The following is a 288,358-nucleotide window of genomic DNA, read 5'->3' as shown; positions in this document are numbered from 1 at the left end:
TTGATTTACAAGGGGACCACATTACTTATCTGTACTAGGGATTGAAGGGGAGTCACTGCATGATGCAGTGTTAGGCTCAGGGTATGCCTGAATTCCCTTGCCTAGCGCAGCATTATGAGCTGAATTTTTGAAATCCTAAGGCTATTGCTGTCAGATTGCCAGCGAGTAAAATGAGGCCCTTGGTATTGTTTGTTATAATACATGGGTATATACCTCAGCCACCACTACCCTTAACTGCACATGTGTGAATGATTGCCTTCCATAGTTTGTGCTACTACAGGGTTGGGGGAGCTGTGGTTTTCTGGGTTGTTCCTGAATGCAGTACTGCTTCTATTCAATGGCATATATTCATCATTTGTTTTGTTTACTCTTAAGCGGTGCTACAGTGCTGCCTATAAACCGAAACTATTGTCCCCCTGAAGTGAAGATAGGAGAGAAATGGTATGTGAGGAGGGACACACAGCCTGTGCGGGTGTTTGGCTTTTTCTCCACACATTGATCACTCATGGCCATGCTAGTCTGTAGGGTCCTTACCACCCACTACTTGCCCCTGCCTGCTCAAAGCACACACCCCTGTGATCTCTGTGAGCTAGCCCCATGCTTTGTAAGCAGTCTTCTGAAAGGTGATGGCTTAATTACCACTATAAATCTGCTTCTGATGTAATACATAAAATCCTTCACCAAGTATACTTTAAGGCACTTTGATTTGTAAACTGTATGGGTACCCTTTCATCAGTTCTTTGCACTGAACTCCTGTTAAAAGCCAGCATTGACAAAGCCAACCGTTTTGGCTCTTATAAATGCATTACAAATGCACATGCCAGGCACTGCCATAATATGCCCAGATCAATGTTTCCTCCAATTATTTTTCTCTAGGAGTGGCATAGAAAGGAACGTTAATATTACTGCTGAAACTCAAGAAGACTTTTAAAAGAAAAGAAACTATTTAAAAAAAAAGCATAAAGTACCCCTATGGGCAAACCTAATTACCTTTTTTTAATCCCTGAAAAATCACTTGATTCCAGGTAGGGATTAAAATCCTTTCAGAGCCCTGCTTGAAACCCTGCCTAGGAATAGAAATGAGAAGGCACATAATGCAGCTTTTTGTTTTTCCCTCACTTCCTTACCACATCCTAGAACAAATGTATCAAGAGCCTTACTGAGGTTTCTTATGGAGCCTCAAAGTAAATCGCGTGTGTTTTGCCTTCTTTTGTAACTAGGAATCCCTCTGCTGCAATTCTGTGTTATCAGTTAAATAAGATGTATGGGGATGCTAGAGGCAATAACCGCAGAACACATAATTATATTACAAAACCATCAGCAGCTGAGCATCGAAAGAAGCAGAAGGTGCTGCTTCCTAGACTGTTACTAGTTTCATATCTTTATCAAACATATTCTTTTTCACTGAACTGTACCCCTGAAACATCTGACTTGATTTTTGAAAGTTGTTAATTTGTCCTTCACCCCCAAGGAGTGTTCTCCTGTGCCTTTCCTCAGTAACCTTCCTGGGTCCCTGTTCTAGCCTCCAAAGCTAGTTGACAAAGCTCTGTAAATAGTGAAGGATTGTATCAGTAAAACACTCACTAGGATATTTGATTGCCCACACTACTTTGCAAGCAAATCATATTCAAAGCAATACCATGATATTATGGGTAATTTACGAAAATTACGAGTCCGGCGGTAATTGTGCCAGAAAAACTGGCAGGTTACCGCTGGACCCGTATTACCATTCCGCCTCCGTGATTACCAGAATCACTGGGGCATTATGACCCTGGTGACCCAGGAATTCCGGAGGCAGAATTTTGTAAATCCCCATTCCCATGGAGTCCCATAGGACTCCATGGGGATGGGGACAATGGAAACACTGGTTCCGTCTATGACGGAGCCGGTGTTTCCATGTCCGCTTGCAGGTGGGTGGTGTAAATCCCGCCAGGTCAGACCTGGCGGGAGTGACACCTCCTGCCTGCAGGACTCTTAATCAGCTGGTCCAGAAACAACGGTGGCGGCAGTTTTACCGCCACCGTTTTTTCCAGACCGTCAGGGTCGTAATTAGGCCCAATGTCTCGAATCTGCATGTGCACAATTATGTTGCAGTGCATAGAAGGTTTCTAGCACATACCTCATCTTAATATGCTTAGTTAGGATAAAAGTGCTCAGTGAAACTGTTTTTGAATAGCAGAGTTACTAAATAATGTGTCAAGGTCTATGCCCACTGGAACTCTGAAAACTTGAAAAAGATGCAGATTGTGTAAAAAGCATTATTTTTTTTTTAATTCAAATTTTCATTCACTCAGTCTGTTAGTAGCGGGAAGGATTTTATGATAGCATTCATTTATGAAAAAGCATTCTTGCTAGTTGAATATCCCATGCCCTACTATTACTATGTACGACTAATACCAGACATAGCCCATACCCCCTATCCCTTGCAGGTCAAGTAAATGCTATTGCAATGTTGCTCTCCAATTATAAGTTACTGTAAGCAATGCGAAAGTAGGAGATGCTGAGCAGGACATTTACCTACTCAAACTCCTTAGTGGGCAAATTTATATTTATAATGCGTTAACTTTCAAGGATACCACATAGTAATGTAGCTGGTAGCTATGATGCAACTAGTGCTGTAATGTTAGCTTATGTGGAATGTGGGTGCTCTGAGTGTTCTGAGAGTGGCGGTTGAAAGACGAGAGTGAGAGTGGCCATTACTGGGTGTGGGGCTATCCCTGTGTTCCGCCTGTGTATCCTGTCCTGTGGAACCAACCATCCCCTGTGTTTGTACTACAGAAGTTGATCCTGGCTTTGACAATAAACCTTATTGAACTTACCTGCTTCCCACAATGTCACATTGTTACACTGGCGACGAGGATGGGATGGTAGGTGGTCTCGCTTGATGTCATTTGGTGCTGCTGGGGGGGGGTTGCAGTTAGCTGAGGACACCGCCCCCGCCATTCTGCCCCACACCCAGGAGTTCCGTTTCGCATTCCGCTTTTGGCTGAAGAGACAATTGAAGTATGGGTCAACTCAATACGTTTCAGCCCAAGTAAAGCAAGCTGTGTGCCACGTTCGGACTGCGGCCCTGGAAATCAGTGACTGTCTGACGGAGCAATCAGTACCCCATTTTCATCGTAGACACCTTAGTTCCCGAGGAGGGGTGCTCGGTGGATCGTCTCCGTGGGCCATGGCGGAGTGGGATGTGCAATGTGGCTCAAGTCTGAATGGGAAATGCCATGGAGGCGACCAGATGTCGGGTGGCCGGCAGACTTGGTCGCCCAGATCACGTCGGGTGCATGACGTGCAAGTTCGGAGAGCGCATGTTCCCAGTGAAGCAGATGATTCCGGTGAAAGTGCTCCTAGAGAACTGTCATCATCCATGAGTGGGCGCCCGGCTCCAGTATGCCAGCCAGGAGAACTGGAGCTTAAGGGCTGGTATGCAGGGGTGACCAGAGCCCGCCTGGCTCCCGGCATGCAAAGTGGGCATGGGCCTGTTTTCCGGTAATGCTTCTGGTGCTGACACTGTGTTTCAGGATAGTGAGATGTATCGAGTGATGACGTCAGGTCAGAGTGCCGCACCGGAGTCTGGTCACGTTCGTGACTGTTGGTGTGCCTGCGGGAGATGCCCAGCCCACGCCAATGAAGTCACGTGGGGTTTGGGCAGATTCAATGCGAAATCCGGCGGAAGGTCGTTCATTGGGGAAAATGATGACTGGGACTTCCGGGATTCCGGTATAGGTGTGCGTCGCTCAAAAGAGGGGGAGTTGAGCCGAAGAACTCCAGAGCCTGTCAAGTGGAAAGCAGGAAGTGAGGAAAATCTGTTGGAGTCTGAGCAGTATTCGTATGAAACACAAGATTTTACATTCCTGGATGACGTTCTGGGAAGTTTCTGTGAGCCAGCAGGCCGTGACCCAGGGTAGAGACTCTTTTGATTAGGTGAGTTGTCATGGGCCTTTTCTCTTTTGTTTGTGTCAATGTTGTGGCGTGTTGTTAGGGGCATAGGTCCATTTGGGTTCCCTGGGTTAGTGTGGGTTATATTGTTAAAGGCCGTTGTCTTTTCTGTCTCGTGTTCCGTTGTGGCCTCCGTGGGTGTAGGTGCCGTAGGTTATTTTGCAATGTATTGCCCTCTCAACTGTTATGTGGGGAAGGGGGGTGCATATATTTTGCATTTTGTGGGAGATTTGCATTTTTGGGAGTAATCATCATTGATGTATTAATGTTTTCCGAACTGGATGGCATGGGCATTTTGGATTTCCATTTTTGGGACATGTTTGAAGGACTTGGCGGACTAACACCACATGAGGTGTTTTTGTGTTATGAAGATGTTTGCTCCCATCTTATCAGACATTGGGCCTCATTACGACCCTGGCGGAAATCGTGGTGCAAAATGCACCATGGAGCACGGCGGAAAGCTGCCGATAGCGCCATGGGGGTTGGCGGATTTACCGCCCCATTCCGACCTTGGCGGGGCGGTAAATCCCCATTCCCCATTTTACCCTTCCCCATTCCCATTTTTGCCCCATAGGGTATAATGGGAGTGGGGAAGGCGTTAATTACGCCACCGTAAAATACGGTGGCGTAATTAACAACAAGGTCCCGTAGCGCCATGGATTTCTCCGCCCGGAAAAACCAGGCGGAAAGCGCTCCATGGCGCTACGGGAACTCGTAGTAGGGCGGACGGGTCCGCCGCGAATACCGCTGGCGTAAACCCACTCCGCCAGGGTCGTAATGAGGCCCATTGACATTTTCACCACGCGTCATCAATGTGGACTGTTTTACATCGTGTGATGTCTAGTGTGTTGTGTGCGCGAAAGAATGCAACTACGTGCAGTGATATGGGGAGTACGGAGAGTGTATTGTGTGTATTCCTTCATCTTAACTTGGCCTTGGTGTTAACAGGCCAGTGTGGGCACGGGTGATGTACGTAGTATTCACCAACAGGTACGGTTGCTGTGGGGTGAAGATTAATGAATTAATACAGATGCCGGGCGGGTCTGTAGTGACTAGGTAAGGGATCAGTGGAGTATCTTGTGCAGCTGTGCGGTTTGTAGTTGCTTGCTAGTACATATGCCGGGTGGGTCTGTAGTTACTAGGGCTGTGGTGCAGCATTTAGTGCAAGGCCGTGTACTGTTGTTGTTGATTGAACTCGTCTGGAGTTACTAGGGCTGTGTTCAGTTTTGTGCGTTTAGTGCAAGGGATGTATTCTTGTTGTGGATTGAACATTCATTTGGTTGCCCTTGTTTGGCGTTGTCTAAAGCAAGGGCGGGTTATGTTCACCGAATTTTTGGTGTTGGTTTCGCCTGTGTGTGCGTAGTGAAAGGTACACAATTGGTACAGGAGTTTGGAAGATCTTGTTGGATCTGGGTTTCCGTGTTATGGTTCATAGTGGTCAGAGAAAAGTATTACCACTGTGTTGAATTAGTTCAATACCTGTGTGTTTGGGTGATGGGTTGTTAATGGTGTGCTGGGATGCAATTTGCCAAGTTTAGGTTAGCTTGTTAGGTGAAGTTCTGACCATTGGTAGTGGTAGAGGCTAAGATGTGGTAGGAAGCTTTGGTTTTATTTCATCAAGTTAAGGGTTCTCGGCAGGGGTTGGGCATTTGTTGTTGCTCTTGGTAGAGCGGGGTAGTTCTCAGCGGTGGCAGTGCTGAGGTTCTGGGGGGCAGCCCAGAGCATAAGGAGTTAGTGCATTGTTGGTCAGGTGTGTTAGTGATTAGAATTTTGTCTCCGGACATTAGGTATATATAAGCGTGGCAGGATTATGTTCTGAGGGGAAGCTCGGGACTGGTGGAAGCGCTGTTTATTATTTTTAGTCCTTGAGGGTTCTGCTGAGACGGTTCTGGTGCGTGGGTTCATGTTAGGGTGTTCTGGTGGGTGACCTGTTTTGGTAATTTGCACGGGTCCGGTTGGCTGGTGAAGGTACCTTATGTTTCTTGGTGCAGAGCTTCTGATCATGGACGGCCGCTGTGTATTAGAAGTTAGTTGCTTTAGTATTTCATTCTTAGGGAAGTGTGGGTAATGCTGGTCAGTTATCCATCCACTTCACTATTTAGTGTCTTCCTTTAGATGTGTTGGCAGTGATGTTCCCCTAGTATGTAACGTTGTCCCTCTACTTCTTTTGGTTCTCTAGGGAGGGAGAAATGTAGTAATGTAGCTGGTAGCTATGATGCAACTAGTGCTGTAATGTTAGCTTATGTGTAATGTGGGTGCTCTGAGTGTTCTGAGAGTGGTGGTTGAGAGACGAGAGTGAGAGTGGCCATTACTGGGTGTGGGGCTATCCCGGTGTTCCCCCTGTGTATCCTGTCCTGTGGACCCTACCATCCCCTGTGTTTGTACTACAGAAGTTGATCCTGGCTTGGACAATACACCTTATTGAACTTACCTGCTTCCCACAATGTCACGTTGTTACATACCACTTCAAAGCGCTTGTGTGACATATATACAAAGAATAGGAAGCAGTGGATGAAATTACAGATCCAATTTGCCTCCTTACATACAGACCACATGTGATATTTCAGCTGACAGTTGGGTTACATAGTGTGGATGATGTTTTTGCTAAGGCACCACGAGTCACATAAATTCTGGTGCATGAACGTTATTCATACTACAACAAACATAAAACAAGTGGATGTAGATGCAGGTCTGGTTGTTTTTTTCAAAGCCAAGGTAGGCAGAGTCAGGGTTGTTCGATAATACATGTGTCCTGGGGTGGAGGCTAGTCTTACGGTAAAAGTGTGGTAGAGTCCAGTATAGGAGTCATGGCTGGGGAAGGAAGTTTATTTGGTTGTGTGCATATCTTAGATATATCTTCTGTTCATAGAGCCACTTTTTCATATTGGTTTTTAACTTCTAAAAGGTGTATTCTGTTTTTAAGTTTTTAAGGTCACATTAGGCAGAGTAAGGTAATGTAAATAGGCTACACTAGAATAAAAAGACTACTTAGCATAATCTTGTTTTATTAAGAGAGAGAGCAAATTTCAGTTAACTGCTGTGGTTTGTGCATTATTCATTCTTGAGAAGGTTGGAATTGTCTGTGTACACTGCTAAAACTCTTCTGAGCAGCACCCAGAAGGAAGCGGGGTAAGGGCATATGCGCACAGCTTAAAGGGAACATTAACCCAGATACTAACAGAATTCGCAAGTTATTGACATCTTTTGGTCAAAACTGTTGGCTTTGCCAGTGCTCCTTTGTTGATTTTTTGGAGTTTCATATCCAAACTTATTGAGACAGATGTATCAGGATACAGGTACTGTGTATGTAAGCCCAGTATCTCCATCGAATGCATTCAAATTATGTGACTCCTTAGGAATCACTGCTCTGCTCCTGAACTCATGACACACATCGTCATTCAGCATGCTAATGGGTTTTATGCTTCTGTGGAACTTGCCTTACCACCCCTAAGTTGGAGAGAACCGTGGAGCCATCAACAGAGAGGATCACTGCTTTTGAGTGGCAGATCACTGCAGTGTTTTTGGAGCATCAACCTGTGAAAGTTTTCACTCGTTGCAGGTGCTTCTGGCCTTTCTTCTTCCCTTCTGGATATTGTTGCAAAACGTCTGTTGCTAAGAAGTACATTTGCGCACAGACAGCCACTGCTGGATTCATACATATAAGTATTTTGTTTGAGAAATGACATTTTTACAGTTTTTCTACAGAATTAATTCTGTGGTAGAGAGAAGACTGTAATAAATTATTGGAAATGGCCCATGAATTGTTCATACATTTTTACACTAATTAGTTTAACTGGGTTGAGATCTTTTCTTTACTGGCTGGCGCAATATACTAATGGATTAATGCACTTCATTAGATAGGAAGTGGCATTACAGCCACCGTTTAATTAATTGCATTATAATAAGTTGCTCTGTACAGCATTATATGATATATGTCATTTATAACGTGCCTGTACACAAGTGTTTCTAGGTGCGATAAAACAGGGGAGGGAAGACAGAGGGAGGACAAGACAAACGATCCCACCAGGCCATGTGTCATTTCAGATTGTGCAAGTGCGCCAATGCAAAGTGAAAGGGGGAAATGAGAGGGGAAAGTGCCAGAGAGAGGCAAGGGGGAATTGCAAACAGGGCAGAATGCACCGAGTAAGTGCAGCCAGGGCAGTGCGGCTCTGGGTAAGTGAATGGAGGCAGGAGACAATAGTGGTTACAGCTACATCCCCTAAGTAGGCGGTAGGCCCGGAGCCAGTGGATGGGGACAGATCATGGAAAAGCCTGGTAGTCAGTGAGACTATGCGGGTAGCCAAGCCACCAGTCAGTGCAGCAGACAGGCAGGTCAGCAGGGGAGGGGGAGAGAGAAAGCAGAGGAGAAAGGGAAGGTCTTGAGCTGCTTCTGGAACTTCAGGTGGTCCGGCTCAAGTTTGAGAGAGTCACGGAGGCCATTCCAAAGGGAAGCAGCTGCAGAAGAGGGAGATCTACCCCCAACTCTCTGCCTGGAGAAGCATCTGACCCTGAGAGATTTGGAGGTGGCTGAGCAAATGGCTCAAGAAGTTATTTTGGAAGAGAGAGATGAATGTAGTGCGGGAACAGGCCCGAGAAAGCCTTTTGGACAGTGGAGAGAGTCTTGAACTTGATCCTTGCAGCCACCAGGAGCCAGTGGAGATATTTCAGGGCTGGAGAGATATGGTCCCTGGGCTTGAGGCCAAGGATAAGTCTTGCAGTCCTGTTCTGGATTAGTTGCATAGGGCGGAGAGAAGAGGAAGGCAGATTGAGAAAGAGGCTGTTGCAATAGTCCAGCGTAGGGAGAACCAGGACTCTGGAGACAGTGAGCTTCTGGGGGAAAGTTAGAAAAGGAAGAATACCTCTGCGGAGGTGCAGCCGGTAGTGGGCCTTCTTGGCAAGGTATGTGATATGAGGAGAGAAGGAGAGAGTGGAGTTGAAGGTGACACCAAGGTATTTGCCTAACAGGAAGACGACGGAAGAGGACCCAAGGAGGGCAGCCAAAGTGAAAGAGGGAAAGTGGGAGCACGGGTCTCAATGAGAAGGATCTCTGTCTTACTGGCATTAAGGCAGAGATTGTTGGAGGCGCACCAATCCAGGAATGAGCAGGAGAGGTGAGGAGGCTGAGGGGAGCCTGAACAATAGTTAAGTACCATCCACATAACACTGAAAATTAGAGGAGAAAGTAGAGATCAGGTGGGCCAAAGAGGCCAAGTAGGCATTGAAGAGCCAGGGTGAGAGGATAGAGCCCTGGGGCATGCCACATGTAGAGAGAGAGGTGGTGGAGAGAAAGGACCCAAATTGGACCTGGGAGCGTCGATCCAGGAGGAAGAAGGTCAACCACTCGAGGGCCTGATCTGTGATGCCCAGGTTCTCACAGAATCGATTGATTGGGATGGCGTGATTGACTGTGTCAAAAGCAGAGGAAAGGTCAAGGCGGATGAGCACCGAAGGAAGGCTTTAGTCAAGATTGGGGAGCAGATCTTCACAGGTGTTCAGGAGAGCAGTTTCCGTGCATCTGGTGGCTCTGAAGCCAGACGGATATTCATGGAGATAACCAACAGATTCAGTTTGAAGAGTATGCTGGAAGATGGCCAGCTTTTCCAGGAGTTTGCCCAGGAAAGGAGTGATATCGATCGGGCAATAGCTTGCCAGACAGGTAGGTTTCACAGAAGGATTTTTGAGGAGTGCGTGCCCAAGGGAGTGCTTGAGGAAAAAGGGGAAAGATCCAGTGGTGAAAGGGTGATTGCAGAAATCACCCAAGGCTGGAGCAAGGGTGTCAATGTTGTCCTTGATGGTTCTGCAGGAGCAGGGGAGCACCTGTTTGCATGACACTTTCATAGATCGGACTTGTCTAGAAGCATCACCAGGTGTTGTCAGAGAGAAAGAGGAGAAAGGAGGAGGAGAGGGGGAGGAGGTCAGAGCGGGACCAATGGTGGTAGAGGGAGAGGAAGAGGAGAGCAAGGACAGGATGCCCTGACTTTTAGTGGTGAAGTGAGAATCAGGTGCCATACAGAGGACCTGGGAGGAACAGGAGAGGTGGAGACTGCACAAGGATTGGCCACCTCCTTGCAGATTTTAAATAGTTTGGCCATGTTGTTAGAGGCCGTAGAGAGTTGGGCTTGGATGTGGACTCTCTTCTTGGACAGGACAGAGAGTCTGTATTGCCTTTGGAGCAGGCGGCAGGCCAGTTTGTCAGATGATGTGCCCGAAGACCTCCACTTCCTCTCAGCCACCCTGCACTTGCATTTCAGGATGGTGAAACTGGAGTCATACCAAGAGTTGCACTTGCAGGTAGGCTTCAGAAGGATTCTCATGATGGGGCAAGGATATCCAGAGTGTTGGATATAGAACGATGTAACTTAGAGAGGGCTATGTCAGAGTGTGAGGCAGCTGCAGGAGTAGGAAGGGCACAGAAAGTAGAGGCAAAGTCATCCACTGACACAAGCTTCATGGGCCGAATGGCCCAGAAGGTAGGTGGCAGCGCTGTGGTTGGCTTTGGGTAAGGGACAGAGAGTTTCAAGTGAGAGGAAAGCAGAAAGTAGTCAGTCCAAGAGAGGGCAGTGGTGAGAGGGTTAGAGAAGGGGATGTCTGAGGAGAAGAGAACATCCAAGGTGTATCCAGCAGAGTGTGTCAGTCCAGAGGGTAGAATTGAGAGAGAGAGACAGAGAGAGAGAGAGACAGAGAGAGACAGAGAGAGACACAGAGAGAGAGAGAGAGAGAGAGAGAGAGAGAGAGAGAGAGAGAGAGAGAGAGAGAGAGAGAGAGAGAGAGAGAGATAGTGTGTCACAGAGGATGCAGAAGAGCCAAGAGGAGGGATTAGAAGCATCCAGGTGGATGTTGCGGTCTCCGAGGTTGAGAGGAAGAGGCGAGGAGAGAAGAGAAAGGGGGAAACCTGGCAAATGGCCTGTAGATGGTGGCCACAGTCTGAGAGAAGCCAGGAGAAATAGAGAGCCTTCAGACCAGACATTCAAAGGGTATCAGGTAATAATGTCCCCATACATAATGTCCCCATACATAATGTCGCTGGAAATATATGATGTCATTATGTACGGGGATGGGTTGCAGGAATGTCCCCTGCTGCCCTTGTAAAAATATATTATAATATCTCCGCACAAAACAGTGACTTTTTAGTCAGGAGACATTTCTGAGGGGACATTATTACATGGAACCATTCAAAGGAGGAGTAGGCCTGCGTAGGAATGACAGAAGCATGGATCCACTCCAGAAAGATCAGGGCTACTTCACCTCTGGGTTGGTTGTTCTGGGCTCAGAGAGGATTTTGTAGCCATCAGGGAGGAGAGTTTAAACATTTGTGACAGAGCTGGCCGTGAACCATGTCTCTGTGATCAAGTTCCTCGAGGAGGTGGCAGTTGTCAGAGGAGTGTTTGACAGCAGCGTGAGAGTTGAGAGTGGCGAAGTGGAACAGGTTGCCACATTTGAGAAACTTCCTGGGTGGGGTACAGGCTTGAGGTACACCCAGCGAGAGCGGCCTGAGAATGGGCTGCGGTGGTAGCAGGGGGTGGCACAGTAGCCAGAGAGGAGGAGGAAAATGAAGGTGGCAGAGGAGCCAGAGAGGAGCTAGTAAGAGTATCAGGAGAAGGAAGGAAGTTGATAAGTAGTGAGAGACGCTTATCAAAAAGGAGGAGATTTGGCTGAGGGCCCTGGACCAAGATGGTACCATTCAGATGGAGAAGTGAAAGAAGGCCAAGAGGATCTCCCAACGAGTGCCGCCATTAATGGGAGACGAAGAGATAGGAGAGAGAGCCGAGACCATATATGGGGTCCATAGTTCTGAAGATGGAACAACAAAGAGGATGTCGGTTAGGATCTGTTTGGAAGAAGCGCTGATCTGGGTATCAGATATAGGTAAGCCATGGTTGGAGACAAGGATATCCCTCTTGAATGTTTTCCTACCAGACTTAGTGAGAGGGATAGGATGGGAGATAGAGTAGCAGTTTGAGAAGATGGGTGATATTGAGAGCACCACTGAGGGTGTGAGGAGGCAAAGGGGAGCATGAGGGAGGAAAGAAGCCCAGCCCAAAGCTGAGCACCACAGGGGAGGGTTAACACAGAAGGAGGCACACAGGAGGCAATGAGCAGACAACCACAAGGGAACCAGGAACAGTGTGTGCAGTAGGCAGCGGGGCACACTTTAAAAACACCCTGATTCCACTTTCCTAAAGAGAGGGGAAAAGGCCTAGTTTTTAAACACAGCAACAATTCAAAACACCCAGATTACACTTTCTAAAAAGAGGGAAACAAGCCTAGTTTTTTAAAACAAAGCAGCAATGCAAAACACCCAGATTCGACTTTCCTAGAAGGCACGCACTGACATGAGCTCCGGTGTGTGTGAAAACATCTTTTTGAGCTGGCATTTCAGTTGCCATCAGTGGGTGTGCATTGCACAAGATGGATTCTACCCTTGTGTACAGCTCACTCACTAAACCTTTATCCTTACGGCAATGAGGTTCAGCTGGGCATCCTTCCTCTAGCAAGTAGCAGCAGCTCAAGTGGCAATGTATTTGAGCAATGAAAACTCCATGTTCATACGTCACATGGAATACCGTTACGAAGGAGACATCCACGTCAATGATTGATCTCTTTGCAGTACTTGGAGAATACCTCTTATTACATCCATGAGAAAGTCCATGTCCCTGAACTTCAGTCCTTTGTCTGAGCCATCCTCATCCTAAGCACATGCCAAGTAGGTTTATGGCCCAGATGATGGCACCAGGTGAGCAGTCCTGCCCATTTAAAATTGTTCTATTTTGCACCAACAAAGGGTCATTTATGATGCTGTTCTCTTGGGTTCTTTGACATGGATAGCCAGTTAATTAAGTGTTTAGAGTGTTTTCTCTCCAACTGTGTGCATGCAGCATTCTGGGCATCTTGACAATCAGCACTATCCTGTTATAATCTGCAGTTCCCAGTGGAAGTAGCATACTCATCTCCATTTTCTTGTATTCAGTATGCATGTTTATATTGATGAGACTTCTTCAGGACATGTGTCTAAAGATCCATTCCTATAAAAAGGGCCTCCAACCTTTGGCTTTCCAGATGTTTTGGACTACAACTCCCATCAGCCCTATCAAGCAAAGTCCACGGTGAGGGATCATGGGAGTGATAGTCAAAACATCTGGAGAGCCACACGTTGCTGACCCCTGTATAGCAACAACAACTAACCCTACATATGTGTCAGTAGCATAAGAGATTGGTTACATTTGACAAGGCGTGTCTTCGAGGGGTAAGTTGACCAGGAAAGGCCCATGCCTTCTGATCAGAAGTTCTTTATTCATCCCAAACCACTTCCTTGTATATACACCTATGGATGTTTACACAATCTGCTATAAATACAGGCATCAACATCAATTATGACTAAGTTCGTATTTGGGAACGCATGCTGGTCACCTAAATAGCCTTAGCCAACTTCACAGAAGCTTTACCCTAGCTTCCAAGACTTGATGATTTATTCCAATCTAACCTTTTTCATATTGACAATAACGAAGCAGAGAGGCAAATACAGGATACAAAAACTGTACAGCTAACCTTTCCTGAAAAGCCACCCATGCCGTGGTGCCATAGAAAGGCTGACCAACACATTCCTTGGTAAAAACACATATTTGCCTATCAGTGAACCACCCCCTAGTATTAGCGAGTAAAATAATTTTGTGCACTCCTACTAATCTGCCAGCTTCACACTCCCGATTAACACTTTATCATGACCTGTGAAAAACACTGACTGCAATCTTAGAGCCTCCAAACTCCTGAATTATACACTGCCTTCTTGAAATGAGGATATGTTTAAAACCTCCCCATTTGAATATTTACCAAGCCAGCAGGTAGATGGGGGAAGCGGAGTGGAGTAAGATGGCTGCTGTGTGAGGTCAACAGCCACCAGGCATTTTAGGCTCTCTAATGTCCACCACTGCAAGAGGAACCCCTCCAGGACAGTTGTTTAAAAAAACAGAGAAGTGTGGCAAAGGCTGATTTATGTTATGTTATGTTAATTTGTACCACACACCGCTACCACCCAGGGGCAGTCTATAGGTGCTTGCGTGGTTCTGCAAGAGAAGGGGGCAGGAGATTAGTGGGGATATAGTGAGAGGATAGATTCGGAACCAGGAGGAACTGGTTTCTGTGAGTGTTGTTTTGAATGCGGTAGTACTGTGAGAGGCCTTGTGCATTGTAACAGTATGGTTATGGTTCGGTTCATCAAGTGGTGGTAGTGTTTTGTGTTGGTGTTAATGTGTTGTGTGAGTTATGAAGAGATGGTCATGTGCACTGGTTAGTGTCCATAAGGGATCCAGAGTCAGAGGTGGTCATAGCTACAAGATTATTTGGCATCATGTTTGTAGTTGTGTTGTTGATGTGTTTTTGGACTATGTGGGTGGTTAACTCTAGGTGTGGACATGGTGATGGTTCTATGTTTATTTATGTGGAAGTGTGGCTAGTCCAGGTCTGGTGTGGTGGAGTCAATTATGTAAGAAGTGAAGGAAGGAAAAGTGGGTTACTAAAATCAGTCTGTTTATTATTTATTTTTTTATCCCCTGGTGCGGCCCTTTGGATGCCTCTTGGCAATATCTAGCAAGGATCTTATTTGTGGTTCTTTTGGCCCATCACAACTCCACTCTAGTTGTTTGTTGGTGGTGGTGGTGTTGTTGCCGGTGTCCCTTCAATGTTGTCATTATCTGCTGAATAACCAGGTCTTGAGCAGTTTCCTGAAGGTGATGTGGTCCTTTGTGGTTCTAATTTTTTTGGGCATGTTGTTCCAGATGTTAGCAATTAGACGTGAGAATGCTGCTTCACCGAATTTCCTTTTTTCATAGTGCTTTGCTTATATTTGTAGGTTGTAGCTGGATCTTAGTTTGCTTCCTGTGCAATATCAGATAAACTTGTATTAGAGGGATTCCGCTCCTTGTCTGCGCAAGGCTTTGTGGGTGATGCAGAGTGCTTTGAATTTTATGCGCTTTTTTACTGGTAACCAGTGTAGGCTTTTCAGAGCTTGAGTGATCTGTTCTCTTCTGTTTACTCTTAATAGGATCCTAACTACTGTATTTTGCACTATTTGGCGTTTCTTGGTAAGTCTTTCCAGCATTAGTAGGAAGAGGCTGTTTACGTAGTCAAATCTTGTGAGTATCAGGGATATGATTGTGAGGGTTCTGTGGGGTAAGGAGAGGTAGAGAAGTAATCCTCTGAGCAGTCGTACTAGGAAGAAGCATTTTTTAGTGATTCTGTTGGCTTGCGGCTCCAGTGATAGTCCGTTGTCCATGAGTATTCCTAGATTATTTACTACATTTGTAGTCCCTAGTTGGGTCCCCATGCCAATCTGCCAGTTGTGGGTTCCCTCCGCCAAATTCTGCAGGTTAGAGCATTATTTCTATTTTTGCTGGGTTCAGTTTGAGGTTGTTCATTGTCTTCCAGTTGTAGATATCTGTGAGGCAGTTGTTGAGGCTATTATTTTGTTCCTGTCTTCTGTTTGTTTTCACAATCAGTTGTGTATCATCTGCGTAGATGTAGGCGGTAAGTCTGTGGGTTAGAATGATTTTTATTGGTGGGCACATGTACATGTTGAATAGTAGGGGTGAGAGGCTAGATCCTTGTTATACTCATTAATAGCATAATGATATAACATTATAGCGTCCAAGAAGAAACTATCCAGGGAAGCTAGAGCACAATTTGTGAAGCAGCCAGTTTCAGTTTTGCTCCAGTTTCAGAGGAAGAAGAAGAGATGCTTCTGGTATTGGGTAAGATGAAACCAACCTCCACAAGAATAATGCCTGCTATCTACATCTGTTGAGAACCATCCGCCCTTTCCTCAATGAGGAAAATATGGCCATGGTTGCTAGGGCAATTATTATGTCCTGACTGGATTACGGCAATGCCTTGCTTCTTAGTGCCTCTAAGAAAGAAATAGAAAAATGTCAAGTCATGGAAAATTATACCGTCCGAATAGTGAAGCGCATCAAGAGCAAAGAGCATATTACGGAGTGAAGAAAATCACTGCACTGGCTGAGAATTATCTTCCAATCTATGACTATAGTTCACAGATGTATCTACAGCACAGCCCTGACGTACCTAGAGAAACAGTTCTTGAAATACATTCCCCTTAGGTCTTTACGATCAGAAGATCAGGGCTTATTAAACGAACTGGGATTTTGCCGTGCCACGGGTAAGGGTAAAGCCTTTACAGAACAGACAACACAGTACTGGAATAAGCTACCTCACTCCCTCCGGTTAGAAACAAACCTGCTTTCTTTCAGGAAATCTTTGAAAACACATCTGTTTAGATGAGGGGACCTTTTATTGTCACTCTTTACCGCTTGTCACAATCTGCGCAAATGATTGTCCTTGTTTGATGTTTTGTTCTGTGTCCCACGCGCCCTGAAGCCTGCGGGCTTTCAGCGCGATATAAGTACATAAATAAATAAAAATACGCAGCAGGATACATTTATGGTGTTGGAGGTGAACAGAGGTAGGTAGGTTCTTTCGGTTCTGTTTGTTAGGAATGAGGTAAGCCACTTAATTGCCACATTCCATCAATCATTTTATTAGTGTTGCATGGCTGATTGTGTCAAAAGCCGCTGATATGTTCAATAGTATGAGGGCCGATTGAGCACCATCGTCTACGTTTAATTTCATGTTGCCTCATATCGATACAAGTGCTGATTCTGTTCCTGTCATTGGTCGGAAGCCAACTCTTGACCGGTTGAGTACTCTGTTTGTGTCGACGTGTTTAAGAAGGATTTTGTACACGTGGTTCTCCAGGATATTTGCTGGGTAAGGCAGGTTGGATATTGGTCTGTAGTTGCTCGGGTCATCTGTGCTTTCTGATTCCTTTTTATCAGTGGTTTGATGTATGCTGATTTGAAGGAGGACGGTACTATTCCTCGTTTGAGTGATAGATTCATTAGGACACGGAACTGCGTTGCTGGAGTTCTGTGGTTGAGGATTTCTTTGAAGATGTCCGGAGGACAGGGGTCCCTTGGGGATCCTGCAAGGTTAGTGTCATTGATCAGTGTGGCAAAGGTTTCTTCTGTGATTGGTTCTACGCAGATGAGTATTGCTGTAATCTATATTTCACCTGGTGTCTCCGGTCCAGTAGTCGTGGTTGGATTTGCCCCGGCTAGGTTGATGGTCTCCTGGATTGTGCCTTTTTTAGGTGTTTAATGATGTTGTCACAGAGCTTACCAATGTGCAGAGATTGATGCCTTAATCTAATGCGTTGCAGGGCGATGTACTTGTGTAAGTCCGAAACTGCCTCGAATCATTGTGAGCAGGAACTTCCTTTATGCAGCTATGACATTTATCTGGAGGCTGCAAGTGCTGCTAAGCTATATGCACAGTGTGGGTTCTGGTCACCTTAAAAAAAAAAAAGGAACTATCACGTGAGCATTCTCACAGTTTGCCAGCAATTAATTGCAGCAACATAAAACAAGGCTTGGCAATGGCAACAGTTTTGTCTTTTGTGTAGGCAAGTGAAATGCATTTACAAGGTAGAGCCATAGTGTTATTGAAATCAATGACAGTAGCAGCAAAATGATGTGAGTACCTGGGCATACAATGGTAGCCCATGGCGAATGCTGAATACTTATACACAAGTCAAAATCGTTGGCTTTGCCAATACTTGTTTTGAACAGGACTGCATATACGCATTGTGGGCCCGATTCATGGAATTTTATGCATGGTTCAAAATGACTTTGCACTGCTGAAAAGTGACTGTGCAATGCCACCACAAACCCTGATTCATGGAACTGTGCAAAGTGTATTTTTGCAGTGCAGTCATTTTGTACTGCAGATATGACCACTTGCGCCGGCTTTGCACTGCAAAAATACACTTTGCACAGTTCCATGAATCAGGGTTTGTGTCAGCAGTGCAAAGTCACTTTTCAGCAGTGCAAAGTCACTTTGAACCGTGCAAACAATTCTGTGAATCGGGCTCTTAGTTTGTAAATTGAGTGACTGAAGGCAGACTTGGTTAAGCCATTTCTATTAGACCAGTAATGTGTTTACAGCTCAAATTAAGTCATTCATTCTCAGAAGACTGCTTTGAAAAAACACTGGTAGACATTCCAAGCACACAGTTTGATGGTAAGACTCAATAAAGCTAGTTCAAAGAGATACTAGGAGGATGTGTTTTGGGCTGGGAGGGGCATCAAGTTGATGAGAATGGCCATAGGGATTAGCAAGGCCATGGGCAGTCAATGGGTGGTTAAATAACAAAACAACACCTACAAGCCTTGTGTCCCTCCTCATATGTCTTTCCTCCCTAGCTGTACTCTAATGCAATATCTAAAGCTTACAGGTGGCGCTTTAGAACCATCTAATACCTAAAATTAGAAAGTATCAATATACCCTTTACCCTTACTGAGTAGTCCAGCTGTTATTTTTGTTTTAAATATTAGAATATAGCCTCAGAATTGTCCTTTTAGCATGTGTAAGTTTCCACTAGTACAAGGGTTCATATTATTTCTAAAATCATAAGGTTTTTTTTTTTCGTTTTTTACCTATCATTTTCTATATAAGGACGTTTTCGGGAGATGGAGAAACCAAATATGAAACCATGAAGAATAGATTGCAACAATAAAAGAAGAATTATAGAAAGATTTTCCCCTTTCATTTATTGAATGCCAACATGGTTAAGATGATTATGTTTCCGAAATATCTGTACCTATCCCATATATATTAGGATACATCATACAATCTATTGACTGGCATGAACCCATGGTTCCCCAAAAGATTCTTCCACCTGCATCATCTCTCCCCCCTTTCCCCTTCTCTTATCTTTGCCCTGCTCCTATTATAAGTATAGTATACGTATAATTGGTTATTTATAACACACTTAATACCAGAGAGGCTTCGAAGCACAGACCCGGGATTTGAACCTGTGTCATTCTGCGTCGTCTTGCTTCCAAGATGAGTGCATTGCCACTGAACTATACTACCCGTGCTGAAGACTACGTTCTGAAAAGCCCTGGTGGTGGTACAACATACCAGCCTTCGAAAGACCTAGCTGCTCTACTTCTACGGGGGAAATTTGGCACAGTATTACAAAAATAACATCTGACCTCGAATGTGTACCAGACCTTTATTTAATGAACTAATCTGTGTGAGCAGGGCACTTGAAAATGTGAACAGCACTTAATGGCCAAGTCTTCCTACTGAAGGAAAGAGGACTGAAGATGACCAATTTTCAACTGTACTAGTGGGGCACTGTGGATTTTATGTTTGTTTATTCCTTGTTTTGTTTTTTTCACAGCAACTGAAAGCACAGTCCCTACATAGCACGTAGACAAGGGTAAGTGTAAAAGAAATCTGACCTTTCGCAGGCCTGGGAAGAATGTGTATCAGTTAACTGCAGCAGTGAAGGGGGCATGGGAGCAGAACACTAAACCATTATTACAAAGGTGCACAGCAAATGTTCATAACAAGATAGTTTCGGGGCAGGAAGATGCAAGATAAGTGCAGGACCTTACTGTAGATATAAGTGAGGGGCTACCATCAAAGATGCAATGGGAAAAACACAAAAGCATTACAGAGATCCCATGCAGACGGTATAGTCCAGAGGAACGTCTGCTATCTTTTCAAGAACTCCAAATGTGTTTCTCGGATATGGAAGCAATGGGGAGTTAATTTTCCCATCGTTCTTCTTTTTCCCGAAATTCGTCACTACCAGGTTCTTGGAAGTAGTGGACCTCAGGAGCCTGGATGGACAGGACCAGTTCACCTTTTGCTTAACGTAAGCATGGCCAGAGTTCCTGAAGTCCCTGAAGTTGAGACATGCTACCACAGGGAGCCAGTGCAGAGAGAGCACAATAGGAGTGATGTGCTCCTGGGGTTTCAAGACAAGAATTTCCTAGCTATTTTGTTCTGAAAGGTCTGAAGTAGAAGAAATAGGCACTGGGGAAGACCCACACAGAGACCATTGCAGTATCTAAGAAACAAGATCATGGGATCATGCCATCACTTCGAAGGTAAAAATGCTGAAGCCGAAAATGTCGGATTTCGAAATGCAAATTTCCCCGCAACTACATGTGGGGGTGGGGGGTGTAGGTTTATAAAACATGTAAGGATATTATGGGGGAGCTGCAGGGGGTCTGCCCCCACTTCTAATTGCAGGGAAATGTTCGGAAAAATAAAATCGACATTTTCTGTTTTCAGAATTATAGATCCGCAGTGATCACAAAGATTCCAAAACCATCATAGCCAAAGTGAATTATAGAAGAAAGGAGAATGTACTTCAGAACATACATTTGAAAGTGAGATTGCTTAGTAATCGTCTAATCCTCTGAAGAGAGTTAAAAGCTATCTAAAACTAATCCGTATGTTTTCCCAAAGAGGAGAGGCAAAGAGAGACACCCATGTTTGACGGCAATGAGAATGGAAGTGAAGGTGGGGTGGAAGTGCCGTAGTAGATGATTTCACTTTTCTAGGCATTCGGGTAGAGGCCGTTATCAATCATCCTCTCCCAGATCTGAGGCAGGTATGTGGCAATGCACTGCAGATCCATAGGTGAGATGCTTAGTCCGAAGGCAATCTCCTTGACATCTTCATAGAATGGAAAAGGGGCAGATGACGGCATTTTGAGGTCTGCTAATGGCTTGGTGAATGTGCCTCAAGATGTAGATTGATGTTTCAAAATAAACATGGTATTTAAAATACTGAAAACATGGTATTTAAAATACTGAGCAATGCTTTTTGAAGAAGGTGTCGTGTCCCGATGCAGACAGTTAATTTGGTGTGACGACGAGGCTCGTCACACTGTGAAGAACCAATGAGACGTGCGCGTGCTCGCGGAGGTGCACAGGGGATTTGCTGCATATGCGGGAGTGTGAAAAGAAATAAGGAAAAGAGATCACCCGTTATCACAGGGTCTGCGTCCCTCATTTCCAGCACAGCACGCGCAGGGGCCTAGAGGCCTATCCTGAGAGATACCACATAGCAGGACAAGATAAATGACAACGAAGTTGCGATTCCTGCACCCCATTTGAAAAAAAAGAAGAGAGAGAAATCAGGCGTCAAGATACAAGAAGGAATAAACCCTGGTGAACACCTTGCCTACTTCAACAATAGTGTGCAGCAGAGAAGCTTCTGGAGAGAGAGAAATAGCCAGAGGCAGGCAAGTGACGCATCGGAATATGAAGGGCCCAGTGCCGCTGCCTTCCGGCGACCAGGCCCATTTGAGATGGGCGATCAACAAACCCTAGGGCAAAGATGGGAGAGATGGCTATGGAGGTTTGAAAACTACATGGCTGCGTATGATGAAAAGGCCCCCAACAAGTTTTCCAGAAGACTACTCATCAATCTTGTTGAGGACGAAGTCAAAGATCTCATCCCTATGCTCCAGCCTGAGGAGGTCAAGACGTATGAAGGACTTAAAGAGGCAATTTGCATGTACTTCGTCCCCCAACACAACATACACCACAAGAGACACACTTTCAACATGGCCTGTCAAGTGACGGGTGAGTAATACAGTAACATACATAATGGACCTTGATAGATGAGGTTGGAAAGATATTATTGGCAACAACTACACACATTTTCCAAAATCAAATTTATTAGGAAAAATGTTTTTTAACTTTATCAACAGTGTTTGCTCATAGAGCACATAAATCCATATACACTAAACATCATCAGATTCATTCCACCAAGAATACACAACCTCACTCATGAACATCCAATGATAAGTTTAAACAAAAGAACGGTTATTAAAGACCCGTTGTAAAACTCGCATCAGTGTGTCATTTCATTACACCTATATCAGCTGCCAGTATGTATTTCAGTTCAATAGCACCTCGGCTTATTAACCCAATCTACATATGTTTCGGTTGTAACACAGGGGCTTTTCAAAATTAGCCATGTATTTCTCGACCTTCATCAGGATATGGGTAGATCTTCAATATTTTCTAACCCAGATAACATCATCAAGTGGAAGATGTCTTCCGAAAAAAATCTAAAAACAAACTACATAACATATTACTATCCAACCTCTTAATGTTTTAGACACAGATCAGTTGTGTGTATAAGTCTCCATTCATTATACTAGTTAACACTCACCTCCAAATACACTTTATGGGGTAGTATCAACTGTGGAACTTATCCTCAATGCTCCAAAGGTATGAATTCAGAGAAGCCTGAAAGCGAGAGGGAACACAATCACCAAATGACCAAGGAACTCTCACTCTATGGGTCAAATTTTGGCTCTAGGGAACGGATCTGGTGGATTCACTATGCTCCCTGGACCTCTAATGGTGGTCTCAGTCCCGATTTCTGGTGTGTCTAACTCTCTTACTGCACAACAGTCGCCTGCAGCAAAGCATCATTTTCTTTTTTCTACAATCTCGTGTTACAGTTCTGTTGGAATGGAAGACCGAATTAATAACTCTGCTGTGGTGTGTCACCACATTCATCTCATATCATTACCGTCAAAAAGGGGCATCATTAGCCTGGAATAGGATATTAGATATATGCACTATTCCTTAGTTACATGAATGTATATGCATCGACGCACACACATTCTTATCTATTCCTTCATGCATGTTTAGTCTCATGGTGCTGGATACTAGCACAACAAGAGTGATCATCATCAAATATTTACTAAACCCATTCGACATTGGGGTTTCCCTCTGGCTCTACTCCATTTAGCCCCTATCTTGGCCCGTGGTCTGGGACCACGGATTACTTTCTCCGTTGAATAGGGAGCTGCGCGGTGTATAACTTACCCTGCCGCGGCTCATTACATTCTGAGCGTCAGAAAACAACAGCACAGACGTGGCAAGTGCCGGCAGGCACTCCATTATTTTTCATCGAGCAGAGATCATATCCAAATGGACAGAGTATGCTGGCAAATCCGAATGCATTGATGCGGGACTCACCTGCAAGTTTTCTCGTCCTCCAAATAGCGTCCCAGCCCCAAAGGTCAGCTCGGGCGATTCGCACAGCGCCCAAGTAAAAAATGGGCGCGGGGAAGCATCACTGCTATTAGTAACAATATAAAGAGGACTACATTTCTACCGTGGGAACACCCAGTTGCGGTATACTTACATACCTGATCCCGATAAGGATGCATAATGTAAGCATCCCAGTTGGAAGGGACATGGAGGCACCCCATATTTAGAGCACACCTGCTGGGTGTGTGATCATTAGAAGGGGGCATTTCTTGAATCCATCTACTCCATAAAAGGCATATTGTTTTCCCAATATCCAATCAATAGTTGGTGGTTCTGCTAACTCACAGGGATCCACATTCTCTGTGTCTAATGTATTCTGTGATACATGGCTTGTATATTCGATCCCTAATATGCAGTGTGGCTGGACAGTGGGGCATCTGGAGTAAGGATACTTATCGTTCCACAACCAATTTGTTCCACTAAAGTAATATGTTGAGACCCCGTTTGACCGTATCAAGGGAATATATCCACCTCTGTTCCACTTGGTTCACCATGGTAGAAACATCCCCTCCCCGTGCCCGTGCCCTTATGGTCTGAAGTATAAACCATCTCAGATCCCGATCAGTATGACCAGCTCTGCTGAAATGTTAGACCAGGGGTTTATCTTGTACTTTATTTCTTATACAAGATCGATGTTCTGAAATCCTTTGTCGGACTTGTCTTGTAGTTTTTTCCACATATAACATATCACATGGGCAAGAAATAATATAAATGTCATTTTTTGTTAAACAATTAGTATGCCACATTCATTTGCCATTTAATATTTCCGTATTCAAAAGAGAGCCTTGTCTCTGTAAAGGAGCAAGCGGCACAATAACTGCATTCTATAATGTGCGATGATGGGGGTAACCCTACTGATTCCTTACCGTTTGGTTGACATCAGTGTCGGTATATGTGTGGACCAATTTCTGCCTTAGATTTGTATTGCGTTTAAAGGCAAATATTGGCTTTTTCACCAAAGTTCCTACTTGTCTCACCAAATGCCAATTTTTTAAAATACTTTTCTTAAGTGCATTGCTTATCAGTGAATATGTGGAGACACAGATCAAATGGTCATTGGTGGGTTTGACTTTGGGGGTCAGGCAACTCTCTCGATGTGTGTTCAATGCCATTTTGTAGTTCTCTCTGAATTGCTTCTTGGGGTATCCCCTGTTAGTCAACCTTCCCTTCAATATTATTGAATGGTCCTTGAACTCACTCTTATTGGTGCAATTTCTCTGAATCTGGAGAAATTGCCCGTAGGGTAAATTCAGCTTAAGCCCATCTGGATGAAAGCTTGAATAGTGCAGGAGGGAATTATTATCTTTTGATTTTCTGTAGAGCATTGTTTCCAATGTTGTGTCGTTCTTCCGGATCAATAGATCTAGGAAACAGATTTGTTTCAGGTGCCATTCAATAGTGAATCTAATGTGGGAATCACAGGTGTTAATCCATTTAAAAACTCAAGGATGGAGATACTCAATCCCCTCCAGATCAGAAACACATCATCTATAAAGCGTTTCAACATGACCAAGTTGTCTCCAAAGTCCTGTTGTTTTCCAATTTTCTGGTCTCAGAATGTGTACATTTTCGAAGTTTGCCATATATAAATTGGCCACATCAGGTGCAAATGTTGCACCCATACTCACACCTCTTAGTTGTTCATAGAGCTGTTTCTTAAAGAGCAAAAAGTTCTCACTCATCGCTAGACGCGCACATTCCAAAATAAAGCCTGTTGGTGGTGACTGAGGCAAGGGGCGTTTGTCCAAAACTGTGCCCAATACGTCCAAGCATTGCATCTGGGGGATTGACGTGTGCAATGATTCCACATCCATTGTTACGAGGAGGTCATCTTTGTTTATCTTGATACCATTAATGATATTGATCATGGCTGTGGTGTCTTTTATGTAAGCTGGCATTTGTTGCACAAAGGGTTTGAGGAAAAATATGGTGTGGATGGATAGAGGTTCTAACAAAGAATCTATAGCCAATACTATCGGTGTACCTGGTGGATATTCTTGATTTTTATGCACTTTTGGACGTATATAGAAAGCTCCTTTCTTAGGATGGTTTTGGCATAAAAAGGCGCATTTCTCTTTACTCACCCATTCGTCATGCGTTTCATGTTTCATCAAACTTATGATTTCTTCTTGGAGTCTGTCCGTTGGGTCTTGCTCTAGTTTCTTATAGGATCCTTCATCTCCCAGGAGTCTTAGACATTCCTCATATTTATTGGTGTCCATTATAATGATACAACCATCTTTATCGTGGGGCTTGATGGTTATAAAATGATCATATGAATTAGCTATTCACAGATCCTTAATTTTGAAATCTAGCTGTTTTTTTAACAAATTGCACTTCATCTTTATATGCATCATGAGATATATTTATCTCAGTATACATATAACCATACTCCAAGATGGTTGAGCAGGCTCTTTCAGTCATTGAGTCCGTCGTCACAACTATGATACTCTTGACTATGTATAATTTTCTAAAATGGCGCCCGCCGTATCCATGGAGACAGGCACCTTCTCGACCGCCACAGGATTCATTCACATTGTTACGAGTCTTATCGACCTTTTTAGGTACATCACAAACCTCTTGATCCCATCGAGTCATAGGGTGATTGCTCACTCATGTAAACGGTGTGATGCCATCTGTAATCCCTCCTCTTTTTTACATCTTTAGGGCTGAATTTGCATTGAGTCTTTCATGAGACTTTTTTGCTTGATTGCGGTGACTAACACGCTCACAAGGACTTCAGGCATACTACTGATGAGGGTGAGTGTTTTAAACTCCAGCAGGAATCATATTCCTAACATTATTGACATGTAGACTTGATGTAAGGGTATTAGATTTATATCAGGATATTGATTTTTTCACTATATCCAGATCGAAGAGCTACTCAGCATTTGAGCTGAATGCCATTCTGCTATTAAGGATCTGAATAGGACATCCTTGTTCATCAGCTACACTTCTAGAATTGTACTCCATGCACTCGGGATGCACGTACCTTTCAGGTAAGGGTGCTCCCAGTGGACCAGGTTGTGCATTTTTTAAGATATGCAAAAGGTTTCCATTTATTATTAATGATACATATCCTTAAATAAATTGCTCGGCCAATCCCATCCTGAGTATTTATCCTGACTGTCAGCCTCCGCATATCCCTAATGGACACATTCTGTTTATAGGTCACATTGCCATATGATGACTGATGAAGCGCCTTGAATTGGTTACCCTAGAATATAGTCACATTGGAAGGTCCTGAGAAGGAGAGAACCTGATTGACACCCGAGACAAGGTAGTCTCTCTTAAATTAATTGGTTCATCACCAGTACACTCTCTATTTATTGGTACTAAACACTTGTGAATGAATGAATGTGTTCACATGCCTCTGTACTCGAGTCCTTTATACACAATAGGACGCATCCAAAATTATGAATCTTGCCACCATCTTGGAATGAGTTTGTTCCTATCTTAGCTTTGGTTATAGCCAAGATGGCTCTATTGGGTAATTATTGTTCTCCAGCATGGGGTCTGGCATGGATTCACATGCTCATGAATATTCCCCGTCGTCAGGCTGGGAATCCTCGGTAAAGAAAAAACCAGTATCAGTTTCGTTTCTGATCTGTCTTTCGTAGCAATAACCAATCACTGGTCTCTGCGTCATACTGACCACAGCCAATGACTGCCCTCTACCTAAGCACCGCCTCTGGCAGCCATCTTCAGATTTTTACCGCACGTTCATGTGTTGGGATCCTCGTGCTATTGCTCTCGAGCGTTAGTGCTATTTTTTCGCGCTTTTCACAAAAAACTTCGATTCTTCGGTCAAAAGAGCCTCAAGCTCCACCGATCCTACATCCGATCAACGGGGACCCGTGTCGGATTCGTCTGTGCCCCTCAAGGGTGAAGATTTCGTCGAGCTACACTTCGGAGGACTCCAGAAGCTTCTCAGGCCCGGTCTCGGAGATGGCCCAGGAGAAGGGAAGCTCGACGCCCGGAAAGCTGTTCAGGGTCTGCCCTGGATGCCAGCTGCAGAACGTCTTTAAGGAGGACAAACACTCTTTCTGCCTTTACTGCCTTCATGAGGACAAAACGCACGTGGAAAAGGACTGTGCGTTTTGCGGCAACATGTCGGAACGGACCATGAAGGACCGTCATCAACGTCTCGCCAACTGGCTGGAGGGTAAGAGCCCGTCTGGCGAGAAGAAGAAGAAATCCGAGCGGTCTTCTAAGACCTTTGAGGGCGCCCCGGCGACGGGGGCCCAACATAAGGCCAAGCACCGCGAGTCCGCTGGCACCGGGAGCGCCGAACGGTCGGGCTCTACGGGCGCCAGGCAGGGCGCACCCTCCCCGGCGCCATCAACCACGAGCCAACGCTCTGGGTCGGGTAAGAGGAAGGCCGAGCACCCGGCGAAGCTCCTGGAGAGGCCCCGGTCGAGCTCTAAGGCAGAGGAGAAGCGTGGCAGTGCCCCCTCCCTCAAGGATAAGGCGGTGAGCGCACCTAAGGTGGTGAAGGCCTTGATCCATCCGACCAAGCCCTCTATCGAAACGGTCGCGGCGGCCCTGGCCCAGCCTGTGGAGGCTGCACCAGTGGTGGCGACCTCAGGGCCCAGAATCTCCCTGCCTCCTCGGAGGGAGTCTTCTTTTGTGCCCATCGATAGGACCCCCGTGAAACCCTCCGTGGGGAAGAAGGGGGGGCAGGGCGTCGTCGTAGATTCGGCCTCAACCTCAGAAGAGGAGCTGATCGAGGTCTTAAGCCACGGCCTAGGCGTGGAACAAGACCAGCCCGTCGGAATGGGCCCCGACGCAGGTGACGACGACGACATCGTCGAGGATACCGACGGGGCCCCTGCTCGCCCGTCGGATTCCCCTCTGCCAACGCCGCGAGACAACTCGGCGGCCATTTTGTTGGCCATACAGTCCTTATGCACTGAGATAAGGACGAGGCTACCGTTACCGACGGAGGAACCTCTCCCGTCGGGGGATCCAGAACCGGGACCTTCTGGTGTTCCCCCTACCAAGAAAAGAAGGATCCATCCTCCACCTCCTTTTCAACCGTCGCGCCCCGTCCAGCCCTCCTCCCCATCCACCCGAGGGGATGATACGGGGACTGACACGGCAGCGACGGGTACGGACAACGAGGCATACGACGAGGATTTTCCGTCGTCGCCTCCCACCAGGGCTTCTCCGCCCGACGAGATCGGATCTTTCCACTCCATGATCTCCAGGGCTTCCGAGCTTTTCCAACTCTGCCCTGAGGAGAAGAAAAAGGAAGGCTTCCTTTATCAGCGGCGCGAGGCCAAGAGGAAGACGGTCCTCGCAGTGCCTCTGTTGGACGACATTTGGGATGAGGGCCTTTCCCTCCTCAAGAACCCTTCCACGACGCCAGCTAGAAGAGACCGGTACGAGAAGAAGTACCGGGTCCCAGACACGGCCCCCCTATGCCTCCGGGCGCAGCCTACCCCGGACTCCGTCGTCTCCGCGGCAGCCAGGAAGAAAGCGGGGGGGGGGTGCGGCCTCCACATCGACTTCCCCGCCGGACGGCGAGGGAAAGAAATTGGATACTATGGGACGTAGAGTCATCTCGTCGGCAGCGACGACGATTAAAGCGGCCAACGCCTTGGCTATCGTGGCCCGCTACGACAGGGAGCTCTGGTACAAGATGGCTCCCCTGCTGGATTTTCTGCCGGACGACAAGAGGGCGGAGGCCCTTGAGATCCTCCAGGAAGGTGAAGTGGCTTCGGACCACGCCATCACCGTGGCGACGGACATCGCCGACGCGGGGTTCCGCCAGCTGGGCAACGGCGTTTGCCTTCGACGTCGTGGATGGCTCAAAGCTACGGACTTTCGGCAGGACGTCCAGACCAGAGTCCTGGACATGCCCTTCGACGGGAACAACCTGTTTGGGAAGACGGTGGACGATTCCCTCCAGGCCATCAAGGCGGATACTGAGACGGCCCGGGCCCTTGGAGTCCTGCAGCAACGACGGACGCCCTTTCGGAGCGGCGGAGGCAAGGGCGCCTCCAAAGGTTCCGGCGGCGGTTTCTCTTCCTACCGTCAAGCGGCCCGCTCGTCGTTGCAAGAGGCCTACAGAGGACGAGGCAAGTCTAGCGGACCCCGCCGTCGTCGCCAAGGAGGTCAAGGCGGCAAGGCCGCGTCCAAGCAGGATTGAACCGGCCGTGGGGTCGGGCCCCCACCGAAGCACCCCGGTGGGAGGCCGGCTGGCGGGCTTCGTCAGCCTGTGGGAGTCCATCTCCACCGACCGTTGGGTGCTGGACGCCCTGGCCCGGGGCCACGCGCTCGAGTTTCAAAGAAGGTGCCCGCGCGTCCCCCCCGTGGCCAGGAAAGAACTTCACGTCCCTCAACTTCTCCTGGAGGTAAAGGCGATGCTCAGGAAGGGCGCCATCGAACTCGTCCCAAAGAGGCTTCGGGGCTCCGGAGTCTACTCGCGATACTTCCTCGTGAAGAAGAAGACGGGAGGATGGCGCCCCATCCTAGACCTGCGACGGCTGAACAAGTTCATCAAGGCGCAGAAGTTCCGGATGGTCACCCTACAGCACGTCCTGGGTCAACTGGAGGAAGGAGACTTCCTATCGTCGTTGGATTTGGAGGATGCCTACTTCCACATTCCAATCCTAAAGGGGCACCGAAAATTCCTCAGGTTCGTGGTCCAAGGGCGTCATTACCAGTTCAAAGCCCTTCCCTTCGGACTACGGTCGGCACCCAGGGTATTCACCAAGTGCCTCGCACCGGTGGCGGCGCAGCTGCGCTGCGAGGGGATTCACGTCTACCCCTACCTGGACGACTGGCTCATCCGCGCCAAGACGAAGGAGCTCGCCGTGGTCCACACAGCAAGGACCGTCCAACTCCTCACGGACCTGGGATTCTCCGTGAACTACGCCAAATCCCACCTGGTGCCCGCGCAAGTCGCACTGTTTCTGGGAGCGAGGCTCGACACAGTGTCCCTTCTGGCCTCCCCGTCGGAGGAGAGGACCAGGACCATCTTGGGCAAAGTGCAACGGATGTTGGTGGCCGACGCGGCCAAAGTGAGATCCATCAAGTCCCTCCTCGGGATGATGTCTTCCTGCATCTACCTCATTCCCATGTGCAGGCTCCGGATGCGCCCGTTGCAAGAATTCCTGGATGCGCGCTGGATCCAGACGACGGGCAGCTTCGAAGAAAGGATCAAGCTCGACGAGAGTTTCCGACGAGCGATACGGTGGTGGGGCACCCGCGCGCATCTGACGGCGGGCATGGACTTCCAGACCCCAGCCCACCAGGAGACTGTGACCACGGATGCCTCCCTGGAAGGGTGGGGAGCGCACACCGAAAATCTGCACGTGAGGGGACTCTGGCTCCCGACGGAGAAGTCCCTGCATATCAACGTCCTGGAGCTCCGTGCAGTGTTTTGGGCCCTCAGGTCCTTCCTTCCGTCCCTGAAGGGCAAGGTGGTGAGGATCTTCACCGACAACACCACCACCATGTTTTACATCAGGAAACAGGGCGGAACCAGGTCCCCAGCGCTGTCCAAGGAGGCGCAGGACCTGTGGCATTGGGCCGTCGCCCAAGGGATTTTTCTGGTGCCGTTTCATCTGGCAGGGATAAAAAACACCATTGCCGACTCACTCAGCAGGGAGCTGCGCTCGTGCCACGAGTGGGAACTACGGCAGGATCTGGTGGATCGCCTCTTCCGACGGTGGGGCACACCCCAGATCGACCTGTTCGCGACGGCTACGAACACCAAGTGCCGGAGGTTCGCCAGCAGGTTTCCCCAGACGAGGAGCATGGGCGATGCTTTCTCGTTCCCCTGGGAGGGCCTGTTCCTCTACGCGTTCCCTCCCTTGCCTCTGCTAATCCGGCTCGTCAACCAGCTCAAGAGGTCACGGTGCAGGATGATCCTCGTCGCACCTGCGTGGCCGAGGCAGATATGGTTCCCGGACCTTCTGGACTTGTCAGCGTCCCCGCCGATCAAGCTGCCGGCGGACGCGGATCTACTCTCCAGGGAAGGAGGCGCCATCCTCCACCACGACCCGAAGTCGCTGAACTTGCAGGCCTGGCTCCTGCAGCGCTAGAGTTTGGAGGATACGACATACCGGCCGATTGCAGAGAGGTTCTTGCAAAGGCCAGGGCGTCCTCGACTCTTAAATGCTATGGACACAAATGGAAGAGGTTCTCTGTCTGGTGCCACGCACAGAAGATTAACCCTCTACGGATTACGGCTCCCCAAGTACTGCCGTACCTGCTGACGCTGGCCAAAGCTGGACTGGCACACGCGTCCATCAAGATTCATCTTGCTGCGATCTCCCGATACACCAGAACCACGGGGCGGACGTCCTTGTGGTCTCATCGTCTGGTGAAAGAGTTCATGAAGGGACTATTCAGATCGTTCCCGCCGGTGAAGGCTCCGGCCCCGGCGTGGGAGCTCAACATGGTGCTGACCAAGCTCATGGGACCTCCGTTCGAGCCTCTGCACTCGGCACCGTTGAAGTTTCTATCGTGGAAAACAGCTTTTCTTGTGGCCATCACCTCCGCACGACGAGTGGGAGAGATCCAGGCCCTTTCCTGCAAGGCCCCGTACTTGACTTTCCACGACACGAGGGTAGTGCTCAGGACGCACCCCTCCTTCATGCCCAAGGTACCGTCGGACTTCCATCTCAACGAACCCTTGGTGTTACCTGTGTTCTTCCCGTCGCCTTCGTCGCCGGCTGAGAGGACTTTGCACTCGCTGGATGTAGCTAGAGCGCTGAAGTTCTACGTGGACCGCACGAAGGGTTTTCGGAAGACGTCACAACTCTTTGTGAACTTTGGACCTGTCAATCAGGGGAAGGCTCTCTCGAAGGCTTCCATCTCCAGATGGCTCTCCGGCTGTATCATGTACTGTCACCGGTTGGCAAACCGACCGCTGCCTGGCCGTCCGAGAGCCCATTCCACCAGAGCGATCGCAGCTACCACGGCGTTCCTATCTGGTGTGCCCCTGCTGGACATATGCAGGGCTGCTACGTGGAGGTCGACGCACACCTTCACGAAATTCTACTGCGTCGACCGGGATTCCAGGGAGGAGTCCAGGGTCGGCCAAGCAGTGCTGCGCAACCTGTTCGCCTGAGGTGGGCCTGGTGAGGAGGTAAGATGCTTAATGTTGAGTTGATGTGATGCTTAATGTTGAGCCTTTGCCACCTCCCGTGGTTGTGCATGTGTGTACTGCTATGTATTCTTTATTCATGAGCATGTGAATCCATGCCAGACCCCATGCTGGAGAAGGAACAAGTTACTTACCTGTAACTGTTGTTCTCCAGCATGGGTCTGGCATGGATTCACATGCGAACCCTCCCGCCTACCCCTCTGCGGCTTTTCACTTGGTCATACTGCCACTTCACGTGCTTCCAAATCTGAGGATGGCTGCCAGAGGCGGTGCTTAGGTAGAGGGCAGTCATTGGCTGTGGTCAGTATGACGCAGAGACCAGTGATTGGTTATTGCTACGAAAGACAGATCAGAAACGAAACTGATACTGGTTTTTTCTTTACCGAGGATTCCCAGCCTGACGACGGGGAATATTCATGAGCATGTGAATCCATGCCAGACCCATGCTGGAGAACAACAGTTACAGGTAAGTAACTTGTTCCTCATGCATAGGGAGGGGGAATGATTTAACTAAGAGGGAGCATATGTAGAATTTTGATATCCCATTATAGGGTATACCCACATGACCCCAGTGTCGATTGTGAAACATCCACATCTGAGTTTATAGACGATACGTATTTAGCCCTGTGTACTCTTGGCTGTTCAATTGACAAAGATTGTGACTCTCATGTAGGGAGCATGAAGTTTGTGGAACATTGACAGTGAATGTTGAATAGCTAGTGGTATTACTGTGTTTTCCTCATATCAACAATTTCCTAACTGCATCTTAGACTCACTTCACTTTAGGTTGTCGGTACTGAATCATGACATTCCTTTTTGTATAATATTTATTTTGCAGTCCGTTAAGACTCTAGAAGAAGAGGTAGTGGTCCTCGAAACGTGTCAGCCACAGAAAACGGACCTGTAACCTTATTTCACTTTGTAAAAATATAATTTCTTTTTACAATCACTTATTTGACATGTTTTCTTTTGATTAACAATTATAGCTATGTACGAAGTTCTTCACTAGAATCTTTAACTGTATTACACAGTATTTTAATAGTGTGCAGGGGGCGGGAGGATTCCAATTTCAAATAATCTTTTTTTCTTTGTATTAAGTGGTGGTTTTGTGCCAGGACCACAGTTCCTCCCCAGCACCTCTAAATTTGTTAGAAGAATTAATTATAACATTGTGCAAATAATCTTGGTCTCTAAGGAATGGTGTGCACCATTACTTCTCCTGTTTAGTGTTTGAAAGGAGACTCGGTCACCTTACACATAGACAAATCAATAACTCCTGTGACGAACACCCCTGGCAGATACTTATCCACCTGCAGCTGCAAGTAGAGAAAGAGATCCAGAATTGCTGAGGGAAGACATCATAGAACAAGCTTGGGGGCCCACCCCATGGGTCTTGCATGTGTTGGCAGTACCCAAGCAAGGACATTTTGAAAAGATCAGGTTCTGTGTGGGCATGCGCCAGGCTAACAAGGCAATTCAATGAGAAAGACACCCTGACATGCATCTGGACCACATGATTGGCATGCTAAACAGAGCAAAGACATTTACAAAACTCGACCTCTACATGGGATATCATCAGATCCAGCTAGATGAACAGTCGCGGTACATAACCACATTTTCAGCATGAAGGCCTGTTCAGGTATAAGAAGGTGAGCTTCGAGATATCGTCAGCTGCTGAGATTTTCCAAGAGAGCATAAGGAATGTCATTCGGCATGTAAAGAAATGTTCCAACTATAGCGACAAAATTCTGGTTTTCAGAACAGACCTCAAACAACATGTCAAGGCACTACACCAGGTATGCCTAGCTCTCTCCCAGGCGGGGCTAATGCTGAATGCAGATGAGTGTGGATTCCACAAAAGAAACCTCAAATTCTTTGGACACATGTTCTAGCAAGAAGGAATGAGACCTGACCCGAGAAAAGTTGCAGCGATCGAAAACATCTGGTTGCCTACAAGAGGTGAGTGACCCAAGATCATTTATGGGGATGTTGAGCTTCTGAAGCAGGTATCCGAGAGACTTATCCACCACTAGTGCACCACTGAGAGAGCTCACCAAGCAAGCGAACACTTGTCAGTGGGACGAAGTCTGCAAGAGGGCCTTAAGCGAAATCAAGAGAGACATAGGTCCAGCTGAGTGGATGGCCTACTTCGACCTGGCAAAGTGCACTGAGCTGACGGTTGACGCAAGCCTGGTCGGCTTGGGAGTCATCCTAGCACAGCATAGGCCTGGCGGAGACAGTCCAAGGGCCATCGTCGCCCATGAGTCTAAGAGTCTGATGGATGCCAAAAAGAAATATTCACAGCTGGAAAAGGAGGGGCTGTCAGTCATCTAGGAATGTGAGCACTTCCAGATGTTACTCCTGGGCAAACCCTTCACAGTGGTGACCAACCATCAGGCATTGGTCACAATATATGGAAACCTGCAGTACAAAATGCCCCAGAGGATTGCAAGGTGGGGACTAAGACTGCAAGACTTCATTTTCACCATCATACACAAGCAGAGCAATTAATACACTATGAACCACTATTGTGAGTCATCCATGGTGGAGTAATACATAAACTTCCTTGCTCAGGGGGCACCACCGAAGCCACTAACGATGTGCGCGGTGAGCGAGCACACCATGAGCGATTGAATGCTGCACTAAGTGAAAGAACTCATTATGACGTCAAGGTGACATCAAGGTGGAGATAGTGTGAGTCAGAACACACACAAAGAGGCCAAGAGGTTGTGTGGCAAGAAATGCTGGCATTCAAGCATGTGAAAGATGAGTTATCAGTCACTGCGGAGGCTTTTATGATGCGTGGAAGGCGGATCGTTATACCCACGGACCTCCAACAGCAAGTAGCGGACCTGGCCCATGCGGCATATCAGAGACACAATGTAGTTCCCAGGGATTGACTCCATGGTGGAGGACACTGTGAAAGGATTCCATCTGTGCCAGTGCACGTCAAAAACTAGTAATCCAGAGCTACTCAGGATGTCTGAGCTGCCTGAGGCACCATGGACACATGTCGCAATCGACTTCTTTGGGCCGTCAGGTGAAGGGAAATACTGAATGGTGGTCATGGATGAATTCTCTCGATTCCCGCTGGTACAATTGATCTCATCCACAGCAGCCAGCACAGTCATCCCTGAGCTGGATGTCATATTCTCAGTGGGGGGCATTCCTGAGGTGCTCATGTCAGACAACAGGCCTTGGTTCAATGGTGGCGAGTTTGCCCAATTCCTGAGTCACATGGACATACGTCACAGAACAATTACACCCCTGTGGCCACTAACCAATGGGATGATAGAAACGTTTTTGGAAAGTTTGAAAAAGGTGCTGCAACAGAATACATTGAGTCCGAGGTCGCTGAACCAGGCACTGTGTAGCAGGCTCCTAGATTATCGGAACTCACCACATGGCACAACGGGAAGGTACCAGTCTGAGCTGGCATTTCAGGGGAAAGTGAAGACAGTGGTGCATCACAAGCCCTATAAGATTCATAGAAGAGATGTGAAGCCACCTGCAGGTAAAGGGTTTTTCTGTTTTCCCAAGAGGGGGATATGTTGTGCCTTGCATGCAGACAGTTAGCTTGGTGGAACGAGGAGACTTGTCACACCAGGAAGAACCAATGAGACATGGGCAAGCTTGCATATGCGCCCAGGGGATTTGCCACATTCACGGCAGTGTGAAAAGAAATAAAGATAAGAGATCACCCGTTATCACAGGCTCCGTGTCCCTCATTCCCAGCGCACGCAGGCGCTCAGAGGCCCAACCTGAGAGATACCACATAACAGGACAAGATAGAAGGTATAGCTATAATCACAATTAACTGTCCTTAAAATGTTCAAAGATATCTTCTGGTATGTGGGAAACTATATTGAGAAAGAGCAGTCCATGGCGATGAGGAGTCCATCTACCCCGAAGAGGAAAATCAACTTGAAGTAGTGATCCACTCTGGCTGCCTCAGCTTGTGCTACTAGTATCTAAGCGGAGCATAGCTAGTTTTTCTTTGCCATATCAAGGGCATTTCCTGAATGAGTCCAGCAATGTCCCACCTAAAAGAGTTTAGTGGCAAAAGTGGTTATTTTTCCAAATAGAGAAATTCCTATACATTGCTATTTTCTATCTATTTACATATCTATCTCGCCATCTATCTAGCGATCTATTTCAATATTACAAAATTAAAAGGGCAAAATACCTAGAGATCAAAAGGGAGGAAAGAAGTCAGGATTAGGCACTGAAAATATGTGTTTAAAGATATTTCCTGCATTTAAAATGATCGACCCCTTTGAAGAAATTCAGGGGAACCAAATTGGAGAGAGCGGCTGAAAGAAAAAGGAGCAATATCCACATTCATTGCAAGAATGGTGTACCGTAAGTAGACAGACAATAGCCAAGTGAAGGGCAGGCGAGGAATGTCAAGTTTCCGGCCAAACTCTTGAAGTACCTCCTAAAGGGAATTCCCACAATCAGTTATCACTTGACTTTTAGGAAATCCTTGAAGACCTAGCTATTTAAAACATAAAGCTAACATTGGCACCATTCTGGCACCAAAGCACCAGAAAACATTTTTAAATGCCTTCATTCTCCTAAAGCACTGTGGGCCTCATTATGGCTTTGGCAGTAGCCATGCCGCTATTGGTGGCATGGCTGCCTCCAAAACCGGGTTCGGGTCCGAAATCGCTGAATGGGGAATTACCGGACCATTCCGAGTTTGGAGGGCCAGGTAATTCCTCCCTCAGGGAACCCTGGCCCAGACCTTCCCCATTCCCATTCGAGCCCCCATAGGGCTCAATGGGAATGGGTGCAGGGAGCTAACAACGGGCCGATTATGACCAGCCCGTTGTTAGCTCCCTGGTCCCCTTGCGGGACCCAGTAACGACGCCTGGTTTTACCAGGCGTCCTTACCGGGTCCCTCGTAATCAGGCGGAATGTGTTTAGCGGTTCCACATCCATTAGAGGCACCGGTTAACCCATTCCGCCAAGATTGTAATGAGGCCCTGTGTCTGCTCATTGAACACCAAAGACGTGTACTATTAGAACTCAAACAACACAGCTCTCCATCAGTACAACAAACTCATATACCACAACCCCCACCCCAATGCATCCTAGTAGAAGGAGCCCACGTTCCCCACTCTGGAAAGAAGCATCTCTGTGCCCGGACAAATAACATCTGCAAAAATATAGAGCCAAGGGGGGATAGGGAGTTTTTGCCGCTGGAGATTTAATCGAAGTAGAATTCATCGATTTTTTTTAACAGATTCTGCTCCACAAATAGGTGGGGGTTGATTTAAGCTAATACCTAATGTTGGGAGGTTAAGGGGTTGACTGCGGGGGGTATCCACTGCATATATTTGTGGCAAAATCTACCTTTAAAAATCCAAATTAGATTAAATGTTTTCGAGCTGAATGCATAAAACCAAAACAAAGTACTTCTGGTCTGCACGCACCAACACAACAGCAAAGCGATCATGCATTTTATCTCTCCTCGGTAACCCCACTCTGTTTCAGATCTGGCAGAGTGCCTCGAGGCCATGCACACTGCAGCAGTAACATAACATTGAAAGCTTTGGGCCCTTCTCATGGATCACTCTGTGCTTTTTTCCAGATTACCTAGAATTTAACACTTGCAGCACTAGGCACCTAGAGAAGAGGTTCTAAATCCACTGGAGTCGGTGCACATCTGAGTGTGTTTGGAAGGTCGAGGTAAACTGAGTTACAAAAGGTTAAACTGGTAGATAATTTTGTGTATGAATTATTTGGTGGGGGCTCAAAGGGCAAACATTCAGTTTTGGGTTTTCAAAAATCTTCACTAGATTATTAGTTTCTGATGTAACTACTAATGGCGAGTAATTGTAGAGAAGATTTTATAGTGTTTTTATACTTCATTAACTATTGCTGTTATAAACCTTTTAAGGCATATTAAATTGATTGACGTGTAAGTATGACATGAAATATAATTATTAACAAATATTGTATCTGGTATTATGGTTAGGAGATTTTAAATGTGATTATTGATAATCATATGATATATTTTATTTATAGCGTGCCTATACACAAGTGTTTCAAGGTGCGGCGAGGCAGGGGAGGGGAAAAAGGGGGGACAAGACAACGATCTTACTAAGCCCAGTGATATTAAGATTGTGCAAGTGCAGGGGAGAGGGAAGGGGAGAAGTGCCAGGGGAAGGGGTGGAGGAGCAAGTGCAAGACAGGATCAAGTATCGAAAACAAGAAGTGCGGCTAGCAGGTGACAGTGCAGGGTTAATTGCGGAAAACAAGTGTTAGATAAGTGCAGTTAGGGGGGCTTGTAGGATGGCAGCTAAAGCCTCAAGTGCAGGGTTGCCAGGAGGCAGTGCAGGTGTGAAACTGGGAGGGCAGGGACCTGGGCGTGTGGTTCAGAGGGTAGCCAGGTGACCGCTGCAGTATCGCACAGGAGATCATCAAGGTAGTGGAAGAGAGGAGGCAGAAGCAAAGAGGAAAGTCTTGAGCTGCTTCTGGTACCAGAGATGGTTCTGCTCAAGCTTCAGAGAGGCTGGGAGGCTGTTCCAGAGGGAGGCACCAGACGAAGAGAGCCAGCTAATCTTAAAATGGAAGTTTTCATACTGTTTGTGATGAAATATTTGTATTGATTGATTGTTCTGTGTGGATGTATGTGTATGCTTTAAATAAACCAGCCCAGTAATAACGAAATAAATATTTAAAAAAGTGTTGCACTTCATTCTGTTTTTGTACATCCAGCCATTGACTGCTGACTTAAACCTGTTAAAGGTAGGATGGTAGAAGATATATCACCATCCAACCTGTGCACAATCCGGGTGTCAGCAGTATAAGTGTAAATTCCTTCACAAATGTCTTAATAATTTAGCAAGTTGCTGGAGGTATAGATTGTGGAGCTGCAGAGAGATTGCAGCCTCTTGTAATTGATCGAGAAAGAGAATGACCCGGAGGAGGCCAGTGTTACACTCTGAAAGCAATCCAACAAGAATGCTTGGAACAAATTCAGCACCGATTCACTAATGCCAAAAGACTGCAGAGTTCAAAGGACGATGGCTTGATTGGCAGTTTTGAATTCTTCCAATTGATCTAAAACAGGGGCCTGCAACCTTTGGCTCTCCAGATGTTTTGGACTACAATTCCCATCAGTATTTGCAAGAATAGTCAATCTAAATATGAAAGGACCAACGCTTCGACACCCTCCCCAACAATCACTACCCTCCCATCACCCATCTCTCAGACGACCACTGACTCAATGCTCCTTCAAAACTGAACTCCAACTAAAAATAGGATTGAGAAAATGCAGGAGCCTAAAGATGGAACAAAACATTGAGGAATCTGAAGTATCAGAACTCTGGCTTTTAAGTAAGTGTAGATCCACCTCATGCTTCCTGTCACAGGGAACAATACCAGATGCTCATTTCTGCAAGCGTATTCTATTTTGGCCCAAAAGTGTTGTATCTTCGGCACGGCCAGAACATGTGCAACATCTCTGCTTTGCTTGAGTCACACCAAGGGCATAGTGGGCGCATTTTGGTGCTAAAGCTAGCTATTCTACTTGGTGTCATGTATGTTCGGTATAATATGTTCAACTGTATCAGCCTGAACCTGGCATTCCTAGACACCTCCCGTGGGTACATTAATATCCTCTCCCATTCTTTTACAGTTATGTCTGTTCCCAGCTCCGGTACCCACCACTGTTTCAGTGTTTTACTCTTGGGATTCAGCTTGTCCAGCAGCTGGCCATAGAATCTGGATACCGGTCTCCAACCCACCCCCAGACTGTGTATCATAGTCAGCAGGGGGTCTGCCGACGGCTCCTCCAGCCAGCTCTCCCATTTCTCCTTTGCTACCTTCCTGGTCCTCTGGTACCATAAGAACTATCCACTGGGAACACATTCTTTTTCCCTCAGGGATTCAAATTCCTTGAAAGCTCCCCCTTCGTACATGTCTCCCCAGGTGTAAATGCCATAACTTTCCCAGCGCCGTACACTTGCTAGGTCTGGCCTGGTCTTACAAATGTCAGCTGCAATCGGGGTATCTGGTGAGTATGGGTGTCTGCGATTCAGTAACATTTGGGCCCTGTTCCATACCTGCCTGCCCAGTTCGACTATCATTGGTATTTTACCCAGGCACACAAGTGGGGCCCACGGTATTTCTTTTAAATTCACTGGTGTCACCAGCTGTTGTATCAACCTTGTTTCCGTGATGGTCTTGTCCGCAAGCCACTTGGCCACAAAGCTGAGTTGCGTGGCAAGGTGGTATCTCTCCATATCCGGTAGTTGTACCCCACCAAGGATAGTTTTTGTCTGGCAGGCCCCCATAGAAACTCTCTCAATATCGCCTCTAGTAGACGGAAGAATGATGCTTTGACATAGCAATGTACGTTTTGGAAGAAATATAGAAACCTTGGCAGTACAATCATTTTGACAATAGCAACCCTGACCAACATTGATAATGGCAATTTAGACCAGAACCTCATGGACCTCCTCAAGCCCTTCACTGTTACCACAGTATTATTCTCATGCATCAGTTCAGGCGTATGCCAAATATTCGGAATTGTACTTTTTGACCGACAATAGAGATCTAAAAATGCTACCACCTGTAGGGTGTCCTGACCCACGTTTAAGCTACCCTGCTACAACATTTGGTGCTGTGGGCTTAGGAAATTCAAGATGGCGGAAAACCCACATGTGCGCCGAAATCCAGGAAAGCTGCGCAGTTGTGCGCACACCAAAATGGTTACCTAACTTGCCACCCACCAGGGTAAAGAAAGGTCTTTGTTAACAAAATCCACTTTTACTGATGTCAAAAAGTTGCTGAAATCGTGACTCATTGGACCACTTTAAAGATTCAACCCTTTTTGTGGGGTTCCACATAACCATCTTACTGTAAGGAGCCCCATCAAAACAATGTTAAGCAAGGATTTACTACCATGTAAGAACCATTCCTGTTTAGAATGCATTAATCCAAGAAAATCCCAAAAATGGGTGCAGTACCAGTACTCACCACTATCCAAAAGCCGGCGTTTTAAAACCCACTGTGTGTTTTTCTGAAGGCAAGCAAAATGCCTATTTCAAACCTTGCAACATGTGCAAAATATTCACTGAACACCAGCAGACATTTGGCAGAATGGAGTTTTGTGTGCCTACAAAATCTGGGAAATGAAGAGCCCAAAAACAATGCTTATAACAAAAATGCTATGGAGTCAGCAGCTTAAGCCTAACTGCAACTGGATTTAAAACCACCAAAATCGAAAATGTTAAATTAAATGAGTGACCTATGTTTGGTGTCACATGCCTTTGTAACTGTTGAAATGTCATAGTTTTGCACTTAGAATCAGCATTCTAGCTGCATGTGTAAAATTACAAGTTATTTTAAAAGCAACAAAAAGTTAGCTGAAGGTCTGGCTTAAGGAACTTGATTTTGCCTAGCAACGGATCCCATCAGGAGTGAAACTTGAGTCACAACTATGTTCCCAGGCCAATGTTCCTTTTGCTGCCCACACTAAGGATATGCCATCTATCTGATAATTGAATTTCCTGTGCTCTGCCAGAGAGTGAACAAAGCCCTCTCCACTCAGGCAAAGGTTTTTATTACAGACGTCGTAAAAAGTGGCTTCCTCCTGGAGAAGCTGGGAGGGGCACTGCCTGTGAGAAGCAAGCTGGCTTGGCAGAAACTGGAAAGACTGGTTTCTGTACCATGTGACCTGAAAAGACACACCCCTGCAGCAAGGATATGGTTTTATAAAAAGGGGGATAATTCATAGTGCGGACATGTGAAAATTTTATAAATGATACCATAATTCTTGTGATTTTTCTGCCCACAGTTTAAGACGTGGTAGGAACCGGTGGTATGTTCAGGGGGGTTTTAGCGGAAAAGTGGATATTACTCTAAATGTGTGCATGTTAAAAATCTGAAACTTCATCAGTTAATGTCCCTACCCCCTGCACACATGTATGTAAAGTTGGGTCCATGTCAGAAATTGAAAAAGCAGTTAAAAAGTCAATTATGTACCCTCCCTGAATGCAAGCTCCTAGAATGAGCAGATTTGGACATAGACATGGCTAAATTCAGCCACACCATGTATATGTAATTTCAAACAACTGTGTAACTCTGAAGTATGGATTTTGATCATATATATATTTTTGGGTGCACAGATGATAAGGGAGGTTGTTTCAAGAGATCATAAAATGACATCAATCTGACTCACAGTTCAGTTTGCCAATCAAGCGGAGGAATGGAAGCCTGACCAATGACGAATGAGAGGGGCAAGTCTAGTGATGCAACACACACACCCATTCTCAAGAAACAGATAAAAGCAGAGAGTCAGGACACATAGAGACATTCAATTTCATCTGCCGCTGGAAGCCCTGCCGGAAAAATCCATACTTACCTCCATCAAACTCCAGAAAGCCAAACTAGAGACTTCAATCTATCCAGAGCAGAGACCAGACCAGAGAGAAAGCAGTGCTGTGCCTAGCAGAGACCAGACCAGAGAGAAAGCAGTGCTGTGCCTAGCAGAGACCAGACCAGAGAGAAAGCAGTGCTGTGCCTAGCCGAGACCAGACCAGGCGCTGTGAGCAGAATCCGGAAAGACCTGACCAGACTGAAGATCGTGACCAAGTCGCTTTCCTGTTCAAAATCTCTTGTGAGTACTTAGCAAAACTCAGAACACATCTCTTAGTTTAAATTCGTCTAATTCAATCTATTTAACCTAAGTAGAACTGCCTCCTATCTGTCACCTGTCATTTCTAGTAAAATTTGTCATTTTGAAAAAGTGTGCGTTTAAAATTTACAAAACCAAAAACGACCTTTACTAAATTACTCATATCTCCGCAACCGTTTGGGCTAGAGACTTGCAATAACTTCCATTTGGAAGCTGAGATCCCAGGCTTTCCTAGGACCCCAAAACGGTAGAGATAGTCCTTGCGGTTCCTTTGTAATAGCGCTCGGCGCATCCGCGAATTTTGCCGCGATTTGCAATTTCTTCACATGTAAAAAAACTGCTGCTGCCTGATTTCATTTGCCAGAAATTCGTTTAACCTGCTAACTATCCCTGCATCATTGCTAGTGTGAGCCTGGACTAATATTAACTAGATACCACTCATCCTGAACCTCTAAAAGGGAATTAAGAGCGTTACCAGCATATTTCTCATTCATTGCTAGCACCTATCAAAGCATTTGCCTGTGTTTTCAAAACTCCTATCTGTGTTTTAAACTTCTGTTGTCTAAGCTTGCTGGATTGAACTGATTACATTGATTGCATTTCTGAGAACTGTGTGCTTTCCTCCCATTTCCTTGCCTTGCATCAAGGGGGGAAGGGGAGTAGCCAGAGAAAAGTGATTACATTGTTTGGTTGAAATCATATTGCGTATTTTCTGTACTGCATTCATTGAATATTGCATCCACCTGAGCCTACATAAAGCATCCTCTACCACATTATACTTTTGTTCCTATTTACCAGTGTGCTACCTTATCCATTTCATGTCAACTCATTAGTGATTAAAGAAGTGTGCTAGTGCCAGATTCTCCGTTGTTAATATTTACCATATCAGATTAAGTGTGATATTCAATTATTAATTTATTAAAAAGTGTGATATATATTTTAATTTATCAAATAAACCTTTTAAACTTGCAAAACAGAATTACTTCTTGGCTCAGTGGGGTCAGGGGGATTCCAAGAGAGGGGTGTTATACAAGGGTAGTCATCCAGAACGCATGAATTGGACCTAAAGATATATCAATAAGGGTTTTCATTCAGTATTCTAGACTAGGCGTTAACTTGGCTGTAGTGCTGAATTGAATCCTCTTACAAAGTGGGGGCTCGAGCCGAGACGTTGGGTTAGATTTACCAGTTGTGCAGCTTAATACAGTGTGCTAACTGACGGGATACATACACCCGGTCGGATCACCACGCTGCATTACGCTGTGAAGCATTCCTCAAAAGGGACACTCCAAGAAAAGTTCTGTTCTGCAAAAATAAAATACTAACTTCTGTAAGTCAGGACAGAGACCAATCTCTAGAATGACGACCTTAGTAGACATGAAAATAGCCAGAGAGCACCTCTTGCATAAGCTATTTGTGAGAGGTGAATGGACCGAACAGGGCCAGGATGTGTGGTTGCAGGCCATCACACAACAGGTCACTGAAACAGGGTCAGATATATATATAGAGATCAGGGTCCCTTACATGTGGCCCTGAGTGAACTATATATGGCTCCTAAAGCCAAAGAGGAACACAATAAGATCGCCAGGATAGCAGCATACCTGTACCTATATATGGGAGACATGCAGGATAGATGTGCTGAAAGCCAAAATCTGGCAAATAGGCAACAGATGGCATTACAGAAGGTCCAATCTGATCTGGACTCTTCTGAGCAGAGGCTGCAGAGGAGCCAGGAGTCAGAAAATGACAGCAGACTGTACATTACTAAAATAAAGGAGGATATGGATGTGCTGCAAAAGGAAAAGTCAGAACAGGATACTAGATTTCTGGCCCTGCAGAAGGAGCACCAAGACAGTTTGGACTCCTTACTGCAGAGCCAGAAAAAGCTGGAGCAACAGATCAATTTCAACAGGGCATGCACAGAGCAGGTAGCCACCCTGCAAATCCAACTAGACAGAGAGAAAGAGGAGAGCAATAAACTGATCCTGAAAGACCTGGATACCCAGGCAGAGTTTGATCAGGAGCGCCAGAAAGCTGGTGCCTTCCAAAGGCAAAGGGACGACCTGGCGGCACAAATGCAGGCTCTTAGTCAGGAAAGCGACGCCTTAGGCCAGGAAGTCTGCCATTTAAAAAGGAAAATGGAAGAAAATCACCTGGCCCACCAGGGACTGGGTGACCTCCAAAAAGAAAACCAGAACTTGCTAGAGCACACCAGGAGGGTGGAGGATGCTCTAGCAAGAAAGGAGCAGGCCAATAGGGACACAGCTCAGGAGGTAACCCTCCTGCAGCAAAGACTGGCCCAGTTCTCCAGGACCAACCAGGAAGCACAGAGGGAAAATGAGGCCCTCTGTCAACACAATGATAGGCTCCAACAGCAGGTAGCGATGCAGGAGAGACTGATAGAGTCGAGTAAGGCCTTAACTGAGGAACTGAAGGCACAAATGCAGGCTCTTGCATTGCAACAGGGAGCAGGGGCGGATAGAGATGAGGTTCGCTGGGAAATGGAAACTCCGGAGCATAACCTCAGGAGCCCTAGTACCAGAGGCCCTCATACCTCTCAGTCCCTGGACTCTGCCACCCCCATGTCCCCTGGCGCACATGAGCACAGGGCCACAGGGATGGCAGATTACTATCCAGCCAGAAGCATGGGGCTCATAGGCCAGTACCATCCAGGAATGGAGGGGTGGGCATCCGGGTATGGGCACCCAAGTACAATACAGTTCAGTGGGGAACCCCAGGAGAGTAGGCCCATTAAGGGCATCCTGAAAACCTCTGCCCAGTTAGGTCAGTGGAGGGGGTACCCATCAAATCCTGACAGCAAGGAGGAATCTGAAGACTCCTCTGAACTGCGCAGGACACAGGAGACCAGGTCCCCACATTCTGCCAGCCATTCCCAGGGTCGCAGAATCCGGGAAAACCTGGAAGAACAGACGGGAACCTCTGGGAGCAGTGCCTCTGAGTCCGAGGAAGAATGGACAAGGGTTACCCGAACCAAAAAGGCCAATAAGGCAAAAAGGGCCTTGCTTAAGGACCCCTTAAAGCAGATTAAGGCGATCAGGAGCGTCATCACGCCTTACCATAAGAACGCTAAGTATTCTGTTTGGGAGCACTTAGAGTTGTTTGAACAAATGATGGAGACTTTCCATTTGAAGGACAGCCAAAGCTGTATTCAATATGTAAAGTGGACATTCTCCCCGGAATACTCCAGTTTCTTTGCGGGGCTGGAGGACCAAAATCAGTTAAGATGGTCCACATATAAGGCGGCCATCCTGAAACATTTTTCTGTTCACAGAAATCCTCAAGAGGCTCGCAAGGCGGCCTACAATTTGCAATGTGGGGAGGATCAGGCCCCACAAGAATTTGTGCAGGAGTTAAAGCGGGCTTTTGCACAGACCACAAGAAGGGTGCGCACGGATAGCCGTGAATTTATAAACACGTTTTTCCATGCCTTGCCCAAATATATCATGACCCAGCTCGTGAGGGATTTTCACGAGAAAAGATCTTTAGACTGGGTCATTGAACAGGCTACCCGCATCTATGAGGTGCAGAAGCCCATAGAAAATAAAAGCAATGCCCAGAAAAACCCCAAAGCCAACAGCACCCCTGCTGCTGCCAAGGTGGCAGAGGTAAAGGTCACCCCCGTTTTGGATTTGGAGATGGGGGGGCCTAAAAACCTACCTGCACCTAATAATGCTAGGCCCAGAAGGTCCTCGGGCCAGTCGCAGACAGGGAGCCAGGGAGGCAGCCCCACAAATGGGGTCCCTCGCTCTCCTGACTATGTAAGTCCTCGCTACAAAGGTAACAGACCCATCCTGGGTTATGTGTGGACTCCTCCAGCCCAAGGGGGGGGATCCAGCCAAGCACCTAACCCAGGGAACTTCCCTCCAAACTTCCCACAGGAGGGCAGAAATTTACCAAACCCTGGGCAGAACTTTTTCCCCAGATATCCACCCGACTTCCAACCCCAAAATCATCCATCCTTCTTTCCTCAATTCCCTGAGCCCAGACCACTGAATCCGGGAGAGGGGAGGCCAAGGGTGGAGGGGTACCAAAATCTTCCCAACCAGGGGTACTACCAGAGGAGGGACAGCTACCCTTCCCGGGATCAGCCCAGGGGAGAAAACAGGGCCCCGTATCAGCCTGAGCGGGTTTCCCAGTTAGAGCGCCAGGTTCAAAACATGGCGCGGGACCTGGGTCACATACTGAGGGCTCAGCAGAACCCTCAGATGGGCGTGCCGGCGCAGAACGCACCCAACTCTGGACCTGGTGCTCCAGAACAATGACGGGGGCAGCACCCCGATAACTCACCGGTTCCCAGGGAGGAGGCACAAAGGGAAGGGGGGTGTAAAGCCTTGGAGGAAGCTTCCTTCCTCACTTGTAAACAGCCCCTGGAAACCCAGGAACCGGAAACAAAATCTCTTGCCCCTGAAAGTCTGCCCCCTAAGGAGCAGAGGGGGGGTAGGAGAAACAAAAGACCCAAACAGACTCAGTTTGAGGAGGAGGTACAGATCTTCCAATTTGAGGGAGAGGGATCCTCAGAGGATCCTGGGAAAAGGATCTTCTCCTTCAGAGAGGGGGGAACTCCTCCCAAAGAAAAATGGGTCCCTAGGGATGCAAATCCAGACTGGGGAGATGTGGAGACTGAGCTACCGCCGCCCACCATCTCATCCCAGAACCAACAGCAAGAAAATCCCCTGGTTCAAACCCATCCTGGCGACTGCCTCCAAAAAGGGGGGGGCGGCCCAGAAACGGAGCCAGGGGAACCCACAATGGCTCTGATCTCCAGTTGCAAATTTTTTCTTTCAGATTCCCAAGACTCTCCACAGAATTCTGCCCAAATCTCCTCGCTAGCGATGTCCAAAACCAGAAAATTAGCCCACCAGTTGTCCAAAAATGTACATTATCTGTGCCCCCTTGAGGAGAAGGAGGGAAGATATTATGCCCCGGTACAAGTACAGGGGCAGGGTACAATCTCAGCACTGGTGGACACTGGATCTCAAGCTACCCTTCTGTCCAGAAGGGCCTTTGACGAACTGAATGCAGGAAGGGGAGAGAATTACCAAATTCCTCTCACCTCTCTTCCTGGACAACTGCAGAACTTTGACGGGAAGGAAATTCCCGTCGAGGGGACGGCAGACTTGGACATTAAGATCGGGCGACATAAGTTGAAACACCCGGTCATAGTTGTGACCCCAGAGGGCACCCCTTGTTTACTAGGGAATGACCTCCTGAGAAGGTTGTCACCCCTAATAGATTGCGTAAACAAGGTCCTCTGGACTCAGACTAGCCGACCCATAAAATTAAAACAGAGTGTCAACCATGTTAGTTTAAACGGCACATGCCACATGGTTGAACAAAAATCTGACCAAGTAGAATTTCACTTCCAGAACAACCAAATTCCAGACGTGACGGTAATAGCAGTAGGACAACAGACTGGTGATGGGGGGTCCTCTCTATTTCTGAAAATCAACCTTCCTTCCAGTCTAAAGTGGTATTCCACGCTGGAAGGAAACACTCTGAAATTCTATACTAATCCACAATCAGAAACCCCCACTCCTATAGTCCAGAAAGATGTGAAATCAGCTCAAAGCCTGGCTGATATTCAGCAAATTGGAGAGCAGTTGTTCATCCCTGTTCAGTTAAATGATGGGAAGGACTCTGTTCTCGCTCGAGTGTGTGTGAACAACGGTAAGAGCTTCATCAGCGAAGCCATGTTCCGCCAACTCCCAAAAGATCCAGCCATTCCCACCTTCAAACTGATAGACAAATGGGAAATGGACCTGGAAGCACCTGACTCCAAACATCTCCTGCCAAGCAGGTGTATGCTCAAAATCTCCATTGGCAACAAGAGCATAGTCCATAATTGTTGGGTCGTGCGAGACGTCACTGCCGCCTTTTACTTAGGCAGTGACATTCTCAATCGCTTTGCCATTAGTTTGGACCTAATAAACTTCAAAGCTTGGTCCCGATTAGCGGATAATCCCATGGGCTTTGATGATCCAGAAAAAGCATTTAGGTCAGCTCAATTGCTACCTTATGCAGTTGAAATTCAGGTTAAAGAGGAAGTCACCATCCCAGAAAGGACCCGACAATTCTCCCTGGAAGTGAAAGTTAAAAGGGGACAAGAGTTGAAAAACCCTGATGCTTACATACATCTAAATGCTTCTCTCCAACAGCAAGGGTTGGGGGTAAACCCGACTCCATTAGTCAACATAGAACATGACCCCATTCTAATAGAGGTGGATAACAGCGACTTAAAGAGTATTACTCTAGCCGCAGGCACCATTATTGGAATGGCGGTTGATGACCGACATTTCTCCATTGATCTTGTAAATGAACTGTTAGGACCCATCCCCAAGGACTGTTTTGACAGTGACAGTGATGACAACGCAACACCAGACAGGATTTTTACCCGGCATGGGGGGAACTTCCTGGTGTACACTTCCTGCCCCTATGGTAAGGAAGATGTGACCTGTGACTTCAGGAGGGATGAGGTGATTTTCCAGGTCCATGAGGGCTGCCTTTCCCACCTGAAGCCTCCGGTCCAAATCAGCACTCTGACCAGGGACTTCTCCACCCAGCTGGAGGAGGCCGCGGAGATAGCCAAACCAGAAGTCTTTCCAGGCTTCAGGCAGATGGTGGAAGAGAGAGTCAACCTAGCTGATGCCTGTGTGACTCTGGAACAAAAGCAAAAGTTGAAACAAGTTTTCTTGGATTTCCAAGATCTCTTTGCGGTAGACTCATATGACTGTGGTCGCACTGACATCCACACAACAACAATCCCCACGGACCCTGGCATGACTCCTGTGTTTGTGAAGCAATATTCTTGCCTCTCGCATCAATGGAGTCCCTTACTGAAATAATTAAGAACCTTGAGTCCCGGGGAATAATCCGTCCAGTCCACAGCACCTTCAATAATCCGGTGCTGGGAATATTGAAGCCAAACGGCCAGTGGAGACTCTGTGCCGACCTCAGGGAGCTCAACAAACGGGTCCATACTTCCCGATGGCCTCTGCCCTACATTGACCAAGGGCTGGCCCAGATTCAGGGGTCACAGGTATTCACTGCAATAGACCTGACCAATGGATACTGGACCGTGCCTGTCAGCAGGGAGGACCAATACAAACTGGCTTTTACCTTTGGGGGCCAGCAGTACACATGGACCCGGACTCCCTTCGGATACCTCAACTCCGGCAATGAATTCAACATTTTCCTACATAAGGCCATGCCCGACCTGGGTGCGAGGGGTAACCTGGCTTATGTAGATGATGTCCTCATCAAAAGTTCATCTGTGGAGGAACACATAGCAGAGATCCGTTATGTTCTGACACAGTTGAGGGCCGCCGGAGCAAAACTTTCCTTTCAGAAAGCACAGTGGTGTAGAACCCGTGTTAATTTCTTGGGGCATGAGATTACTCCTCAGGGTCTCTGTCCCCAGGAAAAGAAAGTGGAAGCACTTCAGAAACTGAAAGACCCCACAACTCTGCGGGAACTAAGGAGCCTCCTTGGACTGACTAATTACAGCAGAAAGTTCATTGAGGGCTACGCAGAGATCACCAGACCCCTGATTCATCTCCTGAAGGGGGGGGTCAAGTGGGAATGGGGTCCAGAACAAGCCGAGGCAGTAAAACAACTCAAAAGAAGCCTCTCACAAGCGCCTTGCCTAGCTTACCCTGTCAGAAACAAGGAGTTCTTCCTGGAGACGGGGTTCTCTAATACGTGCTTGACGGCAGTATTATATCAAAAGCATGACAAGGTCAATAAAGTAATCTCCTATGCGAGCAAAACTTTATCCTCTGTGGAGGAAAAATTCAACGATTGTGAGAAGGCACTCCTGGCAACGGTGTGGGCATTGAAGAATTACCGCCCGTTTATCCAGGGGGAACACATCATAGTGGAGACTCCACACCAGCCTCTGCAATATCTCCAAAGTGACAGAATCCGGGCCGGAAATGTGAGTAATTCCCGAATTACTTCCTGGATTCTGTCAATGCAAGGCTTTCCTGTGGAGGTCAAATATGGCCAAAACAAGAAGAGTCCCCTCGCGCAAGGTCTGGCTGACTTGCATGATTGTGCCAGAGAAAACTGTCTCGAGGACGAAAGTCTAAAAATAAAGGACAACATGGAGGCATACCTTAATTCCCCCCACAAAGTCTTTGAAGAAGACAAGTGTGAGGGAATGCCCACTGTGTATGTGGATGGATGCTCTTACCATGTCGACAACAACGGGGAGAAAGAACTGGTGGCCGGCGTAGGGAATGCATGGGTGAATGAGTCTCCAGAACCCTCCGCTGGATACAAAATTGGTCCCCGAAGTAGTCAGGTGGCAGAATTGATGGCTGTGCATCAGGCCATCCTCACTGCTGTCCAGCATCAACTCCACGAACTGGTCATAATCACAGATTCGGATTATGTACGGAACGGGTTTGTGGAGCACCTGGTTAATTGGAAAACCAGAGGCATGTTATGTGCTAACAACAAACCCTTGAAACATGGGAAGTTGATCCAAAACATTGATGATCTGGTCACCTCGAATGGGATGACCATCTATTGGAAGAAGATCAAGGGTCATTCCAAAGTAGAGGGACCAGACAAAACTGGAAATGACTTAGCTGATCAGCTGGCCAAAACCGGGGCCATCCAAGGGGATCTAATTGAGATTGAGTCCCTGTTGGGGGAAATCCAGGTCACTGCCATCACTAGGTCCCAGACAAATGCTCACAACGACTTTTCAATTGCACAATGGAGTAAGGAGACCCCTGATGCTGATTTGATTACCGCTCAGAAGGGGGATCCAATAATTGGTAAATTTTACCAGCACCTTGAGGACCCTGAGAACTTTCCCCTGACGGATACCGATTACATTGGGAAAGAGGACCTAAGAGTGTTGATGAAATGTCCCAAAATGTTCCGGATCCAAGACGGTTTGTTGGTAAGGAAATCCAAAGCTGGCCACGATCAGTGGGTGGTTCCTACCTCATTCCGAAGCCTGATGTTAAGTCACGCCCATGATGCGGCCACTGCCGGTCATAGGGGGTTTCACACAACATTGGAAATCTTTAGAGAGGTTGCATACTGGCCACACATGGGGCAGGACCTCGACCAGTACCTGAAGGGTTGCCTTGTGTGTGCACAATTTCAGCCATCATCCCTCACACACCGGGCGCCTTTACAAAAGAGGGGAATGACACTGCCATGGTCAGATTTACAAATCGACTTTGTAGGCCCTGTGATTCGCTCGGCTAGGGGGAATAAGTACATGTTGACCGTGACATGCTTGTTTACCAAGTGGGTGGAATGTCTCCCAGCCCCAAATTGCAAGGCAGAAACTGCAGCTGCCTTGATGATTAACCACATCTTTTCCCGTTTTGGTCTACCTCAAAGGATTGAGTCAGACAGAGGTAGCCACTTCACCAGTGAGGTAATGACAAAGATGTGGGAGATACTGGGGATCAAGAGAAAGCTGCATATTGCTTACCGGCCAGCTTCTTCTGGGGCAGTAGAGAGATATAACCGGACAATTGTGAGCATATTAAAGAAGTTTGTGGCAGATTCTGGGCCAAGTTGGGATATCCGATTACCTCTGGTCCTAATGGCCATCAGATCTACCCCTTCATCTGCAACCAAAATGTCACCATTTGAGTTGATGACTGGGCGCAAGATGGTGCTTCCGCAGCATTTGCTCTACAGGACCCAAGAGCAGACACTGATAAATGCCTCCACTACTCATGAGTATGTAGAGAATTTAAGGAAACACCTCCAACATGCTTTTGCTTATGCTCAGCGGAATCTAGAAAGATCGACTGATAGCATGAAGACCCATTATGACCTGAAAACTTCCAGGAAGGAATATCAGGTGGGAGACCGGGTCTATCTATACAACTTCCAAAGGAACCAGGCCAAGCAGCGCAAATTTTTGCCTACATGGAAGGGACCCTTTGAGATCGTCGATAAGATCTCCCCTGTGGCCTACAAGATCCGCATCCCCAAAGGTGGTTCGGCAGAGGGGGAAGACAAGTGGGTCCACATAAACCAGTTGAAATGTTGCCATCCCAGGCACACTCTGCAACAACTGGAGGAATCCTCTGGAATCGTAGCGGGTACTGTATCAGACTAATTCAGTTCCAATCATAAAACCTACCACATCTAGTCTCTAAAATATTGTGATTTACATGAAACTGTCTCTAGTGATGCTGTTTTTTTTTTTCAAAATAAGAATGTAATATTTCGTTACGATGAAATGCATATGCTGCCCCACTATCTCAACAGTGGTGGAAAAAAAAATCGTCTATGAGTAGATATTGCCGCTCTTCCTTTATCATCCTAGGAGAGATGAAACCATGAAGGATGACCAAGAAGGACGATCCGGAGACCGGGAGCAAAGACACAACGGGCCCGGGGTACCGCCCAATCTTCCCATCAGGACCGGCGAGGAGAACTGATCGATCTGACCGGATGGAGAAGAAGATGCTGAACTGTGCCATCTACAGAAGAGGAAGAAGATTATGCGGACAGACCGGTGCGTGGGTCAAAACCCTTGGGCACGCGACTCCCCATCGACCCAAACTCAAAGTGCAGTCACGTGGGGGGGCTTGTAGGGTGTCCTGACCCACGTTTAAGCTACCCTGCTACAACATTTGGTGCTGTGGGCTTAGGAAATTCAAGATGGCGGAAAACCCACATGTGCGCCGAAATCCAGGAAAGCTGCGCAGTTGTGCGCACACCAAAATGGTTACCTAACTTGCCACCCACCAGGGTAAAGAAAGGTCTTTGTTAACAAAATCCACTTTTACTGATGTCAAAAAGTTGCTGAAATCGTGACTCATTGGACCACTTTAAAGATTCAACCCTTTTTGTGGGGTTCCACATAACCATCTTACTGTAAGGAGCCCCATCAAAACAATGTTAAGCAAGGATTTACTACCATGTAAGAACCATTCCTGTTTAGAATGCATTAATCCAAGAAAATCCCAAAAATGGGTGCAGTACCAGTACTCACCACTATCCAAAAGCCGGCGTTTTAAAACCCACTGTGTGTTTTTCTGAAGGCAAGCAAAATGCCTATTTCAAACCTTGCAACATGTGCAAAATATTCACTGAACACCAGCAGACATTTGGCAGAATGGAGTTTTGTGTGCCTACAAAATCTGGGAAATGAAGAGCCCAAAAACAATGCTTATAACAAAAATGCTATGGAGTCAGCAGCTTAAGCCTAACTGCAACTGGATTTAAAACCACCAAAATCGAAAATGTTAAATTAAATGAGTGACCTATGTTTGGTGTCACATGCCTTTGTAACTGTTGAAATGTCATAGTTTTGCACTTAGAATCAGCATTCTAGCTGCATGTGTAAAATTACAAGTTATTTTAAAAGCAACAAAAAGTTAGCTGAAGGTCTGGTTTAAGGAACTTGATTTTGCCTAGCAACGGATCCCATCAGGAGTGAAACTTGAGTCACAACTATGTTCCCAGGCCAATGTTCCTTTTGCTGCCCACACTAAGGATATGCCATCTATCTGATAATTGAATTTCCTGTGCTCTGCCAGAGAGTGAACAAAGCCCTCTCCACTCAGGCAAAGGTTTTTATTACAGACGTCGTAAAAAGTGGCTTCCTCCTGGAGAAGCTGGGAGGGGCACTGCCTGTGAGAAGCAAGCTGGCTTGGCAGAAACTGGAAAGACTGGTTTCTGTACCATGTGACCTGAAAAGACACACCCCTGCAGCAAGGATATGGTTTTATAAAAAGGGGGATAATTCATAGTGCGGACATGTGAAAATTTTATAAATGATACCATAATTCTTGTGATTTTTCTGCCCACAGTTTAAGACGTGGTAGGAACCGGTGGTATGTTCAGGGGGGTTTTAGCGGAAAAGTGGATATTACTCTAACTGTGTGCATGTTAAAAATCTGAAACTTCATCAGTTAATGTCCCTACCCCCTGCACACATGTATGTAAAGTTGGGTCCATGTCAGAAATTGAAAAAGCAGTTAAAAAGTCAATTATGTACCCTCCCTGAATGCAAGCTCCTAGAATGAGCAGATTTGGACATAGACATGGCTAAATTCAGCCACACCATGTATATGTAATTTCAAACAACTGTGTAACTCTGAAGTATGGATTTTGATCATATATATATTTGGGTGCACAGATGATAAGGGAGGTTGTTTCAAGAGATCATAAAATGACATCAATCTGACTCCCAGTTCAGTTTGCCAATCAAGCGGAGGAATGGAAGCCTGACCAATGACGAATGAGAGGGGCAAGTCTAGTGATGCAACACACACACCCATTCTCAAGAAACAGATAAAAGCAGAGAGTCAGGACACATAGAGAAATTCAATTTCATCTGCCGCTGGAAGCCCTGCCGGAAAAATCCATACTTACCTCCATCAAACTCCAGAAAGCCAAACTAGAGACTTCAATCTATCCAGAGCAGAGACCAGACCAGAGAGAAAGCAGTGCTGTGCCTAGCAGAGACCAGACCAGAGAGAAAGCAGTGCTGTGCCTAGCAGAGACCAGACCAGAGAGAAAGCAGTGCTGTGCCTAGCCGAGACCAGACCAGGCGCTGTGAGCAGAATCCGGAAAGACCTGACCAGACTGAAGATCGTGACCAAGTCGCTTTCCTGTTCAAAATCTCTTGTGAGTACTTAGCAAAACTCAGAACACATCTCTTAGTTTAAATTCGTCTAATTCAATCTATTTAACCTAAGTAGAACTGCCTCCTATCTGTCACCTGTCATTTCTAGTAAAATTTGTCATTTTGAAAAAGTGTGCGTTTAAAATTTACAAAACCAAAAACGACCTTTACTAAATTACTCATATCTCCGCAACCGTTTGGGCTAGAGACTTGCAATAACTTTCATTTGGAAGCTGAGATCCCAGGCTTTCCTAGGACCCCAAAACGGTAGAGATAGTCCTTGCGGTTCCTTTGTAATAGCGCTCGGCGCATCCGCGAATTTTGCCGCGATTTGCAATTTCTTCACATGTAAAAAAACTGCTGCTGCCTGATTTCATTTGCCAGAAATTCGTTTAACCTGCTAACTATCCCTGCATCATTGCTAGTGTGAGCCTGGACTAATATTAACTAGATACCACTCATCCTGAACCTCTAAAAGGGAATTAAGAGCGTTTCCAGCATATTTCTCATTCATTGCTAGCACCTATCAAAGCATTTGCCTGTGTTTTCAAAACTCCTATCTGTGTTTTAAACTTCTGTTGTCTAAGCTTGCTGGATTGAACTGATTACATTGATTGCATTTCTGAGAACTGTGTGCTTTCCTCCCATTTCCTTGCCTTGCATCAAGGGGGGAAGGGGAGTAGCCAGAGAAAATTGATTACATTGTTTGGTTGAAATCATATTGCGTATTTTCTGTACTGCATTCATTGAATATTGCATCCACCTGAGCCTACATAAAGCATCCTCTACCACATTATACTTTTGTTCCTATTTACCAGTGTGCTACCTTATCCATTTCATGTCAACTCATTAGTGATTAAAGAAGTGTGCTAGTGCCAGATTCTCCGTTGTTAATATTTACCATATCAGATTAAGTGTGATATTCAATTATTAATTTATTAAAAAGTGTGATATATATTTTAATTTATCAAATAAACCTTTTAAACTTGCAAAACAGAATTACTTCTTGGCTCAGTGGGGTCAGGGGGATTCCAAGAGAGGGGTGTTATACAAGGGTAGTCATCCAGAACGCATGAATTGGACCTAAAGATATATCAATAAGGGTTTTCATTCAGTATTCTAGACTAGGCGTTAACTTGGCTGTAGTGCTGAATTGAATCCTCTTACACACCAAAGGTTTGAACACCAAAAGTTTGAACCTTTTGAGGTAGCATTGCAGGTAAGTTTAAAAAAAGACTGCGGGGACTGCAGGGATGTCCCCCGCAACACCCCGCTCACTATACTGTGCAGTATAGTGAGCGGGGTGTTGCGTGGGACAACTCTGCAGCACATCCGCAAAAAAAAAAGAACCTGGGGCTGGGCAGGTGTCCTCTGTAGTATGTACGTGTGCTCGCATGAGAAAGGTGCAAACTTTCTCATGCGAACGTTCCGACCGCAGCAAAATCAGCCGCGGTCGGATCACTTAGATCCAAATATTCACTCCCAAGTATGTAAACGATTCCAGCTGCCAGCGGATCCCTACATTTGGGAGGTCTCCCCCCTTCCTACTTGCTAGCCTGGCCACTGGGTATATGCAAGATTTCTCTTTGCTGAAGCTGATTCCAGACACTTTTGCAAAGTGTTCTAGTATGTCCAGGATTACTGGGACGTTAAGGTGTGGGTCCCTTATATACAGTAACACATCATCGGCATACAAGGACACCACATGGTACATGGCCCCGACCTTAATTCCTGCATCAAAAAATTGTTTTCTGAAATATATAGCTATTGGCTCAAGTCCCAGCACATAAAACATCAGTGACAGCGGGCAGCCTTGCCTGGTGCCCCTCTGTATTTCCCATGCTGCTGAGACCATCCTTCCACTTTTCACCCTTGCCACTGGCGCCTCATAGAGAAGCTTTTACATAGGCATGATGACATCTCAGCCTGATCAAGATCTAAACGGATCAGGATCTGGGTGTCGTCGGCATAGGAATAGCACCTGACGCTGAAGGAGCGGATGAGACACACAAGTGCCCTTATGTAAATGTTAAATAGAATCGGAGACAAGGAGGAGCCCTGGGGCACCCCACAACTGAGGTGACAAGAAGCAGAGTGAAAAGGATGAATGGTAAGGGACTGTGGGCGGTCCCCCAGGAACAAAGTAAACCAGGCCAGCACTTCACCAGATATTCCCATCTGGGCAAGATGTGACAGCAGGATGGGGTGGTCAACAGTGTCGAATGCCGCTGACAGATCTAATAAAATCAGGGCGCCCACCCCTCCTGAGTCGACCAGCCATGCCATGTCGTCCTGGACGGAAACCAAAACACTCTCAGTACTCCTGTCAGGCCTGAAACCAGACTGAGCGGGATCAAGAAGGTGAGAGGATTCAAGAAAGGTAGAGAGTAGAGGTGACACCAGGGACTCAAGAAGCTTGGTAAGAAAATGGAAGAAGAGAAATAGGGTGAAAATTGGATAGGACTGAAGGATCCAGTGATCCTTTCATAAGTCTTTCTGGCAATCTTTTTTGGCATCATCAGGAAATCTCTCCCAGGGATCTCACATTTCTTGGCTCTCGATACCTCACAAGCCTCCAATCCAAATTATGTCTAAGGCACTGGGAATGTCACCACTGTGTGTAGGTGATTTAGGCTGCATTGTTCCAGTTTGAGCTACATCTTGCATGGATGACAAATTAAGACAAAGACCGAGAAACCCCCAGAACCCAATGATCATCCTCCATACACATTTCCAAAACATATGCAACTGAGAATAATTAAACACCACATGACAATGTGCCCCTGTTTCTGCGTTTCAGTGGCTGTATAATCTATATCGTTCTGTCATTGTATTCATTCTCATAGGGCCCACAGAGTTTCATGTTTAGAGAATATGAAGATCGGGTAATGTTAGCTGATGTGGATAGTCACTGATGTTTCTGCCATGATTTTCCCCAAAATATTCATCCATATCTCGCACATTTCCATTTGTCAATCCCTCTAACAAATACTTCTTCCATTTCTCTCTTGGTTCTCCTTAATCACCCCATCAATTTTCAAGACACCCACCACATTATGCATGCCCACTGAGCTCCAAGGGCCCTCATCACGAGTTGGGTGGTATCCCAGCGGGAAATCTGCCGGGATACTGCCCAATGCAATAAGAGTTACTGCAACTTGGTCCGCCGCTATTAGTGCCGGATCACAAGTTGCAGTGTTGGGGTAAATCCCCATTTTTTCAGTCCATGGGACTCAATGGGGCTTTTTCAGCACAATTACCGTGGTGGTAATTGCACACTGGTAATTGCGCAAAAGGTGGGCGAAAACTTGGCACATTCAACCCCAGCTCAGAGCTGGGGATGAATGCTCTGATTTTCCCCTAACATCGGGATGGGGTAGAGTGGTAATATGACGATAAAAGCATTACCGCTGCATTTTTACCGTTTCGCCCAACTCCTGATGTCTTATTTACAGTTCTTGCTTTTATATTCAGTTATTCCTTCAGCCAGACAGATTGTTTTGTAGCAGTCTCCCAAATTTTTGGATGCTATTAGAAATATGTTTTCAATAAAGTGAATACACAATATAAGACTCGCTGATCCCTTTTAGCACGCAAAGTTGTCATTGAGCAATTTAAGACTCAAAGACATAAATAGTTGAATCCAACCATATTTTGAACCAGTTGTTTCTTAAACATTTGCCAAACCTTTCTCCATTAAAATGGTGTGCAAATGCCTTGTCATACTTTTTTATTGAGAAATTTAACACCCTGCTGCATTCACCTGCAATAATTTGAGTGAAGTTTTCACTCCATTCATAGCTTTTAAGAACTTAAAAAGGCACCAATTGAGTTCACTGAACCACTTTGATGGTGAGCATATCAGGAACATTGATAACAGGTACAGTACAAGTAATGCAATCATCATTTAAACTGAACACCCCAGGCCCACCCATGAAAGCTGCAAAACCGACCATATACATCAGCTCATTCAATCAATCTATTTCCTCCCTGGTAACATCTTTCATTGTTTCCTTTAGAAAGGGAACACAGCTAACTCCCAAGTATTCAGTATTCCATTGCTGACCACAGTCCAGAAGATTATACTCAAAGGTGGGACATCCTCTCACTTTTTTAATTTCCATTTAAAATCTGGAACCATGGTATGGGTTTTTAATTAGCATTCTTTAGAGAAAGTGCTGATGTGCTCAGATAATCGGTATAAAAGATTACAAGCAAATTCCAGAGGCTGAAACATGTCTGGGGATGCTTGTGGTCTCCTGCAGAAGGAATGTGACCTAGCAGTTAGAGCTTTTGGGGTGGGACCAAGCCTTATTTGCATATGGTCTTTCCCTTTTTGTAATGGCTTGGCAGGCGAAGAATGATGGTCTGGAGGGTTGGCCGGAGCAATGCTAGAGGTTAAGATTAATTCTAAACCCTCCAGCCATCACCTCTTTTGTTCTGTCATAGTCACCCTGAGAGGGATGGGGTATGCCCGCTGGGCCTAGAGACCAAGGCTACCCCTCACAGATGAGGTCCAACAAGACTGAAACATGTTTGGGGATGCTTGTGGTCTTGTGCACAAGTAATGTGACCAAGAAGCTCGGTCTGGACTGCTCAATTTGGGGTAGCCTGATTGGCATATGGACTTTCCCCTTTTGTAATGGCTTGGCAGGTGAAAATATTATGGCCAGGAGGGTTGTCCAGATCAATGCCAGAGGTTAAGATTAATTATAAACCTTCCAGCAACACCTCTTGCGTTTTGCTATTATCAAGTACATGCTCATAATTTCCCCTTCCTGCGTGGCTGGGCCAATAATAAGGTATTTAGTGCTTGTTTACGACCTCATCAGCTCTGCATGGGCTGGATCCGCCTAACATCTGCAACCAGGTGGCCTGATCTCTACCTGCACAGTCTCCTCACCTGTTCATCTGTTAGGGAGCAGGGACACCCGCCATTACAAGCACCACACTTCTCTGGCTGACTCTAGGGTGCTCTCTCAGCTTTCAGTTCTGTCTTCACTGCCCTCTCTTCAACACCAGCTGCTGCATCCTGCCCATCCCTCGGCCATCCCAGCCCTCCTCCTCTCTCTGTACAATGGAGAAGGAATAAAGTTGACCACTTTCTCTTTGCACAGCACCATGCCCCAGCTGCATGGAACCCACTTGTTTTCCAGTAAACTTGCCCTCAAACCATTTCACAGGTGCTAATAGCCTTAGTATTTGAAGGACGGTCAATGGAAGCCATTGAGTCAACAAAGCCCTCCTCAATGCTCTTGCTTCACTGGAGATGATAGTTTGGGTTTTCCGGGCACCACATTTCCCCGACTCATCCCTAGACTCGGGCAGGCCTGGGGTTTCCACCCTGCTTGCTCTCCTCAATTCCTTAGCCTTTCTCCAGGCCTGGCAGCTGTGCCCACCTATCCCCTGGAAGATCCCACATGTCTCTTCATATCATCACACACCTCCACCACCTTGCCATGGATTAAAGCAGAAGTGGACCATTGAGCCTCTCCTCTCTGCATGGCATCACACACCAGTATCATGGCCTTCGTTAAGCTTTCTTGGTTAACCTACGCCTCCCTCCAGCATGGGTACTAGTAACATTAACACCTGTGAGAAGATCAATGGTGAGCTTTAGTCATCTGAAGCCCTCCTTAATGCCATTGCTTCGCTGAGGACACTGAGGGCCTCATTACGACGCAGGTGGAGTTGGGTTTAATGACACTGGTAATGGTGCCGGTGCCGTTAAACCCATTCCGCCCTATTACGAGGTTCCCTCGTGGGACCCGCTCTTTCCGGGTCCCGCAAGGGGACCAGGGAGCTAACACCGGTCCTGTTATTAACGGGCCCGTTGTTAGCTCCCTCCCCATTCCCATTGAGCACCGCAGAAATACCGAAAAAGTACTGTTTGCTGGTTATCCTGACCGCGCCGCGCTGCTACAACGTTTCCTGGAATTGGAATTGTGAACTGTGCCTTTACTTCGTCCGCACTTGTGGAGGACGTCTTTGCCTGCTGCACGGACTTTTGCCTGACTTCCCCCTCATTGAGGGCACTTCCTCTTTTTGAAGCTCCTCCCCTCCTGGTTGACGTGCTCTCCACTGCCTATTTCAACCCAGTTGACCGCGCACCGCAGAAGTACTGAAAAAGTACTGTTTGCTGGTTATCCTGACCACGCCGCGCTGCTACAATGTTTCCTGGAATTGGAATTGTGAACTGTGCCTTTACTTCGTCCGCACTTGTGGAGGACGTCTTTGCCTACTGCACAGACTTTTGCCTGACTTCCCCCTCATTGAGGTGACTGTTACTCTTTGCCCTCCCTCCCCTCCACTTTCAATCGCACATGTAACGTTGGTGTCCTTTCTTAGAACTTATATCCTGTGTGCCCAACGCTGTGTTCCCTACGCTGTGTGCCCAAACCTGTATGGTGTGCCCACTTGCTCTAGCACTATCTTGTCATATAAACTGATTAGCATTGTGCGGGCGGGGAATTTTAATTATTTTTTTTATTTTTCCTCACCATACGGCATTCTTAAGCATTTTTTTCTCTGCTTCCAGGGCACTTCCTCTTTTTGAAGCTCCTCCCCTCCTGGTTGACATGCTCTCCACTGCCTATTTCAACCCAGTTGACCGCAGAAGTACCGAAAAAGTACTGTTTGCTGTTCGCTGTTCGCAGTGCTGCGGTCTGTGGGTAGGTCTAAATTGCTTTTTCTTTTTTTTTATATAACATCATGCACCATTGAGTCCATACGATTATTTCCATTAAGGTCATGTCTAGTGGACTACGCAGTGGAGCCAAATTACGTTCTCCTGCTCCAGCAAAACGCTCTAAAAGAAATCGCTCTTTGCTGTCCACCGTTAAGAGGGGTATTGTGATCGATTCCTCTGTCATGGAGGCTATAGATATCTTGTCTAAAAATAAGCCTGATACTGCGTTGACTCCTCTTGACGTTATGGAGTTTAAACCTCCTGTGAACTTAACCCCACAGGAGATTTGTAAGGAGATGCTTGACAATATGGTGTATGGCGATTCTAGCGCTTCACTTCCTACCTCAAAGCACACTGTTGAATTAAATACACTAGGAGTCACCCAACCTGATTTGGGCAACCAATCTGGCGATCAGGATACTAACTCTGAGCTGAAGCAAAGAAAGCCTGTACTCCAAAACAAAAAATAGGAGCTTGCTCCGTTACCGGCTCTGACAGAGAGCTCAGTAAAATTGAGTGCGGTATCCTCAACAGCCCAGGCGGGTGGGACCTCTGATCTCAATGCTATTAATTCCAGCTCACCAAATGGCTGGATGGACGATAGTGCAAATTTGGAGGATAGTATTGTGCGTGCTGCTATTAAAAAGAAAATGGGTATTGAGAGTTTTCACCATCACCTGACTGATTTTTCCACTCTACCCTCTATGATTGAAACTAATTTGGGTAGGCGAATCATATTATCACATGAACCTCCCTCACCAATCTCGCAAAGAAGCTTTAAGGGGGGGCCCGTTTCACTTTCCCACTCAAGACCCTTTCTATCCTCTGTCTGCTCCCTCTCAAGTATCTGTATCACAAGGGAGGGTTGCAAATAGAGGTATTTCTTCTGTATCTGGTCCCTTGAACTTGTTCTGTCCGGAACAACTGACTAAGCCCCGTATAGTGACAAAACCACAATCGGAAACACCCCATGCTACTTTCTTGCATGAGGATTTTCACTTACATCCAATAGGGGATGTTGGTCATGCTTATGACTCCACTCATACTCAGAATTTAGAACCTCAAAAGGACTTACCATTCAATCTAGAGGCATTTCCTATTATCACGCGAATTCTGAATCTACTTGATAAAGGACACGAACGCACGCATGAAGAAGTTAGGTTTCTTCATCTGCAAAATACTGAAATATCCTCAGAAATGAACAAGATTGAAGGCCTGCTATTCGCGTGCAATGCAATTTCTGTCCTTAGTTCAAAACCCACTATTCTTCTCAATTTTAGTGACAAAGGTACTCAGACGAAAACTTTTGCAGAAATCATCTCTGATACTCCGCCAGCACTGCTTTCTTCTTCTGATTCCCCGAATGGCAAAATAGAACAACTAGTAGCATCCAATGCCGCAAATATTGAGAAATTGTTGTCTGGATTTAAAGAAATTCAGTCAACAATAATGCTTGCGACCATGCCAAACCATGATCGGGAGCTTACCTCAATGGAATGCCAAAGTTATCTACCCCTGACAGCCCTACTGCTCTCATTAATCTGCTTGAAACCTCAGATATTGTCTCTAATTTGAACCCGGCTTGCGACAAATCTTTCGCTGCAACCCTTCCTTGTGAAGCTCCACCTATTGTGCTTACGAGAAAACAAAAAAGAGCACAATTAACGGTTGAAAAGCGGAAAGGGGCAGATAAAAAATTGAAACAAAAAGCAGAAAAAAAATCTAAGAACCAGAGTGCTCCCAAACTTGATCGTCACAATTCTAACATAAAAGAGATTTGTAATCTGTCCGGTGGGGAGGGTACCATTGATTTGAATCAACTAAATGCAGAATCTAAAGCAGGGCTAAACCTTTCTGTTCCACTTCCATCTATCGCTACTTCAATAGAACTATGCTCAAAAGATGAACGTTAAAGAGGTGACATATCAATGTGTAACCAGCCTCTTAAAAAAAAAAAAATAACAGCTGCAAAGAGTAACACGTGTGTGGAAACTGAATCCATAATTCCATTACCCACATTCAATGAGGGACATTTGGCTGCCAAACAAGCGATGCTATCAAACTTTTATCCACTGTTAGCCACAAAAAAAACTGACAGAGTTATTCGTGGTCTATGCAATGATGCGCCCACGAAAAGCCAGCCATTCCTACAAGCACAAATGATAAAAGCGGCTGCTCCTACTTCTACTACAAATTCGTGCAATAATGTTGCAATTTCAGAAAAAAAAGTGCCCAAAACATTGCCTTTGGAGTTGATACAGGTTATATCAAATGCCAACCCAACTCTGACTCTTACAGCTGCTCAATGCTCTCCGGTACGAGTCAGTACCGAATCTAGAGCTACGAACAACATAGCCGATGAATTAAAATCAGCTGTCGTGATGGGTTGGGAAAGTGACATTGAACTCCATGGCAAAGCTAGGCTGAATCGTTCATATTTTATTTCAACCCTGCAAGCGATTCCAGCCTTAAGAATGATAAGATCTAATGACATTGATTGGGTTAAACCTGCACTTACGAATAACAATAAAATGATCTGCAGATACAATTCCCCTCTGATTTTGAAGTTGATCTGGGAACAAAAGGTGGATTTACTTTCCATAGGCTTAGTACCGACACTATTTTCCTCCATTGATGACGCAGAAAGTTTCGTTAATACCCAAATCCCAGTAGTTCAAAGCCCTTCTGCACTGAAAAACCAAGGAGGAGCTCTGGACCTTGATACTGATACCCTTACGCAATTGTTAGCAATTGTATCTGCTCTTAAGAGTATTCAATCAATAGGTACCACTGCAGCTGTCTCGAGCCCAAACAATGGGTTGTTAGGACATTCTTAGCTCTGGGAATTTACTAGTCCTGTCCTGGAACTCATGCGGCCTTAATAGCTTCTGGACTTGGACTAATAAAGAGAATCGTCCCCAGCTAGACGTTGTTTTTTCACAGGAAACCATGTGTCGACTACCATTCACAATCGAGGGTTTCCATGTTTTCTCACATGTGGCTTTGCATGGTTCTTTGGGGCGACCCTCTGGAGGCATTGCTATTTTAATTAATACCTTAACCAAAGGCGTCGCCAAATACATATGCAGTACGCATGGATTATTGGCTGTTGAGTTAACCCCGGGGAATTTGCCTAATACTGTTCTGTTGTTAATCCGTATCTATTGGAACAAATTGTCCTCTACTCTTGATACTATCATTGATGAGTTGAACTTACTTCTGGTAGCAGCTTTTGCACGTAATCCATCTCTTTGCATAATTGTGGGGGGTGACTTTAATGCATTATGCTATGATGTATTACAATGCAAAAAGAATCTGATCCCTAGCCATTCTATTTCTTCTGCACGTAACGGGCAACTCTGGCTCGAATTCTTTTTGGAATGGGACATTCAACCAGCAGCTGTAACACTAAACCCATATAACTACTCTTGGCACAGAGGAAAATCTAAATCTTTGATTGATTTTTTTTTTGTCTCTTCATGCTTGTACTCCTCCATTAAGCCGGTTATTATTTCAGACCCTGGCCTTGGTGATCATATGTTAATTTGTTTATCCATCAATCTGCCTTTTATCAGATTTGAAGCTGTTCCGAGCCTAACTTTAATTGAATCAGATCGTCATTTACTATCAGTTCGCTGAAATCCGAATGTTTGCCCGTAAGTTGTTGCAAATGATCGCGGCAGACCCATTCGTCATTACTGACCTCAGTGGCTCTTCCATCTCTCTATGTGAAGTTGAGGTAAATAATATGAAGCGTATCCAATATCATTTATTAGAAATTGCTTTGATTAAACCGCCCATTTGCCAACCAAATGTAAGTCATGATCATAAATACAATACATCTGTTGCTAAAGCAAAGAGAGAGAAGAACCAACTAATCAGGGAGATGACAAGATCTATGCCTTACTGTTTATCTAGATCAATAATGCTAAATCGAATCAAGCAAACCTTTAAAAACAGAATGAAATTCCTTAAAATCTATATGTATATTGCTGATAATCAAAATATGATGTATCACTTACTAAAACATAACACTAGGCATTCTTGGTCGCTATTGCGCCCAATAAAATCAGGCCCACAAGTTGATCCTCAATGTGTAATTTCTGCTGATGAGTGGACTAATTTCATAAAATTGAAATTTAAATTGCCCGATCGCTTCTTTTCTATTAAAAATCAACACCCAACATTTATCTGTTATACAAATTCCAGATAGACGATTAATGACATCATAGATGCAATCAATAAGCTCAACAATTCAAAGGCGCCAGGCCCGGATGGGCTTCCCCCGTGTGTATATAAATCCGATCCTCTTTTTTGGGGACATCTTTTGAAGATCCGATTTGATCTGATTTTACAAACGGGGTTAATTCCATCTTCATGGCATTCAGCACACATTATTCCCATCTACAAAAAGGGCCCTCCTGAGTTACCTTGTAATTATCGTCCGATCGCTCTTACTGATGCTTCATCTAAGATATTTTCTCTCCTACTTTTGCAGGAGCTTCAAACTTATGTTGCACAAAATAATTTATTCTCAATTTTTCAGGTGGGCTTCAGAAAGCAAATTGGCTGCCCATTGAATGCAACCATCTTAGTACATCTTCAGGCTCAAATCACCAATGCACATATGGGGCCCGTGTATATGGCTAGCTTGGACTTGACGGCTGCATTCGACAGTGTTATCCGTGAAATTCTATGGGCCAAAATGATTGAGATATGAATCCCTCATTCTTTGGTCGCCTTGATTGCCATGTTGCACCTTAAGACATTATTCGAATTCGACAAAATCAAAATGGTGCATTAACGAATTCTATCATTACTGAAACAGGGGTTAAACAAGGCTGCAATATGGCGGCAGTCCTTTTTAACCTGTATTTACATGGGTTAGATTCAATTTGGGAAGAGCAAATTGTATTTCCTGCTAAACTAGGGACAATCAGGCTCAATTGGATTGGCTTTGCAGACGATCTGCTAATATTTGACCGCACCCCGTTTGGCCTCCAGAAAAAACTTGACCTATTTGCAGATTTTGCTCAAAAACGCAATCTTACAGTTAACCCAACCAAATCCTCTATTCTTACCTTCTATGAAGGGCGTTGCAAAGTGAATAAATTCTCATGGTTTCTACAGGGTGTTGCACTTCCTTATTCCTCATCCATTCGTTACTTAGGTTATCCGCTGGCCGATTCCTATTCCCTAAGTATGTGGCAAACATTTCTTAACAATAAAGCAAAAACATTAGCATCGCAGATGAAAATCATTTTTCACAAATATTGTTTATTTTCTTTGTTACCTCTTATCCATTTTTATTTACTTAAAGTTGCACCCTGCTTGTTATATCCATTGGACATATGTTTGCATGAAATTGATTCCTTTCTTGATATACTTCAGGGAAAAAAGTGGAAATCTGCTTTGGGACTTGCTTATTCCATCCCGAATGTATTCATCTGTCATGAATTGAATCTATTACCTCTTTCCGTAAAAAGAAACTGGCGCAATATAAAAAATTACATCAAGATGGTGGATCCCTCGACAAACACCTTATATTCTGAGCTACATAAGATAGACCACCCGAGTATTCAATCTCTGAAAGCTGTTACCAACAAACTTAACACAATTCTAAATGCTATCAATGAAACGCCAAACAGTATGACCATGCAGCTTCCTGCTCAAAAAAAAAATACAAGCTTTATTTTTGGTGCATTTTGACGGACAAAATGGGTACTTATCCGTCTTACTCGGAATATAACAAATTTCAAAGGAAATGGGGTGATTGCTCATTTTATTTAATTCAATTTCCTTCTGCAATTGGTAGAAATCTTTTGATTCGATTCCGTCTAAACCAATTTCATACTCTGTCCAAAACAAAAAATTGGAACAGATCACCACAAATAAACTGCTCAATTTCATGTCGTTTTTGCGAGGATGACGAAATAGATGAAACACTCAAACGTATGGTCATCTATGGGATGGGTAAATTGAATGAGAAATTACTGGGTCCTCCAAGGGTGGAATAGCAGCATGGTTACCTCCAAACGCCTAATGAGGCCCTGAGTCAGGCTTTCAGAGCACTTAATGTCCACCACCGCCCATCCTCTCGGCTGCTAATGCTTAACTAATTCCACCACATACCTGCATAGATGTCCTTTATACCCTTATTACTAGTTAAGGTTCTAATTTCTGAAAAAGAGTATCAGCTCCAGAACAAACAATAAGACTGATAAAGGGCTGCCTTTTCCTGTACTGTGGCAAGCGCTAACTTTATGTGTTAATATGGATGCTATAGGATTATTATACATAACATTTTCCAAATGAATATAACTTTCATCAAAGCCATGCCACTGCTGTGCCTCCCAAACAAAGTGCCGTTCATGGCAATCACAAGCATTTTGGGCATCTAACGCCACGTCTATCCCTTTCTCAACACTTTTTCCTGACAATCCCAACGGGTCCTCCCTTTGATCAGTATAACTTGGCTGTGCTTTATCAGCTTCGATTGCATTGGTTCAATTCTTAACCAAACGGGTTTGTCATATATTTAAATGTTAGTAAAGAAATGTGATAAATTTGTACTTATATAGGGAGTCTCACCGGTGTCTAAATAAGTATGCTGATTTCATCTAAAATGGTACACGTTGAATTGTGGGGTTCCAGATCAAGATGTTAAATCAAGTTGGAAATACATGTTTCCCCCAAACCTCTAAAGAATTCTACTTTAAACCCACCTGGAGCCGGTGACATACCTCACCAAACAAGAAAGGTTTGGCCAATCTCAGCTCTGCTTCTGTAATCTCTCGCTATGATGTTTGGTTCTCCTGGCAAAACCTGGGACTTAGACATTTAACTACATTTAGTATTTGACTTTGACTGCTTGTTTTGATAGAACAATCTATGCATTCACCAACTTGAATAAAGCACTCTTATCATTCTGTGATGACTCCGCACTTTGCCAAGATTTTACAGTGACATGATTGAGATTCTTAATCCTTGTGTTGCTCCTCTTTTGTCTTCAAGTGTGATGATAGCATCGTACCTGTTTATTACATCCTTCATACTAGTCCAATTCAACTTGTAATACAACAGAGCTGGCTGCTTGAGTAAATTCTTTGTTAAATTCAAATGTGAGTTTAATTATAGTTTCATCATATCGTGGTGAGCAAATGGTGTATTGGTACTTATATATTAATTTCCTAGAAAATTGATCTAACAGCAACTTTATTGCTTCTCTCTCTATGGCTTATTTTTCTGCAACATAATTCATCACCAGCCTCTGCAAATTGGACTAGAAAGAACACACCACAGGCAAAAAGTGATCTCTAAAGGTGCCCTGTGGTCATAGTCGCAGTAAAGGTCATTCCATAGTCTACTTATCTGTGCCATGGTCGGGGGCCTTTATCCGGCTGATCTATGTATCCAGTAGACATTGCACCGTGCACCATCACTGATTTACATGTTTTTTCAATTGCTTGTGACCCCTGATTCCCTGGAAATTTTGGACCAAAATATTTAATGCCAACACTATTTACAACGTATATTGTAACCAACGAAAAAAACGGATTATTAATGGTTTTCATCAGTATCACAAGATCTTACAACGGTTCCGTTTTTCACCCCTTCCATTTCCTGACATGCCTCACGTGGCCTTCTTTATACAGCAACAAAACACAGACGTAACCTGCAAGAAAGGTGAAGCATAAAGGAGACAGAACAAACTAAGCTAGTTTACACTCAGAAGACAACAACAATAACGACAGCAATGACGAAATCAACATGGCTGTGTAGAACAGAAAGCCACTACTCATTAAACCGTGTATTGCTCAGAGATATTTACAGCAACCCCACAGCCAAGCATCCAACCCCAACTAGGGTGATAGGTAGTCATGGTGCTGGTCCGATAGTACAGAGTAGAACGCTCGCTTTGACATCTGTGTGCAGCCTGCTGTGGCAGGTTCGAATCCCGGCAGGGCCAAACTTAGTCTTTCGTCCTCCCCAAGGTCGATAAATGAGCACCACACACCATGGGTAAAAATAAGCAGCGCTCAGATGCCTGAGGGGTTGTAGCGCTATCGGCTATGTGAGTTAGCTGAAGCGTGCAGGCGGGAGGGGAGAAAGGCCTCACTACCATTAATAACATCTTGAAGATTCACCCCTCATTCACTGATTGGAAGATCCTCTTTTAGACAATAAGTGGGGAACTTGGGCACTGCACTTTACCCTGCATCTTCTCTTAATCAAATTAATGTTAAGAATTGATCTATCTATGTTGGGTGCTTTCATATTATGCTGTGATTTTAGAAAATTAAGGTTCACGGCTCTCAGGTTTAGTCTCCTATCCAAGAAGGATTGTATCCTTGCCAGTGTTGTGTCCCAGCTTGACCACCATCCTGGGATCACGTGGATCTGGCTGTAGGTGGGAGGGATATAAGGCAAGACGAGGAATCTGAAGAGAACTCCAAGGAATGGCGGGCAAGAAGTTGACCGTACTGTTAGCAATGTGAAATAGTTCATAAAATAAAAGAACCTCTCATTACTGTGCCCGAGTTAGCGTCATCCTGAAAGCCTGCTCCTTTTGCATGAGTAGACCAGAAGAACCCGGCAATGAGGAAGTGCTCGCCAGTCTCTGTGCGCCTCAATATATGATGCCACCCACACTACTGCCTGCAGAACATAGACACAGAGCCTACCTCTGACTGTCGCGCCAACCTGTTGACTACTCTTCACCAACATTCCCATCATGATCAGCCCTGCAGGTGCCAGAGTGGCACACCTAGTGATTCTAAAGTGCTCTGCCCTCCTGCTCAATGCCCTGTGCCACAGGAATGAACGGGTCATCCAGGCTGCTCTGATACAGCACAGTCCTTGCCACAGGACATGGAAGAACCCTACATTCTGCTGTTTAGCTACTGAGCTCGCCTGGTCATCATGGACATGAGCCACGCAGATTATTGGCCCATCCTATCTCCTTCTTTATGGGTTGGCTGTCCTCATACCCTATTGCATTGCATCCACAGCATTCAATTGCAATTGCAATGAGTGATGAAGCACCTCTCCTAGCAAGGCCTTTGATTGCACGCTCCCACAGCGTGTCATTCTTGCACACAATGCCCCGTTGGATATAGTCCTCACAGGCTGATCAAGGACCCCAATGATCTGGCTGGGTGGGGATCCTTCAATACTTCACCACTGATGTGGCCGACATTTTCACCAATCTTGTGGGATGCAAATGAAGACGATAATCAAGACCCTTCCCACTGCAACAGACAGTACTTGGACTCCATCTTTTGTGTGCTTAACATCATAGTTGTTGCTCACCCCAACAGCGACTACACACATTATGCATTCAGCCAATATTGCCAAATGGTGCAAAAACAATTGATAAATGTGTCCTCTGCCTGCAAATGAAAGTGCTTCTCTGCCGATTTAATACGAAGTGGCCATTAGTCTGTGAATAATCGGAGGTTGCACGTCCTCCTTTTTTCCATTGACACCTCTTGAAGAAGCCTCTGCCACTGGGAAGATTATCGACCTTGCAAGGATATAAAAGTGGCTTGTCACCTAAGAAAATTGGCCACGTTGTGGATGTATCTGTCACCCCTCGTTTTCCCCATAAGCCATCGCCTTGTAAACTTGGTGTCTCCCCCCCCCCATGGTTATACTACAGATGTGGCCCTTGTACTGGCATGGGTCCGAAATGAAGCAAATCCGGATGGCAGAACCCCTTCCAGACAGTTTGTAGGGAAGGCAAACCATTCCCATCTCAGAGGCTGGCTGGCACAGACCTGCCAAGGATGGCTTTGCATTCCCTGACCCTGCAGTCACCAATCGACCTGTCATATTAGAGTGCTGAACTCACAAGCACTGACACTACTGCTAAATATGCTTATCTCATGACAGACACTGTGGACATAGATTCATCCCCATAGTGACCCTCCACGTTTGAGGGCAAGATACCCAATTCATCATTGATACATGGGCAATTGTTAACATTATGAGCAAGCAATAATTCTGCCTGACCCATAAAAGTCCTACTCTGCAACCATCTAGAGCATGCATTTATCAATGGGGTACTGCTGAATCTTTACCATGTCTCGGCCAGTTCCCTTATCAACTTTGCTAGCATGATACATGTGTGCCATCAACCCTTACTGTTCTATAGAGCCCTACTGTGGCTGCTGCCTCCTTGTCTTCTGGACAACAGGACAATTAGTTCTCAGTGAACTCTCCTGCCACATGTTGACTAATGTCTGACTTCGGCCTACTCAGGCATCACTCCATCTGCCATTCAAGGAGTCCCTGTAGCACAGTTTCCCAAGATAAGTTAAAAGGCCTTAGGAAGATCAATGGTCTGCCCTTATATCTCCATAATGACAAACGGGTTAGAGCCAACCCTCAACATCTCAGGATAGTTAGATTTCACCTCCAAACGATTTAGGTGTTTAGTGGCAAACATCATTGAAGAAGCCACTGTCCCCACCCCCTGAGTCTCCGCAATGGTGGTCATCCCCAAGGAAAGAGGATGCATCCGACTGTATGTCTACATGCACATCCCTAACACCATAACCAAAAGAGAAAGGCACCCTGGTCCCAACATAGACAACATTATCATCCATTTCAACTACGCCATTTAGTTCACAAAGATGGACCTCAACCAGTGATAACACCAACTGGTGCTACACCCAATCTCTGTACCCATTATAGTATGTTGAATATATTGTGGATTATATTGCCCTAATTCCCTAAATATTGGTCTCTTTTAAGCTGCTGAGACATCGGAAGAGACTGTACGACACATCCAACTCCCATTCTGCAAACGTCTAATTACAGCAATGACAACCTCATGTTGGGCCACATGCAAGAAAAACATGATTACACACTTGGCAAGGTGTATGAAGCTCCCCTCTCCGCTGGCCTCAGAATCATTGCAGACAAATGTGTGATTAGCAAAGATCATCCATGGTTCTATGGATATATTTTTTTAGAGAGAGTGATGGTCCCATATACCACAAAAGTAGATACCATCCAGCAACTACTACCTCCCAGGACAAGTTGCCGAAATCCAATAATTCCTAGGGATAGCTTGATACTGTACGTGATACATCTCAGAAGAGCCAATAGGAGGGTCAAATGTGCCTCTGACCAACCAGGAGTGAACACTGAGGACTTGAAATGCTTGGCAACCATACACATAGAACTTGCCATTTCAAATAACCTACTAATTTCACGAGGGACAAAACTCATAATCCCTACTGCCCTGAGTAAAACTGTAATTGTAATTACAAGTAAAGGCCCCAGAGGAGTGGTCAACACAAACAAACTCCTTTGCAATCAGATTTGATTCCATTACATGGATGTGGCTGATAAGGAGAAGACAACCAAGTATTGTGAAGCCTGTAAATTAACAGCAAAAGCAAGACCACCCTTTTTTCTAAGCATCACTGATCGTCCTGAGAATGTATCGCCTATTGCAGTTGTCGAATTCCAGGCCCTGATGCAAGAAGGCATGCATGTCTTCATCACTATTGACGAATACCTTTGATGTCCTATCACCCGTATCATCCGTTCAACCAATCTTAGGACAAAGGCCCAAACCATGTATGAGATATTTAGTGAATGGGCCATCCCAATATTAAGAAGTCTGACAATTGACCACCATTTAATGGGCAAGACTTTAGAAGATTGACCATCCAAGGATCACTTATTGTGAGATCACACCATTATGGCCGCAGGCCAATGGGATGGCTGAATGTTTCATGGCCATCATCAAGGACACAGCACAAAAACCAGCAAATGAAAACATGTTTTACAGCAGTCTCTATGGAAGGTGATACATCAGTACTGCAAAGCTTCATATGCACTGACCGGTGCAACTCCAGTAGACCTGATGATGGTTCAGCATCTCCAGAGGACAGTATCAGAACGATGAACAAGATCTGAAAGTAAGCGTCAAGGATGCCAGAGAGAAGCAAAGAGCAAATAAATCCCCCTCTGACAGTAAAAAACATGCTCAAGATAAAGAGTTTCAAATGGGTGAAGTGATGCTGGTTCAACACCGATAGACATGGAAAACAGGCTCCAGATTCCTACATGAACCCCCTGCGGGAGGTAGCTCAAAAAGTGTCCATGGTCACTGATGCATCAACCCATATGGAGGTGATGAGGAACACATCACAATTTTGACAGTTCGGGAGAGAAAAGGCTCAAGATACTAATGAAACACATGGACAACCTCCAGAAGAATCCGATGATATCTGACAAGAAGATGACACTGGCCCACGCCCGGTGGAAACACCAACTGCACAGTGGGAGGTGGCACATCAAGAAGAAATGCAGCGAGCAAAATCAAACACATCAATAAAACGACGACGTAGACTGGTAGAGGAAATGTAGTGTATTAAGATAAGTTGGGGGGAGGTGTTGTGTTGTATCGCAAAGTGGGATCAGAAGGGACAGAGGAGAAGGTTGTGTGGAAGAGTTAATAAAATAAAAAAGTCATGTTATCTGTACTCGAGTTCATGTCCTCTATACCACTCCTTCCTCTTGCATGAGGGGGCCAGAACACCCATCATATTAGTTGGAATCCCTATGCTATGAAGCGGCATAGCTGTCCTTTCTTTGGTGTTTTTATATTTCTAATTTGTTTTTGTCTTTAAACTTTAAATGCTTAATGATGTTTACCTTGTTATCCTTCAATTTTTTTTTAAACAGGGGTTGCTCTTATCAAAGTAGTTTTGTTGGCTGTGATGTCAGAAACATTCTACAAATGGAGCTAATAATGGAAACCAACAAGCACAGTTAAGTCACCTGCCTCTTTTTGCTGGAATTGCAGACTATCCCGATTCTTGCGCTCCTAAAATATACTCCAGATACTCTGCCAATAACTACACTAACCTCATCTACCCCGCTCATCGCCCTGCCATATGTTCTCCTCCCCTCTCAGCTCTCCCCGCCTTAATAACCTCACATTTAGGCTCTTGAATACCCAACCCGCTCTAATAAAACTCCCTTTCTAACCAAGCTTTTCGCTCTCAGCTCCCCACTGCATAGTGATGGCCACCACCAACCCTTGATCAACCCCAAGACACAGTCATGTTAACAGCCCTTGACACTGATGCCGTTACCATTGCTTAGTCCCCTCCGCTATCCAGGAAAAGGGGTTGTTTGTGACTCTTGGTCATAAAAGACACTCTTACATCCCTTTACCCTTCATCAGTGTGGGCCTTTGCTCTTTTGAATGCACTGGTGCTCAAATTTTACTTTTCTACTAAAATCTCTAAAATCTTCGACATTCTTAGTACCATCATCTCCTTCCCCTTACACCATTCCACACTATTTCCTTCATTCTCTCTAATTATTTTCTCCCACCATTTGTTTGATCTGGCACTGATTAAATAAAGATTGACTGAACATAAGTCGAATATAAGATGCAACAACCAATACTCACCAGTAGCTCGCCATTTCAGCTTACAGAAACATTCAATTGCCCAATCAAAATTCCAGGTACTTGAAGTTGTCAAATGACCCACAAGAGGAGGAGACTATCAATCACTCCTATTACAAAGAGAGGCTTACTGGATTGATAAGTTCAGTTCCTTGCAGCCCTGGGGTTTAAATGAAGATTTCACATTGAACTGTTTTTTATGATCTAGATTTGTTGAATAGGGAATGCTTCATCTTTAATGAATAACACAAGTTTGAAGGTTGTACCACAATTCTTGTGTTTGTTTGTAACTTGAGGAATAACTTAATTTGGACCCCTACATGGGAGCCAATAAATTGATGTGTCTTTTCTGAAAAATGTATTTTAAACGTACATCTCTGTTATCTTGTTAATTGAATCTATTTAATGTACTCGTTGTGATGTTTGTTCACTACCCAAGAAATGTATATATCCGATTGGGACTTTTATATTATGTTATTCATGTGAAATGTTAGGTCTATGATTATTTCTCCCTCATTCTGTACAACAAGAATTACTGTTATCCACCAATTGTGTACTGAGATGTCATAAACTGTCATTAGAAGGCTAATTAATGACCACTGTACTCTTTATCCTGATGACTTGACAACTAAGTTATTTTCCTGTGCTATTTCTCTACTCACTGATTTGAGCTCAACAGTCATTTTACGACTATTTACAGCACCTATATTAATAGCACTCTACACAGTTATTCATTTCCCCTCTTATTACGAGCGGGTTAGTACTTTTACTACTCGATGCGTATTCTATTTAATACACATGGGATGTGCTCCTCACGTTTTTTTCTAGATTTCCCTTGATGGTCGTTTTATGCCTTTCTGCACTTCCCTTTCTCTTTCTATTCTTGTTACTACCCTTTCATTTAGTTTCCTCAGATCTTTACTCTATAGCATTATTACATCACTTTAAGATGGCCGACTTCTCGGCCAGCGACTCTTTAGTCCTTCCTTTACTTGGGATCTAGATTCAATGGACGCGTGGCGTTTCCATGGTTCCAGTGCTAAACACTGTGCTGCAGAACAGACCCTGTTCAGAGCTGTCCCCTCGTGCACCAGGCAAGCACGAACAAATTCACATTACGAGATCTAGGGACTAGGTATAAAGTTCCCCAGTTTGCTTGATATTTTCCTTTCCACTTTCTTTGCAGTTAGAGCTTTGCTCAGACCGTTATTGCCGTATTTTTCCTGGTTGATTGATTCACTTCGACTTTAATTGACTTCTACAGTCTTGCTATGGGTGCAAATTCACCACGGTAGATTTTTTTACCTTATTTACATTTTCTTATTTTGCAACGCCTCCATTATTTTATAATAGATTTCTCTGTACATTGCTCATATTTGGACCCAATTTTGTTTTCCATTAGTTACCTACAGCTCTCTTATGCACATGTTTATATTTCTAAGTTCTGATGCACTCCAGAAGTGACGGCGGGATACTGGAGTTTTACACCCAGTGTGGATTTCTCTTTTGCCGACCATTTACTATTTTCCACACATTTGTTAGGTATTCACTCTATAGTTAACTAATTTCTATTACCTTTTCACATATAGTGAAGCACTGATAAGGCTCTATTATCTCTAATTCTATAGAATCTTCTTTTGGATATGCCTTGTTTTGAGGAAGACACTGGTATACTGTGACAGGCTGACCATTTCTTCTTTCACCATCTGGTTCTACGTCTTTGGGACTTATGCACATAGAGGTAAATATTTATATTCGTATGACTTACATATTAGATCAACACAGTTGAGGGACCAATAGATATCTCTTATCTGCAATATGTATAGCCTACCTTTTCTACCTACTTGATAATTCCTAATAGGGGTTTGCCTCAACCTAACTTTGATACTGAGTACTTATTGTTGTCAAGCCCACAGGATGGAGACTACCAAATGACCTTGCATATCTTTTCAACATAGATAACTGGGTTTATCTAAAAGTGTACCATGGATGACATTACGTATGGAAACATTTTATATTCCCTCTATTCCCTAAATTTAAGGGATATAGAGGACCGCTTTAGGTACAACAAATGACACCAATGACCAAGTTGAAAACAGAGAGTATGGTGTAACTTGTTTATGAACTGTGGCTATAAAACATTTTTTTTGAATCTGTGATTTCTTTTCACATTAAGAGTCCAAATCTGGCCTTATGAAGAAGAGGAGATCTTCCTCGAAACACGTTGCTAGTTGATTTGGACTTCATTTGTCTTCAAATTTGAGTTTCACCTATTGATACCACCTTGTTTCTTCATTCTGTAAACAACTTTTTTGAGTATTAATTCTTGTTGAAAATAGTATTGCTCTGATATAAATATTTTTTTCATCTCTCAATTCTGTGTTTGCCTACATTTGTCAGAAACAAGTTTTGATATAATGTATATAACTCTGTTTGAATAACTGAATTGGATTAGTCCAAACATTTGAAAGTGTGCAGGGGATGGGAGGGTTCCCAGGTTGAATCCTCTTCCTTTTCACTGATCCACCATCAGTCTCTTGCTTCGATCTCTCCCCTCTTTTCAACCTGCTCCTGTCCTCCGCGATCTTCCCTTCTTGCTGTAAGGTCGCCCCCATCCTACTCCTCTTAAAAACCTGTGGTGGACCCATAACAACCTTGCTAGCTACCGATATGTTTTTCTTCTCCCTCACTATTCTAAAATGTGTTCAACACAGACCACCTACCTGGAAACACATGGGCCCTCATTCCAACCCAGGTGGTAAGTTCCCTACTTTACCACCATGGTGTAAACCATGTTTACACCATGGTGGATGGCAGATTTACTGCCCCATTCCAAGGTGAGTGGGGCGGTAAATCCCCAATCCCCATTTACCCTTCCCCATTCCCATTTTTGCCCCATAGGGCATAATGGGAGTGGGGAAGGCGCTAATTACGGCACCGTAAATTACGGTGCCGTAATTAGCGCCAAGGACGCTTAGCGCCTTGGTACTTAACGCCTGCTAAAAGCAGGCGTTAAGGTGGAAATCAGCGTTAAGGGTTAACGGCGCCAACGGCGCCGTTAAACCCTTAACGCCTGGGTTGGAATGAGGGCCATGGACTAGGACCTTCTCCATTCAGAGTTCTGCGGCCATCACTCCATGAAGGCCTTCGGGTTCCTCATGGCTTCTACTCAATCCCACCTATTCTCTATCCTTATCCTCTTGAGCTCTCTGCTGCCTTCAATAATGTCAACCGGTCATCTCTTTCCATGATTCTCACTTTGGATTCCAGGCACCCCCTCTTCCCCTTGCCTGGATTGTCTTCTGTCTAGCTTGTCACTCCTTTTCTATCTCTTGGAATTGTCCAGCACCCTCTGCCATCCCTCTTATAGTTAGGCTTTCTCGAGGGGGGTTCCTTGGTACCCTCCTTCTATGCTCTCTTTCTTCCTTGTCCATCAGGAATCTCATATCCTCCTTTGGGTTCTTGCATCTTCGGTTTGCTGAAGACACACAAGTGTTTTTCACCCTGTCATCCTTCACCCTGGAGCTATCTTCTTGCATTACTGACTTCCTGGCTGAAAAATGTTACTGAATGGCACTAACTCCTCAGGTGATTTTCCTCCAGGCTACCAAAAACTCCGCTATCCTTCCCTCTCCTGTACCCTTTCCCTTTTACACCATTACTCCATGCCCAATGCCATGAAATCTGGGGTTCTTTTTTACAGGAACAGTCAATCACCTCCACAGCTGCAGCGACCAGGTTCAGTCCCTCTGAAAATCTATACAGTTCTCACACTCTTCTTCCCTATTGCAGGATTATCCTATACACTCTTTCTCAGTATGCTACGCTACTGCTCCTACCTCCTCAAAGGACCCTCTCTCTGCTCCGTTACCCTTTGCTGGCTGCACTTCATCAGCCTCGCTTGATCCTCATGCACCTCTGTGCACAGCCTGCTGAGTGGATGCCTATGCGGAATGACGCCCTCTTTAAATTCTTCATATGTGTTCACAAATCCATCCTTAGGTTAGCGCCCTGGCTAAATCCATCTTTCAAAACTCACCTCCTTGCTCCCGGAGATCTCAAACTATTCTCAACATCTCTATTCCCTGGTCTCCATGGGCTACCTCTCGTTTTTGCTCCTTCGCCTTGCTCACTCCCCACGATTGGAGCTTCCTCGCTCATTAAGTTTATGTAGCGAGGCTGCCCTGAAAATGCATCTCCTTTCCGGTGAAGGAGTGCCTGAACTGCCTGAGGGTATCGCCCCTCCTTAATGGCCTCCATCTTTCCCTACCACCTTTTCATAGATGTAGATATTGTGAATTGATCATCTTGTAGCGCATGTAATGTGTAATATATTCGTCAATAATCAGTTTGTCCCATTTCCTCCTCCCAACTGTACCTGGTTAATATTTCCACCTTTGAACCTGATATACCATTTTAAGGCCCCCAATTTCTGGTTGCTCAGTCAGCTGTATGCACTTAGGTACAGAGTTTCTTGGCGGAGCTGTGCTACCTATCTTAACAAATGTGAAAAATAATAATAGAAAGCAGGGAATCAGGGTGAGCAGTTCCAAGAATTTCTCCCACCCTAACCAAAGTGATACATTGAATCTGCATCACCCACTAAACACCTGCCTTACCCATTTACCCCAGGGTCGGAAACTGGCACCTCCCAAATTGAGTTCGCGGTAAGGTGGCAGAGCCATTTTGACTTGTCGTAATACTGGTGGTGGGTCCAGTGTGATCCAGTGAGAAAAGACAAAGAAAGTGTGTGTGAGGGGAGAAAAAAGTGCACAGAGGAGGATGAGAGTGGGAGGGGCTCAAGACCAATGTCTATGAATTACCATAGGATTCCATTTTCTTTCCAAGGGGTTCTTCCTGCATAGGATTCCCAGAGTCCGGCAGGGAAAATGCAGGCTTCATTTATACATTTGCTCAGTTTGACGATGCAGCAGAAGAAACCTCCGCAGCTATGGCTTTATCCGGTCACCATCTTCCCCAACAATCCTTATCAAAGAGATTGAGCAAACCCTAACTCTCTTTTACACAAACAAACAGGCACATAAATATAAGAAGGATTGTCATGTCCCAGTTCTGCCCTGTTCTGGAACACTCCAAAGCATTTTCCTGGACATTGACATGGTGGGGGGTTTGGAGGGGGTTGGGGGGTTCTCTGAATGGACCATCAATTACAAATGTGTGCTGATTGATAGTGCCGCGAAAGCCTGTAAACCAGAACGAGATGTACTTTCCAATCCTAACACAGCCCGACCTCGCAATTAGTCACAGATGTAAACTGCGCACTCTGCGAGCAATAAAAGTACAAAAATAAATCCGACCATCTTTGTTTTGCCGGAGTTAACGTAAGATCGCTCCCATTCGTATTGTTTAGTGAAGGAAGGTCAGAGATCAAGCTAAAATTGAGTTCCATAATGGGGGTGCTTGCCCTCTTGGGACCGATGTGCCTCGGTGCTCGCTTTTAGTGTTAGATGAGTCTGCGGGTTGATATGAGTGTCACGAGAAGCTGGAACTTGACAGGCTGAATGATTCGTTCTCATCTACTGTCCCTGTGGCACAATGTTCAGCCGTGGTTACGCGTACACATCCTTCAACATTGAGACTGGATGGATGCAGCTTGCATCGTCCACAAATTGTGCATCAGTGTATAGAAATGGAGGGGGCACAAAGGGCTTCCTCAACTTCACAGGGATCCGGCTGGCATTTAGATATAAATACCAAAGTGAGCGCACTTGAAGGCTAAGCTGTCCTTAGAGGTTCAAGTGCCAGCAAAGTGTGCAGCAAAGGAGCGAGCTGCTTTCTGTGCATGCTTAACTCAGATCTCTGGGATCCACATGGCGGGCCAAGGAGAGCCTTCGCCTTCTATGACATGTGTGATCTTTCTGTTGAGACTCCCACCTACCATTCTAAGTGATGACGACAATGAGAGTATGTTCCAAGGATTTAAGATGTCCGCCCCTGGGACCTGGAATGGGAATCGTGAATCAGTTTGCACTAGCCAGGGAACACCTGCCCCCTCAACCTATTTCATACACGAAGAAGAGAATTACATGAGAATGTGCTCTGTGGACGTCTTCCAACATGTTGCACCTTCAAAGGTTTTTTTTAGTTTTTTTTGCTTTCATCTACCTGCGCAGAGGTCAGCATTTCTACCTGTCATACACACGCAGAACACTTCAATTAAGTGTACACATTACACAAGCAAATAAAATATACCCTTCCCATAATTCAATACCATCTGTCACAGACCCAGTCAACTCCTTGTGCAAATGGCGAATTACAGCACCAAACACGTATGTACATACCCAGTTCATTCCTTGTGTCAATGGGGAATTGTAGCAAGGCTTATTGGTCTAAGGGCTCAGGAAATGCTGTGCCATGCTAGCGACTAACTGTACTAGCCGATGAATGGTTAATTTAATGGAAGGCAGTGAGCCTGGCAAGTATTAAGGACAGTTTCCTTCAAGGCATAGATATACATTTGTTGACAATGTGATCTTTGTCAGGGAAGTGCATGCATCATTTTAGGAAACAATATTACTAATCCCAAGGCAATTTCTATGCCCTATTCAAACCAACAAGCTATTGCAAACTCCAAGCTTTCCACTGGCATGTATTATAACCATCTTATTCGGCTTTCCTAATGGTATTTTACACGTGGAGAAACCTGGTGTACTCTCTACTGTTTGAGGAGTCAGGAATGAGACTCAGACACAAGTTCATCATGGTTTTGGCTAAATACTTTTATCGATAAACTAGCTTAAATACCAGTGTTGCCCGGGCTTTCATTTGCTCATAGGTACAGGCAACTGTGCCGAGCCACAAACCGACACATGTTTTGCTGAAATCCGGGGAAAGGGGTGGGGTTTCCAATTGTCATATAGCCAGTAATGTCCAAAGGTTTCTAACAGGTGACTGTGCAGCATTTGGTGCATATTAGTGAAACAGTGCAGAATTGTATGGGGAACCTACGCAAAGCCACAAACCCACACATTTTCACGTTTATTACATGGCCACGTTAGTGGCCATGTAGTTATGGTTAAGTTGCTGTTTCCATAGGAAGAGCACTTTTTGGGCGGCTTATAACTTTGCTCGCCCTGGATGAATCCTCACCAAATTTTGCAAAAAAAAGTATATGGCCCACTCTGAATTGTTTTGCTAAGTTTGGTGAGGATTCGTCCAGGGGGGGGCAAAGTTATAAGGGGGTCCCAAAACTTTTTTTCCCCCTAGACTGAATGGGGAAAAAACTTTGCTTGCGCCTACAGCCCAAACCGCTGGACGGATTTTCACCAAATTTGGACCAGGAGTAATGTCTTGGTCCCGAAAGCGTGCTTTTGCAGATTTGGTGACAATCCGTCCAGTAGTTTTTTTTTTAAATGACCAAAAAGTAGGTCACAAAAAATTAGTGATATCTGTGTTCAGTCCGCAGACACACTTCCCTGTTCGCTCCGCGAACAGTGTTCTGATTGGCCAATCGGCTTGCGTGATGTCCGCAGACATGCAACGTGTTCGCTGATTGGACGGCGTAGAGCGTGAATCGCGTCAGATTTTCGGTAGCGCCCGCCATCTTGGATTCGCAGACGTCCGCGGACAGCGCATTGAAACTTGGTTTAAAAATTGTATTTAGTAGCGTGTGTTGGTGAGTAAGAGTTTTTGGGGAGGGTGGGAGAGTATGAGATAGGTTAAATGTTGTATTTTTTTATGTGATAGACCCTCTAGTTGTGTTCGATTTGTCTGCGGACAACACAGCTGTTCTGAAATGTTCTAAATAAACAAAATGGGGGGGTGTTCTGAGGACGCAATATGTGTCCGTTTTGTTTGCAAGCAAGCTGAAACTGTTCTAAGAACACTCGCGGTGTCCTGAAATGTACGTAAATAAAGAAAATTTGGGGTGTCCTGAGGACGCTGTCCGTATTGTTTGCTGGCAAGTTGAATGTGTTCTAAGAACACTCGCGGTGTCCTGAAATGTTCGCAAATAAACGCAATGGGGGTGTCCTGAGGACGCTGTCCGTATTGTTTGCTGGCAAGTTGAATGTGTTCTAAGAACACTCGCGGTTTCCTGAAATGTTCGCAAATAAACAAAATGGGGGTGTCCTGAGGACGCTGTCCATATTGTTCGCTGGCAAGTTGAATGTGTTCTAAGAACACTCGCAGTGTCTTGAAATGTTCACAAATAAACAAAATGGGGGTGTCCTGAGGAAGCTGTCCGTATTGTTCGCTGGCAAGTTGAATGTGTTCTAAGAACACTCGCGGTGTCCTGAAATGTTCGCAAATAAACAAAATGGGGGTGTCCTGAGGACGCTGTCCGTATTGTTCTCTGGCAAGTTGAATGTGTTCTAAGAACACTCGCGGTGTCCTGAAATGTTCGCAAATAAACAAAATGGGGGTGTCCTGAGGACGCTGTCCGTATTGTTCGCTGGCAAGTTAAATGTGTTCTAAGAACACTCGCAGTGTCCTGAAATGTTCGCAAATTAACAAAATGGGGGTGTCCTGAGGACGTTGTCCGTATTGTTCGGTGGCAAGTTGAATGTGTTCTAAGAACACTCGCTTTGTCCTGAAATGTTCGTAAATAAACAAAATGGGGGTGTCCTGAGGACGCTGTCCGTATTGTTCGCTGGCAAGTTGAATGTGTTCTAAAAACACTCGCAGTGTCCTGAAATGTTCGTAAATAAACAAAATGGGGGTGTTCTGAGGACGCTATCTGTATTGTTCGGTGGCAAGTTGAATGTGTTCTAAGAACACTCGCGGTGTCCTGAAATGTTCGTAAATTAACAAAATGGGGGTGTTCTGAGGATGCTGGTCATATTGTTCGCTGGCAAGTTGAAAGTGTTCTAAGAACACTCGCGGTGTCCTGAAATGTTCGTAAATAAACAAAATGGGGTTGTTCTGAGGACGCTGTCCATATGGTTCGCTGGCAAGTTGAATGTGTTCTAAGAACACTTGCAGTGTCCTGAAATGTTCGTAAATTAACAAAATGGGGGTGTCCTGAGGACGCTGTCCGTATTGTTCACTGGCAAGTTGAAAGTGTTCTGAGAACACTCGCGGGGTCCTGAAATGTTCACAAAAAAACAAAATGGGGGTGTCCTGAGGACGCTGTCCGTATTGTTCGCTGGCAAGTTGAATGTGTTCTAAGAACACTCGCCGTGTCCTGAAATGTTCGCAAAGAAACAAAATGGGGGTGTCCTGAGGACGCTGTCCGTATTGTTCACTGGCAAGTTGAATGTGTTCAAAGAACACTCGCCGTATCCTGAAATGTTCGCAAATAAACAAAATGGGGGTGTCCTGAGGACGCTGTTTGTATTGTTCGCTGGCAAGTTGACTGTGTTCTGAGAACACTCGCCGTGTCCTGAAATGTTCGCAAATTAACAAAATGGGTGTGTCCTGAGGACGCTGTCCGTATTGTTCGCTGGCAAGTTGAAAGTGTTCTAAGAACACTCACTATGTCCGCGGACATTAAAAGTTCCCATAAGCCATAGTTAAAATGTTTGACTCTATGGTTGTGATATGCTGCAGTGGTTGTGGCGAGGGCATAGAGTCTTGGGTGCATGGGAGTCTTGGGTGCATGGGAGTCTTGGGAATAAGGCCATGCACCCAAGACTCTATGCCCTGGCCACAACCACTGCAGCATATCACACTCATAGTGGTTTATAAGTTTGGGATCCAAAAACAAATTTATAAGGAACAAAGTTATAAACCTCTGTGGTTGTGATATGCTGTGATGGTTGTACTTATTATAATATACTTACTGTTTGGTTTAGTAACTGGAGTACATGTATTTCTTGTTCATTTCTGTGATAAAAGAAAAGATCATGTTAGTATTGGTATTTTGTAACGACTTATTACATTGAATAATCAACATTTTTTTTTGTTGACCCTCATATTTAGTAGATTACAAACCAGAGTACTGTGCAATTTGCTCAGTTTCTGTGTTTGTTGCTAAAATCATTGGGTCTGTGGGAGAAAAAGAAAATCCATGTTGGATTAAAATAAAACCTTTTCTGTTATGCTACAGTTTATTTGTTTGTTTGTTTTCAGTGTTCACTTGTTGTTTCTGGCTAATGCTGTATACATTGGCTTGTTGAAGTTTTTTGGAGCAGTAACATATCATTTATTTGTTTGGATATTGTAACATTTTGGAGCAGTTAGATACCAATAGGCGTATTCTAACTGTCTATTTTTTTTAATATATTTTAGTGGTATTGATTTATCTGTTTGGATATTGTTAAATTTTGGGACAGTTAGATACCAATTGGCGTATTCTAACTGTCTATTTTTTGATATAATTTAGTGGTATTGATTTATCATTTTGGATATTGTAAAATTTTGGGTTAGTTAGATACCAGTTGGTGTATTCTAACTATCTATTTTTTGCTAAACTTTAGTGCTATTCATTTATCTGATTAGATGTTGTAGAATCTTTGGGCAGTTAGATACCTTTTGGAATATTCTAACAGTTTATATTTTTTTACTACAAGTTTACTTAAGGTTTAAGTACAGTTTAGTTAATAAATTTTGGTTTTAAGAACATTAAATAAGTGTTTGAAAGATTTGCTGGTAGTCTCTGCTTTAGAGTAATGGAACTATCATTACATTCAAACCATCCACATTTTATGTATCCCGTGTAGTGACCTGAATTGGTTGTGGCTCCTGTGTGGTAGATTATACCTATTGTTGTGAAGGTTTTCTTACCAAGTGATACTTGACCATGTGTGAATCCAGTCAGCTTGCAGTTGTTTTTGGTACAAACTGCATTGTAACGTAGAAGCATTAGTATTACGTATTTACTATGTGTTTGTATTAGTAAGGTGGAGCGATTATGGGAATTGCAGGTAGTACATTATCTACCATGGTTTGCATTTTGCACAAGATGCTGAAATGGAATGGATTCACAATTAGGTATTGATATATATACGAAGCGTTCATTGGGGATTTGCTCTTGTGTCACATTGTTGCAGAGAGTGCATGTATGTTTCCACATGTATGAAATCTGGAAGATTTCATTTATAGGTATGTTTTTATTTTCCAGTACTTGTAGTAAGTACATTAGAAATTCTTGTGGATCTTCCTGTGAGTTTATAGTGAATTTCACCATTCCAGCACAGTAGTCCAATTGTTGTCTTATTCCATAAACACTATACGTGTTATCAGGATTGTTTGTTGCATTTCTGTGAAGTACTAACCTTTGCAAACACAATTGGTCTGTACTGTGTAAGTAAATGTCAAATATTGGTGGCAATTGAAATAGAATATTCATTGCTACATTTGCGTAGCAACTTACTCTAACTATATTTGAGAGTTTAAATGGACCAGGTAGTTCTGTATTTGGTTAATTTTTTTTTAAGTTTATCTTCCTTCTTTGACGAAGTACCTGGTTTTCTTTCCCTAATGGGTTCTTTTATGTTTGTGGTACTTGCTGAAGTTTTAGTTTCTTTTACTCTCTTTGGAGGATTTGCAGTGACATCCTGTTGCATTTCTGTTTGATTTAGTTTTCTTTTACAACGTTTTACTTTTTGTGGTACAGAATATGTGTTTAGATGGGGGGTGTATAGTGAGCGAAGTCTATTGTATTCTAAAATGCAAGGAATATCAGAGTTTACTTTACTTGCATCAAAGTTGATTAGAAATAGACCGTCAAGTGTACGTAAGCGTGATAGTGCTACGTAGCTCATGCCTTCTTTAAAGAGTGTGTTACCAATGTCTATCATTGCTTTGTCTAGGTCAAGACCTTGTGATTTATGAATTGTGACTGCGTATGCAAGAGTTAGAGAAAATTGTTCTCTGCGTACATACATGTCTTTGAAGAGAAGGAATCGAGTTGTTGAGCGTCCTATCCTTTTTACTTCTGAAAGTTTGTCAAAGAGAATATTGACAAACTGAATTTTGTTGTCACGTGGGTATGTTTGAAAGCCAACAACTGTACCCAGTGCTCCATTAACTAGTCCTTGGTTCACGTCAAGGTTACGTTTAAGCATTACTCTGCAATTTAAGGATAATTTTAATATCTTTTCCAAGCCAGCTGTGTTTGAGATTGAATTTTCTAAACTATTTAGTCTTGTTGTGGCTTGCTCACACATGGGTAGTGTCATATTATGTACATCTAGTTTCTCTGTGGCGCTAATTTACATTATTGGTTGCATTTCTTTACTTAACATTATTTAATTGTATTTGAAACAGCTTGCAAGAGTTGGCATTAAGGCCACACAATTGACATTTTTATGGGATAATTGTTCCATAACATCTGTAGCACATGCATTATCGCCATAAAGTGCATGAATGTGCCGGGTTTTCAATATTGCTTCTGCTTCTTTAGAAAGTATACCAACTCTGATACTTTTTAAGATGTTGGCATAAGTGAGATCTGCAGATTGCCGCATGTTTTCTGTTAATTCTCTGTATTGGAAATGTTGCCAAAGGTTGACATTTCCAATGCTGTCAACAGTTTTACGGAAGAGTTTGTGTCCTAATGTTTTAAAAATAGGCTCACCTTTCACTGGTGTCAATTGAAGAAGATCTCCGAAAACAATAATGTGTTTTCCTGCAAAGAGCTCTTTGTAGTTTGGTTTGAGTACTTCTTGTAATCTGAGGTGAATCAAAGCCAACATTAGGTTGGACACCATGCTCACTTCATCTATTAGTAGCATTTTCATTTGTTTTAATACTCTGCGTAGTTCCATTGCAGCTTCTGTAGAAAGTTTGTAATAGTCTAATTTGTTTTGGTGTTCTGCTGGCAGGAGTAGTAATCGGTGTAAAGTGACACCACCTATGTTGTAGGCAGCTAAACCTGTGGGGGCAGTGACAACAGCTGACAGTTTGTTGTTTGTCAATTGTTGAATGAACTTACTGATGATTTTGATTAGGAATGTTTTGCCAGAACCAGCTTCACCACTGACGTACAGTAGTATAGGTTTGTAATTTTGGCAGGTGCATTCTTTGTTTTCATGTTGTACACCATGTGAAATTTCTTTTGTTACTTCTTGAAAAATGCTGCGTTGCTCATTGTTTAGTTTTGATTGTAGTATAGTTAAGTCTTCTTTATCTTCATAATGACATGTGGTGTTTTCTACTTCTATCATAGCTAATTCTGCCTCATTTGTTATTAGTGGTTCTCCCAGTGGTTCTTGGCTTCCTGTTACAGAAGGTTGACTACTGTCAGGAGTGTCCTTATCTAGTTGGGCCTGGAGTTCTTCTTCGTGTTGCTGTTCATTGTGCAATATTGTTTTGTACTGTGTAAAGTTTACATCAGTTATAGTGCTTTCATTTGCTTTGAAAGCGTCTTCATATGAGTCATAGTTATCTAGTATTTCTTCTTCTTTTCTCCATGGTTTAAAGAGTTGTAGCAGCGACATGTAATATACTTCTATATGTTGAGGAGTCTTTAATGACAATTTGATATGATTAATTAAATTTGGTTTGGTGAGTTTTACTAAACTGCCTTCACAGTTTGTCACTCTGTATTTACCTTTTTTTTTCATCAGGTTTTATATATTTTTGTATGTGTAGTTTTGGGCTATGTGGTATAGACACATGGTTTCCAAAGTATTACTTCTGTTTGGGTAGTATGTGTCCAATAAATTGTTTTTTAAAATGTCTTGGCTGTTGGGATCATGTTTGGCTATTGTTTCTATAACTTCGTATGATTTTAGAACTCTTTTTATAGATTTAGCTGGACCAAGACTTAGCCATACTATATTTTCAGATTTACCATACAATGTAGTACCAGTTAAACGATCAGCTGCTTCATAGGATCCACATTCTCTATGGGAGAGCATTTTTATGCCCAAGCTGTATAATTTCTGAGACACTCTTTTATCTGATGACAGGTCATTCCAGAGGTCTTGGAGCTCTGTCTTTTCTGCTTTGGTTAAGTATGCTGTGACATATCGTGCAACTGCAGTAGAATTGTCTGCAATGTACTGCACATCTATTTTTGAATTCCATAAGTGGGCAATGATTGCATTGTAATCATTGATATATTTTTCTTCTTCTTTTATTTTTATGGAATATGTATTTTTAGGTGATTTACCGTTAACACTATAGGCCCTCATTACGAGTAGGCCGGTAACAGCGTGTTCATTACCGGCATGCCAGAACGTGCGAGTCCGTGCCCGCATGAACCCGCTAACAGCGGGTGATTACAAGTGCGTGAGTACACGTGTTCCCCCATGCCGGTAGTGGCAAAACCGCCATGCCGGTAAAGGGCCACCAACCCCCCTATACCGGTATTGCGGGTACCGCCTCATAACAACCCCTAAATACCGGCACGGTAATACCGGCACGGAATTACCATGTTCACGAAAACAGGACCCGGAAATTACGTCATCGCGCAGGAACGGGAAATGGGCCGCCGGCCATCTTTAAAAACACAATCCATTGCCATCCTCCATAACCACCACTTCTTTCGTGTTGTTGTGTGCCACAACAGAAGCAGGATTTCTAAGGCTAACAAGAAGTCGACCCAAAGGAAGAGAAAGCAGCGTTTTTCAGACGCAGAACTCACCATGCTTGCCAACACCCTTGCACAGCATGCAGATACAATCAGGAGCACTGACCTGAAGCATGCGGCCCAAACAAGAAAAAAAGAAGTCTGGCAGGAGGTTGCACAGAGGGTGTCGGCAGTGGGGAGCACCCCAAGGAATGTGCGTGACTGCCGGAAGCGGTGGGACGACCTCCGCCTCCGGGTGAGGAAGATCCTGGTGGAGAACAGGAGGGCCACAATGGCGACAGGTGGGGGCCCACACTCCCCTGTGAATTTGACAGCATGGGAGGAGACCGCAAGTTCCTTCATCGACCCTGAATCAATCGAGGGAATTGGAGACCAGGAGGTTGGCGCCGCATCATCCACAGAGGAAGGTGAGTGAACCATCACATCCATGTAGAATAAACCATGATGTGGCACAAGTGATGTGGAAGTGAGACTAGGCAAGGTAATGCATGTCCCAAGGCTACATCAACATATCCATTCAAGAATGTGTGCCACACCCTGAACCACAAGCATGCTGAGTGCCAATCCCAATCCCAACAGAGGTGCTACATGACCCAACTATGCCCATGGAACTCACCACACAGACACCAAACCAATGCCATGCCACCAGCCATGCATTGATTTTCCACATGCCCCCTCAGAACACCAAATGCAACAGCCCAGAAATGAAATGATGCCTGAATGTATGAACACATCACACCGCAATACAACATAGCTGCCATTTGACAACATCACTGTTGACCTGCATCTCTTCTATCCCCAGGCACCGATGAGGAAGAAGGAATGCAGGACAGGGGTGCAGGTCCATCCACTGCACACCAAGGGACCAGGGCCACCGCCACCCCCCAGCCCAAGAAACTGCCTACAGCAACAGCCAGTGTACCACGCAAGGCAGTAACCCTGCAGGGGACACCTGCAGCCACAGAACAGCAGCAGCCACCCACAACAGTGGGAGGCATTTCCATTGATGCCCAGCCAGCCACCACGGATGTTGTGTCTACAGAGGTGGATAATGAGGCTGACATCATGTCCGGAACACCCACCCGAAACCACATTACCACCCACCCCTATAGACTCTGAGAGCATGGATGATCCATGCCTCCATGACTCGGACCTAGGAGACTCGGACATTGGCATCTTTGAGGAGGACAGTGCCCTGGACGTGGGCCCCACGCAGGTGACAGCCACCACCCTGCCAGCTACCAGTACTCCTGCAACCGACGACTCTTTGGAGGCTCGCCTGGCAAAGTTGAGGCCCGACAAGAGTCCATGCTGGAACTCATGCGGCAACAGGCAAACAATGGGAATGAGGCCATGAGGGCCATTGCCACGGCCATTGCAGCCAATACTGCTGCTGTGGAGGCATCAACATGTGCCTTTAGGGAGTGTATGGGGTCACTTACACAGGCCCTTCTTGCAAATCTTCCGCAAATGCAGTGCCCACACCTTGGGCCAGCCATGGGACTGACCATTGACACCTCCTCTGCAACAACCCCTTCCACCTCGGCCAAATCGAGCCCTGTACGGTTGACACGGAGAAGTGCACGGCGCTTCACCATGGCACCCCCGGATCCAAAAATCACCAAGAAATAACATGACAGGCAATGACATTTTGAAAAAGTACATTGGTGAAGGGACCACTGTTTGTTGGACATATGGGGACATTTAGGTTCTGTGGGGTGGGGGAGGGAGTTTACTGGGTTATTTCCGGGGTTTGTGGGGTGGGAGAGGGAGTTTACTGGGGTATTTCTGGGGTTTGTGGGGTGGGAGAAGGAGTTTACTGGGGGTTGTGAGGGGATTATGTTCACCATATCACGTCTGCTGAAAATACACCGTTGTGTGCAAGCAAATCATTGGCTGGACATCGTTCTTTTTGTACATGTACATTTATTGTGTGATGGTGTACAGTGGGGCAATTCGAACAAAAAAAGTGTGCATGTCCAGATTCAGTGTGTCGCAGACACATTACTTACATTGTCCATGAATTTCAAAAGTATTCGTCAATTAGTGCTTGGCGTACAGCATGGCAATCCCGTGCATCACATACTGGCAGGGGGGCTCCTTCGACTCCGTCTCCATCCCCTTCACCCTCACCGAGCCCATGCATGTCAATGTCAGGTGGCAGTGGTACATTCCTTCGGACGCACATGTTGTGCAGCATGACACAAGCCATGGTGATCTTTGCCACCTTCTCTGGCCTATATAGGAGTGCCCCACCAGACCTGCTGAGGCAGCGGAACCGTCCCTTCAGCAGGCCAAAGGCCTGCTCAATCACAACACGGGTACGAGTGTGCACACGATTGTACTCCTCTTCATGTCTGTTCTGCGGGTTCCGCACAGGGGTAAGTAGCCACGGCCTCAAGGGATATCCTCCATCACCTGCAAGCAGATACAAATAGGTGTGTGTCACACAGAACTGCCACCTTCAGGGAGCACAGTCATGGCGGCAGCTACTTGGTGTGGGCATGCACATGTCCCTGTACAAAAAGTCACCTAGATGCAATGTATACTGTAATGAGGTGTGCTACACTGGATGGGGTTCAATAGATGATGCTGGGTGCAATCATGCATGCACTGGCAGATGTGCTTTGGTAGTGCACAGATGTTTGGGCTCCAAATCATGCTGTATATTCTTTAATATGCATGGTCACACTCGCCGCATTGCCACAGTTGCCATCCTATTCATTCATGCATTGCTTGCCATCACGATGGTGCCCTGGTTGTGCTTCTTACTTGTTGTCATCCATCTGCAATATTTGTGATAAGTGGCCCAGTGATGTGTTGTGTTCTGTTTTGCTGGTTTAGGGGAGGAGTGTTTAGCTCTGCATGCATTCTCCACTCACTGGCTAGTGTAACCCAGGTCCACTATTCCCACCCTTTCCCACCCAGGTGCAGTAGGCCCCCCCACCTTCTGCATCCGCACCCATCAGTACCCCACATCATGGCCATGGGCCTGTTGTGCAACTCACCGAGCAGCCAGGCACGTGGTACAGCATGTCGCTCCATGTGATGGGGTAGCGTTGAGTTGCGCAGTACCATGGCATCATGTGTGGATCCAGGAAATCGGGCGCAGCAATGGGTGATGATCTTGATGGAGTCATATACCATTTGCACATTGATGGAGTGGTATTGCTTGCGATTGCGGTACACCGCCTCTATGGCATAAGGGACTACCAATTCCACATGGGTGCAGTCGATGGCACCAACACAATTGGGCATGCCTGCCAGTGCATGGAAGCCTACTTTGGTTTCGGCTATCTCCTGGGCAGTCCGTGGTAGGGATATATGGGTGCTTGCGTGCTTCAGGATGGCATCCAGCACTTGGTTCAGCATGCGTGAGAATAGTGGTTGTGAAATACCATGTAGCTGGCCCACTGTGTGTTGGTAGGTGCCTGTGGCCAGGAAGTGTAGCACAGCCAACACCTTTAGTAGTGGGGGGATGGCAGTGCGTATTTGTATGTGGCTGGCAATGTCGTTCTGTATCATGTCCACTATGGTGGTGATGGTGTCACGGTCCAACCGCTACAGGGTGTGGATCTGCTCAGGGGTTAGGTTGAATGGGCTGGGTCTGGTGCGAGGGATTGGTGGCTGCCTACGAGGCACTGGTGGCTGAGCTGGTGGTAATTGCTGGGCCTGTCTCACCCTCCTTCTCCTCCTGTGTCTCCTATGTGCTGCCTGTTCTTGATGCTGTAGTTGTTGTTGTTGTTGCTGTTGTTGCTGTTGTTGCTGTAGTTGTAGCAGTATAGGCATGTCCTCCAGCGCCATGATTGCAGCTGCTAGTGGTAGCATTTTGGTGTAGGAAGGGGTGTGGTGTGTAGGTGTGCTCCTTTTGTACTGGGCCACTCTAAATTGCATACACCTGTGGGGGGGGTTGTGGTGTGTGGGTGTGCTCAGTTGATACTGGCACAACCTCCATTGGCTCCACCTGTGGGGATTGTGTGCACCTGCGGCAGCTGCGTTGTATCCTGCTTGCTGTTTGCGGGTGGTCCGCGATGCCTGTATGACCGGCATCGTGCAGCCCGTGATTACCGGCTTCGCGATGCTGGTATTTGCATGTATGCGTGGGTTGGAATTACCCCCTATTACCGGCATGGCAGTATTTGCTCCCTGAAGGGGCGCGTGTACGCGCCTATGCCGCTATTAGCGGCACTGTTGTTTAGTGTGTCGCTAGTACCTGGTTTGCGGGTCGGAATGCAACGGGAAGATAAACGATGCCGGTATTACCATACCGGCATAATTTTTGCCTTACCGGCATACCTCGTAATGAGGCTCTATGTTTAACTGAAGACATGAGGTTGTTCACTTGACCTGTATTTGTAACTGGTCTAGGGAAACCAAATCGGCATTTGGTGTAGTATTTCCCTTTGTTTTTGTATTTGCCACGACAATATTTGACACATTTGTGTCTTTGAAATTGTAAAATGTGTGCATGAAGATCACTATTTGTGGATTCTGATGGAATTTCACAAGTGACATATTTTTCAATAAACTGTAAAACAGTGGTATCACTGTCTTGACCAAATTTAGGAGCATCTTTAATCCATAAAAGCATGTGGATATGTGGTGCTCCTCTGGCTTGTTTCTTTTCTCCAAAAGAAGTGTTGCACTTCTCTAAGGGGAGGAACAGTTTTATTACAAATAAAATGTAGCATAGCAATGAAGCGATGGTGAAAATATCTTGAAACATTAACAGGATCCAGAGAACAAAGTTCTCCAGGTGTTAGTATATCTATGTTTGTTTTGTTTTTGTTTGATATGCGTAAGAAATCATGCAAATCTTCCCATGCATATTCTGCACAACTTAATGTAACAAACCAAGTGGGTGGGCCAAGGTTTCTGATCATACAACGTACATCTCCATGACGTCAAAACCAGTACTCTTTAGTACCATGCATATTTGCTAATAGATTTGTAATATTTGATTGGAAAACCTCATCTTTTTGTTGCACTTTTTGTAATAATTGTGTAGCTGTCATATTTTGAAAGTGGGATCCTGATTTTAATGTGTGTCTTCAACTCCGTAACATAAAGTTGCTAGTTCACTTTCAAAGAGTAGGTGGAATATGTATTCCACATTTTGTCTAAATCTGGGATCTTCAGAATACATCCGTAATGAGCGGTATTCTGATGCTGATATTTGAATAGGTCTATCATCGTACCTACCTCCTTTGCCAGTAGGAAAGAGTAGAGGAAAAGACGTGCTTCTATACTTTTTACTCATATGCTGATTGGTGATCCTTTTGTTTGACGCATTTGGTACGTTTCCAGTGCATCTTCTATGGTGTCATTAGAGTGCAATGGATGAATTGTATAATGGTCTAAAGTATTTGATATTGTAGCAGGATCTAGGAGCTCAAATTTACCAGCTTCTTGTGTCTCTTGAATTATTTCAGTTGTATCCTTCAAGTTTTCTTCAATATTAATTTCTTTGTAATATTCATTATTCTCTTTAAGATATTGCAAGGCTTCTCTAACTTTATGTAAATCTACCAGCTGTTGGCAAATTCTTTTGTCGTTTGTAGGAACTCCATTTACTAAGATAATTAAAGATTGCTGCATTGGACGTTGCACTCCTAGAGTATGCACATTTTGTTTTAGATCTAATGGTAAATACACTACTTTTCCACAAATACCTTTCACTAATTCAGAGGGAGGTAATTTTGCCGTTTTTGATTGAAGGCGTATTATTGCTTGAAATGGGTGCACTGTTTGAATTATGATGCTCTCATATAAATTAAGTTGTTGTAGTGGTTTTGGTAGTGGATATAATTCCAAATTATTTGTGATAGCACGTGAAGGAGTTTGGTTGTTGTCAAGTTTTGTAGTGCAGTAACTGCAAAGTATTAAGGGGTCAGTTATTTCGCATTTGTTTTCTGCTACAAGGTATAGAGCTAATTCAAACCATTTAGAATCTTCATTGTCTTCTATTTTGTATGATAGGTCTACAGTTTTTGTGTTACTTTTATAAAAAGTTCTGCGGCAACATACACACACATGGTTTGGTACTTCAGCTGATGTACTTTTAAATTTTAGTATTTCTTTTTTGTATGTGTGTAGTAAAAGGTTGCCATGTGTAGAATTGTTGCTAATTTGGTTTACAGATATTTCATTCTGTAAGTGCCTTTCACTTCCAAAATATTTTTTCTGGATATAGTCGATTTCTTCAAGTAGGTCTTTTGCTGTACCATGTAGAAGAATGTTATTTAAATTGGCTAGTGCTAAAGCAGGACTTTTAGCATAGTACATTTTATAAACTAGATTTCTTATAGTTGAATGATATGTTGATATCCTTTTGATATCATGGAAGGTGGTTTTGCAAGTAGGTCCTATAATGCAGGCCAATGAATGTCCTTGTAGTCCTGTGTACTTGCGCACTGGACAGGTATCTATATTTTGCAGTAGTTTCATTTTGATTTTGTCTTTGCTTTTCACATATTGATTGAGGAATTGGCGTAAAGACTTGACATTTTTTGGGGGAATGTTACACATTGACGTGCATGGCCATTTGTACACTAGACGTTCTGATTCAGTTGAATGGAGGGGTAATTCTAATTTTTCAGGGCATATTTTTGTAAGGAGTACTTCTTGTTCCATTATGGTATTATTAACTTTTTCATAACCTCGGCCAGTGCTATGTATGGCAATTGTATTTGTTTGCTTTTGTTTGTATGCTTCTTCATTAAAGTATGGTTCTGTGCTTGTAGTGTGATTCCATTCACCTCTGCAGATACTTAAGACGTTCTTTCTGTTGACATTTCGTTTATTGAGAAGTCCTTTTTGTAATTTAGTCATTAGTTTTGTTAGTGGTTTCATTTTGTTTAACAATAAAATAAATAACTTTCTTTTGAGAAGAATTGCACTGTCTATCAATGCTTCTAAGATTAATTTCCTACGATAGGTTTTAAGGGTTGAACCTGGTTTCTCTCCTGTTTTTATAAGATTTTGAATTTCTTAGTATGCTTACTTTGCACTATATCAAGATTTATAGAAGCAGTTTTATCTGTAGTGATAGCTGATTTTTGTTAATTGTTTTCTGGTTTGTTTTACATTTTGATAGAGGAGGCAAAGTTTTTGTACTTGAAACTTCTTTTTTTTCACTAAATGACTGTGTTAGCTGTTTTGTTTCAAACTTTTTTTTACAAATTCTGCTAGAGATGGATGCTTATGTTGGACACTTTTATTTTCATTTGCTCTACTTCTGCGTTGCTTTCTACGGACTTGGTTTTTGGTAGGCATTCTTTAGGGTCTGTTGAAAAAAATAAACAAGGTATGGGTTGGGGTGTTCTGCAATGTATGTGTGCATGAGTGTTTGAGTAATATGATGAAGATGTATGTAATTGTGTGTGATTGTGCATTGGACAACTAAAACTAGTAGGGATGGGTATTCTTGAATTAATGTGCTACTAAACTTGGGATCAGATGACAGAAAAAAGTAAGCTAGTGGTGTGGAGAAGTATAAATAGTAAATCTAATGCTATACAATTAAAACAGTTGTTTGTTCTGTAATATCAAAATTCTAGCAACTGAGTTGGGTCATTTGTTTGTCGAAAAATAGGAATTTGTGGGCCATTCTGGATGCAAATCGCTGTTTAAGAAATGGGGATTTTTGGAGAGAATGGTGCACAATCTTTATTTTTAGGCACAGAAATAGCATGAATTAACTTTACAGTTTGTTTGAGTAATAATACAAATATTATGGTGGTATTCAACTAACTTTTTTCTATAATGAGCAGGTTACTTCTTAGTTGTTCTTTGTACTTCAAAATCGGCTGCTTCTTTTCTGGAGAATGGTCTTCACTGCAATTGTAAAAGAAATATATTAGTAATTGTGTTTGTATATACCAATGATTTTAATTTAGAAATTGATTTTTTTAATTGACATCCTCAGCGCCTTCCTCAAAACCATTAAAACTATGTTATTCACATAAAATACGTCGCACCAGTTGAATACATATCATATGTTGTTAATGAATAAACTGTATTGCAATGACTAACTGTAGCAAACAAAATGTCTTTAGTATGCCTTGTGAAGTTCATAATGTACCACTGAATACCACTATTCCTGTAACTAAGCTTTTTCAAGTAATAGTGCCTCAATGTCATGGGCTGCTTGCCCTATATAAATGTAAGTAATTAAATAAATAAAGAAATTTTAAAAAAATTATTTTATTGTACAAGTATTGTTGTTTGAGATTTGAACATAGTGTGTGCATGCAATTTTGTTTGACTATATGTAGTCTATATATTTCATTTCAAAAATGTTATTTCCATATGTTTTGAGTGTGTGTGTGTGTATAAAGAAATTAAATAGTATAAAGGTTTGTAAGTGACAGTTGATTTTAGGAGATTGAAAAAAGACAGTAAATTCATTTTACAGATTATACAAGCTAAAAGTCAGTTAATCTGTTTATATGAAACTAGAAAATGTGTTCATGTATTTTACAGAAAATATGCATACCTGTAGTTTGTGTTCATGCATATGGATATGCATGGAGCTGCAAGTAGAAATCTTGGAGGCTTGTACAGTATTTCTTGTAGAAGGTGCTTGCCAATGATATGACACTTGTATTCAGAGAGATTCACAGTACATTTGCAGTGCTGATCTATGATGATGCACTTAGATGTAGAGGTCTTGGATGTGATTGGTGGATGGTCATGTGACTTCTTAGCTACATCCAATGATGGAATGGCACAGAGAGTGAAGTGGAAATGGTAGAAGGGCAATTCATGTTACGATATGTCCGCGGGCATGGCGGTAGTTCGCAGACATCGGATGTTACATCCGGGGATTTTTGGGTTGGGAAGCCTTGCAAATGAGAATGAGCATAGAAAGGGATTGGTCAGGAAAGTTTAGTGGGTGTGTTGTGACAGGAGAGAGTTTCTCAGATACTCTTTTTGCTGAGAGATGAACAGATAGATATGGCTGTGTGTTTCAGAAAACAGATTGTTTGGATTTTGGGAGACTTGTGGATACATTGGTTGAAGGTGCATGCAGAAAGCTGTGGAGTAGCTGTAGATCTTGGATTCCCACATGTGGAAGTGCACTGGCGTGGAGTACGTGGAATGAAGTGGTTGGACTTGCTACCTCTCTGTGCTACTTTGGAGACAGAGCAACATCCAGACATAATTGTAATTCATTGTGTAGGGAACAGTCTAGGACATGTGTCTGGAATTTCTTTGCAATTTGCAATGAAAGAAGGACTTGGAAAGGTCATGGACATGTTCCCAAATTCTCAAGTAATTTTTTCACGGATTGCGCAGAGACAAATGTGGCTTCGTTCTTCTTCATTTGGTCCACAAATGGAGAAAGCAAGGCGCAATGTCAATAAAGCTGTTTGTGCCTTTCTAAGAGATTTTGGCATGTCCTCTTTTCACAATGAAAATATTATGTTTCGTAGTACATACATTTTTCGCAGAGATGGAGTACATCTAACTTATGCTGGCAATCAGATTTTTCTAAGAAATATACAAAATCCATTGCGACCTTTTTTAGAATTACAGCATCCATTTTGAAGTAGGTGTTGAGTATTTATAATTTTTTAAACACAAACACCACCAGAAGGCTCTTTTCACAGCCACCACTTCCTCCCAGAGAAAATTGCAATGGTTATGATAGGGCAGCATCCCAAAATTTTAGAAGTCCGCGGACTGTCCGCGGACTTCTAAAAAATACAAAGGGCCCTGCTTCATTTATTTTCACTTCTATTTTTTAACTGTGAAAGGCGGCTCTGAAAAGAGCCTTATTTTTTTTTGATTTTTGTTGTTTTATATTTTTTTGGGTTTTTTATACACGACACACTAGGAGAGGAGGGGAAAGGAGGGTAAAGGGGGGACACCAACCACAGGGATAAGAAAGGGTGAGCTGAGAGAGGAAGATGTAGAGTAGGTTTTATTTGGGTAGTGGGCAGATCTTCTCCTGCTCTGAGACGATAGTCTCAAAAGCACTTTGAAGTAGCTCCCCCCTGCAGAGTACTGCGTCGCAGTACATACACACAACTGTGACCATCGAAAGGTAAGGGTCATCAGCATTGCGTATGGTCTGTGAGGCAGCTTGAGGAAGACGCTGTCCCACAGGAGTGTTCCTTGTGGTGACAGGATCAGAAACGGAGGATGAAGTAGAGGAAATCAACCTGCTACACTCATCGCAAGGTACAACCTTGTGAATGGCCCCAGAGTGAAATGACTTGAGGTGTCGCTTCATGGTAGTGGTCCCAAATCTATACGAACCATGCCTCCCGCGACTGAGTACCATTTTGCACTCATTGCAGGTGACTCGTTTCGCACGAGCCTTAGGACCATTCCCATGAATGGTAAATAACTGCCACACCCAAGACTCATGCCGAGTGTGGGTAGTAGGGATTTCCACTACCTCATTCTCGTCATCCTCTTCTTCCTCCTCTGCATCCTCACTCCTGTTCCCCTCTTCAGGCCCTTGGGGAGGTGGTGGTGGTGGTGGAGGGGGTGGGGGTGGTGCTGAAGCAGGTGCAGCACCAGGTGGCAGTAGTGCAGCCATGGATGCCATCAGGATGAAGATGTCAATCTGCAGTTGGCAGGAAAAATCGCTGTGCTCTGAAGAATAGCCAGAAACACAATGAGAATAAGCTCTAGGGTGTGGTCTTTTATAGGGGTGCTTGTACGCGAACAGTTACGGACAGGCGTTTGTTCTTAGAACAGTTTCAACTTGCTTGCAAACAATACGGACAGACATAGCGTCCTCAGAACACCTCCATTTTGTTTATTTACGCACATTTAAGGACACCACATGTGTTCTTAGAACAGTTTCAACTTGCTAGCGAACAGTACGGACAGGTATAGTGTTCTTCAGGACACCTCCATTTTCATTTCTTTACGAACATTTCAGGAGACCGCTTGTGTTCTTAGAACAGTTTCAACTTACTAGCGAACAGTACGGACAGGTATAGTGTTCTTCAGGACACCTCCATTTTCGTTTCTTTACGGACATTCAGGACACCCGCGCTGTCCGCGGACACCTTAATTGAAATTAATTACAACACAATATAAAAATGTAACTTTATTTAACATATATTAGCAATTTATGACAGAGAAGGTGAGGCAGAAACGGAAACAAAACAGGAGAATTAGGGGTATCAACAGGATTTGTATCAGGTGAAGAAGGGATGGAAGTCTCATCAAAACGTATTGGTTCATGGAGAGGGTTTGGGGATAATTGACTTGGATATGGTGAGGGGGGACAGATACATGTGGGACAATGGTATGAGGGTTTTGGTTTAAAATGATCTTCCACAAAAGTTTTTTAATTATTAAAATTGGTCAACAATAAATCCATTTTTTCTTGTTTGCTGTGAAGAGTGTTATCCATAACAGCTTCTTCTGAAATATTTTCTATTTTGGTATGCTCTGTACAAAAAAATATATATGTTAAATGTATATAAAATAATAATAATTAAATGGTTTATATTGTAAAGTGTCTACCATTAGTTTCACTCTCTTCTGACATTTCCTCATGTGGGAAATGCTCCAGTAGCCACTCCAGAGTACTAGACATTTCTGCGAGAAAAAAAAACATAATACCATTTTTTTTTTAATCTAATACAGAAAGTTTATAAATATATGAGAAAAATGCAGTACACTTACTATTTCAGGCAAGGTATGTCCTGAGTAGTCTGTAGGTCTGCTATTGTTCTTGGTTGTAGAGTGTCTGTTAGGTAATTATGTTGGAAGCCTATTTATCTTCTTTTGTTATATTCCATTTTAGAACATATCAATGACATTTGTGATGTCATCTTTGATGTCGTGGGTGTTAGTCTTAGCAGTGCACGGTGGTGGCGCGAGTTATGGTTGCTTAGCTTACCATAACTGGCGAATTTCAGGGGTTTTTCGGTTTTACTTAGAACCATAACGTCCCTTTAACAATGTTTTTTCACTGAATTTCTTAGGTTTTTAGTAGCGCAACTTAACCATAACGTCCCTTTAACAAAGTTTTGTTCACTGAATATATATATAAATAGATGAAAAGGGGTTGAGACAATTCCTCACTGTCCCTGTACTAGAGGTGTTTCCCTAACTAAACTCAAAACTAAGGATCTGTCAGTGTCAGAATGTCCAAAACAAAACAGTCCTGTGTCAAAGTACTATTCTGACCCTCACATTCCAAAGAAATTAAATCTAAGGTCAAAAAGATAATGTCTTTGGCCTTCAGTGTTCTAGGAACTTTCAAACGGTAAAGAAATAGGTAACTCCAACAAAAGATCTCTCAAGGATATGGCTCCTTGCTCCAGAGGGTGTCTCCCTACCCCTGGATTCTTCTTCACATTTTCTTACAAATAACAGACCTTGTTTTTCCTCTTGATTGACAACCAAATCATACACAAAAATTGGTTGGCCCTTTTGTCCTGTCCGGATACCTGGTCTACTCTCCTGACAGGTATTTGCTCCTTAGTATGTGGACCCAGCACTACCTTTTTAGTTGTTCTTATATGCTCCTCAATTTGTCCTTGCCTGGTATGTTTCCATGCCAAGACTTTCTTTGTACACTTGTACCTTCCTGGTATACTCTCCTGCCAGGCTTCCTGGAATGAAGCTTTTGCAATTGCCTGGTATATTCTCCTGCCAGGGCTTTCCACTTATGTGCTTTTGCTCACACTTCCACTCTTGATAGTTCCCCCATGTTAGCCTTATTGTATAACACACTCTGTCCATTTTATATTTCCTGTTTAGCATTTCTTCTATGGATATGCAGCACATTCTCGCAAACTTCATAGTCTCCTTTTTTTTGAAGATGCACTTTTACTTTCTCTCTCTCAGGTTTTGTAGATTGCTCTCTTTCACTCCCAGTTCTGTTATGTTTAATTATTTGAATTTGGCGTGGTCGCCAATACGCCCCAGAGTTCCCTCTGTCCCAGCGTGGGCTCACTGGCTCCTCACAGCATTCCTTATTCCTCTCGCAGCCCGCTGGTAACAGTCTTTGGCTGCTTCTTCCTCAAGACTGTTCGCCTTCTGCATCGCTGCTTCCCTCAGGAACCAGCTGTCCTTGTCTGCTTTGCAGAGGTCTCCTATAGGTGCACTGCTGCTTTTCTACACCGGCGAACGCCCAGGAGTCCTGCACTGACATCTGGCGTTCCCACCATGTGTTCCCTGCGCAGCCGTCTGCTTCAAAGCTCCTGAGTCGGGTGGCTCCACTGACCTTGTTCACGCCCGCCGTTCGCACAGATAGGAGCAGCCTGCTCCCACCAGCAGTCTCTCCGAGTTCCTGGCAGTCCAGGACTTCTCTTGATCTGCATTCCTCCATTCCTCTTCCTCACTGCTGTATTGTGGTGTTCACGGGAACAGTATTCCCTTTTTAGCAACTTGCATGAAAATGTTGGATGAATGTCCATAAGCGTTTTTCATGGCAGGTCAGTCATGGAGGATTGGTATGTGGAGTTGTGACAGATGGTTTTGGCAGATTTACAAGGCAAGTCCATGTTTGATAGTTGGTCTAGGAGTTGTAGCAAAAAGGGATTCAATACTCTCCATGCAGGGAGAAGGGGATGTATTAGGTCATTGGGATGTTGTAAATCAGAGGTTAATTCTACAAGGGGGAAGTCGGATACCATGTCTCAGCCACTGATAGCATCACCACCTCCCAGAGGTTGTCTCCTCCCATGTGATCTAACCTCATATAGCCGCCCCTCAGGGTCAGGGTCAGGTAGCGGCTGCCGTCCCCTGGCCACATGGGAGAAGGTCATTGCTGGGGAAGGAGTGATTATACCATCAGATTCATCACAGTTGTCTATTGGAAGTTGTGTTCCAGCATGTCCCGGAGGAGGGGAATATTGAAAAGAAACTTTAACATTGCTGGTAATGTTTCTTCGCTTCTGTCTTTTCACTGCTTTTTGAAGGCCGCACATAAAAAAGACCGATATATTTCAGATGATTTTATTTGTGTGTTGTGTGGCCCGCAAAATGCCAAAAAAGCACATAACATTTTTATATTCTTTTATTCAGTATTCAGGGGGTTTCACCCCACACTGTCCCCCGAATTCCTATTTCCTCCCTACTACCCCACTCCTCCAAACCCCACCACAAACAAAGTATAATTTCGGCCCCACCCTTCCCTGTTCTCATATATTCGTTTTCTCACACACACAGACACTTACCTGACACACCCACAGCTCCTCCACTGGGTCTCGCCGTGCCTGCATCACTTGTGTGCATCACAGGGGCTGACAGTTCGATTTAGAAAGACCGCTCTGTGCGGTAACAGAGTGGTCTTTCTAAATCAAACTTTTTAAAATAGATTTTTTTTTACTATTATTTCACTTATTACAATTTCTTCATTCATCACTTGTTTATTTAATACAAAATATATTAGGCCCCCAAGTTCATGCGACAACCAACCTAATTTCTCTTAGGGCGAGTAGATACACTGAATTGCTTGACCTGTAGGTCTGGCAAGATTGAAAAGATTTTTCAAAAACTGGTCTTGGGAGTGCTATGTTATAAAATCCTTGGGACAATAACCTGGGCTGAAAAGAAGCAGTTAAAAAGAGTTAACAATAACTAATATGTAAATGTAGTGTAAACAGTAAAAACAAAGACATTTTAAATGAAGATATCAAAAATAACTGAATGCAGTACTTACTTTTTTCTCAGAAAGCAAATTTGCAACTACATAAATTTAGTTTAAACATTTATTTTTGATTTCTTATTTATTTAACAGTACCAGAGGAACCATACCATATGACCCCAGCTAAACCCATCACTGCACCCTTTGCACTTAACTAATTCCAGCCTTGAATCTATACTGTCAGAACCAGTGCCCTTTGACCCTCCTGTCCTGCTCTAAAGCATACTTATCCCAGCCAGGAGCATTTTTCCTTTTGTCATAATCTATTTTACAACTGTTTTATTAATTATTAACGTTGGGACATGTTTACTTTCTCCAGCGGTGCCTTCTTTATTTTCTGTAAAAGATATTTTTAAGGATGTGTTTGCAAGCTCGGACCTGAGCTTCCACTCGCACCAACATTTCCTGATTAACCCGGCTTCTTTTAATGTGCAGGTCTCTCCCACATAGATGCGGTCTCATTTATAAGACCTGAGTAGTCGGGTGTTGTGGTCTGCACACCTGAGGAACAGGTAAAACTGACCTCCCAATCTAGCATTCAGTATGGCCTAGTTCTGGTGGCATCTACCCCTCGCGCAAGCTCACTGGTGAGAGGGACCGAGGGCAGGCTTGCAGGGATGCAGGCTCCAGCATAGGCCCAACCGAGGCAGTATGCCATGCAAAGCGAGCAGGGATGTGGACCGGTGTCGCTTGCCCAGAAGATCCAGATCAATAATGGTGCCCGCAGGTGGTGGCCCAGGGGGGCTTTTTGTGTTCTCCTGCGGTCCCGTGGAGATTGCAGAGAGACCCAGAGTACTATGCTGCTGTGAGTGCCCCAATCAAAATGAGAGGTCCTAGCCCAGGGTGTGACCTATTGATCCACTGCAGAGAGTGGGGATGGCAGGCTCTATGGAGCGTGGCGGATGAAGAGAAGGCCCAGATCTAATGTTGGACCACTGAGTTGGTTCTTCAAATTGAGCTCCATGCTCAGAAACACCACATCTTGCAAAATTGTCCTGAATATTTGGATACATGATGGGCAAACCAGAAAACACCAGAAGAAATTGACATTTGGTCCCAATGCCAAGAAAACAATGATAACGACTACTGTGGCAAACAACACTTGCATGCAGAGAATTCCCAGTAGTCCTCCATCAGTGGGTTAGACTCTGAAGTGAAAATTATGTTTACAGAACTGAAATCCAGTATTTACACACTGGGCAATAAAGCTGACTCCCTATCCTGTAAGATGGACCACATGCAGGGTAAACCTAGTTAGCACACGGTGTGTCTGGATGAAGCCAAACAGCACATCGCTACTTTACAAAATACCAGCACAGCAATAGCCAAAGATGTGGTGGAGATGTGGTTCCTCTTAAAAGTCATCACAGCCAAGGCTAAAGATCTGGAGACCCATTCCAGGATGAATACCATAAGGATCCTTGCCATGCCAGAATCCACAGTGATGCAAAATTTAGTGATATTTGTCGAGAAAATGTCCTAAAATATCTTCACCAAGGACTCTTTCCCTCCTGTTTTCATTATGGAGAGAGTGGAGAGAGCCCAAGGCTTTAACTGCCAGGTTCCTCAATTGAAGGGACAGAGATAAGATCCTTTGGGAGGTACACAAGATTGGCACGTTTAGACAATAGAACATATCCATCTCGATATACCCAGCCTTCACAAACACTGTCTAATCAGACCATAAAGCCTTTAGAGGAGTAATGCAGCAGCTGCATAAATTGCAACTTCAGTACTCCATGCTGTATCCTGTGAAGCTCGGGTTTATCCACAAGGGAAAGGCTCACTTTTTCATCACCCCTTCCCCGGTGGAGGACTTTCTGAAGGGACTATGGAGAGACACCCCCGCGAAAGGAAAAATTACTGGTTTAGAGAGAAGTGAAATGGAGGAGAGGGGTTAAATCAGATTTCACTATGATGCCTTTCAAAGAAACCAGTTTCTAAGCATGGATGTGTTCAGTGATTGTCCAGGAATGAGGGTTACTGGCTACATTGCAGGACATTTCATAGTTGTATCCCAGCAGGGTTGTTCTTGAAAATGAATTGTTTATAATATTGTAGGTGCTCAGGTGTCATGGCGAGCAAGCAGACCCCTAAGCGCACCACCCGGTATTTGGTTTGTTACATCATTTTTGGGTTGGATAACTACTTGCTCTAGAGATTTGACGTTTTCTGCTGGTTTGTGTCAACAGGGAATTTCACAGGGAGCTCATGGCAATTTCACTGGTGACTATGGGCCCCATTGCAATGAAATGAGAAAGGTTGGAACAGGTGACAGCAGGGGAAAGAGAAAGGGAATGGCATCGAGCATCTTAACCTGAAACGTCTGGGTACCCAGTCACCATATTCAAACTTGTAAGGTATTGCTTTACTTGGAGCACCATAAGATTAATGTGGCCATAATGCACTCGTCTCACCTAGGAAATAGCACCAAATCTACTGTGAGCTTGAGATGGGGGAACATTGGTATTTTTCATCTGCTTCATCAGAGTTGAGATGTGTTGTGATCCTAATACATAGGACTTCAGATTTTAGGTTGAGGGATGTAAAACAGGATTCAGAGGAAGGCTGCTCATAGCTAATGGGGACACTGGGTCATCAGGTAACATTCATTAACACATACGCCCCTAACATAGATAGTTCCAAATTTGTTCATAGACTGTCCACAAAATTGGCCACGTTTATTTTTTACATTATTCCTATCGGGGGACACAGTTAGTGACCATGGACTGGATACATCCACTAGCACTCATAGACCGCCCTTGGGATCATCAAGGGCTAATAGGCAGGTGGTACTTGCAGAGGAAAGAGCTTCCAACAGTGCCGGTGTTTACTTTGTTCTCTGTTATGAGCATGCTGCCGCCTCAGATCGATATGGTTTTTGCTTCCCAACAGATGCTATTCTTGTCCTATGACTCAGAAATATTCCTTCCTACCCTTTTGGGCCATTCCCCATCTTTTTGCCAGATTGCACTTCCAGGGAAGTTAGGGTTAGGCAGGTGCTGGAGGATCAAGTCCAAAACCTTATTGGATGTGGCATTTAGGGGCTGCATCAATAAGGATGTTGTTGGATTTTTTTTTATATAAATGAGGTTTCTGTAGATTCCCATGCAGTGGTCGAAATTCTATACCTGGGGTATGTGTATTTTCAGGGAGGTGAGTATTTTATGTGCCATTAGAACCTCTCTCTCCAAGAGTGAGAGGATAAACAAAATTGGGGAGGTCCTATGATGCCTCGCCTGATGACAATGTGCTCGCAGAGATCTGTGAAGAGATGGATGTATTCCAGGAACAAGCCTCCGGATTGGTGAAGTTCTTGCTAAGGGAAGCTCCAGCCAGACAATATAGGGAAGGAGAAAGACTCAGCAGGGCAGTGCCTTTGGCTGCCAGGGGTGATAGGATAAGCAGCCACATTGATAGAATAAAGTTAGTGGGCAGCTCATTTAGTAGGAAAGATGTGGATGTTAATGATTTTTCAATTACTACTCTGATCTATTTAAGTCCAGGCTTAATAGGTCAGTAGCATGCACTGAGGTCCTTCTGGACAAGGTGGGTCTCTTCTATTTGAAAGGAGTACAGCAGGATATTCTCAATAAACTCATATCAATAAACAAATATCACCAAATGAGGTTAAGTAAGAGATTTTGGGAATCCTGGGCAGAAAGGCGTTGGGTATGGACGGTATACCTGCTAAAGTTTATAAAGCCTTCATGGAACATCTAGTGCCATGGTTTATGGCCATGCACCCAGAGGCTCTGGAGGGGGGATCACACCTGGCCATCACCAGGGAGCCTTTATCACAGTCTTACGCAAGCAAGATAAGGACTGAGAATATAGAAGAGGAGTCAAGTACCCCCACCAAAAGCTTCGCCCCATGTTGCCTACATATTGGGAAATGAAAACTGTGACACATGCAGTACCAGTGAGGATGTCTGTACTGCAAAGAATCCTGGAAACAAGGTATTCATTGAGAAAACCCTATACGCATTCATGAAGATAATGGTCTTTTGGACAAAGTCCCGGAAGAAATGTGAAGATGAGTGAGAAAGAAGACTGGTGACGTTATGATGCGAAACAGAACTGATGCACCCAGAAAAGATACTCAAGGCAAAATAATATAAGACATTTTATAAGATCTGAAAAAGAGGTGTTAAAGATGAGCAACAATTCGGGCTCCAGATGATGCTCATGCTAAAGAATTGCTGAAGAAAATACAAAATCAGTTTACACTTGTACAGATGCAGTAACGCAAGTAGACAAAATAATCTTAAGGCTGGCACGTAATGAATAGATTGCGGCGATGCACCAACATATATACATAGGAATGTATAGACTCTGGATGTTCCACGATGCACTATAGCAAAGTTTGAACCCCATGAATGGAAAGGGTTTCAGTGTGGCGCAGTTGGAAAACAGCTAATGGCGAAGGAGAATTCAAGAAAGGCTGGCTTGCCCAGCACCAAGAGTCGAGGCCACCGTGAGCCTGGTTGTCTGTCAAGAAGCTACATGAACATGAGAAAGAAACACATTTCTGTTTGAGGTGGAAAGGAAAAACACTGCAGGCATCAAGAGTTCCTCATTTAATAGTATTAAATGCAGCAAAGAGCTCGAGAAACATGTTCTAAGTCACATGGTCAGATTGAAATAGACTTTGGGTCGAGCTACACCGAAACCAGAAGATAAACAATACCACACTCCCTTTTATTCTCAGGCACAGAGAGCTTCTGAAAGGCCAAGTTCAAAGCCTTAATTGAATGGCAGACCACAAGAGTGATGATGGATGTCACATCAATTAGGTGGGAAGCTATGGTCAAGACCAGCCCACAGGCACCTAGGGTACCAGCCTGCGTGCTGCTAGCATGTGGAATATTCCAGAAGGGTACAACGGTGCCAACCAATTGTAAAGGGCCACATAACATAGAGCCCTTTAGTTTGTATAACCAATGGATCCTCATGTATTTTATGACAATGAAGATGATTTGCACTAGAGGAGGTTGTAGCTGTCCACCTGATGTTAGAGACCCAATCACTACTCTCGTTCTTATGGAACCATACTTAGATGTTCCCTGTAAGCCTATCACATCCCCAAGTAGGTGTTTGTAGTTTGCCATGTAGTGTGACGTCATTGATGATGAGTTTTGACTATAAAAGTTGTGTTTTTTATGAAAATGCGTTGAAAGAGAAATCGAGCGAATGTCCGTTGATGTCCGTTGTAACTCCCCGTTTTAGATAATTGCAAAAAAAACAGTACTTTGTTTTGCCAACTTTCTGAGATGGTTTACTTATTGATGTATGAGCAAAATCTGCATCCCCATCTATCTCTAAGTATTGCTACCTCGTCTTAAAGGGCCCTAGGTCCATGGGTTCATGTGGTAGCAGAGGATGTTTAAAGATCCGTTGACCCAGTAGGCTTTTAAGGGTCTCGGAAATATCAGATTTCTTCTGCCATTTAGCTGGAGCACCACAAGGTTTCCTGTGGATAGCGGCCGAAACCAAGTTCTTGCAAGACAAACGAAACAGGTGGGATGGGTACCTCTGTCATGGAATTCCCCTCCCGGGTTCTACCGGCAGCTGAGCGGACCGAAGGTTAAGGTGGCTGGTTGAGGAGGAGCCAATCGTGATGGTCAGGAGCTGAAAAGAGAATGGTGAGTAGATTGAGAAACCTGGCAAAAAACCATGTGTGTATATTAAGTGGGGAAAGTGATAATGGGGAGAAAGTAATGGAGGGTTGGTGGGGTATTTAGTGGATGACTAAGAGCGTTGAGTAGAAGTATTTAGTTAAGGATGAGGAGTGTCATAGATTAAGCCCATTAATACTACGTCCAGGGACGTCTAGAAGAAGTTATTTTAAAATCCAAGTGGATATACCTAGGCTACGAACGAACAAGGTTCGCTAAGGAAAATAACATACACTCCGATCTGAGTAATTTTAGGGGTGAGAGTAGCCACAAGGAGCGCTGGCAGAGATATACTTTGGGGCTGGCCAGTGAGGCTGTTTGTATATTTTATGTGTTGTATGTATTAAGGAAATGGCGAAGAGCGACAGTTAATAGATTGTGGTCAAAGGCTGAGAGTGGATTATTTATTTATTTAGTTGACTAATGGTGTTGACTGAATAGGTAGATTGAAGAGAAGTGAGACTTAGAGGTTTGGAGCAGCGACTATTGGTGCACGTTCATATTGTATTGTTTTTTGGAAAAGTATTTTCTGTGTAAAATAAAGCTAAGTATTGACAGTCGATTGTGACTAGTCATGATGGAGGATGTTACTCCGCTCATGCACCTGTGTAAACAGCTGCCAAAACACGCAGCCAAGCTTAAGCAATATAGTGCCAAATGGGTTAAGGGCACAGCAGATAAAAGGTTCATGCCATGGCCACAAGTGGGATTGCTGTCAAAAGCAGTTCTGCAACACATGACCACATACTTGCACACTGTGTACACGGGAATGAAATTGGAAACAAGGTTAGCTAGCCTAGAGCTTTGGAAAATGTATCAGGAGGAAAGGGAAGACCGGCCTCCTGAAGACTGGATGCTTAACCAGTGTAAAGAGGGGGGTGTTGAGCCTTCTGCTCCCCCTACCACACCTGAAGTAAATGGCAATAGTTTGAAAGAGGAAGGATTGTATCCATTAAGAGGGATTAAAGCTGATACAGGATAACATAATCTGATACATGTGGTGCCTGCGGATAGCAGTGATGAGAGCCCAGAGAGAACCCTAGAAAGAGACGTGATTTCTAAAGTCCAACAGGACAAAGAGAAAAGTAAACGATCGAGTGTGACTCTAGATATAGGACGAGAAATTAAGAGATGGAAAGGAGAAAAAGACAAAACTGACGAGATTGCGCTCAAACAGAACGAATGGATGGGTGGTCAGATACTGCTCAAACTTGATGGGAAGAGCATCAAGGAAGTACGGCAAGGGGAAGATCAAGACGAGCAAGATAAAAAGGACAGGGAACGAGAGAAACAATTGAAAGAAGACAAGTCTAAAAGAAAGAGTAGACAAAGGCGGGAATAAATGAATCAGAAGAACAGTTAACAAAGGAGTAGAGAGCAGAAGAGCAAAGGAAATATGACAATAGGCAGAGAGCAATCGAAGAACGAGACAGGCTAGATAAAAAAAGGGAAAAAGAGGAAGAACAGAAATTAAGAGATAAAAGAATGCAAAGACACAGAGATGAAGAGGTGCGTAAGGCAAATGAAAGAAGGGAAGCAAAAAGACAAGAAGAAGACATTTTCTTGATCGCATTGAGAAAGAGCTAATGGAACCTAGTCCAGTAGTATTATGGGAGGACATAGAGGATCTCCTCCCATCAATAGAACCTATGCAAGGGCCCTCTCGATGAGGGCAAAAAGTGAATTGAGAAATAAAGGGAAAGATGGTCGATCTGAAGGTGCCCAGTCACGAGGCAAGGAGGGAGGCCTGTTCAGCCTCAAACATAGAGCCCTGTCTTTGGACAGGCTAACTCTAAACAGAGATGAGTAGGAGGACAGTCATACTAGTTGGGGACAAGATATGTCAGACGAAGAAAGGGAAACCTTCCGTGGGGAGGAGGTTGCTGGTGCATGCGGTTCCAAGAGGTGTTTTCAGACAGACAAGAAAGTGAGGTGCTTGGATTTGGACCTGCCTAAAGAATGGGCACCAGAGCCTATAGCAAGGTCAGAGGGACCTAAATGGCGCCTTCTTAGTGAGAGGGGGGAATCGCCAACATATGTGAGCAGGCTGAGGTCATTACCAGGAAGAAGGCAATCAGGAACCATTGTCCCTGGTACGAACAGGCAGACGATGGAAGATGATTGCAATTTTGGGATTTCACAATTTCCCTTGTTAGAAAAAGGAGGGTCCAGACCACAGCATTTCCCATGGCCCCAGATGGATAAGTACAAACTAAGGTGCAAGATCCCGAGTTTGAATTTGGGCACCGGGAAATGGATTTATGAATTAGAATAAATTACAGGAGGAAACACGTTAGCTATAGGGGACATTAAGGGTCTTCTAGCAGTTATTCCTGGGGAAAGTGCTGATGACATTTGGACGAGAGCAGGATACTCAAGTGTCACAGCACAGAACACAGTGCATGATATATCGACATTTAATAATTGCAGAGCGGCAGTCTGGAAAGCTCTTAGAGTACTGTATCCTGATACGTCATATATGGGTGCAATTATGGCACGTAAGATGCAGGAAGGCAAGGATTTGCTTGCTTACATTCAGAATTTTCAAGGCCAGTGGTCTTTGGAAACTCCAGGGCCATGCAGAAAATTGATACCTGTATTCTATCATATTTTGTGTCAAGGATTGCCAGAGCAGGTACAGAGACAGCTGAAGAAGCTGGTGGGTATGGAGGCAAAGCCATGGCAATAAATACAGCTGACCATTGCGCACCATTGCCGATTGTTGCAGGAGAGCAACCGAAAGAGAGAAGATGCTAGGAAGATTGAGGAAGCTAAGTTAGTACAGAAGAAGCTGTTGAAATATGTTAAAGAAGGGGCGATGTTAACTAGTGGAGAAGGGCCAGGATCACAACAGACAGCAGTTACGCCATAGGTGAATAATCAACGGCAGTCAGATCAAGGAGGGAACAGATTTATGCCGAGAGGCAGAGGAGGCTTCCACGGAAGAGGAGGCTTTCAGAATAATCAGGGACATTTTCAGAATAACCAAGGTGGTTTTCAGAATATGCTGAATTATAATCAAGGCATGAAGAGGAGGCAGATCAGGAGACTCCATCCTGTGTGTTGGACATGTGGAATGAAAGGGCACACTATGTAAACATGTGGGAACCAAGGGTATGAACAGAATGGGAAAGTCTGAAGAGGGAGACAGGTTATCCTCCAGCATATAGCCCACAAAGTAGGGATGGGTTCACCCAAGATCAGACAGTGTATCAACAACAAGCACTGAGAATACAAAAAGCTTTGCAACCACAGCAAGCACCATTGAATCCGCCGTAAGGGCAGTCACAGCGTGCACTCATGCCAATACAGCAGAGCACAAATACAGGACAGATATTGACTCCTAGAGTCAGGTGTGTCACCATTGAGGGTGGGAATCCTTTCACGGGCACAGGAATAAGTATGTACCCACAATAGGATGGCTCACAGGACGACTTGAATTGTTCAGTACTATCGGTGGCGCCAAATCCTCAAGAGAAACCGAGGGTTGATGTTATCATAGGAGACAAATCCTTTTCTTTCTTAGTAGACACAGGGGAAACTCGCTCATGTATACGAGAGGGAATATTTTCGTTATCAGGTAATGCCATGAATGCTCAAGGGTTTTCTGGAGCTACAAGTAGAGTTCCTTTTACTAAGAAATTGCCAGTCTCTACAGGAGAATGTGATATGTCTGTCCCGTTGTTGTATTCAAGACAGACACCAGTTGATATACTGGGCAGGGATCTAATGACGAAGCTAAATATGATGATTTCCTTCACTGATGAAGGCATAGGGCCTCATTATGACCCTGGTGGAATGGGTTTAATGGCACTGGTAAAGGTGCCAGTGCTGTTAAACCCATCCCGCCCTATTACGAGGTTCCCTCGCGGGACCCGCTCTGGACGTCTGGTCAGACCAGACTTCCTTTGCGGGTCCCACAAGGGAACTAGCATGCTAACAACGGGCCCATCATTAACGGGCCCATTGTTAGCATGCTCCCCATTCCCATTTGAGCCCTATGGGGGCTCAAATGGGAATGGGGAACATCTGGGTCCGGGTTCCCTCCAAATTTGGAATGGCCTGGTAATTCCCCATTCAGGGACCACGGACCCGGACCCGAGTTTGGAGGCAGCCATGCCCTTGTAAAGGGCATGGCTGCCTCCAAACTCATAATGAGGCCCATAGTGTGTTCAATGCCAAGAATACATTATTTAAATGTGGGAAAATGTATCATGGCATTTACTGGGCAAATAGCCATGCGAGGAATGCTGTTAGAGCCAGAAGTTTTTCACTATGGGGTGTGCATTTTGTTAATGTGGCTACCCGGTTTAGTGGGCAAGATTATGAGAACACCGGATGAATTTCTGTTCAGGGCACAGATACCCATGGACAAAGACGGGGGACAGGATTTCCCCTTCGAATTGCAGGCAGCTGTAGTGAGAGGGGAATTGGCTATGCTCGAAGGTTGGGATCAAGGCAGATCATGGAGAACATTGTTGCTATTGGGGAAGGATATAGATTGACTGATCTCACTGATGAGGATATGTTTAGAGATGACCCGTCAGATGACGAAGTAGTCTTCGAGATGACCATTATGTATTGGATTAGAACAGAAAGACGAAAGATTCCACAGAGGATGATGATAGTGCGGCAGCGTCCTGCATTTATTGATGAAGATATGGACTATGTGCCCCTATGACATAGGCCTGTTAAAAGGGGTGGGAGAAGTTAAAATTAAATTGGAGCCAGGAGCAATTTTACCTTGAGCAAGGCAGTACCCTATATCTCAAGAGGCAGATGATGGTATTTTTAAGACTATATCGGCCATGATGGATCAAGGCATCTTAGTGATGTTAGAGTCACCATACAATACCACAGTGTACCCTATCAAAAATCAAAAGGGTGTTGTGGCATTTAATTCAAGACATGAGGCCAATTAATCAGATTGTAGAGGCAGAGTTTCCTCTAGTTCCGAAACTGGCGATGATACTATGTAGTATCCATGTTGAGGCGAGATGTTTTACAGTGATTGACTTGAAAAATGCATTTTTCTCAATCCCGTTGCATAAAGATTCTCAGGATCTTACGTCGTTTAGGTTTCATCAGACTAAGCTGAAAAGTACACATTTGCCTCTGGAGTACTTTGAGTCACCATCGAATTTCAATAGGTCCCTGCAGATGGACCGAAGCAATATTGATTTGCCAAATGTTGTGCTGCAATACGTAGATGATATTTTGGTCTGTAGCACATTAGAAGAAGAGTGCAGATGAGACTCGATTCAGCTAATGATTATTTTAGCAGATGAAGGATATAAGGCGGACAAAGAGAAATTGCAGTATTGCCAAGAAGAGGGGTTGTATATAGGACAATTAATCTCACATGAAGGAAGAAAGTTACACCTGAAAGAGCTGAGGCAGTTTTGAAAACATCAAAACCACACACGATAAATCAAATGCAACAGTTGTTAGTACTATGCAATTATGTTACAGCATGGGTATTTGATTATAGTTCATAGACAAGACCCTTGTTGCAGGTCCTGAAAAAGGCACAGGTGAATCAGGAAAAAATTGGATTGGATGGACTGAGGAAATGGAGGAGGGGTTTGATGAACTAAAAAAGGCAATTTGCACAGCTCCAGTTTTAGGAATTCCTATTATTCTGAGGAGTTCTATTTATTCTTGCACATGAATGGGACAGTCATGACAGCAGTACTCATACAGAGAACTACACTTGGGTACAAACCCTTAACATATTACAGTGGGATTTTGGACCCATTTATGAGGGGTCACTTCCCTCGCAAACAATCATTGGCAACAGACGCGTTCGCTATTGAGAAGTCTGCCAGCATAGTGATGTGGTGTTCCATGACGTTATTTGTTGAGCATGCTTTGTTTGCTGTTTTGGAGAAGCCCAAGAGTAAATTGACATCTCAAAGAGCTTCTGCTTATGAGGTGGTTGTATCGAATCCAGCAATTAAAATAGTTAGGTGTAAAAGGGTGAATCCTGCCACATTTGTAGCTAAACCACTGGCATAGGATGAACAAGCACATGATTGCTCGAATTATGAGGAATTCTATGACAAAATCCTGAGAGTAAAGGAGAATACTCTTGCAGCTGGGGAGATTCTCTTTATTGATGGTTCTTCAAGGATCGATCAAACTGATGGAGAAAGGCATTCAGACTCAGCTGTGGTAAGACACAGAGCTAATGGGGAATTTGAAGTGGTAGCAAGTGTGTGACTAGCATCTCATTTTTCAGCACAGGCTGCAGAATTGGTGGAGCTTATTGTCACACGCGAGAATCATGCAGACCAGGAAGTAACAGTGTACAGTGACTCCACCTATGTGACATCAACCATGCACGCAGGGTTAGCACATTGGAAAAGGAGGGGCTACCTCTGAGCAGACGGCACTCCAGTGCAACACGCAACATTATTGGACAGGCTTATTAAAGCACTATGACTCCCAGTAGCCATCACCATAGTTAAGTGCACAGCACACACTAAGAGAACAGACTTTATTTCACACGGAAATCAAGCCGAGGATGAAGAGGCCAAACAAGTTGCATATTCTTCTGATATTTTTAATTTTGATATGCCTGATGTGAAAGAGAAAATGGTTGTAATAATGGTTGTGAATGAAGGTTTTAATCATTTGTCACAAATGCAATTAATGGAAGTACAAGGTGAAGCTCCACAAGAAGAGAAGGTCCTGGGGACACGGAGGGGATGTTCTTTATCCCCTTCTGAAGCACTGTGGTGACAAGACAGCACTGGTAAACCAGTGATACCTGTAGTCTTATTAAGGGTGGTGTTAGAACAGCTACACTACCCTGCGCATGCCAGGGAGAGCCTTGTAGCAACCATTGTGGAGGACTGGTTCATACCGAACCTGCTAGAACACGTTACTTTTTATGTAGTAAATTGCATTGTATGTCAAAAGTGTACTGCTGGGCACCTGCTGCAAACAGTTAGAGGAGTAATACCTCAACCAAATTGGTCCTTTTCACCATTTACATATTGATTATGTTGACAGGCTGCAGATTTGAATTAGATACAGGTATATGATAGTGGTAGTGTACCCATTCTCGAGATGGATTGAGGTTGGTTCATGCACACATCCTGATGCCACTTGCGCTGCAAAGTTCTTAGTCCAAGAAGTATTCCCTAGATAGGAGTATGTGAGGTCCTGAGATCAGATAATGGCCCCTATTTTGTGAATGAGGTATTTGAGCAAATTTGCTTATTGCTCAGTATAAAACAGGTTTTCTTCTGCTTATCACCCGCAAATGAATGGGATATGGGAGAGACTCAATGGTCTGCTCAAAGAAAGAATAGCCAAGTTGAAACTGACACTGAAAAAGGGGTGGCTGCACTGCCTGTCCCTTAAATTATATGCATTGAGAAATCAACCTGGCTCTGACCACCACCCACCACCCCACAAACTAGTCACAGGGTGGCAAATGAGAACACCTCTAACTCCTCCATCGAGGACTAGAAGTGATGCCCAGACAACTGCAGAATTGTTAGGAGATGAGTTACGTGCATACTTAACATATATGGCCGCTAGAATCTCTGTCATTTCAGATCAAGTCAAGCGGATGGGGTGTCGGTCTCAGAACACAGTTGAAGACCATACAGCAACCAGACCGGAAGGACTATGTGTACATAAACTGTTTGCTGGAGATAAGGTTTTAATAAGGAACTTCACAAGAAAGTGGCACAAGCCCCGATCTTGGCTACACCTAGAAGATGTAAAAGTCTATGCTGGAGACACCGACGAACCTCCAACCCATTTGAAAGCAAGTAAATGAGAAGAAGTTCAGCACATGCAGACTCGATCGATGATGAGGAAGAAGGAAGCAATGACTGATCAGTAAACAGACAAAAGTGAACATTTGGATTGTGGCTCCCCTGAAACACTCTTTGTTGTTGCAAAGCAAGGAGTGAGCAAGTTACTGTTCTTGATCCACAGGAGTTTGCTGACATTGAACTGTGGAGTACTGAAGTAAATGGAAAAAAGCCCGATCTAGACTTTTTTTTGACAACTGGAGGGAGCAGTTCCTTGACTCGATTCTTACTGAGTTTCTCTTTGGAGGTGCCCATGGTGTTATCCGATGTTGACATACACAGACTACTTCTTTCTGTCTTCATATTTATACTCAGAGCTTACACTGCTCTTGTTGGGAGGAGCACTGACATATGTACTTTTGTCCAGGACCCTAAGAATGGCTCAGCGATTAGACGATTATTTGCAGCAATTATAGAGCAGATCAGACTATTACCTGAACATCTTTCCGAATGTACAGATGGTCCTATCTATCGACGGTGCCCACAAACTATTTGTTACGATCTTTTACTATTTTCTTCAAGTACACCCTTATCTTGTTTGGTGGAATACTAACACTTTTGTATTTATGTGAGATCCTATAAATCGTCCACCAATCAGCCAGTTACTTGTGGAGATCATAGAGCAAATCTGACAACTACCGGAGCATCTGACGGGTTTGCCTGAATACGTTTTTCTTTCTTTAAAAGCAATTACAGGCAAACATGTGGTCTACAGAGCGTGTTGCAGTTTCAGAAAGTGAGCAAGGTCAACGACGTGTGGAGAGAGATTGATGGTGGAGCCTCATGTATTGGTGCATAATATATGCTTGTTCTACATTTATCATTGTTTTTCTGATTCTGCTAATCAACAGTGTGTATTTCATTGGTCCAAAGAAAGCATTGGTCCCTTTGATCCTTCCCACTCCAGTCACCTTGGCAGAACTAGAAATTGTAAGAAGGCCGAGGCCTTATGTGATTGTCCCTACTCCAGTAGCTCACGTCGAGGCACCTACTAACAAGTGACCCTAGACTACTTTTGGAGGAGGGTCCATTTTTTATTTACTTTATGGTCATTATAGGCAGAATCATTTGGCAAGAAAGAGGCCTAAGAGAAGTAAAAGAGAGGATGATTATGAATTAAATAATTATTGAGACAGTACAGCACAGTTGGGGAACATGTGCTATCAGTGCATGAAAGAGGTGGGGAAGAGAACTTCTGAGGAGGATTGCTATGCATGCACACTCCTGCCTTAAAGTATAGGAAAGTCTAAAATATTCATAGCCAATGAAATAGATTTGCAGACAGCTCATTGTCTGACTCACCTTGCATTCTGCCATACAAGAGGTCAGTTCCCTGGCCGAATAGCATGTTTGATATAGGTGACAGAATGGACAGCACCACATGAAGATGATTATGTTCAAGATATAAAGACAAAAGCAAGAGCACACACTAGAAATCATGTGATAAGATATGAACAGCCTAGTATGAAGGGAGCAGGAATTAGTTGGGAAGTGAACAGAAGACTCAATAGTCAAGGGAAGACTGAAGAAGAAATTTGAAGCTGTAACGAAAAAGGCCAGATGCAGATCTGGTCAACAGTGCTTTCTCCAGACGGATGGGAAGAAAGCGTAGTCATATGTAGATCTGTGGCAGTAACTGGTCATCGCAAATTAGTTATCGAACAAGTGGAAAATGGAAGCAAACCTCTATGGCCGAGGACTGCAAAATTGCTGACATGGGTCGAAGATAAAGGAGTTCCATTGCAGATAGAGGCCCAACAAGACTGAAACACGTGTATGGGGTTGCTGTTGGTACTCTTGTTCAGAGGGAAATTGACATAGCATTTCGGTGCTGGACTGCCCATGTGGGCAGGACAAAGACTGATATGCAAATGGATATTTCCCATCTGTGAAAATTACAGTGAGCAAAAAGCAGATGGCTGCGAACTCTCAAAGTGGTTAAAAACCACTGAACTAGTTATCATGCCGTGTTCTTTCGAGAGAGGGGCGCCTGCTACCCTTTTTTGTATTTTAGGAAGGAGCTTGGGGTTGGTCACCCTAACTTACCTGGGGGCAACCAGACGTGGACTCCCTGCTCACTGTACTCAGAGAGGCACAGCATCACCTAACTGATGAGGCCCAACAAAGCTGAAACACGTGTATGGGGTTGCTGTTGTACTCTTGTTCAGAGGGGAATTGCCATAGCATTTCGGTGCTGGACTTCCCATGTGGGCAGGACAAAGACTGATATAGAAATGGATATTTCCCATCTGTGAAAGGTACAGTGAGCAAAAAGCAGATGGCTGTGAACTCTCAAAGTGGTTACAAACCACTGAACAGGTTATCATGCCGTGTTCTTTAGGGAGAGGGGCGCCTGCTACCTTTTTTTGTATCCATTCCAGATTGTGCCTTTGGCTAGTGCAGAGCTATGTTTCAGGAACAATGGCATGAGAAAAGTTGGAGAAAATCAACAGTGCGGATGAATCTTTGATGTACCTGAAATGAAGGACAGGACAGTAGTGATAATGGATCACTATTGGGCCTGTGGATCCAGAGCTTATATGAAGTTGCCCGCGATTGGGGAGGACTATGTTCTATACTGATCATTCATGTTCCAGCATTGGTGATTCCTAAGAGTGACTTGAACATAGGCGAGTTTCCAAAAGCAGATGCTCATCTGAGGAAGAAGAGTTCTGCTGAGCTCTTAAATTGAATGAAGAGAGAGAACTATTTCTCAGCTAAATCAATAGAAGCTTTTGATGCCATTCCATATGAACATATGGAATGGCATCAAAAGCTTGGGAATATGGCATCTGAAGTCAGTCAGACTTCAGCCATATTCACAACAATCTTTATGCCCAGGATCCAGGTGATGATGAATGCCAAATGGTTACAAATAACCAGATGGAAGCTTCTGCAGATGATAAACACCACCATAAAGGGAATCAATGCTATCAAGGAGGAACTGAGAGCCATAATACTGATGATTCTCCAGAACAGATGTGCCTTGGACATGATTACAGCTTTGGATGAGGGTATTTTTGCCAAAATCGGAGGATCATGTTGCACATTCATACCTTCTCACGACAAGAATGGCACCTTAACAGAGGCCTTAACGATGCTGACAAACCTACACATCAAGATCGAAGACGAAGTGGAAGAAATTGCTGATGACAGCTGGATTGCATCAATCTTTTCCACAATGGATGGCGACATTTTCAAACTCTTTGGAGCCCTGTTGGTGATGATAATGTTTGGATTCTGTGTGATCAAGATAATAATCACACAATGCAAGAAGACTGCAAAGAAAGCTGTAGGAATGAAGATTGTGATTGATGTTGAATCAGGATTTGAACCTAAAGAGCTGACAGATGAAGAAATCAGAGACTACGTAAAGGCCAGCATTCATGCACATGAGGGAACAAAGTTCCTGCACCCAAAGAACCACAAGACGTATGCGGGGCGATGGATCTACTGCAGTCCCAATGGACAATGCAGTCTCATGACTTGGAGTGTTGATGAGCATGTGTGAAATCAGCAGGATGCCTGAAAGGAGTCATAAAGATATGAACTCCAAAGAAGCATTTCTTCAGACGAGGATGTCTTAATGTGAAGATTGATGAGAGAGTGGTTGATGACTCACCCAGAGGGGGAAGTGTAGAGGAGTCAGGTACCCCACCAAAAGCTCCATGCCCAAGTTGCCTATATGCTGGAAACCGTAAATTGCAACATGTGCAGTACCAGTGGGGATTCCTGTACCGCAAAGAATCCTGGAAACAAGGTATCCATTGAGAAAACCCTAAACGTATTCACGAAGATATGATGGTCTTTTGAACAAAGTCCTGGAAGAAGTGTGAAAATGAGTGGGAAAGAAGACTGGTGACGTCATGCAAAGCAGAATTGATACACCCAGAAAAGATACACGAGGCAAAATAATTAAGACATTATATAAAATCTAAAGAGGAGGTGTTAAAGATGAGAAACATTTCGAGCTTGGGATGAAGATGCTCATGGTAAAGAAACGCTGAAGAAAATGCAAAATCTGTTTACACTTGTACAGATGCAGTAATGCAGGTAGACAAAATAATATTAAGGCTGGGTATGTAGTGAATAGATTGCGGCAATGCGCCAAAATATACTCATTGGAATGTATCGAACCTGGATGCTCCATGATGCACTTTAGCAAAGCTTGAACCCTGTGAATGGAAAGGGTTTCAGTGTGGCGCAGTTGGAAAACAGCTAATGGCAAATGAGAATTCTAGAAAGACTGGCTGGCCCAGCACCAAGAGTCAAGGCCACCGTGAGCCTGGTTGTGTGTCAAGAAGCTACATGAATGTGAGAAAGAAACAAACTTTTGTTTGAGGTGGAATGGAAAAACACTGAAGGCGTCAAGACCTTATCATTGAATAGTATTAAGTGCAGCATAGAGCTCGGAAAACGTGGTCTCCAGTCACATGGTCAGATTGAAATAGACATTGGGTCGAGTTACACCGAAACCAGAAGATAAACAATGCCACACTGCCTTTTATTCTCAGGCACAGAGAGCTTCAGCAAGGCCATGTTCAAAGCTTTGATTGAATGGAAGACCACAAGAGTGATTACGGATGTCAGACTAAGTAGGTGGGAAGCTATGGTCAAGCCCAGCCAACAGGTACCTGGGGTACCAACCTGTGTGCTGCTAGCATGTGGAATATTCCAGAAGGGTTCAAGGGTGCCAACCAATTGTAGAGGGCCACGTAACAGAGAGCCCTATAGTTTGTATAACCAATGGATCATTGTGTATTTTATGACATTGAAGATGACTTGCACTAGAGGAGGGCTTAGCTATCCACCTGATGTTAGAGACCCAATCACTATCCCCATTAGTATGGAACCTATACTTAGATGTTCCCTGTATTGACTGAGGTGGATACATTTTAAAATGGTGCATCTTTCATTTTTCACCACTACATGCCTCCACAGGATCTGTCATAAGAGGTCAGACAGTTGACTCAGTTGTACATCTGGGGTGGGCGTACCCGGCAATAGCTAACTTCTGGGAGTTGGTGCTCTTGTCAGATTAGGCTACGATAAGAAAACCAGGTGGAGCCTTTGCCTTTGTTGGGTCTTCTGGGGTGGAAGGGCGACATCCCTGTTGGCATTGGGAGATACTGGAGCTTAGTGCTGGCTCTAGTAAAGCACAGTGTGTCTAAGGCAATATGTTTAGATCGCAAGGACACAGCAATATTTTTCCATCGGGAGATCAAATTGCACCAGTCATGACCAGCAACAAGCAAGCCCAAGGACGTCAGCGGCCCACATAACTTGTTTCTTCTGCAGGGGGGGTCTTTAGAGTTTGGCTTTGGCTCCCCTAGTTGCATGTGTCTGGGTATCGGAGGGATGATCACTTTCCCTTGCTCCTGGCCCTCCTTCTATTCCAGGGGACTGAACCAACAGGAAAAGTAGAATTGGCAACGGCTAAGTTGTTTGGGTCCAATATGCAACTTCAATATGATTTTGGGATTGACAAGATTTTGGCAGTCAGCTGTTAATTTTTCTCGTTTTTTTATTGTTGTATTACTTATTTTATTTGGCAAAAAATATCCTTTTGTTATATGTTATATCTCACTGCAAAAACAAGTGAATGAATTCTAAAAAAAATGTAATTTTTACTCCTTGATTCTGAGTATTCTTCATTTTTCCATTGTTTTTAATTACTGTTTAGCATCCAGGGAAATACTTGCTAATGAATACTCCTTCCTTTGGGAGCTGGTCTGCACGACGGCGAAGGAACCAATGAGACACCCGATGACAGGTAAGGGGCATCATTTAATGTCTATGAAATACTGCACATGAACATCTTGTTGTCCAACAACTGGCTTAGAAACAATAAAAGCACAATCACGTTTATTAACATGGATGAAAAATGCTCTGGGGTTTATGCACAGGAGGGTGGGTTTGAATCGAAGCCAAACGTAGCACTAGAAAAGAGTTCAAGAAGTGGTGCAAAACTGTAAAGGTTACTGGCAATTTTCCAAAGTATGTTGTTCTAAAGTGATAGTTATTAAAAGCATTTCTGAAGGGGAACTCATAAACTATGAAATACTTTAGGTGCTGTCAGAGTAACTGAAAACCTTATTCACAAGCAGCAATAAAAACACAGATATAAATTTCAAAACAAAATGGGCCCCAATAAGAGTTTAGCAGTCATTTGCTAGTAAATCTGACATATTACTGCTAAACTAATTTACTGTTAACACAATTTGCTCCAATGGGTTTACCACAGGCAATTTGCTCCAGTGGGTTTACTACGGGATTACAGATGGTGGTAGAACAGTGTTAATCCCCATTTTTGGGTCCATATGACTCCATGTGGAGAATTACCACGATCGGTAATTCCGCCAGAAATGTGGTCTTAAAGTGTCGTATTCATCTCCAGCATGATGCTGGCGGTGAATCCCCCACTTTAAGGTCAAACTTGTAGTTCAGCAGTTTGGGAAAAATGGCGGCAATCCCAGATACAGCCAAAAAATGTGGCAGTTGCACAATTACCACCAGTTTTCTCCCAACCGCCAATCTTGAAATGAGGCCCAATGTGTATGCACAAAGTAAACAATAGTAATATCTCTAGAAATAGTGCTTAACTAATACATTCGGATCCAGCTGACAAAGTGGAAGGATCCATAATACTAGGTTTAAAGATGGTCCCAGGGAATAAAACACCCATCACTGTTCTTGTGCCGGTGAATAGCTCTTCAGGATGTGTCCATCAGAGTTAATGTCTTTGTATGCCATGGTGCTGCAGCCCTGTTGTAGGGTGTTGAGATTCTGCTCAATTATTTCAGGAGGCTGCCAAACATAGGAGTGTGCTGCTAACGTCACAGGGGTTGTTCTCGCTACATGTACTAGCGATTCTGTCAATTAGCCTCCTATTCACATTCCAGGGATGAACCGATGATTAGATGCTAGGGTGTGACTGCTGTCAACGTGGAGTAATGGAGCACTGTTTGCCTATGGGCCTAGGTCTTGCAACCCATGTGCAGTTTACTGGAGCAGTGAATGTGGATGGCTACTGCCTGTGTACCCATAGGCATCCCCAGGGGGGGGGGGGCAAAAGGGGCACTTGCTCCCCATAATTTCTACTTTGCCCCACCTGAATGGTGGCCTGGCCAGCCCCACAAGCAAAGAATATGTGCAGGCGTCTTAAAGGTGCAGCTTCGACCAGCAGTCAATCGTGCACTTTAACAGTCTCTTTGTCTGCTGAGCCTGGTCTTTCTTCTGGCCTGAAGCAAACACCACAGGAATAGATGGGCCATGAATATCATTGGAGTGGAGGCCATCTATATTTAAAGCAGGCTGCCAACAAGCTGGGCATACTTTTTGCTTGTGAGACTACTCAATCAAAAGCAAATACTCCCATTATGCACACAGCCGTTATTTGGAAACTGCGCTGTGGGTTCATGGGAGCCACCTTTTGATTTTAACTTTAGGGGGACAATCATTTCCCCCACCCTCTCCCTGTGCATGAGCAAGTGGCATTTTGCAGCACCTAATTATTATGTGGAACTGTGAAAAGCCATGAGATTTACAGCCAGCTTCAAACAAACAACAACTAAGCAACCATCAACCTGAGCAGGTACTTTGATCACTTTGTACTGTAGTACGTGTCATGCTACCTTCAAAGAATTCATCATCGGAAATGGATGGCTGTTCAAGTTCAAAATCACTCCATTACCACCAGTGCAGCTGATGTTTCCTCTCCAGCTACATCGGCACCGCCCGCAGCCTCATTTAGAATGTACTGCCTAAACATCTCTAGAGGGCAAAGTGTGGTTCATGTACCCATTGCTAAAGAATTAAGGGCCAGTTGCCCCCTTTGCCACCTCAACACCCTTGGGTGATGGCATCCGTTAAACAGACTACCTTTGACTACCTATCATTTATAACTGAGCAAGACGTGATATATCTTCTATTACACTGACTGTTTCTGGCTACATATTATTTGAAGTTGATGTGGGAGTGATGCTTCTTGTGCTAAACCTCAACTTGAACAAGATATTTTATGAAGCTGAACCCTGAGTGGGGTCTGTTTTAGTGAAAAGCACACAGCCGCCTGCTGAGTGCATAGTATTAGGTGAACTGTGAGTGCGGTTTTCTCCTTAAAGGTATCCTGTCTCTCGCTTGTATACACATCATACATTACATGAAGCTGAAAGCCTTCATCAAATGATAACTAAGTGCAGGCGACTATCACATGTATAACCCAGCATGAAGAATAAAGGCATCTCAAATCATGTCAGGTGTGACATGGTACACTAGTTCTCATCATCTCATAGCATTCTGGTACTTATAAACCAGACTATATAGTCTGAAACAAAAACTACAATTAAAGTACAACAATAATGAATGAAGTGTCCCGAAAGTAAGGACTTACATCTGAGCCCTTACTGGACACAAGATGGATATTATTATACATTGTTTAGACAAGCAGGAGTGGGTTAGTGCCCATAGCCATTTGCCCATATTGTTGGTGTATTTCCAGGACTAAAAAAGGGCTGGAAAATGTGTTTCCGTGACATTGAGTTATGTGGTCACTCTAGTCAGCCCCCTACCCTCTCTTCACGCACAACATAACAATTAATATGCACATAAAAAGCGAGATAAACCCCTTGGAGGTAGTCTGGAGGCAGATAGACCTAGCTAACAAAAGATAATATTCACAATGAGGAGCGCTAGACTGCCCAGCAAAGATGGCCTCAAGCCTGTGAGCGTCCGGGCGACCTTGTATATCCACACAAAATCATGTACTGCCACCAAAGTCGATGTGTTAGTGGCCGTGTGAAATCTGCTGGAGTAATCTGGGGCAGTTCTGCTGCTCCCAAATGGCCATGGAGTTCTGAGCATTGCAGAGGACCAGCGTGCTCCGTGTGGTGGCACACACTGGGAACCGACAGAGGCTCCAATGGAGGGACGGCTGGCCTGAGGTCCCATGGAGGAGGTCTGGGTGGGGAGCAATCACCAACACCCTTGAACTCATTCTGCGATCATGGGGTCATACTCATGGTTGGTGGGTTTCGGAGCAGAGTTCTGAAGCCTCAGGGCTCCCAGGAAGTACGCTACGGAGAGAGATTGGTGGGAGCCAGCGTCCAATGTTTGGTCAGGTCATATGAGGCCGGTAGGCCCAGAGGCAAGCCACAGGAGAGATCTGCGGTGTCGACTCCCAGACAGGTAAAGCGCAGGAACAGATGAGGGGAGAGATGGGAGAGCATATTCCGATAATTACAATCACTGCATGGAAATGTACATGGTGAAGGCAGCTTCTATCGGACTACGCTTCCCGTGGTGCAGTTTGGCTAAGGAGCTCATGGTTCCAAAGGACTACAAGAAACATCGTTCCACGGTGTACTTGTGAGTAGTTTTAACATGGAACTGACTGATATGAGAAACTAAGAGACACACACAGTGAGCTGTTTCATGGGGGTTGGGGGAGTGATTCCAGTGTATGGGGGCACAGCGTTTGCTGAAGCACACATCCAAGTAAGGTTTGGCATAGCGCTCAGTGGCAATAATTTGACTTCCGGCTCCCTAGAGTTCTGGTGGCTAATACTGTTGGTGTTGATGCTACTGTGGAGTTTGGGGTAGTAAAACAACAGAAGGAGCATTGACCGTGATGTGTTTCTGTGCTGCCTACCTCTTTGTGTTTGCGTGGTAGGCAGGACTGGAAAAGACTGCCATTTTAGCTAGGTAGTCAAGATAGCGATGCAATGATTGTAGTGCTGTTGTGCTAGCTGAAGGAAAGGGTTTGATCTGGAGCCACCTGAAAATCAGCAGGATGTGCTCCGATTCTCAGTGTGTCCTCCCCAGCACTGTTAATTGCTCGGAGTGCCTGAATTGAGCGGGTTTGCCAGTGCAGACCTGCTTGGTCAGGAACGAGCGCAGTGGTTATTGACTACTTGGAAAGAGACAATTACAGATTCCAGTGATTGCTGTAATGTGTGGACTTCCCTGTGCACCTGGTCTTAGGAGGGAATAAGGAGGGTAGGCACCCAAATGATGGCTCAAGGTGTGGAAGTCGGTGAGTACTGTTGGATACCCGGATTGCTCCTCTACTACCGGTGCTTCAGCGGACATCCAATGGAATTGCAGTCATCCTGTTTAGATTGTTTACTCTCATGCTAATATCTAAGATGGGCAAACTGGGAAGCAGCAATCAAAGCTGTAATTTGAGATGCCCTCTTACACTAAGAGCAGCAAAGTGGTGGAAGACTCTCCAAGTGTGAGTTCACCAACATTAACACTGGATTTGAGTGGGGCGTTCAATGATATTAAAGTGATGTTTAATCAACTTTAAGCTATTATACAATCGTTGGATGGCAAAATGGACACACTGACATGTAAAGTACACCATATGCAGGTTAGAGTGGACAAACACAGAGACAGGTTGGATGAGGCTGAAACAAGAATATTGACAGTGGAGGAGGAATCTTCTGCAACTATGAGAGAACTCGTCCAGGTCGAGAGGGCTCTCAAAGAGCTGGTTGATAAATAGAAAGACCGCAAATCCATATCCAGAAGCAATAATCTGAGGGAAGTGGTAGTACAAGAATCAGTGGACCAGAGATCAATGGAGTCGCTGGTGGAATCAATTTTGCATGAAGTACTTGGAGAGGAGGGCTTTTCTGCAGTGTTCATAATCGAAAGAGCACATCAGATTCCTAGTAGTTAGAAGCCAATTCCAGGAGTGCCGGATCAAGTGATTATAGTGAGATTATTGAACTACCGGAACAGGGTTCTTTCTCTCTCAAGGTCAGGGAGAGAGGGGCATTGACCGATAAAGGTGACTCAATTAAGCTTTTCCTGATTTTCTCAGACAGGGTCAAGCAACTCGGGAGACATATATTGACATCAAAAAAGACTCAGGGCACTGTGTAAGAAATATGAAATGTTTTTCCCCCCAAAACTCAGGTTGTAGCACAGTGGAAGGGAGCTGTTTTTTCAATCGCCAGAGAAGGCTTGTGCTTTCCTTAGATACTCTGCTGTGGTTCCCCAGACAAAAGGAAAACTATGAATGCAGTGGTGGATCCCCATTAAGAGCTGATGTGTGACACTGGCAGATGATGAATATTGGGAGTCATATATTGGTGGTGGTGAGGAGGTGGCACCATTGTTGGTTGGGGTCTGGTGGGTTGGTTGGGCACTAGAGTAGTCCTCAAGCAGGCGCCTATGTCAGGTTCTGTTTATGGGTGGGTTGGAGTTCACTGGCATTTTGGGGTTGCCGGTGGGGGGGGGTTATTGCGGGTTGGGAATGTTTTGGTAAGAAACAGCAGTTTATGAGTTTACCTTAATCATGACCTTAGCCCCTCTTCTTTGTAAGATTGTGAAGGGGTGGGAGAAATGTGAGGGACTGTGGTTGAGTTTTGTGAAGTATCTGGAGACAAGGAAAGTTGGGACATGTTGGCGGGGTAATCTGAGGATGTGTTACATACCTGTATATTGTCATGGCCGATGGATTGTGATGCATGACGTGGAACATCAGAGACCTGAACTGCCAATCAAAAAATCATAGGGTACTCTTATCCATGAAAATACCCCGAACAGATGTATCCTTTTTGCAGGAGATGCATGTTGCCTCCTCCGGAGAATCACAATTTGGGCAAATGTGGGTCTTTCACAGATATTTCTCATCCTACTACACCAATTCTAGAGGGATTTGTATGCTGATACACAGCTTTGTTGGGTTTCGTTTAATGGACATGGTTAGAGACCAGGATGGTAGAACATTGCTAGTTACAGGGCTTATATATGGACAGGTGATAACATTGGTTAATTACTACAGCCCTAACATTGATTTGGTGGATACTATGAAGTGGATAGATCAGCAGCTGGCAAATTGTTCTTCTAATGCAATTGTGTGGGCGGGAGACTTTAATACAGGGATGGATCCTGAAATGGACAGAACGGTGGTACTCGTAGACCTCTCCTGAAGTTGACCTGTAAATTAAGGGATATGTGTTGGGCTTGGGAACTGAGTGACATTTGGAGGGTTAGGCATGAGAAGGACACAGGGATACAGGAGACACCTTTAGTTCGATGGCACACCAGTCGGCATCTCGGCTGGATCACATTTTGATGCTGGATAAAGTGATACGATAGGTAAATGAGGTCACAAAATTAGCTTCCTCTCTATCGGATCAGTCACCTGTGGCATTTGTAGTTTAAGTCCTTGGGACTTAAAAGTGAAGGTCTGTCTGACAACCTGTTTTGAGAAATCATCACACAGGTTATTGATGTTTTTTTTAAAAGAGAATGTGGGCTTGGCTTAATCACACTCAGTAATATGGGAAACCTTCAAACGCATGGTGAGAGGGAAGTGCATAGCGAATGAATCAGGGTTATTAAAGTTAATTAGGATGGAATTGGAAGCGCGCAAAACAGGGATTCCGCAAAAACAAGCTGAGCTGTCTATTTGGGTGATCCCGTTAAGTAGAAAAAGATTAGTGATGAGCTAGATACATTTCAGAATGTGGCTCCCATGAAGTCAAGTTCCTATGGAGGAAGGCCTCCGTTCGGCACTACAGGGAGGGGCAATGCCCTGGTACACTATTAGCAAGGGCGGCTAAAGCATTTGCAGTGATTAAGGGCACACAGGGCACCCGAAAAACGCAGATAGAGAGATTGGGCATCATTAGGAGTTTGCCAGTCTGGAAACAAGAGTGCCGGTAAGCTCCCAGGCACCCTTGTTTCTAGATCAGCAAACTCCATGTCTGTCTGCCGTGGCTGCTGTGTCCGACAGGTCTGAACCTGCCGGGGGCGCAGCAGCAACGGTAGGCAGACTCTTCACAGGAGCACCGGCAATGTTGCTTACGGTGCCGGTGCTCCCGTGTCTCGACTCCCATAGAGTCCCATATGACTCTATGGGAATGGGGACTTACAATTTACCGGCGCCCGACTTCCCGGGCCACCAGACACGTAATGAGCCGGTGGCCCCGGGACATCAGGTGATGGTATATTATTATCGGTCCAGCGGCAACCCGCCATTAGCACCGGCAGGGTTACCACAGGTACTTGTAATGAGCCGGTGGCCCCAGGAAGTCAGGCACTGGTATATTATTATCGGTCCAGGTGGCAACCCACCATTAGCACAGCCAAGGTTACCACCGGACCCGTATTGGGGCCATTGTGCCTGTGTTTTGGGAATTTTACACTCGTCTTAATTCCTCACAAATTTGTGTTTCTCAGTCCAACATAGCTGGGTTTCTTCACCAAGTGGTGCTATACTGGTGCAATTCAGAAGGGAGAGACTGGATGTGTCAACCCATTACATTACAAGAAATGTTGAGGGTGATTCAAGCAATGTCATCAGGGAAAGCTCCTGGGCCTGATGGCTTTACCACTGAATTTTATAAACAGTTAGCAACAATCTTGGCCCCACATGTATTAGAAGTGTGTCAACAGGCTTTCCAGGATGGGAAGTTGTCTGGGACTATGAGGGAGGCGGTGGTCACCATACTGTAGATGGAGGGCCACATCTGACCTACATGCCCCCCACATGACTCTCAACATGAAGGCAAAGAAACAATAGATGTGCCTCACTTTTATGCCCATCACTGCAATCATCAATGTATCGCAGGTGATTGAAAGGTTATTCGCTCAGACAGCCATTTAGACCATAACCAATTGATTACTTGGACGACATGGAATTGAAATCGATCGAGCATGACTGAAAAGCCAGAAACCAATGACATTATCACTGACATCACAACATAGCTGCAATATACAAGAAGTACATATTCATCCATTCATGAAGTTACACAAACATACACTAATTTATTGCATATGGGTACAAAGCACATGATTATAACCCATGTAGGTAGAGGACAGACACACATACATATCTCTTTATATTCATATTTATCGCCGAAGCGAAAACTGCAAAATGCAAAGTATCCATATATTTAGCTTGCACGTGCTTGACTGCTACTAACATGGAGAAGCTAAAGGGAAAGATATAGAAGCCATAGGTCTCTGAATTCAGTAGCAAAGGAGAAACAGGCTTCAATACATGCAAAGCTGACATGAACGCTCAAGCCAGAGGTGAGCAGAAACAAGGCCCTCAGCCAAGGACAAGTGGAGACGAAAAGTTCCATTCACCAAGACAATAAGCCACCTGCAGAAAGACAGGCTAAAATCCTCATAATTATAAGCAGGACAGCTTAATTTGGTGGTCTTCACACACGTGACCCAGCCGAACAGGACAATGCCCATTGAACCAAAGTATACAACAAGGACTGTTCCCATCAAACCAGACGGGATAAAAGCTACAAGTGTTGCCCACAAGCTGCTAACTGAATGCACTCTCCCATACTTAGGTGATCAGAGATGGCAACATTAGGACACATTTCGCACCTCCATGTTCATTCCCATTGCCTTGAAAAGGTACACTCAGTCTGGTAACTGTCCAGGGTCCCAGGGATAGGAGAACACATTCTGAGCAATCCAGATTCACCTTTCACGTGGGGATATAATTTGTTGCAGGGGCCAGTCGTCTCTCTGCGACCCTGCAACATTGTAGATCGATACTAGTAGAGGTGGTCCTAAGAGGGGCCCCTAGACATGGCTATCCAATTGTAGAACTAACACGTATATCTTCTATATGTATCCTACCCAAAATGACCAATGTAAATGTTTGATAGGTTTCTTGGATGGAACCTGGATTTGTGATGTCACATCGGGATAAACCCATTTAGCAAATGCTTAGAAGACGAGAGCTCCAGAGGAAACTTGTTTTACTGGTGTGATCCCTGTCATTTAGTTTGCAAAAAAAAAAGACAGTAACTTTGCCCCATGGATGAGTCTTCGATTCTTGTGCCGGGGAGTCTTTGATGGATCCAAGTCTCCTCTGCTGATAATTGGAGTGACTGCTAGAGGACCCCGGCCACACCTATGCAATACTGTTGAAACTGTGAAAAGCTACAGATTAGTGTTTTTCTTACTGTTCGCTCATTAACCTAGATAATAAGATTGTGGCCTAGATGTTGACTGCAAGACTAACACCACTGATGTATAAGTGTGTTAAGTCGGACCAATCTGGCTTTATCCCACGGCGCTCTAACTCTTTCGGGTTGAGGCATATGGTTGGATTGATGTCTGCAGTCTATTACGATGATTCCGTAGTAGCTGCATTATTGGATGCCAAAAAAACAAAAAAATACTTTTGATTCAGTAGAATGGCCCTTTATGTTTGCGGTATTGAGAAGGATGGGGTTAAGGAAGAAGTAAATATCTATGATTTCCTTGCTCATTTCCTCACCAAATGCCAAGATTAGGCTAAATGTTCAACACACCACACGCAATTGGTTCCCCTGGGCTGAGGAACCAGACAGGTGTGTCCTCTTTCACCTTTATTGTTTACCTTGGCGATCATCCACACAGAATGATAGAATTGTATAGCCATAAGTTGGTGGTGTCCATATATGCAGACGATATGGTGGTATACGCAAAGGATCCAGAGGCCAATTTGTTGGCTATCATAATTGATGTATGGAATTTGGGGAATATTCAGGATTGAAAATCAATTCTACAAAATCTGTACTCTTTCCGCTCAATGATCACACTGAACAATACATTGATGGATTGAATGTTCAGTGGCATATGGATTTTACTCAATACTTGGGTACAGATTTAGCCCACTCTCTGAAGATTTTATATCTGCGCAACTATGGGAAGGTATTGGAGCAGGCCAAGGTGGGGTTTTAGAGGTGCATGGGGCTGTCCATCACTCTTCATGGAAGGATTTCAATGTCAAAATGATTTTGCTACTCCAGTTTTTGAAAAACTGTTGTGACTCGATTTATATGGGCAAATAAAAAACCATGGATGAAGTGAGCTAAATTGACTGCACCATTGTATATAGGGATATGGAGTTGTTGGATTTTGAGTGTACTAGGAAGTAGCTCAGGCAGCATTTCTGGCATACTGCTTTACTACTGGTACAGGTAGGAGGCATGTGGAGATAGAGAGAGCTCTTGCGGCTCCATCTTTAAGGACTGTTATACTTACGGCTCCAAGTAACCCGTCCAAGCCCAAAAACATGGTGGAGTTGACATGAACGTCCTGGTGCATATGGAAAAGAAGGGGAGGGGAGACATACTCTATTCTCCTAAACTGCCAGTCTCACATATTACAAAAATACTGTTGACCAGCAAAATTGGTTTTGTACAATGCATGGGGAAGTTGGGTATCACACAATTTCAAGATCTGTTTCCTGGTGGGTAGTTTCTCTCCATGGATGCATTCAGGGAGAGAGGGAGTGTCACACCATTGGATTTATTCTTTTATTTTCGACTGAGAGACTCCTTGAGGTAACTTTTTTTGACATTTCCCAAACTGCCAGTGGTTGCAACTATTCTAGATGGGGTGATAGGGCTAGTCGACACTGTTAAACTTGTGTCCGGCAGATTAACCTGTTAGATGTGCATCTTCAGCTGCTGATTTTTTGCACATGCAATGGAGATGTCCCTCTCTGTTATACTTTTGGGGGGATGTTTTTGCTATAATCAGTGTCATTATTAGGGAACGGGTGGATCCCACGCCAGTGGTAGCTTTGCTGGGACACACGGACAAATCGCTAGTCATATAAGGAGACTGACAGGACTGTTGTTGTTGCTACTGAACAGGAGAGTGGCAATGGCATGGGGCAGGAAAAAGCCACTTACGCCTTCGTGGGGTAGACTTTTTTAGGTCCCAACACAGAAAAGAGGCTCACACTAGGTAAATTGTACTACGCTATGGTGTTGCTGGGTTTGATGCAATATTGCAACTAAATATGTGTTCAATGTAGTTAGAAGAATTGAAATTAGTGTTACTTTGTATTTTAGTTGGATACATTTTTAGATTCACAGTGGGCAGCAACATGATAGCAGTGGCATGGATACAATGTATTGTGCAATGTACAATTTGTAGCACTGAGAAGCATGTAGTGGGGAGCTTTTTGTATGCCACAGAGGATTTCAGTGAAGGGGGAACTAATATGCGGGAATTCAACAATGGTTTAAATTGCAGACACATTAGGGGCATTGGGAAATATGGGGTTTATTGTGGATGCATGGAGAAATCGCAGAATGCCGGTTACACCTGTTTGGAGTTTTAATAGGCCGTAGAGTTCCTGTATTCGCAGAAATTGTTTTTTTGCCCGGTTTGGAGAGCTGGATGACCTAGATCACGGAAGGGGGTAGAAAGTGAACTGCATATGGGCTGTTGTGATAACATTGCAAAGGTCTAAAGGTGAGAACTGAATGGAAAGTAATTTGTTAGGTTTTATGTCCGGTTTGGGTTCTTAGATGCAAAATGTAATTTCCCTGTGAGCACAAAGGCTTTCGTAGAGAAGCAGCCAACTGCCCCTACAGGAAGTCCCACCCCACTACTACCTGTGTGCTGGCAGCCTGAAATTGTGCCATGCTTGACACCAGCAGGTGTGACCACTCTGTGTCAAATCTTCTAGAAAAGGTATCCACAAAGAAAAGCCTATTAGATGTATCCTGCAGAGATGACAATGGGCCTCATTACGAGCATGGTGGTAGCTGTGCCTGTATGGCAGGCGCGGCTACCTCCATGCTCGCTACCGGCACGGCAATAACCGGCCCATTACGAGTTGAATGGGCTGGTAATTGCCCATTCTTTGGTGGCGGTATTGTCGGGCTCCCGATCCCCATTCTGCCCCAAAGGGCAGAATGGCGGTGGGATGCATGGATGCATGGATGCGCCAGCACCATTGATAATGATGCCGGTGAAATTATGAGTTCTGCTCGCGGGTGCCGCACAGCCCGTCAGGTAAGACCTGGCGAGCTGTCAGCCACCCGCGAGCAGAACTCGTAATTCGGTGGCACGGTATGAACAGTGCCGGTGCCTTATCGGCACCATTCATACCATGGCCGCCACCCTTATAATGAGGCCCAATCTCTTGGAGGAGATCGCAGAAGGAATATGAAAAAGAGCGAAAGAGAAGTTGGTGATGTCACAAGAAACAAGGGTGACGCAGAGAGAAGAACGGCTGAAGATGAGAATGTATGGACCTTATCGAAACTGATGATGAAGTAAGGAATCAAGTAATCTTGCATGTGCGAAACGAAGATAGCACGTATGAAGAGCACTGTTGAAAATAGAAATTGTTCAATAACTGTACAGATGCAGCAACGCAAGTACACTAAGTAATCATAGAAGCTGACTATATGTAGTGAATAGACTGAAGGTGGAGTCTCCATTATATAGCAGCTGGACATCGGAGTCACAATGTTAGTAAGTTCAAACCCATGAAAAGAAGGGCTGAAAGCTGTGTCGCAGCAGGGAATTAGCTGGGAGCATGGAAGAAACGAGAAGGGCTGTCTGGCCTGATGTCAAGACTGAAGGCAGCCAAGACTGGTTATCTATTCTTGAAGACAGAGAACGTGAGAAGCTGGTTCATCCCTTGTTAAGGTGCAAAGATAGAACACCACGAGTGCCGAGGTTTATTAATTCAAGACAATTAAATGCTGCAAAATGGGCTGAATTGCAGTCTCCTGTCACGTGAGCCCAGGATGAAAATAGAGGTGGGCATGCAGCGCCAGAACTATGGTAAGCGTGTGCTCACACTCCCTTATATTCCCAGAGATGAGAATACATTGCAAGGCCAAGTTCAAAGACAATCTTCATGGCAGAAGGCATGGATGATGAAAGATGTTGGGTTAATTGTGTGGGGAGGTACAGTCCAATCCACCCTCTGGCACCTAGAGTATGAGCTAATGGTCCAAAATGGTCCAAAATGGCATGAGCATGCCAACCAATTGTAAAGGCCCATATAACAAAGGGCCCTATAGTTTGAGAGCCAATGAGGTACTGTGTTTCTAATAATTGTTGAAGATGACTTGGACTAGGGGTGGGCATGAGTTGTCCACCTGACTGTAGAGACCCAATCACAACCCAACCCCTTATAGAAAGTATACTTAGATGTTCCCCTTGAACCAACCTCCATAGGTTTTTATTATTTGCCACGTAATATGACGTCATGAATGATGAGTTTTTACTATAAAAGTGTTTTTTATTAAATGCTTTGATAGAGAATGTGTGTGACATCAGTTGATGTCCGTTTTAACTCCTTTTCTTAGACAATTGATAATAAAACAGTAAATAAACTGCCATTTTCCTGAGTTGGTTTGATTATTTGGTGTAAGAGTTACTCTGCCACCCATTCCAACAGCATGACACGCTACCCACCAAGGGCCCTAAACTCAACTGTTTTCTTGATGATAAGAAAGATCTGGTTACAGGGAGGGTCACATTGAAAGCTGTTGGGTTTGCAGGGAATGTGTGCCAAAGGCTATGACTTGAAATGGTATTAACAAATAGGATTAGTGTGCAAGAAAATGGTATTTGATGCCTGCAGCATCTGGGAGGATAAGGATGTTTACTGCTGCTTCAAAGGCATGCTTATTTATTTCTCTCCCTCCCCATGCCTTAAAGTGTTTATGGAAAGCCTTGCACAATCATCATTTGGGTTAAATGGATTTCTGTCACATGGTCTGAATAATAAACTGAGTTAGTCATAAATGATAAATGTATTATGTGGCATGTCATTACTGAGGAGGGAAGAAGATCACTTGTCAAAAGGGTTGTACTTTGTGAATGTATCCATTGGGGTTTTAGAGCTAGGGGGACATTTTATTAGAGTTAGTCAATGGAGAGTTGGGGATGATGTTGTAACAAAATATTTGTGATTATGTAAATGATCTAACTGGGTATATAAATTGTTACCTTGCCATTTAGAGAGAATCGGGTTAGTTTTCAGCTGATGGAATTGACTATTCCCTCACGTTGTTAGCATGCAATAAACTTGCTTTTCTGTCTAAATGCATTTGTTTCTTTCCACAACCCGTTCTTTTGCATTGGAATGCTAGTTACTTCCTTTCGAACTGAACACTGAAAAAATGACATTCTTTATTGCACTGAAATGGAGATGGAATATGGGGGCATTGGTGCACCCGAGTGCTAAACCGAGACATATTCGGGATCCTTATAATCAATAACTCATTTTACAGGTACAAGAGATTGTTTTGAGCTCGGAGAGTGGGATATCATAAAGTATTATCGTGCATGGATGGTTGGAAAGTTCATAGAAGAGGCAAATGTTGTAACCGCTGGCATTTGGCAAGTCCATTTTTGGAGTTACAATTATCGCAGGGGTGGGACATTGGGTAAAACCAAAGGGTGTTAGAGAGTTATACCTATATGTACAAATTGGGGGAATTGGTGTGGCACTGTACCTTGAGTAAGGGTCGATTTTTGGACTGCTGTTTTGTTTTGTTGTTGGCTGTTATTGGAAACAATAAAAATAATTTTAAAAAGATCATATTCATTGCTATGTAGGCAGGATTATTGCAAGTACCCCTGCCCGAACCTCCAACAGAGTAAATTAGGTTTAGAGCACCACAGGCAACTTGAGTGCATGGGCAGCAGAAGTGAAAGCTTCCCTCATACAGAATACGTACAGAAATTGCAAAGTACACCTAAACCTACACCTTCTAGCTCTTTCTCCCTCTTCCCCCACTGACCTCATTCATCTCTGTTCCAATTGCAGCATTTGGCAATATTTTTGTTTCCATGCAGCTAACCCACCTACACCCAAGACTTAGCCTCCTAAATATTTATGCTTTATTAGTAGCACAGTGGGGGAGGGGAGTGGCAGCTTCTGAGCAAATCACATGGTAAACCCCAGCTCTGAGCCTCCTTGGAGCCAGGACACCGTCATCTTCCCCTCAGGGATGAAGTTGAGTTCATCCCTGCAGTCCCACCACATCCCCTTCCCCTACCCATAATTGTTTCATCCCTTATCCAAGCCATTCAATGCCCCACTTACCTAGCATTGCCTTTTCCCTCACCTGGTCTAGAACACACAGTGTTCTCAGTGCATCCCTGTCACTGCAATGGATGCCATGGAAAGGGAGAAGGGACTACATATAGTTCCCTTCTCCCTTGTTCATGGTGGGCATTTTGCATCATAGTTTTTTTTTTCATGTTGAAAAACGACAAAAACGCTGTTTCTCGACTTGGAAAAAACTATTAGCATCCTGTAAAAAAAGCATTCTGGGGGTTTAATAGCAATAAACCCCTCTGGGCAGGGGCGTTACAGGGTCTGGTATGCCTTGGGGCTAACCTAACCTAGTAATGCCCAAACCTGTTATGGTTTATTGCTTACGTGTTGCTGGGGTAATTTATTCTTCTGAAGTTGAATTCAGATACTGGGTCAGGTTGTAGTTTCCATAGGTATTTGAGGTCCTGAGCACAGTATTCTCTGTCAGTTAGCCAAGCCCATAGTTAAAAAGATGACACTTTCCTCAGGAGCCAGAATATGCTTTGCAGTGCAGGGGTAGTGTGGGTAAATTTGTTCAAACCAAGGATCTTTGGTTGCATTATGTAAGACTAATTAAGCATTCCTCTCTGCAATCCGAGTGCAACCTAAAGTTACTCATTTGAATTCTGGCAGAGTGATGTTGGCCCTTCATCCTTTAGAAGCTGATCAATTGAGCCCCTTTATGATCCTCCTGGTCTTACCTATCAACCAGAGTATGGAACTCAATGCCCAGGTGACTCTGCATATTCAATATTGACGGGAACATGATCAAAGTTGCCAAGGAAATAAAAACATTGGGAGTCTATCTCGACTCGACCCTGTCCCTAAAGAAACAAGTCAGCTCCATGGCATTCCCCACAGCATATACTAACAAGTTAATCTACAGCTGTAAACTGTATCTTTCCACTAGCAGTTGCATAATGCTAGCCAGAGCCCTAGTGTTGTCAAAGATTGACTATTGCAACACACTTTTCCTAGGCACCTCTGAACAGAATCTGAATAGGCTTAAGGTCCTATAAAATAATTCCTTGAGAGCAGCACTTAACCGTCCCAGATCCAGCCATGTCTCAAGTGTCAGATGCGAAGCCAACTGGCTGTCAGTTTGCAATAGAAATACTCTTCGCACTCTGGCAATTACACACACATGCCTGTCTAACACAGCTCCCAAATATCTGTCTGATAAATTCAGCATATACCAATCACCTCGGACCGCCAGATCTGCCCATGCCCATTTCCTCTCAGTACCAAGGTTCAACCTAAAAACTGCGGGAGGAGCCAGTTTCCCAGTCCAAGCAGCCAAATGCTGGAACTCACTGCCTCTCTCCCACAGACTAGAACCAGCCTTCCCGGTCTTCAAAACTGGTGTAAATACCTGGCTCAACGACAAGCCTATCCAATGAAACTACCATCCCCTGATGTTATGTTTTTGCACCTCTAGGTTGTCCCTCCTAGGATCTCCCTATTCACATGTTCTCACTTGTTATCCCTGTCCCCAGACCTAACTGTAACCACTGGTCGCCCGAACTGTTGATCTCACTTGTATTGTTTCTCGTCAGACCTATCTGTAACTATTGGTCTTCTCAACTTTGTATGGTTTCTCGTCAGACCTATCTGTAACTAACGTTCTTTTCAACTTTATAATTGTTTATTTATGCCTGTAACATTTAGGTTTTCCAGCGCCCAAGTACCTGAGGGTTCTGAGTGCGATACAAATAATAAACAAATACAAAAAATATAAAAGATCACCTAGTCTGTGGAAAATCTCTCAAAAACCTGGCTGTTCACAAGACTGCAAAATACAAACTAGCATTCTGTAAAGACCGGACCAAGGAGCACTTTCAACCTCTAGGTACTGCAGGCTGGTACTCGTAAGAGCAACCTAAAAAACTCAGATGGGCCAGCAGGGTCCTCCAACTCCCAAGGAATGGATCACTTGGATTTTAACAACATGATAGCCATCACAAATCTGTACAGAAAGACTGATCAGAAAACCACCCTCACGTACGCAACCAAATAGAGACTAACCTATTCTCGTCAGCCTCACTGACATGTGCAAAACTCCTGCACAAAACACTTAAATCAGAACCCAGTCAGCTCAGTCTCCCCAACCTTTTCTCATGATCGCACATAAGACTCTGACACCACCCCACAATCACCATAAAATAGAACCCAGATCAGTAGCAGCCCCTCACCAAAATGGGTAGGAACAACACTTGAAATCTATCGATTCAGTATAACCCTAACATTCTAATAGGACTCCTCACGAGTCCCACATAACCTGCTGCTTCCTGGCCTTTCAGTATACCAGCCCCTTCAAACTACATACAACTATAATGCTCAAAGCATATTTATGCTTGCTAAAACCATCCCCGCCACAGTAACTTTGGGGAGCAGCTCAGAGTTAATAGTACAGCCTGCTACATCTTTAGCTCTGTCACATATTGTACTCTGCCAGGGATCATCCCAGTGTCCCAGTGTTGCAATCTACTAAATCTTCATTTTTTTCCTTCTAGATAGAGCACATATTTAAGTGTCAATGCAACAATCAACATAGAACCATACCAGCACTCAGTACTCTGGCACTACTGGCCCACACTTATCAACACCACATGTTTAGTGCCTACCTCTCCTTATAGCCACACCCACTTTGTTTAAGCAAAATCATACGCCACAGCCACCACACATTTCAGAGATGCACTACGCAAGACCAGTTTATATTATATTACATTGCTATTCATTTGGATAATGATGACATTAATACTTAGATGAGGGTGGTATCTGCAATGAAGGAATACATTAACGTGTTTATTATTATTTTTAAACCTGAAATAATGGAGAATGTTTGGCTGCAACCTTGTTATGGTTTATCTGTTTAGAACCCTCACTTGGCACTTTAAGGAAGACTGTTGAACTGCCATGTTGGCGCTGTACTATGTACGATTGGCTATTGGGACTGTACAATGTAGGTTTGGCTGGGGTGCCATTCAGCGTGGAGTGAGTTGGATCTTGAAGGTACCTGGTGAAAGGGACGATGGGGAGGTGATTGCACTGTGTTCATTTGATTTGTTATTTCATGTTTCACTTAATTTTAAAGCTAGAGGAGAAAATGATGATAAAATGTCTTCAATGAAAAACACAGTAAAAAGCCTGTACGACTAAATGCCTTTGGATGTTTTTTTAGCACCCTTTTGCAACTGTTGAACAAGAATTAACGTTTTAGGGTATATTTTCCCTTGATTCAAAACTTGTATCATGAACCCACTCTGAACTTGCACAATGTCACCTTTTTAACCAGCTTGTTACAATAAATGTTTACTTAAAGCAGTTTGGCCTGTTAGACCCCAATTTGGTGTGCCACGACCCGCCCCTTTTGTTCTATTTGTGTCCTGTGGTTTGCCCCCCTAATATCAATTTCTAGACATGCCACTGTGTGTGCCAGAATGGGTCTGATGCCCATTTACTAAGAATGGTGTACAGTTCATGTGCCAAGCTGGGTCTGCTGCCCTTGTTTTAGGAAGAGCTGCTGCATATTCACCAGGCTGTAGTTGCAGCTGTAGGAGCCTATGACAGTGATTTTAATAAAAGCAGCCAGTAAGGCAGTGACTTCAATAAAAGCAGCCAGTAAGGCAGTGACTTCAATAAAAGCAGCCAGGACAGCACTTTCAGTGGGGTTAGTGTAAATGCAGAAAAGAGACAGTACATTATGTAATGCAGGTGGAATGCCACATTGGGCCTCATTACGACCCTGCCGGTCCAGAAAGAACAGTGGCGGTAGAACCGCTGCCACCGTTGTTTCCGGACCGGCTGATTCAGAGTCCTGCAGGCGGGAGGTGTCACTCCCACCAGCTCTGACCTGGCGGGTTTAACACCACCCGCCTGCAGGCGGACATTGAAACACCTGCTCTGTCATAGACGGAACTGGTGTTTCCATGGTCCGCATCCCCATGTCCCCATGGGACTCCATGGAAATGGGGATTTACAGAATTCCGCCACTGGAATTACCAGGTCACCGGGGTTGTAATGCCCCGGTGATTCCGGCAATCACGGAGGCGGAATGGTAATACGGGTCTGACGGCAGCCTGCCGGTTTTTCCGGCACGGCTACTGCCAGACTCGTAATGAGGCCCATTGAGTCATTATAGCAGTGAATTAGGCCTTCAATGGTAAAGCAAAATGATTGCAAAAAGACTGTAGATTCAAATTGCATTGTGCACACATATAAAGTTATAAAAATTGCCATCTGTGTAAAGTTGTATTGAAGGGAATAATCCAGATTAACTAACTAACTACCCTCATTAAGTGATACCCCAGTAACTAATTAGTCCTCCTGATTAACATTGAAATGCAATGTCAGTGAACATGGATGGAAATTCTGTCTTATTTTTTTCTCTCTTTTCGTTCCATGGAAAAGAAATGCACACTATAAAAAAAATGAATGGACTGTCTTTTGCGTTCTGAGGCTTCTTTGTCTGTGCAGGAAGGAAGAAGAGCTGCTACATACAAACGCCCGTAGGTGATTGGACAGTGGGATCAGGAGTCTAGAAGTTGCTTAAATACATCAGAAACAGGGCAGTTCTAGTTTTGAATGACAGGCAGGGTAGATAAATAAGGATGAGCTGAAGGGTGTTGGTTCTTCTTGCTGCTGACTGCCAAAAGGAAGAGTGTGCAAAGGCTGTGCTGACCTGGCATTGAAGATCGCTGGGACTCCAAGGCCGTCTTTCGGGGGCACGAGAAAGCAGTGCAAAGGCGCATGTGCTAGGTTCGGTGCTATGAACCAGGTGCCAAAATGGGCCTGTCATTTGGCAGAACGGATGCACTTGTGCCAGGCTGGCTTTGTTACTTAGACACCTGGACATCATGCAAATAGCCACAGTGCATGTTATAAATCCCAGTAACATAACAGGATTCAGATTATGGGCCTCATTACAGCTTTGCCTGTGCTGTAAAGGTGTCTGTAAAACTGGCGGTAATTCCGGCACCAGCACTTTTACTGCACAGGCAAAACACAAGTTTGCCAGTGGGGGCACTAATTTACCACCAGCTAAGAGCTGGTGCTAAGTTTAGCCCTCACTGGCAAGAAATGCTGGTATTATTATCACCAGTATTGCCAGCGCTGGTAATACTGGCAATCCCCTCCATGGAGTAGACTCCATAGAATGTGGATTTACCACCCATACTGGTACTTGGAATATGCTGGTAATTCTGGCATTTCAAGTGCCGGTAACAGTATTAACGGTTTGGTAGAATTCCGCCAGAATTACGGCAAGATGCCACCAAAACTGTTATGAAGGCCTATGGCTTTTAAAGTCAGGGCTTCGTATGGGCCAGTGTTTGTCCTGCTCATGTACTGGTATGGTGCTACTCCTAATCAACATTCTGACATTCTGCGACTGCATATCATGTCCCGGGTGGGGGCTCAGCATTTCCTAGCGTGGGGGCAGGTCATATCCAGGGCTGGGATGATTCCGCAGTGACAAGGCTGGCATGCTCTTCTCCCAATGTGGAACACGTCATGTTCCAGGACTGGCCGGCTGCTCCTTTGCCGGGGCTGGGCTGCTTGTGTGCAGGGGCTGAATTTCTCCTGTGCCAGAAGTGATCCTGTCTGTGAAATGGAATGTTCGTCCTGTGCATGGTCTTAGCTACTCTTCTTCCATGATGGGCATTCTTGTGTGCACTCAGAGACTATACTCAGATGACAGACCTTGGCCCCTCTCCCAAGTCAAGGCTATGAAACTGATGTGACAAAGCTGGGTTACATTATGTGTGATATGGCTAGGCTTCTACTGCAGATGATATTATCCTCCTATAGAGCATGTGAAGCTACCTATGTGCCAAAGGTCTCCTTATCCTGTTTTGCCAGATGATTATCATGCATCACTTCTGTGCTGTTCCAATGCCGTGACTGAGGTAGGTCCTATGGCAAGGTGTCAGTGGTCTTCCTGAGCAAAGCCTGGGCAGATCTATGTGTCCCAAAGCTAAGCTGCTTCTCTGCCAGTGATGGGCTGCCACTCCTGTGCAATACCTGGGCTGATCTCTACCAGTGCCGGTGATGCTCATTTACCACGGCCTGAGCTGCGCTGTGTATGTAGGCCTGAGCTGCCCCAGCGGATAGCCTGGGATCATTCTGTGCCTGGCCTATTGCTGCCCCGGTGCCCGGGTTCTCCTGCTTTTTTTGGGCCAGAGCAGTGGCTACACTCTTGTCAAGGAGTGGAGCTGAAACTAGGGGCCACACAGTTGTCAGAGTGGGCCCGGGCTACTCCTATGCAATGGTCGACAGCTTTTCCTATCTAATCAAGCTTTTCCCTAACTAATCAATTCGACCACACGCTTCATCTTAACCTATCCTTGAAGAGTCTTGTTAAAGGCAAGAGGAGGGGCAACGCATGTGGGACCGTAACGGGTTAGAAGGTATCAGTTACTGCAAGGCCAACCCAAACTCCTGGAGTCAGCAATGAGGCAGGGTCTGCAGTCCTACTCTTCCGCCACCCTCACTCAGCCCAAGAGCAGGCTGGCTGCTTGATTTTTAGGAGTATTGTTACAAGGAGAGGGGCTGAAGAACAAAGAACGGGCAGGTCTCTAAACTGCCTGTGCCTTCTCTGTGTCCGGGTTTTAGGGTTGCTGGGGGTTAGGCAAGCTAATGCACCGCCATGCCAGAGCTGCCTGTCCATGTGCCTGCCCCTGCGCCCTCAATCCCATCTCCTCCTGGTGAAATTTAAATAAAGTAGCAGCACACCAGTCCCCGGGCGACTTAAGTAGAGTGGGATCTGATAAGGCAACCAAAGACAATGGCACGCATGAGCCAGAGGGGGCGGTAGACGAGATCGTGGGCAAGGAGAAGGCGTCTGAGGAGGAAATATGAGACGGGCAGGCCAATAGCCCTTGTAGAGCAGCGAGAAAAAAGCAGTGTTAAAATGAGTTAAAGAGGAGCCACAGGGTGGAAGGTTTTGTCGGTGACTGTGGATACTTTATTGGGCGTTTTACAGATTATGACAGTCCATGCAAAGATGAGGTGGTTTATGAGAAGGTTCGGAGAGGAAAAGTGAGGAGGAAAGAGCATGCTGGGTAAATGAAGCCACAAGGGGAGGTGAGAGACACAACCGCAGACCTCTTCTACGTGCGCGCTTCCTCTCCTATTAACTTATGCGGAAGCAAATTGTGATTTGCTTTAAGATGATTAAGATATTTATTTATTCTGCCCTTTGACTAGCGTTGTAAATAGAGTATTTAATGGTCGCTGGCAGAATTACGGCTCTATAAACTCAGGCTGCTGCTGCCTGTAAGGGGCTCTCCCTCCTTCGGCACAGCAAAGAAAAACAACTCCAGTAAACTGAGCTAAGATCCATTACTGCAGAGCTCCGAGTTTATTACTGGAAAAGGTATTAGAGTGCCTCTCATCCTCCGTGATGCAGAAGCGCTCGCATGCACTTGGGTGAGCGGTGGCACCACCATTCACAGGAAGACAGAAGTTTAGCTCATTGGCAGGATTAAAACTTGATCTGCCGCTGCCTCCTGACCCCTTGTCAAATTGTTAAAAGGAAAACAACTACGGTTAAACCACTCAGTCAAGCAAATACATATGCCTCCAGAATGTGCCTGCTCTGAGGCAGAAACATAGAAGTTGACATGGAAAACAGACGATCAAGAAATCTAGTCCCACGATGTAGTTCCTGCGGTCTCACATCAGAGATCTTAAAGCGTCTTTATGCCACTCAACCCATACATTATTATTATTATTATTATTATTATTATTATTATTATTATTATTATTGAAGGGTAGCTGAGCACAGATCTAGCATCGGTAAACACATGAGAGCTTTGAAATTCATACAGGGAAGTACGCAGCGAGGGGCGCCAACCGGAAGGGATCAATACAAGGGAGCGGGGCGCTGACAACGAGTTGGGGGAGGGATGGCAATTTGGCAGCAAGGGATCTACAAGCAACCAGAGGAGCTAGCGAAAGGGGGGCAGATTGCCCGATCTCAGGTTAGGAGGGAAAGGAGGGCGATGGGCCTAGGTGTTAAGGAGGAGCCATTCTTTCAAAAGGATGGTCTTGAGCTACAAGGGAGCGAGTCTGGTGGTGGGTGCAATGTCTGGGGCATAGACAGAGAAGGCCTGTCTTCTGGTTCTTTCCTTCTGCACCAGCAGAATTCAAGTCTATGCATGTCCCATCTTCTGGTGGATCGTTGGCCTCAGAGATGCAGAACTTCTCAGCAAGGTAGCTTTGGCACTTGAGGGCGACAGATCTCTAGACAAAAAAAAAAACACAATTACGCAACTAAGAAAAACAAACAATTCCTGTAACAGCGCCTCGATGCCTGCGGGCTGTGTGAGCGCTTTATAAATGTAAAAAAATATAAAAAATATAATTATAAAATATAAATGGTGCAATAGCTTTTAATGCTGATGCTTACTTTCAGCGGGAGTCCATGCAGTTTGATGAGTGTCCGAGTGCTGCCGTTGAATTAGCAGAGTCATTTGATTAGTCAAGCTGCAGCATCAACGATACGTCTCAGGGAAATTAGGGTGATTCCCAAAATGCCTTACAGGAGAGCATTGCCACCATTCAGATGGAAGGGAAGTTGTTTGATGGGATGCAGTGCTTGAGTGTCTACAGGAGAGAATGTTGGTACCATGCTATTCATGTCTTCCTTTCTATGTGCTCCTTGAAGACAAGGTATCTGTTGATGCAAAACCTCAAAGGGATTTGGAGCAGGTGGCCAGCTGGTGTAGGAAGCCCTTGAGGTTCACAGCAGAGTGCCAGGTCTGGATGTCAAGGTGTTTGGTGATATTGGTCAGCATTAGGAATTTGGTCCTGGGGGGGTTGAGCAGGTAAGCACTGGACATCATGGATAAGTGAGGTAGGACTTGAGGCTGTGGATATCAATGATGGAGGATATCTTGAGGTAGAGCTGCAATGATCTGTTTTGTGGTGTGAGCAAGGTTCCAAGTGCTTCCATTTAAAGGTTGAAGATCAAAAGGGGATGCATCAATAAGGCATTTCTCCACCTGTAGTCTTTATTCCCTATCAGGGCTGTGAATGGAGGATAGCACAGGGGCAAAGCGCTGGTCTTGGAAAATAAATAAAAATAAAATCCATGCATTCTTTGTGTTTTGAGCATACAGAAGATGCTTTCGGGACAGTTACGAATGTGGCCCTCTGTTAGTGTCTGCTGCCAACCAGAGATGAACTCACCACAGTTTTTCAGGCTGCCTAGACATACCACATGTGCAAGTAGTGAGTGGGTATGCAGAAAATCTGGTATATCTGGGGCCCTTGAAGCCCGGTTTGAGCATTCTACAAGTAAATATTGCCTTGTAATAGCTTTTGTAATATAGTTCTTTCATGGTACGGATCAACACTGTGCAGAGAGACTATTAAAACTACCACCCGGATTGATGCATCCAAATGTAGTGATCATAAGCAGAGCAGGGACAGAACTGCCCCAGACCTAGGAGCTTATGGAAGAAAATGAAGCACACTCCCATGTCTCTTTCCCACTTGTTGCAGTGTTATCGGCTTTACTGTTAGTGCTTTATCAGGACTTCAAGTCTCACCCCTTCCCGCAAAATATTATCCATTAAACTCATGAATAGCTTTTTCCTGAGTGCCAGTGGCTCATGATGGTCAGGGCTCAGGGAATTGTGCAAATATTGTGGTGCATCTTGGACTGAAAGTAGTGGCGATGCATGGTTTGATAATATGAAATACATATTATTAAGCCCCAAGCCTCACATTTTGTAAAGAGACAGGTCAAAATCGTGTTAAGTATACTTAGGCTTACCAATGGTAATGCAGGTCAAGTTCAGAAGCTTAACTCTATGAGAGTTGTTGGGAACGCAGACTTCATAAATTCAAAATGCAGTTTGTTCAAGAGTTTAAGAACCAAGGGCCTCATTACAAGTAAGGAGGTGCAGTAAAAAAGTGCCACCAAAGGATTTACTTGAAGCAAAAAAAGTTGCCTGGTGAAAAACACTACTATCGGTAACTTATAACATTTCTCATTTGGTACATATTTAGAATAGAACAATGATCTTCAAGAAAATAAATAATGTATGAAAATCTCCTTCCTACGTTTGCTTTTAATATAATAGAGGCCAACGTCGCCCATGCCTTTCGGACCTCAGTCTTTCATTAAGGCGATCTCTACAAGATAATTTGATACACTCATTACAGCACATATCTAACTGAATATTGTGAGCGCTCACACAGAATATACACTCTGACTCGTAAGAGGCAAAGAGGTGCCATAGTACCTGGTCTCTATCTGAAAATTCTGAGAAACCTCTGATCCTTAGGATTCTTTATGTGATGGACTCATGGTATGTGACAAACACGGGAAAAGTATGTGTATGAGCCTAGTGCACTGTTTGTAGCTATGAAAAGATGATCTCTTTGCGTTTAAGCTAAGGTGATTCAACGAAAAATAATACATTTCAAACCAACCTAATGTTGAAGTGCATGCTCAAAACATGGTGATAAAAAAAGTTAGATCAAAGAAAGGGGTTGCTTACCACAATAAAACCGCTTGTGGCAAATAGTGTGTGCACAATGGTGCTAGTTCTCAACGTTGTCTGCCTCACATTCTTGGGCTCAACTCTGAATAACATAGATAATCAAATTACAACCGAGGGTCTTGAATCTGCCTTAACAGCTGGATGGTGAAAGAAACGAAAGAGCTGTGGCTATTGGCATGGGTGGCTCTTAACTTAGATGTGCGTGTGAGAAGCCAAATACTGTGAGCGGCCACTAATTCAATTTGGTAAATTTGGACTTCTAGTATTCCGTAATCGAGAGGATCCTTAGAGTGGCAAAAGTAGGAGGAGAAAAGTCAGTATACTGTCTACGTGCTGGTAAATGGCTGTTACTGGTGTGAGAAAGCAGAAAAGTTGATCAATTTTATGCCGAACTGCTGTGAAAAATGAGGTTGTCTTGGTAACCGTGGTAACAAGGAGCAGACGCCAGTATGGATCTGTTTGACTACGTTGCGTGTACTTAACAACGTGATGATGTCGACATAAGAGGCTGGGGCTGGGGGTTGCCATGGCAACTACTTTGGTCACCGGGCAGTTCGGCAGGCTGTGTTGTGGACAAGGTCATAAAAATAAACAGGGCTGGCGGAATTGTCAACCCGTGCAGTGGTGGGAATGAGGTGCCGGAGGAAGTATGTCCTAACTGTACAATCCTTTGAGTGTTGTAATGCAATAACTGGAACGTATTCCTGTAAAGGCAACCAAATTATGACAAACAAGTACAGTCAGGTGAAAAAACTAATTGCAATCCAGAATACAGTTGAAATGTCTCATATTAATCCCAGGTCATACAACTGATCATCAGAAAGTCCAATGAAAATTATCACAGAAACGGGTTACATTTTCAGGATAGTAGAAAAGAGAATTACATGACAAGAACATCACGGTATTGGACTGAAATAGTGAATGCATAACAAGAAGTAACAAAAAGTGACATGTAGGTCAATTTCGAGACAGTCTGCAATTCAATTATCTACTAAATGTATACTTAATACCCTGCACTGGATATAGCCACTGCGTCTTAAAAAAGATGTCCGAATAATTTAAATGAACGGTTCCTGATGGTAACCAAAATAGTATATCTCAAGTACAAGTACACAGAGTACCCTTCAGAGAATTCAGATAATAGGACGTATTTGTATTACATATTTGTCATTGTTACACACATGTGCTTGGATAGGCCATTAAAGAAAACAGAATAGATCCAACTCTTCATTTAAAACATGGGGAGAAACTGTGTCAAGTTTATCTATCCAAAAGGCCTCTCTTTGCTGTAATGTTTTACCAATATTCATATTGTGACTTTTTGTGTTAATGGGGGCCATTGCGACCCTGGCGGTAAGGAGCTAACGGCACCAGTAAGGGTGCCGGAGCCGTCAACCCCTTACCACCTCGTTACGAGTTCTGCTCGCGAGACCCGCTAAGGATGCCTGCTTTTACCAGGCAGCCTTAGCGGGTCCCGCGAGCAGCCCAGCATGCTAACAACGGGCCCGGTATTAACCGGCTCATTGTTAGCATGCTCCCCATTCCCATTGAGCCCTTTGGGGGCTCAAATGGGAATGGGGATGGGTTCCTTGAATGAGGAATTACCGGGCCCTCCAAAGTCGGAATGGCCTGGTAATTCCTCATTCAAGGAACCCGGACCCAGTAGCCGGGAAGGGGTAGCCATGCCGCTAATAGCGGCATGGTTACCTCCTACTGCGTAATGACCCCCAATGACTTCCAAGATCTGGAATTTAATGTGTGGTAGTTGGCGTCTTGTTGGAAGTGTTGAGCCACCGGAGATTGTTAGATGTTAGACTTGTGCTCATTCAGCCTGATTCTAGCTTTATGGCTAGTGTTGCCTGTGTACAATAGACCACAGGGACATTTGATGGAGTAGAAGACGAATTCAGTGTTGCATGTTGCATAGTTTTGAGGCTTGATTTTAGCCCATGTTATACGGTGCGTGAATGTGTCTCCTTTGGTGATGTTATTACGGTTATTACGAGACATACAGTGGAACGTATCCGTCTTCTTGGTTAGTTGAATTTTCGTTTCCTTCAGATAAGTTCTCACTAACAAATCTCTGAAATTGTTGCTTCTTTGGAAAGCAAAAAAGGGCTTCTCTTTAAATAGGTCCTTTAGCTTGTTGTCGCACTGTAAGATGTTCCAATGCATAAGGATGGTTCTTTTAATTCTGGGAGTCTGTGTGCTGTATTTGCTCATGAAAACGAATTGTTCATCATCTGCAATAGTTATTGGTGTCAGTAGGGAGGTACGTGTGTTAGTAGCCACTTTGTTTTTGGCCGCAGTGAGTTGTTCTTCCATGTATACCCTCTCCTTGAATTTCTGAAGCATCTCTTCTTGTTCTCGATGATATTCTCTGTCCAAATTGACAATACGTTTAACTCGTAAGAGTTGAATGTATAGTAAACTCTTGATTGTGGATGGAGGGTTGAAACTCAATCTGTGAAGCAGGGTATTGCTGTCTTTGGGTTTATGATATAACATGGTATCATATCCAGGGGCTTTCGATGTAATCTTAACATCTAGCAAATGGATGCCTAGGCTTCCAATCTCATAACTGAATTTTATCCGTATATCTATGAGATTGAGGCATCTTAAAAAGGCTTCCAATGTTTGTAAGGAATCATTCCAAACCATGAAAACATCGTCTATGTAGCAACCCCAATGAGTGATGTATTTGTGCCACACAGGATGTTTAATGATGTGCTTGTCCGCAAATTAGAGCATGGAAGTGTTTGCATATGCTGGGGCCCTAGTGGCCCCATCACAGTTCCACTGGCTGGAAAATAATATTTGCCATCATGTTCAAAGTACGCAAAGTATTACTACACATTTTGACATTTAATAATCCGGGTCCATTCTTACCTTGCAGGTCAATTCGAAAACTGGCTCAATGGCTTTGTATTGGAGTCATCTAAGTCTGGAAGAAGTGTTTAAATATCTTCTAGGTGTCCCAGTTGTTCTTTTCATTATGACCAGGAACTAAGAGAATGCCAAACCATGTGTAGACTAGGTGTGCATAAGGTTGGTGGAAAGGCTTTTTGGCGAAAGTTATCTTGCGTCAAAGAACCATTTCTGAAGTTCAACTCTGGTAAATTGGAGAAAGTATCAAAGGGTGGTTGAGGGAAGCTCCTGAGCTTTTGATAAGCTCAGCAAGAGCCCATAGCCAAAGGCCCCTTTGGAGAAAAAGAAAGGTTCACCCAATTGAGGGCACTTCCTGTGCAGAGCTTATGATTCCTCAGCAGGTATTGGTTGCAGGCAGAAGCCAGTGAGAGCTTCACAGCATTTCATTCTGAATGTGAGAGCACTTGGTGAGTAACTATTATCGCTCAAGAAGTGAGCATGTTGGTTGAGTAGAAATTAAAGGAATACATAAAATTGCATACCGTGTGAAGCAATGACTTGAAGAAGGTGATTGTATTGTGCATTCTCTTTCACTATGTTTCTTTCTACAACCATTTTTTGTAGGCTCCCACTACTCAACATCCTAGTAATTGTAATATTCCATTCATGATGGTGAAAATACAAGCTACAATCATATTCATTTTGCTCAACATGTTCTTATACCTTGTTATATAATGGTAAATTGGTTTATAAAATGCTGTGTACACTTTAAAGTCCATTTTACAAAAAGGACTGTTATTTCAGCTCTGTGTTTTTTGCACTTTTAATAAGATGATCAATGGCCTTCTATGACTCCATCCCTCACTCTACTCCCTTTTCTCCAGACCAGCTCTAGTCTTCAGTTAATCGATGGATAAGTTATTCTGGTTAGTTCTCAGAAAGTGAAAAACTCACAAAACAGGGTTTCTGCAAATGTTGATAATTGCACACTCTTTGGCACAAAATGCTCTGCACCAATCTTGATCTTGCACCTCCTGTCCAAGGAAGGCGAGTGTATTTGAGCCACAGCTTTAAACTTGCAGGAATCTCTGCTGGTACCATTCAATTGCTGACTGAGTAAAACTGTCAACAGCAGCCAAGCAAAGGTATACAGTTAAGCAGAGCTAGTCTTCTTTTTTGCTGCACCTCCATTTATGGAGTTGGCTTGCCAATCACTTGCAGATCCTCTGTACCGGCAAGTAGAGAACCACTGTCATTTGGGTCCCAGTCTGAGAAAATCGTTACACTGAAAAGATAGAAGTGTGTAGCACTCCAGCTGTACAATCAATATGCAAATGAGGCTACCTGAATGGTAGCCATTCAAGCCCCATGTATTCACCAATACTTGTCATAACACAGACCATAATAGAAATATCAATGTCAATGGTTGAGGACCACTTGCCTCATGGCTCACTGCTTTCCCAAACTGTCACAAGCTTAACCTTCAGTGTCATGAGTGCTCTGTGTCTCAGCAAAACTTGCGAAAAGGGCTTTGAACACAGTGGAAACATGGAGATGGTATTGCCACTCACGAAGACAGGAATACTGTAATCAGTACACAGGTGTGATTCATAGTCAGGAAATGACATATCATTAAACTCCTCGTCACTATCACACATTAACATGCTGAAACCAATTTGTGTAAATGGCCATTTGAACTCAAGCTGTTAAACACACACACACACACAAATCAGAAACACAAATTCAGAACATATTGATTTGGCACATCCAAGCAGAAAGTCAGCCTTCTTCCACAGTTAGGTCCAGCAGAAATGAATGCACTGTTTACCACACGTGTACCTCCAGGGGTCAAGTCCTAAAATTTAAGTGGGGGGACTCATCAACAAATGAATGGGATGTGATGTAGCCAGAAATTATCATATCAAGGTAAAATATTCACATTTCATTAAATTGGGTTTGCATAACCACCCAAATTGCACAGGACGAATGCCATTTGCCTTTCATAAAATCAACAAACACACACAAAACCAAGAGAGGATATTTTCTTCTAACAGTGTTTTTGAAAACGTTAATAGGTGTGCATGTTTTAAACTTCAAGAACCAATACAAATGTTTTCCCTAGCACTTGCAGTACCGAAATGGGACATTTCACCTTTAGTTGTTTGTTATTCTTCATCAGGTTACATAGTGCAGTGGTGAAGTGTCTGGTCTACAAACCCAATTACTGCGGTTCGATCCCTGAGGTTGGCTTAAATTCAAAGAGCACATTCAATGTTTCTCATTTTAGCTGTGGGGACTGAGTCCACCCTCTGAATAAAGTGGGGGAACTCCGTCCCCTCGCGTGTACCCTCGACTTAAGCCCTGTGTACCTCACTGGGAATCTTGAACGGAAGATCCTCATTCCAGCACATCATGCAGCACAACAGTAGGCCTATGGTACAACTGCACCACACCAGGATTCAAAATCAACCCTTCCCTGGAGGCAGGATCATTCACCAGTGTGCCCAGGTGTTCACGCCATCACTGCAAATATGTGCTGTACCTAGGGGGGTCATATCAACTGCACTCATGTGACCCTTTAAGCGTACTGTGGTTGGTAATTGTCAAGTGTGCCCATCGTCCAGAGACATGTTTGCATTAGAACAGTTCACACATTTCTGAACGATCGTCTTTGAATGAAGAGTTGGTAGCACACAACGTATACTTTAAGGTCCTGTGTCTCCCTGCACAACTTCTTAGTCTAAGCACATATATCTGCATCTCTGAAGCTGTAGCACTGGACCCCTCTTGCTGCAGGTGTATTTGCCACAAGTCTCTCTATTTGCATGCATGATAGGTGAAAGACATCTCTCATCAACCTTTATATGAAGACTGGGTCAGTTACGTCAACACATAACCAAAACCCTAGCAAGGCTCATTCTTGACAAAAGTAAACTTCCTTATATGTTCACAACAGATTGATCTGTCAGTAATGATGACGCTCATTCTTGCATGCGTATATGCTAGTCTTTTTTTTAGTTGAATAAGAGTAAACTATATACGGCGCAGATGTCAACTAATAGATAAGCTTAAGGAGTGTAAGTTCAATATGTATTCTGAAAGGAAACAACTATCTAAATAGGAACGTTTTCAGGCTCTATCTGGACATTATTAAAGAATGACAAGACCTAATTTCCAACAGAAGTTGGTTCCATAATTTCGGGCAAAACACACCAAATCTTCTGTCTCCCCTGGAGACCAAGTTGGACTTTGGCACACAAATCAGGAGTTGGTCTCTTGAGCAGAGATGTCTAAGTGGACAATACCGGGTGATGTTATCCACCTGATATTCAGGGACATGTCCATTCAAACATTTGTAGATCAGGCACGCTACTTTTAATTTTATTCTGTCCTCTACCATGAGCCAGTGTAGGGATCTTCGTAAGGCAGAGACATAGTCCCTTTTCCCAACATGTCTGATTAGTCTGACTGCAGCGTTTTGGGCTCTCTGCAGTCTGGCAATCTGTTGCAGTAGTCTAGGTGGGGGTTGGTCATGGCTCCCACCACTACTGCATGGTCTTCCGCCGGAATAAAGGAATAAAAGGAAGCGCATTCCTCAACATTCGGAGTGCATAAAAGACTGCCTTGACTTTAGCCCTCACCTGGGCTTCACTATCAAGGTTCATGTGCCATATACAGCCCAAATTCCTGACTTTGTTGACATATTGAAGTTGTTCCCCCAGGATCAGCAGAGGTAATCTCTGTATCTCCGATAACATTTTCCCCTTCGGGCCAAACAAAATCATCTCAGTCTTAGCCGCATTCAACTGCAGTTGATTCTCTTCCATACAACCGTTAAATTCGTTCATACACAGGTTAATTTTCACAAATACTTCGTCCATATACTTTATCTCAATATACTCCTGTGTATCATTGGCATAGGAATAGAACCATAGGCCGTGTTCTGGAATATGTCGAACACTGGGCAAAAATATAAATAAAAATCAATGGGGACAAAGATGAACCTTGAGGTACCCCACAGTCCAAGTATATCCACTCTGAGAAAGAACCTGCAAGCCACACTCTTTGCATTTTATCCTTTAGGAAGGACCCAAACCATTACATTACTAGTTCTGATGCCCTTCCTACATCCCTGATGTGCTGTATCATAATACAGTGATCCAACATTAATAAAAGCATGGACCCTCCGCAGCCTCCAGCAGATCCTCGTGTACAGTCAAGAGTGCTGACTCCGTCCCATGATTGGGACGGAATCCAGATTGAAGCTTGTCTAACAGGTTCTCTTTGTCCACAAATTCCTAGAACTGTGCACACACAACCTTTTCTAATACCTTTGTTGGCCAGATCAGATTAGCAACTGACCGATAATTCTTCAAGGCTTTCGAATTCAAATTGGATTTTTTTTAGCAGGGGTTTCACTAGTGCCTTTTTAGGGCCTTAGGAACCTGACCCTCCTGCAGTGACTTATTCACAAATAAAGTGATAAATCGTGTCAAAATCACTGCCAACCGTTTCACTGTACATGCTGGTATGGCACATGACAGGTAATTTGTGGGTTTCAATTGAGAAAGGAGTAAATAAATAATTTTCTCATCTACAGGTTGAAAATGGAAATTCTCTCCTTCCATATTCTTCTTAACGTCCTCTTCTCCATTCTCGGTTCCCCCCCCCCCACCGTTTGAGCCCTCCTCATGGCAATACTCTTTTGAATCAACATTATTTTTTCTTTAAAAAAATCATGAAACTCATTTGTTTGTTATTGTGAGGGCGTCATTGTAGTATCAGTGCAGACTGGGGGTCCAAATCTGGAAACCACCTCGAACACTGCTTTTGTTTGGTTCCGTGCCTGTTTGATCTCTTTATGCAGAAACTCCCTTTTTGCCTCAAACAGAGCTGTCTTATATGACTTTAGTAGAGCCTTTGCTCTCACTGCATCACTAATGTTATTAGTTAACCTCCAGCCTTTATTGGCCTGACTCAGTTGTTTGCGTAATAAAGCCAATGCTGGGCCAAACCAAGGTTTGGACTTCCTCACATTCTTAAGTGTTACTGGAGCATATGTTGTGCAGATATCCTCCATAATATCCATCAATTTAGTAAAAAACTTTTCACAAGGGAGTGCAGTATCAACATCTGCTAACTTTGCGTGCACCTCTGCTCAAGGGTTATTCACCAGGTCAGCGCCCCTGTGTAGCCATATTTTTGTTTTGTACTTGCTATCTCCCTTTTGCCTTTCATTCCCTATTAGGCCAAACAGCTGAACATGGTGATCTGACCATATTGGCAATGATTCTGAAAAGCAGATGCCTTTTCCCCTAGCCACTACCAGATCCAAACAATGCCCCCTATCAAGGAATATTGCCGTTGTCAGCATTTTTATCTCATGTTATCCAGTATTTCTGCTAGGGCCCCTGCATCAAGGTTAGTGGTACTCTCTGACCAAAGTCGCCGACACACAACAATTCCTTATACTTACATCCAACCGTCGTTAAGTATAGGTTCAGGGATTCAAGAAAGTTCCCCTGGTGGTACATATACTAGAATCACCTTTATTGAACTTGAGTAATATAGTGAGATGGTAAATTCTCCTATCTGTGCACCCCCCAATCCAACTCTTCCATATGGGAGATGGAAAGCGTCAACCTATTGATGATAGCAATGCTGCCCCCTCTTCTATGCATCCGATCAATGTGTTGGATGAGGTAGTTCTCAGGAACCAATCTATGGAATACAGTGTGGACCCCCTCTAATAACCAAGTTTCCGTCACCAGCAGGAGTTCCAGATCATATTCCAATATTATCTCCCCCACTTCCACTGCATGGGCTACAATTGAGCAGGCATGTATCAGTCCAGCTTTAATAGCAATAGCTACCGCTCCCTTTCCTTTTCTCCCTACCCCTCTGCAATATTTCTGTCAATTCCTAAAAGACGTATTTTATCAAGAGTTCTGTGGTTTAAGCTTCCCCTTTTGTTATTCAGCTCCTTCACATATGGCACAGTGTAATTATAACCACCCACCACAATTCCCCAAGGTTCTTTCCTGGGAGTATAGTAATGGTGCTACACAGACAATAGATCACAGCGTGTCATGCTGACTCCAGACACCAGGCCGCAAACAGGCCTAAACAGGCTTTGCGTAAACGCTTCGCGCGGACGCTAGCCAGTTATGGCCTGCATCGGCTTCCAATGAGGTGGTCAGACCGCGTCCCGCGCCGTGAGTAATGGGAAATGTAGTTCCCTTGCGCTTCGTTCAGCCTATAATTCTATGCATGTTAGCAAACAGAAATCGGATAAGCCCCTTAATTATTTCCCTCACAGTTCCTTCCTACAATGTCTGTTGCCACGTTTAAAAATACAATTTAAAAGTCACAATTTTTCAAATTTACTAAACTCTCATAAAAAGGAAAAATACAGTGTTAAAACATACGCTCCTAATTTGCCTCTCCAAATATCATGAGAGGCAGCAAAAAAAAACGGCCTTCATTCACAACAGGCAAAAGCAGTGGCACGTCTTTTCATCAGCATATGTACATCGTTATGCATTTGCATCATTATGCATTTGCATCGGTACATTTACATTGGTTGCTCGTTTTTCAGGGAACACGAAACACAGATGTAAAAAGGGTAAGGACATAGAAAACCTATGAAAGGTACCAAGGGCTTTCCCTGTATAAAAACGGCCAGTCTACATTTACTTTGGTTTTGCTCGTTTTTCCTTGAACAAGCAAAACATATGTAAAAAGGGTGGGAGGGGTGTAGTAAAAAAAGGAGGGTCAGTTGGCTAGCACCGCTCTCTGCTTTTTTTTTTTTTAAATGAGACAAATGTACCAATGCAAAACAATGGTGTAAAGAAGTGCAACCAACCACAAAACCAAAACCTTCAAAGTACTGCAGTGTGTCCAGGGCTACCCTGGAGCAATGAGAGTGCCTGGGAAAAATCTTCTGACCGAGAACAAAATAACAATAAATTAGGCTCGCGAAATCTGAAAGCAGCCTCTCCATTCACACTGGCATAATCTGGCAAGTGCATTACTTGAAATGTCCCTGCTGATAGGAAGATGTTTACCAGCAGAGTGCCGTTACACAGTAAAGTAGGAGCAACCTCATATTAGAACAGCCCTTTTTCTTTATGTTTGCTTAATTGGCGAATTGAAAATCAACACCTTTTACATGAAATGGTTGCTCTCATATAAAGGCAAAAAACAAATGATGTGTTAAAACAAACCTTGTTTAAAAAATGTTTTCGCTAGTTCAGAAAAAAGCAATCATTCAAAATGCAGTTCATTCCTAAAAACAATCAACATGATTACAGTGTGGGTGTGCGTGTGTGTAGAGGACTGCAAAGGTGCTCATGCATTTAACATTCTCTCCTCCCATAGAGTATCAAACCTTGACTGAACCCTCACCTTTTTCTTTTTTGTCAAACCATGCATTTCAAATGTCCCTTCCCGTCAAATACTCAAAAGGACTAACCATTCCACTTTAATGCTCTAACCATCTGCATAACTACGCCCTGTGTGGGGGTCTGTATTTAAGTTGCTGTCTATAACAATGGTGATCAGGTATGGCTATCCTCTCAGCATCTCCCAAACTGATTGAGAACTTCTACATTTTCACCCAGGCATAATGGACACTTAACAATCACAAAAATCATCAATCCCGTTACCTTTAAGTTGGTCCAGTGTTTCATGCTTCCTTACCAAACCCTTATGTGGAGGTCCGGACTTGAGACAAACCACTTAACCATCCTCACCTGTGCCTCTTGACCATTCCCTTGAGTACGAAGTTGATGGTAGCAGTGATTCCTGTTACGATCTTGGAAGGCTACAATACCTCATCAGTTGGAAAGGTTATCTAGCAAGTGAGAGGTCCTGGGAGCCTGCACAAAATGTTCATGCACCACATCTTCTTCCATGCTTCCAGCCCTCTGTTCCCTGGGAGACGGGTGGTACATGGCTTGGACAGGGTCATGATGTCATTGTTCACCGCTGCAGCCCTGGTTCCCGGACTTTGTCTCTATGGAGATGATGGGGTCTCGTTTTCCATTCCAATAGGGAGGACAACAACGTCTCTGTACGCTTTTGTATGTAAAGATGCCACGCACCCAGAGGTTCAGATGCCGAAACAGCGCTATTTGAATGGTAGTGCTGCGGGATCATCCCTTTGCAATACCGATCTTCCGTTGCATGACGGTGTTGTGCTGTCTTGGTAAGCCTGCTCTTTGGTTTTCCTTCTGTTCTGGGTGCTGCCTCGTTCCTGCTCGCCTGGACACCCTCCTGTTCTTTGCTTTTCCCCATCTTTGCTACCTTACTTCACTCCTGTTGTAGCCTTTGCCTTGGATTCCTTCCTGGTTGCTGCTGCTTCACCGTCTCCCATGGATCCTTAGCAGAAATATCCTGTGCAGGTTGTTTTACCCCAAAAGAGTTTTTTTCACACTGATTTCCCTCTGCCTTACCTAAGCAGAGCCAAGAACCAGTTACCATCTTTTGGGTCATAGTGGCTGACCAGGGGATCGGACGCCACTTTCAACCTAAGCCTACCTCTACTGACACCAATGTAAGGCGTGATATCGACATCAACCTGGACACAGAGTTTACCCGATAGACCTGTTGAGCATAAAATGATAGTGGGAAATCAAGTTTCACACTAAAGTATATGACAAGGATAGGTTGCTTACTTGCATTTAGCATCTAGATCATAAACCATGAGAGAACATCTGTATTGGTGATCATTGGCACTTCTCAAGAAATGGTGTTACTGTGAAAAAGCAGCTTTTTGATGTGCAATATTCTGTCACAAACAATGTGCCAGTTCAAAGAATAATATGAGATGAATTCCCAGAAAATTGTAGAGTAAGGGTCTTCATGAGTGGGAGTTCCTAGAGTTAAAACAGTAATTGTGCAAAATATATGTGGAAATAGCAATGCACCCAACACGTACCTGACAACTCACATGCTTTTGGTGGATGTCATCCGCTGTGGAGTCAGTTCAGTCACCCAGAAAGACCGTTCTCCTTCCATAGGCTTCAATGGGATCCATCCCACACACACATCAGCTGTTGTCACCCGCCCTGCTGAATCAAAATAATTAAAGATATGCCAAGTAGTTACTGGCATGTACATTTCTGAAACACAATATACACTCATAACCATACCAACAAACGGTATTGGGCCAGGTAATATGGTCAATAATGCTATTGAGCAATTATGCAGAGTTGGGGATCTGGTGTTATGAAAAGCAGTGGTTTAGGTATCCATAATACAGTATTGAATAATGTATTATTAATGGCAAAAAAATAGGTTTGTTTTATTCCTTTCATATTTGTGATGAGTGTGACATCTTTACTAGACTCAGGGAGTCCATCTCCGTTCCATCTAATCAAGCTTTGAGCAGGTTCCAGTGTGAATGTAAACAGTATTTGAGGGTAATTGACTGTACCAGTGATGTGAGTCTCCCTACTATTAAAAGTAGGCTCTGTCCTCTGGACCGAAAGGAGTCATTACAGCACTTAAAGGACAAACAAAATATTGCTATTTCATCACTTAGCGATGTGGATAGAAACCTGCGTGTGTGTATTTAATGCACAAGCTTACATAACTAAGTCTCTGTCAAGATCCTTCAGGGACTAAAATTCAGATTGGTTATACTACTCTGGAGGTTATAGGTCCTCGCATTAGGTTGTAGGATTACGCATGTAGGTTGTGCAAAATTAAAGAAAAGGAATCTTTGTATCATCTTGTTTGGCCGGCTACCCCAGAAGGTTGTTTTACTTTTTCATAATTTATATTTTCTACATCTACAGTCATTCCAAAAAACATATGGTCCAGGTTTCTGAGTGCAGCCTTGAGTGCAAAGTATGTGGCTCTCCTTTCGTTTTTGGGGGAAAGCTTAAAGCATCTTGGGGATCTTACCTCATTAGTTAAGAATATGTTAAGCTTAAATCTAGGATGATTTGGCTTGTGTGAGGGAAGGTGAAAGTTTTGTTATTGTTTTCAATGGATCTTTTAATGAATTATGTATTTGTAATGAATTTTAAGCATGGATTTGTATAACTATGTTTGTTATGTATTGTGTTAGGTTTCTTAATGTAAACATAGCACAAAAAATCAAATCAAATTGGACACTAACACGTTCCCCATGAAATATTTTCTTGTACTACATGTAAGAATAAAACATTCTAAGCTTTCCTTCACAAGAATGATGTCACACCTGTGAATTGCTAGATGATTTTTAATCAATCTGAACAACAAACTACCCAAACCATTGGAAAGTGGCACTCAGGAAAAAACCCTCCACTGATGGGGTTTTCCTGTCCAGCACCCCTCATTTCATCCAGTTCATCCTCCCACTTTCAGGCTTCCAACTAACACCAGCAAATGTGACCCAAAAATCTGAAATGTGAAGATTACATTACCCTAGAAGGTTAAATGAACCGTATCTCACATATATACCCCAAATGGTTCTTTTTTTATTTCTAGGGTTTTTTGTCAACATCATAACAATCAAGAAATAGAAGATTAAATACAATGCAGAATCCATGCAATTAAGTAAAACCACACTATTGAACATTATGAAACTGCAGTAAAATAATAAGATAAATAAAGCAACATGAGCTAGATAAACTATTCAAGAAGAAGAAAGAAGAGAAAAAGAAAGAAAAGAAAAAACACACATAGTCTTATTATGCACAATCACACACCCACACCAGAGCTTAGTAGCAGGTAAATGAAGAAATCACACATAAAGATCATTAAAAGTTGACCACACTTCCTCATACATATCAACGCACTCTTAATCTTTGTATAACAATTTCTCAAACGTATATAATGTAACTGAGTCATTTATCCAACCATCCACCTGAAGTTTTATCCTCGTTTTCTACACCTTTAAAATTTGTTTTTGAGCAACCACCACTGCTTTAAACAGCCACATTCGCAAACGATAAGTAGCCCCCTTACTACAACCACTCAACCACAATATTGCATGTTTCGGGCATCGTGAAACATTCACACCTATAACCAACTCCATGTGATCTAGCACTTCCTTCCAAAACACTTCCACTCTTGTACAAATCCATAACCCTGCCCTAAGGAGTACATCCTATCCGAAGTCAAATAACACCTTCCCAAAATCTTCTGCCTCACAAGACGATAATTCAGATCCAGCTTCATCATGACAGATTCTTTAATTGCTCCTTCCCATTCAATATCTGACAAGTCACATCCTAATTCTGTCGACCACTTAGAGCACAGATGATCCCATCCAACAGAAATCGTTGTCTCAACCAGCATAAGTCGAGAAAAGTTTGACACCTTTCATGTCGGGTCCCGAAAAATGCGGAAAAGCTCAGGGGTATCCCCCAGTGGGACATTCAGCATACTCATTGTATGAGTTTTCATAGCACATAGTTCCAAATGTCTGCACTTCTCACTCCTTGCTATGCCATACTTATGCTGCAGTTCTTCAAATCCAAAAATTCAATCCCCATCCATCAAGTCACCCACACACAACACGCCTTTAAATACCCAACTTTTCCAAAATAACATTCTATTATTCCTCTGAAAAAGACTGGATTATACCACAGGACAGCATCCCTATGTAGCCAGATAAATTCAACATTCTCGTTCAACCAATGAAGTAAGACTCTATCAGTTGTCTTTATTGTGGTTAGAAGTTTAGTCAACCGTGGTCATTTAGAAATTGTCTACATATTCTCAAGACGGAAGGGGGATGCAGTCCATGTTTCCATACTTAGCCATACTTAACAAAGGTGGCGGATTACTCCAAGTGCAATGCAAATTTCTTAAGGATAAAACCCCTACAATATTTTTCCAAAGCCAGATAACCAAATCCACCCCATTGCAACTTCAAGTACGAGAATTTAATGTGGGAAACAATTTATACAAAAATAAATACATATAGATCTAGTCAGCCCTCCTCCACAATTACTGCGGGTATTGTGAATTATCTCAGACTAATTGGTCCTGTGTCCTGATTGTTCGTTCCCCCTTTTTTTTGTTGTTGTCCTGTCCAGATCCAGTTCGATGCTTCTTAGGAATGACGTCACTCCGATTACACACCGTGTGTCGGTTCCGCTTGTCAATAATGTCCACCAGTCGTCCTCGTCCAGTGTGGAGATGTTTTTAAGCGCATTCTCCAGGTATCGCGATCGCGCCTCCTTCAACCCCTGGCAGTTCAGTAAGAGGTGTCTGGTGGTCTCCACTTGCAGTATGTCTTCGCAGAACCGCCATTTGTCTGAAGGAGATTGGTTCCTTTGGGCTAATATTTCGTTGGTTTTCAGCTGATTCAGTCGAAATCTCAAGAATGTTCTGCTTATCCCTTTATTGGGGCATTTTTTTAGATAACCCCTAACCTCGTTTATTTTCATTGGGATTGACGGGATGTTAGAAGTCGTTTTGTAAGTGTTAGCATTATCCAAGCTATTGATCCAGTCTTCTTCTAGCAGTTTTCTTGTCACTTTGTTTGGGTTTTGTATTAGGACCTCTAAAGAGCTGTCCAAATCCCTTAATATTTGGTTGATTCTTCGCTCCCAGTCTGACAGTATTTCATTTGTTCCACTGTCTATTTTTTTTGTTTTTAATTATTTTGAAGATTTTGGATCTTGGAGTGCAGTTCACTTTTCTAAATCGCATTAAAGTGTTCCTTGATGTTATTGCAGCCAACGAAGCTATACACAATTCACGCCTGATGAGGGTCATTGGGGTTGACTTTGATAGCCCTACGACTTCTCTACAGAAATGACTTTCTAGTTTCATCCATATTTTGTCCTGCAGCATCGGCATGGCGTCTGCACCATAAATTATGACTGTTGTCACCTTTGTTTTGAAGAAGTTCACTACCGGGATAAGAGAGAACTTCCCGTATTTTTTATCAATGGCTTTAGCTTAGAATGTCAGTGATTTTGTTTTAGACCACAAAGTATCCTGCGTCTCTTTTTCATTTAGATGGTTGCTCATTGTGATTCCCAGGTATTTAAAACTGCTCACTTTTTCCAGTCGCTGGCCTTCAATACTCCATGACATCTTGTTTCGTTTTTTTTTTCGTTTCTGCCGAGGGTCATCATTTTACTTTTTACAGTGTTTAGTTGCAAGTTCTTTTCCTTTAGGTATGATACCAAGTTGTCCAACTGTCTTTGTAGGCCGATTGGTGTTTGGTACAACAAAATAATGTTGTTGGCATACAAGAGTCTCGATATCTTGGTTCCTCCTATTGTTGGTGGAAAGCACCTTACTCCGACTTCTGATTCTTCGTAATCCGCGACGTAGGGGCTATATAATGATGGAGCAAGCGGGCATCCCTGTTTCACACCCCGTGAGGTTGGTATTTCTTCAGACAGGAGGCCTCCTTGATTGAGGCATATTCTCATTGTGGTTTCCTGATACAGAGCTTCGATCGGTCCCAGCACAGTTGATGGACAGTTTTTGCTTCGCAGCTTGTGCCATAAATGGTCTCTGTTGACCTGGTCAACTGCCTGTACCAGGTCAACAAAGGCCATGTACACTTTCGAGCCCTGCTGCAGCTCCTTTCCCTTGATGGTACTCAGGAGCAGGGTGTTAGTATTCATGCCTGAGTTCTTTATGAACCCTGTTTGAAAAGGATCCATGTTATCTGTTGCCTTGAGCAAGCTTTGGAAAGCCTCCAAGGCCAAGGTGGCGAAGACTTTACGTATAACATCCAATAGTGCGATCGGACGGTATTGGGATGGGTCGTCTCTAGCACCTCGCTTTAAGATTGGCTCAATATGTGCTTTCCGCCAAGACTGATGGACTGACTGGCTGGTGTTACAATTTTCAAATATCCTGCCGAGCAGTCTTTCCCAGGTCTCTGGATGTTTCTTTAGCTCTAAATTGGATAGCCCATCAAGTCCAGGAGCTCCGGAGCTGTTTAGCTTCTTGATCTTATTTAAGATGGACTCCACGTCACAGGGGATTTTCCATTCCGAAGATTTCTCTTTGTGAGCGAGTTCGCTATGTCCACATCTGAGTTCTTTTATGCTAGGTTTAGCATACAATCGGGAGAAGTGGGCCACCCACCTAGCTTCTCCCACATTGTTTTGCATTTGATCCTCATTAGATCTTGAAGTTCCCTTTATTAAACTCCAGAACTCTTTTGTGGTGTTGCCAGAGATTGCGTGCAGCATTGTTTCAGCATCCTGTTGGTAGAGGTTGTGTCTGTGTTTAGTTAGCCAAATCCTGTAGGCCTTCTGTGCTTGTTTTCGCTTTTGTACATTTTCAGCTGTTGGTGATTTTTTTGTCACTCTTGTTATTTGTCGCAAAGCTCTTCTTCTCTGTACCAGCTTTTTGTTGTAAGTGTGGTGCAGCGTTAAGTTGGTTTTATTAGATTTGCTGTTAGGTAACACATATTTCATTAACGGGGGTGTAGTCCAGAGGTCCCTGTTGATGGCTGGTGTCTGATTCAAGAGCCTTCTTTACTCGTGCATACTGTTCTGATATGTGTGTAATTGCTTTCTCAGTCAATTTGACTCGGATGCCTCTGGTGCATGTTTCGAGTTCGTGTTTGAGAACGTTTTTTGCAGTTTGATGAATCAACCATGTTGATACCAAGATGTTATGGTCACTGTTTTGCGTTCTGATGATTTTAAAGTCTTTGATCACTGTTCAAAGGCCCTGCGAGACATAAACATTGTCGATAGTGCCATGTTGCTCTCCTCTTTGCCAAGACTGCACTTTGAGGTTCCCCTTTTTACGTATCCAGTGTAGGTTGTGTACCATTCGACTGGCCATGAACTTTTCTCTCAGCCTGCTTCTGGATATTGGAGATTTAGCGCCAGGTTGTTTTTTGGAGTCTCCAATCCCTGTACAGATAGTGTTAAAGTCACCATTTATTATGATGTAAAATCATTGTTGTTTAGAAGAGACTTCGTCCAGGGTGCTAGACATCCTATTCCAAAGGCTTTGTTTGAGATTGACTCTGGGTTCCAGTATTTATTGATTATTAAAGTTAGCTCTACTGGTGATTCCCCTGGAGCTTCAGGCTTAGTTGTCCATTGTAGCAGGACGGCCTAAAACAGTTGTGATGAGTGGATTACTTCTTTCACTTCAAATCCGCTGGCCAATCCTATTGCTGTTAGAAGACCGTCAGATGGTTAGCCCTTCAGGCCCTTTTTTGCTGGAGTAAATATTATCTCATAGCCATCTAAATAGGGTTTTGTGGTTAGCCATAACTCCTGTAGACACAATATGTCGTATGTTCCCAGATTGACGTAACTTTTGGCCGTCAGATGTTCAAAACCACGGGTGTTTCCGGATTACATGTTTTTATCAACGAATTAGGTGTTGTCACGTCGCTTATTGGTGGGCCTCTGAATCCGGCAGGTGATGGCTACTTTCTAGTGTTTGCCACATCTCCTGCTTTTTTCCACACCCAGTTTTCCAGTGCCTTGGGCCTGTCAGCTTTTTCTCCGGTGGGTTCTCTCCCCTTGGTGATGGGTTTCAATGTTGTTCGGTCTATGGTTATTTGTAGCTTGCTGGTAGGGCCCATCGGCCTATTGTTAGGATCTCTTTGTTCTCCGCTTTGATCTGCCTCTGTAGTCCTTCGTATGCTTCATTTGTAACTTTGTAAATAGTCATTAGATCTATGGTTTCTACTCATGTGGATTGAGTAAGAGGCTTCCGTTAGCCACTCATTTGTTAGGATGTGGCAATCCTTGGTTTCCACTTTTGGGTCACATGTGGTCCTATCCGCCTCACGTCTCTCTCCAGTTTCCTTTCGGCAAGTCTCTTGCTCGCGTGATGGTTTTCTCGCTTTGTGTTGTTTGATCGATCTTGGTTCGAGCATACCTCTGACAAGGCATATCCAAGGCATATCCCAGCTTTGTCAGATGATGCTCTTCTTCTATTAACAAATTCTTGATGACACTTGATGCGATATGAAGATATGAGCAGTCTTTGCGACCTGAAGGGCATGGTTCCACTATCCAAAGGTCGTGGTTCTTTATGTATCTCACCCTTGGAGTATGCCTGAATAAGTCCAGTATTGTTGACCTGTTCATGGTTAGATCGTCTCTTCGATGGTGTGTCCACTCAAGTTTGAAGATACAGGCGCTATTGATTTTCTTAGTACTTTTTTCCCCTCGGAGGTCTTCACTGGATACTCTCCTAGGGCTGTTGTGATTTTGTTTTTTACTCCCAGTTTGTTCCGTCGTAATTCGCTTTTCTTCCAATTTTGATTTTCTGTTGTCTCCTGATCTTAGGGTCTCATTCTTTTCTCTTGCTAAGTTCTGCTTGATTTTTTGCTGGTTGACCCGTCCAGCCTCTTTTGTAAGGTTATGAACGGCAGAGATGATGGTTCTTTAGCTTGTATCTTTTTCTTTGGTTCTCACTGGAGGTTATCGATGTCTAACACGTCAGCCTTCCTCTTGCGTCTTGGGTTTGGATTAATATTGGATTCGGATTCTTCTATTGTATATGTGCTCCAATCAAATTGCTCCCCTACAGACTCTTGCGTCGTGTTGATCGAGGCGTTGTTAGGCTGGGTGCCTACCTTGGTTGCTTTCAAGGCTTTCAAGATCCAGTTGGGTTCCGGGCTAGGGGCACCTTTTGTTGAGGTTGTTTCGATGATCTACCCTTCATACGCTGTTCTCCACCATGTGTCTGGTAGTTAAATATACCAAATGTACCAAATATAAATATTTGGTATATAAATATACCAAATATTTGTTTGCTCAGTAGTTTCTTTAACATTGTGTGTTTTGCACACAGGGTTTGTGATGGAGAAGGGATTCAGTTGTGGTCCGTTAACGACCTCCTATCTCTTTGTTTGAAGTTCAGGTTCCTCCATTGTGTGTCCTGTGAGACCGGATATTGTTGCCTTCTTTGTAGCTATTTCTTGATTTACAGCGATTTTCTGAGGCTCGATCGGGTCTATTATTTGTGGCGATTTGACCAAAGCTACCACTTTACTAGGTTCTTCTTTGTTTGTTTGTGAACCTTTCAAAGCAGTCACACGTTCTACTTTCCTGTCCTTTGAATATGATCTTCTTGGATAGTCATAGTCTCCCAATAGTGATGGCCCTTCGCCTCAACTTGCACACTGGCCCTCCTTCGCTTTGATGTATCCTTCCAGGTACGTCAGTTTTGAATGCAGTAGTGCTATGAGAGAATTTTGGTCTTGTAAGGTGTCTTTCAGTGCCTCGTAAAGTTTACTGAACGGGGCCAGAGCAATGGTGACCATTGACATTATTGATAATAAGTCCGATTTTTTTTTAGGTATCTCTTTAGGAGTTGGTTGGATTACCTCGCTTAAATGTCTGTTGTGGATTGAAGTGTGCGGTGAAGTTTGATGTTTGTCTTGATGCGCCAGATCATTTCTAGTCCGCCGTCGCGGTATCGAATCACATTGTTCCCACGTGACGTCTGCTTGGGTCCCCACCGAGGCTGTTGAATTAGGTGCCTGTTTAGGGTTAAGTGCTTTCTCCGGGGTCATGTCTCCAAGGTTTAATTCTTTGTTTTGATCTTTAGTTAAATCCTCTGAGTTGGATGTTGAGAGAGTGTTTTGAGGATCCCTTTTTGGGCACCCCTTGCTCTGGTTCTTGATGTGATTTAGAGATAGGGGGCTTTCCAAAATGCCATCTTATTGGCATCAAGGTTTTTTCCTCAGCAATATATGATTTCTTTGTGTTTTCTTTATTTTTGTTTATTTCAAAGGATCCTTAATTTCCGTTTATTAGTTCATGTTCTCTAGTATTTCTGTGTCAGAGAATTCGTTTTCAAAATAGATTGTTCCTTCTGTTTTTCTTTTGAAAAATGTGCCTAACGCATCTGTGAATGTTGTTTTTAGCATTGTCTTCTTTTGGCCAACCCGCTTGGTTGCTTTTCTTCTGCTAGAGAGCTGTTTTATTGGTTTGCTAAGGTTGCTTCCCTTTGTTCTGTGTGATGTTTTTTAATGGGTCGTCTCCCGTCAAGGTATTACTTGGATGTGGTCGCTTGCCGGAGTCATTGTTTAACTTTCCCACTGGGTCCTTTTCCAAGCAGGGGGGTCTCAGTTTTTCTTTTTCTGTATTGTCCAGAGGTTTCTCGACCTCCTTTGGGTCCTTTCCCATTGGTTCTCCTGCCAGATGTGGTGTATGAGGAATGTCACAGCATGGACCCATCATAGGTTCTGTGATTGATGATTTTGAAGTGTTCACGTTGTTTATTTGGTCAGCTTGCACCTCTTCAGGCATGTGGAAGACCTCACCCAAGCTTTTTAAGTCCTCACACTCGCTGCCAGGGTGTATTTCGATGTTGATGTCGAGGTTATTCCTGTCCTTCCCAGCCTTGTGATTTGGGGGCACCAATTTAGACAGCGCAGGTGCCAAAGGAGGTGCCAAATCTCTACGATTGTCATTACTCTCCACCTCCCAGGTGTTTTCCGGGGGTGTTTCCCCATTGCCACTATATTGGCTCTTGTTGCGACCACTGCTAGGGTCGGCTGTTTCTATGACCTGGGCATCTCTGGTCTGTGCGTTCATTACCTCTGTTAGTTGATTAGGGTGCCCTGAGTCTGTGTCTGACTCTTTGTCTGTGTCTTTATTGGTTAAATGTATTTTCGCTCCGTTCTCATTGGTTTGGCGGGGGCCCGGCTGCTAGCCCGTCTCACCGGACTCAATTGAATACATTTTATGCGGTGCACTTTTCTCACTGTTAAACCCCTCACCTTCACCCACCGTTATCAGTCTTACTTCGTCCTGGAGATTGTCACTACTTTCTCTGTTTAGAGTGTCTTTCTCCATCAAAGTAAATTTTTCAGTGGGTTTGGGGGTACGCTTCCTTACGTTAGTTTTAAAGCTTGGGATTTCCTTTAGAGGACGTAGAACCCGCATGGTGGGGTCTTTTCTGTCTTTTATGATTTTGCTTGTTGCCGACTCTGAATGGTTAAGAGGGGTTTGAGGTGCAGAACTGCTTCTGTTATTACCTGGGTCGCCCTCTTGATTCCGTGATGCCCTGAAGGTATTCTCCATCGGGGCTCGGTCTCGGTGACTATCTGGATTCCTCGCCGGACACACTTCCTTAAGATCTGGTTGACATTCTGGTTGATGTTCGGGCTGATCCTCGCACAGTCCACTTTGTGATTTGGAGTTCTGAGATGCCATTGTGGCGACGGCGTTACAAATTTATAGTTCTGGCTGTCCGGCCAGCCCGCTACAGTCTGCCAATGTTTGCTCTCACTCTGCACCTCACTCCGCGGCCGCTCCGCAGACGCCAAACGTTATGAAGCTGCACACACGGTCAAGTTGCAGTAGACAGCAAAAACAGACTCTAGTTGTCTGCTGACGTTTGCTCTCACTGGACTCTAGACCTCACTCACTCTCACTTTTAATGTTCTTATCCTCCGATAAAAAATTATTAAACACTTTATCAAGCATGCACAAGTACTTTTTTTGAAACGGTAAAGGCAGATATTGAACTATATATACAAATTAGAAAGCAAGACCATCTTGATAACATTAGTTCTTCAGAATATATATTTAAAACCACTTACTCAACATTAACAGGAACAATTTTCTTCAGGTCTCGCACCAAGGTTATCCCTAAATATACTACACCTTCATTGGATCACTTACAATTCCAACCCTCAAAGTCACCTTGACAACATCTCTCAGCCAATGAAACAATTTCACTTTTATCCCAGTTAATCTTATGACCAGACAGCAAACAAATTTCATTCAAAATGCCCCTCAATACCGGAAAACAAACACAAGGGTCAGATAGTACAACCACCAAATCATCAGCATACGGCAACGCTTTGAGATCTACAGGTCCAAATCACAATCCCTGAATCTCCAAACTCTGACGAATACATGTAATTAACGGTTCTAAGGCAATGTTAAACAAAAAGGGTGACAATGGGCCACCCTGCCGTGTGCCCCCATACAATCGAAAAGACTCTGACATACTACCATTGAGCAAATTCCTTGCTGAATCTCCATTGTGTAACAGTCCACCATATTAACAAATGCCTTACCAAAGCCCATCTTACCTCGCGTGAATTCCAAAAAGTCCAAGTAAACTGTGTCAAAGGCCCTTTTTACATCTAAAAAATAATAATACTGCCTTCGAACCAAGCTCAAATTTAGAACTCAACACATTTAACCGCGTTCTAATACTGTTGTAGCCAAACTGGCCTACAAACTCATATTGCGACATATGAATCACTTCGCCAATACAACCACTTAACCTGTTCGCAAACACCTTTGCTAAAATGTTCATATCGACATTAAGTAATGATAATGGGTGATACATGCTTCTTTTCTTTATTCCCTCACGTTCCAGCACTTTGATTACTTAATAACTAGGGAAACCTGCCGTTTTTTATTCACTTTCCTTTCTTTTTTTTTTCTATTCCCTTCATTTATTTTGCTCCTCTCCATACTCTCCATGTCAGAAACACTCCCTACACTAGTTAAAGATTGTGTGACTGTTCTCTTATTATTAATAGGCTCCCTTTAATTGCTCGTAGAAAAACTACACTTTGTTCTTTCGCAATATCATCTACTACAAAATATATCATTAGCAACCTTGCCAACACATGTTCTGTCCCCAATTCATGTAACATTGGTAGCAGCCGACTCCAGAGCGCCCCTTCCAAATCTCACCATCTCGTCTTGAAGGCTCAATCTGAGCTGCTTTCCAGAGGTTCTTTTTTGCATGAGGTTCTTGCCCACTTCACTGTCCAGTGCCCACAGGTCCATACTTCTGGCACACCACTTGCTGCTCCAGCACCAATATTAGATGTCTCTTTCTTGTCCTACATCTCTTTCCCAATAATTCAGATCCATCACCAGTGTAAAAAGCTTAGAAAATACTGTGTCCAGCCTTTTACCTGATCATTCATCTGGGCACTTCTCTACACCCCACTTCTTCCGCCAATTAATGCCAAAACATGAGGCTTCTGCTGCATCTGAAAATATGTGCTCTGATCACAACACAGGATCCCCCATCATCGACATAGATACTCCATGAAAGTGTTAAGGGAAAGCCTACCACACCCTGTTTGCTCTTTCGCCACTCTCATCATACAGTGTGGTGAGCTAACCTAGCTCCTGACATCACTCTGACAATAGAGCAAACACATGTTCTTCCTGGCACTATCACCTTGCTGGCAAAATCCAAGGGGCCCAGTTGTTTCTGTATGTCCCCCCACTTCATCCTTTTCTGATTTACATCAATACTATGTCATCCATCCATTGCAGCACCCAAATCTATCCACAACAATATCAGACGAGTGGCAGAACCACCATCTCTGCTGCCAAATCTATGAAAACCTTCAACATCCTGGACTAGACCTGTTCCTCACCTTTTGTGCCAATAAACAGGAAATCATCCCAATACTCTAGTGCCCACTCATTCCCAGTCCTAAACTTTGCATACATTCCAAAAAAGTACTGAAGTGCTCAAACTATGTGCATGATACAAAACACCCCATTGGCATAGCTCTATCCAGGTAAACTTCCTCTTCGAACTGTGCACATAGCAGCCAAAGATCTATAGCCTGAACAGCCAGTAATCAAAATGCTGCTATAATATCATACTTTGCCATTGTTCACGAGGACTAGAGACAGTTCATGTTTTGCATATTGTTGCTGACCGTTTCATATCATTCAAGAGGCTTTCTTTCATCCATGACAAGTGGTGTGTCAGGCAAAACTACCCTTCTTCAGGACAAACCCTTATTGGGTTTGTTTTTTGTTGAATTGCACTTCTTGTCGGAGTCCAGCTTCTAAGCATGTGAGTGGGTATTGAACCTGTGCTGCTCTGCATTGTCTTGTTTCCAAGACACGTGTGTTGTCCTGGAGCTATCATCCCAGCCGTACAGTGTACAGGAATGTGCTGCAACAGCCTTTCCTTAAAATGGGCAAAACGCATTCCCATCCGCATATACTTTCTTGGTTTCTTCTTCACTGTGACCTGTTGGTCTTTGGCTGTCTTCAAATGTTCTGTCCATCGCCTGTGAACCTATGAAACCTAATTGAAAACGCTTCTGAAAATCCCTTCCCAAATACTGCATCCCTGCTCTGTCAGGATAGAAGTCTATCATTCCCATCAACTGTTAAACAGTGTAGGACCCCTTCCCACAGCTCCTGTCTAACTGTCTCCCCTTCCCCTATGCTGCCACATTGTGTCAACCGAGGCTTACTTCCACATTTGGTAGACTCATGTTTAAGCATGCAGTATTCCAAGGTAAATATGCCTTTTGAGAGCCCACCACTCAAACAGTTGCTGTTTCTCAAAACCTGTACCCACCACTTCTTTGTCAGTCAACCGGGAGAGTACCGGGAGAGTACCAATTAGGATTTTAGAGGATCTTAGAGGCCACTATGCATGTATACTGATGGAACTGGCCTTGTTCAGGCCATCCATTGCAGCCATAAGTCCATATCCAACTAACCCTAAAACGCTCCCTCCTCCACCCCATTCATGGTCTCAATTCTTCATCATACTGTACCTGCACCAGCCTGCCCAAAGTTCAAGTGGTCTATCCTAATGCATCCATATATTGATATTTGAAAGGAACTACACTCCTCTCTGGGTATGCCTCACAACGAACACATGCATATATCAGGAAGGGTGACATCCACATTTCTAACAGCACAAGAAACCTAGATGTCCTAGCAAGTTTCATGCATTCTTTTGACCTCTCCTTAAACATGACCCCATGTGTAATCATTATCTACTTCCAGAACCTCCACTTTCCATATCCTCTCATTCATTCTTCTCATTAGGTGAGCTCCCAACGGTATACCAATGTACAGGTGTCCTCTCTTTCTCCTCCACTTTCTCTGCCTTAACACCATGCCTTTGATTTAGAGTACTAATGGATGCCTCTGATGTCTTTGGCTTTCCATCTTTCACCTCCCACTTTCTGACATCTCTGCACTATCTCCCCATCTATGTGTATACTCTTAACCACTTTTCCGCCACCCAATCTAACAGCTACTGATCTGGTATCTCTCCCGTTTCCTTCCTTGTTTTGCACTCCTCAACCTCTCTATTCATCCCCTGCCATACAGAGACCCACCATTCACTCTCTACACCTAAAGGTAATGGGCCTCATTCCGAGTATGGCGGTAAGGGATAACGGCCACCGGTAACAAGACCGGTGGCGGTATTCCCTTACAGCCATACTCCGAGTTCCCTCTGCGCCCTCGCCCTTAACGCCTGCTTTGAGCAGGTGTTAAAGTCGAGGGCGCAAAGGGGCCTCCAAGCCAATAACGGTGACCGTAATGAACGGTCACCGTTATTTGCATCTTCCCCATTCCCATTGAGCCCTATGGGGGCTCATTTGGGAATGGGGAAGAGCCTTGGTGAATGGGGAATTACCGCCCCGCCAACCTTGGAATGGGGCGGTGATTCCGCCATCCACCAAGGCGCTGCCGGTCCGGGTACGGCGTCAACCAAGGCGTTAATAGCGCCATTGGTTAGCGCCGTACTCGGAATGAGGCCCAATGTGTTTGCAGCCTGTGATGCTCTCCATCACTGGTTCTGACTCCAATCTGTCTGCCCTATAGTTTCTTGCATCTGTTTTCTTCTATGAAAGACACTAAGACACCCTCCTTGTCCGTTGTCTCTCTCTTTGTATCTGTATTAGACACACTCTGTCATTAAACCAATTTCCATTACTTCCATTCAGCCCCTCAGCCCAATCTGAAAAGAATATCTGTTATCCTTGTCATTTCTTCTGTCTGCTACACTTGCCAGCTACCATCATCGCAGACTAAATGTTCTGTTCATACAATTTAAACATTTTAGTCTCAGCAACTTTGACTGAAGGAGCGTTCGGTCATTCCCTGTATACCTCCATCAGCTATTGCAACCTTACAGGCTAATCGCTCCCAAGATGGTGGCTCCTTAACCAGAGTTGACTATAATCCTGTCTGTGCTCCTTGCATTTGGGCCATCACCAGGCAAACCCACTCCTTCCTGCTTATCACAGGGATCATCTATAGCACACGTTACCTCACACATGATGCATAGACTATGGTCTTCTAACTGCTTTATACATCAGGGTGATCATTCCCAGTCCCCAAAATGTCTCCACCCTTTGAGGCTAAATGCTATCTTTGTTCTTGGAGCTGTTCTAGGCCAAATCCATTCTTCCTTCCCCACCCCACCATATTGTATCAGTTTTGGAAAGATAATGGTTTGTTTTCATATGATAAAGATCCCTATTGAATCTCCACATTAATGATGATTTAATTGGGAATCTTACAGCCACGTAAAAGGAGATCTTGCACACTGAGAAGACATATTATTTTAATTGCCAAGACTTATACACTTACATCAGTTAGTAGCTATGCCTGAATAGTAATATTCACAAAATCCCACAGTTGAGATTGTATTTATGAAATCATGTATCTATTAAACCAGAGAATCACACTTCATTAAACATTCTATTAATTGAAATTAAAGATACAACATTGTAGTTCTAATGTAAGAACAGCCAGAGAGCCATAACTAGTAATGTTAAAATGAAGTGAAACTCATCAGCTGCAATAAACAGGCATATTACACCCATAGAGAAACAACATCAGCCATCGTTTATCAAAAAGATGATTGTCACCAAGAGTGCATTTAAACTACAATATATGGCTTAGATCCACTATGGAAAATATGCAACTCACGTCTAACAATACTTTTACTGTGCAGAATAGTAAATACTTGCACTGAATTAAATACTTAATGTGTTGGTCCGATTTGTTTTATTTTGCCTGCCAAAGGTTAAACACAGATAGCGGTGACACACACATACGCTGCAGTCTGCAGGGCAGCTGCAGTCTCGCTACTCCCCAGAACCCTCTTTGCAGTTCGGTGGAAGCTACAAGTATTCATGAGTCCTGTCCCAGGTTCATCCCAGACGTCCTTTCATGTTGTTAAAGGTTCAAAGGCAGAAATCAGCTATTAGTCTCAGGGCCTCATTACGACCCAGGCGGAGTGCTATTAGCACCATGGTCCATGCCGGAGTCTGCCATGGCGGAATGGGGAATTACCACCCCATTCCGAGGTTGGCGGGGTGGTAATTCCCCATGCTGCCATGGCCCTTCCCCATTCCCATTTTTGCCCCATAGGGCTCAATGGGAATGGGAAGGCGTTAATTACGGCACCGTAAATTAAAAGCAGGCGTTAAAGTGCAACCCGCAAAGGGACCTCGTAATCAGGCGTTAAGGGTTTAACGGCGCCGACACCTTTTACGGCGCCGTTAACCCCTTAACACCTGCATTTATTTGGGTTTTACTTTGCATGACAATTGTCTGCCCTCATTATCCAGTTCAGATTGCTGTGAAAATCCCCAAGAAAAATCCCCAAATCAAAGCCACCCCTTTATCTAATGAACAGTAACTTTTCCAGTTACTTTCTCATCCATACACTTTGCATAGGCATCTATAGGTTCATCCACTCGGAATAGCTTTCTTCCGCCACCCCAAAATGTCACTATAACGCTGTGCAAGGCATGCTTGATTCTGAACACAATAGCCTTTTGTCAAACTTAATACATTTCCATCTAAATGCTTTTCTAATTGCCATGCATTTCTGTTTCCCCCTTCCCCAACAAGCATTCTGTAACAAGTTTTGTACCCATCCTGTCTTTCTGTTTATTTTCACTCATGTAGCAGCAGCAATGTCTTTGTCCAACTTTTCACACATTGCTGTCTTTTTTTACAACTGGTAATAGACTCTGCTCACTCTACCTTTAATCCTGCATTTCACATTTTATTAAAATGTAACCTTCTGTGACTTTGTACAAGCATGGGTCTCCATTTTCGGGATTTTAGCAATTTGACACACATTTTGGCAAATGCATCTTTTCAGCAGGTGGCCTTGCCAGCAAAGCAAGAGTTAATACATAACAGATTGTCAATGGTCTCTATCAAAAGTTGGGCAGTAACCCGATGCTAATTGCGCCAGGATGACACCCAATGGAATTTGTGATACCGCTGCTCGGTCCGGCGCAATTTGCAACGGATCACGAGTAGTATTAAGGAAGCAAGTCCATTTTTCCCATTGGATCCATCAGACCCAATGGGGAAGGGTGGCGCAATTACCACCCGCGCAATACCGCAGGGGGTAATAGCACCAGAAATAGCCGTACCACCGGCACATTCACCTCCAGCTCTGAGCTGAAGGTGAATACGTCCAGTTATGGCCATACTCATAGTTGGGCCAATCCTTCAAGGCGGCGGTAATAGCAGCACCACTGCATTTAAGGGTTAAGGCCCAGCTCTTGATGAGGCCTTCACTAAAACAGCTCTTTTACATTTCTCACCCATATCAAGGCACTCCTTTCATCTTCTGCCTTTTGTCCTGACAATCCATACCAATCCCCCACACCTTGTGGCATCTCCTTGATCCGATGCTCCCACTAGCCCAATTATACCAACCATTCCAGTCCTCACTACACTACTTCATATGTCACTCAAACTACTCCCACACCCATCTTTGTGCCTTGCTCACTCCCCTATCCTGAACTTCATCATCCCCTGAATTCCTTGTTTGGGCTATGCGGAACCTTCCCCAATTAACTGCTCCTTTTCCCCCCTCCACGCATAGTCACTGCTCCTACCACCTCATACACATTATAACTCTATTCCTCCACCTTCCCTTGTTTATAAAAAAAAATCCACCTGCTCTTTGTACTCTAAACTGTCCCCTTTACCACCCCCCAATACCCTGTGAATGTGTCCTAACCATCTGTACGTCCTGCTCCCTGTAGGTGACATCATGGGCTGCAAATCATCATGCTCTACTTTGCATTCCTCCCCCAATCCGCTTTCTCTTGGACTAACACTCCCTTCTTTGGAGGAGCAAAGGGGTATTCTCCTTCCCCAGAAATTCTCGTATTGGCCTCTGCCACCGGCTTTGGGCATCATTATTCCCTTGTACATGACACCCTAAGCTCAGTACTAGACATTCTCTCTGAATTATTCGCTGTGCCTGTGCAGCATTCCTTGCTGCAAACCTCACTGACAGCCTAAGGGTATCTTGACACCCCAATCTATCATCTGATTCCTCACCCAAATGCTCCTTATCAATCACACTACTCACCCTTACCCAGTGTGGACCTTGATCCCCCTCCCACGACATAACCCCCCTCCCACGACATAACCCCCCTCCCACGACATAACCCCCCTCTGCTGTCCTACTCAACACTCCTCTCCTAAACTGAATAAGGTAAAACTGCTGTCATAAAACCACCTGATACCACCGTGCCAACAGGTCTCCGTTGATCACCTAACTCTAAAACGCCACCAATTTGGGAAGCAACTTCCTCCATTCTTAATTCTTTCACTGACATCCCCTTTAAATCAGTCTAATTGCTTCTTTTATCTCCTGTCTAAAACCCACCTTGTGACAAATCAACTTCTGGGGTACCAGTGGTTCAGGGGTAAATATAGGTTTCTAAACCATCAATCAGCCCCACAACTCTAATACACCTGAATGGATCCGAACAGATTGGAGTAACGAGCAAATTATAAAACTCTTTGTTCAATTTTGGTAACATGGACATAACGGCAGGCTTATCTACGAGGTGGTGGATCGTTGGTTTGTTGCAACACAGCAAAAATACAATTATTACACAATGATAAAAGGGACTGTCAGTCAAGGTTGTATAAAAAATATCTACTTTACTTATATCACAACAGTCTAACCACACTCCGAAATACAACCCAGCCTGTAAGGGAATTTAGAGGACAGGCAGTTTCAAAGAAGGAAAGGGATGCACTCTGAACACTGACAGTCGGTATGGTTAATAGCCACAACTGTTTAAGGTTTCTTGGCTTCAGCAGAAATATAACAATGGGTTTTAACATGTCTCTAGGGACCTTCTAGGAAGGACCAGGGGAGCATAACCACAATGTACCTTGTGCTGCAGCTCTTCTAGTTCCTCGACAAGGTCAAGTCAGTTTCAGGGCGCTTATGCAGGCTTCTGTGACAGAGTTCAAGACAGGCATCAACTGCATGTATCAGGCGGCAAGACAGTTCTGCGACCAAAGCTGGACAAACAGCTACAGGCTGACCTACACAGCGTCTCAGGGTCAGGAATCTTTGTCTCAGTGCTAATCAGTGGTTCTGAAGCACTGGTCGAGACGTCTCGGATGTCTTTAAGCGACTGCAGCTTGACAAATGTCAGCGTTGCAGTTGGTTGCAGCTCATGGAAATCGGCAGCCTCGAAAATGTCCTTTAATGCGGACGTCTCTAGATGCTCGTCAAAGCACTTCTCCCAGCTTATTCAATGGGCTTGTGTCATCCTTTAAGGCGGACGGCCCACAACTGTGGAGTGCGTTGCAGGCAGCTGCCTTGTCTGTGGTTCAGAGATCTTCAGGCACTCCCTGTCCATGGATCTTACTGCAGAGCCTAGCAGGGCTTGCTGTGTGCTGGCTGGGTACCGGTTCTGGAGTGGCTGGAGGGTCCTCTGAGTTCTTTATCTCCCTCTATTCCTTGGGAGATGATTAGCAGAGGCATCTTGCTTCCCTCTTTGGAAATCCTGGCCTTCCTTCACTGGCAGAAGATGTAAGGCATACTGCACCTTCAGCCAGCGTCCAAGGATGAGTTATTCTTTCTGCTTCTGGTGAAGCCTTGAGATGATCTGCCAAAAGAGGGGTTCGTTCCTCTTTTAAAGGCAAGTGGGCCACAGTTTATTTGTTTGTTTGTTTCTTTATTTGATATAGCGCAAAACCAAACCCGAAGGTAGAAGGGCGCAAACATTACAAGAATACTTGAGAACTTGGTTACAGAATGATACACAAATAAAAGGCAGTAGAGACAGTATTTACAAGTGTTGGTAAGGTGAGATCATTGAGGTGAGGTGGGAAAAGCAGGAGGCAAGAGGGTTAGCATTGATGGCGAGTCAGAATGTTCAGATCGGTTATATGTCATTGGTGCGAAGCCAGATGAGAGCCTGCCGCCTGAAGCTAGGGTAGGGTTGGTCACTTCTGAGGTTAATGGGTAGTCTGTTCCAGGTTTGGGCTGCTATGACCGGGAAACTGGAGCCGCCGGCAGAACTTCTTTTGTATCTGGGCACCATTAAGGTGTCTGCACTGGCCCTTCTATTGGGACGGTTTGAAGATCTCTTGGTGATTCTCTGTATCAGGTAAGGGGGTGCTATGTTGTTGAGGCATTTAGATGTGAGGGAGAGTGTTTTTAGGGTGATCCTGTCCTTGATTTTTAGCCAGTGGATGTGTCTTCTGGCGGCAGATACATGATTTCTGGATGGGATGTTTAAGGCTGCTCTTAAAGCATTATTTTGGAGAGTTTGTAGTTTATCTAGGATATATTTGTTTGAACCTGCATACAGGGCGTTGGAATAGTCCAATCTAGATATGATTAGTGCATTTGCCAGTGTGATGCAGCTGGTCTCGGATAGAAAAGGTCTGCAGGCCCGGATTAATTTACAAGTATATGCTGTGGAGGATGTTAGAGTATTGATTTGCTTCTTGAAAGTGAGTGCTGAGTCAAGATACACCCCATCGGTTTTGACTGCAGGCAACACTTTAATGACATTGTTGTCGATGTTAAATGACACATAGTTGAGATCAAGTTTTTTAATTGCTGTTTCGGTGCCCAGGATTAGTAGCTCTGTTTTGTCATCATTCAGGCAGAGGCCATGGGATGCCATCCATGCCTGAATGAGGAGATATATCTTGTTTACCAAGGCCGTATCTTCCGCATAGTTGCCCGAAAGGGAGATGAGGATCTGAGTGTCATCAGCATAATTTGTGTAGATGACACCCAGTCTGTCCAACTTGTCGAATAAGGGCTTGGTAAAGATGTTGTACATCGTGGGAGATACGCAGAATCCTTGGGGGACGCCGAAAAAGAGACTTGAATTGGGTCAGCAGCTGCTAAGGGGGAGAAGACTCTCATTGTACGGTTTGCAAGGAAGGATTGCACCCAGGCTATGGCGTCACTTGAGAAATGGGCGGCTGAACTTAGGTGATTGCATAGGACTGCATGATCTACCAAGTCAAAGGCCGCCGATAGGTCAAGGAGGAGTAGCATAGCTGATTTTCCATTGTCCTTCAGCTCGTCAATTTTGGTCTTGAGGTCAATCAAGACTTCAGTGCCATGAAGGGGGCGGAAGCCCGATTGGCTTGAGCCTAATAGATGGTTGGTTTCCAAGTAGTCCTGAATTTGCAGGTAAGCTACTCTGTCGATAATTTTTAGTAGGAAGGGGACGGTGGTAATGGGTCTGTAGTTGGTCGGTATGGCAGGGTCAAGAGTTTGTTTTTTGAGCAGGGGGAGTACCCAGGATTGTTTGAGGTTGTTGGGTACAAGGTTTGACCTGAAGGAGGCGTTGATGAGCGTGGAGATAAAGGGGGCCAAGTCTCTGGCTGCATCCTTGATAATTTGGGGTGGACAGTTGGAGGGTTTTAGCGAGAGTATGATTTTTACAGTCTCTGGTATAGTTATTTGTTTGAATGTGAACGGCTTGGGGGTACTTTGGGCTGGGTTGAGAGGCAATTGTGGGGCCCCGGTCTCCAGAAATGGGTCAGAAGGTGAGGGTAAGGAGGCTTTTTTATTGGCAATTTTAGTTTGGAGAGAACTGATTTTACCTGCGAGGGCGTTTGTATATTGGTGCACCATGATTTATCTTTAGGGGTATTGTCTGTCTAAGGTATAGGTGATTCCATTTCGCACAGGATAGAGAATAGTTCCTTGGTGTCGGATTTGGCTTTAGTTATCCTGTCGTTATAGGTGTTCTTTTTGGTGCTAATGATTTCCTTTTTATACAATTTGGAATGATTGGTAAGCTTGGTTTTGTTCTCCTCGGAGGGTGAGTGGCGCCAGATTAATTGCAACTTTCTTTTCTGAGTTCTTAATTCTTTCAGTTGAGGTGTGAACCAGTTGTTCAGATGAGAGAGTTGTCTGCTTTTACGAGTTTTGAGTGGGGCGATGGTATCCAGTGCTTTGGTTACCGTACTATTGTAGATTTCCACGAGTAAGGTGGGGTCAGCGTTGGTGTCTAGGTTGTCGAGGGTGGGGAGAAGGTGGGGTAGAAGAAGTTCTGCTGTGATATCTTTTTTGCACCTGGTGGTGAGTGGCGGGACCATGATTATGGGTTTGGGATGGGTAAGATCAAGTGTGGTAGAAAAGGTGATGAAATGGTGATCTGTCCAAGATTGAGGTGTTATGTTAGTGATGCTGATGTTGCAATTCAGGTCAGCAATCCAATCTAAAGTCCTTCCTTTGGAGTGTGTGGGGGTAACGACTTTTTGTGTCAGGCCATGGTCTTTTAGTAGAGAGGTTATGGTGAGGGCCAGTGATTGGTGTAGGCTAAGCCTACCTCAATGAACCAATCCTGGGGTCCCTACCAACAATCTACTTTATGCATGAGGTCATAACCAGAGTGCTTTGCAACAGGAAAGATAAGGGGGTGAAAACAGGGACAATGAGTGCCCCAGAGCTAAAATGGCTTTTATCATAAAGCTCTTGCTCACTTCCTTTTGACACTGAGTCCAACCTATCTTCCTAGCTGTTGTTTTCAAAGAGTCTCTCTGGTTACTGGTCTTCTCTTTGTGGTCCCTGTTAAAGCAGAGGTCCTCCCTTGAAGATGTGGTGAGACCAGACTCTCTGGCTCCTGTAAACCGCATTCTTGTACCTTATGAATTTGGTCCCCAAAGCGGGGTAGTCTACTGTAAATAGCAGTCCCAGACAAGACAGCTCACTGTCATTGATACAGAGGGTGGAAGCTGGCATTAGGTTTGCACCATTATATATAAAAAGGCTGTTGGGGTTCCTGTCCCCTTTGTAAACCTCTGCAGCCAGGCCCCTTGTGGGCCAGTTTGACGTACCTTCTATTGGTATGTTAATCGCTGCCACCAGCTGGAGGGCCTAACAAAAGAACAGGGCTATATGTGTTTGTCATGGTGTGAGCATGGGAAAATGTGTGTGGATTAGCCCTACACATTTTCGTGAGGTTGGTCTACCATTATTCCATTTATTTAAACATTTCAAAAAGACCACGTGAGTGCATGACCACAATGCGGATGGTCGAATTCTTCAAACACCTTCTATGTTGCCCCCTTTCCTGCCAGAGTTCTTAATTCTAAAAATCACCTGTATCTATAATTGACCTCTAAAGGCCTTCCAAACCTTAACCCAAACCAAAAACATTAAAACTATCCCTCCCTCGAACTATTCAGTCCCCTGGCCCAACCCTGAAGGGGGTGTAATAAATGCCCACCCCAAGTCCCAGAAGTTATGAAATGCATTTTTCTGCCTCTTTCTATTGGTTCTGCCCCACTTTACAAGATGTTCTTTTATACTAAAATGGTTTCCACTGCACACACGTCTTGATAAACTCTGGAGGAGGAGTTTAGGAACTTTTCTTTCTCCTACTGACCCCATCCTGCTGATTCAGGACTCCTTGATGTTTCTACGTTTGTTTTGTCTTGTGAGCGCCCTGAGGCCTGTGGGCGTGTTGGCACGATATACATTTTTTTTAGAATAGAAAAGAAGCCAGCCCAACTGTTTCCAACTCCTCGAATTTAAATTAAATGACTCCACTCTGATGTGCTCTGTCAGCATGTGCCCAAAGGGTCCATGAGACATTGTGACCATGTGCCTCTCGACTCCCCTGTCTTTTCTTTTCTGCTTGAGTACTTGTTAAGGATAGCGCAGAGGGAGTTGCACCATAAAGCACCGCTCCGCTCTCCACAACCACGTTTTTTCAATCTCTTTCCATAAGGGTCACCTGCTGCCAGTTCACTCGTGACGCCATTGTCAAATTAGGTTCCAGGGCAAGCAAAAGCTTCAGAAAAAGCCCATCTTACCTGCTGCACCCCCCAGGCCCTACAAACTTCCTGCCTGCGAAACGATGCGTCAAACTGGAAGCTTCCACCTCATGTCTGACCACCTGACCCCATAGCGCCTAATCCCGAGAAAAGTGCCCAGATTGTACCAAACCCCCAAACGCCCTTAGAGGAAGCTCAATTATCTCCCATCCAGCACCGGCTCTAGTTATTAAAATTAATCAATGTAATAATCACATTTTGCAACAACAAAAAATAATCCCAATTTCTATTATGTCGTATGTGTATGAAAGATGTCTAACCTTATTCGCTGTTCACAGAAGAAGACAAAACTTTCGCCCATCCCTGGCTGCATGTGCAAGGCCCATGGTTTCTGGCTCTGTTCGTGACTTGCGCATCCTCCCTACAGTTACAATGGATGTTGGTGAGCCCGTTTCACAGGGACACAGCTTTTCCAGTCTTGGGTGTTCACGTAACAAACTAATGCATTCTGTGAACTGTAGTCTTGATTACCTTCAAGTAAACATACTGGAATTAGTATCTGATACAACTGATTTGTAGAAGTAGGGCCAGTGATTAAAACGTTGTTTCTCGGTCAGTGTACATTAATTTCCCATTTGACCCTTAAATCTGCAAATATTTACCCTGCAAGCAGTGGCGACCCTAGCGGCGGCAGCGCCCCGGGTAGTTTAAGACAATACCCCCCCCCTGCCTTCTGGTCAATGAGGGGGAGTGACAGGGGGTGCCGACAATTTTCTTTTTAACTCCCCGGTCCGGCGCCTGACCAGGAAGTTAATCACTGGTATAGGGCGCTCATGCCAACGCTTGAGCGCCCTATTCTAATGAAAACTGACTCGCTCCTGCGTTGGAGCGGGGAGGTAATCATCTCAATGGGGTGCTGATGCTAAGCAGGCAAACAAAAGGGCAACTGCCACACCTCCCACTACGCCAGCTCAGGGAGCCCTTGAACGACTCCCCCGAGCTGGCGTGGCAGGAGCTAATGGCACCCTTTGGGGCCATGGTACCCCATGCAGTCGCCCAGCCCGCCTTGCCGTAAGGCCGGCCATGCCTGCAAGAGTCCCCATCCGGTCACCCGTTCACATGAACTCCTGTGTCCCAATTCCGAGTGTGTTGAGAGCTAGGTTGCAGTAGCGCATTGATCACAGCACGGAGACGCAAGCACGTGATAACAACACCGAATGCGAAAGCATAACCAGGTCTGTAGCAATGGCCCGTTGAGCGCCTCTTCCACGTTGCTTGCACATCAGACTTCATCTAGAAAAGCACTCTCATCACTCTTAATTTGACACCATTACTACAGCAGCTGCCATCCGACCTCCAGCCGCTTCTCGTGCATTCGGCGCTGTGATTTGTGGTAGAGGTGAAGCTAGCTGTGTTGGTAGCCATCAATTGGATGTCCTTGGCTTTTGTTGGCCAAAGACAGCACTTAGGGCCTAATTCAAAGAAGTATTTTATAATGACAAAACCCCATTGGAAATGGCTCTGTGAATAAGGGGCATAATGTTTTTTTACTCATTTTTCTTGCCTGCTCATTAATATGTACATTACTCATGTGCAGAACGATTTTGTGAGAAGACGGTCGCAAAAGATGAGATGTCAGCTTCTGTAGTCCTCATCGGGCTGCATTGCTGCCCTTCATAACCACAATGGTTGCTTCTGTTGCCAGGGTTAGTGGTGATTGGCCCTAGAGGGTCTGTGCTATGGACAGAGCAAGTTACCCTCAACAGTACTATATGTACATATTTAATTCATTCCTGTGCCGTGTGTCATATAAATCATGAAACCAAAGGGGAAATGGTTTATGCAGGCACAGAATTCAAGGCAAAATGTCAGATCCTGAAAACTCACTTGGAGGATTGTATTTATCTATATATATATATATACCTGCATGATAATGACTATCCTGCACTTTGAAGAGTGCAATATGTGCCTTAGAATTAGGAAAACGTTGCAGTGTCATTTTTTTGGAAGGAGTCTTTTCATTTTTGGAAACTGACTCTCTGCACTTAGGGAGAGTGCAGTAGGCACAACCAATGAGCTTTGCTTCCCATCAGTAACTGTATACTGACATCACAACTGGAGTATTGTATTGAAATTGGCCAGTTGCAATTTCATAACTAGACGATTAAGTCCCATTACTTTGTCGTACTTAGATTACATAAAATGTTGTTGAAAGTTATGTTATTTCATGTTATGAGAGTGGGATGTATTTCTACTGCACACTGTGGTCATTTGCATGGTTTCCAGATGCTCTGGCTGGCCTTTTTAGAAGTGAGCGGGCTGTATTATTTGAGTGGGGAGAAGTAGAATGCAAGGTAGCTCTGTTGCTGTTTTGTTGCATGCAGTTTGGAAGTGCCTGGGTGCTGTGTGCAGATCTGTTTCTAGGTGGTCTGTCGCACGACACCCATGATCCCCTACCATGGACTATGATAGCCAGAGCTGATCAGAGCAGCTGTCCAAATCATCAAGAGGGCATTAGAACACCCAGCACTGGCAGAGAGGCGTTTGTGTCAAGATAAAGGTCTTTTGTAACCTTGGTGCTAAGGTGCATTGCCCGGGCGGTGGTATGTAAGTTGTAAAGGTGACTATTTGACTGGTATTTGATGTTTGTTGCAAGGGATTTTAAGGTAGTGTATGCCAGTGGCACAGTCCACCCCCAATTCTGTGGTTGAGCCTGAAGAAGAGAGTGATATCGGAGCCATCCTTCCAACGTTTTAAGAAAACACTTAAAACTTGGCTTTTCAATACATTTGAGCCTAATGCCCCTACCAGCCTTACAGAACAAAACCTACTAGGTAGTTCCTTTGAATAACTACCACTACACGCAGCCCACTGGCTAGACTGTCTGGAATCTCTTACTGTCACATGTATGTATGAGTTCTGTCTTGCACTATAACTGTTTGAATTATGATTTTAAGATGTCTGTAACTACGCTGTGATACCTAAGGGTTTGGGTGTATTATAAATGCAATGCATAAATACATAAATAATCTCGAATACTGAGGAGCAAAACACAAAAAAGAATGAAGTGGGTCAACAGTTAATCTGCAATGCTAAATATCAACATAAAGTGGGGCAACAATTCAACTAAGGCATGCCATCTACTAAAGGAGATTAAACTGGGAAGAATTCATATATTGCAACAACTCATACATTGAGACAAAAGTAAATCTAGAATGCTAATTTGAGAGTGTGCAAATGTGTAGGTGTGTGAATGTGCAAATGTACGAGTTTTGTAAATATTCATGTGTTTGTGTGTGTGCAAATGTGCAAGTGAACATATGTGACTGCACATGTGCACGTGTGCAAATATACTAATGTGCAAATAGGCAAGTATTCACATTTGTGAGTATACAAATCGCACTCCTCTGTAAACAGAGATGGATGCAATCATGCCTCGGGGCCTGGATTATGCTGTCATTGAATCCTTTGCAAAGTCTAGTGTGTCAGTTCCTCTCCGTTTGCAATGCTGCTACTCCTGCCCTCGTTTTTGGACTTAAACACTACTACACTTTAGCAACTGGACACCCAGTTGGATGAGGTCAAAACTGCTATAATGCGGCAGAAGAAGGATGCCACTTTGGACTCTGTTGGAGCCCTACACGCTTCCAAGCTCCCCAGCCCCCATACATGGCTGTTGCAAGGATTTTCACCGCCTTAGGAGAAGAAACATTTTGTCACCACACTGCCCCTAGAATGCACACTTGCTCGTGTGCCCCGTGCCCTCATGTGCCCTACCTCTAAAATGCTCTGCACCTCCAATGCTTGTTCCAGTCTGAAGCTCTCTAACATAGGTTGAACGCCTGCTTAGGAATGAAATTGCTCTCACAAGGTGGCTTGCCTGCTAGAAGTGAGGATTTCTTTTGCAGTATAACTCCCTGCCTAGGTCTTTGTTCTGGGACAATATGGGACCTCCTACAGGAAAATGTGTCTCTGTCCAAGGTAACTGCCTATGCAGGGGGGTGTATCTCTGCCATAGGGTACACAAACAATAGGTTTACGCAATCATTGACGAGCTCCGACCAATAACTAATATCGGTGATAGGCCAGAGGATAAATGAGAATGGAACCAGTATGATCCAATGGGTGAATTGAGGATGGATGAGAACATCAGTGACAGTGACAGAGGCATCCTGTAGGAGGGTGGAGACATTTATTTTCATTGCATGTGTTCTGCATGAATACTGCCATTACACTGGGGGTGCATTGTCCATATGGGGGCTTTGAGGGAGATGCAGATAGGCTCTGTGGAGGGAATGCTGGAGTTATGATAGACTTTGTTACAGAGCAGAGGCACTGACAGCAGGGTCTACTACTGTATTATAGTAAATTATAAACTGGCTATTATTAAAATTGTACAATACACATTCCTAATGATAACTTCTAGTATATATTGTAGTCATAATTAAGAATGTTGCACATGTCTTACTGAGTAAAGCACATTATCTAATCCTAGGAAGGCCATTTGCATTTGCTTGTTGCTTTTTCCCCAAGTGTACCCATCCCACTGCTTGACCCTCATCTTCCCATTCCCCCTCTGCCCTTGCCCACAGATCTTGATCCCTATTGGTCTGTGCACTCCACAAGTGGCCAGAACACCTGGAGGAGCAGAGACCTCCTCTTCGTGCCTCAGGCATCACTGTATCCATGTTCTTGTTGCTTTGGACGGTGTGGCATCCTCATGGTAAGCCTTTTATTTCATTGGCCTTTTTCTGTTTCCCTGTGATTTGGAAACCATGTCCCCAGGTGCACAGTCCATTGCCTGAACCTCCTCTCCCCACTCCCCCTCTGCTCCTGCCCGCCCCTCCTGTTCCCTATTGGTCCGTGCACTCCACATGTGACGGGAAAAGCCTCACTTCAGAGGCCCTCCCAGGGCAGCCTTACCCAGGCAGCTAGCAAAGGGTTAAAGTCAAAGGGCACCTTCCTAGGGCACCTCCATCACCTTCTTGGGCGCCCCAGCTAGGCCTCAAAGGCTGCCCAAAGCAATTTACAGGTAAGATTGAGTGGACAACCAATGCTATAGTTAGAAATATAGGCACTGGGCCTCATTACTAGTTTGGCAGTGTGGTAAAAAATAGTACTAATGCCGTGGTAACATAATTACCATGGCATTTATGGAGAATTGCCACACTGCTGAGCTACAGATTTGGAGATAAGGCAGAGGAAATGCCTCCAGTTAATGGGAGCTGACCACCACTTGTAACCCGGTGGTAATACTGCCAGTGGTAATACTGGCGTTGGTGATAACACAGGACCAAGTGGTGGTAACGGTAATACCATTTGGTGGTACCTTGGTGGTATTACCACCATGCTACCACCAAACTCGTTATGAGGCTGAATGTCTTGTATCTACATGAACCACTGCTGTAACTCTTGCTGCACGTTGATTTTGACCACTGTGCTAGATTTAGCTGCATTTTGAGTTTTCCCATCGTGTTCCATTTAGCTGCATATTTTGGCATAGCCTATGTGTTGAATTTAGCTGCACTTGAATGTTGCCACTGTGTTCCATTTTGCTGTGCTCTGAATCTGCAACTGTGTTAAATTTAGCTGCATTTTCAGTATAACCACTGTGTTAATTTTAGCTGCATTTTGAGTGAAGCCACTGTGCTTTGAATCTGCCACTGTGTTGAATTTAGCTTCCTTTAGAGTATAGCCACTTTGCTGAATTTAGCAGCCTTTTGGAACTCGCAAAACATGTTTAATTTAGCTGCGCTTGAATTGTGCCACTGTGTTCAATCTAGCTGTGCATGAATCTGCCGCTGTGTTGAATTTAGCTACATTTTGAGTTTTCCCACTTTGTTCTATTTAGCTGCATTTATGAGTATAGCCAATGTGCTGAATGTAGCTGCACTTGAACCTTGCCCCTGTGTTTTATTTATTGGACTTTGTATGGACATTTCTATGGCGCCTAAACAATCAAGGTGCCATTTAGATGTGCTCTGAATCTGCTGCTGTGTTAGATTTAACTTTCATTCAAGGTTAGCCACTATGTTGAATTTTACTACATCTTGAGTATAACTACTGTGTTACATTTAGCAGCATTTTGAGCATAACCACTGTGTTAAATTTGGGTGCATTTTGAGAATATCTACTATGTTAAAGTTAGCTGCATTTTGAGTAAAGCCACTGTGCCGAATTTAGCTGCGCTTTGAATATGCCACTGTGTTGAATTTAGCTGCCTTTTGAGTACAGTCACTAGTGGGCCTCATTACAAGTTTGGCAGAGTGGTAAGAAAGTGGCAGTAACTACATTACTGCCGCTTTTCCCCAAACCGCCAACCCACAAGTTTGCCGGTGGGTGGCCTGATTTACCTCCAGCCAAGACCTCTCTTCCCCAAACCCTCCTATTGGCCATCCTCCCTAGGTCTCCTCCCTCTGCCACCATTCCAGTAAAGAACCTGTGATTCACCATGGACGATGATCTAACACATTCGCACCACATTAACTCTGTGTTTAAATCTTGCTATCTACACTTCTGAAATCTCAGACGCATTTTTCACGTACCTCTCCTACACTCACATAGTCACTGCAATCATGGCTCTCCCACCTACACTATGAGCCTTTTACCGGGGCACCTCCGCTTATCAACTCAGAAATCTCCACCAGGTCCAAAACTCTGCAGGTAGGCTCCTCCTGGCCCTTGGCTCTAGAGAGCACATCACACCCGCCCTTCCTGTCCTCGACTGGCTCCCTGTCGGTGACCGCCCACTTTAAAAGACATGTGCGTCACCCATCCTGCCCTCCACAAGACAGGCCAAGAACACCTCCAACAGAAACCTACCCTTTAGCAACCCATTAGAAACTACAATCATGCACTGCACTTCTCCGTGTGATCCACCCTTTCAAATTGACAAGACTACAGTGATCATCCTTCTCCATCCAAGCCCTCTAAATCTGGAACACAATTCCCCTTAGCCTCTGCTGCATAGAGGATCATCTTGCCGTCTGGAAGGCCCTTAGGACCGGGCTACCTCCCACCCCCACATCCTGACAAACCCATGCCACACTGCAGGTCATTTAACCACCTCTCAGGTAGGCCGTGGCAGCAATTAACCTGTCAGGAACTCTACTGAGCGACAGAGAGAATAAACTCCTGGAGACCACAGGACAGAGTCCACGCCACATCTGCAAAAACAAGAAACCAGCCAGGAAACATGGGTATTTATTACACTCCATGGTTATGGAAGATCGTCGAAGGCATGGCCACCCACACATAGACACATCTGCTATCAGACACTACTATAAAACACTTCGCATAACACCTCAGCCATAAGAATGCAGCTATCCCCCAAGACAGAAATGTGGTCTAGCTGGACACATAATGAGCCTCCTGCACTTGCATTCTCTCCAGACTACATCACAGTTCCCATTCACATTCCAGCTTAACATGGGTAGCTAACATGGAGATGGCCACCCCTACCTCTCTTCGTATTGGCTAAAATGCACACATGCATTTTAAATTCTTCTGATGCATTTCCTACACCTTGTATTTTGGTCCTCCGAGGGTGTTCATCCAACAGCGCTTTGAGGCCATACCAATGGGAAAAGACACTATACAAATGGCACATTACATTACATATAATGTGCACCGCATAGCACCATCGGAATTCAAAATAGCCAGAAGAGGGGTGCCAGTTTCCCTACAGTAGCTGAAAAGGCCCAGTCGTTGGATGTGAAGATACAATGACTGCAATCTAGCTCTGAAGATAATGTTTCCTCTACCCAAAACAGGAGCTTTGCTCATTTTTTATGAGGGGGCAAGCGGGGGGGGGGGAAGCTGGGTATCAGAGTTATGAGTTGTTTGCACATGCTCAGCCCCAATGCAAAAACATCCTTAGAGAATAACATATATTGGTTTCTGGGATACTTGCTTGGACATTGTTGTCGCACTTATTTGGGATTTGGGGATATAATTATTAACTATTTATAGAGCACTTGGAGATGAATTCACTGGAATCTGCAATGGGACATGTGTTTCGACACTCACTGGAATATTTCCCATCAGACCCCCAGGACAGCTGCTTAAACACTCACTTGGATTTTCATTGCGACTCTTACTCAGATTTTCAAGGGGACACTTGGACGGTTATCCAGAGACACCCAGCCAGGGTTATCTTCTTCGAGACAGGTACTCATTTTGCCATGAAACCAATTTTGCTGTGGTCAAAATCCACAAATATATGCCCCTGACCCCACCAATACACACCCACAACCCAAGCTCCCCAATGTTCGGTGGTGATTAGCCAATTTAATCAATTGTAATCAATCAAATTGGGTAATACCTGCTAAGAACACTATCTGCAGAATTTATTGAAACAGGTTATAGGATAGCTAGGGTAATGTTTGGCCTGATTGGTCAGCCAACCTCTGTAAAATTTACTGAGTTTAGCGCCAGGCACTTTGACAAACATGATACGTGTATGAGTATTAATTTGGGACACTAGGGTATTTGATGGAGCATTTGCTCGGATTCTTTTTTGATACACTGGGATTTGTGATAGGATACTCTCTTAGGTATTTGTTGAGTTACTCTTTTTGACATTTTCTGGGAGTGGGTGAATTGCTGGGATAGTAATATATAGACTCTATTGGATATATGTTGGGAACTTGATGAAAGTTTCAGTGGGAAATGTATTAGGAAAGTCAAGTACACAATAACTGAAATTTGTGCTGGGGCAGATGTAATGATATTTACTGGGACACCCTGGCTATTAATTTGGATTTCACATGGGAGGTATCTTTTGGCATTAACTGGGATATTTGTTTATGCCTTCAATGAAAACCTTTATTTGATGTTTTTGGAACATTCACGCTGATATATGTTGACAGACCGAACACGATATGTTTTAAGGGCATTCAGTGGGATAGAAATATGAGCACGTACAGAGATTTTCTTTGGAACAGTTACTGTAACATTTTTTGAAACACATCATAGAATGAGCTATGAAACCCTAGCAAAGATATGCAGTGTGAGACATAACCATTCATTTGATGGGACCCTCGCTGGGAAGTTCAAGTGTGGCATTGAATTACCAAACATAGTGGTCTCGAACAAAGACAATACCTCGAACAAAAGCTTGTTGTACTTTAATCCTTCCATGATATTATCTTTACTGAACATTTCTTGTACTTAACAATATCGGTGACAAATGGTTGGAGAGTGACTCTATGTACCATTATGCACAAGGACTTCTTCACCTCTCTAGCCTTGTGTTCTGTGTGCCATCTGTTAAATGGGTAATTTTAGTGAGTGGAGGCATAGATGTGGGTACTTGCAGGATCTTTAGTTCTCCTGTGCTATGCTCAGAGGTATTCTAAAGTTACGTGAGTAAAAACATGTGCATTGTTGACTGGAGTATCCTTTCCTGCACTGGACACAGACTTACTAACTACAATACTTTGTGTATGGTGGAGACCCTGCCCCATGCACTGTCACGGAAGAGTCCTGCTCTCACTTAACTGAATTTGAGAGAATAGTTGCTAAATCACTTCTGACCTATATAGAGAATCACATTTTATCTACCCAGGTAGGTTATCAAAATGACACTCTTTTATGACAATACTAAACTAAGGCACGCTTTAAATATCATAAGATAGGTACACATTCTTTCGTACACATATGCAGCTCACAGTTGGTCACTGTTAGGGACATTTTACTTTTGCAAAGCTTTCCCTCTCTCTCCTGAGCCTTCCAGCACTACTGCTGGACTCTCTGGGATAGTGTTCTGACTTCATGGGTGAGTGAGACCTATTTGTCTCACCCACCTCCTGCATGCACTTTGTTTTTTGGTTCACTGGCCCCTCTTAAAGGGACCCAGTGAAGGGGATATCTCTCCCCCTAGTCTTTTTGAGCCTCATGCTTTCCTATGGCATCACTCCCACCATTGGTGGTATGCTGCCAGGGACCCCTGTGGTCCCTATTGCAATGTCATTTTGGATTCACCTGGGTACCCCCAGGCTCCCTAGTGCAGGAGTAGCCATCTCCTTGTTGTGACTGGTAATGGTTACCCTTTGCAGCACAAGCCATCCACAACAGAGTGCTGTCTGGATGCCTTATATCCCCTTAACCTTGTTGGAAGTGACAATATTGTTACTTCCCAGGCATCCCCTGAACAGGCTGGTGTCAGTTAAGTTTTACTCCTTTTTGCGAATGCGTTGATAAAGGCTGCAGCAGCCTCAATAATGCACTATAGGGGTCTCTATACTCTAAATGGCTCATCTTGTTGCTTTATGTCCTATTCAAGGTGTCCTGTCCTTTGTTGGTCATCCTTTTTCCTTCCCAAGTGGGGCAAAGTCTTTTTCTTTCATGCACCTTCTCAGGTTTCTTGCAGAAAGCCCCTGAGGGTTCCCCTTTGCGTGTTTGCTGGCAGGAAGTGGGGAGGTGTCGCATAGACCCAAAAACACATTCTTCCAGGAATCTTTCTGTTGCTGGGGAAGATTCTGGAAGGATGGCTGTCCCCAACTGGATTAGAGGGCTGGGGTCACCCTCAGCCCCTGTGTTGCATATACAGAGACAATCTGGACCCAGGAACACAAGCCGACCACTGAACAGAAGAGATCTGAAGAAAACGACTTTGGGACGCAGAAGTATTGCGCCAGTGACCAGTACTGTATCAGTAGAAACCACTTCATCACGCACCTCAACATTCTGATCGACAGGGAAGGCCTCTGTGAGGTGCCTTCCTCCCTAAGACTGGTGGGACCAAGCAGTCACCTGTCCTGCTAGAGGTTGGACACAGGTTTTCCGCTGTTGAAGTGTGCACTGCTGAACTCGCCCTGTAAGGTCAGAAACTAGCAGGCTTACTTTGCATGGACTCCTAGCCGCCCAAACAGCTTGAACTCGATTTAGACATCTTCAAGGATCTGCTGCGACACTAGAAATCCACTGTGTTACCCTCCACCTGGAGATGTTTCATAGACCCTCTGGACATGGCTGTCTCCCTATTTGCCTCCCCTCCCAATCTCCCTCTCGAGGGAGCTCTTTCCTCCATCGGCCACTTTGACCTATGCCCCTCCAATGCCCTCAGACCACTGACCCCCTTCAGATCCTGCTCCCACAGACCTGCTCTCTCCCCTAGGTGGTTCACCCCTTCCTTCAAATCCCACAAAACACTTAACCACACCCTGGAATGCAGATGGCAGGCTGACCCATCTCCCCAGAACTGAGACACGTATGCCAGTCAGAACAAAGCCTACAAGGCAGAAATTCAGAAGGCAAAAAAATCCTTTTACTGGAATAGAATCTCAAATGCCCATAACACCAGCAAGGAACTTTACAAGACCATCTCAGAATTCAAAGCCCCTCTCTGCACCCCCACCCCAACTGCCAAGCACTCTGTGAGGCCATCTCGGGCCACTTCCACAACATTTCTGTGGAAAGAAACTGCACTATAAGCGTGAAACTAGCAGCGCTACTGCACCCCTATCCAACCCCACTTTCCCTCCCTCACCTGCATTATTCTCTCCTCCTTCTCTCCCATCGCTTGACTCGAAATACTGACACTACTTGCTAGCAGCCGCCCGCTAGGATCCCCAGGAGGCCCATGCCCTCCTGTCCTCCTTAAAGATATCCTTTCCTCAACCTGTGCAGGCAGCATCGCAAGATCTATCATTACCTCTTCCCTCACCAATGGCATATTCCCAGCAGCGTTCATGACATCGCACATAAAACCCCAGCTGAAAATCCCTCTCTTGACCCCTCCTTCCAGCCAATTACAGTCCTATCTCTAACAACTGCTTCATAGAGAAGACGTGTGCGCCTGGAAAGAGCAGGAGCTCCCTACAACACTGCTAGAGCAGTGCAACATGCACAGCATATTCCTCAGCTACAAAGTAAGCCTGCAGGCTACTTGTAACAGCCTCCTAACGGCTGCCCGAAATACTGTGATCCTGACGCTGCATTTCATTACTTGGAATATAATTATTCCCAACGGAAAGTATCCGCACCCTGCAACGGCATTCGCCCATCTCGCCACCCTGAGCCCCAGATTGCCATGTGCCTCCATTGCCATCCACGAGGCTAACCACCTCTCAAGATGGCCGCCCCCTGCACACCTACGTGCATCAGAGCCTAACAGCCCTCTCGAGCACCATCCTGCAACTGGATTGGTCCACTGTGCATTTTTCTGCACCAATCATGCGCCGGCAAGGCGCACGCCGGCACAGCACGAAGGCAGGCACAAAGGCTTGTGTACCTGTCCCGAGCCTGTCCCGAGCCTGTCCAGAGCCTGTTCAGAGCCTGTCCAGAGCCTGTCCAGAGAATGCCAAGAGGCCAAGGCTGGCCCCCCTGCTGAAACGATCCTAGCAGATCCGGTAAGCCACCCACATCTATGCCCTAATCTCCTCCAATGCATACCCCACCTTGTTTTAACACTTGCCTTAGACTGTCCGCAAGACCAGAGCTCGACCTCCTGCAACAGAGTACAATCACTGTCACCAAAGGCCCCACCAACTCCAGCTAAGACTATTTGCCTCCCGGCATTTCCGACATCCCAGTAATCTGGAATGTAGATGACTTATATTACTTATCTGTTTGCCACATAGGTGCCGCCCTTACATATGGCCAACTTGCTCCTACTCGAACCTATGCCTTGCCCTATCGCATTCAGGTCAACTGTTACTATCTTAAACCTAGTTGTAGTCTAATGTAGCTGAGTCAATTGTTTCATGTGCTGTCCTGCTGCATTCACTCAATTGCTACTTTTCTAATTTAGGTGTTGCCTATTGCACATGAGTCTATTGCCCCCATTGTTTTTGAGCAACTTTGCACCCATGTGCTGTCCCCTGCTCTTGAGTCAGCTATTCTTATGTGCTGTTCCTCTGCATTCCAGCCAACTACTCTCTTCGAATCTACATGATGCCGCATTTCTTTTGAGTCAATTGTCCCTATGAAGTCCCCAATGCATTTTAGGCAACTGCTACTATCGCAAACCTAGGTGTCGCCTATTGTATATGAGCGAATTGTCTTTGAGTCACTTTGCACCTTGCACCTACGCGCTGCCTACTGCTTTTTGTGTCAAATGTACTGCCCAATGCATTTTTAGCTAACTGCTACTATCTCAAATCTAGGTGTTGCCATCTGAGTCAATCGCCCCATTGTTTTGAGCCACTTTGTGCTGCCTACTGCTTCTTGAGTCAAATGTACTGCCCAATGCATTTTTAGTTAACTGCTACTATCTCAAAACTAGGTGTTGCCACTTGAGTCAATGGCCCCATTGTTTTGAGCCACTTTGTACCTATGTGCTGCCTACTGCTTTTTGAGTCAACTGCTCCCATGTACCACCCATTGCATTTTAGTCAACTGCTACCATCTCAAACGTAGGTGCTGCCTACTACACTTGAGGCATCTGTTTTATTCGCACATGTTCTACCCTGTCAGGCTGGCATACATAGCATTATTTTAGCTCGAATTGCCTACCCCTCCACGGTGACGCCACAAGATGCAAACCTTACAAGTCACACTTGCCCTTCTCACACTAACAACACTCCTAGTCTACACACTTAGACTCGTTCCCACCATTGAATACACTACCCCTCAACGTTTGGCCCACTCCCTCGCCATGACGCAGACTCAACCCCAACCATTGATGAGTCGTAATGACCAAACTGAAGAACTCCAACAATGTTGGACCTTCGAATCTAAAAAATGCAATACCACATATAGAAACGCTAGACTCCGAGCCAGACTTGCCAAACTATATGAACCTCGCGCCAGAACGCTAACCTCGTCTAACCGTAGCAAACCTACACCTAAAAGGGGTACAGAAAAACATCACAACCTAAACCTGAAGACACGAATGCACGTATGCACTCCTCTGTCACGACCCAAGAAAAGACATGCACGTCTCAATCCACCCTCCCCCACTTAAAAGGCGCACTAATTAACGCTAGGTCCATGATTGCTCATGCCATTGAGATTGCTGATCTTATCCAGACCGAAAACCTTGACTCTCTGGCCATTACGGAATCTTGGCTTCATGCCGCCGCAGGACCAGCTATCATGTTAGCGATCCCTAACGGCTACACCATCCTAAGAGCAGACAGAAGCGAAGCCCGTGGAGGTGGCATAGCCCTTATTGGTAAATCCAATTTATCCACCAGGCTTGCTCCTTCTAATGACACTAAATCCTGTGAAAGCCTAACAGCTAAATTTGCTATTAACAACTCCCAAACCCTCACCATCCACCTTATTTATAGACCTCCAGGCCCTATTGGAAACTTCGAGGAGGACATCTCTACCATTCTATCGCATAACCTAAAACAATCATCACAAGTTATCCTGCTAGGGGATCTTAACCTGGGCTTCAATGATCAAAACGACCCACAGGCAAGCAGAGTGGCTAACTTACTCTCTGAACTAGGCTTCTCACAAAGAGTACTTCACCCTACCCACAACAAGGGTAGAATACTTGACTGGGTGGCAGACCACAATTGTAATGCCTCCATCCTATCGATCTCCCCACTAATTTGGACAGACCACCACCTCATAACATTTGCCCTAGAAACGGACAGACCTACTCCTACCCTAGCCCAGCCAGCACCGTCCATCCCGACCAGGAATAAGAAAAACATCACCCCAGATAACCTACTCCCGCTCTTCATCCCTACACTTAATTCACTACCAGATAACCTGGACCCTGAAACTCTAGTGAACGAGTACAACAAAATGATGTCCTCTGCTCTGGACTTAATTGCACCACTTAAAGTGAGACGAAGCAAACCCAAAGCCCACCTTAACTCCTGGTACACCCCCACCTAAAAACTCTTTGTACCAAAAAAAGACAATGGGCCTCATTCCGACTCAGGCGTTAAGGGGTTTACGGTGCTGTAAACGGCGCCGACCCTTAACGCCTGATTACAAGGTTCCCTTTGCGGGATGGCTGTTTAACGGCTGCTTTATGCAGCCGTTAAAAGCCATGCCGCAAAGGGACCTTGGCGATAATTACGGCACCGTAATTTACGGTGCCGTAATTATCGCCTTTCCCCATTCCCATTATGCCCTATGGGGCAAAAATGGGAATGGGGAAGGGCCATTGGTGAATGGGGAATTACCGCCCCACTCACCTTGGAATGGGGCGGTAATTCCGCCAACCACCATGGCGGAATTGCAACCTTAGCGGCTATTAGGACCATGGTCCTCCGCCAAGGTTGTAATGAGGGCCAATGTGAGGTCGCATGGAAACTACAACCATCTGAAGAAAATAAGATCACTCTGAGAGACATATCTACCCTCTACAAAAAGGAAATACTGTCGGCTAAACGGGAAACCTACAACGCTAGAATAGCCCAAGCCACCTCTAGCATGAAGGAACTCTTCATTATCCTAAAGGAAATAGAATCGCCCATCCCAGTGCCAGACAACTGTGTCAAAGATAAAATATGGTGCACCAACATTCAGCAAGCCCTAGCTAACAAAGTGAAAACTCTCCAATCTAAAATTGCCATAAAAAAATCCTCGCTTAGTCTGGATACTAAGCCTAAAACAACTATCACCCTTCCCAAAAATAACATCGACAATCCTAGTTTCAAGTTCTCTAAAGTATCTATTATTGAGACTGAAAAAATCATACTGTCACTCAAACCATCGAACTGCCAGGGGGATCAATGTCCAGCCCAACTGATAAAGGACGCAGCTAGAGACCTGGCTCCCTTTATCTCAAAACTCATTAACGCCTCATTCGCAACAGGGTCCATACCCAGTAACCTAAAAGAATCCTGGGTACTCCCACTGCTTAAAAAACAGACGCTAGACCCAGCCATACCCACAAACTACCGCCCAATCACCACTGTGCCATTCCTCTTAAAAATCATAGATAAAGTGGCGTACTCACAAATCCAGAAACACCTTAAAACCAACAATTTACTAGGAGTACGGCAGTCTGGCTTCTGTCCCCAGCACGGGACCGAAACTGCCCTTTTAGACCTAAAGGCGCAAATCGATCAGCTAAGGGATCAAGGCAAACCAGCCTTACTCCTCCTCCTGGACTTATCAGGTGCATTCGACCTTGTTGACCACAAGGTCCACTGTAGGCATCTGGATATGGCGGCGCACTTCTCAGAAGAAGCCACAAATTGGATCCAATCCTTCCTCAATAATAGGACCATGAGAGTCTTCTCCACCACTGCGGCAGCAGACTCCATCCTCATCACATGTGGCGTGCCCCAGGGATCTGGTGTTTCTCCTACACTCTACAACAGCTTCACTAAGCCCCTTTTCGATGATCGGGACCTTCTTGGTATCACCTACACTAATTATGCAGATGATACTCAGATTCTCCTACCACTTACCGGTGATTACGACAAGGATTTGGCCTTGGTGAACAGAGTGTATCTCATCATCCAGGCATGGATGGCCACTCACGGACTATGCCTGAATGATGACAAAACTGAAATCATCATCCTGGGCACACCCTCTACCCTAAAAAAAAGTGGGCCCCAACTACTCCTCTTTTAATATTGACAACAACCAAATTACAACTGCCCACGTGGTAAAAAGTCTGGGTTTCTACCTGAACTCCACCCTCTCTTTCAACAAGCCGGTCTACGCGATGGCTTCTGCAACCACCTAAACCTGTAAATTGATAAGAGCAGGCAAACCTTTCCTATCGAACAACAGTTGCATCACACTTGCGAGAGCGCTCGTGTTATCAAATCTGGACTACTGCAATTCGCTCTATATTGGGGGTAATAAGGAAGTTATCAAAAGAATTCAAATCTTGCAGAACAATGCGCTTAGAGCAGCACTAGGTATTTCCAGGAGAGCCCACATCACCGAACTTAGACGAGTCAATAACTGGCTTTCTACTAGAAAATCCAACTAAAAGTTGCCTCATTGGTCTACAAATGCCTTAACAACGCCGCACTATGTTACCTTTCTGCGAGATTCACGAGAATAAAACCAACAAGACTCACCAGATCCGCTAACTCCAACAAAATATCTATACCTAGAGTTAAATTGACCAGAGTCAGTGGCTGCAGTTTTCAGGTGAAAGCAGCTCAACTCTGGAACTCCCTACCATCCACCCTGAAGACTGATCAACCCTATCTCACTTTCCGACATAACCTCATAATGTGGATCAAAAACGCAGACAAACAATAGATCACCCACTGCCTGGACCTACTTAATCCCTAGTAGTTTCTGATTAGGACTGTAAATACGTACATCCTATTTCGCCTGTTGTATATTTTTGTATATTTCTGTTGTATATTTGTGTATATTTCTTGTTTCTTGTTTCGCTGTTTGCCATGTGCTCTTGTAACTAAGCTTTAAGTTGTCTTATAAAATGCGCCCGGTTACCCCTGGCTCTGGTGCGCAATATAAGTAAAAACAAATAAACAAAACAAAACAAAAATAGCCAAACGTATTGACCAAACGGCCTACTCCCAGCTTTGCCACTTAACTGAATCCAACCTCCTCCTCAACCCTGCTCAGTCTGGCTTCAGACCCCTTCGAGGAACTGAATCGTCCCTAGTCTATATCTAGGATGACCTCAGAAGAACTGCAGACTCAGAAGGCTGTTCTGTAATTATCCTCCTCGACATGTCAGCGGTTATTGACACTATCAACCACTGCATCCTCACAGACAGACTCCACTCGCTGGACATTAGGGACTCAGCATTAAGGTGGATATCCTCCTTCCTTGCCAACCGATCACAAATCACCCATGTTCCTCCCTTCACCCCCCATCTTGTCACCAATGGGGTACCTCAGGGCAGCTCCCTATCCTCTCTATTTTTCAACCTCTACCTAAGCCCCCTCCCTGTTCTCATTTACTTACATGGCGTATCCTGCTACACCTACTCCACAATCCCGACCTCGCCTCATGCCTCTTGAAAATCAAACACTAGATGAAGGCATGACCATCTCCTCTTCAACCCCGGAAATAATTAAATCATTCTATGCGGGAAGATGGCACTCTTCTATCAACCCATCCCTCGACCATCCTCCCTATCCCCTCCTCCCTCCACATCCAACTCAGTAAAGAACCTGGGACGTACCATGGATCCAGATCTGGCACTTTCATAACACATCAACTCTGGGACTAAAACTTGCTATCTACTCCTCTGCATTCTCAAAGCATCTTCTCTTACCTCTCCGACCCTCAAAGAGTTACAGCAATCATGACTATCATCCTCTCTGGCCCAGACATTGCTAACTCCCTTTCCCTGGGTGCCTTATCAACTCAGAAAGCTCCAACGGATCCAAAACACTGCAGCTAATCTCCTCCAAGCGCTTAGACCCAGAGTACATCACACCCGTTCTCTGCTTCCTCCAATGGCTCCCTGTTGGGTGACGGTCCCCTTTCAAAGCCATGTGCATCACCCACGTGCCCTGCACAGGACAGGCCTAGTATACCTTCAACGCAAGCTCACCCCTTACCAACCTATTTCCAACCTGTGATCAGGCACCTCACTCCTCCTTGTCATTGCTCCCATTAAATCAGCAAGAATATGAATCCTCCTTCTCTATCCAAGCTCCCACAATCTGGAATGCAATCCCCCTTAGCATTCACCACTTAGAGGATCACATTGCCTTCTGGAAGGCTGTCAGGCCCTGGGTCCCCTCCCTCCCCGCCCCATCCTGACTAACCCATTCCGTGCCTAAGGTTATTTAACCTCCAGTCAGATAGGCTGGGGCCACAATTAAGCCTTCGTAGATGTACTGAGAGACGGAGAGAATAAACTACTGCAGACCACAGGACAGAATCCACGCCACGCCTATGAAGCCAAGAAACCAGCCAGGACACATGAGTACGTATCGCACACCATGTCAATGGAAGATAGCTGCAGGCACAGCCACCGACCCGCATTTATCTGCTATCATACAATATTTTAAGACACATCACACAACACCCCTGCCATTTGAATGCAGCTGCATCCCACAACAGAAATTCAGTCTAGTGGGACACATAATCAGTCTCCTGCACTTGCATACTTTCCCGATAACCTTACAGCACCCATCCTCAAGCCAGCTCGACATGGGTCACTAGCAGGACTTGCCCACCCAACCTACCTTCATATTGACTAAAATGCACAAATGCATTCTAAACTCTTCTGACTAATCCCCCATACCTTGGACTTCGGTCCCCAAGGGTGGTCACCTATAGCTCTTTGAGGCCATAATAATGGGATAAGGCGCTATATAAATGACAAAATACATTACATTGCATGATTACAAGGGACATATGTATAAAATCTGATTACCCTGAGATTATTCTCAAATTAGGATTTACATTCAGATGTTTGGCTTTTTCTGTAAAAACTCGGATACTCCTCAACATTGTATGGAATTTATTAAGATCTTCCTGGTGACACCTGAAGGGAAATTGCTTGAGACATACGTTGGGACACCTGCTACGAAACTGCCAGAGATACTCCTCAGAGCTCTATGTGGGATATTTCTGGGAGACACGCGTCGAGATAAGCACTGGCATGCATACTGCCATCATAATTCTTACATGACTTTGTAGCATGCTGAGATGCTCCTCTGGCCCCAACATGTCTCTTCTCTCTCTGGAATCCCTATCCAAGTGCACTGTCTTCTCTGAACCCTTGGCGGCATCGTCCCTATGTCTCCCACTCATCCCTGTGTTCTTCCACTAGGATAAAACACTGCCCACATTCAGAGATACCAGCACACTCTAGGGAGCTTTAGGACATTGCCAAGCTGCCCGCCAGCCCTCTACTTACCTCCCAACACTAACCTTCTCAAATGCTCTGCTCAAACACACTACCTGCATGCTAAGTCACTTGCACATGGCAATTTAATAGCCTTCCAAACAAAAGAAGCATACATCTCTCTCACCAACTTGCATGTCACACGCAGTTCATGACAATGCACCCTAGCACCACAAGCACATACAGCACCTCTTTGGACACACATGCTCCCTACACTGGACACCTAGAAAGAGATTCTTACGCAGGGTTCTTTATGTCTGCTTGCATCAACACAACAGTAAAACTAACTTGCACTTTCCCCCTCTCCCCACTAACCTAACCCACACTCCTCTCTTTCAGATCTGCCAGAGCACCTGGAGACCATGCAAATGACAGAGGTGTGCAGTATCAATTCCAACAGAAGGACATAACATATGCATACATACAATACTATGACAAACTCCACAGGGAACTAACTGGGATACTGAATGAGGCACTGCAATATATTCAGTAGACAGTAAAAATAAATATTAAGAATACCGAAAATAAAGAGATAAAAAAAAGAAGCAAGGTAAGAAAGCAAATATAGTCCAGGATTAACATTTAATTGTAAAATTAATTCAAAATGAACAGGTCTTCTGGTCAAGAGCAGTACAGCTTCAGACAGGGAAGGAGGGTTGAAGATGTCTGAGCGGGCAGTTTAAGTACAGGGAACAGAGCTTGTGGTCAGGAGCAGCACGGCTTCAGGCAGGTGAGGAAGGTGGAAGATGTCTGGCCGGGCAGTTTAGGTACAGGGAACAGAGCTTCTGGTTAGGAGCAGTGCGGCTTCAGGCAGGTGAGGAGGGTGGAAGATGTCAGGATGGTCAGTTTAGGTACAGGGAACAGAGCTTCTGGTCAGGAGCAGTACGGCTTCAGGCAGGTGAGGAGGGTGGAAGATGTCTGGCCGGGCAGTTTAGGTACAGGGAGCAGAGCATCTGATCTGGAGCAGTACGGCTTCAGGCAGGTGAGGAAGGTGGAAGATGTCTGGGCGGGCAGTTTAGGTACAGGGAACAGAGCTTGTGGTCAGGAGCAGCACTCCACAGCCAGGTGAGGAGCGTGGAAGATGTCTGGGCGGTCAGTTTAGTTACAGGGAACAGAGCTTGTGGTCAGGAGCAGCACTCCACAGCCAGGTGAGGAGCGTGGAAGATGTATGGGCGGTCAGTTTAGGGACAGGGAACAGAGCTTCTGGTCAGGAGCAGCACAGCTTCAGGCAGGTGTGGAGGGTGGAAGATGTCTGGGCGGGCAATTTACGTACAGGGAACAAAGCTTCTGGTCAGGAGCAGCGCAGATTCAGGCAGGTGAGGAGGGTGCAAGATATCTGGGCGGGCAGTTTAGGTACAGGGAACAGAGCTTCTGGTCAGGATCAGTACGGCTTCAGACAGGTGAGGAAGATGGAAGATGTCTGGGCGGGCAGTTTAGGTACAGGGAACAGAGCTTCTGGTCAGGAGCAGTGCGGCTTCAGGCAGGTGAGGAGGGTGGAAGATGTCTGGCGGGCAGTTTAGGTACAGGGAACAGAGCTTCTGGTCAGGATCAATACGGCTTCAGGCAGGTGAGGAAGATGGAAGATGTCTGGGCGGGCAGTTTAGGTACAGGGAACAGAGCTTGTGGTCAGGAGCAGCACGCCACAGCCAGGTGAGGAGCGTGGAAGATGTCTGGGCGGTCAGTTTAGGGACAGGCAACAGAGCTTCTGGTGAGGAGCAGCACGGCTTCAGGCAGGTGAGGAGGGTGGAAGATGTCTGGCGGGCAGTTTAGGTACAGGGAACAGAGCTTCTGGTCAGGATCAATACGGCTTCAGGCAGGTGAGGAAGATGGAAGATGTCTGGGCGGGCAGTTTAGGTACAGGGAACAGAGCTTCTGGTCAGGAGCAGTACAGCTTTAGGCAGGTGAGTAAGGTGGAAGATGTCTGGGCGGGCAGTTTAGGTACACTGAACAGAGCTTCTGGTCAGGAGCAGTACGGCTTCAGGCAGGTGAGGAGGGTGGAAGATGTCAGGATGGTCAGTTTAGGTACAGGGAACAGAGCTTCTGGTCAGGAGCAGTACGGCTTCAGGCAGGTGAGGAGGGTGGAAGATGTCTGGCCGGGCAGTTTAGGTACAGGGAGCAGAGTATCTGATCTGGAGCAGTACGGCTTCAGGCAGGTGAGGAAGGTGGAAGATGTCTGGGCGGGCAGTTTAGGTACAGGGAACAGAGCTTGTGGTCAGGAGCAGCACTCCACAGTCAGGTGAGGAGGGTGGAAGATGTCTGGGCGGTCAGTTTAGTTACAGGGAACAGAGCTTGTGGTCAGGAGCAGCACGCCACAGCCAGGTGAGGAGCGTGGAAGATGTATGGGCGTTGAGTTTAGGGACAGGGAACAGAGCTTCTGGTCAGGAGCAGCACGGCTTCAGGCAGGTGTGGAGGGTGGAAGATGTCTGGGCGGGCAATTTACGTACAGGGAACAAAGCTTCTGGTCAGGAGCAGCGCAGATTCAGGCAGGTGAGGAGGGTGCAAGATGTCTGGGCGGGCAGTTTAGGTACAGGGAACAGAGCTTCTGGTCAGGATCAGTACGGCTTCAGACAGGTGAGGAAGATGGAAGATGTCTGGGCGGGCAGTTTAGGTACAGGGAACAGAGCTTCTGGTCAGGAGCAGTACGGCTTCAGGCAGGTGAGGAGGGTGGAAGATGTCTGGCGGGCAGTTTAGGTACAGGGAACAGAGCTTCTGGTCAGGATCAATACGGCTTCAGGCAGGTGAGGAAGATAGAAGATGTCTGGGCGGGCGGTTTAGGTACAGGGAACAGAGCTTGTGGTCAGGAGCAGCACGCCACAGCCAGGTGAGGAGCGTGGAAGATGTCTGGGCGGTCAGTTTAGGGACAGGGAACAGAGCTTCTGGTCAGGAGCAGCACGGCTTCAGGCAGGTGAGGAGGGTGGAAGATGTCTGGGCGGGCAATTTACGTACAGGGAAGAAAGCTTCTGGTCAGGAGCAGCGCAGATTCAGGCAGGTGAGGAGGGTGCAAGATGTCTGGGTGGGCAGTTTAGGTACAGGGAACAGAGCTTCTGGTCAGGATCAGTACGGCTTCAGACAGGTGAGGAGGGTGGAAGATGTATGGGTGGGCAGTTTAGGTACAGGGAGAAGAGCATCTGATCTGGAGCAGTACGGCTTCAGGCAGGCGAGGAGGGTGGAAGGTGTGTGGGCGGGCTGTTTAGGTACAGGGATCAGAGCATCTGATCTGAAGCAGTACTGCTTCAGTCAGGTGAGGAGGGTGCAAGATGTCTGGGCGGGCAGTTTAGGTACAAGGAGCAGAACATCTGATCTGGAGCCCTACGGTTTCAGGCAGGTAAGGAGGGTGGAAGATGTCTGGTCGGCAGTTTAGGTACAGGGAGCAGAGAATCTAATCTGGAGCAGTACGGCTTCAGGCAGGTAAGGAGGGTGGAATATGTCTGGGCGGGCAGTTTAGGTACAGCGAAGAGAGCTTCTGGTCAGGAGCAGTATGGCTTCAGGCAGGTGTGGAGGGTGGAAGATGCCTGGGCGGGCACTTTAGGTATGGGGAACAGAGCTTGTGGTCAGGAGCAGTACGGCTTCAAGCAGGTGAGAAGGGTGGAAGATGTCTGGGCGGGCAGTTTAGTTACAGGGACCTGAGCTTCTGGTCAGGAGCAGTACGGCTTCAGGCAGGTGAGGAGGGTGGAAGATGTCTGGCCGGGCAGTTTAGGTACAGGGAACAGAGCTTCTGGTCAGGAACAGTACGGATTCAGGCAGATGAGGAGGGTGGAAGATGTCTGGGCGGGCACTTTAGGTACGGGGAACAGAACTCTGAGCCTGTGTTCAGGAGCAGTACGGCTTCAGGCACGTGAGGAGGGTGGAAGATGTCTGGGCGGGCAGTTTATGTACAGGGAACATAGCTTCTGGTCAGGAGCAGTGCGGCTTCAGGCAGGTGAGGTGGGTGGAAGATGTTTGGGCGGGCAGTTTAGGTACAGGGAACATAGCCTCTGGTCGGGAGCAGTACGGCTTCAGGGAGGTGGGGATGGTGGAAGATGTCTGGCCGGGCAGTTTAGGTACAGGGAGCAGAGCTTCTGGTCAGTAGCAGCACGCCACAGCCAGGTGAGGAGCGTGGAAGATGTATGGGCGGTCAGTTTAGGGACAGGGAACAGAGCTTCTGGTCAGGAGCAGCACGGCTTCAGGCAGGTGTGGAGGGTGGAAGATGTCTGGGCGGGCAATTTACGTACAGGGAACAAAGCTTCTGGTCAGGAGCAGCGCAGATTCAGGCAGGTGAGGAGGGTGCAAGATATCTGGGCGGGCAGTTTAGGTACAGGGAACAGAGCTTCTGGTCAGGATCAGTACGGCTTCAGACAGGTGAGGAAGATGGAAGATGTCTGGGCGGGCAGTTTAGGTACAGGGAACAGAGCTTCTGGTCAGGAGCAGTACGGCTTCAGGCAGGTGAGGAGGGTGGAAGATGTCTGGCGGGCAGTTTAGGTACAGGGAACAGAGCTTCTGGTCAGGATCAATACGGCTTCAGGCAGGTGAGGAAGATGGAAGATGTCTGGGCGGGCAGTTTAGGTACAGGGAACAGAGCTTGTGGTCAGGAGCAGCACCCCACAGCCAGGTGAGGAGCGTGGAAGATGTATGGGCGGTCAGTTTAGGGACAGGGAACAGAGCTTCTGGTCAGGAGCAGCACGGCTTCAGGCAGGTGTGGAGGGTGGAAGATGTCTGGGCGGGCAATTTACGTACAGGGAACAAAGCTTCTGGTCAGGAGCAGCGCAGATTCAGGCAGGTGAGGAGGGTGCAAGATATCTGGGCGGGCAGTTTAGGTACAGGGAACAGAGCTTCTGGTCAGGATCAGTACGGCTTCAGACAGGTGAGGAAGATGGAAGATGTCTGGGCGGGCAGTTTAGGTACAGGGAACAGAGCTTCTGGTCAGGAGCAGTACGGCTTCAGGCAGGTGAGGAGGGTGGAAGATGTCTGGCGGGCAGTTTAGGTACAGGGAACAGAGCTTCTGGTCAGGATCAATACGGCTTCAGGCAGGTGAGGAAGATAGAAGATGTCTGGGCGGGCGGTTTAGGTACAGGGAACAGAGCTTGTGGTCAGGAGCAGCACGCCACAGCCAGGTGAGGAGCGTGGAAGATGTCTGGGCGGTCAGTTTAGGGACAGGGAACAGAGCTTCTGGTCAGGAGCAGCACGGCTTCAGGCAGGTGAGGAGGGTGGAAGATGTCTGGGCGGGCAATTTACGTACAGGGAAGAAAGCTTCTGGTCAGGAGCAGCGCAGATTCAGGCAGGTGAGGAGGGTGCAAGATGTCTGGGTGGGCAGTTTAGGTACAGGGAACAGAGCTTCTCGTCAGGATCAGTACGGCTTCAGACAGGTGAGGAGGGTGGAAGATGTATGGGTGGGCAGTTTAGGTACAGGGAGAAGAGCATCTGATCTGGAGCAGTACGGCTTCAGGCAGACAAGGAGGGTGGAAGGTGTGTGGGCGGGCTGTTTAGGTACAGGGATCAGAGCATCTGATCTGAAGCAGTACTGCTTCAGTCAGGTGAGGAGGGTGCAAGATGTCTGGGCGGGCAGTTTAGGTACAAGGAGCAGAACATCTGATCTGGAGCCCTACGGTTTCAGGCAGGTAAGGAGGGTGGAAGATGTCTGGTCGGCAGTTTAGGTACAGGGAGCAGAGAATCTAATCTGGAGCAGTACGGCTTCAGGCAGGTAAGGAGGGTGGAATATGTCTGGGCGGGCAGTTTAGGTACAGCGAAGAGAGCTTCTGGTCAGGAGCAGTATGGCTTCAGGCAGGTGTGGAGGGTGGAAGATGCCTGGGCGGGCACTTTAGGTATGGGGAACAGAGCTTGTGGTCAGGAGCAGTACGGCTTCAAGCAGGTGAGAAGGGTGGAAGATGTCTGGGCGGGCAGTTTAGTTACAGGGACCTGAGCTTCTGGTCAGGAGCAGTACGGCTTCAGGCAGGTGAGGAGGGTGGAAGATGTCTGGCCGGGCAGTTTAGGTACAGGGAACAGAGCTTCTGGTCAGGAACAGTACGGATTCAGGCAGATGAGGAGGGTGGAAGATGTCTGGGCGGGCACTTTAGGTACGGGGAACAGAACTCTGAGCCTGTGTTCAGGAGCAGTACGGCTTCAGGCACGTGAGGAGGGTGGAAGATGTCTGGGCGGGCAGTTTATGTACAGGGAACATAGCTTCTGGTCATGAGCAGTGCGGCTTCAGGCAGGTGAGGTGGGTGGAAGATGTTTGGGCGGGCAGTTTAGGTACAGGGAACATAGCCTCTGGTCGGGAGCAGTACGGCTTCAGGGAGGTGGGGATGGTGGAAGATGTCTGGCCGGGCAGTTTAGGTACAGGGAGCAGAGCTTCTGGTCAGTAGCAGCACGCCACAGCCAGGTGAGGAGCGTGGAAGATGTATGGGCGGTCAGTTTAGGGACAGGGAACAGAGCTTCTGGTCAGGAGCAGCACGGCTTCAGGCAGGTGTGGAGGGTGGAAGATGTCTGGGCGGGCAATTTACGTACAGGGAACAAAGCTTCTGGTCAGGAGCAGCGCAGATTCAGGCAGGTGAGGAGGGTGCAAGATATCTGGGCGGGCAGTTTAGGTACAGGGAACAGAGCTTCTGGTCAGGATCAGTACGGCTTCAGACAGGTGAGGAAGATGGAAGATGTCTGGGCGGGCAGTTTAGGTACAGGGAACAGAGCTTCTGGTCAGGAGCAGTACGGCTTCAGGCAGGTGAGGAGGGTGGAAGATGTCTGGCGGGCAGTTTAGGTACAGGGAACAGAGCTTCTGGTCAGGATCAATACGGCTTCAGGCAGGTGAGGAAGATGGAAGATGTCTGGGCGGGCAGTTTAGGTACAGGGAACAGAGCTTGTGGTCAGGAGCAGCACGCCACAGCCAGGTGAGGAGCGTGGGAGATGTCTGGGCGGTCAGTTTAGGGACTGGGAACAGAGCTTCTGGTGAGGAGCAGCACGGCTTCAGGCAGGTGAGGAGGGTGGAAGATGTCTGGGCGGGCAATTTACGTACAGGGAAGAAAGCTTCTGGTCAGGAGCAGCGCAGATTCAGGCAGGTGAGGAGGGTGCAAGATGTCTGGGTGGGCATTTTAGGTACAGGGAACAGAGCTTCTGGTCAGGATCAGTACGGCTTCAGACAGGTGAGGAAGATGGAAGATGTCTGGGCGGGCAGTCTAGGTTCAGGGAACAGAGCTTCTGGTCAGGAGCAGTACGGCTTCAGGCAGGTGAGGAGGGTGGAAGATGTCTGGCGGGCAGTTTAGGTACAGGGAACAGAGCTTCTGGTCAGGATCAATACGGCTTCAGGCAGGTGAGAAAGATGGAAGATGTCTGGGAGGGCAGTTTAGGTACAGGGAACAGAGCTTCTGGTCAGGAGCAGTACAGCTTTAGGCAGGTGAGTAAGGTGGAAGATGTCTGGGCGGGCAGTTTAGGTACACTGAACAGAGCTTCTGGTCAGGAGCAGTACGGCTTCAGGCAGGTGAGGAGGGTGGAAGATGTCAGGATGGTCAGTTTAGGTACAGGGAACAGAGCTTCTGGTCAGGAGCAGTACGGCTTCAGGCAGGTGAGGAGGGTGGAAGATGTCTGGCCGGGCAGTTTAGGTACAGGGAGCAGAGCATCTGATCTGGAGCAGTACGGCTTCAGGCAGGTGAGGAAGGTGGAAGATGTCTGGGCGGGCAGTTTAGGTACAGGGAACAGAGCTTGTGGTCAGGAGCAGCACTCTACAGTCAGGTGAGGAGCGTGGAAGATGTCTGGGCGGTCAGTTTAGTTACAGGGAACAGAGCTTGTGGTCAGGAGCAGCACGCCACAGCCAGGTGAGGAGCGTGGAAGATGTATGGGCGGTCAGTTTAGGGACAGGGAACAGAGCTTCTGGTCAGGAGCAGCACGGCTTCAGGCAGGTGTGGAGGGTGGAAGATGTCTGGGCGGGCAATTTACGTACAGGGAACAAAGCTTCTGGTCAGGAGCAGCGCAGATTCAGGCAGGTGAGGAGGGTGCAAGATGTCTGGGCGGGCAGTTTAGGTACAGGGAACAGAGCTTCTGGTCAGGATCAGTACGGCTTCAGACAGGTGAGGAAGATGGAAGATGTCTGGGCGGGCAGTTTAGGTACAGGGAACAGAGCTTCTGGTCAGGAGCAGTACGGCTTCAGGCAGGTGAGGAGGGTGGAAGATGTCTGGCGGGCAGTTTAGGTACAGGGAACAGAGCTTCTGGTCAGGATCAATACGGCTTCAGGCAGGTGAGGAAGATGGAAGATGTCTGGGCGGGCGGTTTAGGTACAGGGAACAGAGCTTGTGGTCAGGAGCAGCACGCCACAGCCAGGTGAGGAGCGTGGAAGATGTCTGGGTGGTCAGTTTAGGGACAGGGAACAGAGCTTCTGGTCAGGAGCAGCACGGCTTCAGGCAGGTGAGGAGGGTGGAAGATGTCTGGGCGGGCAATTTACGTACAGGGAAGAAAGCTTCTGGTCAGGAGCAGCGCAGATTCAGGCAGGTGAGGAGGGTGCAAGATGTCTGGGTGGGCAGTTTAGGTACAGGGAACAGAGCTTCTGGTCAGGATCAGTACGGCTTCAGACAGGTGAGGAAGATGGAAGATGTCTGGGCGGGCAGTTTAGGTACAGGGAACAGAGCTTCTGGTCAGGAGCAGTACAGCTTTAGGCAGGTGAGTAAGGTGGAAGATGTCTGGGCGGGCAGTTTAGGTACAGGGAACAGAGCTTGTGGTCAGGAGCAGCACTCCACAGTCAGGTGAGGAGCGTGGAAGATGTCTGGGCGGTCAGTTTAGTTAAAGGGAACAGAGCTTCTGGTCAGGAGCAGTACGGCTTCAGGCAGGTGAGGAGGGTGGAAGATGTCTGGCGGGCAGTTTAGGTACAGGGAACAGAGCTTCTGGTCAGGATCAATACGGCTTCAGGCAGGTGAGGAAGATGGAAGATGTCTGGGCGGGCAGTTTAGGTACAGGGAACATAGCTTCTGGTCAGGAGCAGTGCGGCTTCAGGCAGGTGAGGAGGGTGGAAGATGTCTGGGCGGGCAGTTTAGGTACAGGGAACATAGCTTCTGGTCGGGAGCGGTACGGCTTCAGGGAGGTGGGGAGGGTGGAAGATGTCTGGCTGGGCAGTTTAGGTACAGGGAGCAGAGCTTCTGGTCAGGAGCAGTATGGCTTCAGGCAGGTGAGGAGGGTGGAAGATGTCTGGCCAGGCAGTTTAGGTACAGGGAGCAGAGCTTCTGGTCAGGAGCAGTGCGGCTTCAGGCAGGTGAGGAGGGTGGAAGATGTCTGGGTGGGCAGTTTAGGTACAGGGAACAGAGCTTCTGGTCAGGAGCAGTACGGCTTCAGGCAGGTGAGGAGGGTGGAAGATGTCTGGCCGGGCAGTTTAGGTACAGGGAACAGAGCTTCTGGTCAGGAGTCGTACGGCTTCAGGCAGATGAGGAGGGTGGAAGATGTCTGGCTGGGCAGTTTAGGTACAGGGAGTGGAGCTTCTGGTCAGGAGCAGTGCGGCTTCAGGCAGGTGAGGAGGGTGGAAGATGTCTGGGCGGGCAGTTTAGGTACAGGGAGCATAGCTTCTGGTCAGGAGCCGTACGGCTTCAGGCAGGTGAGGAGGGTGGAAGATGTCTGGGTGGGCAGTTTAGGTACAAGGAGCAGAGCATCTGATCTGGAGCAGTACAGCTTCAGGCAGGTGAGGAGGGTGGAAGATGTTTGGGTGGCCAGTTTAGGTACAGGGAGAAGAGCATCTGATCTGGAGCAGTACGGCTTCAGGCAGGCGAGGAGGGTGGAAGGTGTGTGGGCGGGCTGTTTAGGTACAGGGAGCAGAGCATCTGATCTGAAGCAGTACTGCTTCAGGCAGGTGAGGAGGGTGCAAGATGTCTGGGCGGGCAGTTTAGGTACAAGGAGCAGAACATCTGATCTGGAGCCCTACGGTTTCAGGCAGGTAAGGAGGGTGGAAGATGTCTGGTCGGCAGTTTAGGTACAGGGAGCAGAGAATCTAATCTGGAGCAGTACGGCTTCAGGCAGGTAAGGAGGGTGGAATATGTCTGGCCGGGCAGTTTAGGTACAGCGAAGAGAGCTTCTGGTCAGGAGCAGTATGGCTTCAGGCAGGTGTGGAGGGTGGAAGATGCCTGGGCGGGCACTTTAGGTATGGGGAACAGAGCTTGTGGTCAGGAGCAGTACGGCTTCAAGCAGGTGAGAAGGGTGGAAGATGTCTGGGCGGGCAGTTTAGTTACAGGGACCTGAGCTTCTGGTCAGGAGCAGTACGGCTTCAGGCAGGTGAGGAGGGTGGAAGATGTCTGGCCGGGCAGTTTAGGTACAGGGAACATAGCTTCTGGTCAGGAGCAGTGCGGCTTCAGGCAGGTGAGGTGGGTGGAAGATGTTTGGGCGGGCAGTTTAGGTACAGGGAACATAGCCTCTGGTCGGGAGCAGTACGGCTTCAGGGAGGTGGGGATGGTGGAAGATGTCTGGCCGGGCAGTTTAGGTACAGGGAGCAGAGCTTCTGGTCAGGAGCAGTACGGCTTCAGGCAGGTGAGGAGGGTGAAAGATGTCTGGCCGGGCAGTTTAGGTACAGGGAACAGAGCTTCTGGTCAGGATTCGTACGGCTTCAGGCAGATGAGGAGGGTGGAAGATGTCTGGCCGGGCAGTTTAGGTACAGGGAGCAGAGCTTCTGGTCAGGAGCAGTGCGGCTTCAGGCAGGTGAGGAGGGTGGAAGATGTCTGGGTGGTCAGTTTAGGTACAGGGAACAGAGCTTCTGGTCAGGAGCAGTACGGCTTCAGGCAGGTGAGGAGGGTGGAAGATGTCTGGCCGGGCAGTTTAGGTACAGGGAGCAGAGTATCTGATCTGGAGCAGTACGGCTTCAGGCAGGTGAGGAAGGTGGAAGATGTCTGGGCGGGCAGTTTAGGTACAGGGAACAGAGCTTGTGGTCAGGAGCAGCACTCCACAGTCAGGTGAGGAGGGTGGAAGATGTCTGGGCGGTCAGTTTAGTTACAGGGAACAGAGCTTGTGGTCAGGAGCAGCACGCCACAGCCAGGTGAGGAGCGTGGAAGATGTATGGGCGTTGAGTTTAGGGACAGGGAACAGAGCTTCTGGTCAGGAGCAGCACGGCTTCAGGCAGGTGTGGAGGGTGGAAGATGTCTGGGCGGGCAATTTACGTACAGGGAACAAAGCTTCTGGTCAGGAGCAGCGCAGATTCAGGCAGGTGAGGAGGGTGCAAGATGTCTGGGCGGGCAGTTTAGGTACAGGGAACAGAGCTTCTGGTCAGGATCAGTACGGCTTCAGACAGGTGAGGAAGATGGAAGATGTCTGGGCGGGCAGTTTAGGTACAGGGAACAGAGCTTCTGGTCAGGAGCAGTACGGCTTCAGGCAGGTGAGGAGGGTGGAAGATGTCTGGCGGGCAGTTTAGGTACAGGGAACAGAGCTTCTGGTCAGGATCAATACGGCTTCAGGCAGGTGAGGAAGATAGAAGATGTCTGGGCGGGCGGTTTAGGTACAGGGAACAGAGCTTGTGGTCAGGAGCAGCACGCCACAGCCAGGTGAGGAGCGTGGAAGATGTCTGGGCGGTCAGTTTAGGGACAGGGAACAGAGCTTCTGGTCAGGAGCAGCACGGCTTCAGGCAGGTGAGGAGGGTGGAAGATGTCTGGGCGGGCAATTTACGTACAGGGAAGAAAGCTTCTGGTCAGGAGCAGCGCAGATTCAGGCAGGTGAGGAGGGTGCAAGATGTCTGGGTGGGCAGTTTAGGTACAGGGAACAGAGCTTCTGGTCAGGATCAGTACGGCTTCAGACAGGTGAGGAGGGTGGAAGATGTATGGGTGGGCAGTTTAGGTACAGGGAGAAGAGCATCTGATCTGGAGCAGTACGGCTTCAGGCAGGCGAGGAGGGTGGAAGGTGTGTGGGCGGGCTGTTTAGGTACAGGGATCAGAGCATCTGATCTGAAGCAGTACTGCTTCAGTCAGGTGAGGAGGGTGCAAGATGTCTGGGCGGGCAGTTTAGGTACAAGGAGCAGAACATCTGATCTGGAGCCCTACGGTTTCAGGCAGGTAAGGAGGGTGGAAGATGTCTGGTCGGCAGTTTAGGTACAGGGAGCAGAGAATCTAATCTGGAGCAGTACGGCTTCAGGCAGGTAAGGAGGGTGGAATATGTCTGGGCGGGCAGTTTAGGTACAGCGAAGAGAGCTTCTGGTCAGGAGCAGTATGGCTTCAGGCAGGTGTGGAGGGTGGAAGATGCCTGGGCGGGCACTTTAGGTATGGGGAACAGAGCTTGTGGTCAGGAGCAGTACGGCTTCAAGCAGGTGAGAAGGGTGGAAGATGTCTGGGCGGGCAGTTTAGTTACAGGGACCTGAGCTTCTGGTCAGGAGCAGTACGGCTTCAGGCAGGTGAGGAGGGTGGAAGATGTCTGGCCGGGCAGTTTAGGTACAGGGAACAGAGCTTCTGGTCAGGAACAGTACGGATTCAGGCAGATGAGGAGGGTGGAAGATGTCTGGGCGGGCACTTTAGGTACGGGGAACAGAACTCTGAGCCTGTGTTCAGGAGCAGTACGGCTTCAGGCACGTGAGGAGGGTGGAAGATGTCTGGGCGGGCAGTTTATGTACAGGGAACATAGCTTCTGGTCAGGAGCAGTGCGGCTTCAGGCAGGTGAGGTGGGTGGAAGATGTTTGGGCGGGCAGTTTAGGTACAGGGAACATAGCCTCTGGTCGGGAGCAGTACGGCTTCAGGGAGGTGGGGATGGTGGAAGATGTCTGGCCGGGCAGTTTAGGTACAGGGAGCAGAGCTTCTGGTCAGTAGCAGCACGCCACAGCCAGGTGAGGAGCGTGGAAGATGTATGGGCGGTCAGTTTAGGGACAGGGAACAGAGCTTCTGGTCAGGATCAGTACGGCTTCAGACAGGTGAGGAAGATGGAAGATGTCTGGGCGGGCAGTTTAGGTACAGGGAACAGAGCTTCTGGTCAGGAGCAGTACGGCTTCAGGCAGGTGAGGAGGGTGGAAGATGTCTGGCGGGCAGTTTAGGTACAGGGAACAGAGCTTCTGGTCAGGATCAATACGGCTTCAGGCAGGTGAGGAAGATGGAAGATGTCTGGGCGGGCAGTTTAGGTACAGGGAACAGAGCTTGTGGTCAGGAGCAGCACCCCACAGCCAGGTGAGGAGCGTGGAAGATGTATGGGCGGTCAGTTTAGGGACAGGGAACAGAGCTTCTGGTCAGGAGCAGCACGGCTTCAGGCAGGTGTGGAGGGTGGAAGATGTCTGGGCGGGCAATTTACGTACAGGGAACAAAGCTTCTGGTCAGGAGCAGCGCAGATTCAGGCAGGTGAGGAGGGTGCAAGATATCTGGGCGGGCAGTTTAGGTACAGGGAACAGAGCTTCTGGTCAGGATCAGTACGGCTTCAGACAGGTGAGGAAGATGGAAGATGTCTGGGCGGGCAGTTTAGGTACAGGGAACAGAGCTTCTGGTCAGGAGCAGTACGGCTTCAGGCAGGTGAGGAGGGTGGAAGATGTCTGGCGGGCAGTTTAGGTACAGGGAACAGAGCTTCTGGTCAGGATCAATACGGCTTCAGGCAGGTGAGGAAGATAGAAGATGTCTGGGCGGGCGGTTTAGGTACAGGGAACAGAGCTTGTGGTCAGGAGCAGCACGCCACAGCCAGGTGAGGAGCGTGGAAGATGTCTGGGCGGTCAGTTTAGGGACAGGGAACAGAGCTTCTGGTCAGGAGCAGCACGGCTTCAGGCAGGTGAGGAGGGTGGAAGATGTCTGGGCGGGCAATTTACGTACAGGGAAGAAAGCTTCTGGTCAGGAGCAGCGCAGATTCAGGCAGGTGAGGAGGGTGCAAGATGTCTGGGTGGGCAGTTTAGGTACAGGGAACAGAGCTTCTCGTCAGGATCAGTACGGCTTCAGACAGGTGAGGAGGGTGGAAGATGTATGGGTGGGCAGTTTAGGTACAGGGAGAAGAGCATCTGATCTGGAGCAGTACGGCTTCAGGCAGACAAGGAGGGTGGAAGGTGTGTGGGCGGGCTGTTTAGGTACAGGGATCAGAGCATCTGATCTGAAGCAGTACTGCTTCAGTCAGGTGAGGAGGGTGCAAGATGTCTGGGCGGGCAGTTAAGGTACAAGGAGCAGAACATCTGATCTGGAGCCCTACGGTTTCAGGCAGGTAAGGAGGGTGGAAGATGTCTGGTCGGCAGTTTAGGTACAGGGAGCAGAGAATCTAATCTGGAGCAGTACGGCTTCAGGCAGGTAAGGAGGGTGGAATATGTCTGGGCGGGCAGTTTAGGTACAGCGAAGAGAGCTTCTGGTCAGGAGCAGTATGGCTTCAGGCAGGTGTGGAGGGTGGAAGATGCCTGGGCGGGCACTTTAGGTATGGGGAACAGAGCTTGTGGTCAGGAGCAGTACGGCTTCAAGCAGGTGAGAAGGGTGGAAGATGTCTGGGCGGGCAGTTTAGTTACAGGGACCTGAGCTTCTGGTCAGGAGCAGTACGGCTTCAGGCAGGTGAGGAGGGTGGAAGATGTCTGGCCGGGCAGTTTAGGTACAGGGAACAGAGCTTCTGGTCAGGAACAGTACGGATTCAGGCAGATGAGGAGGGTGGAAGATGTCTGGGCGGGCACTTTAGGTACGGGGAACAGAACTCTGAGCCTGTGTTCAGGAGCAGTACGGCTTCAGGCACGTGAGGAGGGTGGAAGATGTCTGGGCGGGCAGTTTATGTACAGGGAACATAGCTTCTGGTCAGGAGCAGTGCGGCTTCAGGCAGGTGAGGTGGGTGGAAGATGTTTGGGCGGGCAGTTTAGGTACAGGGAACATAGCCTCTGGTCGGGAGCAGTACGGCTTCAGGGAGGTGGGGATGGTGGAAGATGTCTGGCCGGGCAGTTTAGGTACAGGGAGCAGAGCTTCTGGTCAGTAGCAGCACGCCACAGCCAGGTGAGGAGCGTGGAAGATGTATGGGCGGTCAGTTTAGGGACAGGGAACAGAGCTTCTGGTCAGGAGCAGCACGGCTTCAGGCAGGTGTGGAGGGTGGAAGATGTCTGGGCGGGCAATTTACGTACAGGGAACAAAGCTTCTGGTCAGGAGCAGCGCAGATTCAGGCAGGTGAGGAGGGTGCAAGATATCTGGGCGGGCAGTTTAGGTACAGGGAACAGAGCTTCTGGTCAGGATCAGTACGGCTTCAGACAGGTGAGGAAGATGGAAGATGTCTGGGCGGGCAGTTTAGGTACAGGGAACAGAGCTTCTGGTCAGGAGCAGTACGGCTTCAGGCAGGTGAGGAGGGTGGAAGATGTCTGGCGGGCAGTTTAGGTACAGGGAACAGAGCTTCTGGTCAGGATCAATACGGCTTCAGGCAGGTGAGGAAGATGGAAGATGTCTGGGCGGGCAGTTTAGGTACAGGGAACAGAGCTTGTGGTCAGGAGCAGCACGCCACAGCCAGGTGAGGAGCGTGGGAGATGTCTGGGCAGTCAGTTTAGGGACTGGGAACAGAGCTTCTGGTGAGGAGCAGCACGGCTTCAGGCAGGTGAGGAGGGTGGAAGATGTCTGGGCGGGCAATTTACGTACAGGGAAGAAAGCTTCTGGTCAGGAGCAGCGCAGATTCAGGCAGGTGAGGAGGGTGCAAGATGTCTGGGTGGGCATTTTAGGTACAGGGAACAGAGCTTCTGGTCAGGATCAGTACGGCTTCAGACAGGTGAGGAAGATGGAAGATGTCTGGGCGGGCAGTCTAGGTTCAGGGAACAGAGCTTCTGGTCAGGAGCAGTACGGCTTCAGGCAGGTGAGGAGGGTGGAAGATGTCTGGCGGGCAGTTTAGGTACAGGGAACAGAGCTTCTGGTCAGGATCAATACGGCTTCAGGCAGGTGAGAAAGATGGAAGATGTCTGGGAGGGCAGTTTAGGTACAGGGAACAGAGCTTCTGGTAAGGAGCAGTACAGCTTTAGGCAGGTGAGTAAGGTGGAAGATGTCTGGGCGGGCAGTTTAGGTACACTGAACAGAGCTTCTGGTCAGGAGCAGTACGGCTTCAGGCAGGTGAGAAGGGTGGAAGATGTCAGGATGGTCAGTTTAGGTACAGGGAACAGAGCTTCTGGTCAGGAGCAGTACGGCTTCAGGCAGGTGAGGAGGGTGGAAGATGTCTGGCCGGGCAGTTTAGGTACAGGGAGCAGAGCATCTGATCTGGAGCAGTACGGCTTCAGGCAGGTGAGGAAGGTGGAAGATGTCTGGGCGGGCAGTTTAGGTACAGGGAACAGAGCTTGTGGTCAGGAGCAGCACTCTACAGTCAGGTGAGGAGCGTGGAAGATGTCTGGGCGGTCAGTTTAGTTACAGGGAACAGAGCTTGTGGTCAGGAGCAGCACGCCACAGCCAGGTGAGGAGCGTGGAAGATGTATGGGCGGTCAGTTTAGGGACAGGGAACAGAGCTTCTGGTCAGGAGCAGCACGGCTTCAGGCAGGTGTGGAGGGTGGAAGATGTCTGGGCGGGCAATTTACGTACAGGGAACAAAGCTTCTGGTCAGGAGCAGCGCAGATTCAGGCAGGTGAGGAGGGTGCAAGATGTCTGGGCGGGCAGTTTAGGTACAGGGAACAGAGCTTCTGGTCAGGATCAGTACGGCTTCAGACAGGTGAGGAAGATGGAAGATGTCTGGGCGGGCAGTTTAGGTACAGGGAACAGAGCTTCTGGTCAGGAGCAGTACGGCTTCAGGCAGGTGAGGAGGGTGGAAGATGTCTGGCGGGCAGTTTAGGTACAGGGAACAGAGCTTCTGGTCAGGATCAATACGGCTTCAGGCAGGTGAGGAAGATGGAAGATGTCTGGGCGGGCGGTTTAGGTACAGGGAACAGAGCTTGTGGTCAGGAGCAGCACGCCACAGCCAGGTGAGGAGCGTGGAAGATGTCTGGGTGGTCAGTTTAGGGACAGGGAACAGAGCTTCTGGTCAGGAGCAGCACGGCTTCAGGCAGGTGAGGAGGGTGGAAGATGTCTGGGCGGGCAATTTACGTACAGGGAAGAAAGCTTCTGGTCAGGAGCAGCGCAGATTCAGGCAGGTGAGGAGGGTGCAAGATGTCTGGGTGGGCAGTTTAGGTACAGGGAACAGAGCTTCTGGTCAGGATCAGTACGGCTTCAGACAGGTGAGGAAGATGGAAGATGTCTGGGCGGGCAGTTTAGGTACAGGGAACAGAGCTTCTGGTCAGGAGCAGTACAGCTTTAGGCAGGTGAGTAAGGTGGAAGATGTCTGGGCGGGCAGTTTAGGTACAGGGAACAGAGCTTGTGGTCAGGAGCAGCACTCCACAGTCAGGTGAGGAGCGTGGAAGATGTCTGGGCGGTCAGTTTAGTTAAAGGGAACAGAGCTTCTGGTCAGGAGCAGTACGGCTTCAGGCAGGTGAGGAGGGTGGAAGATGTCTGGCGGGCAGTTTAGGTACAGGGAACAGAGCTTCTGGTCAGGATCAATACGGCTTCAGGCAGGTGAGGAAGATGGAAGATGTCTGGGCGGGCAGTTTAGGTACAGGGAACATAGCTTCTGGTCAGGAGCAGTGCGGCTTCAGGCAGGTGAGGAGGGTGGAAGATGTCTGGGCGGGCAGTTTAGGTACAGGGAACATAGCTTCTGGTCGGGAGCGGTACGGCTTCAGGGAGGTGGGGAGGGTGGAAGATGTCTGGCTGGGCAGTTTAGGTACAGGGAGCAGAGCTTCTGGTCAGGAGCAGTATGGCTTCAGGCAGGTGAGGAGGGTGGAAGATGTCTGGCCAGGCAGTTTAGGTACAGGGAGCAGAGCTTCTGGTCAGGAGCAGTGCGGCTTCAGGCAGGTGAGGAGGGTGGAAGATGTCTGGGTGGGCAGTTTAGGTACAGGGAACAGAGCTTCTGGTCAGGAGCAGTACGGCTTCAGGCAGGTGAGGAGGGTGGAAGATGTCTGGCCGGGCAGTTTAGGTACAGGGAACAGAGCTTCTGGTCAGGAGTCGTACGGCTTCAGGCAGATGAGGAGGGTGGAAGATGTCTGGCTGGGCAGTTTAGGTACAGGGAGTGGAGCTTCTGGTCAGGAGCAGTGCGGCTTCAGGCAGGTGAGGAGGGTGGAAGATGTCTGGGCGGGCAGTTTAGGTACAGGGAGCATAGCTTCTGGTCAGGAGCCGTACGGCTTCAGGCAGGTGAGGAGGGTGGAAGATGTCTGGGTGGGCAGTTTAGGTACAAGGAGCAGAGCATCTGATCTGGAGCAGTACAGCTTCAGGCAGGTGAGGAGGGTGGAAGATGTTTGGGTGGCCAGTTTAGGTACAGGGAGAAGAGCATCTGATCTGGAGCAGTACGGCTTCAGGCAGGCGAGGAGGGTGGAAGGTGTGTGGGCGGGCTGTTTAGGTACAGGGAGCAGAGCATCTGATCTGAAGCAGTACTGCTTCAGGCAGGTGAGGAGGGTGCAAGATGTCTGGGCGGGCAGTTTAGGTACAAGGAGCAGAACATCTGATCTGGAGCCCTACGGTTTCAGGCAGGTAAGGAGGGTGGAAGATGTCTGGTCGGCAGTTTAGGTACAGGGAGCAGAGAATCTAATCTGGAGCAGTACGGCTTCAGGCAGGTAAGGAGGGTGGAATATGTCTGGGCGGGCAGTTTAGGTACAGCGAAGAGAGCTTCTGGTCAGGAGCAGTATGGCTTCAGGCAGGTGTGGAGGGTGGAAGATGCCTGGGCGGGCACTTTAGGTATGGGGAACAGAGCTTGTGGTCAGGAGCAGTACGGCTTCAAGCAGGTGAGAAGGGTGGAAGATGTCTGGGCGGGCAGTTTAGTTACAGGGACCTGAGCTTCTGGTCAGGAGCAGTACGGCTTCAGGCAGGTGAGGAGGGTGGAAGATGTCTGGCCGGGCAGTTTAGGTACAGGGAACAGAGCTTCTGGTCAGGAACAGTACGGATTCAGGCAGATGAGGAGGGTGGAAGATGTCTGGGCGGGCACTTTAGGTACGGGGAACAGAACTCTGAGCCTGTGTTCAGGAGCAGTACGGCTTCAGGCAGGTGAGGAGGGTGGAAGATGTCTGGACGGGCAGTTTATGTACAGGGAACATAGCTTCTGGTCAGGAGCAGTGCGGCTTCAGGCAGGTGAGGTGGGTGGAAGATGTTTGGGCGGGCAGTTTAGGTACAGGGAACATAGCCTCTGGTCGGGAGCAGTACGGCTTCAGGGAGGTGGGGATGGTGGAAGATGTCTGGCCGGGCAGTTTAGGTACAGGGAGCAGAGCTTCTGGTCAGGAGCAGTACGGCTTCAGGCAGGTGAGGAGGGTGAAAGATGTCTGGCCGGGCAGTTTAGGTACAGGGAACAGAGCTTCTGGTCAGGATTCGTACGGCTTCAGGCAGATGAGGAGGGTGGAAGATGTCTGGCCGGGCAGTTTAGGTACAGGGAGCAGAGCTTCTGGTCAGGAGCAGTGCGGCTTCAGGCAGGTGAGGAGGGTGGAAGATGTCTGGGTGGTCAGTTTAGGTACAGGGAACAGAGCTTCTGGTCAGGAGCAGTACAGCTTCAGGCAGGTGAGGAGGGTGGAAGATGTCTGGCCGGGCAGTTTAGGTACAGGGACCAGAGCATCTGATCTGGAGCAGTAAGGCTTCAGGCAGGTGAGGAAGGTGGAAGATGTCTGGGCGGGCAGTTTCGGTACAGGGAACTGAGCTCCTGGTCAGGAGCAGTACGGCATCAGGCAGGTGAGGAGGGTGGAAGATGTCTGGGCGGGCGTTTAGGTACAGGGAGCAGAGCTTCTGGTCAGGAGCCGTACGGCTTCAGGCAGGTGAGGAGGGTGGAAGATGTCTGGGCGGGCAGTTTAAGTACAGGGAGCAGAGCATCTGATCTGGAGCAGTACGGCTTCAGGCAGGTGAGGAGGGTGGAAAATGTCTGGGCGGGCAGTTTAGGTACAGGGAGCAGAGCATCTGATCTGGAGCAGTACGGCTTCAGGCTTGCTAGGAGGGCGGAAGATGTCTGGGTGGGCAGTTTAGGTACAGTGAGCAGAGCATCTGATCTGGAGCAATACGGCTTCAGGCAGGTGAGGAGGGTGGAAGATGTGTGGGCGGGCAGTTTAGGTACAGGGAGCAGAGCATCTGATCTAGAGCAGTACGGCTTCAGGCAGGTGAGGAGGGTGGAAGATGTGTGGGCGGGCAGTTTAGGTACAGGGAGCAGAGCATCTGATCTGGAGCAGTACTGCTTCAGGCAGGTGAGGAGGGTGCAAGATGTCTGGGCGGGCAGTTTAGGTACAAGGAGCAGAACATCTGATCTGGAGCCCTACGGTTTCAGGCAGGTAAGAAGGGTGGAAGATGTCTGGTCGGAAGTTTAGGTAGAGGGAGCAGAGCATTTGATCTGGAGCAGTACGGCTTCAGGCAGGTAAGGAGGGTGGAATATGTCTGGGCGGGCAGTTTAGGTACAGCGAAGAGAGCTTCTGGTCAGGAGCAGTATCGCTTCAGGCAGGTGTGGAGGGTGGAAGATGCCTGGGCGGGCACTTTAGGTATGGGGAACAGAGCTTGTGGTCAGGAGCAGTACTGCTTCAAGCAGGTGAGGAGGCTGGAAGATGTCTGGGCAGGCAGTTTAGGTACAGGGAGCAGAGCATCTGATCTAGAGCAGTACGGCTTCAGGCAGGTGAGGAGGGTGGAAGATGTGTGGGCGGGCAGTTTAGGTACAGGGAGCAGAGCATCTGATCTGGAGCAGTACTGCTTCAGGCAGGTGAGGAGGGTGCAAGTTGTCTGGGCGGGCAGTTTAGGTACAAGGAGCAGAACATCTGATCTGGAGCCCTACGGTTTCAGGCAGGTAAGAAGGGTGGAAGATGTCTGGTCGGAAGTTTAGGTAGAGGGAGCAGAGCATTTGATCTGGAGCAGTACGGCTTCAGGCAGGTAAGGAGGGTGGAATATGTCTGGGCGGGCAGTTTAGGTACAGCGAAGAGAACTTCTGGTCAGGAGCAGTATGGCTTCAGGCAGGTGTGGAGGGTGGAAGATGCCTGGGCGGGCACTTTAGGTATGGGGAACAGAGCTTGTGTTCAGGAGCAGTACTGCTTCAAGCAGGTGAGGAGGCTGGAAGATGTCTGGGCAGGCAGTTTAGGTACAGGGACCTGAGCTTCTGGTCAAGAACAGTACCGCTTCAGGCAGGTGAGGAGGGTGGAAGATTTCTGCACGGGCAGTTTAGGTACAGGGAACAGAGCTTGTGGTCAGGAACAGTACGGCTTCAGGCAGATGAGGAGGGTGGAAGATGTCTGGGCGGGCAGTTTAGGTATGGGGAACAGAACTCTGAGCCTGTGTTCAGGAGCAGTACGGCTTCAAGCAGGTGAGGAGGGTGGAAGATGTCTGGGTGGGCAGTTTAGGTACAGGGAGCAGAGCATCTGATCTAGAGCAGTACGGCTTCAGGCAGGTGAGGAGGGTGGAAGATGTGTGGGCGGGCAGTTTAGGTACAGGGAGCAGAGCATCTGATCTGGAGCAGTACTGCTTCAGGCAGGTGAGGAGGGTGCAAGATGTCTGGGCGGGCAGTTTAGGTACAAGGAGCAGAACATCTGATCTGGAGCCCTACGGTTTCAGGCAGGTAAGAAGGGTGGAAGATGTCTGGTCGGAAGTTTAGGTAGAGGGAGCAGAGCATTTGATCTGGAGCAGTACGGCTTCAGGCAGGTAAGGAGGGTGGAATATGTCTGGGCGGGCAGTTTAGGTACAGCGAAGAGAGCTTCTGGTCAGGAGCAGTATCGCTTCAGGCAGGTGTGGAGGGTGGAAGATGCCTGGGCGGGCACTTTAGGTATGGGGAACAGAGCTTGTGGTCAGGAGCAGTACTGCTTCAAGCAGGTGAGGAGGCTGGAAGATGTCTGGGCAGGCAGTTTAGGTACAGGGAGCAGAGCATCTGATCTAGAGCAGTACGGCTTCAGGCAGGTGAGGAGGGTGGAAGATGTGTGGGCGGGCAGTTTAGGTACAGGGAGCAGAGCATCTGATCTGGAGCAGTACTGCTTCAGGCAGGTGAGGAGGGTGCAAGATGTCTGGGCGGGCAGTTTAGGTACAAGGAGCAGAACATCTGATCTGGAGCCCTACGGTTTCAGGCAGGTAAGAAGGGTGGAAGATGTCTGGTCGGAAGTTTAGGTAGAGGGAGCAGAGCATTTGATCTGGAGCAGTATGGCTTCAGGCAGGTAAGGAGGGTGGAATATGTCTGGGCGGGCAGTTTAGGTACAGCGAAGAGAACTTCTGGTCAGGAGCAGCATGGCTTCAGGCAAATTGTGGAGGGTGGAAGATGCCTGGGCGGGCACTTTAGGTATGGGGAACAGAGCTTGTGTTCAGGAGCAGTACTGCTTCAAGCCGGTGAGGAGGCTGGAAGATGTCTGGGCAGGCAGTTTAGGTACAGGGACCTGAGCTTCTGGTCAAGAACAGTACCGCTTCAGGCAGGTGAGGAGGGTGGAAGATGTCTGCACGGGCAGTTTAGGTACAGGGAACAGAGCTTGTGGTCAGGAACAGTACGGCTTCAGGCAGATGAGGAGGGTGGAAGATGTCTGGGCGGGCAGTTTAGGTATGGGGAACATAGCTTCTGGTCAGGAGCAGTGCGGCTTCAGGCAGGTGAGGTGGGTGGAAGATGTTTGGGCGGGCAGTTTAGGTACAGGGAACATAGCCTCTGGTCGGGAGCAGTACGGCTTCAGGGAGGTGGGGATGGTGGAAGATGTCTGGCCGGGCAGTTTAGGTACAGGGAGCAGAGCTTCTGGTCAGTAGCAGCACGCCACAGCCAGGTGAGGAGCGTGGAAGATGTATGGGCGGTCAGTTTAGGGACAGGGAACAGAGCTTCTGGTCAGGAGCAGCACGGCTTCAGGCAGGTGTGGAGGGTGGAAGATGTCTGGGCGGGCAATTTACGTACAGGGAACAAAGCTTCTGGTCAGGAGCAGCGCAGATTCAGGCAGGTGAGGAGGGTGCAAGATATCTGGGCGGGCAGTTTAGGTACAGGGAACAGAGCTTCTGGTCAGGATCAGTACGGCTTCAGACAGGTGAGGAAGATGGAAGATGTCTGGGCGGGCAGTTTAGGTACAGGGAACAGAGCTTCTGGTCAGGAGCAGTACGGCTTCAGGCAGGTGAGGGGGGTGGAAGATGTCTGGCGGGCAGTTTAGGTACAGGGAACAGAGCTTCTGGTCAGGATCAATACGGCTTCAGGCAGGTGAGGAAGATGGAAGATGTCTGGGCGGGCAGTTTAGGTACAGGGAACAGAGCTTGTGGTCAGGAGCAGCACGCCACAACCAGGTGAGGAGCGTGGGAGATGTCTGGGCGGTCAGTTTAGGGACTGGGAACAGAGCTTCTGGTGAGGAGCAGCACGGCTTCAGGCAGGTGAGGAGGGTGGAAGATGTCTGGGCGGGCAATTTACGTACAGGGAAGAAAGCTTCTGGTCAGGAGCAGCGCAGATTCAGGCAGGTGAGGAGGGTGCAAGATGTCTGGGTGGGCATTTTAGGTACAGGGAACAGAGCTTCTGGTCAGGATCAGTACGGCTTCAGACAGGTGAGGAAGATGGAAGATGTCTGGGCGGGCAGTCTAGGTTCAGGGAACAGAGCTTCTGGTCAGGAGCAGTACGGCTTAAGGCAGGTGAGGAGGGTGGAAGATGTCTGGCGGGCAGTTTAGGTACAGGGAACAGAGCTTCTGGTCAGGATCAATACGGCTTCAGGCAGGTGAGAAAGATGGAAGATGTCTGGGAGGGCAGTTTAGGTACAGGGAACAGAGCTTCTGGTCAGGGGCAGTACAGCTTTAGGCAGGTGAGTAAGGTGGAAGATGTCTGGGCGGGCAGTTTAGGTACACTGAACAGAGCTTCTGGTCAGGAGCAGTACGGCTTCAGGCAGGTGAGGAGGGTGGAAGATGTCAGGATGGTCAGTTTAGGTACAGGGAACAGAGCTTCTGGTCAGGAGCAGTACGGCTTCAGGCAGGTGAGGAGGGTGGAAGATGTCTGGCCGGGCAGTTTAGGTACAGGGAGCAGAGCATCTGATCTGGAGCAGTACGGCTTCAGGCAGGTGAGGAAGGTGGAAGATGTCTGGGCGGGCAGTTTAGGTACAGGGAACAGAGCTTGTGGTCAGGAGCAGCACTCTACAGTCAGGTGAGGAGCGTGGAAGATGTCTGGGCGGTCAGTTTAGTTACAGGGAACAGAGCTTGTGGTCAGGAGCAGCACGCCACAGCCAGGTGAGGAGCGTGGAAGATGTATGGGCGGTCAGTTTAGGGACAGGGAACAGAGCTTCTGGTCAGGAGCAGCACGGCTTCAGGCAGGTGTGGAGGGTGGAAGATGTCTGGGCGGGCAATTTACGTACAGGGAACAAAGCTTCTGGTCAGGAGCAGCGCAGATTCAGGCAGGTGAGGAGGGTGCAAGATGTCTGGGCGGGCAGTTTAGGTACAGGGAACAGAGCTTCTGGTCAGGATCAGTACGGCTTCAGACAGGTGAGGAAGATGGAAGATGTCTGGGCGGGCAGTTTAGGTACAGGGAACAGAGCTTCTGGTCAGGAGCAGTACGGCTTCAGGCAGGTGAGGAGGGTGGAAGATGTCTGGCGGGCAGTTTAGGTACAGGGAACAGAGCTTCTGGTCAGGATCAATACGGCTTCAGGCAGGTGAGGAAGATGGAAGATGTCTGGGCGGGCGGTTTAGGTACAGGGAACAGAGCTTGTGGTCAGGAGCAGCACGCCACAGCCAGGTGAGGAGCGTGGAAGATGTCTGGGCGGTCAGTTTAGGGACAGGGAACAGAGCTTCTGGTCAGGAGCAGCACGGCTTCAGGCAGGTGAGGAGGGTGGAAGATGTCTGGGCGGGCAATTTACGTACAGGGAAGAAAGCTTCTGGTCAGGAGCAGCGCAGATTCAGGCAGGTGAGGAGGGTGCAAGATGTCTGGGTGGGCAGTTTAGGTACAGGGAACAGAGCTTCTGGTCAGGATCAGTACGGCTTCAGACAGGTGAGGAAGATGGAAGATGTCTGGGCGGGCAGTTTAGGTACAGGGAACAGAGCTTCTGGTCAGGAGCAGTACAGCTTTAGGCAGGTGAGTAAGGTGGAAGATGTCTGGGCGGGCAGTTTAGGTACAGGGAACAGAGCTTGTGGTCAGGAGCAGCACTCCACAGTCAGGTGAGGAGCGTGGAAGATGTCTGGGCGGTCAGTTTAGTTAAAGGGAACAGAGCTTCTGGTCAGGAGCAGTACGGCTTCAGGCAGGTGAGGAGGGTGGAAGATGTCTGGCGGGCAGTTTAGGTACAGGGAACAGAGCTTCTGGTCAGGATCAATACGGCTTCAGGCAGGTGAGGAAGATGGAAGATGTCTGGGCGGGCAGTTTAGGTACAGGGAACATAGCTTCTGGTCAGGAGCAGTGCGGCTTCAGGCAGGTGAGGAGGGTGGAAGATGTCTGGGCGGGCAGTTTAGGTACAGGGAACATAGCTTCTGGTCGGGAGCGGTACGGCTTCAGGGAGGTGGGGAGGGTGGAAGATGTCTGGCTGGGCAGTTTAGGTACAGGGAGCAGAGCTTCTGGTCAGGAGCAGTATGGCTTCAGGCAGGTGAGGAGGGTGGAAGATGTCTGGCCAGGCAGTTTAGGTACAGGGAGCAGAGCTTCTGGTCAGGAGCAGTGCGGCTTCAGGCAGGTGAGGAGGGTGGAAGATGTCTGGGTGGGCAGTTTAGGTACAGGGAACAGAGCTTCTGGTCAGGAGCAGTACGGCTTCAGGCAGGTGAGGAGGGTGGAAGATGTCTGGCCGGGCAGTTTAGGTACAGGGAACAGAGCTTCTGGTCAGGAGTCGTACGGCTTCAGGCAGATGAGGAGGGTGGAAGATGTCTGGCTGGGCAGTTTAGGTACAGGGAGTGGAGCTTCTGGTCAGGAGCAGTGCGGCTTCAGGCAGGTGAGGAGGGTGGAAGATGTCTGGGCGGGCAGTTTAGGTACAGGGAGCATAGCTTCTGGTCAGGAGCCGTACGGCTTCAGGCAGGTGAGGAGGGTGGAAGATGTCTGGGTGGGCAGTTTAGGTACAAGGAGCAGAGCATCTGATCTGGAGCAGTACAGCTTCAGGCAGGTGAGGAGGGTGGAAGATGTTTGGGTGGCCAGTTTAGGTACAGGGAGAAGAGCATCTGATCTGGAGCAGTACGGCTTCAGGCAGGCGAGGAGGGTGGAAGGTGTGTGGGCGGGCTGTTTAGGTACAGGGAGCAGAGCATCTGATCTGAAGCAGTACTGCTTCAGGCAGGTGAGGAGGGTGCAAGATGTCTGGGCGGGCAGTTTAGGTACACTGAACAGAGCTTCTGGTCAGGAGCAGTACGGCTTCAGGCAGGTGAGGAGGGTGGAAGATGTCAGGATGGTCAGTTTAGGTACAGGGAACAGAGCTTCTGGTCAGGAGCAGTACGGCTTCAGGCAGGTGAGGAGGGTGGAAGATGTCTGGCGGGCAGTTTAGGTACAGGGAACAGAGCTTCTGGTCAGGATCAATACGGCTTCAGGCAGGTGAGAAAGATGGAAGATGTCTGGGAGGGCAGTTTAGGTACAGGGAACAGAGCTTCTGGTCAGGGGCAGTACAGCTTTAGGCAGGTGAGTAAGGTGGAAGATGTCTGGGCGGGCAGTTTAGGTACACTGAACAGAGCTTCTGGTCAGGAGCAGTACGGCTTCAGGCAGGTGAGGAGGGTGGAAGATGTCAGGATGGTCAGTTTAGGTACAGGGAACAGAGCTTCTGGTCAGGAGCAGTACGGCTTCAGGCAGGTGAGGAGGGTGGAAGATGTCTGGCCGGGCAGTTTAGGTACAGGGAGCAGAGCATCTGATCTGGAGCAGTACGGCTTCAGGCAGGTGAGGAAGGTGGAAGATGTCTGGGCGGGCAGTTTAGGTACAGGGAACAGAGCTTGTGGTCAGGAGCAGCACTCTACAGTCAGGTGAGGAGCGTGGAAGATGTCTGGGCGGTCAGTTTAGTTACAGGGAACAGAGCTTGTGGTCAGGAGCAGCACGCCACAGCCAGGTGAGGAGCGTGGAAGATGTATGGGCGGTCAGTTTAGGGACAGGGAACAGAGCTTCTGGTCAGGAGCAGCACGGCTTCAGGCAGGTGTGGAGGGTGGAAGATGTCTGGGCGGGCAATTTACGTACAGGGAACAAAGCTTCTGGTCAGGAGCAGCGCAGATTCAGGCAGGTGAGGAGGGTGCAAGATGTCTGGGCGGGCAGTTTAGGTACAGGGAACAGAGCTTCTGGTCAGGATCAGTACGGCTTCAGACAGGTGAGGAAGATGGAAGATGTCTGGGCGGGCAGTTTAGGTACAGGGAACAGAGCTTCTGGTCAGGAGCAGTACGGCTTCAGGCAGGTGAGGAGGGTGGAAGATGTCTGGCGGGCAGTTTAGGTACAGGGAACAGAGCTTCTGGTCAGGATCAATACGGCTTCAGGCAGGTGAGGAAGATGGAAGATGTCTGGGCGGGCGGTTTAGGTACAGGGAACAGAGCTTGTGGTCAGGAGCAGCACGCCACAGCCAGGTGAGGAGCGTGGAAGATGTCTGGGCGGTCAGTTTAGGGACAGGGAACAGAGCTTCTGGTCAGGAGCAGCACGGCTTCAGGCAGGTGAGGAGGGTGGAAGATGTCTGGGCGGGCAATTTACGTACAGGGAAGAAAGCTTCTGGTCAGGAGCAGCGCAGATTCAGGCAGGTGAGGAGGGTGCAAGATGTCTGGGTGGGCAGTTTATGTACAGGGAACAGAGCTTCTGGTCAGGATCAGTACGGCTTCAGACAGGTGAGGAAGATGGAAGATGTCTGGGCGGGCAGTTTAGGTACAGGGAACAGAGCTTCTGGTCAGGAGCAGTACAGCTTTAGGCAGGTGAGTAAGGTGGAAGATGTCTGGGCGGGCAGTTTAGGTACAGGGAACAGAGCTTGTGGTCAGGAGCAGCACTCCACAGTCAGGTGAGGAGCGTGGAAGATGTCTGGGCGGTCAGTTTAGTTAAAGGGAACAGAGCTTCTGGTCAGGAGCAGTACGGCTTCAGGCAGGTGAGGAGGGTGGAAGATGTCTGGCGGGCAGTTTAGGTACAGGGAACAGAGCTTCTGGTCAGGATCAATACGGCTTCAGGCAGGTGAGGAAGATGGAAGATGTCTGGGCGGGCAGTTTAGGTACAGGGAACATAGCTTCTGGTCAGGAGCAGTGCGGCTTCAGGCAGGTGAGGAGGGTGGAAGATGTCTGGGCGGGCAGTTTAGGTACAGGGAACATAGCTTCTGGTCGGGAGCGGTACGGCTTCAGGGAGGTGGGGAGGGTGGAAGATGTCTGGCTGGGCAGTTTAGGTACAGGGAGCAGAGCTTCTGGTCAGGAGCAGTATGGCTTCAGGCAGGTGAGGAGGGTGGAAGATGTCTGGCCAGGCAGTTTAGGTACAGGGAGCAGAGCTTCTGGTCAGGAGCAGTGCGGCTTCAGGCAGGTGAGGAGGGTGGAAGATGTCTGGGTGGGCAGTTTAGGTACAGGGAACAGAGCTTCTGGTCAGGAGCAGTACGGCTTCAGGCAGGTGAGGAGGGTGGAAGATGTCTGGCCGGGCAGTTTAGGTACAGGGAACAGAGCTTCTGGTCAGGAGTCGTACGGCTTCAGGCAGATGAGGAGGGTGGAAGATGTCTGGCTGGGCAGTTTAGGTACAGGGAGTGGAGCTTCTGGTCAGGAGCAGTGCGGCTTCAGGCAGGTGAGGAGGGTGGAAGATGTCTGGGCGGGCAGTTTAGGTACAGGGAGCATAGCTTCTGGTCAGGAGCCGTACGGCTTCAGGCAGGTGAGGAGGGTGGAAGATGTCTGGGTGGGCAGTTTAGGTACAAGGAGCAGAGCATCTGATCTGGAGCAGTACAGCTTCAGGCAGGTGAGGAGGGTGGAAGATGTTTGGGTGGCCAGTTTAGGTACAGGGAGAAGAGCATCTGATCTGGAGCAGTACAGCTTCAGGCAGGCGAGGAGGGTGGAAGGTGTGTGGGCGGGCTGTTTAGGTACAGGGAGCAGAGCATCTGATCTGAAGCAGTACTGCTTCAGGCAGGTGAGGAGGGTGCAAGATGTCTGGGCGGGCAGTTTAGGTACAAGGAGCAGAACATCTGATCTGGAGCCCTACGGTTTCAGGCAGGTAAGGAGGGTGGAAGATGTCTGGTCGGCAGTTTAGGTACAGGGAGCAGAGAATCTAATCTGGAGCAGTACGGCTTCAGGCAGGTAAGGAGGGTGGAATATGTCTGGGCGGGCAGTTTAGGTACAGCGAAGAGAGCTTCTGGTCAGGAGCAGTATGGCTTCAGGCAGGTGTGGAGGGTGGAAGATGCCTGGGCGGGCACTTTAGGTATGGGGAACAGAGCTTGTGGTCAGGAGCAGTACGGCTTCAAGCAGGTGAGAAGGGTGGAAGATGTCTGGGCGGGCAGTTTAGTTACAGGGACCTGAGCTTCTGGTCAGGAGCAGTACGGCTTCAGGCAGGTGAGGAGGGTGGAAGATGTCTGGCCGGGCAGTTTAGGTACAGGGAACAGAGCTTCTGGTCAGGAACAGTACGGATTCAGGCAGATGAGGAGGGTGGAAGATGTCTGGGCGGGCACTTTAGGTACGGGGAACAGAACTCTGAGCCTGTGTTCAGGAGCAGTACGGCTTCAGGCAGGTGAGGAGGGTGGAAGATGTCTGGACGGGCAGTTTATGTACAGGGAACATAGCTTCTGGTCAGGAGCAGTGCGGCTTCAGGCAGGTGAGGTGGGTGGAAGATGTTTGGGCGGGCAGTTTAGGTACAGGGAACATAGCCTCTGGTCGGGAGCAGTACGGCTTCAGGGAGGTGGGGATGGTGGAAGATGTCTGGCCGGGCAGTTTAGGTACAGGGAGCAGAGCTTCTGGTCAGGAGCAGTACGGCTTCAGGCAGGTGAGGAGGGTGAAAGATGTCTGGCCGGGCAGTTTAGGTACAGGGAACAGAGCTTCTGGTCAGGATTCGTACGGCTTCAGGCAGATGAGGAGGGTGGAAGATGTCTGGCCGGGCAGTTTAGGTACAGGGAGCAGAGCTTCTGGTCAGGAGCAGTGCGGCTTCAGGCAGGTGAGGAGGGTGGAAGATGTCTGGGTGGTCAGTTTAGGTACAGGGAACAGAGCTTCTGGTCAGGAGCAGTACAGCTTCAGGCAGGTGAGGAGGGTGGAAGATGTCTGGCCGGGCAGTTTAGGTACAGGGACCAGAGCATCTGATCTGGAGCAGTAAGGCTTCAGGCAGGTGAGGAAGGTGGAAGATGTCTGGGCGGGCAGTTTCGGTACAGGGAACTGAGCTTCTGGTCAGGAGCAGTGCGGCTTCAGGCAGGTGAGGTGGGTGGAAGATGTTTGGGCGGGCAGTTTAGGTACAGGGAACATAGCCTCTGGTCGGGAGCAGTACGGCTTCAGGGAGGTGGGGATGGTGGAAGATGTCTGGCCGGGCAGTTTAGGTACAGGGAGCAGAGCTTCTGGTCAGGAGCAGTACGGCTTCAGGCAGGTGAGGAGGGTGAAAGATGTCTGGCCGGGCAGTTTAGGTACAGGGAACAGAGCTTCTGGTCAGGATTCGTACGGCTTCAGGCAGATGAGGAGGGTGGAAGATGTCTGGCCGGGCAGTTTAGGTACAGGGAGCAGAGCTTCTGGTCAGGAGCAGTGCGGCTTCAGGAAGGTGAGGAGGGTGGAAGATGTCTGGGTGGTCAGTTTAGGTACAGGGAACAGAGCTTCTGGTCAGGAGCAGTACAGCTTCAGGCAGGTGAGGAGGGTGGAAGATGTCTGGCCGGGCAGTTTAGGTACAGGGACCAGAGCATCTGATCTGGAGCAGTAAGGCTTCAGGCAGGTGAGGAAGGTGGAAGATGTCTGGGCGGGCAGTTTCGGTACAGGGAACTGAGCTCCTGGTCAGGAGCAGTACGGCATCAGGCAGGTGAGGAGGGTGGAAGATGTCTGGGCGGGCGTTTAGGTACAGGGAGCAGAGCTTCTGGTCAGGAGCCGTACGGCTTCAGGCAGGTGAGGAGGGTGGAAGATGTCTGGGCGGGCAGTTTAAGTACAGGGAGCAGAGCATCTGATCTGGAGCAGTACGGCTTCAGGCAGGTGAGGAGGGTGGAAAATGTCTGGGCGGGCAGTTTAGGTACAGGGAGCAGAGCATCTGATCTGGAGCAGTACGGCTTCAGGCTTGCTAGGAGGGCGGAAGATGTCTGGGTGGGCAGTTTAGGTACAGTGAGCAGAGCATCTGATCTGGAGCAATACGGCTTCAGGCAGGTGAGGAGGGTGGAAGATGTGTGGGCGGGCAGTTTAGGTACAGGGAGCAGAGCATCTGATCTAGAGCAGTACGGCTTCAGGCAGGTGAGGAGGGTGGAAGATGTGTGGGCGGGCAGTTTAGGTACAGGGAGCAGAGCATCTGATCTGGAGCAGTACTGCTTCAGGCAGGTGAGGAGGGTGCAAGATGTCTGGGCGGGCAGTTTAGGTACAAGGAGCAGAACATCTGATCTGGAGCCCTACGGTTTCAGGCAGGTAAGAAGGGTGGAAGATGTCTGGTCGGAAGTTTAGGTAGAGGGAGCAGAGCATTTGATCTGGAGCAGTACGGCTTCAGGCAGGTAAGGAGGGTGGAATATGTCTGGGCGGGCAGTTTAGGTACAGCGAAGAGAGCTTCTGGTCAGGAGCAGTATCGCTTCAGGCAGGTGTGGAGGGTGGAAGATGCCTGGGCGGGCACTTTAGGTATGGGGAACAGAGCTTGTGGTCAGGAGCAGTACTGCTTCAAGCAGGTGAGGAGGCTGGAAGATGTCTGGGCAGGCAGTTTAGGTACAGGGAGCAGAGCATCTGATCTAGAGCAGTACGGCTTCAGGCAGGTGAGGAGGGTGGAAGATGTGTGGGCAGGCAGTTTAGGTACAGGGAGCAGAGCATCTGATCTGGAGCAGTACTGCTTCAGGCAGGTGAGGAGGGTGCAAGTTGTCTGGGCGGGCAGTTTAGGTACAAGGAGCAGAACATCTGATCTGGAGCCCTACGGTTTCAGGCAGGTAAGAAGGGTGGAAGATGTCTGGTCGGAAGTTTAGGTAGAGGGAGCAGAGCATTTGATCTGGAGCAGTACGGCTTCAGGCAGGTAAGGAGGGTGGAATATGTCTGGGCGGGCAGTTTAGGTACAGCGAAGAGAACTTCTGGTCAGGAGCAGTATGGCTTCAGGCAGGTGTGGAGGGTGGAAGATGCCTGGGCGGGCACTTTAGGTATGGGGAACAGAGCTTGTGGTCAGGAGCAGTACTGCTTCAAGCAGGTGAGGAGGCTGGAAGATGTCTGGGCAGGCAGTTTAGGTACAGGGACCTGAGCTTCTGGTCAAGAACAGTACCGCTTCAGGCAGGTGAGGAGGGTGGAAGATTTCTGCACGGGCAGTTTAGGTACAGGGAACAGAGCTTGTGGTCAGGAACAGTACGGCTTCAGGCAGATGAGGAGGGTGGAAGATGTCTGGGCGGGCAGTTTAGGTATGGGGAACAGAACTCTGAGCCTGTGTTCAGGAGCAGTACGGCTTCAAGCAGGTGAGGAGGGTGGAAGATGTCTGGGTGGGCAGTTTAGGTACAGGGAGCAGAGCATCTGATCTAGAGCAGTACGGCTTCAGGCAGGTGAGGAGGGTGGAAGATGTGTGGGCGGGCAGTTTAGGTACAGTGAGCAGAGCATCTGATCTGGAGCAATACGGCTTCAGGCAGGTGACGAGGGTGCAAGATGTCTGGGCGGGCAGTTTAGGTACAGGGAGCAGAGCATCTGATCTAGAGCAGTACGGCTTCAGGCAGGTGAGGAGGGTGGAAGATGTGTGGGCGGGCAGTTTAGGTACAGGGAGCAGAGCATCTGATCTGGAGCAGTACTGCTTCAGGCAGGTGAGGAGGGTGCAAGATGTCTGGGCGGGCAGTTTAGGTACAAGGAGCAGAACATCTGATCTGGAGCCCTACGGTTTCAGGCAGGTAAGAAGGGTGGAAGATGTCTGGTCGGAAGTTTAGGTAGAGGGAGCAGAGCATTTGATCTGGAGCAGTACGGCTTCAGGCAGGTAAGGAGGGTGGAATATGTCTGGGCGGGCAGTTTAGGTACAGCGAAGAGAGCTTCTGGTCAGGAGCAGTATCGCTTCAGGCAGGTGTGGAGGGTGGAAGATGCCTGGGCGGGCACTTTAGGTATGGGGAACAGAGCTTGTGGTCAGGAGCAGTACTGCTTCAAGCAGGTGAGGAGGCTGGAAGATGTCTGGGCAGGCAGTTTAGGTACAGGGAGCAGAGCATCTGATCTAGAGCAGTACGGCTTCAGGCAGGTGAGGAGGGTGGAAGATGTGTGGGCGGGCAGTTTAGGTACAGGGAGCAGAGCATCTGATCTGGAGCAGTACTGCTTCAGGCAGGTGAGGAGGGTGCAAGTTGTCTGGGCGGGCAGTTTAGGTACAAGGAGCAGAACATCTGATCTGGAGCCCTACGGTTTCAGGCAGGTAAGAAGGGTGGAAGATGTCTGGTCGGAAGTTTAGGTAGAGGGAGCAGAGCATTTGATCTGGAGCAGTACGGCTTCAGGCAGGTAAGGAGGGTGGAATATGTCTGGGCGGGCAGTTTAGGTACAGCGAAGAGAACTTCTGGTCAGGAGCAGTATGGCTTCAGGCAGGTGTGGAGGGTGGAAGATGCCTGGGCGGGCACTTTAGGTATGGGGAACAGAGCTTGTGGTCAGGAGCAGTACTGCTTCAAGCAGGTGAGGAGGCTGGAAGATGTCTGGGCAGGCAGTTTAGGTACAGGGACCTGAGCTTCTGGTCAAGAACAGTACCGCTTCAGGCAGGTGAGGAGGGTGGAAGATTTCTGCACGGGCAGTTTAGGTACAGGGAACAGAGCTTGTGGTCAGGAACAGTACGGCTTCAGGCAGATGAGGAGGGTGGAAGATGTCTGGGCGGGCAGTTTAGGTATGGGGAACAGAACTCTGAGCCTGTGTTCAGGAGCAGTACGGCTTCAAGCAGGTGAGGAGGGTGGAAGATGTCTGGGTGGGCAGTTTAGGTACAGGGAGCAGAGCATCTGATCTAGAGCAGTACGGCTTCAGGCAGGTGAGGAGGGTGGAAGATGTGTGGGCGGGCAGTTTAGGTACAGGGAGCAGAGCATCTGATCTGGAGCAGTACTGCTTCAGGCAGGTGAGGAGGGTGCAAGATGTCTGGGCGGGCAGTTTAGGTACAAGGAGCAGAACATCTGATCTGGAGCCCTACGGTTTCAGGCAGGTAAGAAGGGTGGAAGATGTCTGGTCGGAAGTTTAGGTAGAGGGAGCAGAGCATTTGATCTGGAGCAGTACGGCTTCAGGCAGGTAAGGAGGGTGGAATATGTCTGGGCGGGCAGTTTAGGTACAGCGAAGAGAGCTTCTGGTCAGGAGCAGTATCGCTTCAGGCAGGTGTGGAGGGTGGAAGATGCCTGGGCGGGCACTTTAGGTATGGGGAACAGAGCTTGTGGTCAGGAGCAGTACTGCTTCAAGCAGGTGAGGAGGCTGGAAGATGTCTGGGCAGGCAGTTTAGGTACAGGGAGCAGAGCATCTGATCTAGAGCAGTACGGCTTCAGGCAGGTGAGGAGGGTGGAAGATGTGTGGGCGGGCAGTTTAGGTACAGGGAGCAGAGCATCTGATCTGGAGCAGTACTGCTTCAGGCAGGTGAGGAGGGTGCAAGATGTCTGGGCGGGCAGTTTAGGTACAAGGAGCAGAACATCTGATCTGGAGCCCTACGGTTTCAGGCAGGTAAGAAGGGTGGAAGATGTCTGGTCGGAAGTTTAGGTAGAGGGAGCAGAGCATTTGATCTGGAGCAGTATGGCTTCAGGCAGGTAAGGAGGGTGGAATATGTCTGGGCGGGCAGTTTAGGTACAGCGAAGAGAACTTCTGGTCAGGAGCAGCATGGCTTCAGGCAGGTGTGGAGGGTGGAAGATGCCTGGGCGGGCACTTTAGGTATGGGGAACAGAGCTTGTGTTCAGGAGCAGTACTGCTTCAAGCCGGTGAGGAGGCTGGAAGATGTCTGGGCAGGCAGTTTAGGTACAGGGACCTGAGCTTCTGGTCAAGAACAGTACCGCTTCAGGCAGGTGAGGAGGGTGGAAGATGTCTGCACGGGCAGTTTAGGTACAGGGAACAGAGCTTGTGGTCAGGAACAGTACGGCTTCAGGCAGATGAGGAGGGTGGAAGATGTCTGGGCGGGCAGTTTAGGTATGGGGAACAGAACTCTGAGCCTGTGTTCAGGAGCAGTACGGCTTCAAGCAGGTGAGGAGGGTGGAAGATGTCTGGGTGGGCAGTTTAGGTACAGGGAACTGAGCTTCTGGTCAGGAGCAGTAGAGCGTCAGGCAGGTGAGGAGGGTGGAAGATGTGTGGGCGGGCAGTTTAGGTACAGGGAGCAGAGCATCTGATCTGGAGCAGTATGGCTTCAGGCAGGTGAGGAGGGTGTAAGATGTGTGGGTGGGCAGTTTAGGTATAGGGAGCAGAGCATCTGATCTGGAGCAGTACGGCTTCATGCAGGTGAGGAGGGTGCAAGATGTCTGGATGGGCAGTTTAGGTACAAGGAGCAGAACATCTGGTCTGTAGCCGTACGGTTCAGACAGGTGAGGAGGGTGGAAGATGTCTGGTCGGCAGTTTAGGTACAGGGAGCAGAGCATCTGATCTGGAGCAGTACAGCTTCAGGCAGGTAAGGAGGGTGGAATATGTGTGGGGGGGCAGTTTAGGTACAGCGAAGAGAGCTTCTGGTCAGGAGCAGTATGGCTTCAGGCAGGTGTGGAGGGTGGAAGATGCCTGGGCGGGCACTTTAGGTATGGGGAACAGAGCTTGTGGTCAGGAGCAGTACTGCTTCAAGCAGGTGAGGAGGCTGGAAGATGTCTGGGCAGGCAGTTTAGGTACAGGGACCTGAGCTTCTGGTCAAGAACAGTACCGCTTCAGGCAGGTGAGGAGGGTGGAAGATGTCTGCACAGGCAGTTTAGGTACAGGGAACAGAGCTTGTGGTCAGGAACAGTACGGCTTCAGGCAGATGAGGAGGGTGGAAGATGTCTGGGCGGGCAGTTTAGGTACGGGGAACAGAACTCTGAGCCTGTGTTCAGGAGCAGTACGGCTTCAAGCAGGTGAGGAGGATGGAAGATGTCTGGGTGGGCAGTTTAGGTACAGGGAACTGAGCAGTAGAGCGTCAGGCAGGTGAGGAGGGTGGAAGATGTGTGGGCGGGCAGTTTAGGTACAGGGAGCAGAGCATCTGATCTGGAGCAGTACGGCTTCAGGCAGGTGAGGAGGGTGTAAGATGTGTGGGTGGGCAGTTTAGGTATAGGGAGCAGAGCATCTGATCTGGAGCAGTACGGCTTCAGGCAGGTGAGGAGAGTGGAAGATGTGTGGGCGGGCAGTTTAGGTATAGGGAGCAGAGCATCTGATCTGGAGCAGTACGGCTTCATGCAGGTGAGGAGGGTGCAAGATGTCTGGACGGGCTTTTTAGGTACAAGGAGCAGAACATCTGATCTGGAGCTTTAGGGTTTCAGACAGGTGAGGAGGGTGGAAGATGTCTGGTCAGCAGTTTAGGTACATTGAGCAGAGCATCTGATCTGGAACAGTATGGCTTCAGGCAGGTAAGGAGGGTGGATTATGTCTGGGCGGGCAGTTTAGGTACAGCGAAGAGAGCTTCTGGTCAGGAGCAGTATGGCTTCAGGCAGGTGTGGAGGGTGGAAGATATCTGGGCGGGCAGTTTAGGTACAGGGAACTGAGCTTCTGGTCAGGAACAGTACTGCTTCAGGCAGGTGAGGGGGGTGGAAGATGTCTGGGCGGGCAGTTTAGGTGCAGGGAACAGAGCTTCTGGTCAGGAGCAGTACTGCTTCAAGCTGGTGATGAGGGTGGAAGATGTCTGGGTGGGCAGTTTAGGTACAGGGAACAGAGCTTGTGGTCAGGAACAGTACGGCTTCAGGCAGATGAGAAGGGTGGAAGATATCTGGGCAGGCAGTTTAGGTACGGAGAACAGAACTCTGAGCCTGTGTTCAGGAGCAGTACGGCTTCAGGCAGGTGAGAAGGGTGGAAGATGTCTGGGCGGGCAGTTTAGGTACAGGGAACAAAGCTTCTGGTCAGGAGCAGTGCGGCTTCAGGCAGGTGAGGAGGGTGGAAGATGTCTGGGTGGGCAGTTTATGTACAGGGAGCAGAGCTTCTGGTCAGGAGCAGTACGGCTTCAGGCAGGTGAGGAGGGTGGAAGATGTGTGGGCGGGCAGTTTAGGTACAGGGAGCAGAGCATCTGATCTGGAGCAGTACGGCTTCAGGCAGGTGAGGAGGGTGGAAGATGTGTGGGTGGGCAGTTTAGGTACAGGGAGCAGAGCATCTGATCAGGAGCAGTACGGCTTCAGGCAGGTGAGGAGGGTGGAAGATGTCTTGGGGGGCAGTTTAGGTACGGGGAACAGAACTCTGAGCCTGTGTTCAGGAGCAGTATGGCTTCAAGCAGGTGAGGAGGATGGAAGATGTCTGGGTGGGCAGTTTAGGTACAGGGAACTGAGCAGTAGAGCGTCAGGCAGGTGAGGAGGGTGGAAGATGTGTGGGCGGGCAGTTTAGGTACAGGGAGCAGAGCATCTGATCTGGAGCAGTACGGCTTCAGGCAGGTGAGGAGGGTGTAAGATGTGTGGGTGGGCAGTTTAGGTATAGGGAGCAGAGCATCTGATCTGGAGCAGTACGGCTTCAGGCAGGTGAGGAGAGTGGAAGATGTGTGGGCGGGCAGTTTAGGTATAGGGAGCAGAGCATCTGATCTGGAGCAGTACGGCTTCATGCAGGTGAGGAGGGTGCAAGATGTCTGGACGGGCTTTTTAGGTACAAGGAGCAGAACATCTGATCTCGAGCTTTACGGTTTCAGACAGGTGAGGAGGGTGGAAGATGTCTGGTCGGCAGTTTAGGTACATTGAGCAGAGCATCTGATCTGGAACAGTATGGCTTCAGGCAGGTAAGGAGGGTGGATTATGTCTGGGTGGGCAGTTTAGGTACAGCGAAGAGAGCTTCTGGTCAGGAGCAGTATGGCTTCAGGCAGGTGTGGAGGGTGGAAGATATCTGGGCGGGCAGTTTAGGTACAGGAAACTGAGCTTCTGGTCAGGAACAGTACTGCTTCAGGCAGGTGAGGGGGGTGGAAGATGTCTGGGCGGGCAGTTTAGGTGCAGGGAACAGAGCTTCTGGTCAGGAGCAGTACTGCTTCAAGCTGGTGATGAGGGTGGAAGATGTCTGGGTGGGCAGTTTAGGTACAGGGAACAGAGCTTGTGGTCAGGAACAGTACGGCTTCAGGCAGATGAGAAGGGTGGAAGATATCTGGGCAGGCAGTTTAGGTACGGAGAACAGAACTCTGAGCCTGTGTTCAGGAGCAGTACGGCTTCAGGCAGGTGAGAAGGGTGGAAGATGTCTGGGCGGGCAGTTTAGGTCCAGGGAACAGAGCTTCTGGTCAGGAGCAGTGCGGCTTCAGGCAGGTGAGGAGGGTGGAAGATGTCTGGGTGGGCAGTTTATGTACAGGGAGCAGAGCTTCTGGTCAGGAGCAGTACGGCTTCAGGCAGGTGAGGAGGGTGGAAGATGTGTGGGCGGGCAGTTTAGGTACAGGGAGCAGAGCATCTGATCTGGAGCAGTACGGCTTCAGGCAGGTGAGGAGGGTGGAAGATGTGTGGGCGGGCAGTTTAGGTACAGGGAGCAGAGCATCTGATCAGGAGCAGTACGGCTTCAGGCAGGTGAGGAGGGTGGAAGATGTCTTGGGGGGCAGTTTAGGTACAGGGAACAGAGCTTCTGGTCAGGAGCAGTGCGGCTTCAGGCAGGTGAAGAGGGTGGAAGATGTCTGGGCGGGCGGTTTAGGTACAGGGAACAGAGCTTCTGGTCAGGAGCAGTACGGCTTCAGGCAGGTGAGGAGGGTGGAAGATGTCTGGCCGGGCAGTTTAGGTACAGGGAGCAGAGCATCTGATCTGGAGCAGTACGGCTTCAGGCAGGTGAGGAAGGTGGAAGATGTCTGGGCAGGCAGTTTAGGTACAGGGAGCAGAGCTTCTGGTCAGGAGCCGTACGGCTTCAGGCAGGTGAGGAGGGTGGAAGATGTCTGGGTGGGCAATTTAGGTACAGGGAGCAGAGCATCTGATCTGGAGCAGTACGGCTTCAGGCAGGTAAGGAGGGTGGAATATGTCTGGGCGGGCAGTTTAGGTACAGCGAAGAGAGCTTCTGGTCAGGAGCAGTATAGCTTCAGGCAGGTGTGGAGGGTGGAAGATATCTGGGCGGGCAGTTTAGGTATGGGGAACAGAGTTGTGGTCAGGAGCAGTACGGCTTCAAGCAGGTGAGGAGGGTGGAAGATATCTGGGCGGCCAGTTTAGGTACAGGGAACTGAGCTTCTGGTCAGGAGCAGTACTGCTTCAGGCAGGTGAGGAGGGTGGAAGATGTCTGGGCGGGCAGTTTAGGTACAGGGAGCAGAGCATCTGATCTGGAGCAGTACGGCTTCAGGCAGGCGAGGAGGGCGGAAGATGTCTGGGCGGGCAGTTTAGGTACAGGGAGCAGAGTATCTGATCTGGAGCAGTACAGCTTCAGGCAGGTGAGGAGGGTGGAAGATGTGTGGGCGGGCAGTTTAGGTACAGGGAGCAGAGCATCTGATCTGGAGCAGTACGGCTTCAGGCAGGTGAGGAGGGTGGAAGATGTGTGGGCGGGCAGTTTAGGTACAGGGAGCAGAGCATCTGATCTGGAGCAGTACTGCTTCAGGCAGGTGAGGAGGGTGCAAGATGTCTGGGCGGGCAGTTTAGGTACAAGGAGCAGAACATCTGATCTGGAGCCCTACGGTTTCAGGCAGGTAAGGAGTGTGGAAGATGTCTGGTCGGCAGTTTAGGTACAGGGAGCAGAGCATCTAATCTGGAGCAGTACGGCTTCAGGCAGGTAAGGAGGGTGGAATATGTCTGGGCGGGCAGTTTAGGTACGGCGAAGAGAGCTTCTGGTCAGGATCAGTATGGCTTCAGGCAGGTGTGGAGGGTGGAAGATGCCTGGGCAGGCACTTTAGGTATGGGGAACAGAGCTTGTGGTCAGGAGCAGTACGGCTTCAAGCAGGTGAGGAGGGTGGAAGATGTCTGGGTGGGCAGTTTAGGTACAGGGACCTGAGCTTCTGGTCAGGAGCAGTACAGCTTCAGGCAGGTGAGGAGGGTGGAAGATGTCTGCATGGGCAATTTAGGTACAGGGAACAGAGCTTGTGGTCAGGAACAGTACGGCTTCAGGCAGATGAGGAGGGTGGAAGATGTCTGGCCGGGCACTTTAGGTACAGGGAGCAGAGCTTCTGGTCAGGAGCAGTACGGCTTCAGGCAGGTGAGGAGGGTGGAAGATGTCTGGCCGGGCAGTTTAGGTACAGGGAACAGAGCTTCTGGTCAGGATTCGTACGGCTTCAGGCAGATGAGGAGGGTGGAAGATGTCTGGCCGGGCAGTTTAGGTACAGGGAGCAGAGCTTCTGGTCAGGAGCAGTGCGGCTTCAGGCAGGTGAGGAGGGCGGAAGATGTCTGGGTGGTCAGTTTAGGTACAGGGAACACAGCTTCTGGTCAGGAGCAGTACGGCTTCAGGCAGGGGAGGAGGGTGGAAGATGTCTGGCCGGCAGTTTAGGTACAGGGAGCAGAGCATCTGATCTGGAGCAGTGCGGCTTCAGGCAGGTGAGGAAGGTGGAATATGTCTGGGCAGGCAGTTTCGGTACAGGGAACTGAGCTCCTGGTCAGGAGCAGTACGGCATCAGGCAGGTGAGGAGGGTGGAAGATGTCTGGGCGGGCGTTTAGGTACAGGGAGCAGAGCTTCTGGTCAGGAGCCGTACGGCTTCAGGCAGGTGAGGAGGGTGGTTAATGTCTGGGTGGGCAGTTTAGGTACAGGGAGCAGGGCATCTGATCTGGAGCAGTACGGCTTCAGGCTTGCTAGGAGGGCGGAAGATGTCTGGGTGGGCAGTTTAGGTACAGGTAGCAGAGCATCTGATCTGGAGCAGTACGGCTTCAGGCAGGTGAGGAGGGTGAAAGATGTGTGGGTGGGCAATTTAGGTACAGGGAGCAGAGCATCTGATCTGGAGCAGTACGGCTTCAGGCAGGTAAGGAGGGTGGAATATGTCTGGGCGGGCAGTTTAGGTACAGCGAAGAGAGCTTCTGGTCAGGAGCAGTATGGCTTCAGGCAGGTGTGGAGGGTGGAAGATATCTGGGCGGGCAGTTTAGGTATGGGGAACAGAGTTGTGGTCAGGAGCAGTACGGCTTCAAGCAGGTGAGGAGGGTGGAAGATATCTGGGCGGCCAGTTTAGGGACAGGGAACTGAGCTTCTGGTCAGGAGCAGTAGAGCGTCAGGCAGGTGAGGAGGGTGGAAGATGTGTGGGCGGGCAGTTTAGGTACAGGGAGCAGAGCATCTGATCTGGAGCAGTACGGCTTCAGGCAGGTGAGGAGAGTGGAAGATGTGTGGGCGGCCAGTTTAGGTATAGGGAGCAGAGCATCTGATCTGGAGCAGTACGGCTTCAGGCAGGTAAGGAGGGTGGAAGATATCTGGGCGGGCAGTTTAGGTACAGCGAAGAGAGCTTCTGGTCAGGAGCAGTACTGCTTCAAGCAGGTGAGGAGGGTGGAAGATGTCTGGTGCGGGCAGCTTAGGTACAGGGAACTGAGCTTCTGATCAGGAGCAGTACTGCTTCAAGCAGGTGAGGAGGGTGGAAGATGTCTGGGCGGGCAGTTTAGGTACAGGGAACAGAGCTTCTGGTCGGGAGCAGTACTGCTTCAAGCAGGTGAGGAGGGTGGAAGATGTCTGGGCGGGCAGTTTAGGTACGGAGAACAGAACTCTGAGCCTGTGTTCAGGAGCAGTACGGCTTCAGGCAGGTGAGGAGGGTGGAAGATGTCTGGTGCGGGCAGTTTAGGTACAGGGAACTGAGCTTCTGGTCAGGAGCAGTACTGCTTCAAGCAGGTGAGGAGGGTGGAAGATGTCTGGGCGGGCAGTTTAGGTACAGGGAACAGAGCTTGTGGTCAGGAACAGTACGGCTTCAGACAGATGAGAAGGGTGGAAGATATCTGGGCGGGCAGTTTAGGTACGGAGAACAGAACTCTGAGCCTGTGTTCAGGAGCAGTACGGCTTCAGGCAGGTGAGGAGGGTGGAAGATGTCTGGGCGGGCAGTTTAGGTACAGGGAACTGAGCTTCTGGTCAGGAGCAGTAGAGCGTCAGGCAGGTGAGGAGGGTGGAAGATGTGTGGGCGGGCAGTTTAGGTACAGGGAACTAAGCTTCTGGTCAGGAGCAGTAGAGCGTCAGGCAGGTGAGGAGGGTGGAAGATGTCTGGGCGGGCAGTTTAAGTACAGGGAACTGAGCTTCTGGTCAGGAGCAGTAGAGCGTCAGGCAGGTGAGGAGGGTGGAAGATGTCTGGGCGGGCAGTTTAGGTACAGGGAACTGAGCTTCTGGTCAGGAGCAGTAGAGCGTCAGGCAGGTGAGGAAGGTGGAAGATGTCTGGGCGGGCAGTTTAGGTACAGGGAACAGCGCTTGTGGTCAGGAGCAGTACGGCTTCGGCTTCAGGCAGGTGAGGAGGATGGAAGATGTCTGCATGGGCAGTTTAGGTACGGGGAACAGAGCTTGTGGTCAGGAACAGTACGGATTCGGGCAGGTACGGAAGGTGGTAGATGTCCGGGCGGGCAGTTTAGGTACGGGAACAGAACTTCTGGTCAGGAGCATTACGGCTTCAGGCAGGTGAGGAGGGTGGAAGATGTCTGGGCGGGCAGTTTAGGTACAGGGAGCAGAGCATCTGATCTGGAGCAGTGCGGCTTCAGGCAGGTGAGGAAGGTGGAATATGTCTGGGCAGGCAGTTTCGGTACAGGGAACTGAGCTCCTGGTCAGGAGCAGTACGGCATCAGGCAGGTGAGGAGGGTGGAAGATGTCTGGTGCGGGCAGCTTAGGTACAGGGAACTGAGCTTCTGATCAGGAGCAGTACTGCTTCAAGCAGGTGAGGAGGGTGGAAGATGTCTGGGCGGGCAGTTTAGGTACAGGGAACAGAGCTTGTGGTCAGGAACAGTACGGCTTCAGGCAGATGAGAAGGGTGGAAGATATCTGGGCGGGCAGTTTAGGTACGGAGAACAGAACTCTGAGCCTGTGTTCAGGAGCAGTACGGCTTCAGGCAGGTGAGGAGGGTGGAAGATGTCTGGGCGGGCAGTTTAGGTACAGGGAACTGAGCTTCTGGTCAGGAGCAGTAGAGCGTCAGGCAGGTGAGGAGGGTGGAAGATGTGTGGGCGGGCAGTTTAGGTACAGGGAACTAAGCTTCTGGTCAGGAGCAGTAGAGCGTCAGGCAGGTGAGGAGGGTGGAAGATGTCTGGGCGGGCAGTTTAAGTACAGGGAACTGAGCTTCTGGTCAGGAGCAGTAGAGCGTCAGGCAGGTGAGGAGGGTGGAAGATGTCTGGGCGGGCAGTTTAGGTACAGGGAACTGAGCTTCTGGTCAGGAGCAGTAGAGCGTCAGGCAGGTGAGGAAGGTGGAAGATGTCTGGGCGGGCAGTTTAGGTACAGGGAACAGCGCTTGTGGTCAGGAGCAGTACGGCTTCGGCTTCAGGCAGGTGAGGAGGATGGAAGATGTCTGCATGGGCAGTTTAGGTACGGGGAACAGAGCTTGTGGTCAGGAACAGTACGGATTCGGGCAGGTACGGAAGGTGGTAGATGTCCGGGCGGGCAGTTTAGGTACGGGAACAGAACTTCTGGTCAGGAGCATTACGGCTTCAGGCAGGTGAGGAGGGTGGAAGATGTCTGGGCGGGCAGTTTAGGTACAGGGAACAGAGCTTGTGGTCAGGAGCAGTACGGCTTCAGGCAGGTGAGGAGGGTGGAAGATGTGTGGGCGGCAGTTTAGGTACAGGGAACAGAGCTTGTGGTCAGGAGCAGTACGGCTTCAGGCAGGTGAGGAGGGTGGAAGATGTGTGGGCGGGCAGTTTAGGTACAGGGAACAGAGCTTCTGGTCAGGAGCAGTAGGGCTTCAGGCAAGTGTGGAGGGTGGAAAATGTCTGCACGGGCATTTTAGGTACAGGCAGTTCCCGCATGCTGAAGATGTACTTTCATGGATCGAATAGGTAAGTAAAATTCAGGTAGCTCCAACTTGACCTGGAGGTGGGGGCTCTGGAGACTTTCACCTCATGCTACTAAGTCAATAAGAAACCAAAACCACATATTTAAAACTCATGCATATATTTGACCAGAATCTAATTTTTAAGAAAAACACAAGTAAAACAGTAAATGTTTTTATTTTTCATCCTTCATTGGAAATATCTGTATCTTTTCTCTTTAATCAAAGTGTACATTTAGTCAACTTTACCATTTCATTTTTCGTCCAGATTATTATTGTAGAATATCATGGCATTAAACCACATATTCATCAAGCCACTTTCCAGGCCATGGGTAATGGCTCAAATATCTATGTAAATACGTACTGGAATAGTCAGTGGAATACCCAGTGGTCATGTATTGTAATCTACTGGGAAGATCCGTGGCAATGTATTTAGACATTTCCTGGAATATTCATTGGCCTGTGAGGATGCTTACATCAGCAACAAGTTTTAGCATCGCAGACAGAGTTTAGGAAATATTTCATCTGACGCGATAATGCGAGAGCTTTCTGACTCACACCAGCTGGTAACGATCTGGGGAAACCCAGATTAAATCAATACCAAAGTGAATCCGGTCATCCTTCTGACCTCCAAAAGCGTGTCTCCTATCTCATCAATGTACTCACCATGGGCCAAATATCGTTAAGCACCATTGGGGCTTCGTGCAAAGCCTGGTGTCCATATCTAGACCTGGGACGGGGGCGAGGGGTTCTTCTGACGACTGTGTCACAGGATTTTACATAAACTGCTTCAAAGGGGGTCTCGGATGCCCGGCCTGGCAGCGAGCCTCGGGGCTGAGACATGGCGCGGCGTCCGGGCTGAAAGGGGACACCTTCCCTGATTCACTCTCTGAAAGCCTCTCTCTGTATATTTAGCGCGAGCCCTGTTTAAAAATGGATGACTTGGAGGGGAGGGGAAGAAGCGGAGTGTGTAATGCAGAGAAAGCCACTGGAGCATATGCAGCCTTGGGCCCACTCCGGGTGATGTCATCAGCCCAAAGCAATACATTTTTAACGATGTGGCAAAACTGTGTGGATGGGGGAGGAGATAAAAATGATGGGCTTTTAACACTTTTACTGGCGTTAAAATATATATTCCCGAAACGCGAAATCTAGAAAGAATATCCTGTCATTAAGTTATTGTTCTAATGTTTCCTTCTTGATCATGAATGTTCCCAGAACTGTCCTCCCTGTTTCCCAAATGTAAATAAAACAGAGCAATTAAAATGCATGTTGCCTTGATCTTCAAGGAAATATGGCGAAGTGTTGCTTGGGCTCTGGTGCATCAGAAAGCACAGCAATTGGAGCCTCAGTCGGTTCAGGATAGAAGGGAGCAAATGTAACTCACCTCTGGGTCGTCCATTGGCTTCCAATTGCCTGTCGTAACCGTATTAGCACATGGAGATAGTTATTGACGTCCTCTCTGCCAATCATAATACTTAGATTGCAGTCAATAACTACTGGTATTCCTTGCATTCTGAACATTCTGTCTTCAGAAGCAGACAGGGAAACACAACCCAATTTCCAGGGAAGATTTCTGTCAACAAGACACTCCCTCGCTGGCAGGACCTTTTTGGCTCTAAGCCACATAGCCAAAACATCGACACTGTAAAATAAAAGGAGAAAGTGGAGTTCGGGAGAAGTGTATAGCGTTGGCATGGCAACGTGCCTTCGCTTGGTGATGAAATGGCCGAAGTACCAGCTGGGCCTTATTTTTTTCCCCCAATTTGCTTGGTCTGGTTTTTTATCCATGTGCTTCCACCATTCATGTTTTAATGAGTTCCTCTCACGTGCCCGTGTGACTTTAGCTTGAGCCGTAGAGTGATCTGAAAGGAAACTGATGTAGGCCTCCATTTTCTTTACATTTTCCAAATCTGGTGCCACGGCCCTGGGTGTGCAGGGAGTAGTGTCCGGGCGCAGTGGTTCTGGTGAATCTGCTAAAGCTGGCATGGGGGTATAGCGGGGCTCACCGGACCACCGCTGCCTAGCCACCTCAGACACGGTTGCTAGCAGCAGTGTACAGGTACGAGTGAAGAGAGGGGGTCTGACATTGGGTGGCACCGGACCTTGCGCTTGCGGCGTGCTACTGTCGCGAGAGTTCACACTTTCCCCACGGGGCCGCCCGGCAGCAGCTTCGTGAATAAGGGAACTAATGCTGGCTCACTCTCTTTGATTGCAGGATTACTGGTCACACCGCGGCACTTGCTTGGCGCTATGGATAGCGGCCTGGGCCGTCGCAGTATTGTGTGGCACGACGTTAATGTAATGTGTCGGTTGTTTTGATATTGAGGGCTTTGTGAGCTCACATGCACAGTGATCTGCAGGGTTACGGGTAGCACGGCGACAATTGTAATATTAACAGCGGCCAGAGCCATCCCAGTACCACGAGGTACAATCCTAATACAATACGTGAGCTTGCCTGCAGGTGGGTTTGCAGGGGTATGGGCGTCATGTGACATGGCACTTACATGTATTTTATATCAGCCAGAGCCTCAGGACCCGGCAGGGCGGATTGTGGGCTTTCCCGCGCAGCGGGTGGCGGGGGGTGGCTGAGGTTTCCCAGCGCACACGTTGGGGGGCAGATGCATGCATGGTGCACCTGGTGGGGCGCCATGCACCTCCATTGGTGCGGGGGAGCAGCTCACGGTGACGGGCAGGGATATTAGCATACACTTTAGGGTTTTCAGCCAGCTAGGCCGGTTTCATGATGGCAGATGCGAAACTTTTGATGCTATTTGAATCTACAGTGTTGTGCAACAGGATATTTAAGTTGTATCGCAAGCATGCACTTGATGGTCATTGCATTGGTGCGGGGTGTTGCAGCCGTCGGAGACACTCACGGGCCTCTATGTGCACAGAAGCCCACTACAAAGGAGGACATTCTGTAAAATATTTTAACAGCCTAACTGGTTTTGCGTTGGGAGATTTCCCGGGCAGCCGCATCATTTTATATTAAGTTACATATTTTTTGCACAGAGATTTCCCTGCCAGCTGCATCATTGAGGTCATTTAATATGAACAAGCAGGATTTCCTTTGTGGGTTTAACAGCGTCCAGGGCTGTCGCATTAACACACGGTATAATTTGTTATTTAAATGTAAGTAATATGTGCATGTTGCTTTTACAACGGACTAGGAGCATGAACCACGAACATTCACCGCATTTGCGGGGACAGCATTTGCTTTGTTGTTTTATATCGGTCGTGGCCTTCGCAGTGCCAGAAAGGAAACAAACGTTGTTAAGATAGCTCAGTGGGTTGAACGCTTGTTGCTGCAGTCTGTGTGATCTGAAGGTCGCAGGTTCAAATCCAAGCAAGAACAGCTAACCCTCTCCGCCTTCTGAGGTCGATTGTGGCTTGTGCATGTTTTTTCTGTATCCGCTAGGTCGACAACGGCATTTGTTTCAAGACTGGGGATTTGAATTATAAGATGATATTAAGTATCGTGTTGGGTTACTGAATACAGTAGAAGACATTTTAGTGTGTCACCTTCAGCATTTGGTAGCAGAGGATTGCGGCACATATTTCATGGTCAATAAGCTCTAGTTTGTAGCCCAATAAATAGCAGGGAGGTTTGGTCAATGTAGATGCGAGCACCAAAGCATTTGTTGCATCCCCCATTTACATTGACAACTTGATGTATTTATTTGTGCTCCTCTTTTGAAAAAAATAAATTTCGATTGCATTAGTGGTTTATAAAATTGTGGGCTTCTAGGGTCTGTCTTTTAGTTCTTGGGAGGGAGGGGGGATTTAGCACAGCCTACAGTTGGTCTTCGGCAGGTCATGCCTGCCCCAAGCATTCATTGAGTTATTTGAATCTCCCAATAAACAAAAATTCATAGTAATTATCCCATGTCTATGTTCAGTGTCAAAATGAAGGCCATTCTCCTAGAAGTTGCTGCCGCAAAGGCTTCTACTGCTGCTGCATCATCTAATTTTCCAACAATTGTGCTCCATCCGCACGTTGCTGCTCTCTCTCTCTCTCTCTCTCTCTCTCTCTCTCTCTCTCTGCACGTTACTGCTCTCTCTTTCTCTCTCCATGTGCTGTCACTCTCTCTCCCTGCGTGCACTGTCGCTCTGTCTCCCTCCCTGTGCTGTTGTTCTCTCTCTCCCTCCACGCCCAAACTGTCTCCCTCTGTCTCTCTGCACACGCTGTCACACTCTCTCTCTCTCTCTCCCCATACAAGCAGTCAGTCTCTCTCTGGCACTCTTGAAGACATCCCCTTATTCGTTTTCTCCAACTCTCACCTTTGCTCTCAGGCCTTACATTTCCTCTCGTCCTTCCTCTCACACTCACTTTTTCTCTTACTCTGTCACCCTTTCTCGGTCATATTTGTTTGTTTGTTTGTTTATTGAATTTATAAGGCGCACCATACCCGGGAGTAGCAGGGCGCAGCAAGGATATGCGAAGCTTACAAATATTACATAATGTACAGGCAATATACAAATGGTCACATTACACAAAAGGAAATATAATATACAAAATAAGTTATGCAGAGGAGCATAGTTATTTACATTATCTTAGTAGGTCAGGATGTACAGAATTTACAATCTAAGAACAGGTCAAACTGACGTACCAGAATTTCAAAGGAGACTAATTCTCAGATTGAGGTGAGTGATGAGGTTCTTTCTGAAGAAAGAGTAGGGGAGGTCGGCTCTCAACTGATGTGGCAGGGAGTTTTAAAATTTAGCGGCCTTCACAGGGAAACTATTGCCGCCAATCTTAGAGGATTTAAATCTGGGTACTACCAAGCAATTAGAATGTATGGTTCTAGAGGGTCTTCTCGAAGTTCTTCTGGATATTCTGTCAATTAGGTAGCTTGGTGCGACATTGTGAAGTGCTTTATGTGTCAGTGAGGGGATTTTTAGTAGTATTCTGTTGTGGGCAGATAACCATTTGTGATGTCTTCTGATTGCAGCGATGTGCGCTCTTTTGTTGATACCTAGTGCAGCTCTAATGGCATGGTTTTGTAATATTTGGAATTTTTGGATACTAGTTTTACTAGCACTACTATAGAGGGCGTTGCAGTAGTCTAGTCTTGATAGAATTAATGCTCTTGCCAGTATAAGGCAGCTGTCATTAGAAAGGAAGGGCCGGCCTGCTCTAATCAGCTTGCATGTGTAGGCTGTGGTAGAAGCCAGAGAGTTTAGTTGTTTACTAAAGGACATTGTTGCGTAGAGGTAGAAACCAAGTGTTTTTACCTCCTTGGAGATAACAATGTTATTACCGTCAATGATGAAGGAGGCATATTCATGACCTAGTTTGGAAATGTTGGAGGGGGAGCCGAGGATTATCAACTCTGTCTTGTCATCATTCAGGCATAGGCCGTGAGTAGCCATCCATGCCTGAATGATGAGATAGATTCTATTCACCAATGCCAGATCCCTGCTATGATCCCCAGAAAGTGGGAGGAGAATCGGAGTGTCATCTGCGTAGTTAGTGTCGGTGACACCCAGAAGGTCCAGATCATCGAACAGTGGCTTAGTGAATATGTTGTAGTGAGTGGGGGACACACAGGAACCCTGAGGGACCCCACACATGATAGGGGTGGGATCCGCAGCTGCAGAGGGTGAGAATACTCTGCTAGTTCTGTCACTAAAAAATGATTCCATCCACTTAACAGCACCTATGGAGAAATGGGCTGCTGTAACAAGATGCCTACAGAGGACTTTATGATCGACCAGGTCGAATGCAGCTGAGAGATCAAGTAACAGTAATAGTGCTATTTTCCTATTGTTCTACAAAATGTCCTATTGTTCATCATTGGCACCCTCTATCAGTGGCTTCCTGGGTTGCTCTATTGCCCTTCTCATTCCAGTACACAGCTGTACCCCTTATCACATCCTCCTTTAAAACTTTGCACACTCCTCCTTTCACCCTGGTGCTTATAAATGCAAAAGGCAAAGAACAACAGTAAACGCCAAATGTATTGGCATTGCCAATGCTTGTTTTTTGCTGAAACATGAAACACACAAAAGAGAAAGCTAAAACATTAGAAAAGGCTTTCAATTTCTTATAGAGACACCGTTTACTCTTACATGACGCCTAACTCATGCTCATGCTAAATCTGTTCCAGTTCAACCCAGCTGCAAATAAAATACTTAACTTCGAAGACAACCATGTCATTTAAAAACTACAAAATAAAACCATATTTAATTTACTAACTCAGTCTATATACTTTACTCAGTCTTAAGTAACAGGATTTACTTCACCACCAAAATTCCAAAACCTGTATTACTACTACCACCGTGTGCTAATGGCCTTACAAACCTTGGGAGGGGTCCTTAAACTTGGGCTAATGATCCATCCCCAATGTATGGCCTGAGGCAAACTGGTGGCGAGTCATTATCCCACCATAATGGCCCCTCCCTTGGGTTATAAGACTATATAAAGTCCATTATCTAGCCAATAAACCATTGCATGCTATTGGACCGATGTTCTGAAAATATCTTCCAGCACATACCACTAGATCAGCCAGTCATCATTGTCTGAGTCTCGACCGGCTCTGTCGGCCATTGCATCTAGATTTTGGAATTCAATACCTACTGCGCTGCTCAAGTTCTTTGTCTTTCCATAAAAAGCAAAAGAATGTTTCGAGCACTGACGAACCGATGCCTTGTCCTGTTCTAAGAATCGTATTCTTCTACGGCACCTTGAGATCTTTAGCTGTACTTTGTACTAAATAAATGTTTCTCGCCCTACTTACTAAATACTCCAATCTCCACTCTGAAACTCGAAACACAAAATTTAACTAAGCCACTCGCACACAACTTCTTAACACCCCTCTCAGTAGATGATGGCAAACAACAGAACACTGCAACTCTACAACTAACTAACATACCAGCGCCTGGACAATGTATCCTAGCACTATGGGCCCGCAAGGTCACTTTTCAACAAAAACACCAAGAAACGTACATGCGTGCAGAGCACAAGGTCTGCACGTATCAAGACAGGAGCAAGTCAATGCCGCATTTTACCTCTCATCCCGACTAACCAAACCCAAGCACCTGGAGACCATGCACATGGCTGTGGTGTGTGCTATAAATCCTAATAACATAAGATAGCACAGTGATAATAAATAATGTAACCTGTCAACCGGGCAGTGTGAAAAATAAGCATAGTTGATTAGTGTTGCACTTGGTGCTGCCCAGTATCAGGATTTCAGCATGCCACGTTTAGAGTGGGCAATATCAATTGCACCAGTGGACGCATAACACAATGCTCCTTTCTCAGCACAGTGTGCCTTAATCACTAGAAGACATCTTGGTCTTTACACAGGAAGGTGGGAGGTGGTCCATTAAGGGGCGAACAACCAGTGTAATACACAGGGACGCTTTGGCTTTAATATGCATATTGTTCTGGAAACTAACCAAAGTACATATCCACTGAATCTTTACTCCTAGATCCTAGATGGGACCATTGTTTTCCTTACAGGACTGGGAGTATTCAAGGAACCTGAGCTCTAAAAGAAGACTCGGGGAAGAGAGGAATGAATAACTCGCCACGCCCGTTGATTTATGGAGTGTTATAAGGCCAAATGGACATGACCTAACAGGATATCCTTGTTTAGTTGTCTGCCTTCTATTCCCTCTCATTTCGCCTGTACAAATCAGATATGTGAGCACAATTGAAAACCAAGCTTCACTGGCCCTCACCATGTGTCTCAGCTGTGAAACCTTCCATGCACAGGAATTGTAGTCTATCACAATTGTAGTCTATCTGCCAACCTGGGTCTCTCCGGGCATATGCGACTTGGGTAAGCGGCTCCCACCAAGAATACCCACTCCATCTTGCCGGAGGCAACTGGCAAACGCAGTGTGGCCTTGGTTGTGACATCCTCCTCCACACCATGTCACTCCATATCAGCCGGCTCTGAAGCCCCACCCCTCACTTCTCAGCAGGTTGCTAGGTGCTCAGTTTGCTGAGAACCAGACATTTCCCAGCAAACCTACAATGTAGATTTCTGGGTTTTTTTAACCCCCCCGCCCAAATACCTCCATGCATTGATCCCAATAGCTTTATAGAGCATGCCCTAAGAACATATCTGAGTTATGTGCCCGTGACCCTCGTTAAACGCCCTTACTGCGCTCTGACCTTTACCTCGGTCTTCGGGGCACAAAAATACTGGTGTGAGTCGACTAAGTCTATAAAGCTTAAGTAGATACCCCAAGAAACCAACTTCAGCCTTCTGTTTAAGAAGCAATTAAATCTGTTGAAATGACAGGATTGGATTCATCAAAATACTTCTTGTCTTGCTTAACAAAATAAAATGTTGCTTAGCCAAGGCCTCACTAAACAGCCCTAAACAGCCCTATTCCTTCTTTTCTTCTCTTCCTTATTCTAGAATGTTCATTGTGGTTTACTTCACAGAGGTTTACTCTTATATTTTTTGGGTAATCTCCTTCAATCTGACTACTCTGTAGAACAAGTATGGTTGGATATTTAAACTGAATTAACTATAAGTACAGTGGTAATTAATCCTGTTGCCCTCTATAGTGCAATGTGTTCTACTTTTTACTTTGAAACGCAAATTATGCTGATAAAGATTACAAATCAGACCTCCGGGAGGGCATCGGGGGGCGCAGGCAAAATGGAAGCCTGAACGCTGTGCTTCGTCCTCTGCCCTGGTGTTTTCTGGAGTTTCAGCAGAGCTGGGAGCCCGGGACCCGTTGTAACTGGGTCACCGCTCTTCAGAAGAGGTGAGGTACCACCTGTGCCGGTGACAGGCGTCAGCACCCTAGGGAAAACCGGGAACAAAAAGGGGGAAAAGAACACTGGTGCACCAGGAGTTAACTGCCGAGATGGCAAGAGTTAATGGTTGCCAGGAGGCCTGAGGGAGGAGGAGCAGGCCGCTGACAGCATCCCCCGCAAGCACTGTGTGCCAAGCCAGTGTGGGCTGTGGAGGTGACGAGGAGGCAGCGATCCGGTGTGGCAAGAGTTAACAGATGCGAGAGTTAACTGGCTGCCGCTAAGGCCCGAGGGAGGAGGAGCCGGATGCTGACAGCACCCCCTGCAGGCACTGTGTGCCGAGCCTTTGCGGGCTATGGACGTGAGGAGGATGCGGAGATCCAAGCGAGCAAAGGTGCTCCCAGCACACTCGCAGCAGTAGCAGACTGGGAAGTGTCCCACTGAAGTCAGCAGAGGAGCGTGCCGCTGATAGTGCCCCTGCAGGCACCATGCGCTCACACCAGTGCAGGCCGTGAAGGGCAGGTGACCCATCTGTGGAAGGCCCAGTGATGGGCTGAAGAGGCTACCCCCAGAGAAGCTCTGGAGGAGGAGCGTGAACCGCTCCGGCGAGGATGAGCGCTCGCCATACTGCCTGTCAGAGGAGGACAGAGCAGTTCACAGCGGCCCTGCAGACACCATATAAGCAGCCCATTGCGGGCTACGAAAGAGGCTGGGAGTACATGGGAGACTGAGCCCCACCACAACTCTACAGAGGAGAAGCGGCTGGGCCACTCGAATCACCGCCTCACCCGGAGCTCGCAACAGCAGTCAGCAAGCGATCTGGCACTGGCAGGCCTGGCCTGCAGAGAAGGTGAGGCAAGAGATGCCCTGCAGCGGAGCAGGGGAAAGGAGCCATGGAACAGGAGTCGGTTGTGAAGGCCCTCCACAGTTATTCCTCAGTGGCTGACCGCAGGAGGAATTGAAGAGCACTGTGCTGGATACCTGGCAGGATTTGGGCCTGAAGGATCCCCTGAGTGCAGCCAGCCCACATCATGCCGATCAGAGCACACCCAAGTGGCTCAGCACACCAGTGGAGGCCCTAGGGGTATGGCAGCCCATGCCTCAGGCCCAACTATGATGAACCAAAGGTGAGGAGGACCAGGGGGCAAGAGGAGTGGAACAAACCCAGTGGCAGGGAGGGGCAGCCTGCGAAGGCTGCAGAGTCCACGAGAGACAGTGGTGTGTGCAGGGACTGAGACTGTAAAACTGCAGGAGATAGACCAGGAAGGTTGGGGTGCTGATGAGCAGCAGACACTGAAGTGAGACCGGGGGGCCCCTGTCAAATGGAAAAGGTGTGCACTGCAAGGACATCCGTAGGAGGGAAAACTGTGTGACAGTAAGCGGGTGTCAGGATACAGGGGGCGCTGGGTCAATGAGTTAGAGAGAGAAGATTTCCCAGTACCAGCACCACATCCGTGTTGGAAGAGATATGGAGAGGGAGAAGGAAGTTGCAGGGCCCCACCCCAGCACTGCAGAGATAGACACCATCAAGAGCGATATCCAGGTGATCCTGGAAGACATCTGTGGGATGACAACTGATATCAGAGCCAAAGTGGTGGACATGTCAGCAAAAGTGGTCACACTGGAGGAAAGGCTTAACGGAGTGGAGGCAAACAGGCCTCCATGGGTATTCTCATGCACAGATTGTGGTCCGCTTTCGGGACATTGAGAGAAGAGAGATGGAGTTGGGCCTCAAAATGGACGACATCGAAAATAGAGAGAGGTGAAACAATCTCCGTTTTTTTGGCCTCAAAGAAAAGGAGGGGGAGTCCCTGGCTCGACTTGAAAAGAAAATCCAGGAACACATCGGGATAGTCCTATGGTCGAATAAGGGAGCCCATGTGACCTTGGATAGAGTGCATTGAATGGGAGGGAGCAGAGGACCCCGCTCGGTGCTGGCAAAACTACATTACTTGTAACGCTCACCTTGTATGCACAGAGACGCCGCTCGATTGGTCAGGGATGCTTCTGGGAACACTGCACCTTCGCCGGAGTTCGTGGTGCCAGGGGTCAGTTCCAGAAGACAGAGGTGGACTTAACTACTACTCCTTCCCTCGAGACCCACTTCCCTGTGTTCCCCTTGCGGTTCCCTTGGGACTTCTCACCTTGGTTTTCGTTAAGGTGCGCTCTCCGTCCTGCCATTCTGGGCAGGGGCGCGTTGTCGCCGGGCCCCGTTACGCCGAGTTACTTCAATGGCGTGGGCCTGGAGTCCAGACCGGCTGCGACTCCACTTTTAGGTAAGTCTTTCGTATTAAGAATAAATGTCTGTAATTGTAGTCACTCCAAATAACCTTCTCCTTCTTTCTTGCAGGTGCTGAAGGGATGATGGTGGAAACGAGCTGATATTGGTGGCAGAGCTCGGGAAGGGCAAGGATGCGAAAGCGCTGCACAGAGGGCGTCCTTGTAAGTTGTCTAACCTGTGCTGTTGTTCCTTGCAGGTCGCGGTAGGAATCCTGGAAGAAGTGATCAACCAGAACCAGTCGCCGGTGGACGATGTTCGAGAGGCTATAGTCTTCCAGAAGGGTTTGATAAGTAAGCTTACTTGATGTCTTTATTCTCGTCCTTCTTCCCAGGGATGTTGCTGGAGGAAGATAAAGATGTCCAAGACTCCAGATGGATGAAGGAGCTGAAGCTGGGCAGGTAAGGATGGCTGAGTTTCTTCATCTTCTCTCGCCCGTGCAGGCCAAGGTGCTGAGCAAGACCCGGTGAACGTCATGCTGCTAGAGCAGAATAACGTGAAGCGCGTGCCTCGAGTCGGGCATGGTTTAAATACCCAGCAGGTATGCCAGGTGCCTTTGGGGTGGTGCCCTGGATGCTAGACTGCTGGTTGCAGTTCCCCATTGGTCCTTGTGGGGGCTGCCATGTTAGTCATTGCCCATTGAAACCCACACCTGCCATGTGAGCCTGATGCCAATGGCGCCAGGACTGACTCCAATGGACCCGAGAGGGGCAAAGTAGGGCCCTTCCGATCTTGTTAAAATAATGTGGTGAGGGCCGGAGAGCCCGAGTTCCTTGGCCTGAGGCTAAGATCGTGACATTACTACTGTGAAAAAATGGATATCCTTGATAAGTTCAGGCACATGGGAATCATCGAATATGAGGACCCCACAGTGGCAATATTTCAGGACCTCTCAGCCCAGACGCTTCTGAAACAGAAAAAATGTGGCCCTCTCACAAAGTGGCTGCAGGAGAAAGGAGTTCGATATAGGTGGGGATACCCCTTTGCACTAATATTTGAATGGGAAGGCGAAAGATTTCACCTGGTGTCTGAAGAAAATATTGTGGGGGCCACGGAAAGTCTTGTGGAATCTCAAGGGAACTGTGTCACTTTGGCAGGAGAGGAACGGACACAAGAGAGGCGAGAGATTCGTGTCCCACAGATGGAGCATGGCCATCGGAGAATGCAAGGGGCCAGGAAATTTCAGAATCTGAACACCCCCTCACCCAGAAGGGAAGTGATATGAGGGACATAGACCACTTGGTTCACTGTTAAATTGACAGGGCCCGATATCGGGTCCTCACATACCCCTTACACGGTCCCCCAGGATGGAGTTTACCCAGAGGGTGATGGGTGTGCATAGCAAATCTGTTCTGTTATGAGGGGCTTGGGATACCCAGTGTTGGGGGGTAGGTTGGGATGGTCTGCTTGCATTTGGGGGTGATATGGGAGGTGTGAACCAGTTGGAGGGTCTGTTCTTTCACTGTTATTGTTTGGGTTTGGGGGAGTTTGTTGAGTAATATGGGTATATCAGGGGGATGGTAGGGCACAGGACCTCAAGGGGACCACAGGGGCAGCTGAAGCAGATGGAGGGGGCTGGAAAGTACCAGGGGAGGAAAACACCCACGCCCGCTGGGATTTCACTGTTGGCCGGAACTGGGGAGACTTGGAATGGAGCTGAATAATAGTTGGGATGTGGTCACAGACGCGGGTGCAGGGGTATCAGGGTTGTGGGTGATAGGAAAGATGAAAAAGTCTCTGTTTAAATGATGACAAAATGGAACTGCTCATCGTTGGATCCCAGACACGACTCAACAAACTTGACCCTAGGTACCAATCGTTCACCATTGACGGCAACATCATAAAAGTTTCAAAAGAAGGCAAAACATTGGGCGTATATCTTGACTCCACACTCTCGCTCAAAAAACAAATAAATGCTACCATCTCGTCCACAGTCTATACAAACAGACTTATCAATGCTTGTAAACTGTTTTTATCGACAGCCAGTTGCCTTACTCTGCCAGGGCCCTGGTACTATCCAGACTGGACTATTGTAACACCCTCTTCATAGGCTCGACCAACCACAACTTGAACAGACTACAGATACTACAGAAAAATGCCCTTAGATGTGCGCTTAACCTCCCCCGCAAGGCACACATCTCCACAATCAGAAAGGAAGTTCACTGGTACCTATCCGTGAGAGAATCAAACTTCGACTTCGCACACTAGTCATCATTCATAAGTACCTCTCCCTGACAGCCCCTCGATACTTATCAGATAAATTCTCCAGATATAGCTCCTCCAGACCAACCAGATCCCTGTACCTACACCAATTCAACATCCCGAAGTTTAACCTCAAAACAGCGGGGGGATCAAGCTTCCCTGTTCTCGCAGCAAAATGCTGGAATGCCCTTCCTATGATAATCAGAGCTGATACATTGTTTTGGTCATTCAGAGTGAAGGTGGAAGAGTTGTTCCTCACACAGCAATAATGAGTTGCCGACCACCATCAACATTCCCATGCCGGTCCTAACACTGTATTATTTACAATCACGGACCTTCTGTAACCTGGTCCTTTCTATCACTTTTGCCTCCCCATTGCCAGGGACCATCCTGTAACCCGGTCCCATATGCTATTTATTTTTATTGTATTGTCTGTTGTGCAACTTTCTGTAACTCTTGTTGTTCTAAAGGTTTTTATAGTTACCCGAGGGTTTGGCTGCGCTTTACAAATAAACCAACTAAACTAAACTAAACAAACGCTGTGGCAAGGGCAAGGGGTAGCATTCCTGGTGGATCGACAGATGAGGCTAACATGCTTGGGGAGCACGGTCAGACGCCACAGTTGGGGAAAGGGGGACATCTGGGTGAAGGGGAGGGGGAGACGGAGGGGAGGTTTCATGCAGCAGGTCTTAGAAAGAGCAACAAGGGGGTACCTCTTGAGTGATGTTAAGGGTGACAGGAGAATGGTAAGTAAAGGTTATGGCTGAGGTAAGCGTAGCCACGTTAAACGTGAAAGAACTAAACTCCCAAAACAAAAGACCTCTCACAAGCAATATGTTTCGTAAGCAGCGCTTGTTGATCCTCTTTCTACAAGAGACTCACTATAAACAGGGGCTGGAACCGGCTATATGAGGGAAGGAAATCTGTAGAAACTTGTGGGTTTCTCACAGGGATCGCAAGAAGGAAGGAGTGGGTATCATACTGGGGACAGCTTTCAAGATGACGGAGATACAGGTCAAGAGGGGATTTGGAGGGCGATTTCTAGGGATAAAGGGATACTACAGGGAAACACAAATTACCCTGGCCACCTTATATGCTCCTAACGTGGTACAGTTGGGGTTCCTGCACCAGGCATTTGAGTTGTTGGAAGGTCGGGCAGAACGAGCCATGGTACTGGGAGGATTTCAATCTGGTGGTGGATCCGGTGCTAGACTGCTGGTGAGCTAAGGGCAAAGGTCCAAAAGTGGCAGGCCCACAGAACATTGCCTTCAAGCACCTCCTGAAGGACCATTACTGGGCTGACGTGTGGCGAAGACACTTCTCGGGACCGGGGGGGGGAGGGTTATACTTATTTTCACTCCCACACCAGACCTGTACAAGGATAGACTTGCTCCTGGTTCCTCTTGACAGGGAGGCGAATTCCTACAGTTCAGGCAATTACCTGGTCTGATCATAAATTGGTGGTGGCGGAATGGAAGATAAGGAGCCCAAGGCGGCAATTCCGCTGGAGGTGTAACAACACCTTGCTGAGGGACAGAGCCTTCCGGGACTTTCTTAAGAAGGAGGTGCAGGCATACTTTGAAGTTAACGACAACGGGGAGACATGTATGACGATGATCTGGGAAGCTGCTGAGGCCACATTCCTGGGCGTCCTCATGGTTGAAGGCAAGCAAAAGAAAAGGGACAGAGGGCTGATTTAGGCCAGGCTCCAGTGGAAACTGAAAGTGTTACTGTCGCAATTCCTCCATAAGGGGGCCGATAGCGGAGCACTCCTGGGTGAGAAGAGGGATAAGAGACAGGAACTCCACACAGCATTGATAGGGGAGGCGGTAAAGAAGATGTGGTTCATGAAGCAAAAGTACTATAAAAGCGGGGACAAGGTGGGAATGTTTTTGACAAACTGTGAGAGGTTGTACGGTGGAAAGGAAAATAGGTAGAATACAGGGTGGAGATGGGAGTATGGGGACTACAGGAGTTGAAATCTCTTCTCGGATTGTGAAGTACTATCAAAAGCTCTACACCAGACCAGTGGAGCCTCTGGGGTATGAGTTGAGGGGGTATCTCACACACCACTGGCTACCCAAGCTGATGGGTGTGGAGAGGGATGTCCCGGAGTGGGAGGTGATGTGGGAAGAAGTGTTGTGGGTGATCCAAAGACAAAAGGCTGGGAAGAACCCAGGGGAGGACGGGTTCACAGTGGACTTTTACAAGCAGTATCAATCCCTACTCCCTACACCTCTTGCAAAGTTGTTCAACTCAGTTGTGGGGGAGGGTACGATTCTGCTGATGTTCCTTTGAGCTTTGATAACTGTCATCCCGAAGCCGGAGTAGGACCCGACCAGCTGTGCCTCATTTAGACCGATATCTCTGCAGAATGTCGACGCACATTTTTTTGCCAGGATCCTCCTGTCACGTTTGGAATACTGTCTCCCACGACTGATTCACCCAGACCAGGCGGGTTTTGTGATGCATAGACATAGGGCCGACAAAATGTGCAAGACGCTTCAGATTCTAAATGCTGAGGCGGTGAAGAAACGAGGGCTTTGCTGCTGGCCCTAGATGCTGAGAAGGCCTTTGAGTGGGTGAGATGGTCCTTCATAGGGGAGGTCCTGGCGACCATGGGGATGGGCCCAAGGTGGACGGGATGGATGGCGGCCCTATACTCCAGCCCTATGGCTAGGGTAATGGTCAATGGAAGTGTGTCGCAGGCCTTTCCACTACAGCGGGGTGCGCAACAGGGTTGCCAACTCTCCCTGTTGCTTTATGCTCTGGCTTTGGAGCCCTGGGCAGTGGCGGTTAGGGAGGATGGCAGAATAAAGGGGGTCTGGATGGGGGCAATAGAGTGCAAGATCAGTCTCTTTGCAGACGATGCCCTGCTTTATATTACTGAGCCGGAACGATCAGTGCATCCCCTGTTGGAAAGCTTGGCGCAATATGGGAAGTTGTCCGGCTTCAAAGTTAACTCGGAGAAGTCGGTAGCCTTCAATATGGGGGGTCTGTTGGAGGCAGATTTGGAATACATCGAAAAATTGCTGCATCGGGTTCAGGAGGAATCTTTTAGGAATTCAGGTGACACGTAACTATGACGATCTCTTCCCCAAAAACGTCCTGCCATTGTGAGCATCCGTGAAAAACAACATGGAGAGGTGGGCGAGACTAGGGCTCTTTCTTGGATGGCAATTGCAGAAGTAATGCTGGCCTGTAGGCTTTGGAACTGCCTTTCATGAAAAAGGGGGCTACCCCAAGTTTGAACTTTGTGACTCAATGAGGACCTGCTGCATGAGGGGGAGGAGATGGAGGGGGCTGGTCAGACAAGACGGGATTGTGTGGGGGGGGTTGAGGAAGAGCTGTAAGGATGGTTTGTAACACAATTTTCAAAATGGCAATAAAATTCAATTTGGAAATAGAATCAGACCTCCTTTCCCCTAACTATGTTTAAACAAAAGTCTGGAAGCCCCTGTACTGTGAACATAAAAGCCCAAATAAGCTGTTCAATGGGTAGGTTCCCACTCGGGAGGGTCTACAACCATGTTTGAGATCACTGCACCTTTCACCATGTGTAAAGTTTTTAGAAGAGTCATAAAATATTGAATATGAAAAACTACTTTGTAAGACCTATTTTAATTTAAATGAACTCTATTAAGCCATGCTATCGTGTTCTTACACTATCTACTTTTTAAAATCCAACAATGTATCCAAGTTTTAATTCTTATTTGGGGTGGGGGGGGGCCTTGTACATACATTACTCTTTTTCATGTTCAAGCCATTAATTGTGGAATGTCCCATGAAGTTAATATTTAACACCTTAAAATTAATTTAAGAATAGATCCATACATATGTTTGAATATAGAAATGCCTTTGTGTACTGTGCTCTACTGAGGTGCAAATTAGCACTGGGAGGAGGCCCTTTGTCTTAAATGTGTCACTGCTGGGGTGTGAGCATATTGGTGCAATGCCACAAGACTGTGTGGCTGCACTTGATATGAGATGGAAACGGCGGGGAATGTGAGCCTGTACTTTATACACAATGAATATTGCTGGCACATATCAGGAGTTACTAAGTATAAGAATCAGGACTTGGGCGATTGAAGGAGCATTTAGCACATGAACGCTGAACTTGGGCTTGTGAGCCTTTACCTTGAATATAATGACTACATATACCCACCAAACCTGGGACTGGGCAATCTGTACCATCGTGTTTCTTCCCTTGGTTGCTTATAGATCCCTTGCTGCCAAATTGCTGACATTCCCCGGTTGTTACCTCTCTGCTCCCCCAGTGTAGATCTTTTGAAATCTACTGCCCTCCCCTTCTACTCCCCCCTATGACCTGTAAATCCCTCTGTTGCTTCACAAAGCTAGGTCTGTGCTCAGTAAAGACCCCAATAAAAATATATGTCATATGCAGCTTCACCTGGCATCGCATAATGTGGCACTGCTTGGGTATATGAGGCTGCACTTTGGTATTAATGTGGTGCCTGGCGTGCAAGGCTGTCTTTAGCATATTATGACCTGCCATGTGAGGCTTGAACTGGCATACGATGGCAGTAGCTAGCACGATGAGAATCTACAAAGGAAGTGCTACTACGTTTCCGCTGGGTGTGCCCCTGTGTGACATGACTTCATCTATGGCATATGGAGGCAATACTGTAGTTCATATATAGTTGGAAACTAAAACTGCCTTGTATCTGTTTTGATACTGTTTGTAATTGCAATAATATTGAACATGTTTACATGTGTGACGTCACTTCCGGTGGTGTCACCACAGATGAAGATCATTAGCATCATTTCCAGGTGTATCATTGGGACCAAAAGCCATGGTGCCACACCCTGTAATGTCACTTTCGCAACCCGTTGCATTTTGCTGAATTGATGTTCCTTATGTCTCCTCGTGCTCAAAGTATACACCTGAAAACTAAAACACAAAGATCTATGTCCAAAGCCAGTGCAGAAATATAGAGCCGCCTGTGAACCGCTAAACAGTCAGCAGCAATCAAACAACAAGCTTTTTAGCAGGCCCCATAAAAATGTTCTTTTGCACAAAGATGTACACGCTACATCTGTAGCTTTTAGGTGACTGTCCTGCCCAAAACCAAGCACCTTGACCACTGTTTCAAGCTATACAGTGCTACAAAAATCAATCTGTTATTTATCTAGCACCCATTTATCCAAAACCCTTGCATTTCTTTCTGTTTGTATGCCAGCCAGTGTGGCAAAGGCAGTTTAACGTAGATTGGGAGCAATACCGCATACACTCACAGTATCCTTTTTCAACAGCAGATGCTGCTACATCCAGACAGTGATGCTTCTGGTGGCAGACCTTTCGTCTTCTTTAGAACCTGCACCCCACAATCTGCCTGTCTTCCTAGTAAGTAAAGACATTCCCCTCGTTCAAGTCCTCTTGGGAAAGCCTTCTATTCGTGCATATCTTATATTCCTATATTCGAGGCACACGTGTGCAGATTGCCAAGGGGGAGACATGAGCCCTGTGCCAGCATTAAAAGAGAAGCCAGGAGTTACATTAGAAGGGATGAACATATCTGGATGATGTAAGTTATGTTTAATGTGCACAGTGAAATGACTACGTCTCTCAGGCTTTCCATCTAAGAGCATGTCACACGCACCTGTTGGTGAAACTCCAGAAAACGGAATAAGGCAGTCTGCCTGCACCACTTGATAGCAAAGCAGAGGAAGTCTTACGCATGGGCATTAGCTTGCAGTAGAGCTAATATACCATGCTATAGTCACCCTCTGGTAAGGCACGTGTGCAGCGGTTATCATTATATGTTACGTTCAGTCTTGAGCACACAAACATTGCTATCATAAGCCTGGCATAGATATCCTATGCAAAGATATAACCTTAAATGGACGTGGGGCATCATTGATGGCCAGGAAAAGGGGGAGACTGGTAAAGTCAGAAATGCATGCCTGAGATTTGCTATTAGTAAATGGAAATTTGAAGGACGTTAATCCACCGGGTTTTACTTGGTCAAATGGTGCTTCCAAATCCACATTGGACTACACATTTATGTCAGAATCCCTATGGCTGAAATGTGATCCCTTAAAGGTTACTCCACGCAAATCCAGCGATCACCATATGCTTACTTTAACTATGAAACAAATCCTAACCACCATACAAAGCAGAAACTCCCAGGTGATAGTGGAAGTAAACCCAACCAACCATGCATCGGTTTGCAAACCAGCCCTATCACACCGATTTAATAATCAGATTATTTATAGGGGATCAAATGAAAAGAGAGATCTTCAAAACCATGACACATATGATAGGGCGATGAAACTGGCCTACGAATCTGGAGCACAAACATTAAGACTCAGGTATAGAAACGTGGTAAGAGGCCATCAGTTCTTGCTCTGCATAAACGACTCAGCATCAATGCTATACTCAATAATTTGTAAAAACTCAGCTTCTTTTTGGAGAATGATCACGGATCCTTCACTCCAGGCAGCTCTTCAAAGTCAGCCCATATCGTCTCTGGTGTGGGAGAACCGTTTAGGCAAGCTCTGCTGCTCACACAAGGGGGTGGAGGAAATGCCTGAGCTAAACAAAAATTGGTCAATAGATGTTAAACCAGATGTGCGGATGTTGAAAAGAGCCATTATGAAAAGTAAGGCCTCTAATGCTCCAGGCCCAGGCGGATTGGCAAACGCCACCTTTAAGTCAGACCCTAATCTTTGCGCAGCCTATCTATATGTCCTTTTCTGTGAAATTGTAGAGACAAATTGCCTGCCCCCATCTTGGATAAAAGCAAACATTGTTGTAATCCACAAGAAGGGAGATAGGGCCTTGCCATCGAATTATCGCCCCATCTCTCTTCTTGATACATCCAGTAAGAATTTTGGGACTCTTACTCTGGATAAATTGCACATGTGAGCAAAAGAGAAGAACGTCACTGACAAATTCCATTCTGGTTTTTGGCAAGGAATGAGTACTTCACATAATTGTTTTTTGATTAATCTCTTGCGAACTCAGGCCAAGCAAGTGAAAAGGCCACTCCATTGTGCTTTTTTAGATATTTCACAGGCATTTGATAGAATAAACAGGAATTGCTTATGGGCCAAACTCAGGGAGTTGGAATGTCTGACAGCCTTGGTCGACATACTGATTGTGCTACACATTAACACCAAGGTGAAGGTGCGCCTGGACCAAGATGGAAATTATACATGGTGGGTGAGCAACCGCTGCGGGCTGCGTCAGGGCTGTGTGTTAGCCCCCTTCTAGTATATCTTATACACCAGCGATCTAGGTGAATCGATCAAAAACATTAGAAACTTCCCTCCAAGGTAGGACCTTTGCACATACATTATTTGGCATATGCCCACGACATTGTTCTGTTCAATTTAACATCTGTAGGTCTCCAAAGGGCGTTCATAGCAATGAATGCATATTTTGTAGCACTGGACCTGCAATTAAATGTAAAACAAATCTAAAATCCTAGTGTTAAATTACGGTAAGAGAACCAAGCACAAATTTAGGTGGGCAATAGGCAATGAACAACTGAAAGTCATCCAATCATTTCAATATTGGTGCATAGAATTTGATTCTTAGAGATGGATCCAGGATGATTGTGAGCGGATAATGAAAAAAGCTAGGCTGAATACTACCGAAACACTAGTGCTAGCTATTCCCATGATCAAATACTATAATCAGAAGGTGGTTCTACTATTGTTGTATGGAGTGAAGTCGAGTCTGTTAGCGAACATCTGGGATAAAGTGGAATCATCGGTATGGAAGGGGCTACTTCCGCTCCCTAAGGGGACAACTATTCCAGTAATCAGGCATGAGGTAGGCCTTGTGTCCCTACCAGCATGGGATGATTGGAAACAACTACAATTATTGAGGTCCCTCCTGTTTCCACCCGTGAACTGTATACTAGAAGAACTACAGATTGAATTATTTAATGGTGCCTCAAGAGTTGTGATAGAATGATTTCAAAACTCTTTAAAACCACTAAGTAACTATGGTTTAAACCTAGATAAGCTAGCAGCGGTGCATGTAAATAAAATGAAAATGATGTTTTAACCGACTGGATCAGAGAAAGAGAGTTTGCTCGGACATACCATCTTTTTAACAATCTAAAATATGCAGAAGAGCATACAATGACATGCCTTTCTATCTAAAAAGACATCCTTCAATGAAGCATTGCTGCAAAATGATACGCTTCAAACTAAATGTAGTCCCCACTGGGGAAGTTACAGGAGCAAGAAAAGGCATTGAGCGATCTCTGAGAGTATGTTGATACTGCTCCCAATATGTTGAAAAGATTCGCCATCCCTTGTTGGAATGTCCTGCTTTGGTCAAACTTCAATTTAAAGCTTATCAGCGCTTTGTGCGTGATGTAGATTAAATTAATACAGAGTGGTTTTAGACCAAGATTTTAAATAGCAGTGAATTGGCATTTGACGTGACAACCTTAAGATTCCTGGAACTTGTACTTTGTGATAGAAAATGAAATCCCTCCTCGTGCTTCTTTTTATCCTTTTATTAATATCTTATAAAATGAAATGAAATGTAGAATTAACAAATTTGTACATTTTAAATGTTTTAACTGTTTTAAATTCCCTAAATGTGGCAAATGTTAAATTGTGAATTGTATTCGATTTTGATTAATGTATATATGTACTGCAATGTACTTTCATGATTTGACTTTTTGCAAAGGCTTATTTTTAACCGAATGCAAATAAATAAATCAATAAATATTACCTTGCATGACTGGGTGCTGCCAAAATATGCCAAATTCCCCATCAAATATGCCAATAATGCAATAATGGGACTACTACACCAACAGCAAGCATTACACTTTACCCCAAATTAAATCATAAAATTAACAGATCCTGCCCCCACTTAATTCTCAATAATGCATCAAGAGGCCATTCTCAGTTAACATTCAGTTAAACAAAAACATATTTACATGCAATGACTAAAGGACAGGGATGAAGTTCACGGCATCAAAAGCCATAAAATAGTCACAGTTTTTAACACCGAAGAGGCACACTCTGCAAACAGCATTGACGAGCAAAATAAACAATGTTGTGTTCAAGCTTCCAACATCTGTGACTTTTCAAATTAGATTGTAAAAGAGCCATACAAGTGCAACTAAAGCTAATACCGAATATTTGCCTTTTAGTGAATCAAATGCCAGAAACATATAAGGGGAATAATGACACATTTACCAAAGCAGACGTGTATTCATACACATTTGCCAGCTACTATCATCTATAACAACTTTCTTTGCTCCACGATGTGTCGCTAAACCAGCAGTTTTATTAAACGTTGGTAGTTTCCAACCCTTTTGTGCCATTTCTTGTTCAGGGTGGTTTAGTTTGCCCTTTGTAGTGTAAGGGTGCAGAAGTAAAGCCCGGACACAGAGGTGACATGTTTTGGGTCATACACCTTTATTCAACATAAAAATAGGGTTGGTAAAATGCCTTTCTGTCCCTAAAGCTAAGAGGTGTTTCCCTGCCTCAAAGAGAACTAGTGAAAATGGAAGGATGTCAAACAAATAGTCACTGTTGTGTCCAAAAAACACTACCCCTCACCCTAACACTCTTAAGATGAATCTAATGTGCAAGGATATTATCTCAATTAAATAAATAGTGTAGAACGTTCTTTGCCAACAAAAAGTTCCAAATGTCTTGTGGTTTTAAGAAATAAGCAAATGTTCTCTCCAAAAGGAAACACTGTTGTACTATTCAGGGAATGGGTCCTTTTCCCTGGATTCCTCCTTCTTCCACTTAATTAACAAAGAGGTTGTGTCCTTATTATGTGGTTTTCTTGATCGTTCACAACAGCACAAACAAAAGATTCATATGCCAGGCAAAATATTTCCCTGTTCCTGGCTTCTTTTATTCTCTCAGGTAAAGTTCCCCTTAGCCTTTGGCTCTCAAAAGCGTGCAAGTCCCCGACACGACATGTAGTAGTGTGCCAGCTTGGTGTACTCTTCGCCAAGCATTTAACTCTTCTCTCTTTATATCCTTGCCTATCAGGGTACCAGACCCTCTTATTCTTTTGCTTCCATATGGGTGCGGGTCCCAGACTTGCAGTTCTGAATTGTGACAGTTTGGCTTACCCTCCTGCCAAGTATAGGATTCTATCTATCTTGTGCGTGGGGTGCCAGGCCCTCTTTTTTGCTTGCTTTCATTTCTCGCGCCTTGAAACACTTCATATCATATCATAAAGCTGCAGCTACCAGACTCGCAGTATCTTCTCAGGGTCACAAACCCTCTCATTCTGCTCTCTGTACTCGCTCACCAGGTTCCCCAGACCTCTAGTCTCCATCGGCCTGCCCGTGTACCTTTGTGCTTGGTTCGCGTCTTATGAGCAGCATGAAGTTTGTGCAGAGTTTGGATGCTTTGTTTCGCCAGTCTCGACTTCACGGTGTACTTCACTTCTCCCGGAGCGCCTTTTTTTCAACTGGCAGCTCCTGAGATCCTAGAACACCCGGAGAGTTGTTTGGGCTGCGACACGCATAGTCCTTATGTCTCAGACTACGCTTGGTCCTTCCCCCTTCTCCGTGCACAGCGTACGGCTCTCCCTTCCTGCAGCCAGTGCTACAACATCTCTGGCAACTTCTCTCAGGAGAGGGTATCTCTCTCACTTGGTTTCCCTCATCGATTCTGAATGAGTTTGTCCCAATCAGGCTCAGCAGGAAACTGGACTGCTCAGCACAGTTCCCAGGATCAATCTTCACACTCCTCGCCATCTTCTTCATCCCAGTACTTGTATTTCCAAAAAACAGAAGGCCAGTTGAAATCTCTTGTGTGTTAGTTATTTTATTAGAATAAAGTTGATTTGTTATACAACAGAAGATATCATCACTGTTTGTAACAAGGGAAGGAGGGTTTGGTTTTGGCAAAGAGGAAGAGGCTGACAAAGCGGAAATATACTGCCTCCGCTGTGAATGGTTGTCCCTAATCCCTTAAGGGGCTTCCTCTCCCATGTGGTCCTCCCCCTGTGCACCACCTTCAAGGGAACTGTTGTACTGTGGATGCATTGCCCCGGAACCATAGCAGCCAAACTAAATGGGAACCGTGGAAAGGTAGAAGTCCCTTATAATAGTCCCTTCTCACTTTCCATGGCAGCCATTACAATAATAGATAACAAGTAAACTAATAAAACGACCACCATGGAAAGGGAGAAGGGACTAGGCCCTTCTCCCTTTCCATGGCAGCGTGTCTCAGATCATGAGCGACGCGCTGGGAACAGAAGTGTTAGCAGCGTGTCCCCTCCCGAAAAAGATCGAAAAGAAGGTAAGTGGGGATTGGGGTGGGGAGAGAAGGGGAATCTGTGGATGGGGAGACAAACACTTACCTTGTTCCCCGCCAGGGAAGATGGCAGCCCCCAGTTCTGAGACTCCTCATTGGCTGCGAGGCTGCCACAACCCCCACCTCCCGGTACTACTAAAACATATTAGCACATGGAAATCATTATTGACCTCCTCTCAGCCAATCTGAGAGTTCAGAGTGCAGTCAATAACTACTGGTATTGACTGCATTTTAAACATGATCACTTTAAAAGCAGACATGGAGACCACGATGCAATTTCCAGGCAATGGTTTATTTCAAAAAGACACTTACGCCATCTGCTCCTACACTGCCTCAAATTAACAAAAAACCGGAACCTAAACCTGAGGAAATTCTGTATCTCTGGGCTTTTGGGAGACAATGATTATATCTGGTCAAGATGCGTATCAATCTCTAATGTGTCGGAAGGTCTAGCGGTGGCCAGCTTCATTAAATCACTGGAACTTGGCACTGCTCTGGCTTGAGAAAGGATTGGGCTGCTGGATGGACACTATGCTTTAGCTCCCTTCCCTCAGGTTGGCCTCTCCAGTCTAGGCCATCCGGCAAATCTTTTTTTTTTAAATTATTTCTTCTTTCGGCTATAGGAACTCGGTCTATTATGTTTCCCCTATCTTGAAAACATATAATGAATTATATCACGATCAGTGGTTGACGCGACCTATCATCCGTCAATCCATGAAGAACCAACTGATGGGAAAACACCACCAAAGAAGCTTCTAAAACTTGGCTGTTGGAACACGAGGGGCTTTTGGCATTTAACTAAAGTAACCGATGTGAACCTAGGGCATTTCGACATTATGTGTCTCCAAGAAACATGGCTGACCTCCAAACCGCAGCTGGATGGATATGAAATCATCTATACGGCTGCAAAGAAAGGGGCAGCAGGAAGCCCGTACGCAGGACTCTTAACGATGGTCGGAGCGGGCTCCGGAGTTGATGTTGTGGAAACACTCCCGTCACCGTACTGGATCCAAGCATCAATCTTAAAATGTAAGACACTTTCCGCTGCTTCAAAAGTGGGTACAATCCTTTTGATAAACGTTTACTGGAACCCTGAGTCGACAACAAGTGATGAATTCACCTCAGTCCTCCAGAACCTGATGGGAGAGGCATACGGAAAAAACCCGGATCACAGCACAATCATAAATGGTGATTTTAACGCGAAGTGTGAAGGGATTGGAAATTATCAAAAGCCTATAGACCATAACTCGCTGGCGAGAAAAAGAGGAAAACTCCTTGATGAGTTAATGGAAGCCAGAGACATGTATAACTTTCACTGGTATCGTAAAGAGACTAATCTCGAGATCCCATCATGGCAAAGAGGGGAGCAACAAGGGACGATCGACCATACATTTGTCTCAAGAGATCTCCTTCCTGAAATTCACTCTTTCAAGATTGTGCAAACAGCTTTCAGTGACCACAACCTTTTAGTCACAGAAGGTCTAGTGTCCACTGATCAATCTTCAAACGGCTCCTTACCAATAGAGACGTCTGAGAAGGGAAAACGAGTAAAAATCTCTGAAAAAGGCCTCCGTGAGATTGAAGCACGCTATACTCGAATCGATCACAAGAACCTACTATCTGCTAAAAGGAACAGGGAAGGGCTAGACTACACTCCTTTACTAACCAAGTTCCAGATGTCATCAGTCAAATTAACCAAACCACAGATTGGTCATCCACATTCATATAACAAAGATCTGGTAGAAAAAAGACGACTACATAGGAGACGGAAAAAAATTAATCAAAAGTCCCCTTCCAACGAAACTATGGCGAACTGGACAAATGCTGTCAATAACTATAAGAGCTGGCTCATACACCATCGGCATAAACTATACCAGAATGACTCCGAACAGATGTTTCTCACCATCTGTGGAAATAAGCCGAAAGACTTTTGGAAATTAATCAAGGGTTCCGTAAACAAGACCAACGACAACATACAAAATAATGTAGGAGAGGGCTGTTGGATAAACCACTTCTCGGTATTGTTTGCACCGATTCCACCATCGAATATAAATCAAGTGGAAAACAGGCAGAGACCCAAAGCCAAAACTCCCAGGGAAATTCCAGACGACAAGGAATCAATCCTCATTAAATTAAGGAAATTGAACAATTCCAGAGCACCTGGGCCAGATGGTATAAGCAATCTAGAACTAAAAAAACATCCGGAGTTGTGGGCCAGCATAATGAGTAAAACTTTCTCAAATTGCAACCTTTCCAATGAAGTTCCATCGTCCTGGAAGAAAGCTAACATTGTTCCAATATTCAAGAGAGGTGCTACTGATGACCCTAATCAGTATAGACCGATTGCCCTCCTAGACGTGATGGGGAAGGTCTATGCATCCCTTGTATTAGACTTACTCCAAACTTGGATTCGCGTTAACAATCTTGCGGATCCTTTTCAGAATGGCTTCATAAGGAACTCAGGAACCACTACTAACATCTTGCTACTGAGCGCTCTGAAAGCCAAAGTCTTACAAGGTGGCTTTCCCATCTACGTTGTCTTTATCGACCTGGTCCAAGCTTTTGACCAGGTCAATAGACAACGTCTCTGGACAAAACTTGAAGCCAAAGATTGCCCGGATTCAATTCTTGAACCAATAAAAGCACTACATCAAGGAACCTCCATCCGAGTACGTCTCAGCGCCGAGGGGCGCCTATCAGAAGAAATTGAGACTTCAAGAGGCGTAAAGCAGGGCTGTCCTCTGGCGCCTACGCTGTACAATTCTTATATCGCAGACTTTCGTGAATCAAATGCAGCGATCCGACACTTTCCTCCATCATTAGGAGGCTCTGAGATAGAGCGATTACTCTATGCCGATGACATTATTCTGATGGATCTGACGCCTATTGGCTTGCAGCGCCAAATGGACAACCTGGTGGCATTTCCTGGCAAAGAACAATTTAAGGCTAAACAAAGACAAAACGAAAATTCTCATTCTTGGACAGTCTGCAAAGAAATAAACAAAAATTCAAATGGCACTGTGAGGGGCAAAACCTGGAAACAGTAAAAGCATTTAAATATCTGGGAATTATGATAAGTAATGACAAAGAGGAAAAAACTATGCAAGAAGCACTATGGTCAAAACTGAAGAGCTTAACCGCGCAAGCCAAGGCTGCGGATAGAAAGTACGGTCGCTTCTCGATCGTTCCAACGTTGAGATTCTTCAAGGCCAAGGTGGTGCCGGCCCTGATTTATGGCATGGACGCAATGCCATTGGCCCCGGACTTTATCTGGGAGAAATATGAAAGCTACTTCTGGCGGTCAGTCCTAGGTCTGGCGAATTCCACCCCTATCGTCTTAATAAGAAGAGAACTGTGTTTACCGTCTCTCTTAGTAACAAATATGAGAGCAAGCCTTATGTTGTACCGGAAAGTAATCAACGCGCCGGAAGCAAAAGTTCTGGACCTCATCAGAAAGGAAATCCAGAACGGTGACAATTGTATGCGCTCCATCTGGGAAGAACGAAATCTGACCATCCTAAAGGAACTGGACCTCAACGTGGAGACACTGATCCAAAACCCCAACGAAGTATCGAAACAAATGCTTGAAGCGGACTGGATTAACACTCAAGAAGTAGCCAATACTTATTGTCTGACAGCAAATATTCCAAGTGTTCCAATGAAGCTAGACGCGGTACGAGGCTATCTTCAGAAATTCCCTGATAAGAGGTTAAGCCGACTGTTCCTGAGGTTTAAATTAAACCAACTGAAAACAAATGAAATCCTGGCTATACGCAAGCAAGCTGAAACGAATATCTGTCGCTTCTGCAAAACCGAGAACAAAATAGAAACCATGAAACACTTGATTCTCGAATGCGCAGGTCTGGTGACAGAACGACATCGATTCCTTGCAGACCCACTGAAGAACTACTCTACCTTAGACATGGAAGATCTATGGGCAATGCTGTCCGGTGGTAACAACAGGCGCTTTGTCATTAGAGTGACTTTGTTCTTCAAAGCTCTGAACTTGTAACAGTTCGACCAAGCGAAGGGAAGTCCAACCCCCAAAGACATACAAAAATCACATCACGTCGAAGTCCCTTCTTCTTCATCTGAGAATCGGGACTGAGGTCAAGTCAAGTAAAGGAACCAAATTAGGATATGAATTCAAGGTCATAAGGACTTTCTATCTTCCTTTTTTGTAAAAATTGTGATACAATAAAAAAAAAATGAATTATCTGATACTATTTTTATCTAATGGGCGCTGAACATTTGCTACAAGTAACTTGTATTGTATTGTATTGAAAAATGTTATATGAACAGTTTGTTCTACCATCAATAATTATGAATTGTCTTTTTTCTAATGTATTAAATATGAATGTAGAGGTTTCATATGTAAACCATATACAATAAAAATTAAAAAATAAAAATAAAAAACCCTTCCTGGGAGGACCTTTTTTCATGGCAAGATACTATTTAATACACTGCAGAAAAAGCTAACAAATGGAAACAGGCTTTCAATTTCTTATAAATTAACTGTTTACTTTTACATGAAAGCGAATGCATGCTCATGTTAAACCCACGCCATTTTAACTGAGTTTTCAATTCAAATGCTTGATTTATGAAGACAACCTTGTTTTTTAAACACTACAAAATAAAATCACATTTAATTTACTGAGTTAGTCTATTTACTGTACTAGCTATTAAAGTAACATTTTACTTCTCCACCAAAACTCCAAAACATGTATTGCTATTATCACTATGGGCTAATTGCCTTATAGACCTCTGGATGGTCATTTTGCTTGGGAAAATGACCCTTCCCCAACTTGGTGGCAGGTCACTAGCCCCCTTTAATGACCCCTCCTTCGGTATATAAGGCCCTAGTGTAAATAAGCAACGATGAGTTAGTCCATTGCGCTCATAATTACTCCTTCAGATTGCAGGAAAGGGATTGTAAAAAAGTGCCCAAGTGGCATGTAGTTATCTAGTCACTCTTATTGATCCCTTCGCCCTTCCTCCCGCTATCACAAAACTACAAATATGCTATTGAAATCAATATGCACATAAATTAGCTTGAAGAATAGTCCAGGAATGGGACAGCTCAGCTAACAAAAGATAAAGTTAATTGCTGTAAAGGCAGGACTATTGCAACTATATCTTCAACTTTAACAGAAACAAAATTAGGTTAAGTGCATGACAGGCAGTTCAATCACCTCTAATACAGAATAGCTACAGGAATTGCGAGCTCCATCTAAAACTACAACTTCCCCATCCCTTCCTCCAGCTCCATCTACCTCCACAACCTCTCCTCCTCACCTACATCTATTATAATAATCGCCTTCAACATAGATGGCAATATAATTAAAGTGGCAACTGAGGTAAAAACACTAGGTTTCTACCTCAATTCCACATTATCTCTAAAAAGAAAGTCAACTCCTTGGCTTCCTCCACTGCTTACACCTGCAAATTAATCAGGGCCTGCAGACCCTACCCTTCCAAAACCAATTGTATCACACTAGCCAACGCCCTAGTAATGTCTAAACTAGACTACTGCAATTCCCTATATGCAGGAGCCAGTAAAACTGTCATAAACAAAATGCAAATACTGCAGAATAATGCTCTTAGAGCAGCCTTGGACATACCCCGCAGAGCGCACATATCCAACACCAGGAAAGACCATCATTGGTTAAAAATTAGCGACAGAGTTCTCCTCAAGACGCTATCTCTCACCCATAAAGGACTAAACAATATTGTGCCCCCATACATCTCGGCTAGACTGAAAGAAAATCCTCTAGTCACCACACTAGAGCTTCTAACCACTTCCTACTTGAAACTCCCAGATTCAGACTAACAAAAGCGGGTGGAGCAAGTTTCCCTGTTAGAGCTGCCCGAGCCTGGAATGCACTCCCTACTGCATTGAGAGCGAATCTAACCTACTCTAGATTTAGATGTAATGTGAAAAGCTGGCTTTGGACCAAAGACGACCAACATACCGATCCCCTGCCCTAGACCCGGACGATTGTATATAATTACCTTGATACCACTGAAACTAGACTATAGACTATCTCATTGCCCTTTGTGATGTGAGGTACCCACATCCTGTATCTCTTGTATATATGTATTGTAATACGTTAATAACACTTATAATGCATCCTCTGTATGTATCCTATGTATGTAATCTAAGCCTAAGTATTCTTATGACTGCTGCGCCCGGCTACCCCTGGGTTTGGAGCGCATTATCAAATAATAAACTAAACTAAACTAATGTTTGCCAAAGTTTGTTTGCCATTTAACTAACTGGCCTATACACAAGACTTAGCCACCGAAACGTTTATATTTGAATGACACCAGAGTCATTTTTCCCTTCAAGGGTTACCTCAAATGCTAGGTAGGTTGTCGTTTCTGTAGCTATTTGAGGGCCCACTTCAATTTAGGCCTAAAATCTCAATAATATGGCTCCTCAAGAGACCCAAACTGGCACACCTACCCCAAATAATAGATTCACCTTTCATTGTACTAGCACACTTAAACTACATTTATGAACCATAAAATACACAGACCACAATGTACTGTAGATGTTTGCTGGCTAGCACTACCTCAATTGGGAGAGCAGGTAAGAGTTAATTGCTAATTTGAAACATCTTTGGCTCTAGCACATACTGTGCCCTACCACAGTCTATCCCAGTGTCCCAGTGCTGCCATCTAATAGATCTTGTCTTTTTCCATACAGACAGAATACATACCCACGTTTCAATGCAACAAACCCATAGAACTAAAAAGGCACTCAGGAGTCTGGTACTTCTGCCCCTCCCTCATCTGCACCACTTGTTCCGCACCTGCCTCTTCCTTATAACCACCCCCTGCCTTTTTGGGGATGAGCCATGCACCACCAAGCCACCACAAGTTTCATAGGTGTGCTTTATACTGCCAGTTGACATTACCACACCTTTAATTTGAGAAGTAACAACACTTCTTACAGCAATTACATGAGGGACGTAGCCTCCATAAAGGGCCAGATAAACATGCAATATTAATATCACTATTCATCTTTAAGTAATGATAAATATTTGGGGTTATCTGTTTAAATCACTTGTGGGCCCTTTGAGGATGGCTGTCGAACATTCATGGTGGAGTTGAAATATGTAGATTTGGCTGAAGTGGAATTGAAGGTGATGTGGCTGGGACCTTGAAGGTACAGGTTGAAAAGGTAGAGTGGGGATGACAGACTCTTCATTTCTTTTATGTATTTTTTGATTAATTGCTTTAAAGCTACAGCAACCAAAGATTGGGAAATATGTTTAATGAAAAATGCCTTTGGATGTTTTTTTAGGGCCTTTTTTTGTTTACAAAGGTTGGACATAAGTTGCTCTTATGGTGTATATCAACTTGATGCAAAACGTTTGTTGTCTTACTCATACTCTGAACTTGCATAATGCCACCTTGTTTGATAAATGTTCTATTATGATATGCTATTAATATTCGTTGCACACACTGCTGCCTTTTGTATGGTCTCCATGAGCTCTGGTGGATATGGAAACAAGTGGGTGGGTTTGGTTAGCTGGGAGGAGAGGGAAAGGTAAGATTACAGTGCTTTGTGTTGATGTTGCAGAACAACGTACGTGAGCTCTCCATTCTTGTAAGCTTTCCAGGTGTGAAATGTAGGAGGCATTAAGAACTTTCCTTCCCACTACCTCTCAAGCACCCCCTTGTGCACCCCTCCTAAAAAAGCCTCTGCAGACCCGTCTTGCCCGGATAACTACTGCCCTATTTCCACTACTCCCTTCCTGGGCAAACGTTGGGAGAAGTTGGTCATCTCCCAACTAATCCACCACACTGATTCTGTTGGCTGCCACCATGACCACTAGTCTGGCTTCAGAGCAGCCAGAGGTACAGAAACTGCTCTCCTGAACACCTGTGAAGACCTGCTCTCAAACCCTGATTCCAACTTTCCCTCTGTTCTCATGCTGCTTGATCTGTCTTCTGCAGAAGACACTGTCAATCATAACACCCTTATAAATCGACTCTGTGATACTCTGGGTCACACGGACCAGACACTGGCTTGGCTGACCTCTTTCATTTCGAATCAGCCCTGCCAGGTTCAATTGGCCCTTTTCTCTCTTCAACCTCAATCTCTAGTTGCAGCGTCCCTCAGGGTTCTATCTTCTCACTGTGGCTCTTCGACATTTACATTACCCCTCTTGCTCACCTGATCTCTACTTTCTCTCCTCATTTCCAATGTAATGTGGATGAAATTCAGCTTGCCTTTAAGCTCCCCTCCTCTAACTCCTCTCCTTCCTCTCTCATTCCCGATTGCCTGACTGCTACTAATCAGGCATGGTGTGCTGCTAGCGATCTCTGTCTTAACCCCAGTAAGACTGAGATAATTCTCATTGAATCTCACCCCTCTTCCTTCCAGCCTACTCTCTGGCTCCCCTCCTTGGGCACCCTCCCTTCTTCCTCTTATGAGGCAAAAAACCTGGCTGCCTCTCTCTCCTTCTCAACTCATATTGCTGACCTTACCAAGACGGCTCACTTTCAGCTTCACCTCCTCAGTGGTATTCTCCCTTTCCCCACCTTGCCCGAGAAACTCAATGTCTCTAGAGCTCGGGTTCTCTCTGGGCTGGACTACCGCAACAGCCTCTTCCTCAATCTGCCTCTTTCCTCCCTCCACCCTTGCCAACTAATCCAGAATAGGACTGCAAGACTTACCTTGGCCTCAAGTCCAGGGACCACATCTCCCAAGCCCGTAAATCTCTCCACTGGCTCCCAGCGGCTGCAAGGATCAAATAGAAGACCGTCTGCATCACCCATAATGCTTTCTGGGGCCTGAGACTTTACTACATCCAACCTTCCCTCCATAGATACCTCTCTGCTAGAGTCCTTCTGTCCTCTAGCTCTAATTATCTGCAGGTCTGACATTTCTCCAAGCAGAGTGTGGGGAGAAAATCTCTTTCTTCGGCGGGAGCCTCCCTGTGGAATGGCCTCCTTGCACCTCTCATGTTCAAGCCAGATTTGTTTATGTTCTGGAAGCTTCTTAAGACCTTCCTTTTATCCTCCTCCTTCCCTCTCCCCCTCCATTACTAATTCCCAGCGCGGCTGCAACTGGCTTCCTGGTCCCTTCTGAGTCATCCATGGGCCAGTTCCTCCCTCGTACAATCTGCCTCAGCACCCCCTGCCAGCACTTGCCCTTGGGCACCCTTCCCTGACTAGACTACTTAGTCCAGTCAACCCCCCCTCACACTAGCTGACCCTCATCCCACCCCCTGTGCACTGCTAGGCTACTGAGCCTGGCCCACCCACCCCATCGCACTTTACCCCTAGCGTGTCCTCCAGCGCACTTGCCCTCCTGGCTCCCACTCGCACTTTCCCAGTCCTTGGGTCCTTTCTCTCCTACCACCAGTCCCCTCCCATTACCTTCTCCTTCCCCCTGACCTGTTCCCTCCCGCCTGCACTTCCTGCTTTTGCATTTGCACAATCCGAATGTAAGACCTAATAGGACCGATTATTGTTGGTTTTTGTCCCCTGTTCCCCCTCCCTCCTTGTCTTGTGGCACCTGGAAACACTTTCTGCTCTATAGATGCCTTATAAATACTCAATAAATAAAAAATAAAAAAAAATAGTCAAACGCTTGGTCGTATTCTTAGAGCTCCTGTTGTGCTTTCAAATGATTGGTCTTGCTGGTTGTGTTATGGTGAGAGGTGTATTCCTTAAGTGGTTGGTGTATCAAGATATCCTGTGTTGAGGTTTAGATATTCTGGGTGTCATGGAAGGCATTCTCTTGGGGTTTAACAAGTTGCATTGTGTGATGTCTTCAAATCGTTAAAGTTTCCTGAGTGCTGTGCTTTGTGTTCTAGGCAGACATGCGGGAGACATAGTTGTGTTTCCTTGGGTTGTGTCTGTGCATGAAAGTCAAATTTAGAAGTGTTGTTTACACTGCTTAATGGGTGTAGTTTCACCTTCCTGTCTGTTAAGTGCAAGGTTTTTAGACATTCCTGAATTTTATGTGGTCCTGTAGCGTGCAGATTTCACTTGATTACACATTCCAATGTTTGACTACCATAGTGTAAATATCGAGCCTATGTGTCTTTCTCTGCCAAATCCTCTGGTTTCTAATAGTATGTTGTTTCTATATCCTTGGCTTCTTGTTGACTGAAATTTTGTTTTGGAGGAGTTCTGCTCAATGACATTCGAGTACTCTCTGGGTCATGCAGAGGGCCTTGAACAGGACCCTTTTCTTTATTGGTAGCCAGTGGATTGCTCTGAGAGCTGCTGTTATATGTTCCCTCCTGTTGACGATGAGTGGTAATCCAGCTACTGTGTTTTGGATCTGTTTGAGTTTTTTGTGAGGTAGCCCCATGCACTTAGGTAGGTTAATGCTGTTTGTGCAGCTGATTCTTGAAAGAATTCAGGAGATTTTGACCAGCACCCCATGTACGAAGGAGAGGTAGGATATAATCCCTCAGAAAGAGAGATAGTAGAAGCACATTTTTACCATTGTATTGAGTTGGGGGACTTGGGGTTTCAGCATAACCCTGTTGTTCATTAATAGTTCTTAATGACATAAGATGGCTTAGGGCAGTTACCCATTTCCAAAGGCCATGGTAGAGGTGTTTCCAGCATGGCGGGAGATGAGACTCTTATTATGTCCATTTTGTCCGGGTTGAATAATAGGTAGTTAGCCGTCATCCATTTAGTTATTCATGTCAGACAATTGCCGAGGGTGGTGCTAGAGTTTCAGCTGTCAGTCATTTTGTATATTATGTGTATGTCATCCACATACATATAACAGGTGAACCCAAATGATTGTATGATCTTCATCAAATGGGTCATATAAATGTTGAAGAGGAGTACTGAGAGGCTTGATCCATGGTGAACAGCAAAGATGGGTCGTGGCCAGAAAGTTAAAATGGGAAGCCAGGTGATTTCTGGTCTGCCCATTAGGATCAATCACATCTAGAATTGTGTTATGCAGTCCAGTTTCTCTAAGATTGTCTTAGGCAACTAAGGTTTCAATGAATCTAAGTGCCAAAATGATTGATGTTGTGGAAAAGTCTGGTTGAGTGTGCACAGCTGTTTGATTGTGTTTTCAAATAAACTTTGAACTCTACTTCTATGGTGGATATTTTTTGGGTCCTGTAGCCACTTGCACTGTGGGGGGAGCAATATGCTAGGGAATATTGTGTGGGTAACACCAGCCCAGACAATATCCTCTAAAATAGTTGATGTTGTCATCAGCTGAGATTTAGAGGTCATCCCAGATGGAAACGTGTGCCGATCCAGTCCCTTGCATAGGACTAAAACCAATTTGTGAGCAATCTAGTGCAATGTTAAACTCTGAAAGCTCCATGATTTCACAGTATCTTTAACTCTTTATAATTGTGGCTGTGTGTGCTATGTTTGAGAGAGGACGAAAGCTAGAGGAGTATTGTGGGTCTACACAGTGTTGACGTAGACAGTCTTGAAAGCTTTTGGTACAAATCCTGTTTTGAGTTTTCAGTTAATTAATTAGCAAAAGTAGAAAGATGGTATTTACTTGTTAAGAATCTCTTTGTAGATGTTCGGTGTCAGGGGTCAATCAGAGAGCCTACTTTGTTGCTAAGATTCACCAATACTTTGAGGTCTGGATCGAATATTGTTTTCAAGCTGTTCAAAGGTAGCGTTGTAGGTTGAATGTCATTTCCCAGGGTTTGAATGTTGCTTCCAATCCCATTCCTTATTTCAGAAATGATGGCTTGCCCTATATTTAGTGCTTTGCATCTGAAATTGTGATATCATCATATATTTGTGGGTAAGTGAAAGTGTTGCACTGCAGAAAGAAGGATTTCTCATCTCTTTAATGAAAGTTGTGTCTCTAGATGAGGTACATTATTGATTCATTCATAATAATAATGTTTCTTTGCTTTGAGGATATTTGCTTTGTAGAGGCAAATCTGTCTTTGGTAGGTGGTCTTGTCTTGTGGGTTTTAGTGTTTCCTCTATGTTTTTTCAAGTGTTTGATTTCTTTTTTCCAGTGTTCGTAGGTGGGTATGGACCATCTTACTGGAGTCTTTTTGCTCTGAGAGGGACGCGCTTTAGTCCGGTCAAGGTGTCTATTGCTTTGGTTATCCAGTTTTCCAGTGTCACTAAAATTCCTTCCAGTAGTAAGAATTCCAGTTTGTTGGGGTTGCTCTGGGTCTCTTCCATAGGATTTCCAAGTTCCTCCAGGTTTAGAGCTTTCCACCTTTTCCTGGGAGTGGTTGTTTGTATTTTGAGAGTCATGAGTTATGATATGATATGCTATGATATGGCATTTATAATGCGCATGTACACAAGTTTTTATAGTCGCAACAAGACAAGGAGGGGGAACAGAGGGAGGAAAACACCACTATCTTACTAGGCTTTGTGTCATTCAGATCACGCAAGTGCCGAGGGGATGGGAGGAGGGAGAGGTGCTAGTAATCAGAAATGCAGCCAGTGGGTGGCTAAATGTGGGTAAGTCAGAAAGTGCAGGCAACGGGTGGCTCATAAGTGCCGAAAGAAGGGACTGTAGGGTTATAGATACAGACCACAAGTGCTGGGGGAGCCAAAAGGCAGTGCAAGGTGCAAATGGACATGCAGGGACCTGGGCCCAAGTTCAGAGAGTGGCCAGGTGACCAGTGCGTGGAGCAGATGGGTCATCAGCAGGGGAGAGGAAGAGAGAAAGCAGAAGCAAAACGGAAGGTCTTGAGATACTTCCGGAACCATAGGTGGTTCTGCTCAAGTTTCAGAGAGGCTGTTCCAGAGGAAAGTCCCAGCTGAAGATAGAGATCTGCCCACAACTCTCTGCTTGGAAATGCGACTGACCCTCAGAGAGTTGGAGTTGGATGAGTGGAGAGCTCGAGAAGGCAGATGTTTAGGAAGAGAGAATTGGGGTAGTGTAGTCCCAGGCACCAGAAGGCCTTGTGGGCAATGCAGAGGGTCTTGTACTTGATTCTTGCCAGCACTGGGAGCCAATGAAGAGATTTCAGAGCTGAAGAGTTATGATCCCTGGGCTTGAGGCCAAGGACAAGTCTTGCAGCCCTGTTCTGGATAAGTTGTAGAGGACAGAGAGTAGAGGCAGGAAGATTTAGAAAGAGGCTGTTGCAGAAGTCCAGCCTAGAGAGGACCAGAACTCTGGAGACAGTGAGCTTCTGGGGGAAAGTGGGGAAAGGAAGAATACCTCTGAGGAGGTGCAGCTGATAGTTTGACTTCTTAGAAACATTGGAGATGTGAGGAGAGGGTGGATTCGAAGATGACCCCAAGGTTCTTAGTCTCACAGGTAGGAGCAGGAAGAGGGCCCAGAGTTGGTAGCCAGAGAGAGAGAAGAAAGGAGGGAGCTGGCATTCCAATGAGGAGGATCTCATCTTACTGGCATTAAGGCAGAGATCATTGGTGGCACGCCACTCCTGAATTGCGGACAGACAGTCTGGAATGAGAGAAGGAGTAGAGGAGGCCGAAGGGAGCATGAAGGAGAGCTGGATGTCATTCGCATAACATTGAAAGTTGGAGCAGAGACCAGCGATGCAGTGAGCAAGGGGTGCCAAGTATTGGTTGAACAGCCAAGGAGAAAGGTTAGACTCCTGAGAAACACCACAGGTAGAGAGAGAGATAGAAGAACAGAAGGGCCCCATGTGGACCTGAGAAGGTCGATCAATGAGAAAGAAGGTCAGCCAGGCTTGGGCCTGATCAGTGATATCCAAGTTATCACGGAGGCGATTGAGCAGAATGGCATGGTTGACCATATCAAAAGCAGAAGAAAGATCAAGGTGAATGAGGACAGAAGGGAGGTTAGAATCAAGGTCAGAGAGCAGGTCATCACGGATATTCAGGAGAGCAGTTTCTGTGCTTCTGGACCCTTTGAAGCGAGACTGGTGGTTGTGGGAACAACCAACAGATTCAGTGTGCAGATTAAGCTAAGCTTTTCCAATAGTTTGTCCAGGAAAGAAGTGATGGAGATGGGGCGATAGACCGAGAGGAAGGATTGGCAGAGGACCTCTTAAGGAGGGGTTGCACAAAGGGGTGCTTAAGGGGTTGGGAAGGTGCCAGTGATTGCAGAAATCGGCCAAGGCTGGAGAAAGGGTGTCGATGTGGTCCTTGATGTTTCTGGATGAACAGAGAAGAACCTGTTTTGGCAAGACTTTCATTGATCTGACCTGTCTAGAAACGTCATCAGGGGTGAACAAGGTAAAGGAAGAGAAGGGAGGATGAGAGGTGGCCACAGGCAGGCCAGGAGTGGAGGAAGAGGAGGAAGAGAGGGTGGAGAGGATGTCCTGAGTTTTAGTGATGAAATGAGAGGTCAATGCCGTACAGAGGGCCTTGGAGGGGACAGGATAGGTATAGACTGCAGAAGGAATGGCCAGCTCCTTGCAGATTTTGAAGAGTTTGGTCAAGTTGTCAGATGCCGCAGAGACATGGGCTTGGATGTGTGCTCTCTTCTTGGCGAGGACAAAGAGTCTGTGCTGCCTTTGGATCAGGCGGCAGGCCAGTTTGTCAGAGGGTGCACCTGTTGCCCTTCACTTCCTTTCAGCCATCCTGCACTTGCGTTTGAGGGTAACAAGGTCAGAGTCGTACCAAGAATTGCAATTGGATTTGGGCTACAAGCGGATCCTCATGACAGGGGCAAGTACCTCAAGAGTGTCAGAGATAGAGAGATGACGGTTAGATAGGGCTATGTCAGGATATGAGTCAGCCAAAGGTGCAGAAGGAGGAGAGAAGGTAGCAGCAATAGCCTCTACTGACACACGCTTCATGGGTCGAATGACCGAGAAGGTAGGTGGCAGTGCTGGAGTTGGCTTGGCCTGAGGGGTAGAGGGAGAGAGATGGGAGGAAAGAAGAAAGTGATCACTCCAGGAGAGAGGAGGGGTGAGAGGGTTTGAGAGAGGAATGTCTGAGGACATCAGAACATCGAAGGTGTGCCCTACAGAGTGAGTCAGGCCAGAGGGAAGAATAGAGAGAGAGAGAGTCGCAGAGGTTGTGAAAGAGTCCTGCAGAAGGACAGAAAGCATCCAAGTGGATGTTAAGGTCTCTGAGGAGTTGAGAGGTAGAGGCGAGGAGGGAGGAGGAGAGGTCCGCCCACACAGAGAGGAAGGAGGCTACCTGGCCGGCAGTTGACGCATTGGCATGCTTATAGTAAAATTAATCATTGGAGGATCGCTCCAGAGCATCTGAGTTGGGGGGTTATTAGGCCTTCTTTGCAAAAGATTGCATCAATAGGGTGGCTAGCAGTGTCTTTCAGTCTTTGACCATTTGTTTGAGGTGAAAGCTGACTATTTAGGAGCACACGATGTTGGGTGCTAATTCTGTTTGCTCCTCAAGCCAAATGTTGAAGTCTCAGAGGACCGTTAGATGTCGTGTTGTAACGCTAGGTTAAAAATCATGTGTTCAAAGGTTTTTGTAAAGGGTGGTCTGTAAATAAGTAGGCTGGTTTGGTGTGTTGAGTGTGTGGACGATCAGAAGTCCCTTATGGTACAGGAAGTTCATGTGGTGTGAATTTGAGATTTTGAAGTGCTATCTGTGTATCACACCTTATCTCTCCCTCTTTTC

The sequence above is a fragment of the Ambystoma mexicanum genome, chromosome 8 (assembly GCF_040938575.1).
Source record: "Ambystoma mexicanum isolate Mex_15411 chromosome 8, UKY_AmexF1_1, whole genome shotgun sequence".
Taxonomy (NCBI): domain Eukaryota; kingdom Metazoa; phylum Chordata; class Amphibia; order Caudata; family Ambystomatidae; genus Ambystoma; species Ambystoma mexicanum.
This window is presented reverse-complemented; position numbering follows the sequence as displayed.